This window comes from Vidua macroura, chromosome 9, assembly GCF_024509145.1.
Source record: "Vidua macroura isolate BioBank_ID:100142 chromosome 9, ASM2450914v1, whole genome shotgun sequence".
Taxonomy (NCBI): Eukaryota; Metazoa; Chordata; class Aves; order Passeriformes; family Viduidae; genus Vidua; species Vidua macroura.
In genome coordinates, this window is record NC_071579.1 from 29,505,824 (window position 1) to 29,708,530 (window position 202,707).

General features: G+C 41.6%; 2 protein-coding genes, 2 long non-coding RNA genes and 1 pseudogene across 14 annotated transcripts; 2 read left to right on the top strand and 3 right to left on the bottom strand.

The window, feature by feature from the left end:
* Window positions 1-26,716: 26,716 nt before the first annotated feature.
* Window positions 26,717-29,825, bottom strand: LOC128811571 (uncharacterized). Its single transcript, XR_008438387.1, has 3 exons — window positions 29,759-29,825; window positions 27,222-27,332; window positions 26,717-27,112 (listed from the first exon to the last, which is right to left on the bottom strand). It is a non-coding gene; the product is annotated as an uncharacterized LOC128811571 (long non-coding RNA).
* Window positions 29,765-158,130, top strand: FGGY (FGGY carbohydrate kinase domain containing). 11 transcript variants are annotated; one of them, XM_053985288.1, is made up of 17 exons: window positions 29,920-29,995; window positions 36,273-36,379; window positions 40,310-40,522; window positions 42,374-42,485; window positions 44,258-44,409; window positions 53,741-53,826; window positions 78,327-78,442; window positions 91,243-91,371; window positions 95,302-95,405; window positions 115,164-115,271; window positions 118,940-119,001; window positions 124,209-124,356; window positions 125,695-125,769; window positions 128,905-129,025; window positions 131,695-131,789; window positions 156,681-156,742; window positions 157,887-158,130. In XM_053985288.1, the coding sequence occupies exons 3-17, from the start codon at window positions 40,322-40,324 to the stop codon at window positions 157,966-157,968; spliced, it is 1,653 nt and encodes a 550-aa protein (XP_053841263.1). In that variant the 5' UTR covers window positions 29,920-29,995; window positions 36,273-36,379; window positions 40,310-40,321; the 3' UTR covers window positions 157,969-158,130. The 11 variants fall into 11 exon arrangements, with proteins under 11 accessions (XP_053841271.1, XP_053841265.1, XP_053841263.1 ...); XM_053985296.1 differs by lacking the exon at window positions 36,273-36,379 and having other exon boundaries at window positions 29,765-29,995; XM_053985290.1 differs by lacking the exon at window positions 36,273-36,379 and having other exon boundaries at window positions 29,916-29,995; window positions 44,263-44,409.
* A 1,601-nt stretch (window positions 158,131-159,731) lies between these two features.
* Window positions 159,732-168,366, bottom strand: LOC128811853 (E3 ubiquitin-protein ligase RNF170-like; annotated as a pseudogene).
* Window positions 168,367-175,436: 7,070 nt separating this feature from the next.
* LOC128811555 (uncharacterized) lies at window positions 175,437-176,840 on the bottom strand. Its single transcript, XR_008438380.1, has 2 exons — window positions 176,507-176,840; window positions 175,437-176,222 (listed from the first exon to the last, which is right to left on the bottom strand). It is a non-coding gene; the product is annotated as an uncharacterized LOC128811555 (long non-coding RNA).
* A 187-nt stretch (window positions 176,841-177,027) lies between these two features.
* On the top strand, window positions 177,028-197,639 carry HOOK1 (hook microtubule tethering protein 1). Its single transcript, XM_053985260.1, has 22 exons — window positions 177,028-177,106; window positions 181,237-181,322; window positions 182,882-182,954; window positions 183,264-183,314; window positions 184,292-184,424; window positions 185,064-185,131; window positions 186,336-186,398; window positions 187,011-187,094; window positions 189,654-189,820; window positions 190,419-190,559; window positions 191,646-191,847; window positions 192,705-192,815; window positions 193,111-193,198; window positions 193,283-193,334; window positions 193,795-193,935; window positions 194,497-194,584; window positions 194,915-194,949; window positions 195,489-195,571; window positions 195,987-196,087; window positions 196,432-196,533; window positions 197,209-197,277; window positions 197,457-197,639. The coding sequence occupies exons 1-22, from the start codon at window positions 177,056-177,058 to the stop codon at window positions 197,613-197,615; spliced, it is 2,148 nt and encodes a 715-aa protein (XP_053841235.1). The 5' UTR covers window positions 177,028-177,055; the 3' UTR covers window positions 197,616-197,639.
* Window positions 197,640-202,707: the final 5,068 nt, after the last annotated feature.

Here is a 202,707-nt window from a genome sequence, read left to right on the forward strand (position 1 = left end):
ATAAGCCTTAAACCAACCTTTGAATGTACTACTTGCCTCAAACTGCTGTTAGGCAAATGAATAATTCTGTGATGCAGGTGAGGGAAAGGAGCTGGGTTTCTGAGCACGTTCCCTTGGACTTTTTCCAGGCAGCAGATGTGTGTATGCCCTCATTTAGCTGTTTACAGATTTTCTGCTGCAGGAATTTGGTAATGCATCTTATACCTATAGGTGGAAATGTAAGGAAAATCTGGGCACTCTGGGCTGCTCTTCAGCTCATTAAGTCATCATAGACCTCAGAGCCCAGCTCCATCTCTAAAGTGGGGTTCATGGTTTCACAGAGACGTTGGAGGTACAAGGAAATTGTACCTTGAGAAATTAAACATTTCAAAGGAGCACGTTTTCAGCTTCTGAAAAAGAGAGCGCAGCCTTGTAAGGTGTGTTTGTACAGATTTTAAGGAAATGCTGAATTGTGTTACTTCATCTCCAGAATGTCTTCATTCAGTCTAAGAAAACAATCTCTAGTTGTTAACTTACTGTATTTTTCGTAATTAGTATTTGTGAAGTAATTCTAGACACCTATATATAGAAAGTTATTTAGGATTTAAAAATTACTATTTTTCCTAGTGCTCTCTTTGCATCAGCTGCATAAATAGACCCAGAACATTGCTAGTAAAATTAGAAGGGACAGGCAAAGGACACTTGGTTGTGTCTGGATCAGCTGTGGTTGATGTCCATGGTGGGTTCCATGGGATGACAACGGAGCCCTGCTCCCACATTCTTCAGTGTTCCTTCAGAAACAGAATGTGCTCATTGCTGTCACCTTCCACCTGCCCTGGGAGACCTCAGGCTCTCAGGAGCTGTAAGTCAGTCAAGGATTATAAGCAGGATGAACATGATAAGCAATGCATGTGGTGTTCTTTACAGTTTTATTCAATGCACTCCAGACTTTGTGGTCCCATTTTGTTCTAAAACTCTGGAAATTGGCAGAGCTGATGGTTTCATTAAACTGAGCAGTTTTGGTGACTGGTAGATGCTTTATCAAAAGAACACCAGGTAAAAGTACACTTAGTGAAAAGTACTTTAAATATAAATGGTCAGTTCTCACTGCAAAAAGAGCACTTAAGCAACTGGCACTTGTGCTCACCTATTGTTTCTACCCTGCAATATATAAAAATTATGAGGTGCCTCATTTCAGCAAATGCCTCTTTCCGATTTCTGTAGCTTGCTGATTTTTTCCTGCATTGGCTTTAAAGTCTTGCATCCCTAAACAGAGCACCATGGGCAGCCATGAGTCACTGTGCAGGAACTAAATGTCAAAGTTGAACTCGAGTTTACTGCCACAGTTGGTGTGAGCAGTGTGACTGGTGTGTCATTCCCATAGCACGGATGTCTGGGAGCGCCGGGTGCCCCTCTCGAAGCAGAGTGTGATTCAACAGAGATGCCACCAAAAGCACAGCAGCCTCTGCCTTGGTGATCTTTAAAATGTACATTTGAAGTGTTCAACAGACCATGCAAACAAACGTGGTGACCCAAAATGATCTGTGGGGCAAGGTGCCCTCCAAGGCAGGAGAGCGGCCGCGTCTCCAGCGTGACTCCGCGGATGCGCGGCAGCCCCGGGGATCCCGTGTCTTCCACAACAGCTGAGCACGGAGAACTCAGGGCTCAGACAGGAGGTGCCATGCAGGAGGCTCTGCTGGGCTCCCTCCTGCAGCCTTGCACTGGAACAGAATGTGAAAATTGTCTGTCTCAGGTCCTTGTCTGGCTTCTTCTTAACAGAACCTCTGTGGCCTCAATGGGGAGAGCCAAAGGATTCTGACAGAAAACCCTCCCCTGCTCCTGTGTTAGGAAGTAACTTCAGGACACTTGTTTTGGCTCATTCCCTGCCCTAATGTCACCCCTGCCATTGTGGGCTTTCCTTCTTGCGACTCATAGCATTGAAAATAGGAGCAGATGGAGGAGTCACTGTGACTTTGCAGAGACTGGGCTCTTTCTGCTCCTGACCTGCCCAGGGAGCTCAAATAAATTCCTTCAGTGTGCTACCACTCTGCTTTGTCTTCTGAAATCAGGGAGAACATTTTGGAACCATTTTGAGATCAATGGCTGAAGCCAGTTGTTCACTGTGAAGTGCAGAGGAAGTTAAAGAGGATATGTTAAGCAGAGGAAGTTAAAATGCGAAAATGAAAAACAAAATGCAGAAACAAAAGTTGCAAGTATTCCTTACTACTTAAATTGAGACTTCTTGGAATAATGGATCATCCTTTCTGAGCTCTGAGCAAGTATCAGATGATGACTGTAAAGAGTTAATAATGGGTTAGACCACGAATTTGGGATAGGTTGTGCCTATCTGTGATGGGAACTCAGCACAGTTTGATTGCTTGGGGCATTAAAGGTACACAGCATCTTGCAGTTTGAATGTTAGGTTTTTCTCTTTTCTTATCTGGCTCTAAAACTTCATTCCTATTCAGAACAAAAATAAATAAAATCACTTTACAAATCCCAACAACTGAAAAAATGCCCTTTTGGTATTTTTAGGTCTTTTTATGGAACCTTGTTTATAGAATGTTATTTATAGATTTTTTTTATATGCTCCCAGCTAACCTGCCCTGCTGGGTCTTTGCAGGAGCCTCTGCACTACCACAACACATTCCTGGGAATGTCAGCATTCCTCTGCAGAGGTGTCACTTCAGCAAGGACACCCAGCTCAGGAGGTACATATTGTCCTACATAAAGTGCTGGTGCTGAGCCTGTTCCAGTTTTAGTAATTCCCCTTGTCTACATACAGCTTGAACATTATAGACAAGGATTCATTCTCCTGCTCACAGTCAGTAATACTTCCTAAGGACAGGAGGGAAAAACTGGGAGCAGGGAATCATAGAAATCTCAGTCTGTGGAATGAAATTCAGAGCAAGAAGGGGAGTTGTCTGTTGCTAGAATTCCTCAAATTAAAATGAATTAACCAAAACTTTTTAAATAGGAATGAGACAAGGTAGGACTCATGGTGAGGAAGCATCTTGGTAGCAAAGGCGTGGAGGATGCAAATGGCACAGATCTGGAATTCTGAAGCGTGTTCCAAATCTGGCCTTTCCAAACACCAGTGGTGGGACTCGGCTGGGGCCCAGTGTCCCTGGTCACTGAGAGGTGCCAGCTCACAGTCCCAGCATTGCTGAGCAGCTGCTCTGTGGCTTTGGAGGCTGTCGGGATATTCCGCTTGGCCGTCGGGCTCGGAATGTCACACTGGATCCTTGGGCACTCCTGGCCTAAAAGAGCCAGGCAGCCCTTCTGGGACAGAGTCCTTTCCACAGACTCAGCAGGAGCCAGCTGTCATGACACCGAAAAGGCTGGGAGAGCCATGGCTCATGGAAACAGGGCTTAGGTTCAGCTGAAAGAGGCATGTCTGAGAAGCAACTTTTCCCAAAACTTGAGGAAAGGTCAAAGCACGTGGAGCTGGCACTCAGGGACAGTCCTGCTGCTCGTAACTCATGTAACCCTATCTGTACAAAGCCATTCCCAGCTTTCACCTCCTTTCCAGGACAAACTGAAACTACTTCAACTTTGTGAAAATGCCTGAACATCACACTTACCTTATTGTGGACCACTGACACTTTCACCTCTGTCTCATCAGACCCTAAAAATAACTGATTTTTGTCTCCAAAGCCTTGATATCTCTCCAATCTTCGCTCTTATTGCTCTTGGACCTCCAGCTCTTGTGAGTCATATCTGCAAATTACACGGCTCGGGTTTCAGTGGTGACCATCTCAAAGTGGCTGGTGGAAAAACTCACCATTAGTTCATGGGGTTTTATTTGGTGAGCCTTTGCCATTTTTCTTTCAGTTTTTAAAGACATTTAATTGTATGTTGGCATTCAGGTCCATTGTAAGGAAAACTTTTCTCTGCCGGCCTTGGAGTCTTTATTAACTTAAGCTGTCCTTGAAGCAGAAAGAGGAGTTTTAAGTTCTGTGTGGGGTCAAATAACAAATAACAGGTAACAAATAAGTTGAGGAGTGTGGCAGGCAGAGCAGGGGTGACAGGCACAGGCAGGGACAAGCTGTGGGAAGCACAGAGATGCCTGCAGCTCTGCCAGGAGCTCGCAGGGACGCCCAGACAAGATGCACTTGCCATGCGGAAGGTGACACAGGAAACATGACGTTTCCCGGAGCGGTGGCAAGGAATGACAAAGAGTGTCCTCTATGAGCTCAGATGAACAAAAAGGAAAGCATTTTGTCAGCTGCAGCTTCTGACAGAATGAGGATTGTGGGCTTCTGCATTCAAAACCAAATTTCCTTAAATTGGCAAGCGGCTCCTAGCGCTGCTGTGGAGAGTCCTTCCAAAGCCGGAGCGAGGGAATTGACACCGTGCTGAAAACAAGCAATGAAATCACCCGGCTTCCTTCCTCCAAGCTGGGCTTTGTGCCGGGCCTGGCGAGCCCAGCCCGGGCCCGGGCCGGACCCGGCTGCGCGCCACGCGGCCATTGCCCGTGGACGGGCTCGGCTGGCCCGCCGCTGATTTATGGCACACATTCTGATGTGTCATGCTGCAGGGGGAAAGGAAAGCGGGACCGGGGTCATGAACAAAAAAGGAATTTGCTTATCCAATTTCCGCCTCTTTCTGAGTTTGATTGGAACTTGCAGTTGTCAGGCCGCGTTTAAGTCTCGTCTTTACCGACGCCTCTTAAACTGCGGAAGGTCAAAACCAATTATTGTTCTGCCTCCGGGGACTTTCCTTCTTCAGAGGGACCTTACAGTGAATATTCTCTGAACCCTCTCCCTTCCAATTAAGGCAGCAAATTCCTCTTTTTCAGGGTTTTCCAAGGGGCGCGTGGGACAGCAATCGGGAGACTGATAGATTTATCAATAGCCTTGAAAAACAAAGCCTGTGTCTCAGGAAGCTTGAAGCCTAATTCCTTGCAGTGACTTTTCTCACTCTGCACTTTAAATCTGTCGTTTCATTTCACCGGGAATGGAAAGTCCCTAGTTTTCCCAGGCTGCACATTTCCTCTGTTTTTTAACCTTCAAATACCACATGGATTTATGTCTCTGAGTACCTGCTGGTTAAGTTTCTCATGTAGATAAAAATGCTGAAGTCCTGTTTTTGGAAAGAATTTACAGCTTTATGGACTGAGGGCAATTAAAAGAGGCTGTACCTACATTAGCAGCTATAGTCTGACTAGTCCTGAAGAAACCTTCCAGGTCTTCAGGGTGAAAAAGAAAAACATCCTGAGATAGTTTTTGATTTTCCCCCCCTTTCCATTCTATTTTGGACAGCACTGTTTTCACTTTTATTGACAGTATCTCTTCTTCTGCTCCAATCCATTGATACATCTAGAGCCTGTTTCAGCAGATGGATTTTTAAAAATTCATTTATGTATCACATGCTGCTGTACTTGCTCCTTTATCCATTGGAGGAGTTAAATCTACTGCCTCCCCTGTATTTTTCATGTACCATTTGTTGTGGGAGAGGTCAGCAGCAGAACAGACAGAAAATAATGTCTCCTGCAAGAGAGAGAAAACCCGATGTAAGGTCAGGGGAGGGAGGCTGTGGAGGAACAGTGAGTACAGGACATAATACATTAGTATTGCAATTGGTACAACACATTTCAAAACCACTTTGTAATTGTTATTTGTATCAGGATGAACTGTGAAACCACAGTGCAGGTACTGCTCCTCACCAGGTACTTCTGGGTTCTGTAATGTTTGGGTGGTTGCTGGCCTGGCTACACTGGCTGCTCCTACAAAAATACTGGGTTGTGGACAATATTGAAGGAAGTCTGTTTTTCTGGAGCTGGCAGATTTAAGACCCTTGATTAAATGCATTCACAGCTTCTCTGCAGAACTGCAGAGCTATCATGATGTGATTATAGGCCAGCTGTGGCCTGGTGGACTCAGAACTCAGAAATTAGGAAATATGAATTGTCTTGATCTGCCACAGTCTGTTTTGTGAGATCCTGGGCCGGTCACTTAAAATATTTTGGCTGCTTCTTGACAGACCTACTTTGGATGTTTACTTTTTTTAGAGGACTCAGCTCACTCCCTTGACTGTATTGCCCACAGAGAGTGCAGACTGACTGGCTGAGATGCTCAGGCCCAGATGCCTGTATTCAATCAGATAATGGGGCTGACGAGTGCCTGTTGGCCCAGAGACTTTTTGCAATTGGTTTATAAAGGGTTAATCCATTCAGAATATCTTGATCAGTCATTCCCTACCAAGCTGAATAAGTTTAGGGGGTACTGATAAATGACTTGCCATTTGCTGTTCCCTCTGCGATGTGTGTGTAACAAGAGTCAGCCTGGTATTAATCCTTTCTAAAACATTTTTAAATAAAACTTCAACACCGAGAGTGGCTGAAATCCCCTCAGGTATGACTGAAAGCAGAGGTGCAGAGCACTGTTCTGTGACACTGCCCTCAGCCCTAGGATCACATCTGGAAACACATCACAGCAGCGGTACCCAGAAATCCTTTATTGGTTGAAAAGATGATTCCCTTTTTACCCAGAGTAAAGAAAATCATCCAGCTCTAATAATAACTCGCTAATCTCACCCCACCGGAGCAGCGCAGGGAGCGCAACGGAAATTTCCTTCCGAGCTGCTGGGAGAGCCTGTCCCCAAAGAGGGCTTTTCTTTTGATAAGGTGCCTCCTCTGCCGGGCTGCTGAACCAGCCTGAATCAGCACGTCACCCTGGAGTGCAGGAAGATCCCGGTCTCCGCCGCTGAGTCACATGAATAACTGGAATAGTTCTGCAAAGCAGAATTAATTCCCAGAACCTCTTCAGGCATATACCAGCAGGCACATGCTTTTGCTCTGGCGTTACTTTACAGCTCCGTGATGTAGTGGAAGGGACTCTACTGATATTTTTAATTGAGATAAAGCAGTTTACCTGGTGTTAAGAGTGTTAAACCTTACAAGTTTATTGTTGACACTCTCCTGCTTCCAAGAAGATTTAGGAATAAGCCAGGACATAACAGAGCTATTAGGGTTAAGCTCAAATCAACTGTGCAATGACTCAGAGCTCGTAGTCCTTTCAAACCAAGTGCTGGGGGAAGAAGCTGCTTATTATTAACTGTTGAGTAGCTCATGGTTTGTGCAGCCTGTTTAGCCAGCAAAGAACATCTATGGAAACTCTCTGGGGGTTTTGATCTATTATACTGTGAATAAGAAGTCTGATTTACGAGAAAACCAAATCAACAGCACTGAGACTGTGGTTTAGCAAAGTCCTTATACTGTGTGATGGAAATTTGGAGAGCTATGAAATTCTCTATAGAGAATTTTAGTAAATGTTTTCAGTAAATGCTGCTGGTATGTTAAAGAAATAAATTCATCTGAAAGAGAGTAGTGAAGGAACAAAGCTCTGTAGCAAAGGTGAGATCCAGGTGTTGCTCCAAAAAATGGACCAGGGTGGCGAGCAGAAATAGGGAAATAGGATGATAGAATCACAGGAAAGCAAGGACAGGGTTGGTTAGTGGTTAATGAAAATTGTTGAGATTTTTTCCACTTAAGCTGTATTTTGTTATCTGAATAATAATGATAAGCTGGCCATGCACACAGGAGAGGCATTACTTGTACTTCCACCTGTTGCTCTGGAATACATCATAAATGAACACAGGATAACCTGTTCTGCACTCCAGCATCAATGATAACAGGAACTGATTACATAGCTTTGATTTCTGCTCTTTCTTCATTGTTCTAAAATATTAAAATCAAAGTTTTTGCCATTTCTTCAGAAAACCTGGTATGAGGCTACTCCTGACCTTTTACTTTCAACAACCAAGACACAAAAAACAAACAAACAAACAAAAAAACCCAAACCAAACCAAAACAAAACCCCCATGAAATCTAGAAATTCAATGCAATTGGGAAACAGCACTGAGGAAGAGCTCCAAGCCCAGTGTTTAGAATCTGGATGTCTGTACTTTCTTTATGTTTTGCCCACTGATGAGCTTGTGCCACTTCCTTGGGCTCCAGGTCAGTACCTTTCCCCGTGGCGTATCCAAAATGAACCCTCACTAAACCCAAACGTTATTTCTGACATCTGTTGCTTGTTTGGATGGCAAAATTTGTGATAACAGTCGGAAGAAAGTAAACAGTCCAGTAGCCATGGAAACCTCATATCGTTTTTTCCTGTTTCTTTTTCTGCTTTTTGCAGTGAATGAGTCGGTGCCGAATCCAGCTGGAAGGCAGCCCGGGAGACGGCCGTCCCCAGCTCAGCCACGGCAAGGGACAAACCCTGCCCAGAGCCAGCAGCTTTCTCTTTGAACACTCTCACCAAAGGACTTTCTTCAGGGAGCAGCTTGTTCAGGAAGAGTAGTTCAGTGCCTCAGGAAGGGTGGCCGTTTATTCCCTGGTCTCTCTGGCTATGGCCAGAAAATGAAATAACCCAAACGCACAGTAGTGTATCGTGACTCACATCCACATGATTCAGCTCTTTCCCCCCATTCCTGCATCCCAAGCAGGTGGCCTCATCCAGACAGTCTACAGGGAGCAGTCCTTGGACTTTGATGTATTCCAAGGCATCATCTGGGAGAGCTGGGACAGGCCAGTGCCATGTCAGGAAGGGTTCTAACAGTCACACACAGTTCTAACACAGCCTTGGAGATCATGGATTGAACTGTGCCCTTCTCCTTCTGGATTTGCGGTGTAGACACAACCTCTGTGAAAGCTGTGAACAGGGGCCTTGTGGTTCAGATGACAGATCTGGCTGAGCAGTAAAGCCCAGTTTATGTTCCAGAATGGAGCAGGACAGGTATTTATTGTAGGAAAGCCCCCAGAGTACCATAGTTAGTGGAATGCTTTTTCTATAAAATTTTACAACCAGTTTACAGGATTCCACAGAGAAGATTGTCAAGATGCAATCTTTATTATATTCCAGTCCAAATCTCTGTGTGGCTGCTAAATATGTGCAGTAAGAGTGTCTCTAAATGGACTTGTCCCTGGTCACATGGGCACTGTGTCATGCCAGCATTGATATCATCATTGGATTATCCTTGTTAGCACTTTGAATCTCTGTAATGCACTTTGAAGTCTTCAGAGGAAGAGCTCCTTGGGAATATTTGGGGAGCCTGATTCAGTTCTTAATTGGACTGACTCATGTTGAGTCACCTGGATATCCATTAGCTGCATCTTTAAAATCCAACATGGAGATTTTAAACAGACCATGGAGTGGTCTATGAGGGAATCAGACACCCCCAGCAGCTGCTGAGATTCCCTAGGACCGGGAAATCTGCTTCCATTGTACAAAGTGCTGATTCTGGTGCATCTCAGAATCATCTCTGGCAGTTCTGGCTGCCAAGTCATCCCTTTTCTGTGTTCTCCTGATGCCTGGATGACCAAATGCTTGCCAGGAAGCTCTTGGAAATATCTCCTCCTCCCTGGCTGCTGCATCACTGGCATCTCTTACACACACAGAGCCCACCACACCCACACCTCCCCCTCCTGCAGGGAGCACTACCAGAAGCAAAGTTAGAAATGCAAGGAGCGTTCTCCTTTTCATTTCTAGGAAAGGCTTTTTACTCCATAAATGCTCCTTGAACAAAACAGCAAAAGGCAGGGAGCAAGGCACCTGATGACTAAAATAATTCAGGTTGTGGGAAGCAGCAGGATTTGATGTTGAATACAAATCTGAGTGTGGTTCACTTCACCCAGCTCCAGCCATGTGAAGTTAAGCATTCAGCCTCAACAAGGCACCCAAGTCCTGAGCTGTTGGCAGAGGGGACAAGCACCGAGGGCTGACTCATCCTGCCTCACTTTGCTCTGCTGGGCTGGAATGAGTTGTCCTTTGAAGTTGCTTCCTAATACCACTTCCTAATACTCAGCAAAACATGTAGAGAATCTGGAGAGGGTAGTTTATTGATGTTAGACAGTTGAAGTTAGGTAAGATAAAGCTAACACTGATTCACTGCCATGTGCCAAGGACCACAGGTCCATAGGATCACAGATTCCATGATTCTGGGTGCCAGCAATGGTTCACTTAACCTTGTTCCAGTCTGCCCATATACTCAGAGTGTCTTAGCAACTTTTTTGTCTCTTTATAGGTGGCATTTGTAGCAGATTTTTGCTTCATTGCTACTTCTTTTGGAATAGAAAAAGGGGAGACAGCTACTCTACAGACCACCTTGGGAATCTCTATCCTGTAAGTGTCTTTCCTAGGGGAAAAAATGTTTCTTTCATTCTGTAGTAACAACAGCACAGAATGGATGGCAGAAGAGAAAATGAGCAATTCTAACTTTTAGGATAATGAAGGGAAAAAAATTGGGCCACTCAATCAGAAAATTAAACTTTAACAAACTTGGCCAAACCCTTATCTGTTCTAGACCTACTTTACTTTTCTTTGAGGATGCAAACCCTGGCATCATTATGGGGCAGCTGAAATTTCCATCAGGTAGATTCAATATGGGACAAGACATGTAAACCTTTGTTTGATGCAGTAAAAAAAATCCCTACAGGGTATTTGCAAAATTTGAGGTAAAGTACTAACGCCACAGCCTTACCTAGGGTGTGATTTTCCTTTTTCATTATGATAGATTAAAAGTCTAAAACTAAGAAAATGAGCTCTTAGCCTCACTAAAAAAAAACCCCATGAAACAATGTAAGTGATATGTGACAACTCTCTCTGAGCAGCAGAAGGTTTGATTTGAGAATAACTGTGAGCAATTAAATATTGAATATAATGAGAAGAATATTTTCTTTGTGTTTCTTACGACATTTCTTGGTTAATTATATCATGCATCTGTTGAATATGTAAAGGTTGCTGCTAAAAATGTTCCACTTCTAAAATTAATAAAAGTATGTCAGAGAAGGAGATGTCTTGTGAATAATACAAGAAATGTTACAAATAATGACGACTATGGAGCCAATGGGCCTACTCCCACAGGCAGAAATTATCAGGGATGAATAAGAACTGTGGGATGACAACTGTAGTACTTTAAATCTTTGAAAACACTTCACACGCTTTCACCCTAGAGACACCTTGAGACAACAGCAGAGGAGAGATGCAGGAGCTCATCCTGTGCTGTTACATGCAGCAGCCCTTTGTGATGACTTCAGCAGGGCTGGGATCAGGCTGTGGAACTGGCCTGAGGCTGAGCTGGGTGTCAGGGGCAGGATGAGCTCAGGCTTCTGCTCTCCTGCTCTGTGCACTGTCCACGAGAGCTCAGACTGCTTCCATGGTGTTATCTCTTATCACAGGGGTGATTGTGTAAATCACTCCTGCCTTCCAGCTGATTATAACACTGACAGGGAAGGTGCCACTGTGCTGGTAAAGACTCTGCACATGGGAAGAAGTAGAGGTTTAAAAATGAAAGATCCAGATGAAAAGGCACAAAGATGCAGAGGTGGCAGGAGAGGGGATGAGCGGGGGATGCTGAGAAATGGTGCCTGGACCAGCTGGGTGAGCAGTACTCCTGGGCCTGGCTGAGCTTTGGGATCCAGAGCTTCGTGGTTGTGTCAGAGCAGACAAACAGGCAAAAGGATCAAGTTAGAGAGGTCTCATGTGCAGGAAATGCAGCAAGGAGTTCATCTTAACAGCTGCATTTCCCTACACGTGCTGTGTCCTGTCACAAGCACTGCACGACAGAGCTGTGGTGTAACAACAACAACTCTGAGTTTCTTGGAGGAACTGGTACAGGGTGGGACTGGGGATACTTCCAGTTAAGAGTGGCTGGGTCTTCCCCTCTGGGTAAGATCCATGGATGTTTGTTTCCTAAAATAACCCCTTTCCGTTCTTCTTATGCTTATCTAGTCCCTGTTCTTATTGACAGCAAAGGGAGTGTCCATTATATTTCTTCATTTTTTTCTGGGTTTTCACATCTTAGTCTGTTCAGATATCAGAAAAGTTCTTTTTAGGACTTGTTTCTTAATAAATGTTTATCAGAATTGATTTTTAGTGCCAAAGTAATATGCTTGCTCTGCGTGTCTCAGTGAGAAGGGGAAGGTGGTCTGTGAACTCCTAACATTTCAGCAGGTTCATGGTGACTGCCTGGATGCTCATTTTCCCCTTGGAAAATGGAAGTTATCTCACTTCTCTTTTCCTGAAGGCAGATCATTTTATGTCTACTGAAAACAAAAGCAAAACATTGCCATTATAAAAAAAATCTTCTACTCTCGGAAGTTCATTTCTGCCCTTGTGCTGAAGGTTCCTGGCTCCTCCTGGTGCCAGTCCAGCTGTGTGTGGAGCTGTGCTTTCAATTAGATCATGGACATAAGCTGGGCTAAGGAAAATAGACAACCCCCTGTTTTTTTTTTTTTTTTGTTTTGTTTTTTGTTTTGTTTTGGTTTTTTTTGGGTTTTTTTTTTGTTTGTTTTTATAGTTTTTTTTTTTTTTTTTTTTTTTTTACTTAGGTTATTTCAATGATCCAGTTCTAGGTGTAATTATAAATTTTGGCAAAAATAGCTCAGAGGCAGAAGCAAAGGTTGGAGAATGCCTTGCTGTTGTGATAAGGTATCACTGAACCCTGACAGTGTGTGCAACCTACCCAGAAGCTGAAATGCTTCTGTTTCATCCTCTGTCTTACCTTTTTTAAACTTGTTTCTGTATTCCCAGCTAAGGCTCACTGGTAGCTATTGGCTGTATCTTGGGAAACCATCTGAAATTGTTTCATGGAATAACTTCAAACCTCACTAAAGCTTTTTTGACTTGAAGACCTGAGCCTGCTTCCACTGTCAGAAATGACAGAACTCTCTGATAGTGAGGCTGCCATGAAATTGAAAAGTCCCTGTAAATGCTTTAATACCAGTGGATTTAGGGATTTCCTCAAGCACTTTATGGTTATGTTCCCAGCTTTGTCTGTGTTTCACTGTCAATTGTCTACTGTTCTCCCTAATCCTCCCTGGGCGTTCTGGAGCTCTATCTTCCTTTTCTGCTGACAGATAAAAATTTATTGTTGCTACCTTCAATGTTCTTGACATACTGAGAGCTTGTTCCTTTCACGTAAACATAGGAATGTTTTGGTGTTTTAGTCTTGAATTCTCTAAGATAATTAATTCAGTCTATTATTCTGTTCCCCTTAGCAACCTAACATCTGAGTTTCAATTACTCTAACCTTACTGTTTAATTAGTTAAAGCTTCCTCAGCCCTTTGAAAACTGAAAGTGTTAATTACTTTTGCAGCATGATTATTTTGTATTTATGAACGACTGGCATCTGGACGTTTTAACCTTCTCTTATTTCAATTGATGGAGCAGTGTCCTTTGTCACTTCCCTCCAGAAACCAGAGAAGTAGACCAAAACCATCCATTGAGTAACTTCTCGAACATCATTTGACTTCGGACAGGGAGAGATTTAGTACCTTTGCCTCAGCTTTCCCCACTTTCTGCTACAGATCCTCTTCAAGTGGTTGTTTAAATGGATCCCAAAAAGACTTGGGAATGGTGCTGCTGATGCATTTGCCTGTGGCAGAACCCACTGCCCGCACCACAAATGCGTTCCTGATGCACTGGTTTTCATTTATGCATGGACTAAAATTCCGTGCACCTTGGATGATTCTAATTACAGAATTCTATCTCCTGTCCAGGAATAGAGAACGTGGAGAATTTACATGCATAGCCCATCCTGTGCTGGGCTTTGTGAGGGGAAGGAGAGCGGGCAGTTACACATCATGAAGCTCTGTGAATATTCACCCTGCAGAACTAAGCCCCTCTCATAAGTCAATATTCGTTAGGGCAACGATTTCTTTTCATCTTTGAATGGATGTAGACTTATTATTCAACAGTAGTCATCAAGTGATTGTGATATCTGCTCTTGTGAATCACCGATGTTCTCCAGGACTATTACTTTTAAATGTCAGCTCTTCACATCTCTGCTTATCTGCCACCTCAGCCACCACGGATTGTTTCCTAATCACCATCGGTTGACTCCCAAACCCACAAAGACTCACCGCTTCAGGAAGGCTTTTTTTTTCCCCTGAGACTGATTTATGCAAGGAGAGTTGTGTGAACACTCACAACAAAGCCCTCCTTGAATGTACTCCCCCCCCGCCCCCCCAGCAAGTCTATTGTGAACAAAATGAGAATTTGGTTGAGGTAAATGTAGTTTCTGTGCACCTTCGTGAACCTTTGTGTTACCTGTGACACCAGAGTTGCAAGAGGTGTCAGTGAGAGAGGTATCTGAGTTTGTACTCTACACTAACTTTGAGACATGGAAAAATTATGACAGTAATAGAAAGAGGGAGTTCTTCAGCTTCAATTTTCAAGAAACCATTAGAGATTTTTTTTTTCTGATATAATTCCCAATCTTTTCCTACTCAGCTTTGATAATAAATATCCCTTGAGGACAGCAAATATGAATCTACTGAGAATCTTGGACGAGGGGTTTTAATGATTTCATTTAAAGTGCTGTTCATTCAGTTCTTGCAATCTGCCTGTCTCTTTCCTCAATTTCTTATGTTTTTACTCAAAGAATTCTCCCTTCCAATTAAGTGAATGAAGCTTAGAATTAAGTAAGGCTGTCATAGGAACTAAAATGAATATGACTGATTTTTATAATATAAATTGGAAGCAATTACCAGTTTTCTATCTTCATTTTTGCTTGGAAAATTTACACTTAAGCCAGCAATACACCTTAATTAAAGGCCTATCTATCTATCTATGTAACCTTCTCTTTCTAGCGAGAGTCCTTCTTCGGGCTATATTAAATTTACTACAGTTTCATCTCTTCGTTAATAACCTTTTCGTATATTTTCAATTAAGTTTCTGGTCACATTATAGCACTGAGGTAAGAGCTCTGGCTGACCTTTAATAGGATATGGATAATAGAACATCTTTGGCTCATGTTCTCCTTTGATAGCACAACCTTGCACTTCTACTGAAAACATCTCTGGAATTTGCAGACAGCTAAATGTGATCCTTGCATGAAGAAATTCTATTCCAGACTGCAGTAAAACTGGATGGACATCCATCCACGTTCCCTGAGACCAGACAGTCCTGAAACAATCTCACTTTGTCTTGGTTTTATGGCAGACACCAGTGGGAGACGGTGAATGGCCTTCTATGTAAGATAAAAATCCTTTCCTTCGACTGATATGTTCCATATGGCAACTCATGGTTCTCCCCACATGAACCCACAGGACTGTACTGTGGGGTAAAGGGTGATAAGCACCACTTGTATCTGCATTCAGAGGTCAATGCTCTGGTAGCTGGACAGAGTAGGACTGGCAAGTAATGATATAGAATGATAAGGGATGTTTGTGCTGCCTTGAAGCCCACAGGATTTTGGGGTGGGAAGGGATATATTTGATATCCAGCCAGAGTTTTGTGAATATGAATATCTGAACCAGCTGCTTTTCTTGCTGTTCTCCCATGGCTGGATTACTCTGTTTTTCTTTATGTCTTTGTCTTTTTTTTTTTTTTTTTTTTTTTTTTTTAATTTATAGCTCATGATGCTCTTATGAATTTTACTGCCAGAGTATCAATATCTGTCTTTTGATAGGGGATTATCATTTTACTTCCTGGAGTATGGAACCCCCAGCTCCATTTTTTGTTCTCCAATCAGCATTTCCCCAGTTTAGTTTACCAAAGCACACAACCAGCCTCAGCTGAAAGTTGGCAAAGCACTGAGGGGACACAGTAAGTTAAATCTCCCAAGGTGACATCTCTCCATTAATTCCTGCTGATATTTCCATCTCCCTGGGTGAGTGTTCAGGAAACCTCACCTGGCCTGTCCACATCAAGTGGTGTCTGAAAATCAAGGTAAAATTTATCCCAGATGAGGGAGAGCTTGGTATTTCAGATGGAGAACTCGATCTGTGGCAGAGCCTGAATGGATGAAGAGGGAACAGCTCCAGGATGGGCTCGGGCTCGGCTTAGGGCTGCCACTCCTGCACAATGTGACTCAGGCTAATTCCCACATGGGTTTGTCCCATTGCCTTGAATGCTTTGTTCAATGAATTACTGGTTGAACCTGCTGCTAAATGTGCCACATCAAAGGTTTGTGGAGCAACATCTTCCCCAGGCAGGTGCTTGGCTTCATCAGTGCTTTGGAAGTGGCTGGGATCCCAGATAAGCGAGGATTCTGAGGTGGCCCTTGCCCTGCAGCAGCAGAATCTCCCAGTCTGGGTTTCACCCTGAGTCAGCAGGACTCATGTTCCATCACTCTGTAAACTGAAAAGGGATTCTTCTTCATCATCATCATCATCATCATCATCATCATCATCATCATCATCATCAATCATCATCATCATCATTCTTTGTCCACCTGTCACAATTTCAGCTCTACCAGTATTTCCAGCCTGGCCCACCATTCATCAGCTTCTTCCACAATTATTTCCATCCTTCCTTCTGTGTCACAGCCTTTGTTCCCTAAGTGAACTCGCTGATTTTTTCCACCAGGCTGTGAATCTTTCAATATTTAGTCTCTCTTAAATACACATTTCAGCTTGTTTTCCTACATAACTGAACTTACTTCTACACACATCAGGTTTTGTTCCCACTCAGCTCCACACTTTCTACTTCCTTATCTGTCCTGAGAGTGTGGGATGAGGAACAATGCCTTGTTTAACATGCAAAGCATGCAAACACACGCTAAATAATTATGCAAATATTTTTCAATTGCTTTCATTGTGATTTTTATTACCATCGTTTTTGTCTCACCATGGAAAATGGAAGCCAGTGAGCCGAAGTGTCTGAGTGGAGCTGGACTAGAGCCTGAATTTCCCAATCCCTGTTCAAGCTAGAGCACGACTGTCTCCTCTGTATGTTCTCCCCTGAAAAATTCTTATTTACAGAAACAGAAGACCTGGAATTTGCATAACTTTGTAGCAGCAGTTCCTGCAGTATGCTCAAAATACTGTTTTTTTTTTTTTTTAGAAACCTGAATTCTCATGTTGTCTGATCACATGAGGCTTTCAGCCTTCAATGAAAGGTTCTACTGGTTCTTCAGGTCATTGAGAAAACCCTCACACAGATAATCCAGTTTGGGAGGCTGAAAGCCTGGAGTGAACTGCATCCCTTTGGGATGTTGTGTGGGGTTCCCAGTGCCATTCACTGTGTCCCTTTTCTAGAGCCAGTCTGAGCTGCCACTCATATTTGGGTTTTCAGGCCATGCATTCCACCTAAAACGTGGTAGGTCTGTGGGAGGAAGATGGAACAGCCCAGAAATGGCATCATTTTGACATATGGAAGACAGTGATTCACTTATTTCACAGGTACATGGACTTCTGCAAATATGCAGCTCATAAAAACCTTGACAGTGTTTGAAGAAGCAGTTTGGTAATGTCAGACCCTCGTCATTCTGCCAACTGGCCAGTTTGGTTTCCATATAAACCACGGGCTGGAGGAACAGGTGAACACTTGGCTGGCCTGAGGAAATATCCTGTCCTCTAAGGCAGCTTTGTGTGTGAAGCTTTAATGCAGTTTCTTGATCTGGACTTGTTCTGTGAATGAGGAGTCTCTGCAGATACTAATCCAGCACTTCTTGCTGACCTAACATTGACCTACATCATTTAAACCAAAGTGATTGTGCAGGCGACACAATTTCTGCTGAGAAAGTGCAGCGCGTGCCAACATTTTAATATTACTCTTTTTTCTCAGTCTGTTTAATCCAGTGTCTGATGTGAATGGAGGGAAGAAATGATGTACAACATATTCCTTGCACCAAAATCTCAGAAAAATGAAATGTAAATGTGTGAGTACGACACAAACTCCCTTTCTGTGAACACACACTCGCAGAGTTGCTGGAGTTGCCAAGAGCACAGCGAGCCAACCAATGGCCTGTATGTCTGTAATTTACTGAAGGGAGGGAACAGGTCTAATTTATGCACTTGGCCCTCAGACCAGGGTTTACCTCAATGCTTTTCAATGCACAAATTCTGTAAATCTTTCTGGGACAAGGAATGTCAGCTCTCGCCAGGCTCTGGACATGCCGAAAATGTCGCTCGCACAGATGATGACTTGTGCTTAATTTGCTGTTGTGGATGGGCCTCAACCAAACTCCCTTTCTTGTTCCAAGCATCTCTAAATTTAGGAGGTTTTGGCAACCCAGTCCAGATATGAGTCAATAGTTCTCTGTGTTCCAAAGAATAAGTATTAGGCTGCAAAGGTGGGAGTCGTTATGTAAATGGGATAATATAAAGGAATATCAGTATTAATACCTTTGTTATGCTCAGAGCTAGAGGTTTGCCAAGGCTTAAGTGGACTCAGGATGAGCTGGACACATCCAATTAATATAAGTAATGTGGCTTTTCTTGAACAAATGTGACTTCTCAGTGCACATTACAGCTGCTGAGTGTTCCAGCTCTGCTGTGTCTGGTCCTCAGAGGGTTACAAATGTGTATTCTCGTGCTACAGCCTGGTCTTATTTCTGCATTTGTTTGATACTAAATAAATGGGTTCTGATTTTCAGTGCTTCTGTCAGGGAAGTAAAAAATACTGGTGTGACTTACTGATGGATATAAAAGCCCCAGAGAAAAAAACACAGAATATGAAATTAAGAATTATCTATCCACATGCAAAGTAAGTGTGCTGGACCTCCCATCCCTTTTCCTGATGTCACTGCTGTGTTCACAAATTCTGATCAGGTAAGTGCCTTCTAAGGCTCTTCTCAGTGAGTGCCTCATCTGAATTTCTTTCACTGATGCCACAATTAACACTGACCATGTTCTGCTGCTCCTGTCTCTTGTCCAGAGGGAAGCCACCCATGTGTTTATGGTGACAGTGGAGTGTTGGCCCAGGCAGGGCAGGTGGAAGGTGAATTCCTAGAGCTGTGCAGGTGTTTTGTCAAACGTGCAATTCTGCTCAGTTTCAAGAAAAGAAAACAGGATTTCTTTCCACAGCCTCCTACAGCACCCTTCATTTTCTTTAAATGTTTTGTGATTACCTCATCATCACGTACCAGTCTCACTCCAGGATGTTTCCTGAGGCACTGGGATTTACCACTGGCAGATAAAAAGAGAGAGAGAAACGCAGTGGCATGGATGAAGATTATTCCAAACCCTCTTCTGGCTTCCCAAGCTGGCAAGACAGGCAGATCTCCCAGCTCCTCCACTGCTTTCCTTGTGGCTCACCATGATCTGCACCTCCACTCCCTCACAGGGCCCCTGACTGGAATTGTCCTTCCCTCCCCAGTGCTCCCCTGCTGCTCTGCACCATGCTGGCTGTAGCACTGTGGGAGAAGCAGGTCTGTGCCTTCTTCTGTGCTGACTGAAGTGCTGAGCACTCTGAATTACCCCCCTGGAAGCAGTAGGCAGAATCATGGAGCAGGCACAATGTGCCACATGAGGATCAGCTTAGCGAGTTGGATCAGTGACACTTTGCAGCAGAATAAAAACTGCTTATTCTCCTTCCCAGCTGTTCTCCCAAGCACTTTGAGCATTCATTCGCCTCAGCACACAGGAGATTTACGTATCTCACTTCCATTGACACGGCAGAAGAGACCCTCCTCAGAGGGCAGACTTGTTCTTTTAATAGGCATCCAGCACAACTGGGAATTAAGTACATGTGTGTGTCCAACAGAGAGGAGACCAGAACCAGCTGTAGGCACAAAGAACTGCTTAGGAGGCCCATTTTTTTGTGCTGATTTGGTAACTCACGGGACAGCCAAATCTTCCTTTTTAGGGATGGGGAGAAGAGGAAAAACAGAGGACCTCATCTTCAGATTGTATCACTTGTGGAATGGGAGAGATAGCAGGGAGAGAACTCTCCACATGAGGTTCTCCTCTCCCTGATGGGGCAGCTGGAGCAAATAAGGTTCATCTTGGGCAAATGTGAGCTCACTGTGCCTCCACTCGGAGTTGGCAGAGCAGCCGGGGTGTTCCAAGCTCTGAGTCAGTGATAACTTCCTCGCCTGACTTCCTAATTGAAGTTAGAGATCCTCAAAGGTACATGCTGCTCCCAGTCTGAGTTCTCTTATACTCCAAACCTCTTCCAATTGTAGATCTTATTGCAAGGACATCATGGATTTGGGGAGAGACAGGTAAGGCCCTGTAGCCATTCTCACCACGGAGAGATGCACGGGTGAGTCACCAGTTCCATATGATGACAACACAAGCCCAAGGAATGTGATCCTCAGCAAGGTCCTTTTAGAATTAGCCACACAAGAAAGTGAATCTTAAAGACAAAAGAAAATGGTGTTAGGAGGGAAGAAGTGGCAAGGACCGGAGGCCTTAATTTGATGCCAACCAGTATCTCAGAGAAAGCAATCTCCCAGAGGATTGTCAGAGATGTGAAATGAATTGTAAGAGCTGCTTTACAGGCATTTGTGGGCACACACACCTGCTTACAGCAAGGGAAAAGACAGTGCGTAAATGTCTGGGATATTACATAAAAGCTGTCTGGTAGGCTGGGCAGAGCAATTAAAATCCATCTCGCTTAAACGAACCCTGAGTGCAGGTCAAACAAATCTAATTTTTATTGTTCCTTAAGGAGATGTCTGTACAGGAGACAAAAGGGGGATGCAGCCGTCAGGTTAAAAAATCAAGATGCCTTTAAAAAATTAAATGTTCACGATAGTGCTACAGCAAGCTGGATAAATGATATATTACAGCGATGGTTTAAAACTAATTGATGACTAATGTTGTAATGCATTTGTAGCTACACTGATCTATTATATATCTTGGCCAAGCTGAAGGGACACTTCAAGGAGAAAAATTGCTAACTGTTTTAACCTGATGGAACTCAGGGAAAAAATAGTTACTTTACGAGATAAATGGAAAGGTTGTGACCTCCTAATGTACATCTGGGTCTTGCAATGCAAAATCAAATTATCATTAAACAGAATGTGATCTGTGATGGAATTAAAACAACTACAAACCAGCACAGAAGTTTCCTCAGAGAAACACAATAGCCCAGTTTGAGCTGGGAGCAGTGGCTGCAAAGCTGCCTGGCTAAAGAACTGGCGTAACAAGTTGGGATGGAATTGTTTTGCTCTGTAATGAAAGTTGGTTTAATTGGAGAGTGCAGGAAAAACGTAAGCATCTTTGCAGCCATTTACATATGTAAGCCATTCTATAAACATTACTTAATTAGTGTATAAATCATTAACAATTTAGCCTACGTCCTGAGTAAAATGTGTCTCTCTGGCTTTTGCAGGGGAGACAGGAAGAAGCCTCATTTTCCCCTCCTCATTTTTGTCATGCCTGAGGCTCATGCCCTCTGGGCTTTACCCTTACAGTTGGAATTTAGAGGAGATGTCAGTCAGGCTCTGCTTATTTTCACATCTAATTCATGCAAAAACCAGGTTTCCTCCTGAGGCAGTAAACTGGCCCAGATTTGCTTCAAAGTTTGGCCCAGGTTCAGTGAATGACTCACATTAACTAAGGTACATCCATCTTCCTGGCTGGAACACGTGGTGGGAAGTGTTGTCAAAGAGCAGAGATCCCCTAGAACCACAGCTCAGGGCTTCAGGACCTTGCAAACCAAAAGCAGTGGCTCATTCCCTCCCCTGCTTTCCTGTCACCCAACATTAAGGACATCGAGTGGGTGTCCCAAACATTGCTGCTCAACCCAGAGCCCCAGCGTAGGGTTTTGCAGGCTAAACACACTCCAAAGGGCTGGGATGGACTGCTGGGAGCTGGGCTGGGAGGAATTTCAGCCAGAAGCCTCCTTGGTCCTGGGATCTGTGCAAAATTCTATGGAATAAACCTGGCAATAGGTAACAGATTAAGATAACATTGTGGGCCATTGCCAAAATATGGATTCCTTGAACAGGCTGTGATTAAAAGGCCAAAAATACCACTCAGCCTCTGAATTGGTTCCCTCCAATAGGAATATGTAAAAAGAAAGAGAGCAAGCTAACCAGGACACCCACCCACCACAGGTGACACTAATTTTCTTCTGCTTGAGAAAAAGTTAAAGTAGCAAGGACATATCCTGCCTGTGATATCATCTGAGAGCAGCGTATTCCTCTGTGACAGATTAACCTTCCAGTGGGTAGGGAAATACCTGCAATACCAAACTGCAAATATGTTGTTCTTTGAAGGGTTTGATGTACCAAAACCCCCCAAATCCTTCATATATTTTAACTGCTGTACATCTGACTTCCTCCTCTGCATTCACTCAGTTTTGGTTTGAAGCCCAATACAGGCAGCAGCTTGGAAAAACAGTTTTATAGATCAAAATGGAGCAGTTGGAGTTTTAATTTGGGAGGTCCTTCTTTTACAGGGGGCCATTACTCTTGGTTCAAAATTTTAAGTTATTGAGGTCATGGTATTGGTGTCAATTTTCAACATTGGAAACTCAGTTGCACAAGTGTCACTGAGCTGACTTAGAATATTTATTTTCTCAAAAGGTGGCAAACAGTCACATCCACGGCTCTGTCTGGGATTTCTTTCCTTCACTAACATTTAAACAAAATAACTCAGATATTTTTTTTATTCCAGATCAATGTGATTTCTTAGAGCTTCATGTTGAGTAGACAATCCTCAGATGGGGCTTTTTTTAAAAGCAGAAAAGCATATGAAATAGCTTTAGATGAAACTTCGAGGTGCCAGTTCATTTAAAAACAATAAAGTAAGGAGGAAAAAACCCAGAGTTAACTTGAAGCAGGGCATTTGGCATTCAAGGGTACTGTGATAGGTGGTCACAAAGGATGAGGTTGTTCTCTCAGCAACCCTATGTCAGGTCCTGTGCCCATTATGGCAGAGTCATGCCCTGCACATGGATTTGCTTCTTAGCTGCTGACCCTCAGTGGCCAGGATTCCATGGAAGGAAATATGGGATAATTATCTGCAATTCTAATTTTCCAGTCCCATATGTCCCAAGATGAAGACTTCCCAGTGTACGCTGTGACCACAGGGATGAGGTGTCCACCGGAACGTCCCATGGCATTTCCATGACTGCAACAGACTGGAGGGAAGGAAACTCTTCTGGTGTTTGGATACACTCACAAACAATGATCCCCGCAATCCTTGGAGAGGGTGGAGTTACGTACCCAGTTACATATTCTTCCTCATTTTGGAACAATCAGATATAAAATACTCTAAAATAAGAATGCAGTTACCACTTATTTCCTTCCTCAATTTCTTATCTTGCTTTATCACAACATTCGTAGCTGTGGCTGACAGAAATGGCAAATACATGCAGTATTTCTGATTTTTTTTGTGTCTTGCTTTTTATTTCACTTTCAGCTTTTTTGACTGGCCAATGACTCAAACAGTTAATTAGAGCCATGATAGTTTTATCATAGATTTGGGAAGACAAGCTGCAAAATCTAGAAAAAAAAACAAAAAGCAGAATAGGATTTTAAGGAATGCTTGAAGCAGGTTCATTCTGCTTCTTGTGCGAACTGCAGCTGTGCCAAAGTTTTTTGTAACTCTTGTACACACATAAAAGCATATTCTACACATATTTCTGTCTGTATTTTAATTTACTGAGAGCATTTGTACCATTTGATTTATACTAAGGCTTTATGATTGTCAGATTAGTGTAAGAATGCAAGTAGGAAAATTAAATTGTACCTTTGATTGTCCTATCATTTTTCCATGTTCTTTCAGATATTATGTCAATAGTCCAAAAGAGTTTTTGATGTGATGCACTGAATATTCTGACTTATTCATAAGAGAGCTAAGAATTGGGCACATCATTTGCCAGCTCACTGCTGTCACAAGCTATTGCATCCTTCTTCCCTCTTGACCCAAGCTCGATTAATCTTTCCATAGTTTTGGTTCTGGTGTGGTTTTGAAAGTGTGTTGGTTTTCCCAGGAAGCCTTAAGAACCTGAGCATGTGCTTCATGCTGTCTGGGCAGCTCAAACAACTGCAGAGGGAAAGGAATAATCTCCCCCAGACCCTTGACAGCATCAGATTTCCACCCCGTCACGGTGCCCGGTACATGCAGCGCTGGCAGGAAGAGCTGGGGAAACTCCTGTTTGCTGGGCCATGACCTGTGGAGTTGCATGATTTTAGGAAATACCAGGTTAGCTCCAGGAGCAGGGAAGTGTTACAGCTCTTCATTCCTGCACAGAAGTTTTCAACATCAGTGAGAGCATCAGTGTGTGTATTCAGATTTCCATCTGTCATGCAAAGCATAAATCCAAAGCACTCTGTGAGATCAGTCACGCCCAGAATATTTGAAGTTACCTAAAATGTTGGCAAATTAACATCTTACATTTTTCTCCAGAGTCCTGAGTGGTGCAGACGTTCTGTTAATCATATATTGCATGCTCAGGCAATACATTAAGTATGGAAAATAGGTTTATATAACAAAGATAAGGCAGAATGAACTGGATCCACAAATGTCTTTCTACACACTCTGTCTATAATCATTTCATTACATTTCTTTGGGGTTTATCCAGTTTTACTGTGACCACCTACTGACAATGTCTCTGAAAGGAAAGAAGAAAAATCACGAAATTCTAACATGCAAGACATACAAAATAAATCCTGTGACGTTTTCTAATATGGGAATGTTCCTAAATGCCAGACTAAAACATCCCTCCAACGGTTTCTTTTACAGACTTCCCTTGTTCCAGAAACTTGGCCTGACTTAGGAGGAAACCCCATAGCTGTCCCTTAAAAGTTGAATTGCATCAGTGTGGGCAAGATGTTGGGCCAAATTCCTTAATGGTGCAATTCCATGAAAATCAGAAATCCTACACCAGAGCTGAATCTGCCCTGTGGTATAAAATGATCTCCCTGGAGGCAAGACTTCTGGAAACAGTATCATGTTTTAATTCTAAACAGACAATTTGTTTTGGGTTGTATACAGAGCATGACAATCTCACTGCTACAGGAACCAGCTACATAAAAGGTGACTTTATCCCTGTTTCTTGTGCTGTTTGGTTTATCTGTGTGTGATTTGCAGGTAGCTACATGATCCTACAAACTTCTTTTTATGCAATGGAATGAGCCCCTGTTCTGTTTTAAGATTTTAAAAGATTACAGAGCTGGCGTTGGAACATTTGTACATTTTGAAATGAGTTAAGGAGAAAGGCTGCGTGTTGTTTATAATCTGGGAAGTACAGATCCCACTTAATCTTACCCTTGGAGAACAGACAGTTATATTTTTTGCAAATTAACAGATCCTGACTGATTGCCTCCCATGACTGTTCACCAGTTTTGGAATTCAAAGGGCAAAATAGAATCTGCCTTTTGTAGAAGGTGCCAGGAATGGCATCAGGACACACTGCCTGGAGGGTGGCTGAGCCTTTTCAATCCTCCCCACACTGACTGCATTTGGCACCACTGTGTGATATATCACCACTGTAACAAAGTACTTCATGCAAGCTGGTCATATCCTATGGAAAAAGTCTTGGAAGGATGTTGCAGAAAAAATATTTAACCTCTGTTCGCCGTTTTTCTGGAGATGTAAGTTATTGTGAAATTTGAGGATATTTTCACAGCTTGGCTTGTGAAATTCATTTCCAGCTCGACAGATTGTGATTTCACGATTTTGCACATCTGGATTTTGGCACAGGGCTGTGTGGGGGGGGATGTCTCTGGCAGTTTGCCTCCCAGGACAGTGTGTTTGCTCCTGGGCAGTGAAGAGTCCAGTCCTGGCTGAGCTGTCACCTGCCTGCCCTGCCCTGGGCAGTGTCTGTTCCACAAGGGAAAGGCTGCTCTGCAGGAGCTGGCCCTGACATCACTGAGCTCAGGAATCACATGAACAAAAATCTTAATGATAAAGTCACATTTCTAAAATTCAAGGAGTGTAAGGGATAGGCAAAAAAAGTTGTAGGGGTATCTGTACTGTATGTTCTGGGGAGCAAACAACATTTTCACTTGCTGAAAACACTGTGTGCACAGACTACTGAGCACTCCCTCTGCCACACTGCACCAGTGGGCTGCTTTTCTGGCCAGGCATTTTGGGAGGGGGTCTTCTCCTTCTGGCAATCTTTCCAGAGGGGAACCAGTTGATGAAATAGGACTTTATGCCAGGATTTTTTCAGCATTCACACTACAGAAGGAGAGTTTACAAAGGTGGAAAGAGCCATGAGCATTTTCCCTTTGTGCATCTCTGTGTGACAGCAAAGTCATCCTATTTTCCTACCAGGATCACATGGGATCACAGAACCTCCCTTATTCTTATGGCACTGGAACTGTGGTTTCAAAAGAAAAATCCCTGTGCTGTCTGGAATGCTCAACTGTTGGGTACCAGAGTCGGAAAACATCCTGCCTGCCACGAACGTTAGGAAAACAGAGCAGCCCTGACTCCAGTGCCAAGTGGTTTTTTGGAAGGCTGACTCCCCTGAGAATAAAGGATATTGGTGTCCAGCCAAGTGGGCAGGCAGGAACAGGCCCTGGGCAAGACACTGGAATTTTGGTGGAGCCTGAAATATTGTCTGCTTGTTTGTATCAGCTTCTGACTTTGGTATTAAAAGGTGAGCTGCCCAAAAAGTGAGGAAATGGGCCACAAATTGATAAAATTGGAATTATTTTTCTAGCTATATTTAGAGGAACTTAAAACAGGGATTTCCCTTTTTGGCCACTCCAGTATCCAAGAGTAACTTAATATTTCTGTTAAAACCAGAAAAAAAAAAAAATCCCCCAAAGGAAATTTCCTTTTTTTCCTATTGTACACTCAAAAATCCCTTCTTGTTGAAGAGAATTAATTTGGTTTTTACTTCCCCATCACCCTTTTTAGATGAATAGTCCTGGTCTAATAGCCCAGTAAGCACTTTATCCACAGTATTCCCCAGCTTATACTTCCTATAACACTTGAAGAAGTGCTATACTTCATCAAATGAGATTAAAACCCACCCTCAGGTGCTTGTATGAACTGCCTAAGCACACAAGCAAGCAGGAACTTTATTAAGTATTTTTTCCCTTCCATAAAAATTTATGCCAATAAACATCTAAATGGAATTTTGAGGTGTTCAGAGGTCCATAGCTGCTTGACATTCACCAGAAGTTGGGATGTTGGGGCAAAATTTGCACCCACTGAGCTCAAGGGGCGTTTTTGTGTTGATCTCAACAGAGCAGGGCTGGGTCTTTATTTCCTCGACAAGGCTGGAAAATGTTCATTCTGCCTCTTTCCCCTGCACACACATATTTTCTTTTCTTTACAGAAGGAGTCATTTGTCTTTATCTCACCATTCACCTCTCTCTCTGATTGCAGTTAATGGAATTGTCACCTTTATGGACTCATGCTCCATTTCTCAACCTGTCTGGACTTTGGCCTCCAAAGGTTACCACAGCTAGTGAAGTAATATGATTGAGTCTTTTTCGACAGATTTATGCAAGATTTCTTCTCCAGCAAGTGTCACATCTAGTCTAGTTCTGCAAAAGAGAATATTTCAAAGATGCCAACTGTCATCTAAACCCACTAAATTGTTCCGTAGGGTTGAGAGGACTGAGGGCCATCTTGGGCAATGCTGATTTACACTACCTGGAGCTGTTTCCCTGCTGCTTGAAATATGGGCTCTGGTTAATCATGAAAAAAAAAGAACATCCCTGTCTCCCAGAAAGCACATTTAAAATGGAATTTTCATTAGTTACTCTGTAATGAAAAGGCAAAAGGGTGTATTTTAAGTGAATCTGTCCAGAATCTTAGAATAAGGGGAAGGGTTTTTTGAAGGAAAACTGCAACAGCCACAGGCTAAACAGGAAAAATTGGTCGAGTTCCATTTAAGGCATGTATATCCACAGAATATTTTCAAGTTTATAGAAAGATTTTGGAATTATAGAGGATTCACTGCATATGTATCTGCTCCTCCTGCATTTGATACAAAGCACAAATTAATCATCATTATTCTGTACTAATATAACACCTCTTAACCCTCAGCTTTCAGAATATTTCAAAGGAGCAATGAATTAAGCCTCATGTGGGCTTGGGAATATGTGATAATCTAAACTTGGATTCTTTATTAAAAAGCATTTTCAGGTCTTTGATTTTGGAAGTTGGAAACTTATAATTGTTCTTGAAAATATCTTCCTTTGTCACTCACTTGGAAAGAAACCATGTGAGTACCAGAGAAGTGAGATGAAATGGAAAAATGTATTAAGCAAAAGTTAATAAATTTGTCTGTACTTATTTTTGTTATTTATTGGGGCAAAAAGACCTGGGTAAATTGAGGTGCTAATGTGATATAGGTGTAAAAGAGGCAAATTTGATGCCTGTCTGTAACTAAAAGAGTGCAGGGGGAATTATTATTGCCACTGTACAAGTCTCTTGCAAGCCATCATTTAAACACTTCACAGTATGTCAGACTGATCACTCATGCTCAGAAAAGATGAATTCTGACTGAGAGAAGTGAAGGAAAAACTATTAGATAATCCACAACTTGCTGTTATGAGAGAAAATAAATGCTTAATATTTAACTTGGCAAAACAAATAAGGGACTTCAATGGTGTCTACAAGTACATTGTGGGAGGAGAACAAGTACTATACTAAGAGAAACTGTCAGTGTATGACTATAGGGAGGGCAGAAATAAATTTGTTTTTAATGAACAGAGGAATGGGATTCTGGAACAGAATCAGGTCCATTTCTCTGGGTTTCATTCTACTGCTTTTCAGTCGAACAAAACATTTGGGTATCTCCCCAGTCATGGTGCCTTGTTTTAGGCCACTGAGCTAATGTGAAACAGCTCGTTTGTGTCTCTGAACTTTACACTTTCTCTGCATGGAGTGCTTCCCCAGCCAGAGTGGTGGCCCTACGCTGGGATTTGTCCCCACGGGCCAGGTCTGACTCAGATTGGGATGTGCACATCTCAGAAAACAGAAATTTAAATCTCACTACACCGCAGACCTCCTGGGGAGCAAAGCAGAGCATAAGGGCACACATTCACACCATGCTGTAAGATGACTTGGAATTACAGTCAGGAGGGGGTGTTTTATTTTTTAACCTATCTATTCTAAGCAAAACATTTGGACTAATGAAGAAACCCCAAACACTGCAGTTTGGGCCAAATGTCCTTTCTAAGCCAGCCCAGACACAAGGTATTCCTGACGGAAAAATCAATTTTCACCCAGATTTCAGTTTGGTGTAAGAAGTGTTTTCCATCAGAAGATCATCCCAACGGAAAATTCCTAACTGGTTCTAGTACAAAGTGACTAGCAAAGCTCTCAAAATGATTCAGTGGCAAGGCTGGAATGAGAACCCACAGCTCCTGACCACGAACCCTGTGCTCTAACCACGAGACAAACACTCATCTTTCCCTGAGCAAGGTTGTTCCTGCAGCATTTCTGCTTGGGCCGAAGTGGGAATACTCTGGAAATGTTGCAAGAGAACTCTTTTTTTGCTGCAAGATTTCCTGTTGTAGAATATTTGGGGGGTAACGGGAAAAATCCCTGGTGGCTCCCTGGGGCCAGAAGTGTTTGGACATGATGGGAATGCGAGGGCTGCCATCTGCTCCTCCCTGCGTGGGTTGAGGAGGGTCATGCAGGGGTGTGGTGGGATCTGGTCCCAAACCATGGAGTGCTCAGCCATGGCTGGCCCATGGGTTGGACTCGATGGTCTGAGAGCTTTTTTCCAACCTCACTGATTCTGTGATTTCTCTGTTTTCCAGGGATGCATTTGAGGGCATCCCACTGCCCCATCCTCTCTCCATTTTAAGCAAGCCTTAACTAAACCCAGGGTTTTCTTCCTCACATCAGCAACTCTGCAGCTTTTCAGGTAAAACTCTCAGACCCCATGCAAACAACCAAACTCACGGCTTGCAGCCCTGTTTTACTCATTTAAGGGGTATTTAAGGAGGCTCTGGGTGAGAGATGTCCTGAACCCTGACATTCCCTCCTGTTTATTTATTCTTCTATGTGCTTCTACATATTTATTTGCCTTTATGTTTTTATATATTTATTCTCCTATACTGTATACGTTCTTTCAGTGGCCTTCTTGCACCGCTCCAAAGCTTCTGCGCCCCCCGATATTTCACAGCCGTGTACGCGGCAGCGGGACTGGAAAATAAGATTTATCATCCGTTTACCAATCTGCGCCAAGCCCCCGCCTTGTTCCCGGTTCAGACCCGGGCGAAGGGCGATTCCCTGCCCGAGCCGCCGCTGCCCCTCAGCGCCCGGCGCCGCCGCCGCTTCCCCTGCCCGCCCCTTCCCGGCGCAGGCGCGGCCGGCCCGGCAAGGGGGAGCCCGGCGGCTTTCCCGGCAGCGGCGGGTTCAGGGGACGTCCCCGCCGCGGTGTGCAGGCCCGGGCAGTGCCGGGGGCACAAGTAAGTGATGGCTGCACGAGTAAGTGACGGCGCTGGCCAGGGCACGGCGGCCCCCGGCCCTCAGCGCGGCCGCCCGCGAGGGGAGCGCGGCGCGCGCCGCCTCAGCGCGGCTCCCGCCCCTCTCCTTGCCCCTGTTCCTGCCCCTTCTCCGCCGTGACGCCCGGAGGATTCCGTCCTCCTCCGTTAGGGCTCGGATCCTGCTGCTCCAAAAGGAGGTCTCGCGTTCGTGTTGTTGTTTAATCACCAGCGCCGCCTCCTACCCCAGGGAGCCTCTGGCCGCAGCCGCGGGCCCCGTGCGGCGCGCCCCGGCCGTGCGTGGGCTGAGCGCTCGCGTCGCCCCGAATGAGCTCAGAGCCTGCTTTTCGTGCAGCCGATGGGGTTTACGTCTTTCTGGCTGTCCCGAGTGGTCTCCTCCTGACGTTTCTGTGCAGCACGGCCATATGTAACTCCCACTGCAATTCAGTGGGAGCTCTTCATTCGGGCAGCCTTTCTTTCAGGGGTGCCCAGTGCCAGGGGAGGCGTTTGAGGCTGTCCAGGGCTGGGGTGGGCACCGGGAGGATCCCGGTGCCTCCTGTGCTGTTGGATCACTTTTATCCCAGCCGCCTTCCCATGTGCTTCAAATACAGCTTCGTGGTGAGGGAAAAAGGAGAGGCACACGCTGATTTCTTCGTGATGCCGAGTGACAGGACGCGAGAACTTGTGTGAGGGGTGGTTGAGGTTGGGCAGTAGAAAAAGGTTTTCCCCCAAAGGGTGGTTGGGTGCTGGAACAAGGTCCCCTGCAAGGGTCACAGAACCAAACCTTCCAGAGCTAAAGGGCACATTTGGACCATGCTCTCAGGCACATGGTGTGACTCTTGGGGTTCTGTGCAGGTGCAGGAGTTGGACTCGATGATCCTTGAGTATCCTTTCCCAGCTCATCTTTTTCTGTGGTTCTGTGAAAGGGCAGCACTCAGGTAAACCTGACCTGGGCAGGTGGGACATGCACATCCCTCACACACTTGTCTAATCTTCCATATCCCCGGGAGATTTCCATAAATGTAGTCTCCAGTCTCATCTCTCTGGCACAGGGGCTGCTGCCACCACTGCCTCCCTCATCCTCATGCAGCTTCCCTTTCTGGCACCTTCACAGCCTTGTCTCCTTGTCATGCCCCTGTGATCCCAGGCAGCTCCTGGGCTGGCACAGAGCACACCCCAGGAACCTGCTGGAATTTACTCGTGCTTGGCTCAGGAGCTGCCAACACGGCCGTGTTCCTCGCTGGTGCCAGGCTCTGCCCCGGTGAGGAGCTGGTAACTTGGCAGATTCCTTCCCTGTTGAGGTGCCTGGGATTTGTTAGGAAGTTTAATAAACTTAGCACCAGTGCTCTTCTCTGGAGAGCTCTTACAAAACAAATTCCAGGGAAGCAGAGGAGAGGGCTCGGTCATCTCGGAGGTTTTTAGAAAGTAGTAAGCAGACACATTGTTAGGGAGGTGGTCTTGTATTTCATTCCCTTGTATTTCATTCCCTTGTATTTCATTTTTGTGTATTTCATTCTCGTGCATTTCATTCTTGTATATTTCATTCTCGTGTATTTCATTCTCATGTATTTCATTCTGTTTTCTTATCCTGGAAGACCATTTGCTTAAGTAGTTGGAATTAACTTTTTTTAAGTGTACTTAGATATAATACAAAACCAACAAAATTTTAAAGGCTTTGTAATGTTAATGGTCCCTTTCCTTCAGGAATGTATATGAGCATATGGAAAAAAAAAGAGGCACTTCTTTTTTCCTGAGAAGAGTGGATAGGAGGATTAATGCAGAGAGAATTGGTTGCTTGTAGGGACAGCTGTTCCCAGCTATAAGAATCATGGCACAAATAAATATATAGTGTCAGGAGACACTAAATAAACTAGTTCTATGCTAGGAAGTTTTTATGTGTAGTCTTAGTATACACTTCAGTTACTCCATTCTGTGTTTCTCAGTTAAATTATAATTTTAAAACCTTGGTTCTTTTGAATAAATAAATAACTGGTTTTGTGCAGAATTAGTGTTTCTTTTAACCTAAGCTAATATGCAGCCCCACTTCCTCTTAAGTAGTTGTGACAGGAACTTCGGGGCGAGTGTTTTTGAAATTGCAGCCCAAATAAATGTTTAATTTTAAACTGACAGATTACTTGGGGCTGTCATTCTTTTCAGGCTTTTACTATGCAAGAGTGAACAAATCCTGTAAAATAAACCGTGGATTGGGCTTATGGACACATGTTTGCTTCTGGGCTGAGCATCTTGAAGTGGTTTGCAGCATGTCTTTAAAAATTTATTTCACTGTTGCATCTACTGCTGGCCTAAGTGCTCCAGTATCTGCCAGGAGTAATTATAGGCAGTTGGTTCAGATGTTGCTTAAATGTGTAAGCCTTGATGGGAAATGCAGTGGATTTCAGCCAGAATGCTAATTTTGATGTTTTATCATTTCATAAAACTGTGAACTCAGAACAAATTATTTTTATACTGATCTGCTGATACGTAATCACAGGGTTAGTGCCAGATTCAACTGTGATGTAGCGCTGGAATCTAAAGATGGGATTAAAGTTAGAATATCAGCATTACCTAGGTTGGCTAATTTGTATCCACAGTGGCACGATGGCTGCATTTACCCGTGTACCCTGCACAGAAGCTCCTGGTGCCAAGGCTGGTTTGCTGCAGGAATGCAGTTTAAAGCTGTTGTGTGAATTGTAATTGTGTCTTTTGAATTGCATTCTCCTACAGATTACATTTTATAACTTAAACAGATATTTTGAAAATTCACATTATTGTGCTGTGTTTACAGTATACTGCTTTTTTTGTGGGGTGTGGTTGTTCAGGGTTTTTTTTATTTGTTTCTCTATTTTCATGATAGCATAGAGTGAAAAAAAAAAGTCACAGTACATGAATCAATTTTACAGGCGAAGAGCAGAGATTATTCTCTCTGTCCATCATGGGTAGGTTAAAGTGATAGAGACACAGGGATGTGAAAGATCTTCCTTAGCATTAGATTGATAAGCTGGTGGATCCAAACACTTGGGTCCATCAGTCATTTTGGAGCCTGTTACCTCTTTTCAACTAGTCATGAAGCTGCTACAGCCAGAATTTATGTAATAATTAGATGACATTTTTTCCCCCTCAGTCAATGTAAACAAGATAGTGTCTTCTTTCAGGGCTCCAGGCATTCTGCAGAATCATTTGGGACAAGTCTGTCTGCCAGGTCATTAACACAGCCTTTGGGGATGTGTGCAGCTGCAGTGTCAGAGCAGGGAATGGATCTCAGGAGCGCGGTGTGCATGGCTTGTATCCACTGCCGTTACCAGGCTGGGGAAAAGAAAGGGTGCTGCTGTACACCCCCTTATTCCTTAGGCTTTCCTGCCTGGGAATTGTGTCCTGGCATTTACTGATCAACATTTCCTTGCTGGACAGGTTGGGGGTTATGGCAAGTGTTCAAAATCCTGCTGTTGTTTGAGTGCACCTGTGATGATCATGAGTGTCAGGGGTTTAGTCCTGAACTCCTGATAGTGGCTGGGAGGTTGCCACTGATGGATGCAGGATCAGAGACTGCTCTTGAAGTGATGGCCCAGTCCCAGCAGGGCCCAGAGAGCTCCGGAGGGAATCAGAGCTGTTGGTTTTCCCCAGAAGGCTGTGTCTTCTCATCTCATGTTGTGTGTTCTCACAGCCCTTTTCTCAGCCTTCCTTTTTCCTGAGAGCTCCTCTCCGCAGCTGTTTCCTGCTGTTCCTGGGGTTAGGTGAGCTCTGGAGCAGGGGGAGCTGTGCTTGTTTCCTTTGTGTGCCAGAGTTACAGGCCAGGGAGCGCCGGGGCAGCCGGGTGTGCTCGGCGTGGGCCTCGTGCTGCTGCTGCCATGCAGAGCCCGTCGGGGCATGCAGCAGCCTCAGCGGGGCCAGGGAAAACCAGGGGGAGCAGTAGCCCCAAGTCTTACCCAAGCATGTAGTTGGAAGGAGCTCCTGGATCCCTCTGCTGTGAGCTCAGTGTTTTGGGACCTGCCTGAAGCTAGAAATCCCTGGCCAGTTCCGTGCTCCTGAGCAGCACCTCTCAGCTGACACCAACACATTGTTTTCCTGCTGCAGCATCCCTGAGCAGTATCTCCACTTGCTCACAGTGGCCTTGGCATTATTTCTTGCTGTTTATTAGTACTGACTACTGCAGTGTGTTATGGTACTTGTGTTACTGCCACATCCATGAGCACTCAGAGCAGGAAAATGCTTTTTGTCTTACCTGACCATGCAGAGATTGTGAGTTCATCTCAGTACCCATGATGTGTGGATAGTGGCAGTGAGGCCTTTGGGGGTGATTCAGAATGCGATGGAATTATGACTGCATGAAGAAAGTAAGTACACAGCAATTGCTTAATGTCTCCTCTAGCTCAGGAACTCAGACACATCAAACAAAACTAGCAGGTGGCATGCTCAGAACAAACCAAAGGGCTTTTTCCTGCATTGTTTACACAGAACTTTATAACTCGTTACCACAGTAGTTTGCAGTTAGAAAAGTTTCCCTGGATTCACAAAGAGCACAAACAAATTTAGAGAGGAAAAAGCCTTCAAGGTCTGCTATTCCTAAAGATAAAATTTCTGGCTCAGGAAGTGCCTTTACTATAGATAGCAGGAGGAAAGGTGTCCTGGGGAAGTACTGCTGGATGAAAAGGGCAGGCATATGCTTTTCTTACGGCTTCTGCTGTTTGTGGAGGATCCTGGGCTAATTGGACCTTTCATCTGACCCAGCACAGCCATGCTCTGCTCTTTAATCAGGGGCCAGAATGCCATTGCTCCTATTTGATCATCAGTACCACAGACTGTGTTTGCCTGTGTGAGCTAAAGACAGGAACTGGAAGGAGAGCAAATAATTCTTCTGTTTAGTACAAACTCTTCTCGAGCAGAATATAGAGAGAACCAACTCTGCTGTACATGTAAGAGCTTGGTATTTACCAATGTCAACTGGTCATGCTGACATCCTTCTCTTCCTGAGTGAGATAACTATGTAGGCAGTAGAAGCTGAAAAGAAATAATTTTTGGATCTGATTTCTTAGAATAATTTAGTCTTTTTAATTTCTCCACTTCCTGGTTACACCAGGATAAACCCGAATGTGCCTTGCTTTAAATCAGAGCAGGTGGAAGTAGTTTGGCCTGAAAGTATTTAAAATCCAAAAGATAGAATTAGAGGGCAGAGGGCAGCAATGAAGTAATGACTTTGTCTTGGACACTGAAAGCAAGGAGAAGAAAAAAGATCTGGAGAGACATTACAGCAAATTAGTACATAGTGAATTATTTATGGAGAGAAAAGGAGATACTAGAAAATAGTAGAATATTATCAGTCCTGCCTATGCTGGGATTTATTGACATTGTATTACAATGTTAGGGGGACAGTTAGGAAGGTTTTGATGGAACAATCTAAATACTATAGGACTGGAATCAGAGCTTTGTCCTACTACTGAAATATTCCATTATTTGAAGCTGTTTTTCCTTGTAAGATGCAAGAAAACTTCACAGAATGTACCAGAGAAGTGCTGAAAGAATCTAGAGGTGTTTGGTTTTCAATGAAGAAGCATATTTTCCCCAGCTCCATTTTTATTTATTCCAATTTTGTTACTGTTAGCACAGTCCCTACATTCCTAAGACAGAGGTCCTGGATGTACATATTTCTGTTTGGGGAAGGGAAGAGGTGAGGTGTGCTTTTGTTCCCTATGTTTGTTTTGTTTGCTTTGGGGTAGCTGACAAATAAATGCTTGTTGATAGTTATAGCACACTCCCTTGGGCATTTAAGGATATTTTCTATATTAGTACTGCCCTTCACCACAGTGTTAGAATTCCCCATCTGCTCCTGCTCTCCCACACAGCCATGTGCCTTCTTTCTCTTTCCACATTCAAACAGGAATTACAGAAGCTGGAAGAGGAAGGGAGTTCACTAACTTCGAGGAGATACTGCCACTCTACCACCACCACTTGTATTGGTTACTTACCTCTAGCAAGCCAACAAAGTGCTGAATTTCCAGTATAATGTTTAAAGGGCTTATTTTAGTTTATATCCTTTCTACAGTTGAAAAGCAGCTTCTCTTTAGCATATTTAGATCTTTTCACACGAAGCTTACAAAGCCTAATTTGAGCTTGTTAATCTTTTTCTTGGTAACCCATAGAAAAGCACAGCTGCACTACTAAAAACACAGTGTTTATCCACAATCACCGGGTCTGGGCAGCCCGCAGCGTTCCAAAGATCAAAGTTTAAAACAGACATGCCAGTCCTTCCTAATTGTTTGTGTTTAAGCACACAGCACCACGAAGCCTAAATTGCTGCTGCTGAAAGCTTGTGCTGAACTTGGGCCTATGTTGATGTGAGTGCAGCCCCTCCTGCACCCTGGCTTTAACAGAAAGGTACGTCCTGGCAGCTCGATCACTGTGAGGTAAAGTGGGACAGATAAGTCTAACAGTGCTCATGAAAAATTCCTCTGGTTACTTACTCATTCCTTTTAAATTAAAGTAAATAGTGTTAAGGATTTTCTTTCTTTTTTTTTTTTTTTTTTTTTTTAATATTTTTGCAACTGAGTTTCACCCGTTCTTTTTCTTTTTTCATTGCTTATGTGGGAAAACTAACACATTTGTACAAGGATAAACTGGGAAGTCTGTGGTTTCCAGCATGCACATTTTGAATAATATTTATACAGACTATTATTTAATGGGCCATATAAATATTTATAATATGCTGTAGCCTTTTGATCATAAATGCTTGTTTGAAAAGCCATTCTGTCCCTGCTGTGATTTGCAGAGAAAGAGGCCATTGCTGGTTTAGTGCTTGGAGGGAATTTTGGCTTCTTGTCCTGACTTAGCCGTTACAGTCATGGATTAACACGGTCGAGCTGGACATGTCTTTTAAGTTAACTTTTTTCCTCTGCCCCTCTCCTGTTTGCAAATTCAAATAATAAGTTGAAAATATGAAGCTGAATTTTGCAGTGGACAGACAAGGCTATATTGAAGGAGGCCTTTTTTCTTGGTTGCAAGGAGCCAGGCTTCCTGAGTAGATACTTCAGGGATTTAGAAGGTCCTAACTCCACTGCCTTCCAACCCTTGGAAGTCCATGGACATGAATCATCCATGCATAAAATATTTTGCTGTCATGTTAGGAATATTGTGCTTGATGAACTGACGTGTCTCACTGGACATTTTATTTCAGTCTTTTTTCTGGTTCAGTTTTCCTCATGATTGTATTGCCTGCAGAAGCAAAGAATCTAGCAGATTAAAAAAAAATCCAAACCAATTATTTATTTGCACAATAAATAATTTCTTTTCACATGGCAATGAATGTTGGTGTCCAAAATCCAAAGCAAGAAGCTTGTGCAGGGACCTTCTGCTACCCCTGAACTCCATTAGAGAGTTCCTTCAGCTCTGATTTGGAGCTTCCTTTTGTACCAAAGGAATCTTCTGGAAACAAAACAGAATGACAACATTCCTCTTTAAAATTCTTATCACTGTACTTTGGCTAAATATTTTCCACCAACTTCTCTGCTGAGTTCTTAGGTTCTCAAGAAATACCCTTGGGCAGAGTCCATAATTGCTGACATTTGTGACCTAGAGATGACAGTGCTTTTTGTGGATGGGGTTGATAAGTAGGTGGCATACCAAGTGTTTGGTATTCCAAAAAAACCCTTGGCATCAAATTATGTTTTTGCAAGCAGATCAGATCCTGTTGCAGAGACACTTTACTTTGAAAAGCCTCTGTAACTTAGTGCTTGCTGTTCTTGAAAAATGATTAATATTTACTTTTAGCCTTTTTTTCGTGAGATATTGAGTGCTGCTTTGTGAATCTAGGTGAGCTTTATTCAGAAAGAGACCAGTTAAAGTAAGTTTGGGGTTCTTGGTTTTGTACTGTCACTTAACTCTTTCCTGTTCCCACTGATTGACAGCAATAAACTGGTGGATGTGCAAAGGCTGATATGAACTGCTCGAGCACATAAACAAACTCTGCTTCCTGCCCAGTCACTCAAACAGGCACATCCTGATTGCTTAGTAAGGAAAAAAAAAGGAAAGTAAACATAACATGGGCAGATTGGGTTCCAGGTTTCAAATGTTTGTGGGAAGAATCCAATGCAAAGCCATAATTTCAAGTGCTGAGTAGGAGGTACTGTGAGCTTAATTCTCTAACATCTGCTAAGCTTGTTCTCTAAGTAGCAAAAACACATTAATGAGCTAAAATCAAGGCTGCCATACAAGGAAGAGAAATTTGGAGTAATATTGTGTGTATGAGCAGGAGGCAGGATATAAAATACTCCCTTTGCTATTTGTATTTAGTGAAGAGCAAGTAAGAAGGATTTGCCTATGTTTTAAAAAAAAGAATCTGGTTTGCAGCTTGTGGTTTATTCTCAACTTTTTATGAGTCAGCAGCTAAAGGCAGAGCCGAAATAGGGGAAAAACAGGGAAATTTATGAGATAGTATCAGGAATAGTATTATGCAATGTCTTTGTAGTAAAATTTCTCACAAGGAACTTGCAGCACCTGCAGCCAGCCTTTGGAGCTTTGGAGAGGTGGAGTGCAAAATTAAGAAGTAAATACCATGTTGAAAAGAATATCTTGAAACTGCTTTTCCAGCTGAGGGCTGAGAGGGAGAAGCTGAGTGCTGTCACCCCCCAGGTGACAGATGCAGTATTAATCACCCGCAGCAGCAGAGTTGTCTTCTCTGGCAGAGGGATTGGCTTTTGTTCCTCTGACCAGGTCACAGAGCCAGGGCCAAGAAAATAAAGCAGGCTTTCTTGCCAATATTCCTAGGTGTTAGACTCATGGCACACCATTATTTTTAGCTGATTGCTCATCGCTTGGACACATGACCTTGCTTAAGGAGATTAGTGTGTGTTGCACCTAATCTGCTGGGCAGAACCAACATGCTGGGAGGCAGCAGCCAGGATTTCCAGCAGGACCACAATATGCTCTATAGCTTGGAGTTTTTTCTACTTTCTGACACTATTACAAGCTGGTGATCTGTGCAGCTACTCTGGTGACCCTGCAGGCTGTGAGCAGGATGTGGTGTGGTGACTGCTTTGCTCTCTACCAGGGACAGAACTCCCTGGTGCTGGCCAAGCAAAGAACAAAACCATGGGCCCTGGACCCAGCAGTGGGGTCTGGGCATGAAGTGCCAGATTGAAGCAGGGAAGAATGGTTGTGTGATCTCAGATCTCCACAGACTGACCATGAGCTGTTTAAGGGGTGGGAGGAAGGGAAGCCTCAGTTGGTGTCTTCAGCCAAGGTGTTGCTTTATGCCATTTTCAGTGCAAATGAAACTTTGTCCTAATTAATTATTATCCAAAATTTGAATTTTCTGAGATAGGGGGCTTCTTATTTTCTTCTCTATTTCACCTGCTGCCTCTAACCCTCCATGATTGTAGATTTCTGATATCTATCAGCAGCAGTGGTTACAAAACAGCCATGGATGTGAAAAACACCTACATTATGCCAGTAGATCTTGACCTGGACTCATTGTTATTATTAAAAAAAGGAAAAAAATATTAATTTGAAATGTGAATAAGCATATTCTGTTAATCAAGATTTTCCAAATCTTTCCCCCTTTGCCTATATTCCTCCCTCTAACCATCCCATCTGCCATATGCAGATATTATCAGGTCACTTCTTTAGGAGAAGTGGGCTGTTTTTAAGTAGAAACATTTTGATGCTCTGTAAATATCATGTGTTTTAAATGCCAATTTATCCATTCATTTTCTGAATATCAGAAGCTGTGTGTCAGCTGAGTTTCATGTGTTTCAGAGATGCAAATGGTGTATACAAGCACTAAACGTGGTACTTGTCTGATGTTTCAAATACTTCTATCAGCTCTTACTTAGCATTCTCACAGCTTGATTAAAATGTAAATTTTAACTATTAATTAAGAAAAAAACGTGAGAAATTAAGAACAGTGAATTTGTCACTGTATTAAATGTCAAATAGTTAAACTTAATATAGTGAAATAAGCAACTCATTGTGAATAATTAAATCAATTAACTTAACCTCACTTTGTTCTTGTAGGATGTCAGAGTAGGCAGAGTTTTCACACCATGCTCTCATGGCTTAACACATTTTCAGAAAATTATTTTCTGAGTCTTAAAAGTGGTATGAATTGATGGTGGAGAGCTCTTGGAAATTTTATTTATTCTTTTTTTCCTCTGGGTAACATGTAACCAATTGTCATGTAAGTACTTTATAATTACCAGCATCACACCACAGGTGGGATGTTTGGCTTGATGGGAGGCAGCATCTCTTGGCACTTTTTCCATCAGTCATTTTATCTGCTTTTAACCCCTTTTTTTCCTTTTCCTTCAACAGGTTTTATTAAAAATGCCCAGTGAGAAGCAGACTGCAGTGACATACTACGTTGGAGTTGATGTGGGCTCAGCCAGCGTTCGCGCGGCGCTGGTGGACGGCTTTGGGACGGTGCTGGCACACGCAGAGCAACCCATCCAGGTTTGGGAGCCCCAGCCAGACCACTATGAGCAATCCTCTGCAGACATCTGGGCTGCCTGCTGCTCTGTCACAAAGGTGGGCAAGGACAAAATGAAGGATTTGTGTTGCAGGTGGCTGTGCAAGTTTTGAATGTTCACAGTCCTGCAGTCCCTATGCCTGTCACTTCCACTCGGGTCTGTTCATGCTGTGTAACTTGTGACCACCCTTGTGCATTGAAAGCACCTTGAGGCTGATACAGCCTCACAAATGTCTGCTTTACTGGTGAGGAGTTGAAGGCCAGAGTGAAAAAAACTCATGCTACAACTGCAAATAGAATGAAAGAACTTTCTTTGTGCTAATATTGCAGAGGGAGGATTTATCCACTGCCTCCAGGTCTCACATCTGTGAGCTTTGTTTAGCTGGTGTATGCTCTACCCACGAGACAGTTCTTGGAGGAGTCAAGGTTGCTCAGAACCTGGCAGTGCATATATCTAGAGATGTGCATTGGGCTGCCCTGAAGTCATAAAGGAGAATTTATTGTAGAGAAATTGTAATCTGGTTTGTGGATGGCCCCTAAAGTAACACTTGTTATCCTCTTTATAAGAGGATCCAGTATTATAAGACCAAAATAAATAATAAATGTCTGTGGATATTATCAGGCATAAAACCAGATTGAAATAGACTTTACTACAGGGGAAAATTTGTACCCTCTGATCCAGGGCTCTGCCTGTACATGCTGAGGATAAAGGTAAATTAGAGACCTTGCTAGCAGTGCACACAGAGGCCATTTCATCCTCCTCACTACAGCCCCTGCCTGCTGCATGTTCTAAGGTTGGCTTTTTAAATATTCATGATACGGTTGGTAATTTGCAGATGGACTGTTCACCCATTGTCTTGTTATTGATCAGCCTTTTCAAACATTAATGAGCTTGGCTCTGCAGAAATGCCCTGTGATGGAGAAGAGGAGGTGAGTGGATAGAAGAAAAAGAAGGGAGTGACAGGAATGATAGGGAAGAACAGCTTGACATTAAAGCAGAGCAAGTCTTCCTCTGCTTATTTGATTTTTCTCTAAGTGGCTTTGTTCTTGCTCTTGACCTCTTTAAATACAATCTCTTATATTTAAGCAATAAAATGGTCTCAGAAACTGCAGTTTTACAGAGCCAGTAAGAGACTGGCACTGTGCAAGTCTACTGAAAGTCTTTCCTTATAGTACTAATTAAAATAATGATATTTTTATTGTTGCTGAGAAGTGGCAATTTATTACCATGCTACATTTTAGGTGTCTTGCAACCTCATTTGGCACTTAATCCTTGTGGGTGTTGTGTTTTTTTTTCCAGGGTTGCTGGAAGCCATGAAGTTCAGTCATTCTGGGGCAATGATTTGGATTTTTTTTTTGAAAACCTTCCAAAAAGTGTGCTATTCACACTCTTGGTAGCTGAGTAAAGGTGTGCATTGCAGAGATGTTATCATGGCTACAGGTTTTGACCAACTTTAGTTTTGGGACCCTTCAGTATTGCAAGACAAACACAATATTACCAAAGCAATTCTGGAAGATTGTTGCTTTCACAGGCAGGAAGTTGGTGAAGTAACTGATGGAAACACTTGGTCCTAATCCTGGTCCATGTTTCACGTCCAGCTCAGTTCCAAGCTTTAGAAAAGAGAGAAAATTAACATTGCAGGTTTTCTGCTACCTTTATTTACTGGTATTTTTGTGCTTCCTGCTTTTATCCAGGACTGTGGATAAAGACCTCTGAATTTGGATTTGAAACATAAAGAATTTCTGGTAGTTTGATGTGTGGTTACAATTGGATGTTTTAAAGAACACTGAATTGAGGAAATTTCATCATTTAAGCTAACTTGTAACTCATTTTGTGTACTCTCTAGCTCACACAGCACTTGCACATGCGTGGATGTATTTGTATGCCTGTGTGGTTTGTGTATTTTCAGGAAGTTGTCCGTGGAGTGGATGCCAGCCAGATCCGAGGGCTTGGGTTTGATGCTACCTGTTCCCTTGTTGTGGTGGATAAACAGTTCCAGCCTTTGGCAGTCAACTCTGAAGGTAGGGCTCCACACAAAACGTGGTTACTGTGTGAGTTTGGCCGCTGATGGGAGGGAACTTCCCATGTCCTCCAAATGCCACATGGTGGGGCTGACTCTTGGAGATGGAGATGACACAAACTCTTTTTTTATAAGAGGATTTTTTCCCTGGTTTTACTGTTTTAATTTTACTGCAAAATTAAAAATTGTAGATGAGAATTACTTACTGTTTGGTTAATATTTGGCATCCTAAGATCACATCTGAGAAATTGCTTCTTAGGGAAATCTACACTCATTTTTCTTTTTGGCATATTTTCTTCTCCTTCAGACTGTACTGATCATGGCTTTTATAGTGTGCATAAATGCCCATCCACATTGGCTAAAGGAATGTTAAAAATGTTAGTGTTAGTGTAGTCTAACTGCTTGCTCTGTCATGGAGCTGCACGCAAGCAGTTCAGTTTGTGTATTTTATTACACTGGTGTTCTATCTTTGTCTAGGACAGTGCTGAACTTCAGAAACAGTCTGTGACCTTTTTCTAAAAATCTGGGGGGGTTTTATTAGTTTTTGGGTAGATGATTCAGAAGACTCCCAAAAAGTCTGTGCTGCACTTCTCTTACCCAGTCCATCCCACTTAAGATTAGGTGTGTGCTCTGTCAGTAGTTAGAGACATAATCATAATTCTGTGTATGTTCCCTTTCTGTTCTCAGATGTTTGTCATCTCTTTCTATCCTTCTCAAAACCCAGCTTTGCCCCCAAAATGTCCTTTTCTAAATTTAGATAAGATTATTTATTTTTCAGTTTGAGAGTCTCTTACAATCTATTCAATGCCTAGTGATGTCTGAGGCTATTTTGGGTCCAATGAGTCAAATTCAGTTCCCATTTTCTGTGCTCTGATATCCCCGAGAACTTTGAGTTTACACAGTGGTGGTGCTAAAAAACAAGAGAAGAATTCACTCAATACTGTAATGCTGTGAAGAGCCTTGCAGTGGTGGCGTTTCAGGCAGTTTCACAGTTCTGAGCTGTATTTCAATCCATTTTAGAAATACTGATGTGCCTCACACTTCTGCCTTGTTTTGGACTATGTTTTCAAGATGATGCTTGAGTGGCTGTGCCATGGAGTGTGCAGTGTACTTAGCCAGAGAGGAATCTGCAGTGTCACCTGGATTACTGTTCCCTCTCTCTGGCAGGTCCTCTGGAGGTTAATTTGGATAAAACGTTCTTTGCTTCTTGTTCTCATTTGTGTGTGCTGCAGACTTGCCAAATGCTTTTTCCTTGCACATCCAAAATAAAAGCATTTCAGCAAATTATCCCCCTCTGAACAGTATTTCGGAAAGGAATTAGGGTGGTTCTTCTCATAACCATAGAAGAGGAAAGAGAATCCCTGTAGCTGATGGAGTTAATTTCAATTCACAACATAATGGTTCAGATTTTGTCACATTTTTAGTTTTTGGTCACCAAAATATTACTTTATTTTTTTTACTAAATATGTGAACTTTGTCAGGAAGTTTGGGTTCTTCAAATGAAATACAAGAGAAAATGGTGTTTCACAGTTCTTGGATGCTCCCAAGCCTGACTGATTTCAGTCAGCATTCTCAGTGCTCAGCATGTGCTAAAGTTGGGTCAGAGGGCTAAAATTTTATATTTAGATATCCACTGTGAATTATTAACACAAACAGAATTTGAGTTTTCAATGTAGAAGTGAAAGTGTGAAGCAGTTTAGAGCCTAGTAACTTAAGAGTGCTGAGCTGTGGTTAAAGCAGAGCTAAAAGAACTTTTTCCTGTTTCCCCCCAAGGACAGAACCATAGGAATGTGATCATGTGGATGGACCATCGTGCAGCGAGCCAAGTCAAGCGCATCAATGCCACCCAGCACAGGGTTCTGAACTACGTAGGGGGAGCCATGTCTGTGGAAATGCAGCCTCCTAAATTGCTCTGGATAAAGGAAGTGAGTACATTTAACACTCTGGTGCATTTTTACTAGTGATTAGTGCCCTTGTTAATTCCTGAGAATGAGATTTCTAAACCAAAAGCCTTCAGTCTTCGTATTGAAGGCCAAGGTATGTGCAGAGTAAGGTCAGGCTAAAGTTGTGATTTAAACCTTTTAAGGTTCTTTCTTCCTCTCAATTTTGTAGAAATATGTTTGATTTTATTGGAGTGTTCCCTGAGAGAAACATTCCATATGCCTTCCTTATCTAAGATTAGATATACATACAAATAGAAGTACAGATAATAAATGAAGTATCCTAGGATTTAGTTATGGAGATATGTTTCCTACTCCAGCTGGAGCCTGGAGTGCCAGAGGAGTTCCTTTGAGGCATCCAGCAGTTCAGGGTGTGATGGCCTTGGCTGCTGGTAGAGGAACTCTCCACTTCCAGCTTCAGTTCAGTTCTGTCCCATCAGTAGGAGTAAACCATGTGTAGAGGGGCGGTGCTCTGTGTGTAATGTGGCGCTCTACCTCTGTCTGGTGTGTTTAAATTTGGTGTGTTACAATGAAGTATGGCCTCTTAATAACAGCTGTCAGATAAAAGGAGAGACACTTGCCACTTGAAATTTTTAAAACCCCCTCCAGCCTGGCTTTTTATATTAGGCCTCAATGATGCTCACTGTCATTTTAACAAAGCCCAAATGTAAATTACTTGCTGCCAGTTTTAAGCAGCCAAATGCTCCTGTCCTTACAGACATGAGACATTAGATTGTAACAAGGTGCAGACTGGGGAAAGTCAAAGGAATTAACTGGTAGAAGCAGGTACTGACAGATTGATGATAATAGGGGGTAATGAATGTTGATAATGAATATCCATCTACTAGTTCTTCCCTTCTCGAGCTATGAGTGTCATACATCAGTCATTTTATAAATAATAAAATGTAAGCTGTAAAAACATTAAATGAATCCTTTGCATTTAGAGCATTTTTATATTGCAGGGTCTAGGATATCAGTACCTGACTACTCAGGAAATCCAGAATTATGGGGTTTCCAAATGTGGGCACATGGAGGTGTGAGCCTGCTGTGACCTCAAGGCCCTGTGCATGATTGCTGTGGTGTAAAAGGGAGAGCATTACAGGGCTTGTTCCCTCCATGAGCCAGTGGGTGGGACACAGGATTCTCCTGACCCCAGGCACCAGCAGCAGCAGGGATTTCCTGGCAGAAGGGTGATACAGAACAGGACTTGTTCACAAGTCCCTTTTCAGCTCCTGACATACCAGCTAAGGAGATTATTGTCCTTAAGAGAGGGTTTTTCACCTCAGTGTCTGCCTGCTGAGCTGCCCACTCACAATTCCTGAGTGCTCTGGGCATGACTCACAATTAAACTGCTTAAGCTTGTCCTGCTTAGCTCGGGCACCTCAGCACCCACAGCAGCACCTCAGCTGCTCAGGAGCAGGAACAGTTATCCTGCAGTGGGGCTGTAATCTGCTGAGATTTGGCTAAACCTTTCAGCTCTGGAGGGGTGAGGGATTGAGTGCTTTTACTGCTTCTGTACTCCTCACAAAGTACAAGGGGGAAAGGAATTAGATGCAGAGGGAGGGTTTATTTTCAGTGCCAGGCACAGTAATGCATCCAGGGCTTACCTGACATCAGGGATGTCAGCAAAGGGTCATGTTGGCCTCTGACAGCTCAAACTCAGCCTCATGTAGTGCAACTGCCCTCACTTTTTGCCAAGGAAGGCAAATCTTACAATAACTTTGAATGTCAGGTTGTTCAGATGAAACCTACAACAGCAGTTTGCACATCTGATGTTTCTCAGTGGGGTGTCTTGAATTGGGCTACAAATATAAATTATTGAAGTCTCTTCATATTTTATATATTTTATATATTTTATATATTTTATATATTTTATATATTTTATATATTTTATATATTTTATATATTTTATATATTTTATATATCTTATATATTTTATATATTATAAACTGTGACACAGTTATTACAAGTATGGTCAGGAAAAATACTTACAGAATGGTATTTAATGTATTCTTCCTGTTTTTTGAGTTGCATTATCTTTATTGTCTGTGTTTAGTGTATTTCCCAATGGCAGAGTGAGATTTTGGTCTAGCTCACACACCACAGGGAAAATATGCTTTATATTCTGACTACAGGATTATTTCTTAAGCTAGTGATAATGCACAAGCTGGTAAAAAGGAAGCTTAGTTTTCAAATCCCATGGGAGAATTGCAAGATTAGCGGGTAGAAAGACACATTTTCGTTTTATTCTATCTTTCCCGACTATCTGAGGGCTTTGCAAAGTTGAAACTGAAATTCCCATTATGCTTCTATTTAATTATGCTAACTGGTGTTCAGAAAATGAGTGCACTGTACCTGGTTTGACCTGGTTACTGCCTGGGAAAGTTTTATAGTGTTCCCCACACTGTGCCTGGCTGTGATCATGGCTTTGGTCTCTCCAGCTTTCCTGACTATTGAGTGCAGTGAGATGGGCTTTTTCTTTCCCTTTCCTTCTTTATTCCTTTCTCAATATTGCTCCCTAATGTTGTCATATACCTGACAGCATCCCAGGAAGTTAAGACAAAAACAGTGGATTGGGCACATTCTCCTATGTCTGACCATAATCAAAACTGGCTAAACCAAGGTGTATCCAGAAGCTGCTTTGAGCCTTTGTTCCTTTGGTTGGCATCATGTTTCTGGAAAGTTCTTGATCAGAAGTTCTTGATCAGAAGGCTTGTGGCTGCAACACATTCAACACAGGGATGTTCGTAAAGAAAACAAAGCGGAACAAAACCCACAGCCAGACACTTTGCACAGTCATGCTCCAGGTCAGCATGTACACCCTAATATATGAGGAATCACTGTTAACCTTTGCTTTGAATTCTCTGGACCTTATTTTGAACTCCCCAGGAATTTAATATTTCTGCTATTAAATGTTTTTGCTGTTTTACCTCTGTACATCTTTGCCTGGGATTGGAGCTGTGCACATTCCACAGCTGCTTGCATTCATATGGGTTTTGCAGAGAGTGTGCAGTGGGGAAAAGTACTGCTTTATGTCTGAAGTGAAATAATAAAATAGAAGTTAAATAATAAAGATAAAATAAATAAAAGATAAATTTAGGAGATTACTAGGTGCACTTTTGGAAGGAAGTTATTTAAAGTACTGGTATTAAATGATGGTTGGTCTGTTGTTACAGTGAGAAGTTAATTGTGTGTACATTGTTACCAAATCCTCCCTCTCCCTTTCTATGGTGCTGACCTGGGTCTGGAAGGCCACATTAGGAGAAACTCTTGTCTCATGTTTTGCCCTGGGTTCTCCTAAAAACTGTGTTTGCAAACCTGATCTCTGTGAGGAAGGGTCTGACATGGCTCTGATCAGCAGTGCTGGTAAGTTGTGAGTTCTCTCAAAGAGAGAAGTGGAATTTCTGTGGCTTGAAGAATTTTCATCTAAGCAATTAAAAGTATTCTTAAAGAATATGACTTTGCAGATTTACTGTGAATTGGTTGGAAGTAATGAAGAGGAAGGAGAAGGGGGAAAGGATGAAGATGACTTACAAGGCAGTTGCAGAGAAAGGTCTGGAGTGACAAGACAAGGGGGAATGGTTTCACACAGACAGGGCAGGGTTAGATGGGAAGAAATTCTTCACTGTGAGGATGCTGAGGCTGTGGCACAGGTTGCCCAGAGAAGCTGTGGCTGCCCCATCCCTGAAAACGTCCAAGGCCAGGAGGGGCTTGGAGCAGCCTGGGATAGTGGGAGGTGTCCATGCCCATGGCAGGGGCTGGAACTGGGTGAGCTTTAAGATCTCTTCCAACCCAAACCAGTCTGGGATTCAATAATGACCTAAGTGTGCTTTTCCATTTCCATCACCTTGTTCCTGGAATTGAAGCTGCAGATGACCTCACTCAGTGAGAGGAATGAGCTGACACCACTGTACAAGAAGTAGATACTGGTCCTTATCTCTTGTGGCTTTCTTCTTCCTCTCCCCTTGTATTTATTTGTGGAGGGTTGCTGCAGGTTTTCTTTCAAGTCACAAGTTATTCTCTTCTGCTTCTTTTTGACTTTCTTTTCCATAAAATGTTTTCTCTTTAACATTTCATCTCCCTACACAGCATAGAGATGTGACTGGAGGCTTCAGGGTGTATTCTCTTCTTCCAGCTCTTCATCTCCATTCCATTTTGCATTTGAATTAAAAACCTGAATTTTTAAGGCCATAATAGGCTTTTTGAGATCTTCTCTTTGATTTGTATTTGCTTACATTCAGTTCAGCTTGACTGGGGCTGAATCATTTTACCCACTGGCACCTCTTAGTTATCATCCATGAAATTAATTGGTTGGTCTTGATGCTTGTGATTGCAGATAGGTGTTCCTGTGGCAAAGCCATCCCTGCAAGTGGAGTTTGTGTGTTGGGCACGGCTGTTGGCAGTAAATGATCAGCTGAATGCAGCTACTGTGAGGCCTGTGGGGCACTATGGTTAAAGTGTGCACATCTGTGGCTCACTTAGGAGCAGCATTGTCTTTTTCTGCCTGTGTGGATCATGTGTGGTGGTAGTGTCCAGTGTTAAATGCAAAACCAGACAAATGCATGATTTTTTTAATAAAGCTCGGTTCTGTGGATGCAGCCACATTTGACTTTTGACATGTGGTCACGTGAATTGAGAACATCAACTGTAAATGAAGGTGAAACAAAGAATTCATTGACAAATATTTAGAAACTAGCTGAAAGATGGTTCTGACAAAGTCTTCCTGAAGCCACTAAGGTAAATTTGAATATAACCTTCACTAAAAAGGTAAGTAGTTACTGGTTCTTTTAAAATTGCCAATTAAATTCACTCCTTTTACTGTTATTTCCTTAGGTTTTGTTCTTTACAATTTTCTTACAAAACATTATTGCAATAGTTTTTTACTTCGGTAGTTGCTGATATGTTTTTGTTCAGTTTATTAAGTGGGTTCTGTGATTTTGGTGATTTTGGCTAAAAAAATTGGATGTTCACTGCCTACCTAGTGTATAGGCAGTTCTGGGAGGTAGATGCCTGCATGTGAGATGAAAATGTGAGTACATAGCTCCCATAGCTTGGGAATTATTTTGCTGCAGGAGTTTGTCAGTACAACACAATGTTGTACATGTATTGATGCTGTGGCAAACCAGTGTTAGAGCAGTGAGAACACAGCTCAAACACAGCAATGCAAAAACTGCAGGGAAGGGTTGCCCAGCTCCAGAATTCGCCTGTTAGTACTTTTTTTTCCTAGATATAGCAGAAGAAAAAAATGTTGTTTACTAATTTCTGGCTGAAAATGTTATTGTAGCTTGTGCCAAAAAGAAAGGATGCATGTTATGTTTTCCTCATACTAATGACATTACATACCAGCTATTTCTAAAAAATACTAGTCCCATTAAATCAGAGATGCTGAACTTCATTGTTTATTTTAAGTGGGTGGGGCATGTTGGACAGGGGGTAGGTGTTTGCTTGGTAACTGCCTCCAAATGAAGTGCAGTCTATATTCTGTTTTCACAACTCTGTTCTTAATTTCATGTTTTAGAGCAAAGAAAAGCCTCCCTTTAGGAAAAAAAAAAAACCCAAACCATGGAGTGACTGTTTAGCATATCATTCTTCTGCCATTAATAACTAAAATCAATAGTCAGGGAGTAGGTTTTTTTTCATGGCAGTCAGTGATCTTCCTGTATGTTACAGCTCACATCCTCAGTTAGAGCTGCTGTTTGATCCACCAGCCTTCTTCCTTCTGTACACTCGTGCAGCTAGCAGTGGGATCATTTGCAGAAACAATTAAAACCTCTCTTTCCCTGGCAGTGAGGGGAAGGATAGTGCATGTAGTGGCATTAGCTTGGCAGCAGCTCCTTTGCTGGTGCATGTCTTCTTCACTGCTTGCTGCCCTTGCAGCTGGCTTTTTGTCTTGTTGAATGTGACTGAATATTTTTCCATTAAAATGAATAATAAATTCTGTGTTAAATGAGAATGACTACAGGCTGTTGAGTTTGGAACTGAACTCTTGTTTAGAATTGTTTATAAATGTTTCAACACTCTGTGTTATCACAATCCATACACAGTGCAGACACACATGCATAAGTTGTACTTCAGACTGAATCTGGTTTTTAGCTGCAGTTGCTGATCAGGCAGAAGTGCCATTTAGAAACAGCACTCACAGCTGGGAGATTTGAAGCACCTGCACCTCAGAGCACATCCTGCTTGGGCTGTCTCCTCTCCTCTGCAGTGGGACAAGGCTCCCAGCAGGCTCACACTGTCCTCCCTGCCTTGTTCCAGCTTCTCCAACTCTGATTCCACATGCCTGCTCTGTCCTTCTGCAGCCCTTTCTGGCCTGGGCTCTGGTGCTTGCCTGCCTGTGGTGCCATGCCCAGGATGCCTCAGGGATTTAAGGATGCCTGCACCAGTGTCTGGGTAGTGCAGGCAGTTTTCTCCCCCTTCAACAGCTGCCTTACTCCAAGAGTTTCTTTCCAAACTTCTCCTCTCCCCCTACCCTAGTTCCTGACTCTGATAATTCAGCCAGTTAATCTTTTGCCAGTTAATCTTTTACCAGTTAGAGTGCAAGTTGTGTCAGAATTGATCTGTTTGCAGCCATGGCTCTGGCAAGGATGGAATTTCTGTTCATGGCCTATCTTGGGTGTCTGGAATAGCTCTATCACATGGCTTGGCATCCAGTGTGAAGTGTGGGAGATGCAAGCTGTAAATCTTTGCTTTGAGTTGGAGCAGGGCATGGGACATGAGTTCTTAGATCCCTGTGAGTGTGTGCATAATTCCCTTTCTTCCTTTCACACAATGTGCATTTGTCTTCTGTAATTTAGATAAAGATGTATGTATTTTCAGTTAAGAAATCCCTCATTTTCCCTTCTTGCCTAGTAAGATTAAAATACATTGCATTACATAATTCTTAAACTCTTTGACCGCAAGTATTTGGGATTACCTATAACAATCTCAAAACATTCTGTGGAGGTGTAGCTGTTAAAGCAACCCAGAATTAACCCAGCTGTTAAAGCAACCCAATCAGAGAGAGAGATGAAGAAAGGGCACCCCATAAGCACCTCTGGAAAGCAGAAAGATTGTGAGTTCCGAAAGCAGAAAGATTGTGAGTTCCTTTGCAAGTAAGTTTGGAGGGTGAGTTGCAGGATGTGAATACAGCATTGGGAACGTTCCTGGATCTTTTCCACAATCCTTTTAATGTGGTCACAGACTCCTGACTGGGTGAAAATAAATTTGAATTAACTTCAGTGAGTGTTGAAAACATGGAGACTTTAAATTTGTTTGGAAAAAGCATCAGGGCGTGCTATGATTTTTTTTTTTTTTGTCTGTACTAATTAGTGATGACACAGCATCAAGATGGCAAAAAATGAATCATTTGGATGTTCATGAAACAAAGTATTTTGAATGTCACTAACATGTGGCTTTTGGGAATTCTTGAAGTAATAAAATAAGGATCCACACAGTATTTGATGAAACAGATTTATTTGAAAAGGACAGTTATTCTTAATCCATTTTCTTTTCTGATTAAAGTAACAGGCAGACAGTAACAGCCTGTTGCTTCTTGAAGGCTCTGAGGTGTGTTAACAACACATAATGGCTTTTATTATCAAAATAATTAGACTGAATGATCTTTGGGCTAAGCTATGGAGCACTTTGGCATTCATATAGGAAGTTAAATTTGATGTGAGTAGCAACCACATATGTCTGGGAGGTGAGCTAAACCTGAGTGGTCAGGAGCAGACATCCAAAGGTTGTGTGTTTTATGTTAAAAAGTTGTAATCGGAGCATTTCTTTCTTGAACTCAGTAGAAACCCAGTAAGTTTTAGAACCTTTTCAAGGTTTAAACTCAAAAAGTTTTAAGACAGATTCTTGGCATGACCAAAAACTAAGCAAAATTTTGCTTTCTTTGTACTTACCCAGTTGCACCTTAGTTTCTCAAATTCATCGATTCCATTTCAGCAAATTCTGGACTTGTAAGATTTTGGTTTGATACCACAGAGTATCTAAATTATGTTATAGAATCATAGACTCACAAGATGATTTGGGTTGGAAGGGACCTTAAAGCTCATCTCATTCCAGCCCCCTGCCATGACAGGGACACCTTCCACTATCCCAGGTTGCTCCAAGCCCTGTCCAATGTGGCCTTGGACACTTCCAGGGATGGGGCAGCCACAGCTTCTCTGGACAACCTCTGCCAAGGCATTACCACCCTCACAGGGAAGAATTTCAAGAGCCAAATATTATTTCTCTAAAATGGAATCATCTTCTCCTTTAGTTCAGCCTGTACATTCTTGACACTGCATGGATTTAATTTCTGTTCCAGAAAGACCCCAGCAAGGACTTGTGCTTCTAGAGCAGGAGCTGATTTTAAGTGAGAAAACTTTGCACTTTTCAATTATTTAATAAGCTCGTGGAGGTTTTTCAAGCAATCTTATCTTCCCGTGGAAGTTTAATTTGTGACCCTTGTGGGCTTTTATTTAGTTTTGATGTTCTGTACGTATTTTAAGGTACTGAGGTTAGAGGGGGCCATTGGGATTGCTTTGCTGGACAGCAATGCTCACTGTCTGTCACACTGGAATACAACACTGCTCCTGGGAAAACTTTCTTCCCATTCATCGTGGTCTGATACCTGTGGGTGGTGTGGAGATTGTGTTTGTGGAAAGGTGGTTCTGAGACTATGCAGTACTAACATTAGCTGAAATCAGATTGAGCTTTGGAGATGGAAACAAAGAATAGAGCCTGGCCCAGGTGATGTGACCAGCCTTTTCTGGACTATCATCTCTCTTCAGAAAACAGTGGTGGAAACTCCTTGTAAATGATCTATCTTGGGAGAAGAGTTTTTTAAGAATTTGGGAATGTTGTGTGGCTTTTCAGATCTGCAAGCTTTGTTTGTATGCTCACAGAGCTCATTGTTTTCTTCCTATGCTTATAATTAACAAATATTACATTTTAAATCTTAAATTTTAACTATTTTTAAATCTTATTTGGCTTACTTTAGAAAATAGTACATTTTTCAGGCAAAAGTTTTTTTTATAAAGTTGTTGACTTTGAAACTGCTCTGACATTGAGCAGCTGATGGGGAACAGAGACACCCCAGATTATTGATCTGAAACTTGTGCCTCCATGAACTCTTCATGGGGAATTTTGCCCATGATCAGTCTTTGCTGGGGGAAAGGCTCAGCTCTCCAGGCAGTAAATCAGAGAGAAGAGCTGACTGGATGATCAGAGCAATGAGTTCGAAAAAATTGTGTTTACCTAAATATCAGGATTTTAATTGTATTAAAATAAGGGCATGACCATGCCTGACCTCTAATATCTGTTGTTCTAAACATATTTTTCTTAGAACTTGCCAGAATCGTGGGAGAAGGTTGGCTACTTCTTTGATCTTCCGGATTTCTTATCTTGGAAAGCCACAGGTGTCACTGCAAGGTATGTTAATTATAACAATATGATTTTGTTTACTTTCTTATGTACATTTCTGCTTTAATTCATTCTGACTGGACCTGCTGTTATGTACATCTGTCTGTAATTCAGCCAGCCCCAAAACATCTTGAACCTATCTCCTGCCTCCACTGTGCATTCCTGAACACAGTTGTTCCTGGGAGCAGTGGAATCCACAGATACAGTGTGTTGCTGCAAAATGTCATTTTGGAACATAAATATGATTGCTGGAGTTCCTGTGAAATACACTTCCAATAATTCTTTGAAATCTATTTTGTTGACAAATTTATTGACTTTTTTGAGAATTGGAAATATGCATTTCTTTGGCATATGGGAGGGGTCTGGTAAAATCTAACTTTATATGGTCACTTCAGTGTAAAACATGGCAGCTGTGCTTCTCCACAAACGTACCCTGGAATCCTTGCTGAGTAGTTGAACAAAACCCTCTGAGAGAACTCCTTAAAAATCTGGATTAAAAGCACCAACACAGGTGAAGGGTGTTTGCAGATCCTCGTGAGAAGCGAGGGCTAGTATTTATTTAAAATCAGTATTATTTATTTAAAATCATGCCCAGTTCAGTGCAGCTCACAGTTATTTATTTCCATTGCAGTTTATGGAGTGGAATCTGTGCAAAATGTAGTCTCAGATGAAGACTGGCCACAGGATAGTTTTAGTCTCTCTGGAAATAGATATACCTTCTTATCAGATACAGTTCTTTTTATTTGCGTGCTCTATTTCTCCCTAGTTAGTTTTCCTGATTGACAGCTATTGTTAGAGCATTATATATTCCTTGCATTATACAGCAGGGAAGTGCTATGATTGACTTAAAAAATGCAAAAAGAGGAGTTGTGCAAGGAGTTGCCAGATGATAATTGATAAATGGCATCTTAAATCTTCTTCCTTTGGACTTTCAGTCAGATTTTGCTGTCTAACTCTGAATTATGTAACAGAAGAACAGCTCCCACCCCACAGATCTTGCAATCTAAACAGTCCCGTTACCTGACCCAACTCTACCTTCAAGAGGATAAATCCTGCCTCCCTGATGATATTCCAGAGTCTGCATCTTGTGAAAATACTCAAGATTTTTAGAACTACCACCCTTTGCTCAGGGCATGAGGTGGGGGAAGGCTCTGAAAAAGGAGGGCACAGTGATCCTGGCAGCTCCATGGTCCTGCCTGGCTTTGGCTTTGTGTCCTTGGCTGCAATTTCCTGCAGGTGAAGCAGAGAATCTCTCTGAAAAAAAACCAGAGTTGCAGAGGATTATACTCAAAAATTGAGATGCCTGAATTCAGACTGGCAAGTTCATTTCTTTAGCTAGGACAATGTGATTACTCAAAATCTTTTGATTGTATTGATGAGTGTTGTAAGGGAGAAAGGAATGTTGGGAAAAGATTCTCTGGATAAAGTACTCCCTCACACTTTGGTTCAGAGTCTTCTATTTGGAGTAAAATACCTCCTTGTAAATCCTTCATTGCTTTATTTAATGTGTTCCCCAAAATCAAGCCCATTGTTTTGGCTCTAGTGGATTTTCTTGTAGGGTAACAAAGAAGGAAGAAAAAGACAGGAAAATAAGGGCAAGAAACATTTTGCTGGCATCAAACCTTATTTTTTTTTCCTTTCTCTGCTCTACCCCATGTACACCTGTTTTCTGAGAATTTCCTTGTAGGTTGGTGAAGTCAAGTAATTTGTCCTGCATATGCTCTATAATACAGGAGAAGTGTGAATTTATCATGTATGAGATTATTACCTCTTACCACCCTTTCTGCCTTTGAGCACAAAGGAGTCTATTCACAGCGAGAGACATAGTGTTAGTCACTGTGAATCATACAGAACTTGGCCCTGATAAAAGAAGGATTTATTTTTTAAAAATTTGTTTTGGTGATGGGGATTTTACCAAAATAAATGCAATTCTGAAGGCACTTTTATAGCAAAGACCTTGCCTCTTTAAATTATTAAGGGGCTCTCTAAAGCATTTTCTATGTATTTGACATTTAGAAATTATGTAAAGTCTTTTTGCTTTCAGTGAGGTCACTGTGCACAAAGTTAAGTAGTGTGAGATCAGAGTTTGATGTATTTGAAAAGCAGTTCTTGATGTGTGTTTCTAAGTATGAAATCCTGCGTCTTTCACCTTTCATTCTGCTGGCTTGAACTGCCTTGTTGCCATTCTTTTTTCCAGTGGACCTATAATAAACAATAAGTGTTTCTTACCTCTGTGGTGGAGGCTGAAACATCTAGAATCTTTTACCTTCTGGCTTTGAAATTGCTCTGTATCTCACTGAACAACATCCACTCATTAGTTGCAAAGGATGAGTTCCAAATTTTTGATTCCTATTGTTCTTGGAAAGCTGTTGCCTATAATGCTCCATGTTTAATGTAGTTACATTTTATTATTTCTGCTTTGCGCTGATGAGCAACCATTGACTTGTCTTGAATGATCCAGGCAGCTGACTATTCTGCATTTAAAAAAAAAATGTTACTTAAAAATTTTTACTTAAAAAATTTAAAATTTAAATGTGAATTTAAAAATTGAATTAACATTTAATTTAAATGTTGGTTAAAAATTTTAAACCTAGAACTTCTCAGCTTTTTCCCCCAAGGCTGCAACAAAGAGTGTTGGTTTTGCCACTTGAATACTCAGTTGTCTTCTCTCAGAAATGCTGTGGTGGAGAGGAAGAGCTGTGACAGACTCTTAGCAGTGCTTTTCAGAGGCTCAGCACTTCTGCTCGTGCTGAGTGTGACTCACTGCTCTCCCTCCCCCATGCAGGACCTCTGGTAACCTTTCCTTTATATGGTTCTTTGGCTACAGCTATCTTAATAAAATCTCAGCTCCTCTCTGGTTTAGTTACAGGCTACTGTGTTATGGATGGGGAGTTCTTACCAGAGATGCACATCTGCAATCTTAGTGTGTTTCTGGAGTCTTGTGAGGGATTACATTGCAGATAAGAATAGGGCTGAGCTGTTAAACTGGGTGGAATCCACACACAAATTTCTCAAAGGTCATGTGTGTTTAGACCCAGAGTTCTGCTTCACGGCCATTTCCAATCATAGGCAACTCACTCACTGCAAAATGAGCTAGTGTGTACTGGAATTTAAGATGAATTCTAACAAAAGAGAGATTAGACCTGTGAAGGAGGGTTTGGAAATGTAGGGAATAATGTCAGGCTGACATTTTTGAGATAGAGGGTGTCCAGCATTGTGCTACAAGCCACCTCCCAAAATGACCAAAAAAAGTTAGAACAAGTTGAATAGTTATGCAGATTTTTTTTCATATTATTATACTCTAGATATATTAATATCTGGGGAGAGTATTGTGTTATCTAGTAGAGACTTCATCTCATCTATGAATTTGACCCAAATAATTTTCTTGTGAAAATACTTGTCCAGTCAGTCTTCAGCTGCTTGCCATCATGACATGGGAAAGGGTGGAACAGATGTTTCATATACTTCACTTTTCTAAATGATCTCCTTCCAACAGATCTCAGGATTATGACTTTCTCTTTTTTGTAAGGAAGAAATTCATACTGTTTATGGTAGTGATGGATTGCAAAGTGAGAAGCAAATGCTAGTAGTTGATAAAAAGCATTTCTGGGAAGCACACGACTAATATTTGTATCTCTGTGAGAGAGGGGGATCTCTCTTTAGTACACAGTCTATTTTCAACGGGAAGATACTTGACAAATTGTTTTCTTTCATTTATGAGTTCCTTGTCTTGTGCACGTTTAAGTAGCCTGTTTTTTATGTTCAGCAGTGATTGAGTCCTTCAAGTTTATTTGTGACCTGTTTTAAGTAGCTGATAGTTAGGCCTGGAGATGGCCCCGTGTCATTGATTGACTTTCAGAGAGCTCCCTGGGCTTTGTCGGAGTTGATGCAGAGTCCACTGGGATGAGCAGGAGTATAGTCTGGTCCCTTGTTGAATTGTAGTGAGGGAAGCTTGTAATAAAACAATAAAGCTAGGGAGGTGCTCTAGAATCCAGGAATTGGATTCAGATCTCTGCTCTATGATTTGGAGAAGTGAATTAAAATCTGTCTCTTTTGGAGGTGTTCAAGGAGCTGAATACACATGAGGATTTGATGTTTGTTCATCCCCGTGTTCTTCACCTGTTAAACTGGTGCATCCACACATTCTTGGGAGGCTGCTTACTTTTACCACTGTGAGGTCTCTCGTGGCTGTGTCAGTGGAGCCCTCACCAAATATTTTATCTAGAATAGGCTGGAAATTTTGAGGAGGGAGAGTGCTTTTAGAAGAGGAGCTTATGTTTAGAGGCGCTGTTGAAAAAACAAACCAGTGCGAGTTAAACGATTATCTGAAGGATGTCTGTGTCCTTTTCAAGGATTGGGCAATCCTTTCAGAGAGATGTGGTAACTGCAGCAGCACAGACACCACGTTTTGGGGCCAGCTGCCCTTCCCTTCCTTCCTAGCCCTGCCATGACTAATGGATACCCTTTGGCTGGGATCTGGTGCTTGGATTCTTGTTGATATTTTGTGCCTACTTCAAAAGATGCCTGGTCTAAAAATCGGGCCTTGTCTCTGGAAAGAAGGGGCCTAGGGAATATTACAGAAAGCTGTTGTGATTAGTGCTGAGCCCATGGGGCAGTGACAGTGTCCTGAATTACACTCGGGTGTTGTGTCCTGTTTATGAAATGAAACCCAAGAGTTCAGACTTGCAGACTTGTTTAGAGAAGTCTCTGGAGGAGAGAGAATTATCTTGAAAGGCTGCTTGGGAGGGGAGGAATGGTGTTTTTGTGGATTGGACAAAGTACCATGAATTTCTTGTCATGGAGCCAAAAGCAAGTGTCTCTGTGATGGTATGTTTGCCAAATGAGAGAATTCTACTGCTATCAGGCTTTTTTAATAAATTCAAAACATGTTCTTTGGAGACTGGTGACACACAGACTGATCCAGAAAATAGGAAATGTGTAGCTGGAAAAGTTATCAGGACTGTGAAGGGCAGGTGCAATGTGGGCCATTACTGTTAGATTTTCTTTTTTTTTTAATTTAAAAATTATATGTCCTTGAGTCTACCGAGTAATCTGAAAGAATTCTGTGTGCTGGAGAAAAAAATTGTCGGCAGGTCTCGTTAATGTTAGCCAGGAAGCACACAGGCAAACAGGAAGCTTTAGCTATTGTTATTGTACAAGTGCCCTTTACAAAATATTAGCAAAAGGAGCTTAATGTGTTTTCCACAAGAACAGGAGCCCTTCAGAGTGTCTCCGTGAAGAAAAACTGCACTGTCCCCTTCCAACAGCTTCAGAAATACATTGAGAGGTTGCACTGCAGAGGCTTGCATTCAGATCTTCAAATATTTACTACTTAATTTTTTGAAGTTGTTAGGATTGTTAATTAGCTGTGACAGTATCTAGCCCTTCCTTTTCTATAGTGTTCATTTGCTGCTAAAAAAAAAAAAAAATAGCCAGCTAGGTCAGTATAGAAAGGATTGGGGGCAGGGGATGTATTCCTGGCAGTTCGCCACAGAGACACTGAACTGAGCCAACCATGAAGTCATCGTGAACTCAGGGAGTCTCACTAATCCAAGGCAATGTGTCTTAATTTGACAAAGCAAAGGCTGCTTGATAAGCAAGCCCAGCTAGAAATGCTGTGAAATGGGGGTGTTTGTTAAGTGGAGATTGTGAACGAGAAATGTGGTGATATGAAAGGAATCATCTTGGTTTCAGGTCCTTCCTCCCCCAAGCCCAAAGGCAGGCTTGGCTCCCTTCTCCTGTGCAGCTCGGGCTGTGCAGTGGCTTGATGTGAAATTTGAGAAACATATGTAGTTTTCTATTTCAGGAAAATGATCTCAGGGATTGAATGTGTGTTTTGTTGGCTGTTAAGCTCTGATCTTGCCTAGTGTGGTAGTTTGAGAGAGTGTGTGTATGTGAGTGTGTGTGTGATGGTTAAAACGTTCTCCAGCACTTAAAAAACAAAATAATAAAAACAAATGAGAGTTCATATATTCGTTGTTGTTAAAGGTCTTATTTCTTCAGTCTCAAAACATCCAACATCCGAAGAAGACTCATAAATAATTGTACTGTGTGTATCAGAAAATATCTTTTATTTTTCCATAATAGTTATTGACATTTACTTAAGCTGATGAGTGGTGCACACACAGTTTTCCATCAAAGCAAGGAAACTCCGTTTAAACAACCATTTCATTGTTGGTCCTGTGCAGAAGCAATGGAGATATATGAACAGTTAATTATTAACTTCTGTGAGGTTGAGATGACAATCTCCCCTCTAATAATAATTATAAAGAGATGGCTGGGAGTCTGAGATTCCTCTTGCTGACATCCTCACTAATGGTGGGACTGGATAACTGTTCTTCACTGGGCCTGAGGGGGAGTATTGAAGGAAGTTGTGGTGTTATAGCCTTAAATTCTGAGGAAAAATGAGACATAAACCACAGAGGAGTTTGTTGTCTTTCGGTTCTCTTAATCTCATATTTTTTACAATCATTTCAGTTCTCCTCAGAGCCAGGCTGCGTGTTCAGGGTGTTTCTTTTGCATTAGCTCCTGTGATCCCCATCAGAGATCAGACCCTCATGGTACAAGGGATGTAATAAACAATCTGTCATCTCCTTTGAACTCTTCCTTATGTGAAACCCTACGGAAAGCTCCCTTGTCCCCTGTGAGATTGGGTCTCTGTTCAGCCTGAGCTGTGTAACAATTGCTTCCTTGCATAAATTTGAACCAGATAAGAAAATAGCCATGTTTATGAACTCCTGGGTCATTTACAGCCCCAGCAGGGTTTTGGTGTGCACATATATAATGCATGTATTCACAGTAAATTCTTAAAAACCACCCCCCTGAAAACAATAACATTCCAGGAGCGTTCTCATCCAGAGAAGGGAAGAAAAGCTGTGTAGCATGAAGTCTGTGCACTGTATGTGTACATACACCGCTTGGAAGTATTAAAACTCAAAGAAATTTATTATCCCATAAGGGCCTCCTTTGTCTTTTCTTTTTTCCTTTTTTTATTTAAAAACCCCCCAAACCTTTACTCCTCTGTAATACCTTGCATATGAAAGAACCTTAATAAATTCAGCCCTTAAATGTGCTCTTAAGCAAGAAAGTGGCATTGTTATTTTATAGCTGGGAAAAGAGCCGTATAATTTGAAGGGTAATGTTCTTTAAGTGTTTAGCTGGGCATCCAGCTTTCTGTCTAACTTGCAGTGAGAATTAGGTGTCATATTCCATAGGCATTTTCACAGATCACACTATAAATTATTTATTCTGGACCAGTTCTTCCTCCAGACTTCCCAAACAAATGCCTTTCACCACTGGAGTGTTCCTCCTCTGCCTCTCACTGTAATACATGGCTGTAACAACAGTCTTGGCCTGGAGGGCAGTTTACCTACAGGTTTGCTTTATTTTTTTTGGCTGACTCTCTCAATCTGCTTAATGTTAGTAACTTTCACTGGAAATTCTCCACATGCTTTAGGATGACACTGATGGTGTCAGGGTTGATTTACATTATCTCTTTAAAGTAGCATTAGCTTGCCTAGGACTTTTTCTCATATTTATTTTAGAATTCATGTTCTCCAGAGAGGAGCCTTTTAACTGTGAAATGTAAATAACCTGACAAGGAAGACTTCAAAAGAAAATGAGTCTTTGTCCATGGCAGTGATACCAAGCTTGCCAACTCTGTAACCTTTAAAACAGAGCACTTTTATGCTTGACCTGTCATCTGCCTATAAAAATAATCTTAGATCAATGATCCAGTGCTTTCAAGAATGTGTCTGAAGAAAGCAGGCATTTCTATGGATGTGTTCTGTCATTTCTTCATTGTGATGGACCATCTGCTGCTTTAACTCTCAGTAGGATCTGGTTATTGATTCGGCATAAGTGCCTGGCTCAGCCTTTTGCTTGCACTGAGGTGATGAACACTTTTACTGCAGCTTGCAAATTGATGCTGCCAGATAGCCAGCCTGATATTATATAAATATATAATGTGTTATATGAAATCACCAAGGGTTTGTTTTTGCCTTTCCCCATTCTTTATTCCAGTGCCATTCCATTAAGCTGTTCTTTAGATGAAAGGTTGTATAATTCAGTCTTCAGTGGATGAAATGTATATGTACTTATGGAATCAAAGACATTCCAAGAAAGGTTGTTTATTTTCTTACTACCTTCTTTAATTAAATGTCGATGGTAGGATTCTGACTGACTTCAGAGAAACCGATGAAGCAATAATGCTTGCAGTGTGATCCAGCAGGGATGACTGGAGTTACGCTTCTTGGTTGTTGGACACTGCATGCATAGGAAACTCAATTCTCCTGTGGACAGGAGAGCTGGAATTTCAGATTTCCCCATGGCTGTTGGTTTACTTTTCAAGTGAAGGGGAAGTTCTGAAATATAGTATATTTTACTATTATGTAACTTCAGATAATACTCAAATTCAGATATAACTCAAATGTTATATCTCTGGTTCAGCTTGCTGACACTCAGCTTTAAACTGGAGCTGGGAATCTCAGTTAAAAACCTGTGTTTGTGCTCTTTATTTTATTTCAAGTGCTCTGTCTCAGTTTTGTCTGCCTGAGTTCTGAGCTTGCTGCTGTTCTGCAGTGTGGGTGTATCCTGGGACTCTGGAGAGAGGACTGGGGAGCACAGGTGTTCCTCAGAGGGCTGTCCCTGTGTTCCCTGGCAGCCTGGGGCTGTCCCAGAGCCACTCCCAGGATCCATGTGCCAGTGTTGGAGTAGAAGAGAATTTATGGAAGGTGACCCAGCTGTTGCCTCTAGTATCCATGCACAATGGTTTTTTTGTCAATGTGGGAAAGAAAGTAGGAAAGCCTTTCATGCTGTAGGTGATTGGGAAAGATATGAGGCTGTGCAGAGAGATATGCCTGTTAAATCCAAAACTCTCCCCACCCCCAAAGCCCACTTGCATTTATCCATACATAGTACATGGAGTTAGCATGATGGAAATAACCTCAACTTTCACTCACTGTAGTTTGAAACTATTTAGAGACTCTCTTCTCCTTCCAATCTCATTTTCCAAGATGAGCTCATTATTCTGAGGAATGAAGCTGGATCTGCATAATAAGGTGTTTTCATATTTAATTAAAACTGATAAGAGGGGGAGAACATGCCACAAAATACAAAGAAAACTATTTTCCTGTGGTTTCCATCTTCTGAGCTTCCCTCCATGAAACTACTTGGGAGCTTCTGATGCTGGTTTGTCATTGTATATAAAATACCTCAAACAGACTCCTTGGAGAAAAATAAATACCATGATGTAACTTTACTTTCAGCAAAGAAATGAAGTGTTCTTCCTGTCTTTATGGAAAAAGTTGGTGTGGTGCTGTCCCTAATTCCTTGTGCACAGCATCTGTACAGGAGGTTAAGCCCCAGAGTGCTTTCATCTCCCTACAAAGACGGGAAAACAGGGAATGTGTAAGAGCATGGTACACTGCTGGCACCTGTTCTTCATGTCCATCCCATCCCATGCCATTCTTGCCCTCAATTCCACTCTGAAACTCTGTGGGCACATGTGCAGTCTGGATTTAGTCTCTTTCACAGATGGCATCTTTCATGTGCCATCTTGGGCCATGAGATAGATATAAAAATATATATATATAATTTGAATGTATATCACAAAGACAAGATGAAGTTCTTCGGTGCTCACCATTCCTCATGCTGTTGCCCCATTAGCACCAGGTGTAAATCTAACGGGTTAGATTTACCCTCCAGCGGGGTTCCAGTTTGTTGAAGACTTTCTGGGTTTGTATATTTTGTCCTGTAGCAGATCTTCATTTGTGTATAAGGACAGTTCATAAACAGATGTTGAATCTCAACATGGTGCCTGCTATTTCCTGCTGTTTCTGACCTGCCTGGAACACAGACAATCCTTATTCACACCAGTTAGCTCCACTGGTAATCTGCCCAAGAACATTTCCTGTTACCTCTTTCTTTTTCAGGCTGTCTCTTTAAATGTGGATCAAAGGAAACTCATACCTACTAAAATGTTAAGAGAATTCTGATTGCCCAACCTATCAAGAGAAGTATTAATTAAAGTGGGTGCTCATTTGCTTTGGCACAGAGAAAGGCAGAGGTAGAATATAAAGAATGATGTCCAAACTAGCAGAAATTAACCTTGTGACTGTGATACCTGCTGTGCTGATGGAAATCACTTCAGGCTGATTAAGGCTTCATCCACTATCTCGTTTGTTTGTTCATTTATCTGAAAGGGCCTCTTTTTGTGTGTATGTGCATAAAGTAGGGACTACAGTTTTACCTCATTAAAGGTGAAACTCTGCTTGGAGGAATATTGCTCAAGAAAACCACATCAGGCCAAGGTTTTGAAAATGCAGACTTGTTTAGAGAATGCATTTTAATATATTGAAGCCTCAAGCCGTGTACCTCTGCTCCTGAGAGCTCTACCTGAAAACTTTCAGGGCTGAATAATTTAAGGTTTGGGTTTTTAATTTTTTTTCTCTTTCTGCAAGAAATACTAGTCTGATGTTTTATTTTCTTAAAGTCTGAACTCCACATAACTTTTTTTCAGAACTGTTTATCCTCACTCCAGACATGAACCTTGGAAAGGTGGCAGAAAAAACAAACAGCTGCTGTGTTTTTGGGCAGTCTGCATTCCTTTAAACTCTCTGAGATCAGACTTGTGCTGAGATTTTCAAATTATTTGTCCTAGGGCTTAACCACTTTCACTCCTGCTTAAAAGTCAGTGAATTTGCCATACTGGTGCTTGTGAGAGCTGTCATGCAGAGCCTTAATGATTCAAGAACTATGAATATATGATGTGTTCTTAGGGCTTTTTATTATTGTTTCATTCAAACTTCACCTACCTCCCTAATCATCTTTCCATTTTTGGACTCCAGTTCTTTTTTTAACTTAAGCACATTGCTTAAGATATTCTAGGGAACTTTGTTTTGATTTTGGTTTTGGGGGTAAATTTGATACATATAAAAATGTTATTAATGGACCAAGGTGGAGGTAGTAAAAAAGACTGCCACATTCCCAAGGCCCAGAGTCAGAAATTATCTGCTCATGTTTGGGTTTCCTTCACAAGTTGGAGACAGGAGGAAGAGCCATCGATCCTGTGGCAGCGTTTTGTGCTGGACCTCTTTATGAGGTCTCCAAAATACATTCTGTGAAGCCGGTGGAAGAGTTAGAGCAAGACAGGCTTGTGTGGTAAAAACTTACTTAATGGTTTGGGCCCTCGTGTGGATTTTTCTGCAAGAGAGATGTGGAGATGCTACTTCTACTTGTGCCTTTTAAGTAGCCTAAGTCCCAAGTGTGTCTTGCAGTGCCTTTCCAGTTCCTGGAACTTCTCTGAGTGCAGAGATTGGCTGTACCAGGTCACTGTTCCTGTGAGATGGGTTAAATCCAAACGTGTTTACTAGCAACTGGAATGGACAAACAAAGCAGTCAGGCCAGTTCTGAAGGGCTTTTCAGTTAACTGTGCTCATTCTTTTCTTTGGGCCCTTTTCCAGCAAAGCACTTAGGCACGTGCTTAAAGTTAAAGCCTGTGCTTAAGTGCTCTGCTGGTCTGGGTCCTTTATTTGCTGTCCAGGCACGTTGGTATGAACAGGCTGTTGGCTCTAGCAATGTTTGGGGAACTGTTGTTCTTACACTCTTCATTTTCCTTCTCTGAACCTTTTGGCCACCTATGGCTCAGAAGATTCATTTGTCCTTTCAGTGTGACACAGAGAATGATTTGAAAATGGTATTTGAAAACTATTTGAAAACCTGTAGCAGGTTATTGATTAATTGGCATTGGTTGTGAAGAAACAGTGTATTTGGAAAAATCAAGGTCAGTCCAGCCAGAGGAGTTTTCATCTGATGTCTTGCTAGCAGCATTTGTCATATGCCAGAAGCATCTTCAGACTGTTCAAGTACAATGGATTTAGTATCCAGAAAATTCTCCTTAAGTAACTGCTATCTTTTGGGCACTTCTTATTTTTTGATCTGTATGCAGATTTGCTTATTTATTTATTTCTGGTTTTCAGTGCTGCAGTCCAAAGTTGCCAGTCTCTGATTCCTGCAGGCGAGCAAGTTTTGTGCTGTTCTTCCTCATCATCCCCGTGCCATCCATGGCAAGTCAGGGCAGGAGAACTCGGTTAAATTCACACCTTGGGATTTCTCTCTGGGTCTTGCAGCAGTGAAAGTTGGCCTTTCACCTCTAGAGCCATTTTAGGACACCAGGGACTTGATTTTCTTTGTGCTTTTTTTTTTTTGTGAGGGTGCAAACCACTTTGCAGCAATGAAAATGGCAGAATGTGCAGCCTGATCTTGCTGACCTAACTGTGGAGGTAGCAAGAAAAATCCATATGGGATAACTCAAGCACAATCCTGCAGTTGCTTCTGCAGACACCTGACTTACAGAAATGCCCCAGCTGACGTCAGAGACACTTTGTGTTCAGGTCAAGTTACTCACACCCACATCCCTTTAGGACCAAGCTCATAAATAAATAGTTTATAAAATTGCCGTTAGAAATTTCATTCTTAATTTCTCTCAAGTAAAAATGTACAGTCTCTCTATGAACAGTGATCTTTTTAATTCCATCATTTAATTTGGTAAAACACACAGATGGGGAAATTATTTTTGGGATTTTTTCATTAGAAACATATAAACCGTTAAAGAGGGAATAAAGCAGTCCTTTTTTTAGGTGTCTAACACAGGGATTTTGAATTGACTTTTAGTCCATTCTTCTCTGTGCTTGCAGCATTTGTGAGTGTATTTTCTGCAAGTATTGCAGTGTAACTTAAGTTCCAAGAAAGGGAAAGACAAATATTTTAGTGTTGTTCGGGCTGCATGAAAGGGTTCATTAGAGCAGTGGCAAACTCCACCCTGCTGCTTCAGCCTCACCTTTCCCAGTGCTGGGTGTGAGACAAGCTCAGGCAGTACCTGGGAGGCTGAGCTCTGGCTCTGAGAGAGCTGGGGTTGTGCATTCCCAGGTGAAGTTGTTTTTAGTATTTAAATGAATGAAAAAAACACTCATGTCCACCTTCCTTGTGTAACAGGCTAAAACATCTGAAATTAGAGGAACAAATTCTTTCTTTTAGCCACTCTCCCAAGAGCCCATGGGTTGATCTGGTTGGTTGTTAGAAAAAGTCAAAGTGGAGTTTATTTAGTGCAGTCCCTTCTCTTTGGCAGTGGCAGCAGAGATGCTTTCAGAGGAAAGGAAAGGAAAGAGGAATCCTATAACTGACAACACGTTAGCATCCTTCTGTGGGGCCAGTGCTTTGAAATCATGCTCATTTAATAAGCATTTGTATTCCCTTGTGTTATTTCTCTCTATTATTGTGACTGGAAGCAGTTTAGGTATCCATGTAATGTAGTCTCCTTTTTGTTTTTCTTTTATTTTCTCTTTTCTTTTATTTTCTCTTTATATTCTCCAGCAATATCCTCTTTCAACTGCAGAATGATTGCTTGTTTTCTTTGAATGTCTTTATTACTGCCTTCTGAGGAATAATGACACCTGATTTATCTGCTCTGTAGCCTTCCTTATTTTCTGCATTGATCTCCATTCATCTCCCTTCTGATGTAAATAAGCTGAAATGTTTGTTCATTCTGACTTTATGGAAATTTATGTGTTCTTTTACTCACTTCTGTTACCTGTTTCAGAACTCATTGGTGGGGTTTTCTTTGGTTTATGAAATCCCACAGCTGTCCAAATAATACTCTTGGTGTCTCTGCTTTTTGAGATTTGCTCAGAAACGTGCCCTCCTTTTTATATGAATCCAATTCAAAGGCTGTAAATGCATACCATTATTATTAATTAAAGATACTCTAGAAATAGATGCACTGCTGCTGTCATTTAAAATATTAAAATACAAGCATACAGTACAAGCATGAGGTATGTAAAATGAGCCATCTTGCTTTTCCTTTGATTTAAATCACTTACCTTAAAATCTAACAAAACCTGTTTTCAAAAATTGATACTAATGACTAAATTTTGACCAAATGTATCTAGTATGTAGGAATGACTTTTTGATTTTAAGAGTTTACACTGACTGAACTGATTTTTGTGGGGGGAGGTAACAACACAGCTCATTCCCTAAGTAGGAATATCTAATGTGTATCTTTGATTCAGGTGCCCCTGGCAGCTATATCCTGTCATCCAGACTTGAGTAAGACTTGAAGGTGGTTTCCCTGAATAAAGGAGGGCTTAATATTCAGGTTTAGCATATGAAATGGGAACAGCCTCCATCAGAATGCAGTTATTAAGACTTTCTTTTATTGCAGTACTCTTGGCAATTTCCCTGCTTCTGTTCTGGTTTCACTTAGGCTTTGTCTAGCCACAAGTGCATGACAGCCGAGGCTCCAGTTCAGCACAGTCTGACTAAGCTGGTAAAAACTCCCATTAACCCCACTGACAGCACTCAGGACTTTATACTCACACATGTGTTTCAAGTACTGTGCTAAGTTAGACTATCAGCAGTTTGATGTTAGGAATATATACATTATTTACTCATGAATTAGTAAAATGTGTCTTTGTGTGAAGAGATTTCTGGACTAACAGTTCTCTCAAAAGTAGGGCTGTAAGGGTGGGGTTTTTTTACACTGCTCTAATTCTGCTCAATTGTATGAAGACAGCAGAAACCACATAATGAAGTGTAGCCCTGATCCTGTGGAGATTTGTGTTCCTGGTCGGTGTCTGGGGTGTCAGGGTGCACATGGTGCTGGCCAGGCAGCACCCTCAGCATCTGCCACACTTCCCAAACTGCTGGAAGAGTCAAGGACACCCAAAATCCTTCTGCTCCCTAAACATGGCTGGTGGGTGTGCATGTCCTGTGTGTCCTTTTCACCCAGAGGAACGACACAGGGGCATGGAGCAGTATCTGTGGTCTTCCTGCAGCCTGCCCATGTTATTCCCTGTGGGACAAGGACAGCTGGAACAATGCAGTGGCCGTGTGTCCGTGGCTGGGGTAGTGCCTGGTGCTGGCAGATGTGCTGGGTGATGCACATCTGGATGTGCTGCTGTTGTTGTACTGGGAGAAGCTGATGTTGCTGACAGGAATAATCTCACTCTGTCCAAAGCCACACGGTGGGGAGGGAGCTCAGACCCAGCTTCCTTTTTCTCAGTGACTTGTAGCATTTTCTTAATCTCTTTACCAGCTTCCTTGAGTGTTTGGTGAAGCCTTGAGCTGTGGTAAATTTGCTCCAGCTCAGACTTCCAGAGGAAGCTGTTCACTGGCTCTGTGTACCAATACTTCCAGTTTTAATTGTGTCATATTTTTAACTGCCAGAAGGTAACAGGAGAAAATGTGTTTTTTAAATACAAGCTCTTAATTGAAATAAATATTTGACTTCCTATTGCAGAGTGGTTTGGTTGAAATACTGAGCTTGAAAGAATATATTTTTGTGATTAAATGGAACTGAAACATTGCTGATGTTGCAGAAGGCAGGAGGAATGTCCCATGGCTGCTGGACTGCAGTGGCTGGAGACGTGGGCTCTCCTTCATTTCCCTTACCATTTGTGGATGATGTTTTCTTTATAACCTCTCCCCTGCTTATTAAACTTATAAAATTTAAAATAGTAGTTACTTAAAACAGTGATTTAATTTTATATATGTGCATACTTCTTTTGTTTCTGTCATACTTAAAGATTGAAACTACAGTTGTCCATAGAAAAAAAAAAAATTAACATGTTCAGCATCAATTTCTGAATGATGTCTTTCTGCCTGGGTCTCAGAATCTAGACTGAGCCTCTGGAGTTCAGGATTCAGTTCAGGGGTCTGATTAAAGTTTACTCTTTGACCCTTGGCCAAATCCCTGAATTTTCTTTGCCTCTGTTTGCCATCTTTTAAGGGAATGGACTAAGATTTCCAGCCCCATATGCTATGTCTGATTTGTCTAGACAATACATTTTTTTGTCTAGGACTGTGTCTCATTATAAGCTCTCCAACAATGCCGAAGACAATGGGCTTGAATCTTGGTTGGGTGTCTGTAACATAATACAGAATGAAATTAATAAAACAACTCAGCAATCTGCTGACTGTTGGCTTGCCCTTGCCTCATGACATGGTGAGGTGTATGTGGGTGGATTAAAAGGTCTTATTTTGTACTTTCTGATCCAACTGAATGTGTTTAGCTAAGTACATCCACTGAAGTTATTAGATGCACACAAGGGATTAGTCTGACTTGATAAGCTGCACTGCAGATGGGTGATTCCCTACAGGTTTGGTGGCATTACTTCTAGGAAAACTGAATTCAAGAGTCTCCAGTCTTCTCATCTTTTGATAGCGTGTTTCTAAACAGAAACACACTTCTAGAAAGAATTGGACTCTGTTACAAGTGATAGAAGAAACATCATCTCATTGTGGTCAGTGTGATTCACTTTCTGTTGGATGGCTTTTTTGACATTTGCAGTGTTTGATGCATGTAGTTGTATTTTTAAATGACAGGTTTAAATAGATTACAGCAAACACAAACAGGCACATTCTCCCAATCCAAAGTAAATATCTGCATGCGTACACATTACAAACATGTGTGTGTATTTATGTAAAATAAAACAAGCCAGTTTCCTTACAGTACTTATGTATCAAATGCACATTTCCACATTTCTAACAAGATGTGCAGATTTTAAATTTTAAGATACCTCATCCAACATACAATTTTCTTTAAGTGGATTAATCCTTAGAGTCTGAGTGTCACAAAAGGGGCTTTCCCAACAACCTCTCAGTAAATTTGAGATTTATCTATGTAATATAACATCAGTCTCATACCTCCTTTGGAACACAGGAAAGATCTACACTCTGCATTTCTCAAGAGACTTCTGTGCTTATTGTGGTGGTAATTGGAGGCCAGTCTTCGCTCTGGTTGGGTGGTCAGAAGGTTGATGCCAGAGTTTAAAGCACTTCATTGCTTTGAAACCTTGTGCTGCTGTGTAGGCTTTGAAAATGATCCTATTGTTCTTCTTTTTTTCCTTTCCAAGTGGCACCCAGAGTTTAAATATAACATGGAATCTCGTCAGGGAGTGGCTGTATTCAGAGGAGATTAATTATAGATGTGGGTGTAGAAAATTGCAAATGTGAATTGTATTTTTCGTACAATAAAATCTGTCCCTTTAAGTAAGCAACAGACTTGCTTAGAAAATCTTGTGATTTAAAAAGCCAGCCAAAAACCTCTTAAGTGTTACAACATGAACACCAAATAATAGAGTGAGGTTTGAGTTAATTAATACTTCTTCCCCTTTACAAAAATAGCTTTAACTTTTTGATTTGCTGATTGAAAGACTTTGTTTCCTGCTCAGTGCTTGTTGCTGAGAGCTGTGTGGCTTCCACACACACACGCAGGGTGGTGTGAGCTCAGGAGAATCAAGACTCCTGCACCCTATATCCCAACAAAAGCCCTAAAAGCCCAGTCTGGATGAGTTTGGAAGTTCTGGTGTAATGCCTACGCCTGTTGATGAGAGTGTTGATGGATTCCAGTCCCCCAAGGGCTCTGATGTAGCTGCCATTCCCTAAGGGCCTCTCTCTCACCTAAAAGAGTGTTGCTCTTTCATGGGCTCTGCTTTGGCAGTGAGATTTATGGCAGGGAAAGGGAGACCTGGTTTATATTTTTAAATAAAAGCTGTGCCACCAATCCAGTGAGAATTCTGCCTTTCCAGATGTGAGGCCAACAGAGCTGCTGAGTACAAGTTCAGAGATTTTTAACCCCAAATTTAGTCTTGATGGTTGGGAAGGAGTCTGGTAGAACCCTGCTAGTTCCCTGAGTCAGCAGTGTTCAGGAAAAAATAGGGGAATAGTATATCATTAAACCAATGTTTTAACCACAGCTTTGAAGGAAAATCCGTGAAATCTTCACACCATATGTAGTACTTCAACATAATTTTTTTTTTCAGCAATAAAAAACTCAAAAAAGGGTTTGGAAAGGTATTATATAGGCAAATATCAGTATCTGCATTACCTTCAAGTATGCAGCTTGTAGGTCCTGAGCTGTTCACTGTCTTTTTGGTTGGTGGCTTTGGGGATTGGTGTCTTCTTGCACTTGCACATTTGCTGGAAAGAGAAATCTTTTCTACTAAATCCTTTTTGTTGGAAACTGAAGACCAATTTTCTGACACTCAATTTTCCTCATGGTGAGGAAAAAGAAAACATCCAAGTAATTTTTTGAACATTAACTTTTTAAGTTTTGAGATCTTGAGTCTAATCCTATTTCAACTATGAAATATGACAAAATTGCCAGTAGCCTTAGTGTGAACAAATATTGGCCTTTCATCATGATATTGGATCATTCTTATTTGTATTAATATTTTTTTCTCTGCAGCTTTAGTGAAGATTTCAAAGTAGGGAGAAAGCTTTGCTTTTGCTGTGGTATTTAACTTACTTCAAAAAATCTAAATGGCAGCCAGACTACTTTTAATTATTTATGATAAATAGAAGTGTTACCCAGAGCATAGGAAGACTGAAGCTGGTAGAATTGCTAACACTGATTACAGTAATTTCCTTGCTACCTTTGTTGAATAGGTTTAAATCCTCAGACATGCAAAGACTGAAAGTCGAGGCCCGTGAGTACAACTGGGAATGTGTCTGCTACTTGTCCCAAACAGGCTTCCCCACCTGTCTTCTTTGTTTGGCCTGTTTAATGTTTTGTTGGAAGATGAAAACCCTTTTCAGGCAAGAGTCAAATTGCACAGCTTGCTAAGACAATGGGTTTGGGCAGGCAGGAATTTCATAGGCTTTGGGTCAAAGGCAATAATCATAAAAAGTAATGTGTTGTAAATGTTAGGGACTTGGGGTTTGCATGGCTGGGTGGCTGGAGCAGCCCCTGACAGGTTTTGCTGTGTGTACCTGCAATTAAAGAGCTGTTGAAGAGGTGAAAGGAGGGGAGTGCAGTCAGGGCAGCCCCAGACTCTCTCACCCTGAGCTTTGCAGCCCACCTGGCCCAGAGATGGGCTGAGGGACAGCAGGGGCAGCTCCTCCAACCAGCCTGAGCTCAAACCCCTGCCCTGACTCCTTTCAGCAAACACTCAACATGGGCAGCATCTTGTACACTTCATACATTTCAAGACTCAGTGATCAGGTATCACTTTTCTTCTCCTCTTTCTTGAGAAGTATTCCTTTAGGACAAATTTTCCCTGTTTCCCTCAAGCAGCCAAATACAGCAAGCAGGCAGAAACATTTTTCCTAAATGCCAGTGGTGGATGTGGATCTAACAGTCTGGTTCTGTTTCAAAGGCTGTGGATTAATGGATATGGCATAACCATAACAGAGCAGAGAATAATTACAGGTTTCCTATTGCTCTGTGATAACCTCCACTGTATTTTAGGCTCTTGCAGCACCAGTGCCCAGTTCTGTTCTTGGATGCTGGGAGTATGTGTGCTGGGTATTAAATTTTTTTGCCTGGAACATTTTTGCACAAACCACAGTCAGATCTGTGACTGTGTTAGAGCTGTAAATTGCTTGCTTTTGTGAAAAGCCTTGAGACTGTGGGGTGCATAATTTGGGAGGACATTGGCAGCCTGGCCCAGATGTCAATATGTGGAGATGTTCATTTGAGCAGAATCTATGCCCTGGTTTACAATTTGAATTCAAAATCTGTTTTAAATTTAAACTTTGTAGAACAAAAGGAAATCATTTGATGTTGTGACAGTCACACTCCATTGTTTCAGGTCTGCTTCTTGCGTTCACAACGTCAGAAAGCTTTCTTAGCTTTGATTCTTTGTAGCTTTAAATAAATCTGCCCAACAGACCACGGAGAGTTACTTTATCCTACTGCACGCTATTCCTTTTGGGATCTAGCTGTACCCTGTCCTTGCCTCTGTAGGATTTAGCTTTGGCCCAGCCCTCAGCAGGTGCAGCTGGCTTCAGTTCAGTGATCCAGTGATTGAACTGCTGCGCTGTTAATGATGCCTACAAAATTAATTAAGTTCATGAGTTTAGGTTCATTTCTGAGCAGTTGGGATGAATGGAGCAGATCCTTTTGCTTTGGAATTGAGAACAAAGCTGCCATTCACCTCAGGATGCCCCAGCCAGGGGTTCTCTGCCTTTCAGGCTGGTGTCTGACTCATTTTCCAGGCTAACTAATCTTGTACCAGCCCTCTGGAGTGGAAGGTCATGTAGAAATGCCTTATGGGGTCACTTTTCAGGAAAATAAAAACTGTTTCTTTTAGTAATTTTTAGTTGATAGGACTTACCTATCAACCTATACTCAAAATAGGGATGACTTCCACAAGACAGCTGCAGTTAAGGAGTGGCCCCCAGGATTCTTTTCATAGCAGGTGCTGTCCCAGGCAGGGCAGGATCTCTGCAGATTTGGGAATCATATCTGTGCTGGCTTCATCCCTTTTGGAGTGTGGGAAATGTGGCAACAAAGAATGGACCAAAGTGTGAAGCTCTGATGACTGCTAAGTAGTTGGGGAGAAGTTTTTTGTGACTTTTATCTTTTAGATACATTTTTATGCCGATAACTTAGAGCATGCAGTAATTCCCATTTTCAGTGAATGTATCTGATTTCTTTCTCTCCAAGAAGTACAACAGAGTGAGAGAAAACACTCAGAATGGGCAGATAATGTGGGAAGAGTCACACAGAAACAAATTTTGATCACCTGAGTGATCACAAGTCCAGTTGGCCTGGATCCTTTTGTAGGTTAGTTGCTTCCAGACAGCATTTTGGGAATTACAAGTGTGTGTTCACAGACTGCCTGTGTTTTTAAGACTGCTGAGATTCTGGTCATGCAGGACTTCAGCACATCCAATCAGTCCTCAGCAAGAAACTTGTAGGAAACTCTAAACACAATAATTTTCCTGCTGAAAATCTGGTTTAAATAAAATAAAAATTTTCCATGCACGACAGTTGGGGTTTTTTTTCAGTAGGAATATTCTAAGCAAAACTTTTTGTTCTGAACAGAGAAAGGAAATCCTTCATTTCGTTGTGCTGGGAATATGCTTGAGGAAAAGTGTCTCCAAACTCATGGTATTTCAGACAGGCTACATATGGCTTGTGCTACTGAGGGCTTCCATGTATGGCTCCTCAAATCCTGTGGTGGATCAGGCAGTCAGGAGAGGGCTGTTCCCTCTGGGATTGCCTCTTCTCTGCCCCTTTGAACCCAGCTGATCCTGGGAATAAAGTAAGAGGAGCTTTTGCTTCAACCCATCTGGTTTATCCAGCTTCAGCCAGAACAAATCTGGTGTTTATGACCAAATAATTGAGGCAATGCAGCCAAATAGGAAAAATTGAATATACCACGGCAGATAACAGTACTGTTTCTGTTTAATGTCTGCCCTTCATCTCATCAAACTTAGGAACTCTGTGAAATATAAAATTTTCTCATAGTTGAGGCTTTCTTTGTAGGTGAACCGATTTGGTTCCTCAGGTGGTTCTTTCCCATAGTATCTTCCTGGTTAGAGTCCCAAGTTAGGAGTTGTGCTATCCCCTTTTAAGGGTGATGCTCTGGAGGAGATTTTCTGAGTGATCTCCTATAAAGTTTATATATATGTATATATATATATGCATGTATACCATTGACTTCAGCAGTGACAAGCCATGAATGAACTGCTCTCTCTGCATGTGCATAGAGCTCTCTAGGACTTACAGACTGAGCACCTCATCAGGTGAGGGGCAGGGGTTTGAGTTCAACCCATCCAGATGCTTTTGAAGCATGTGGTGATGTTAATCCATCATGGCCATCCCAAAGAAATCCTTTGAACTGTTATCTAAGAGAGCAGAATGCCTTTCTGCAGTTTGACACTTTCTCTTTGATATTAGGGATTTGTATGAAGCCATATTGTTCCATTAAACACCAACTTTTTGAGTGCAGCAAGAGTGGAAGAAAGAGATTGAATGCCGGAGAAGTGTAAATGCTCAGACTGTGTTTAAAACGAGCATTTTGAGTTTCTTGCTGTGGCCATGAAAATAGAAACCTGCCAACATAATGTGTTACTGTTTTAGCTGAGATCTGAGATTGGCTTTCATACCAGAACCTTCCACTTAAAGATCTGCCAGTCAGTTCATTTGGGAAGAGTTGTCTGTCCCAGTTCATCTTCCATACTGTGTTAGAAATTAAACCAGAACTCCTCTGTTTATCCTTGTTCTGTGAGCACTTTGCATTTATAAATCTCCAGGGTGTGTTCAGTGCAGCCATATCCTGCCAGAGAGCTGGGATCTGCTGGAATTCCGTGGATTGGCAGGGGGGGAATCTCTCCCCATCTCCGTGATTCCATGGGCCTGTGTGTGTGCTGTGGTGTTCCACAGAGGAGCTGTGTGGGACAGCAGGCCCCTGGTTAAAACATGGTCTTTGGAGCCTTTCTCAGGGTGTGGCATTAGTTCAGAGCTTCAATCTAATTAGAAAAAGACATACTCGGTTTTGATGATAATTTGTTATGATTTGGTATTTCCCATATTTGGGAAAACTTGATGCATTGTTTTTTGCTCTTTATGTCTAGATTTTTCCTAAACTGATGAAGTGCTTTTTATTTCAAATACCCTGTCTTTATTTTTCCTTTTAATGCGAGGTTTGAACCAATTTGGGGAAAATGTTTATTTTTTCCCAGTATTTTCTTCAGCCTAGGATTTATTTATTCACCCAGTTTTTGTCAAAGGTCCTAATTAGAATTTTGTGTCTGGCTTTTAAATCCTTGGAAATTGGAATTCCTTATATCAACATTGTTATTGCTGTAGTTACAGGTCATGTGCTTTTTCTGTTTTCAAATCAGACACTGAGTTGTGATTGTGTGGTCTATTCTTAAACTATTAAAAGAAAAAAAAAGGGGGTGGGTGTGTCAGAAATGTTTTAAGAGTAGTCCTGAAATAATCTCTGCATTTATTGACTGCATTTATTTATAGGGATATAAATAGTTAACTAATGTCTTTTTTTTCCCGCCAAAATATATCACGTTAATTATTCTCTTGCAGCAAAGAGCAACCAACACACCTTTACAACCAGTGGGATGTGAATGACCATCACTTGTCCTCTGGTTGTAAAAACATGGTTATTCCAGTCCAGCAGGATGGAAAGAAACATAAGGCATTTAAAATACACATTTCTGTCCCAGATGAGAGAGTTTAGAGAGTCCATGTAACCATCCCATCTTCTGCTCAGTGTCACAAAAGAGGATGTTGCTTCTTGTTGTAAGCACCCCAAAACATGAAATACATATCCCAGATAGTTTTCCAGCTGTGTGGAAAGACTCTTTTGGCTTTTCTCCGTCTGCAGTATCAGTGGCTATAAGCTCTAACTTCGATTTGCAGATGGAAAATAAAAATAGATTCTCTTTTTCTGCTCAAGGCCAGGTTGGATGGGGCATAGAGCAACCTGGGCTAGTGGAAGGTGTCCCCTACCCATGACAGGGGGTTGGAACAAGATGAGCTTTAAGGTCCCTTCCAGCCCAACCCAATTTATGATTCATATTTCAGTCCCTGGGTAGTTTTCTTGGATGAAAGGGAAGATTTCCTTTTACTCCAACAATAATTTTGAAGAGAGAAATTTTATTTGGTTTTTACTTATGCAAAACTGCAAGAAAAAGTCAAATGCTTCAGTAAAACTGAGTTTGCTTTGAAGATACACGTTCAAATTGTACCATCCTAATAAAGAGAATATGTCTGTGTAAACTCACCTTGGCTGAACATGAGTCACAAATAAGCTGTCTTGTAAAACATCAAAGAAAATCCACCTCTGAGCAGGGTTTCTCTTTGAGAACAGTTATGATGATGTACTTCCCCGAGATGCATCTGAGCTGTCTTGCACTTGCTGGTACTGTGGTATTCCCAGGACTGCACAGAGCTGCAGTTTTCAGTGGTATTTAGCATTTTTAATACCTTTTAGTTGACTGACTTTTCAAGCAGAATTTAATATTGATCTTTTGAGATGATTCTTAGTGTTCAGAGAGAAAACAGCCCATGTAATACTAAATTATCAGGAATATTGTTCATACTTTGGGGAGGAATAAGGTCGGGGATATTGATAAAAACCATTCTGTGTGTTAGGACAGACTTTGCTGTGAGTGTTCTTGTCCTCTGTATCCTTCTGCTCCTGCCTGTGCCAGCAGAGTTTAACATCAGCTTCTGAGAAACCAGACTTGTGCATCTGTCCTCAGCATCCAGATCTCCTGGAAATTGTGATTCAGTTGTGAGAGAAGTAACACAAAGTTTTCCTAAGGACAAGCTGTGTGCAAAGCAGCCATTTAGGCTGGAAGAGCAGCACTCTGAGCTGCCTGCTCCAGAGCTGTTGTGCTCCTGCCCTGCTCTCCCCCAGGCACATGCACAGCCTGTTATTTCACTGATTTATGCACTGAAGTGGCCAGACCAGGAGTTGTTTCAGCAGAGAAGAATCTTAAACACAAGGTCCTTTTAAGGTCCTCAAGATGTGCACTCCAAGCAGTAACCATTTTTTTGGGTTTTTTTTTTTTTTTTTTTTTGTTTTTTTTTTGTTTTTTTTTGTTTTTTTTTGTTTTTTTTTTTTAATGTGAGCATTCTGTGGGAGTTTTTGACCAGTGGAGAAGAGATCCTTTTGCAGGAACTTGTTTCTAGTCACAAGTTTAAACCCAAACATGTTCATTTGCCTGACTCTGTGCCTATATTGTCTCTTTTTTAGGTCTCTCTGTACAGTAGTGTGCAAGTGGACATACACATCAGATAGAGGTTGGGATGACAGTTTCTGGAAAATGATTGGTTTGGAAGATTTGGTGAAGGATAAGTATGAAAAAATAGGTATATCAGGGTTGGGTTTTAATATACATATATATTACTATTAATAAATATACATATATATTTTTATTAATAAATGCATACTTGTACTATTAAATATACATATTTATTCATATTAATTAAAAGCTTTATGTGTATATATATAAAAGATATAAAAATATATAGAGAGATGGGGCTTTGAGCAACCTGGTCTAGTGGAAGGTGTCCCTGCCCATGGCAAGGGGGAGGAATGAGGTGAGCTTTAAGGTTCCTCCCAATCCAACCTATTCTCTGATTCTATGAATAAAAGATATATACATATAAAAAGATATTTTGCTGTGTTTCCTTGTGTCAGCAAGGATGCCCATTGGGAACAGACTTCCTAAGTGCATTTTTTACTTTGCATTGTTGTGAGAAACTGTGTTTAAATTTTTTATCTGCTACCCTGGAAGGCTTTTCTGTACTGCTCAGTCTCAACAATAGAGGGTAAAAAGGAGCCTCAGCAACTGATGACATGAAGGACACACTCAATATGGGTATATTGGATGGCAGGCTACAAAAAAGCTACAATATAGTAATTTTTTAGCTGTTACTGATAGTATGATTTGTGACTTGCACCCATCTCCCTTATAGTCATTTTCAAAAAAAGTGCTACTTCTGCTTGTTGTTATCTTTATACATTTTTTTTTTCACTCTCAGAGCCCAAGTTTAATTAGAATAGTAGCCTTGCTAATAGCAGTTCCTACAGCAGATATTCATTAAAAGTCCATAACGTTAATATACCAGAAAATTTCCAGGATAACTTTATTAGACTTTCCCTGTTAACTTAATGGACTTTTAATGGATGTCCTAAGCAGACATGTCATTAACAAGAATATTACCAGACATGAATTAAAATATGCTCATTCATCAAAGTTAATTATCTGAAATTTCCTTTGATTTTTTTTTTTAATGTCGAGCACTTTGAACAAGTTTGTACAGCAGTTTAAATGCAGCAACATGAAATGGAAATGGTGGAGGAAGGATTGTAGTGAAAAGAAATGTAATGAAATCTATAAACTTTTCTGATCATCGCATAATCTGCTGTCAGTCATTTCTAGGTTATCAGAAAATAGTACTGAAAGCTTCCTTGAATAGATTTCAGCTTTTTCCCTGCAAAGGAACCTGCTTATGCAGAGGTACAAACCTACCAGGAGAATGAGGCTTTCAGCTTCCTGAGGTTTTGGGTTGAATACAGTTCTTACAACATCCGTCACTTGTGGCTTTTAGCAAATCTTCAACAAGTTAAAATAAGACTTGCAATAAATACATGTTTTTACCAGAAAATTGAACATCTTGCCAGCTGGTGGTCTCATGGAAGGGTATTTTAAAAATAAATTATTTATGAAGTGTAAGCTAAGGCTTGAATACAATATTTATGCAATGCACTTCAAGGACAGTGCAAGGCAATTTGCCATTTTAAGTAACAACATGCATGTTTGCAATGATAAAGTAGCCATTAATAAAAGGGGCCTTTTGTTGTGATGGGAGCCTCATAACACTGGCCTATATATGGCTCAACATTCATTAAGAGAGAAACCATCAATTCCCAGTATCAGGCTTCCATGTTAGTTAAAACACAACATTTACAAAATAAATCAGTAAATTATCTTCTGTTGATATGTTTCTTGCAGGGCAAAAGTGTTTCTTGTGATTTACTGATGGAAGTGTCTAGTTCCATGAAAGACTGGGATTTTTTAAAGAAAAGAACCACAGAATCCCTGAGAGGGTCTTGGCTGGAGTTGGAGAAGCGCAGTCTGATGTCCAAAACTGCACCAAACCTTAGGGCAGAACTTGATGCTTTTGCTCACCTTGAGGAATCCTTTGGTTTTCAGATTCTGGGGCCGATTCCCTCAGGTGAATCCACAGCATAAGACAATTTCTATTTGCATAATAATGCTGAAACCTAGCCCTAGGGAGAATATGAGCTTATTTCCCTGACCATTTGTCTAACCCTGCTTTTTTTTAAAAAGGAAGGTGCTGCTTTTGTTATCCTTAGCAGTGTGATAACATTACAAAAAGCAGGAGAGTGTCCTTCATCCCTGTGTCTGTGCAGAGGGAGTGAGGAGCTCGCTGCATCAGTGTGGAACCCAGACAGCCACTACTCCATTCCTTTGGGTTTCTCTCCTGCCCTGTCCTTCTTGGAGTCTCTTGGAAGGGTGTAGCTTCAGAAGGAGTCAAAGCAAAGCACTTCACCCTGCCCTGGAGCTGCTCCATAGTGGTGTGTCCCAGGGAAGTGCTTTGCTTTCTGCCACCCTGAAATCTTACCAGTGTCCCTGAGTGTGGGGGAATGGGAGTGGGAATGGTGTTCCAATGAGAGCTGGGGGCTTTGCTTGTTTTTTTGTGTTCAGTGGTGTTGGACTTGAGCACTCTGAATCAGCTCAGCTTTCCTCAAATTAATCAGGACAAGTGTGCATCCACCTACCAGGAAGGTGATACTCAGCCCCTGAGCAAACTGCAGCTGGGATGCTCCTGGGTCATGGGAGATTCCTTCCCACACATCCCATGGTGGCAGCATCGGTGGCAAGGCACCATCCCTGCCACAGGATCCCACCTTGCACCAGCTCAGCTCACGCTGTGTTTACAGCAGTGCTGCCCACAGGGGAACAGCCTCAGCTGCTGCAAGTGCATCCCATTATCCCAAGGGAAGGCCTCCCTGGACAGTGTGTGCCTCCAGGAGGAGCATCAGAGCCTGCCACGGCTGGCAGGGAAGGATGGCAAGCAGGGCTGCCCTGCAGATAAAGGAGCTCAAACTTGTCAGAAAACCCAGGTAGGAGGAGGGTGAAGGGAGGTTGTACATGCTCAAAACCTCCTCCTGAAATGAAAACAAAACCAAAAACCTGACAGGGCTGAAGTAATACTGGTGGAATTTCCTCTTCTGTTCTCAAGCTACTCTAAGCCCGTGTCTGTCTGCTCAAGGTTTGTTTAGCTCAAAGGCAAGGATGTATTTTAGTGCCTGCATGTTCCCCTTGTAAAGAGAGATAATGGCCTTTTTCTCATGTATCTCTCCTAAAAGATAACAAGGCTCTGAATTATCATTTCTTTTAACCAAAGCAAAATGTCACAAGATAAAATTAGCAAAATTTTCTGGCTGTAACAAAAATAAATACAAAGTTTACCAGTTTAAAATATGCAGAAAAGCGATGTTGTTTTGTTGGTTTTTTTTTTTTTTTTTCCCAATCTCTACTGAAATCATTATTGTTTCCAATCAGAGGGAACCAAAGATGAATAGCTACAAATAGATTTTTTTTTTTTTTCATTTGGAAGTATCTTTAACTTTCATGCTACTGGAAACTCTTATGGGAATTACCCAAGAACAACTTCTTTAAGGTACATATTTCTTTATTCCGGTAAATACGCTTTTAAGCATCGCTTTTAAAGCTCCTTGCCCTTTAAAAATACATTTACTGTAATCAGAGTGTGGTGGTTCCAGGGAGTAAACTCCTCTTGGTTTCAGTTTAACTTAACATATGACCTTGTTGATAAGGGTGACCCTCCCATCTGACCTTTAGGATCTTCCACAAACCTTTCCCATAGCAGGGCGTGGGTTCACATCTGAAAACTCCCAGGCCTTTGACATTTTCTGTTTCTCAGAGCAGACTAACCTTTCAGGGAATCCACATAACAAGTTGTTTGTGATCCCTTCTGTACATCAGGAATTTACTGATCAGGCTTGTGAAGGTAAAGAGTCTTTATCTGGAGATACTGAAAAATTTATTGATCCCATTAATTTGCTCACCAAGAGAGTGGAAGATGATTCGTATTCAAACCACTGTGAATGTGTTGTGTACTAGAGGCATTAGCAGTTATCTGTTGTGGTAAAAGCACATGATGAGTATCTCTTTGTGGTATTATAAAACCTAGAAAGACATTAACAATTCCGTTAAAATTTCATGTACTATAGAGCTCCTAGGGTACTGGAGCATACATTCCATTTGGAGAAAAAGCCTGATAAATTCTCACCACTGCCTTCTACTTCAGGGCCTACTTAAGGGACCAAATAAAGGTTTTTTTATTGAATGGTAATATTTCATACCAGGTCTTTTTTGGGTTGAAGATGGTGGCTTTGTGTGAGAGAGCATTGTGGGTACTGCAGAATAGGTTCTGCTGATCTGAAAGGTTTTGTAGCTTTTGTAAGGGGCAGTTTGTCACCTTCTTTCATCTGTGTTGGAGTAGCAAACTGATATAAATGAAGTAGCTGAAGTTTTGCTTAATTTGATTTAGTGTACAACTGGAAGAATTCTTTCATTTTTGATTTTGGGGATAATGGTGGTATAAGGAAGAGAACAGCCTGTGTTCCTTATACATCTCTTTACTTAAATCCTCTTCTGGGTTTTTTTCCTACTCATCCTTCTTAACTACCTTAAGAAAGTTTTCCATTTTCCACAAATTGCCCCTTTCTTCTTCTAGTAGGATTTCTGCTTTTTATTTGTTGTTGTTGTTTTAAATTTGGCACTATGTTTTGAATTAAGAAGGCTTTATCTTGACTCTAAAGTGCATTTCTGGTTAGTGGCCTTTACTCCCCTCCGTCAGTTTACCAGTTCACCACCCTCCCTGTTCCAACATTCTGCCTGTGCTTTAATGTACAGCCCCAACACTTTGCAACCCCATTTTTAACTCTCTCCTGAATTCCAGGACTTGGAGGTCTGCAGACTTGATGTTTTTATGGGCCTGGACACTTACATATGCCATTTTTGAATGTCCTGAAAAGATGGATCTGTATAATTGGAAGACTGGATGTTCTTTTCTAATGCTCTTTCATTTAAAGTACTTACTAATGACTTGATAGTACAGAAAACTTGTTTTTTATATCAGTAGTTACATTCCTGCATGTCCTTCCGTATACAAAGCTAACAATGGCATTGAATATTTAAATAGAGTGTGCTTAGGTTCTCTGTTTTGTCAGTAGTTAGCTCTAATACTTGGATGTTCTCTTAATTTATTTACATTTAGGCTGAAAATGGGAGATTCAGTGCAGGATGGGAGAATGTGGTCAATCTGAACTCAGTGTCACAGCAGCTGTGGAGGGAATGGTCAATCCATTTGTTCTGCCACTTTTCCCTGTCTCTTCCAGTGCCTTTGATGCCAGATGCTCTGGAGCATATGAGGGATTTCCTTGAATGCCGAGAGAAAGGGATGATGATTTTTTTTTTTCCCCCCTCAGGTCAGTTTGTAGCTGCCAGTTCTTCCTAAAGCTCAATTCCAGCAACAAGCTTTAAATACTGTACTTTGAAAATGGTAAAGAATAATAAGTAAAGGGATTCTCTGGTATGGGATACCTTTATCTTTCTTTCCCTGGTCTTTTGCTATCCCCAATAAAAATACAACACACTGCAATTTCAAACAAAATTAAAAGGATGAATCAGAGGATATTTACACTTACATGCTGTCAAAATCCATGGAATTTACAAGTGAATAGTGTTCCAAATATGCTAACATTTTTCTGGCTTCCTGTCATTTCAGTCTGTCCAAGAGCTGTAGCAACTGCAAAGGAGCTGAAACTGGCACAGTGCAAAGAGGTTTTTGGGTGTCTCCTTCCTGAGAGCTCGAGGCATTATTTCATAATACATGATTCAGCAGGAAGAAGTTGGGCTTTTCCTTAGAAAAGCTCCACACTCCTGTGATTTCTGTTTTATTTCATACTTTTTCCATCTTGAGATCACTGAATTGGAATTTGAAGGGCCATCTTGAAATGATCAGAGCAGGGTCACCTACAGAAGGTTGTTCAGGGCTGTGTCCTGTTGAGTTTTAAGTATTTCCAAAGGGGGACATTCTGAAATCTGCAACCCGTTCCAGTGCCCTGACCACTACTCCCCAATAAAAACATTGCTTTATTTGGTTTAAATGTAATTTCCTGTATTTCAGTTTGTGCTTGTCACACTTGTAGTGTCACTGGGAGCCACTGAGAAGAGTTTTTCTCCTGATCTCTACTCCCTCCCTCACATGAGATATTGATAAATTCATGGATAAAATCTGCCCCCTCCATCTCCAAGCCTTCTCCTTGCTGTCTAGTCTGAGATACTCTTCCTCTTTCCAATAACTGTTCCTGAACAACCTGAGCTGAGCTCAGGTGGCTCAAGTTTCTCCAGGATATTTCCTGGGTGACATTTTCCATTCCTCTTCCACCAGGAAAGGACCCATCATTCACCCAGCTTATCATCAGCTTGAGTCCTGCTGGCAGGTGGTTCCTTTGCACTTCTCCTCCTCTCTGCTCTAAGGAGTGAGGAGTACTGTGTGCTGTCCCTCCATCCCTCATAGCTTAGAAAACTCTTGTAAAAATTTAGGTCTTTTAAAACATAGTAATAAAGCAATATTCCACTGTCCACTCAGAGAATTCTGGTCTCAGACTCTGCCTGTCTGGGAAATTATATTTGCTTCTACTCTGGCAACACTGGGGACTTGGGAATTTTCTAGTATGAAAACTAGGAGCTTTTTATTGAATTTCTGGTTTTAAATTTCAGAGAAGCTTTGAGTAGACTTGGGCGTATTGTAATTGTTCATTATTTAAATATCTGAGATATTATCCTCCTTCCTTATTTTTCATACTGTTCTAAAGAAAAGAAAAAAGAGACATTTCTCAGAATAGTTCTGGGTCATTCCTTCTTTTTACCTGACTCTTCCTCTCCCTGGTCTCGATTTGTTATTCATCTTCTTTTTTTTGGCTTCAGCCTCCTGTTGAGATAACTTTTAAAACAGTGCTGTCTGCTTTATGAGTCAGTATTCACAAAATCAGAAGGGCTATTTCAAGCTAACTTCCTCCAAGTCAGAGGCTGTTGGACTCCTTAAAATTAATGTTTAAGTAGTTTAAAGTGTATCTTAGAACCAATCTTGATTTTATAATTTCCTGTGATGGAGGGCCCACTTCAGACTGAAAGGCTGTTGATTGTTAGTTGCTGTCATGTCTCAAAATTAATGAATTAATTAAAGAACACACTTGATTTTTCATCTGATTTAACTTCCTACTCCTGCCTGGCAGACCGTAGGAACACGCTTGACCTGCACAGACTCAAATTTCCTATGATCAAGGAAACACTGAGGTTGCCCCCCAAAACTCTTGGGTGAACTGTTATACTTCTCAATCCTTGAAATTGTTTTCCTGGCTCGTTTCTGAACTCCTTTAGTTTACAGTGCATCAGTATCTTCTCAGTATGGATATTAAAACTGGATACTGTGTGAACGTGGTGGGGAGTAAGTATGGCTGAAAGATTTTAAGGTGTCCTTTCAGTAACTGATGAGATTATTTTTTAGGTCTGGCATTTATTTCAGTTTAGAAAAAGGGATAATTATTTATTCTAAGAGGAGTTGCTATCATGTGAGTTGTTAAAAAACATCCAGTAAAAAAAAAAAAATCTGTTAAGTAATAATCCACGATTAATACAAGCTAAATTGCCTTTGCAGGCTTAGCAATGTACTGTACCAGAGCAGAGCAACTCTGAAAGGAGAGCAATAGTCCTGCCATCTGCATGGATTTTTGTATCTAGAGAGACTCTGAGGAATATTGTGCTGTGAAGATAGACAGAAATGTCCATTATCAGCCTAATGAAATTATTGTTTGCAAGCGAAAACTTGAGCTCAGGTAGCTGAATTTGGATGTAAATGCATTCCCTCTAATTACTTAGTAAGACATCAAGATATTGCATTCTATACCTTTGGTAAGACATAAAACCTCTGTGTTTTATATCCAGATGCAGTTCAGCAGTGAACCACACATGGCAGGACACATTCATTCTGCACTGTTTCACTGCACTCTACCAAAGAAAACTCAGTCCCAGCCATCATAGCGTGCCTCTTGATCCAATAATGCAGAATTTCTTTTTTCCTTTTGCCCTTTCACCAGGAAAGCTTCTAATTTATACATGGAGTAGCCCTCATTCCTTGGGCCAAAAAGGCCAAGCAGCCTTTGTTGAAGTAGGCACCTCTGGTTTGCTGACCACTCTGCTGCTCAGCTTAATGAACCAGGTTCTGCCTGATTTGATTTTGCCAGGGTTTAGCAGCCTAATACATCTGCCTGAAGTATTTACACATTAGGCAGTCAAGATGTAGTTCAGCCAAAGGCTCTCTGGGAGAGTGGGATGGAAAGGCCCACAAATTAGATTTGCCTCAAGCTACTGTGGCAGTTCGTGTAGACAGAGATGAATTTTGAACCAAAGGAAGCCAAAGTGATTTTGTTTAACCGTTTTCCTCACTTTTAAATAAGCTGGCGTATAATATCTCAATTTGTTTTGGTTTTCCTCAATGAAAGTTTTGAAGTCTTTAACTGCCAGCCAGGAAGTTTTATGGAGGTTATTTGGAGGTTAAAAAAGCCCCAAATCTCACTGTTCTTAACATCTTTTAACCACCATGCATTCAGTCCTAAGAAAAAAAATAGTACTTTACAGTCAGCATCATTATTCTGCTTCCTTCTGATCTTAGTGCTGCTTTGGCTACTCAACTGGGGTAAAAATTGTAGAAAAATCAGCCATACACATCTCAGTTAATACTCAGTGAGTATTGTCTAATTGAGAGAGATATTTGATAACATATTGTGTGTGAGATAGGGTTGGGACAATGTATATTATTTATTGAGATTCCTTGCATATTTCAGATTTTGGCATTGTGAGAATTATTATGAAATACAAAAAGTGGAGATTATCTGCATGCTTTATAATGAACATGAAGGGGTAAAATCCCTTACATTTCTTATTACATTTGGATGGACAGTGCTTTTCTATACTCAGGTCCTGTTTCCTTTGATGCCTATTCAGCTCTGTTTTGTTTAACGAGATAACTTCTTCAGAGCATGTTCTCTATCACTTGTTTTACAGGATATCTGTTTTCTGTGGTGTCCTTTAAATCAGAAAGCAGTTTAATTGTTCAGTTTGGGCGGGGCTGTGAAATGGGGACGGGATGTACCCTTGGGTTGTGTTTCTTTCTGAGGCTGCTGGGATTTCAGCAAGGGATTGTTATATCCAAATTCAGGTTTGTTTGGGTCTCAGTGAAGGGACATCTCCTTTGAATTTTCTTCCTTTCGTATTTTTATGCACTTATACAGCCAAATATACAAAGTGCAGCCCTGTTCTGCGAGATAGATGAAAAGCTGTGCTGGAGTCAGCTGCACCCCGGCTGCTGTCAGCTTTGTTGTTTGAAAAGGGGCTACATCCTGAAGTACCTCGTTCTGCTAAATATTAGTGAGCCAATACAGTGAATTTGGATCACTAAAGTTGACTGAAGATGCATTATCGGCCTCGTGTGTTGTGGCTGGTAAATAGCTGGTTCCTGTGGGAAGCACCTAAAAGGGTAGAGGGTCTTGGGTAGCACATAAATTCTTTAAACAAAGTTTGATCACAGCAAACTCTAACATCAGTCTTCGAAGAAGGATAAAAGAGAAGGAAGAGATTCAGACAGCTTTTTCCTTTTGTAAACTGGCTGCTTTATGGGGGAAAAAATAGCTGGAAATAGCCTGTCTCCCCAAATGAAAGGTTGTGGATTAAGGCACTGCATTAGTGAAACAGCTGCACCAATGTGAAACAGAAAGTCCTCCAGCTTCGGCCATTATGGGTTTGTTTGGTTAGCTCTAATTTTGGAAGTCATTATAGCAAAGGTAAATGACTTGCACAGGAGACTACTGTCAACAAAAGACTCGATACATTTACTTTGGCAGGAGCCTTGAGGAGTCTCAGGCCTTTCAGTGCCTCCTTTATGCAGTGCCTGTCCTGCTCTCACTGCATGCCTGTGTGCAGGCAGCTCTGCCTCCCTCCCTCCCTGCCTCCCCTCCAACAGCTTCTTTCCCCCTGAGGTTGGATTTAAGGGTGGCAGCACCTGCTGCTGAATTGCTGGTGTGTAGCTGTAGAATACCTTTATGTTCAGAGTAGCTGCCCCTGGCTTTCTAAAGCTGCTGTGTTTTGCTCAAGTAAGAATCTGCTCCCTCCCAGACTAGTGCTGGAATACAATCTTTGTCCAAAACTTCGCTTTTAATTGTGTCTCCTTATTGGTTGTTTTTTGTGTTTCCTTATTTTATCATTTAATAGCTTTACACTCCTAGATTCTAAGCATGCTGATGCTTAGCTGAGTTTTCTAGTTTTTTGGTGAAGGTTGAACTATGAGAATGATAATTCCTTTCCCAGGTCTGTGCCCATGTGATTGAGTGAAGGCTCAGAGTGTCCATTCCACACTGGCTTATGCTTGTGTAGGTGGAGGGGCAAATTCCTGATGAGAGAATCAGTGCCCATGCAGAGCCTGCTCCTTCCCTTCCACAGAGCTCCTTGGGAGCATTTCCTATGGGCCTGGCAGAGCTTTCCTTGGTCTGTAGAGCTGGGAGGGTGAAGGAGAGGGGCAGAGTGAGAATCCTCTCCTTGTGCACTCAGTTTCTCTGTCCTGCACTCCCTGGCTGCTGGGTGACCCAGAACTCCCCTCTGCAATGCCTGCCATGGCTGACTTCTGACTGCTCTTCCTTCCCCATTGTGGGGAAGTCCTTTCAGTCAAAGAATATTTGTTCAGGCATACTTTGACTTCTAAAACATATGGGGCAGACTACTGTTAATTATTTTATTTAAAATACAAGATGATTATGCTGCCTCTCCAAATGACAAGAAGCCCATCCCTGCATATCCCCACACACACTTTATGCCCATTGCTGCTGGCCATTCCGATAAATAACCACTACCAAAGGAATTATAAGGTCATTTTCTTGTGCTGCAGTAGAGGAGAGGATTATCTTCACCTCTGAAGTTGTTCCCTTAGTGCTTATTAACTAGAAATACAGTAATTGAGAAGCTGGTAGGAAAAAATTTTGTCTGATAGTAGCCCTGATCTCTAAAATGGAGTATAACTACATAATAATTACACACTCAAGTGTTTGACTGGTATGACTGATTAAGACTAGGTAGCCATGGAAGGGCTGCCTGGAAAGAGGTTTTATTTCAGATTAAATTAATCTCATGCTGTATATACACCATGGCTGTGCTTTCAGGTCAGGCAATTGATTCTGAAGGAAAAGATGTGGGTTTAGCTGCATGAACTCTTTTGAACTTCCTTCCACCTGCAGGGTCTTTGAATGTCAGGAGAAGCAGACAGCTTTGGTATTTTTCTCCAATGTCTTAAAAAACCTGATATGTTAATAGAAAAATCTCTTAAAGAGGAACATCCTGCACTCCAGCTTACTGGGGGAAAATGCAAAAGATACATCTCTTGGAAAAGCCAGGACAATGCTTTGCCTTTACAGTAAGTAACTAGCAAAATGCAGAAATAATAAAATACAGAACTTATTTTCCTGTGAGGAGGTGACTTAATGTCCTCATATCCTTCTGTATAAAGCTTAATGATGATGTTTGCTTACTGCCCCCAGTACTGAATATAAACCTGCTGTCAAGTGCAACAGTTTTAGCTGCACAGACTTGTTTTAAATTTCCAGTGTGAGGTTCAGCCTGGAATTTCAGGGGCAGAGATGTGTGGCTGTCAGTAGAACAGAAACTCTTGGAGAAATGAGCAGCTGTGAAGTTGTTTCTGTTGATCCCAAAATGCTCCATACACTGCATCCATCGGGAAGTGGGCAGAAGGAGAATGTAGCTTTTAAAAATGAAGAATGTAATTTACAGCAAAGATCTATTTGATATCTAAAATTGAAGACCTATGAATTTAATATCCTAGCCTTTTCATTAAACAGGTTGTATTACTGCATTTGTAGAAGTTTATGCTCCTGGGAATTAGTGTATTCCTGATACTTTATGATATGCTATTCCTCTTAATTAATGTCTATTCTGGAAGATGTTTTATGTCCTTTCTACATATCAGAACATGCTTCAGGTGTAACATTCTCAATAAAATTGACTGTGAAAATAGTCTTGTTTTATTTTAAAGAGGAGTTTTGCCAAATCTGCCCAAATTTGTTGAATTTAGTAAACACTCCAGGTAGGTACTAAAAGCCCTGGCACTGGCAGGGAGGTCTGTGGGAACTCCCACTGAGCTTTCTGCCTCTCACCCCCAAACCATTGGATAAATATGGAAGTGTGTGCAGTCCCAGGAGCTCAGTCCCACTGCTCCAGCTGTGGGAGGCTGAGAGGAGGCTCTTGGGGGTGTCCCTAAATTCTGGTACTTGAAAGACAAAATTGGGTCTGTGTTATGGCAGGACCTGCCCCTGGGCTCCCTGTGACAGGGCAGGGAGGGCAGAGTTGTGTTCTTGTCTTCTTCATACTGCACAGGCCAGAGAAGGCTCAGAAAGGGATTATTTAAGTCTGTGAGGAAATACAGCTGCAACTGGAGGAATTTGCTGTTTAAGCCAGTTTCTTTTTCAGAGTCTCTGTTGCTATAGCCACCTTATTCCTAGCAGAACTGCTGGAAAGGATGGAAATGGAAAAAAAAAATGGCCAGTTCCTTGTGCATTCCTTGTGCAACAGGTGCAGTGTTCATTTGTGAGCACAGACTGAGCTGAATCTCCTTCCATGCCCAGAGAATGCCTGCAGGCAGCACCTTCCACAAGAACCTGGGATTTCTGCATTTCATATCTCCTGGAGAGATGCCAAGCAGAATTTAATTGCTTGTGGTGCAATCTTTCTCTGTGGCTAGATAGGATATTGAATGCTTTTGAACTTCTAAATTGCCATGGGATGCCTGATCTGGCACAGTCGTGCTTAATCTGCAGACAGATAATGAAAGATACTCCATCACACAGAGCTCTGTGAAGCTCTTGTTTGTTTTATACATACGAGGCCTCACTGGAGGAGGAGGAAGGGAGCTCTTGCAATAACACACGCGTTTGTTTTTCTGTTTAGTAAATTGACAGGCGTTTGGTTTGTCTTGTGTCTGCCCAGGAAACCTCGTCCTGTCTCCTGGAGAGGCTGTTGGGAAAGGTCTGACACCAGACGCTGCGGAAGATCTCGGGCTCCCTGAAGGGATTGCAGTGGCAGCATCTCTCATTGATGCACATGCTGGAGGACTAGGTACTCGCTCATGGATTTACTGCTCTCGGAGACAGGAATTGTTGAATTCATTTCAGAAAGACATTTTGGTCACAGACTGTTTTTATCCAGCCATTTGCTCTGATGCTTTTCTTTAAAAAAAACCCAAATCATCACAGTAACTACCAGTACTGCAAGTCAGTTTCAAGAAAGGGAATATATCACTGTTATATGTCTTTTCAGCTGGATTTGTAAATAGTTTGTTAATTTCTGCTAGTTCCACTTTTGACTGAAGCCCCATGGTGTTGGAATGCCAACATGCTGGGAGTTTGCATCTTCTGTTGCTCAAAAGTTTGGGGATAAGCAAGAAAAAAACACAAACAACCATTCTGAGGGAGAAGCCTCATGTTTGAGGCTTGTTCATAGTTAGGATTCTTAGCTTTAGAAGTGATTCATGATTCAAAGGTCTGATTTATGATTCATGATTTAAGATCTGATGCTTTGGCTTTTTCTCTTTTCCAGCATAATATTCTGATGTTCAGCCCAGGTTCAACTTTTCTGAAATACATTTGATGAGGCCAAACAAGTTCATTTTCTTACTATGCTGTTTGGTCTTGTCCAAATACAGTCAATAAGACAGAGATTCAGTCTAACTTTTTCATCAGGAAATTGAGAGGTTTCTTAGTTTGCTGGTTTAGAAAACAGTCTTACCTCAGGAAGTTTCAGTGTTATTGAAGTAGTACTGTTTAATGGAAATCTATTGCTCATCAGAGGATTTTTTACTAGATCTAACTGAAATATGATTAGGTGCTAAACTACCAGGTTTTTTTCAAATGTTTTGTGCTGTTTTAAATCTCATTTGTCTTAGAAACTGTGACCTGGAACTTTTCTAGTGTTTAAATCCCTTTACTTTGCTTTTGGTGAGGTTAAGTAATCATGGAGATTGCTTTTCTTGCTACCTGAAAAAGATTATATGTAGGTCTGTCTGCTAAAAGGAAGACTGAACTTCAGTGTCATATTTGTAGGTGTGTTGTGACTGACTTAAAAAATATCTGTCAGTATCCTAATTGCATAAAAATGTGTTTAAAACTGTGTGCCTTGGCAATTCTGTGTTATTGGAAAAGAACAGAGTAATAACCTGACCTGAAAGAATGAACTTGCTGCGAAACTGGGTTGTCACAGAGCATGTGAAAGTGGCAGTGGAAGGTCCTTGTTTAATTGGCATCATTATGGATCCAGAGCACAAAAAGTTTGACCATTTTTTCATGTGCTGAAATCAAGCAATTGAATTTTAAAAAGAATAGAGAGCAACTGTCTGTTCCTTGATACAGACTTGTGTAAAGAAACTCTGACATTAGAAACACCCAGCTACTGGCATCCCTCAGGAAAGGGCTGCAGTGCATAGAGACAGTCTGCTAATCTGAATCTGTTTTCCCAGATGGCACCACAAACACCAGCAGACTCCTGAAATGATTGCCAGGAGGAGAAAACCAACACACAGGTTGTTGTTAGAGAGAGGAGGGTATTACAGAGGGAGAACCTGCATGATAATCACACCATAGCTCAGTGCAGTCTGGGATAAGAGGAGCATTTACAGTGCAACTCTTAATTCTTGAATCTGGGAAGGGCAATAAATATATTGGAAATGGTATGGAAACTTAGTAGAAAGGACAGCAAAAATGAGAAGAGTTTGATAGCAAAAGTGACAGGAGCAGGAGTAAAAGGAGTCTCAAAGAGTGCAGATATCTGTAAAGAAAATATCCTGCAGGCTAAGCCAGAATGATGTGATGGACATCTTGTTTGCAGTGTTAATAACTTTTGATGCAGCTCAGATCTGCTCTTGGCTGCATGTGAAGTGTGGTTTGGCTGAGCAGGTTCCTGAAGTTTATGAAAGCTTCAAAGCTTTGAGTACAGTAAGGTAAAGAATTGTGTAGTGTGTATGTTTGAGGAGGTCATGTGTGACTCCTGGATCAGTCCATCTGATACCTCTTATGGAAAAGTGAGGATCTAACAGCCAAGAAGTTATATCTTGCATTTTGACCTACTGTACTAATTTCAGAGAGTGTACAGATGAAACTGTGAGGATGGGAGGCCAGGCTTGTGGGGTTGGCCTCATAAAAATGCTGTTTACATTGCACCTTTTAAAAGGCATCAGCATTGTTTCAACAAAAGTAGATGATTTATGGTGCAGTGTCTAAAATACCATGTCACTGTGGAAGAGATCCAGAAGCACACATTGCTAAGCACTGCTTGCCTTCCTAAAAAGCTCTCCTCTATTCTGTGTGGTGCACAGACTTCTTGTTCTCAGCCTCTGCTTTTGAGTCTGCCTCCGACTGTGAAAAATTCCACCTAAGCTAAATGTGAAACAGCAATTATATAACTTTTAGCCAATATTCCAGACTTATTTGCTGTCTGACTTTAATTAATCACAAATAAGAAGATTCTAAGAATTTTAAACACTGGTGAAGCCGCTGACTAAAATGCCAAAAAGAGCCATAATTCCTGTTTTGCAGAATACATATTTTCTTAGCAATTAAAAAGATCTTTTCAGTTTTATATTGTTTATGAAAATACATTTGCAGCATATGCTGACTATTTAGTTTAATAGATTTCTTCCCTCTCAAGTGTGAACAGTATTTTTAACTCAAGAAATTCTAATACAGTCATGCTTAGTAGAGGAATTTGCATTGTAGACAACCCTATACAAAATTCCTAATATGCATTCATTATGTTAGAGCAGTGAAAAAATAAAACATGAAGTAGAAGCCTTACTTTTAGCTTTTTGTTGTTCCTAACTCCCTTTAGGACAGCTGTGCCATTTCATAGTCACAAGTCAGTTTAGTTTAAGGGACGTGAGGATGGATTTTTTAAGACTTTAAAATTTTAAAGATTATTTAGATGGCTTCCAACCATGGTGATACCACGATAACCATGGTGATCCCAGTAAGACAAATCCCACCAGACTGACTTGGTACCAGAGCATTGCAGTGGTGATCTAAATCAAGAGGGTGTTAATGAAATGTAGGATATGAACCAGTCCTAACACTTGGCATCTTTCACAACATCCAGCAAATGTTTTCCTGATCCTTCTACAGGGAGATGAAGGGGATTTTTTTTATCAGTATTGACATACTGGTCTCCAAATTGAGCTTTGCAGATGCAAATGCACAGTCTGGTGACCAGCTTGCCAGCTGAAAAGCCATGTTTAAGAAAAGAAAAGTCCAGTGTAAAAATGTTACTTGTTGGCTGCTGCATTTTGCTGGGTGCAGCACAACGTGGTGCCAGGATGCAGCCTGGGAGAGGAGGAGGAGAGGGCAGATTGCCTCTGTAGCCTCCCCTGAAGTGACTCAAGCAGGATGGGATGTGTTCTGGGGCTCAGCTGTAGGTCTGGCATCTCCTGGGTGTATTTTCTGCTGCAGGCTGAGTGGTGCTCCTCAGAGCCAAGCTCAGTTCCTCGAAGGGGAGGAAAAATCTGCCTTTAGGTGGTTCTGACATGGACAGAACAGCAGCAGCAGTGAAGACAACAAAGCTGGCAGCCTTCGAGTCTCCTGCCAAGTTATCCCTTTCTCCAACTCATCCCCTGACAAAACACATCATCCAGGATGTTCAGGATAAACTGTGAACAAATAAACACATCTGCAGCCTGCCAGTACAGCAGGGCACTTTTTATTCTGCATGTCAGTGAGCTACCTAAGAGAATAAATGTCTGGTAAAATAACATTTCTAGGTAAAATAACACTTAAAAATCATGATGATAAATACGCATTTAGAAGAAATCGTCTTCGGTCCTTATATCTGGAATAAATACTTTAATCTGATTGATAAAATTATTTCCTCTGTTGGCTAAGTAGACTTTCTTAATTTGTGGCAGTGGTGTGAGATATTCAGCAATTATTTGAGTGCAGAAAAGGTCTGTTTGGTGCAGGGTGGCTTGCTCTTCTTTAACAGAGAATTTTAATTTTACTTTAATAGGAGTAATTGGAGCAGATGTGAAAGGACACAACCTTCCATGTGAGAACCAGCCCATTACATCCCGGGTGGCTATGATCTGTGGAACATCTTCGTGCCACATGGGGGTAGGTTGTGTGTGTCATCCTAATTTGTGCAGAATTTACTAACTTATGTTTTTGAAGGGAAAATTGACCTTTGTCCTTCTCACCCCATTCTTTTTTCCTTGAATTTTTTTTTTCTGGTAACTCTATCTTTACCTTTGGATATTAATTATAAATTACTGTGCATTTGCTATTAAGCAAGAACTTTAATAGTAGTAGAAATCAATACTGAAAAATGACATGGAAAGTAAAAACCATGATGCCAGAGTGGCTTAAAGAGCAGCCTGAAATCTGAGCCAAAGCCTGAGCCTGAGTTATCTGTGACAAGCCTATCACTAATGTGTTACAGAAGAGTGTCTTTGGAGAAGGAGTGCCCGTCTTCAGTCACAGCCCTGCTCCCCCACCTCTTCCCTTAATCAATATAAATCCTTCTCCCTCTGAAAATTGCCATGGTGTATAGAATTATGAGACATATCATGACTAAAAAGAAAGAAAACCCCCCAATAAGCAGTTTTCACTTTGCTAATTTTTCTCAGTGAATTAATACAAAAGCTTTCTCTGAGATTGCAATTAAAATTTAGTGTCTGCCTTTGAAATTTATACTGTTTTAAAATGTATGAGTCTGAGAGCATTCCATTTAGATAAGTACCCTTTTCTGCCACATTTTTTATTTAAAACTCATTTTGGTCTTAAATTTAGAATGATTAGAACTTGAATTTTTCCAAAAAGGAGCAAATGGCACTGGGAGTGCTAGAGGTGTTGGAGAGGAATGACATGGTTCGTGGAGAAAGCTCTAGGAGAGAATAAGAAGGAGGCTGATAATAAAACATCAGCCTTAACAATAAGTTAAGTTGTCTCTGTAGTAACAGCATGAGTCCAGTGTGATCTTGAGATTGAATAAATGGTGATCTTGTCACGTGGATTGTCGTTCAGCAAAGCATTTTAGCACGTGACTGAATTTGAAGATGTGAATAATCCAACTGTTGTGAAGCAGAGCATTGAGCTTAAATCCCCTAGACCAACTGGAGTATGTTTTGGTTCCTTCCTAAACAGAAGTTTCAAGCTTCAAACTCTATCACTCTTGGCTTGCTCTGTCTTGGAAAAATCCCACTGGTACCTGTTTGTCTGTCATAGGGCAGGTGGGGCACCCTGGAGGAAGAAGTCACCCTTCAAGCCCTGCCACTGCTTCCATTATTTCCAAGTTTTTTGATGGAGGTTTCTGCCCTTTCAGTAGAAGCTGTTTGAGTGAACTCTTACTAACCTGTTTCATTTAGCTGAGTTAGTTTAAATTGTTAAAATGAGTTAATAGACACATAGTACTGGGCTGCAGTGAGCTGAGGAGCTCGCAGGCAGCTTCCCCCGAAGGTCTAAGGGCAGTGTTGGGTAGCTGGCAGTGGGCCAGCTGGCTCTGGCTCATTCCTTTAGCACAACCAGCCCTGGAGGAGGACATGTGTGTGGTTTTTTATTAATGGTTGATATTTGTACACTGGTAAGTTCTAACATACACCCAGTTCACAACAGTAGAATTGGGACTGGGATTAGCAAATGGCACTGGGAGTGCTAGAGGTGTTGGAGAGGAGTGACATTCTTTGTGGAGAAAGCTCTAGGAGAGAATAAGAATTGTTTGACTGCCCAAACTAGAGCACAGCACATCAATATTAACACGTTTTGTGTACACTCTCCACAGCCATGAGAGTTGTGGCTCCATTAAATATGCTAATGTAGCAAAAGGGATGTGATAAAATCCATGTTGATGCTCTGTCATTGAAGCAACCCCAAAGTCAAACACAGACTGCATGATGCAGAACCTTTTAAGGCTTTTAGTCAGTTCAGTTCAAACTCAGGAACAGATGCTTGTGCAGTTTTTCCTAGATTTAAGTAGATTTTTACTTAAATCTACCTACTCAGCATTTTATAATCATTTCCTTAACCGCCTGCCTTCACCCATCTGCACAGGGAGGGGTATAACAATCTCTAGCCAGCAGACAATAAGTAAATTCTAAACTTCTCTGGATCTAATCTGTGAAATGATTTTAGCATTCTCTTCTTTTATCTATTACCTGCACAGGCTGCATGAAGTGAGCGTGGAGCACACAGAGCAGTTGTATTTGTGTTTTAATGAGACCTATATGCAGCTGCATTTGGCCAAAATTAGCTGTTCCTTTTTTTAATTAGGGCTATAAAATGAAAGTATATTATACTTGTGTTTTGATAGAAATATATATTTTCTCTCTCCGTGTGCACCAAGGGACCCTGAGGGCTACAGAGATTAATCATCGAGTTTAATTTAATGCAGTGGGAGAGAGACCTGTGTGGTCAGGCGGGCATTAACAAGTGCCTTTGATGTGCCTCAGGTGCACTGAGCCCCAGTGAGCCAGCAACAATAATACCTTTGTGAGATGATCAGAGACGAGAGAGGGAGAAAATGGCCTGTGTGGAAACTCAAGGCCGTCCTTTGTTGTGGTTCTGGCAAACGAAGGAGCCAACTGTCAGGAGAAATTCAGCAAACAGAAAGCAGGGGGAAAGTACGGCTGGGTTTCTTTCAAGGGGCCATAACAGGAAACTGTTCAAAATCATCTGCAATGCCTTTCTTTTCCACCCCTTCCTCCTCCTCTGCTCAGGGCAGGGGGACTGCTCTTGGTATCTATAGTAGTTCCATTCTCTAGACCAAGTACTCCACGAGTCACAGGAGCAGGTAATTCTTGAACACGGCATTTACTTTAAACTTTCAGAGAAACTGCTCCTTGACCCAGTTTTCATTACCTCCAGGACTCTAGAGATCTTAAACAAAAGACTTTGCTAATCATGGCTTTGATATTTTAGAAAGTACAAATGTGGAACCTAATTTTACTCATGGCTATAATAGTTTAATTTGTGGTGGAACTACCATTTTTAAGTGAGGATACACTTTTGGAATTAACCACCAACAGTTTGGGGTAATCAGAGGCACACAGAAAATTTCGTGTTTCTCTTGAATAGCTCATGAAAGCAGCAAAGTGCTTGTTGTAATTAGGTTTTTGACCCCAGCCCATGTCTGAGCTGTTGGTTGCTGAATGTCACTGCCACCTCAGGGCTCATTCATTATCCATGAGGAAAAAGAAAAGAAAAGATGGTTTTCTGAGTATTTTTGGACAGTTATGCATTTTACATGATTCTCTGCTGCCTCCTTTGCCCTAGCAAAAGACATGAGTAGAATTTGCATTTGGAATGGCAAATAAGCTGCTCTTTCACTTGTGAAGGATTGTTTTGGAGCTGGGATTCATCCCTGCAGGTTTGGTCTCTGTGCCCAAGGGAAAGTTCCTGACTTTCCTGGGTGAGCTGCCACTGCCATGGTGCTTTGCAGGCAGGGGCTCTGAGCTCCAGCACCCACACTTGGCTTTGGAACTTTTAGGAGCCTTTCCCTGTGTAGCCATGGCAACTACACAAAATGTGTGAGTAGTTTTTCCCAGCAAAATCACAGCAGGTTTGAGGCACTGAAACAGGAGCTTGCCTGTTATTCCTAACTTGGAGTTTGCATGGGTCTAACAGACATGCCCTGACTCCTGGGAATAAGGTAGCTGGCTTCCCTAAAAGCCTGTCTTCCTGCCAGTGTCTTAGGGTTTTATGGGGCATTTTAAAGGTTTTAAAAATCCTTTTTTTTTTTGTTTTTTTCTGAAACCTTTTTGTGATCAGGAGGTTTTCAGGCACAGATTTCTGTATTCCCATGTCCCAGTCCTGGACACAAGCGTGCTTTCGCAGGGCAAAGTTGTACCATCATGAAAATATTTCTTGTTCTTGCTCCAACACCTTTTGTGATTCCCAGATGAAGAAAGTAGGCAGAGCAGCTTTCAATGGGAGCATAGTCTGGCCTAATTTTAGCTTATCAATGGGGGACTGTGAATTTGCTGGTATTTTGAGTCCCGAATGTACAAGGTTTGTGTTCCATTATCTCCAGAGTCTCTGATATTTATTTTTGTGTTTTCATTTAGTGATGTGGTCTGTGTTCTTCTTCAGTCATTCCTTCTTTATCAGTTCTCTGTACTCAACACTGCTTTTTGGGGATTGTCAAGGAAGAATCTCTTCAAGTTTAGATGCAATTTCTTCTTTTGCATCTGTTTTTGTTACTTCTGTGACTCTTGGCATTGGGAACGGACTCACTTGTCTTGGGATACAATTCATTTTTCCCTGGATGATAATGTTCATGTGCTTTGAACTGTGTAATTTAGTAATTTTTTTGAATTGGAGGGACACAAGTAATTTGTCTTCTACCTTTTCAGATTTAATACATGATCTAAAAGACAGAGCAACTACATGAACAGCAAAATGAGCAAATAATTTTGCTGTCCCAATGTTTACTATGGATTATTTCAGGAAGAATATCCCATACTCTCTTTCACTAAGCCTGACTAGCCTTTGAGTGCTTTCTGCTAAAGGAACTCCAGCCCAATTTGCTTATTCTAAATTTGTTCATTTGATTCTCGTGATGACTGGCAAACACAATAGAACTTCTTTGCTCCACAATATCCGCCCGAGCTGCCAGCTTTGTTCACACAAATAGAGTGTTAAGCACGTTTCCACCCCCAGAGCATGCACAGTACGTGTCCTTTGCAGTACATCCTGGAGAGGAGACAGCAGAGACATGCTGGCTCAAAGTGTTCTCAGAGCCTGATCTCTAATCTCAGTGGGAGCCAGACCAGCAAGTGGATTCAGTGTATTTTGGCTCTGCTACCAGAGTCTCCTCTTCAGAACACGCCACGTTGTTAAAGCAGCAGCCTTTGGAGTAATCCCTGCGCAGGGACTCCTCAGTGCTCCGAGCAGTGTGTTGGGGGCAAGGCTGGCAGGGCTGGGCAGGCTGGCGCTGCTCGGGCAGCTCGGTGCGATCCGTGCGCGCAGAGCAGCGCTGGAGCCCCGCTCGCTCCCTCCCATCCCCGCCTCGGAACGTGCGGTCTCCGCGGGGACGGGGCACAGCCCAGGGCAGCACAGCCCCTGCCAGCTGGCTGCCACCCAGCGTGCAGCAGGGACAGCGATTTGTCCTTCTCCTGACCAGGGGAATGGCGCTGCCTTTGGGAGGGTCAAGCGAGTGGGAGAAGGGGGAGGAATACAGGAGGGAACAAAATAAAACCAAAATCAAACCTAGTGAGGCTGGGGCAGCTTGGGCAAGTTTGGGAAATGATCTGTGTGAGCTTTATGGAATTGATAAGCACCTGCCGTCTTGCTTTTTAAATATTCCTCTCCCCTGTAAAGCCTGTTGTGCACGCGAGCCGCAGCGTCTTTGGGGTGGGAGAAAGAAGCGAGTGTCACAGGAGCCTCTCCCTCGCTCTGTCCTCATTCGGCACAGTTCTGCTGCCTTCTATATTGCGTTTGGCAGCAGTTGCAGTGTTGACTTCCCAGCTAATGAAGATGTTTTACATTTAGGGAAGGCTGTATGAAATGAAAACCACCTTTACTTCACGACTGTTGTTTCAGGTTGCCCGTCCTTGGTGTACACAGATTTAGGCTCATGTAGAGAAGGTCACAGAGCCTCTTTAGGTGCCTTTTCAGCCAGTGGCCTTAGAAGGGTTTTAAATCCATAAAATTGCCACCTTCTTTTACTTGTCCCTCAAAGAACTCCTCCACACCCTTTTTAATGAAACTCTCTTGTTCCATGTTCCAGCATCCTCAGTTTCAAAAACAAACAAACACAACTGTAATATCCCCTTTGCTGGCATTAATTTGCCGTTGTATGCTTTGCTTGCTTTGTTTTGTTTTTAAAAAGCTAGAAGTAAAATATTTCTGCTAGCAGGGCATATAAAAGATTGTTGCTTTTCTGACCTCCCTATTATATTAATAAAAGCTAGGAGACTTCAGTAGTGGTGGGAGATCATGTGCAGGCAGCCTCCAAAACCCAAAGCACTTACTTGCAGAACTAGTAAACCACAAAGCTTAAGATCTTGAAATGTAAATAGGAAGTTGGAGAGTTTACTTTAGAGCCAGCAGTGGTGAGTCTGTACAATGTTTATTTCTGCTTGCCTCCCAGCCTTTCCTAAAGCTTGGCAGAGATGAAAGGGAGGCTTTCTCATCGAGTTATTAAAAGTTTTTGTTATGAGCAAGATTCCTTTGTTCCTGGCCTGGCATAATTCAAAGCTCAGGTATGCCTTGGTGATGGGGAGAATGGGATGTTCCTATTTAGCATATGCCAGTCCAGAGACATCAAAGTTTTGCACCCCAGTGTCTTGCTGGTAATCAACCTGTGCAGGGGAATGTATCTGAAAGCAATTTAATCTCTATTGTACATAAATTAGATAATGCTCAGTAACATTCCCACAAAACTGTACATTCAACTCTCCTTGCCTTTTGTGAACAGATCAGTTGAGTTCAAAGACTCAAATAATAGATGTGGACAGGGAGAAGGCTTTGAAAAATACTCTGCTTGGAGAGCCATGAAGGCTGATACTCAAAAAGCAACTCAGTGGCATCAGTGGAATCTTTGAAAATTCCAACACACGCAGTGCTTTCCATGCTGTGTTTCACTGCAAGCTGCCCTGCGTGACACAGAGGGATCAGGGTGTTGGATTCAGGGTACTGAGCCTTCAGAATACTTGCCCAGCTGTGTCTGCCCCATCCTTGGAAGTGTTCAAGGCCAGGTTGGACAGGGCTTGGAGCAACCTGGGATAGTGGAAGGTGTCCCTGCCATGACAGGGGGTGGAGGTGGGTGGGCTTTAAAGTCCTTTCCAACACAAACCATTCTATGATTCCATGATTCTTTCTGCAGTGTCTGTTTGGCCTTTCCAGGTCTGACTGCTAATGGGGCTCCTCTCCTGTTCTTCACTGCTTTCCCCATGTTTTGCCTTAGGAAGAGTGAGCAAGAGAGACTGAGCTTCTTACATTCTTATGTTGACACTACAAAGATTTAGCTGGTCTGGCTGCTGGAAATATTGGGCTGCCTAGTTTGGGCCTCTCTGCTTAAAGCAGTGTGGAATTGAAGGTTATCTGTTATTAGATTATCAATCCACCTTGCACCTTCATTTCTTAACTGTATATTTTAATAGGATGTGGGAGAATCTGCTTCTTCTGTTGTAGGAAGGAGGTTGTATTCTGTACTGTGTGATTCTGGGAAAGTTAAATGTTTGTCTTCCTTCGCTGATGTTCACGTGACAGCATCACTCCATTGCGGGAGACAGGACAAGGCAACTTACTTTTGATTTGTTGTTTAAGTAGCAATATTCTAATTTTTGTAAACAAAAGTCCATCAGCAGCAGCAGCCTTTCATTGTAACACAAGATTTTTGGATTTTTTTCCTATATTCTTCAAAGCGATGCTGTCAGATCTGACAGGTGCAACACTCCCATCAAGGCTGCAGGGTAACAGATCTGATCACTCCTCTCTAGACCCAGAAGGATGGATTGGCCTGAAGCCCAAAGTCTTGAGCAGCCCCAGGTGTCTTCCTGGAGTGCTCTGCTTGAAGGAGCAATATAGGGGATTTTTCTCAGATCACAAGTATACAAATGTATAATGAATGACCTTTCCAGATCCCTTGTCTCTCTTGTTTTTGTGAGTAGGCATGGATTTATTGAACAGCCTGCTTGCTCTGTGTGTCTAGATCTCAGGGAGAACAAAAAGAACTCAATTTTCTGCTCTTTTTTCTGACAATAACTGTAAAAGATTAACTAAAATATAAATTAAATGAGATATGATAAGGGATATTATTGGTCATATCTTAGATTGTTCCTGGGTCCTGGAACAATGAAATGGAATTTTCAAGGGAATACAATAATACAAAAACTTAAGAGTTTTCTGTTAGCTTTAAAATTTTGGAGTTAGCCTTATTTGCAGTGAGGGTTGTGAAAGTTTGGGGTCAAATCCCATATTTTGTTTAGTGAGTTGGTTTGCTCTGTGATTCTGTCTTTCCTTGGTTCCCTCACTTGCACTATGAGCACGAAGTGAAGCTGTGCAGACAAACATCTCTCCAATGCAAGGTGTGATCTGAGAGTGCTGAGTATCAAGGGCTCCAGGGTCAAGGGGCTATAGATGCAGTGCTGTTTATTCTTCTTAACAGCAACAGTTCCCCCACTCAGGCAAATTCCATCAGTCTTTGGACATTAGGTCTCTTACTCTGGCTTTTCCCCTCCATTTCCAATTCTCTTCATCATCTCATGAATCAATAGTTCTTCATCTAAGTTCATTTTTGCTGTTCCAGCTGTGAATGGGGCAATATCTTGGATGGGGCAAGTTCTTTTAGGGAGCAAGTAAATCTCTTGTCATATAATCCCTCTGGAAGCAAAGTGGGGAGAAGCATTAGCTGCTGCTTTTCTCCCAGAGTCAGCTGGGAATCACAGTTTATGCTGAGTTCATTGTTTATAGCTGTGGGTGAAGGCCTGAGGTCCTCTCTCACTGTTTACTCTGTCCTTGGGAGTTTGTCTCAGTAAGTAAGGGCTGAATAAACACTGGGTAAGATCCTCAGGATTTGCCCATTTAGTTATTCAAATGTTTAAAAGTACGTTTTAAATAGTGTGTGAATGCATATCCCATATAATGTGAATCTGCTTCCAGCTCCAGGGGTATTGCAGAGGATTTATTGAACTGCAGCCATGATACTGTTGTTGGCAGTGGCCTTCACTGATGTATAAAGAACACTTAGATAATGGGGGAGTGAAAGGAAAATCTCTGAAATAAACTATATTATGCAAAAAAAAAAAAATAAATAAAGACAGTCCTTAAGGTGTGTGGGAAGGGCATCCAGCCAGCCACAGTGACAAGGACTGGGTCTGCCTGGGAATCCTCAGAGCTTGGCTTGGCTAGGGGTCCTGGAGGGCTTTTCTCAAGTGCCATGGAGGGGTAGAGTTTGTTTTGCTACTTGTGGCATAGCTGTGCACAATTCCCAACCTTTCAGTTTGGGGTGAGGTCTCAGTAGTCTCCTAAAATAAAGATTCTGCTGCAAGTAATATCTGAGACATGTTTGTTTAGGAACCAGAACTGAAGATTGAAGTGCTATGAGCTAAAGGAATAATAGATAAAGGACTTAAAAAACTCCAGTGTTCTTGTAAGAGACTTGCACTAGTCTGTAACTTGTCATTATAGCAAATTTATTTTATACTGCACAAATGGAGGTTTTCTTCATGAAAACTGGGGGTTGTTTGCAGTATCAGCCACTTCTGAAGGCTTGGTTTCTTGTGTTAGTTGAAGGTAAGAACAGAAATTTGCTTGAACTTCATCACACTGGAGGCTAGGAGGACATTTTTGTGTAAATTATTGTATATTTCCTGTATTTCTGTGATCTGCCCTAAGACATCTGTTACTGCCCACTGTTAACAACAGGTTAGAAGGGACTATATGGCTTTTGGAGTTTGATTGTATTTTTTTAAACATGAGAAGAGTTAGTTCATATTGTGATGAGCTTTATGGGATTTAACTTTCCATAGCAGCAAACTGTAGTGTTATCAAGTGCAAAGTTAAAATGGCTGTGCTGGAAGATTTATAATCTTCACACAGACTGGCATTTTTTGACAGTGAATGTCTGTCACTGGAGGAGAAGTAAAAATAAATGGGTGGAATAAATGGTTGTAGCTCATTTGAGCCCCTGGATCCCCAGTGAACTATTGTTTTGAGAGGCCCAGAAGTAACTGCAGTGAGTCACGGAGCAGCACTGCTGCAGAAGGGTCCAGAACAGCATTTCAGCAAGGACAGAAGCCATGGGGTAACCAGACAACCTTTCAGGCCATTTATCAAAGCACTTGCAGTTCCCATTTCAAGGAAGGCGACACAGTAAATATGAGCAAAAAAAAAAAAAAAAAAAAAGGTTAATGTGTATATCTCTAGCCAGACATTTCACTAAATAAAACAATAAAATAAATCAATGCAGAACTGTTAGTGCTTAAGTGCTTAGCAAAAAGCATCTGAATCCATCATGAATGTGGGTGCTTTTCTTCTGTTTGGGATTTTGAAAACAATTTAGCAGATTAAAGGTCTTTTTTTACCAATTTCTGAAAGAAACCTTGACCTTTGGGAATACAAAGCAAAGGATCATAGGCTACTGTGTGTCCATCGTGTACTTTCCCAAGCTGAAACATAAATAAGCTTAGTGTTAATGGATACTGATAAAAAGCAGAAGTAAGTGGATGTGAACATTTAAGCTTGGAACAGTCAAAATTCATCTAATTTAAAGGGTTTGCTGCAAAGCTGAGCATTCAGTCAGGGTCCCTGACAAGACTTGTGAAGTTCTTGCATCTCTGATTTAGACAGAAGGAAATGGTGGATGTTGACTGAGTCTGGAATGATTACCCCTGCATTCAATCCCATTTAACTTCTTCCAGAGCTGAAACTTTCAAGTTGTCCCAGGCTTAATTCCAGGTTTGCTTCCTGGAATACACAGGAGTTTAACCTCATGCACAAGGAACACAAACTTCACAGGGGTGCAGACTTTCTGTGGAGGACACCAGGACTGGTTTTTTCCTGTGTCCAGGGACAGCAAACCCAGGGACAGTTCCAGAGGCAGATGTTGTACTTAGACTTGTCTGTTCTCCTGGAGACTCCTCTCATCAATGACTCTGAGTGACCTGATATACTGATAAGCTGACCTAATACAGTGATATAATGACCTAATAAAGTGATAATCTGACACTGCTTCCTAGAGCCTCCTGGGCTCTCCTTGTGCTCCTGCAGAACTTGTTTGATCTCCCTGCTCCAGCTCCTCTCTGGGAGTGGTTCCCTATTCTTGAATCCAGTCTCTCAACCATCTGACAGTGCCTGGTGAAACCCTTCATTCTACAAAGCAAACAGCACCATTACTCTAGAGAGAAAACATGCACACCTAGGCCTCTGAGCCCTTTTAGGGTATGACATTTTTTAGACCATCATTTGTTAGATCCCAGACTGATCCAGGACTTGCCTCTTTTTTGACAGCAGTCTCAGGATCCAGCTTCCCACGATGGCAGAGCTCCCTAAGCCCAAGCTGCTTTCTCTTCCATCACCTGTGGGGTTCCTGACCCCGATTCACAGATAGGGCTCAGAGTGTTTTGATGCTTCCTGGGTGAAAGCTGAGAGTCTGCTGCTCACAATGGCTGGGGAAAGTCATGGTCAGGAGATTGCTGGCAGAAGGTCTCATAAAAGGTTGAGAACTTTGTGTCTATTCCACAGCACTGATTTTTATATTTCCACCCTCTAATTGTTTCTCTCAGAGTGCCTACAGGTGGTCTGGTGGGCTGGTTAATTAGTGCTCCTGATAGAGCTATAATTAAGCCATGCTCCTCTTCTAGCTTGTGCTTTAAGTGGCCAACTTCCAAATGCTCCCATCTTCTGCAAACAGCAGGTAAAATTCAGCAAAGAACTGGAACAAGACTTGAGGAACACGTTCAGACATGGCCCTCTCAGCTTCTCTTTTATTAACCATTTTTACTTAGATAATAGTAAGACAAACAAAATGAAGAGCATTTTTTGCTTCCATTCCATTATAATTTTCTTTTTTCCCTGTTTTTTTTATTCTGCTTTTGAATTTAGAGGTTTGAGTGCAAAGAGAGAAAGTCAAAAGTTTACAGTAGGAGAGGTAGGTACTAGTCTTGCTCTCTATATTCCCCTGGGGAAAATGGCAGGATTTTATAATGTGAAAAGTATTGTTCTACTTAAAACAAATATCAGTTGTCCATCTTGGCTGGTTAATGTTTAAAGTTGATATCATTGCCAGGTTCTTTCATAAGACTGGTATTAAAAAAGAAAAAAAAAGGCAAAAAAAGCAAAAATAAGATTTTAAAAATCCTTTTGTGCGATCGTGAAATAAGAGTAGGGGCAGATGAAGAAATGAACTGAGTAATCTATAGTGTGCATTTGTACCATGTCAGCAAGTCCCAGCAGCACTCCTGGCCCTGGTTTCCTGTGGAATGTGCCAGGTCCCTGGGATCTGTCACACCATACACCACAGAGAGATGATGAGTAGAGGTGGTTTTGCTGGGCAACTGACCTCCAAGTTTTGCCCATAATAATTTATTCATGTGGCTGTACCCTAAGACATTCTAATACCAAACATACCTTGGGCTGAAAATTGATGCAGCCTATTGGAAAAAATACCCACAGCCAGCTCAGATGAAAAAGCTGGACCTGGCTGCTGCCTGAAAATGGGGCCTCAGGAGGTGCAGGGGGTCACAGCAGTGAGTTAGTTCAGCCCCAGAGCATCCACTGTCAGAAGCTTTTCTCAGAAATGCAGCTTCAAACTGGTTTTAATGGCAGATATCCAGAAAAGCTGCTCATACAAGTGCAGTCTCTGACCTCTTTATTCCCTGCCTGATCTGTTGCATTTTTAAAATACAGTGGAGTAAAACAGGGGTGTTTTTTTTGCTAAATACTATTTTTGTTGTTGTCAGTTTTAAACAACATTTTAATTGATGTGTTCTAAGTCTTTTAAGAGCCAGTATCTTCCTTGTCTTTTCCTTTGCTAGATTAATTTCTCTTTATACCAGTAAATATAAACTACTTCTGCTGGTCTAGATTAATTCCTCTCTATACTAATAAGTATAAACTCAGCACAGTTGAGTAACTAATATTATCATGAGTCAACCTATTCTTTTATTAAAAATCATGTTTTAATTTTTTTTTCAAATGCCTTTCCTTATTTAGCCTTTAAAAAAATCTAACTGTGCAAATGTTTAATAAACTCATTGAAGTTTTACTCAAATTGATTCTTGTTAGATATAGAGCTGGGTTGTGCAGTATATAGTCCCAATATATAACTCACCTGAAATATTTTCAGAGATGAAGCAATCAAGTTGCCCTTGGAGCATGGTTTCTTTATTGCACATTAATCACATACCTGGTTTGGCCTCTCGTTTGTAGACCAGTTAATGTTTTATGGAGAATTTAGAAAATTAGAAATAGTTCTGCCTGTGTGTCATTCACATTTTGCTGCCCTTCTCACACAGGTTACTACTTGGAGTAAGAGGTAACAGTAGTCGCCAAGAATTCATTTGTCTCTCCTAGTTTTAGGTTGTACTGAGAGTTTTGTCTGGGAGGTAATTAATACAGGGATTGAATTTTCCAGGTCTCTGTGGCATAGCCTTGGCAATAAGTGATGAGGTTAATACTCAGTGAGGCATTCATGGAAGTGTTTTGTATCCCCTAAGCCAGAATTCTTCAGCTGCCTGTAAACAGGTTACCAAAACCATCCGTGGGTGGGTGAGCTCAGGCAGAGCCCCAAAGTCCTCGTCCTCTCTCTGTTGTTGTTGTCACTTGTGTGACTTCCATCCTTCCAGTGGGATAAAGTGAGCTCTGTGCAAGAATTTTTGTGGTCTGGTCTTAATATCATGGCAGAGTAAATCTGTCACCGAGGGTGGCTCAGGGGATGCCAGCCTGTCACGTGGAGCAGAGCTGGTGACTTGCCCACCACAAGCAATGCAGCTGCATAGCAAACCCATGATGGCCAGGAGACCCGAGCTTAAATTATAAGCAAATAAATTGCTGGCAGTGTATGACCTGTAGGAATTGGAATATTAATAAATTTTAATTTCCTTTGTGTCCTGAAGTACATTTCTTGTGTTACAAAGCCTTATTTTCTTAAATATATCTTACATCAGGCTGAAGCTAGAATACTGTTTTGTGTTTAGTATGTAATTACTGCTACTAATAGACATATTTTAAGAAGTTGACTTGGTGCACCATACATTTAACTTAGAAAATAGCCTCCAGAGCTATAGGGAAGCTTAGTTTTAAACACATTTAGTGCTTGAGAAATAATGCCAGGATGGCAATTTTAGAGTAGGCATCAGTTCACTGAAAACACAATTTCATGTCCCAGCTCTGCCCAGTTTATATATATATATGTGTATATATATCTATATGCCACCAGCAAGTGCTGTTTTTAAATCACACATTCAGTAGCTATTACTGTGACCTAAGTTTGAACCAGAAACCTAGAAATGAAACATTCTTGGGTTTCCCTTTGAGTTCTTTCCTTTTTTTATGAATCTCTTTCATTCTTTGTCAGAGAGTTGGGGTCGAGTAGCTCTATAAGACCCATCTGTCAGCAGAAGCAAAATGATACAGTTTTCTTAATGCAGGATTTTATGCATCCATGTAAAGCCTCTGAATTGAATGACTGTCAGTATTCTCAAGCCACAGTCAGTCAGAAACTTTGAAAGTTAAAAGTCAGCAAAAAAGTTAATGAAAGTATTTGACTTGTCAGTGATCAAAGTCCAGAACTGTAAAGAGCATTTATTAGTTGGTGACTGATATGGTGCTTTGCCTTGTTTCTTTCTCTGCTCTCTCCATTAATATCTTAGATCTTTTCTTCATACCTGTCTTAGCCTAACAAAAGCAGCTGTTATTCTGAATTTCTGGCTATAGAAGCTGATAAGTGAGGTGATTTTCAAACAAAATTTCTGACCTAGCTTCTCCTTAGCAAATAATTACCTTTAAAAGTTTTGACTCTTATGTGACTGTACTCTAAAAGTAGAATAAAGGATTAAACTTGCTTTCATGGAAGTGAGTGTAAGTCAAGAATAGTCCCACAGAAATTATTTCCTCTCTCTATGGCATGTTGCAGGTAAATTGAGATGCTGATAGCAATAGCAGAATGCTGCCACATATCAGAAGCTCAATATTAAAAAGCAGAAATTAAAATGGCAGAAGATGGATATAGCAGTATACCTTGTTAATATAAAGATTTGCTTTTCAGGTAACAGCCAAATTCTCCAAATTCTCTGTCAGTTTTATTGAAGGAGTTTGTGTGAGCCTACACCAGCAACAGATGGTGTCAGCTAGGGAAGAAAATTGCTGAAATTCATACTTCACAAAACTTCTCTCTCCAGTGTGGTGTGTTTTATTTTATCTTGTCTCTGATTGCCATAACATTTACATAAAGCTGAGGAGGAAGCACAAGCATGTGCCTGATCATCATGGCTGATGCAGGAAAACAAAGCTAAGTGAAGCAAATCTCCCAGTGCCACTTGCTCATTTGATGGCATGGCTGGGTGCCCAGGTGATGCTTGTCTGTGAAGGTCTCTGTTCTGTCCTGTCCTTGAAGCCAGGGACAGTCCTGAAAGCTGAACTTGGGTTAAAGGCACTGACTCCTCTGATTCACTCACTTGAGCTGTGAATTAGCCTCTCCTGTTTTTTTTTTTTTCCAGGTAGACTTTTATAACAGAAGTGGAATTTTTTTTGTCTGCCTTTGTTTTAAAGGGGGAGGCAAGTGGGAAGGACTAACCTAAATTATATACATTACAGATCTCATATTAATGCCATTTAAGCAGGTCCTTTCTTAATTTACCTTAGTTCTATGTAGCCTTTTATATTTTAAAAACATTTTTCATTTCTGTGGGCTGCCAGATGTGCTGCTGATACCTTCTGATCTCAGGTAGTTTGACACTGATTTTCCCAGTGCACGCCAGGGTTCAAGTCTGGCCTGTAACTCATCCAAATGATCTATTCATAACAAAAAGTGCCTTCTGGCAGTTGCACCACAGCTGAATATTGTTAAACTGAATTCATCCTTTCATTTGTTTCTGATTGCTCTATAATGTTTACATATCTTACATATTAGTATGATCTTTTATAAAGCACACGCTGAGGTTAAACCCGCCCAGAGAGAACTTCATTTCCCTTCTTCTCCCTTTCAGAAGGTGTGGAACTCTTTTTTTTTTCCTGTCAAATGAGCAGGAATCTTGGAACTGCTTAGTGCTCATTTCATCCAAAACGATGGGGCTGAGCAAGCAGGAATGTGTGTGCTGGGGAGGCAGGGAAAGGTGACAATTCCTTGCACGAAAGGATTGTCCCCATCCCCAGACAGAGTAACTGTGAGTTGGAACTGCCTGTCTGGGTGTAATCCTTGTCTGAGCTGGCATCATCACCCATGAGGGCAACAGTCCCTGTGTGAACACGTTCAGCTGAAATATTTATAGATGCAGCTTATGACTCAAAGTCTGAACAGGTTCAGATTCCTCTCGTCTTCTGTCTTCAAATTCCTGCTGCATTAATTGTGCAGAGATCACTCTCACCTCTAGCAGAGGATATCCTGTGTTTCAGTTTCACTCTATATAAAAGATAATAACTGTTACTATGTCTCACAGTGGGAGTGTGTCACAGGAGGAATTTCAGTTCAATGGAAGGCAGAAAATCTTAGGTTCCCTTCGAATTCGTATTTTAACTTCCAGAGAACGATGACATCTCTTATTTGCTTTAAAAATAAAAATCAATTGTCCATAAATCTGAAACACATGTTGTTTTTCTACTAAAAAGATTAAAGATTTTCTTAAGCTCATTAAAGGAAAAAAAAAATGACATTGATCCTCCTATATCACCATAAGAATGTCTCAAGGCAATTGAAAGCTGTAAAAGAGACATGGTGTTATTGTAACCAAAATAGCCCTGAGTCTGGCAAATTATGCTTTTCTTTTCTTCTGGGTTCTGCAGCAAACTTTGCAGTGTTTCTCCAACTTTATGCCACTGTCTAGTCATGTGTTTCAGTGGGATTGAGTGGGATGTATACTCAAACAGAATTAGGACCTTTTATTATGAAAATACAAATGCCAGCTGCTGCATGGCTTGAAAGATTTAATCACCGTCCAAATATTTCAAGGAGGGGAAATGGAAACCATTTGCTGTTTCTGATGCGTATAGCTACAGGAGGATGCTCACCCTGTTGCTTCTCAAAGATTGTGTGTCTCTTTTGGGGAGTTTGTTATTCCCAATTTTCCTCCTTTCCACGTGCATCAAAGCCCAGAGTCTAAAAAATGTGAATTAAACTCCTTAAATGAAAGGGGGAAATGGGAAATCTGATTATGCCCTATCATCAGTAAAGCCCAGCATGACAGCCAGTGTTCTTTATTCCAGTTAAAAGTTCCCACAGCAACAAAACTGATAACCAAGTGCCCTGCTGGCTTTATTCATCAGTGTGGCAATTCCCAACGCCCTTGTTTGCTCTGTTCATGTGTTGAAAGTTTGCTGGAATGTGTACAAATGGTACTTTAGTAATAAGAGGATAGGAAGGTCTCAGTGTAATGTGAGAAGAGCCAGCATGGAAATATCCTGTCCTAAATTCCTGTGAGTGTCCAAAACACTAGGCCAGAAGTACTGGCTGCAGGGAGAATTTGGTCTTTTAATGAATCTAAAACATTTTTACAAGAGAATTTGGCAAATTGTGGACTAATAACAGAAAAAAGGTGTGGGATTTGTTTTTTATTTTATAAACTCTATTGCCTTCTTGATGTTGAGGTTTTCCCCTAATTTCATAAAGCATCTTGGTGCCTTTAATATCCTTTGGCTACTTGTTTTTTTCAGGTGACACAGCAGTTGGATTTTAAGCTTGATCTCTTTGCCTTAACCAGATTTTTCCTTCAGCAGACTGCAGAACCCTGCAAAGTTCTCTGCATCACAAATATTTTGAGATAAGCCTTCAAAACCCCAGGCCCCTTCTGCCCTAAATGTACCTTGTCACCTCCTGGGACACTGTGCTGTGTCCGTGGCTGTAGGGTGGGAATGAGTTGGGATGTTTGAGTTCTCCCCATGCTTCCATCACCAGTTCAGAGCAGATACTGGCTGGTAACTCTGACCACATGCTGTGTTCTCTGTAAGGTCAGTGAAGTGGAATTGGTCTAAAAATCAGCTTGTTCTAGGATTTGCTTTTTGTTGTGCTTCATTTTGTTATTGAAATCGTAAAAGAAGGCTTGCCCCATCGAGGTGATGAAAACTCAAAGCTGTATTAATTTGTAGTTTTAAGAGAAAACAAAACAAAACCAAATGTCTTTGCAATGTTTTTGACGCAGCTTCGTCCACTTGGAGTCATAAATGCCTTTGTAAATTCAGTGCAGCTATTCTTGCTCTTTAATGGGTTTAGTCAGCCAAAATGTTGCACAGACACACAGACACATTGTACACACACATCTGTAGGGAAAGTAAGTCAGGGCATCAGAGCTGATAAGGGAGAACCAAGCAGGATTCCCAGATTTGTTAGGTGCGTTCCTGAGAGAAATCAGCATTTCTTGACACTGTGGTGGTGTATTTTGAAAAACAAATTTTTGTTGTTTTGTTTTCCTACTTAACTTCCTGACAAGAATCAGCTGTACTGTAAGTTTATGGCTTGAGCAGACTATTGTTTGTGCAGAAACCTCCCTGCTGCTGTATTTACTAAACATGTGTGATGCACAAATGCCAGTAAACTGCATTTCGGAGCATATTCCCTACTGGCTAGTAAAAACTGCCTTTAAAGTTCAGCCTGTTTAAATATAGAGAGAATGTGCATCAAGTTTAACAGGAACAGGCCTGAATTTTTAATTACTCTCAAAACTGTTTTGATGTGAAGTCCAGGCTTTATTGAATTCAACAACAAACCTTGAGCATCCTTTAATGGGTCTAGAATTTTGCTATTGAAGAGCAAGGTCTAAATAAAAAAAAAACCCTGTTGTCCCATTGACTAAGACCTCTCTTTTTGCTCTTCAGCATTGAAAACACACAGACTGATTTTGTTAGGGAATTAATTCTCGTGTCCTTCTCTGATAGTAGTTCCCACCTTCTAGAAAACAACAGTTGCAGATTTAGCCATCATCAGTGGGAAGTGCAGCATAAATCATGGGATGGTGTAGGACTGCACTGCTGTTCTCTTTTCCCAGTGAAATCACAGCTGTGTCTAACTTGAGTGTATATATGTGGTCCTGGAAGAGAAAACATGGTTCCTGCTTCCAAGAGAAGCCTAGCAGGGCATGGATGTCCTCCAGCCCCTGCTGCAAGAATTCCATGTTCAACCAGTTGGGAATTCACAATTAGTCTTTGGAGCAAGTCCTGGGACCCAAGTCCCACCATCCCAGTCCCTGGTGTGTGCTGGCCTTACTTGCTAGACTGGGCAGTGATCTGCTGAACCAGGAAGAAAGTCTAGAAAGTCTGTCTGGTCTATTGAAAGTGAAACCACTTTGCGAGAGGAAGGAAAATGCCCTCCACCCTTATCAACTGGTAATTTGCATCTTCTGAAGGAGAGAAAGGAAATGAACCAGTGTCTCCCACATCCTGAGTGGTCTAACCACGAAAGCAGGGAGTGCAGGGGCCAGGCTGTCCCTGTGCTGGGGATATTGGTGTGTGAGTGGTGGAGCACAGCCCTGCTCCGTGCCTGGGAGACACTGCTCACATATCTGCCTGATCTGCCCTCACAGCTGTGAAGGAAGGAGTGGTTTGTGTAAAGCTAAGCCTAAGTAAAGGGCAGAATCTGGTGTTTACCCAGGCACGTTTGCTGCTGAAGCCAAGCAAATCCCAGCCCAGGTGTGCAGCCTGCACCTGAGGCACCCGACTCTCCTGGCACTGTTGTGAGGGCACTGGAGCTTGGGCTTCCACTGCCGGCATGGAGCTGATGGCAGCTCTCAAGGGACATCACTGTCCTCTGCCAGCAGGATTCCCTCCTCATTCTGAGCTCTCCAAATGTACAGGATGGGTGCTCTGGAAACTCCTGTGGTCCATTGCAGTGCCTGTGCTTGCTCATGCCAATTGAGCAGAGTACTGTATCCCACTAGTCACTGTAAATAAGACCTTTTTTTCTGGAGAAATGAGGCAGTTTCCCTCTCTCCTATTCCTGAAATTTCTTACTTTCTGTTTGGCCAGGCCCAGTTCTTCTGTCAGTGGGGATGAGTGGGTTGTGGGCTGTGTGTGTCTTGTCATCTAAAAATTATGTAAATGGGGGAAAATATTTTCCCTCCTTGTTTTGGAGTAAGTTTCTACCTGTACATCTCCACTTCTCTAGGTAATTCCAGTGGAGAAGCAGGAATTGTCTCAGTATTGGACTCTGATAGCTGCCAAGCTTTAATTGTGAAGTTCCTACTACGACAAGCACTGGGATTCACTAGAACTTTCTATTGCTTTTTCCAGGTCAGTGAAACCCCCATTTTTGTGCCTGGTGTTTGGGGACCGTATTTCTCTGCCATGGTACCTGGATTGTGGTTGAATGAGGGAGGCCAGAGTGCTACAGGAAAACTGGTGAGTGCTTGGAGACTGGCAATTCAGACTTGAAACACCTCCATAAGATCATGGGATGTTCCAGGCTGCTGAAAGCAATTAACAATTAGATGAGTGTTATGTCTGTTATGTAATGCTAATTTGCATAGAGATAGGGAATTATTTACAGGGCATGTCTTCCTTTTATGGTGGTGGTGATGATTATTGTAATTATCTTACAGGCAAATTGGCTTCATTCTTTGCTTTAGCAGGAGGCTGAAACAGACTCTGAGGTGAAGAAAATGATACATATTGTATTATATAGATCAGTTGTGTTCACTGATGGGCATAAATGAAAGCTATAGGGACAGAACAGTAATACAGTAACATATTATTCCATCACCTTCATTGTTTCCCTGAATACAAAGAATCTAACAGTATTAGGTTAATTTAATTTACCAATAAAAATTAGAGCTAAGCAGAGTTCACAAAAAATGAATTTTTGTATTTACAGGAAGGCAGTCTGAAATAAAATATATCAAATTTAAAGAAAGGCTGCATGTACACAACAGTATTTAGGCTTCAGTCCAAAAGCAAGTCAGCAAGTCCTTGACTGCTTAACCCTGGGGCTTCTGGATCTCCTTGTGTTGATGCCTTGTGAAGGCTGGCCTAGAACAGGGGCTGGACAGAGCTAAAGAATAAAGCAGGGATTTATTAGGAGGCCTCAATGGATCCACCTTGGGCAGCACAAGAGCCCAGCCAGGGCTGCACCCAAGATGGGCCAAAATGGTCACAAAATACACAACTGGTCATGGAGTCTCTCACTTTTACAAGTTCTGCTTCATTTGCATATTGGAGTTAATTGTCCAGTTACAGCTTTAGCCCATGCAGTCCCATCCTGCTTGTTTTTCTCTCTCCAGCCCACGTTGTTTGTGCTCCTGGGCCTGAGATTTGGATCATTTGTCCTTGGTCCTCAGCTAGAGAAGGAATTTTTTTGTCTCCCTGCTCAGTGAAGAGAGCTTGCCATCCTTTACTATGAAGTCTACACTTACACACTAAAGCAGTACAGAATCTGAAAAATATAAATGCTAAAACCTGAGGCATCAGTGTCACCTTGCCCAACCTGTGGAAACCCTGGCTGCCCTGAGGACTGAGCTGCAGGGGCCTCTGGAGAGGCTGCAGGAGACAGCCCCAGGCCTGTGGGTGTCCCTGGAAAGCCCCAAGTGCAGGTGGGTTTATCTGTCACAAACTGCAGCTGTAATCACTCCTGACTCAGCACCACCCATCTCTTTAAAAGCCTGGAGATGGGAGTCCATGGCCAGGAAATGCACTGGGGCATTTAAACATTCCATATGGAACAGTCACTGAATGAGAAGCAGAAATCCTCCTGGATTGGGAAACCCAGACACACCCCAGGCTGAGCTGTGACTGGGGATCCCTCCTGTGCTCTCTCCTTGGCCACACCAACCTGACATTCCTCTGTGTCACAGCTGCAGTGGCACAGTCATTCCTCCTCCTGCAGCCTGGCTTCCCACCCCACCTCCAGCCCCTCCTTAGCCTTGTGGCTAAAAACTGCTTTTGCAGCAGGTGGAATGTGCTTTCAATTTTTCAGGTAAAGATTGGGCTAGGACCAAAAAGTGTTCCATTTTTCAAATAACTGCTACAACCAGACATAAAACTAAATAATGTCCATATAAAATAATAAATGTATGCTCATAGCTCTACCATTTTTCAAGGAAAATAGCGGATCTTGTGTGTTGCTTTGCAAGAACACTTTTGAGAAGGAAGTTTCTGTGTGCTTAATTCTGAACAGGTAAATACACTTATCTAAGTTCCAGACAGGATACAGGCAGTCAGTAGTTTTTCTTGGCTGGCTCACAGAGGTTCCACACTTAAAATGTACAATGAGAGTTAAGGCATTTGAAAAAGATGATTTTAAAAATCCTTTCCTTTCTTGCACCAGAGAACAAGGTGTTCCTGAATCATTAAAGCAATTACTGGGAAAAATGAATAGTCTTGTTAGGACCCACAGCAAAAGTCAGCTTGAAGTACTGTTAGGAATATTAGGGAAAGTGTCTCATTAAAACACTCTTGGGATATCCCATGTGGTTTTCTTGAGGTGGTGTGAACAGAAGACACATAGGGAGCCATGGAGACACATGTGCACTGTGCAGGGTACATTGCATTTATTATCTGTCATTTCAAAGCTCCTGCTTTCTCACTCCTAAAGTTTTCTGAAAACAAACCAAATAAAAGGACAGTTTTAGGGACTCTTTCCGTTCCTTGATTAACACCCCAAGGTGAATTATTTCCATAAAATTTGAACAATCTGATCAAACTTCTTAAAAGTAAAGCTGTTCCCTTTAAAAAACTCTAATTTTTTTTTGGGATACAGCTGCAAAAGAAGTCAGTTGGATTTTGAAAACTGTTTTAGATAGAGTCCAAATGAAGAATTAAGAAGTCCCTTGATCTGCAAATTCTTGTTTAGTTGTATATTCAATGGGGTTTTACACTATATTTTCAAAATTTATAAGAAGAAATATATTGCACAAAGGATGGCATGACATCATTACAAACTGTGAAATAAAAAATAACAGAAAAGGGTTTCTAGATGCATCCCTCATGTGGCCATGGCTTGAATTAAGGGCAAACTTCGTAACTGCTGTAACAGTTCTGTGTAACAATGTTTTCAGAACACACACCTATATATGATGCTTATTTATAGATTTATTTCTGAATTTATGAGCTGTCCCTGTGTTCTGAAGACATTCTGCAGGATTGCAGAATTTGGGCCTGAGCTGTGTTTCTGGGGCATGCACACATCTGACCTCTGTTTTTGGTGATGATCTCAGGGAGAACAGACATGCATTATTTTCTTTGCTGTGTTCACATATGCATGCTTCATTATGTGGTTCAGGACTAGACTCATGCTGTTAAGATTAAATACCAATGTGATTTGCTGTCAGTAAGTACTGCCAAATATACTCAGTGCTCTTGAGTAGCTGTAGTTTTGCCTCCTTAGCTTTTACTGTCACCTCTGATGGGATATTATCAACAGGCCACAAAACCTGCTGAATTATTGCCTTAAAAGCCCATATTATTCTACCTGATACTTTGTTTTGTGAGTAATGGTAACCACTCTGGAGAGAAAGGACAAGCTGATTTATAAATTCACCATAAGACAGAGCTTATATTGATCTTCTTTTATAGCAATAATTGCTTCTCAGGGTATACATTTTGCTTCCTGCAATGAATGCATGAAGCATCTATCAGGATGACAACACACCTTGTGTTTTATCATAACAGTGTGATAGAGAAAGATGATGTAGGGATTTGGGCCAAGAAGATACTTCTGGTAGAATTCCAACGAGGATATCCATGCAGAATGGGACAGACTAGAGGACATGCAGGGGGTGTTGGACAGGAAGAAAGTCATTCTTTCACCTTACTCTCCTGACTGAGGAGCTGCATGCTTAGCATTTGGCCTGAGTTTGGTGCAAGGTTGGTTGTTTTTCTCACTGTTTATATGCCAGATCCTGAATTTCAGTGGGAGTATTGCCATTGGCTTCGCTAGGACTAGGATTTAACACTTCATGAGTAATTTAGAGGCTCTCTTCTCTCTTTTAGAGCTGTAACACTGCCTTTCTCTTTTCCAGGGTTGAATTTTCAAGATGTAATCATCCTCAAAATGTTGCTTTTCTCTTTTTCAGATCGATCATGTGGTGCGAGGCCACGTCGCCTTCCCAGAATTAGAGGCAAAGGCTGCAGCCAGGTCACTGTTTTATTCCTTTATCACTTACCTGCCTTACAGACTCATGCACACTGTATTCCCAGCAGTGTCCTCATTCTCACTCAGGGGAATTAACAGTCTGATAGTGGGCTGGAAGTATTTACAAAGACTTTCCAGGTGATTGCTCATAAATGTAAGGTTTAAACTCCTCTCAGATACCTTTGGCATATCTAAGTAATCATCTTAACATTTTGCTTTTCTATCCAGCCCAAGGTATTTCTGGATTCTGTAGCACCAGCCCTGTTCAGCAGACCTCCATGCCTTGGGCTAACAATATGTCTTAATTTGTAGGTGAAATAATTAAGCTCCTAGGATGGGCTGTAGCTTAATTAGGAATATATTATTCAGTATTTTTGAAACAGTCATCTAAAGGAAGGTGTAGCCACCATATGAGAAACTCCTGCTTGGCAGCACAAATAGAACAGAGAAACATAGGATGAATTTTCAAACAAAACTTTAAATGGAGGGGTGACTTGGAGGTAACTCCAGGATACCTTGAACAAGAGGCTGTGTGTGATGTGGAATTTGAGCTTGTTCTGTTTTAGAAGTGATAAAGATGGTTCAGACACTTCTGTCAGGCCTGGACTTGCTCAAGCTTTTTTGGCCTGGATTCATTCTGAGATGGTTCACATCACTCCCAGAGAGGTCTTAGCTGAACAGTTGGGCACGTTGGATGAAAATGTGATTCTCTTAAATGTCTTTTTCCTCCTTAGATTAAAGAAAAAAACCCAGCAAACTTGGCATTTTCCCTTCAGTTTCTCCCTCTGGTCTGAGAGGCAGGGCCAGTCCTGATAGATGGATTAGGCACGTTGCTGTTACAGAGTTCTTTCCAGTCTGCCCTGGGGAGATAAAGCTCTACCTGGTTTCTCTGGATGACCCTTCCTTGCCTTGCAGGGCCCACTGCCTTACTTGTTTGTTAAGAACTTGACCAGGATTCCCAGAAATGTATTGGACTTCATTCAATATGAAACAGATTCATGCTTCCTAGAATTCTCTTTGTTGTTCTCTGGAAAAGGAAATCAGGAAATAAATGCATCTGTGTATGTTTGGAATAAAGATTGAACTGGGTCTTTTTCAAAATTCTGGCTTCCAGGCCATTTTCCCAGTGCCCCAATTTGAAGCACGAGCATAAGACAAACAGTTTAGTCTGTAATGCCAGGATAAACCATTTTTTTCTTTGTGTTGGAAAAATGCCTATGGAGTAGCATACTTGTGTCTGCTGGGTCTGATACTGAACTGACAGACCACAAACAATGCCACAGTGCAAAAACTGAGATTGTGATGTGATCAGGACTCTAAACACAGAATATTGGCAGTAGAGCTCCATATTATCCAAGGGTATGGTGTCATAACCTTGGATTTGAGTCTCCTGAGTCTCCTGCATGGTGGAGAATAGCACTGATAGTAAGAGTTGTAATATTTTATAAAATTAGTGAAAATATTTTATTAAGTTAATTTGCTCAATGGTATTTTTGTAATGCTTTCCAGGTATCACTCTCCTAATGAAAGATTGGTATTGCTATAAATTTACTAAACAAGTCTCATTTTAATTCTCTAATCTTCTGTCTCCCTGTCCTTCGCAAATATTTGTTAAATTTCAAGAATTTCATTTGAATGAACAAAAATCAGGAACTTTGAAATTTGAACTTGTTTTCTTCTTATTTTTTTTTTCTTTCTATTTTTTTTCCTTTTCTATTTTTTCAAACTTCAGCCTTATCCTGGGTACAAGTAGCAGCTGCTGTTGGCCAAAACTCTGGATTATGTGTTTACCTACATTAAATCATATACACAGAACAGAAATAATCCCAGAATCACAGAACTGTGTGACTGAGGAGGGACCTTACAGCCCACCCAGTCCCACCCCTTCCATGGCCAGGAACACCTTCCACTACCCCAGGCTGCTCCAAGCTCTGTCCAACCTGGCCTTGAACACTTCCAGGTATCCAGGGGCAGCAACAGCTTCTCTGGGCACCCTGTGCCAGGGCCTCCCACCCTCCTAGGGAACAATTCCTTCCCAATATCCAATCTAACTCTGCTCTCTGGCACCATGAAACCATTCCCCCTTGTCCTGTCACTCCTGGCCCTTGTAATTGTCTCTCTTCATCTTTCTTGTAGTCTCCCTTCAAATGTGGTATCTTGTTTAGGAGGATTATTGGTGATGATAAATTATTTCACTGGAATTCTCAGCAGAACAGATCAGAGAATTTGGTTTATTATGTTTAAAGATATTCTCTGTGTGGCTGGAGGAATTTGAATCTGTTCAGCCATTGCAAATAGCCATGGAGGGGAAACCAAATGAGAATTCCATACTTTGGTGTGCAATTCCATATTGCCTTTACTTCCCATGCTGGGTGCAGTGAAGGGTTAAGCACATGCATGTCTGGATCATTAAATAAAGAACATCAGAGATCATAAATCCATGCCTCTTGCTTGCCTGCTCTCACCTCCTTCTGCCTCCCCAAACCTGTCCTCCCTTTCTCCTGATGCTGCTAAGAGGCAGGTTTGGAATGGCAGGTCCCTGCTGAGCAGCTGATCTCGGGAGTTTCCCTGTGCAAACTCTCCTTTGCCCCCACCAGAGCAGATTTCCAGCTGTTTTAGCACCGGTGCAGAGATTTGTGGTGGCTTGGGAGGGCGTGAGAGGCTCAGACAAGCAGCTCTGACCACTGCTGCTGAAGGCCAGGCTTGTGCAACCCTCCCAGTCCTATTCCTGGGTTCTTTTTTACCCTTCTTTTACTGGAAGTGGAGAGGGTTGAATTACACGAGGATTTTCTGGACAATTTAAATTTAGCATTTGGTCTATCTGATGGGCACAATGTGTGAGCACCAAAACTGGGGGTTTTTCAGGCAATTCAGCAAATTGCAGAAATTGCTGTGATGTATCACTTTTGCTCTTCATCCTACATATTGTGTGTGTCTGACATTTAGTCATCACTGCTCTTTTAAATCCTGTACAGGTAGATTAGAGTAGGAAATTAAAAGAAATATGATGATCCTTTTTGCTTTAAAGTTTAAATAATTCTGTTTTCTAGAATGACCATTTCTAATCTGACAGGGAAGGAAAGTTTCTAACTGGCAGCAAAGCTTGAATGTACTTTGGCACTTGGTGAAGTGATGTTTTAGGACAGAATTCCCTTTCCTATAGTTCTCAGTGCCATTTCCCCATCTAAAGAGATGTCTCCTGAAAAGAAAGCATTGAAGTTACACACACAACATCCACCAGCAATTCTGGCATGTTTCTAGGAGAATATAATAATCATATTTGGCAGTTCTCTGTGTCTCTAGATGGTTTAGAACCTTTTTTTTTAAATTTAGAAATAAAAAAAAAATTGGATTTTTTTCCCCTGAAAGATACCTGCTGGCATCTTTCAGATTAAATACCAACCTCTGGTTGCTTTCTGAAGTTGTGTCCCACGTATGAACACAGCTCTGGGCAGCCTTGCATTGATTTCTTATTCTGCACTTTCAGCACAGTTCCTTTTTCATGGCAACAGCTCATGCTCAGCTCTGCAGGTCAGAGGCAGCTGCCACTGATACTTTCACAGAGAACTGAGTAGAAAAAGCTCCAGGAGGTGATGGTGTTATACTGTGTTAAACACAAAGGTGGTAGAAGAGGCTCTGGCAGGTGTTTGAGGGATTTTGCTGGTCACTCAGTCCAAATGTAGTGCCTTGAACCCTTATCTATATTTAGGAAAAATATAAAATGTGAAAAGGTGTGGGGAAAAAATGGTTATGGATCCAAGGTTATGTGGATCTTAAGCATATTTGGCTCAACTTCAGCCTCCTTTTGTTCAGTCCTTGTGTTCTGACAGAGCTGCACAAATGGCTAATCCTTGTGAGAGCAATCAACCAGGATGGAGAGGAGAGAGAGGCTGGGATGTCTGGTGGTTGAGTGAAGCTTTCCTTTTTTATCTTTCCCAACAGTCAGGCCATGATTGAGACTGGAATTAAAACTACTTTATCCTTAGCATGTACTGCTTGTAGTGGAGTCTTTAGGGATGGAGAAAACAGGGCCACTTTTACAAGAAAAGGAAAGAAATTATGGTGACCTCCAAATTATCATAATTTGGGTCCAGGAAGACACATAAAGCACATTTAAAGGACGTGAATAATGATGTAAATTAGTTATTTTAATGTCTTCCAAGTGTACTTCATTTTGAATGATATCCTCTGATAGTGTACACATGGTAAGGTATAATTGAAAAAACATGCAGCTGAATGGTTGAATGCAAAGTATAAATATACAGCTGGTAGTGGGTCAGAAGTCAAACTAGTAAAGCATATGCCAAATTCCCTTAGGGATCTCATTAGTGCATGATTGAATATACATGTAGAGGCTAAATGAATATCACTGTTTGGGTCTGCAGTGGATGAGACAATGACTAATCAATTGTAATTAGGGTTAGATGCTATTATTGACCCACATGTCTAGAGTTAAATGCCCCGCTTGGATTTTTCCAAGGAGATGGAAAATATATATGGGTTTGTTTGTGATAGGATGAGTGTTTGAAAAAAATATTCTGAGTGTAATTGCAACATTTTTTAAATGGAATGTCACTAGAGTCATTGCAAGCCAAGGCACTGAAGAATTCACCATTAGTCTTAAGTCCAGGAAAAAAGTCTGTTGGATATTGTGAGGTTGGGTGTAGCATCTGAACTTAGATACAATCATATTTAGGCCCATGTTGGGCTCCTCCCTAAAATAGCAGCCACTCACTTTCTCTCCTCCACCCATAGTGCTGCATTTTAATCATAACACACACTGAAATAATTATGGTTTAAAAAAGGAAAGCTGTACATCCAGCACTATTGATTAATCAGAGAAATTTTTAAACATTTGCAAAGGAACTTGGTTTTCATTTCTGTCTGGAATCCTCCTTACTCCTCCCTCTCAGCTGTGGGAGAGGAGCAGCAACAGCCCCCAAATATCAAACAGCTCTGGGGATTCTTAGGAGTCAGTGGACAAGCTCAAGGTCACATTATCTCCCCTCATCCCAGGAAATTAGGAAATTAAGGAATTCTGATGGCCTGTTGAGCCCACATGCACAGAGATATCCCTGCAGCACCATGGCCTTGGCAGGCAGTGGGCTTTTGCTGTGCTTTGGTGGGGTTTCTGCATTTGGTGGTGGTACAAATGTTTTATGTTTGAGGAATAACCTCCCCCCTCTTTTCCCAACTTGTTTTTCTTGCAGTGCTCACAGTATATATACATACTTGAACAGTCACCTGGATCTGATTAAGAAATCTTTGCCTGTGGGTTTCCTCACTGTTGATTTACATGTTTGGCCAGATTTCCATGGTAACAGATCTCCCTTAACAGATCTGACACTAAAGGGCATGGTAAGAAACAGCCTGTCTTTGCAAAAAGGTCAATACAGGGTAAAAAAAAAAAAAAAAAAGCAGTTTGGAAGGAGCTTTTCTTCAATTTTGAGTGTACTCCTCCTTAGCTATTTACACTATCCCAAAGGATTTGGGTTTCTTGCTGCATTGCTGATGTTTCAGTAGAAAACCAGAGATCATTGTACTTGAGATATCACTACAGCCACATTAATTTTCTAAAAACTTGAGGAATGTTGTGTGTGTGCAGGTATCTTTCCTGGGAATCACATTTCACAGCTCTTGCTGTTGTTATCTCACCTGTGGACCAAATCTTACAGTTTGTTGCAATGAATTTCAAGAGAAATTTGGGTAAACCTGTCTGGGAAAGGAATGAAATATTCTGACCATAGGTGGTTGATTTAAACAGCTTTTCAGCCCATCTTTCAGAGTCTGGGTGTTCCTCTTCCTTGAATTTACAGTGGTAAATCAGCTCACTCACAAGCCAGGGCTGTGCAGAACTGTAACAGAAAGGTATCATAAGAGTCTAATTTGATTATATCAAAATACCTGGTGATTAATGCAAATATCTCCTTCAAAATGGCAAATTGTCCTTGAAGTGAGCCTCTAAAGCTGCTCACCAGCACCAAAATCTGCTGTATTTAACAATGAGATAGGAAAGGCATAAGCACTACTGCATGTTTTGTGCCACAAATGAGGGGAAGATTAAAAAAAAAGGGCCTATGTATTTTTGGATCCTAATAATACCTTCATTATTTTATGACAGAATTACATGCTGCAGCAAAATCAGAATTTCCTTGGTATGATGGCTGTATGCAAATACTGGTAATAGCAACTAAATTTTTCTGTCACAATTCTGTCTGCGTTCAGGTCTTGCCTGATACTAATCCAGAGTAACTACAGTGCAGTATTGATTTATGTCAGAGTAAAGGAGGTTAAGATATAGTATTTAATTATTAATTGTGTTTCAGTGTTAGGGTGCTTGGGGGGGGGGGGAGAAATGCTTTTAAAAAGTTATTTTTATGTAATAGCATTTTCATATTATTACATTAAATACATTCACGAGCAATATCTGAGTCATAACATAAAACTGTCAGAGTTAATCTATCTCTAATCCCATACAATATGCTGTTTGTTCTTTATTTCTTCACAAGGGCAAGGATAATTTATGTGGCTCTTCCCCAGATCAGGAATAACATGTTTAACATAACATTATGTGTACAGCTCACAGGAGTAAGGCTTGGAATTAGCACTTAAAACTTGTTACAACAAGAAGCCATAGAGAATAATAGAGTTTTACTTTGGCTGGATTTTTACATCTTCTTTTTGATCTTTGCACAGGTTGTTGGACTAACATTGTCTCGGGGTCTGGATGAACTTGCCCTTATCTACCTGGCCACGATCCAAGCCATTGCTGTAAGACATTTTTAGTGCATAAAAGAAGAAATGAATTGTTCTGTGCAGACTGATCATTCCCTTCTGCTAACCAGATTTCTAATAATACATGAATTCATTTAATGGGCTTCTTAAAGGAGCAAGATACTGTTCACCCATACTGGTGACCACTCCCAACTGGAGGATAATCAGCAGACTGTGGGGGAAGATGTTTCCCTAAAAAATCCTGTCCTTATGGCAATTCTGTACGTGGAGCTTTTGCCTCTGGTGCAGATGTGAGGGAGGAGGCTGACAGCACAAGGAGCAGTGTTAACATCCCAGCTGTCCTTTGGGAGGCTGAGAGAGGGGGAGAAAAGCTCTGGCAATTGTACAAAGGGCTCTGTGCTGCCCTGAAAAGCCTCAGCTGCAGATTGTTCCCAAATCCCTGGATTTGCCCTCCCTGCCCGCTGGGTGAGGCAGAGCTCTGTGCCAGGGCTGTGGTTCAGACCCACCAGGGCACATCTTCCCCCCTGTGTTGCTGGCCCAAGGGGAGCAGTCCCAGCCTGTGGCTGTGGCTGGGCAGGCAGGGCAGGGAGGCTGGGAAATGTCCCTCGTGTTTGCCAGCAGCAGGAATGGGGAATTTATTGGAATGCTTTTCTCTCTGCCCTGATTTTTGCTTGAACCCAGGATTTCCAGTTCACGAGAAGTTCTGTTTTGAGGTGAAACCCTGGCTCACAGAAGTGGTTTGGAAAGCCTGGCCCAGGGTGTTTCCAGTGGGACGTGCTGTCCCCAGCCCTCTGGTGACTGAAATCCACATTCCTTTAACATCCTTTCTGTCCGTTTTTTTTTTTTTTTTTTAATTTGTTGAACTTGAGGTGTTTTTTGCAAAACATGAACAGGCTGATGAATTGGGGAGTTTTCCTGACAAAACTATGTTCAGTTGGAAAACTTCCAAGCTCCTCTCCTGGTTCACAACAACTTTTCTAGGCTGGGTCAGCCATCTGGGATGGAGAGGGTGGGCGGCTGCTGTAAATTTACTGGGACTTGTTCATCTTATGTGTTAACCCTCCCTCTTCAGCAAATAAGGAGAACTTAACCCCAGCCTGGGATTCATTGTTGTGAGTTCGGAGCCTTTTGCAGATGAATGTAGCTGGGTTATACCTGATGCTTCAGTATAATCCCACCATTGAAAGAAGAATGTGGAGGAGAGGTTCAACAATGCCAGGGACTGATCCTGCCCCTGAAAGGAACTTCCCAGTCTGGAACAGGTGCCCTGTGATTATCTCGTGCTAACGAAGTGGAAACCTTCTCTGCTGGAAATCCTGGGAAAGTCACCTATTATCTCATTATATGATACAGCTCAAACTTTGTGTAAAACACAAATACTGTCGTGAGCAGTAAACTCAGCAGCTGCATACCTTTTGGAGAGCTGATTGAGGTGATTTAATATAAAAAGGACATATTGTAATTTTCTTTTCACTGTAAGTTAAGGGAAATTATTTTTCCCCCAAAACATTATTGAAACAGTAACTAAAAAGTAGACAGAGAACGTTGGTTTTGACTCTATATATTTACTAATTGCTGATGGGATACCTAGGAAATTAAACATTCACTGCCAATTTTAGCTTCACTTTTATTGAAGGAAATTCACCTTTATTTGAAGGAAACAGTTGTAGTAATCCTGGACCATTAGCTGTCTTCAATGGATGCAAGATAAACTTTAAACCTATGTAAAAATCTTGTACAAAGTGTAGGCCTGCCCACAGAATGTTAATCTCTAGTTTTCTTTTCAGCAGGAGATGCTTTTTCCTTTTTATATAAAATTTGCATTTGAAGCCCCTCAATTTGCATTTTCTCCAACCCAGGATTAAATTAGCTCCCCCCCACCCATAGTGAAATAAGTCTGGCTTTAATTTAAATTGCTGTGTGAATACAATTTTCCAGGCAGGTAAACACAAAATAATTTTCACAGCATGTTCTTTCTCAGGGTCTTTGACATGTGTATGTTGTGAGAGAAGTTGTTAATAAATTTGAATTTCAGAAGCAGTGAAAGGGAATCTCCTTTTAACTATTCACTGCAAAATGCAATGCAACAGTTGGCCAGATGAGAACATGATCAGAGATGTAATTGTGGCTGTCCAGCCTGTTCTGAGCAGGCAGACTCCTTTTGGAGCAGTTGATTTTTCCATAATTAAAATCGTGGCTGTGCAATTTGGAGATCAGCGCTCTGTGTCAATAGGGAAGCGATGGATTTAGTCAGCTGGGGCTGGGGCTGCTCAGGTTCCTCTGAGCTGCTTGTCTAAAAATCAAAATACATTTGAAGGCCTGTCCAGAATAGTGCTGGGCATTCACTGTGGACATCTGCGGCCTGGTGGGACCCTGCAAGTTCAATTTTCGGTAGCTTTTTTTTATTTGAAGAGGGGTTTGTTTTAGCTGCAGCCCTCTTAATAAACTGCAGCATGGTCTAAAGAAAACTCAAATAACAGTTTATGAAAGCTCTGACCAGATTGTGTTTTGTAGGGAATGTGCCTACCAAGAGTCAGCCTGGGCAACATTTTGCCTTGAATTTGGCATTTTGTCAAATCAGAGCCTCAAGCTTAACTTCCATGGTATTATAAAGAGCTAGGAATTATATTTGGTCAAAGAGTTTGTAAAAGAAATGGAAAATATTCTTGCAAGAGGGGAATAGGGAGGAAGTTGACTTCAGTGAGGAGGGAAGCAAAGCAAACAAAAAGAAAAAAGTTTTTTTTTTTTTTGAAAATGGCAAAACATTTGCTTTTGCCATTCTGATTTGAGTTTCTCAGAATGGAGACTGTAAGTGAAAAGTTTAAAGTATACCTGCATTTGAGATGTTTCAATTAATCCAGCCATGAAGTGGAACATTTCATTTTGCATAGGGCAAAGGCCAAGAGAAATAGTTAAGCCAATACAAAATTCTTCAGGTTTTCCTTTTTGCTGAAAAGACAGAAAACAGTTTTTTATTTGCTGTTCTCTTTTTGTTCTGTTTTGCTATTTGGCTTCAGAATTGAAACCTCTTTACAGAGCTGGATTTTCAGATGCTGTTGTACAAAGTAGAGAGAAGGTTCTGGTGGGAATGTCTTTGCCATGCAGGTGTGGTTGTGTTCCTGGCTGCTCTCCTGTGCTCATCTGGTTCTGTTTTTTCCCCCCTTTTTGAAGTTAGGAACAAGACATATTTTGGAGGCGATGCAGGCTGCAGGACATGAGATCACCACGCTGTTCCTGTGTGGTGGGCTGAGCAAGAACCCTCTCTTTGTGCAGATGCATGCTGACATTACTGGTGAGCTTGGGGAAGGGCATGGAAAGGAGTGGAAATATTTTTTTTTTTAGGTGTCTGAGTACTTTGTCTTTGGAAGAATAAAGACTTTATATGGAGCTGTATTTTGCTGCATGGCCAAAACAGTGTGCAATGAAATGTTCCTTCTGTTGGCTTCATCCTATTTGACTTGTGACACTTCCTGCTCATGCTGGGCATCACATCCATTCTATAGAACAATTCTTTCCTGGATTGTTTCCATGCCCGTGGCACTGATGTGGTTTAGGGGACAGGGTCTGGATCCTTGCTCCTGCAAGGTGTTGCACCTGGTTTTGTAGAATTCCTGGTGGGTGGAAGGCCCTGGGTATGAGTTTCACTACAAGAAGAACTCCATGGTGTTTCACTCCATGGTGTTTTTGGTCTCCCTTCAGCCTGTGTGTGTTGGACATCTCTGCACACCTGTGAGTCAGTTGAATATACTTCAAAAAACGTGGAAAAAAATAACAAAATTTAGTGTAAAGGACTTTAGAGAAACACTGAGTGATGCGTGTTGTGGGTTTATTTCAAATTAAGATCAGTTAAGCTGTCATAAATGAAGTTTAAGGCCCAAATTTGGGGAGTTTGATCTGCAGATCTGACATCAAACTTCAAACATCAAACCACACTTTATAACCCTGATGGACAAGCAAAAAACATAATGCCTATTGACCTTAAAATTCACAAAATATATTGTAGTCAAAGTGATGCTTTGTGAAAAACGATGTTAAGTCCGTGCCTTTCCTTCAAAAACTCACATATTTTAGGTGAATTTCAGCTACATGTAGAGTTGGGCTGCTGGGTCACCATGTGTAAAAGAAAAGATCTGTGAAAAGGTATTCTGATTAAAATCTAATCACAAGTTCTTTGACTGTAACTAATGGCCAAGTACAATTCAGTACAAAAAGGCCTTTTTGCAGTCTGGAGTTCTCCCCCATTTGTAAAATCAGTGACTGACAAGGGATGTCAGAGTTCATCTGACTGAAATGCTCTTGGTTATGTTGAACTCATTAGAGCCTATCAGATAAAATAACTAACATTCCAGGATCAATCCCCCATTCTTTCCTGAAAAGAAAAAAATCTGAATATATTATTGTTAGCGACAAATGCCCATGACTCAGCCATGCAGACATCCAATAGATAATTCCACAGGCCACTTAAAAAGTATCTTGATCTTTTTGTTTGCCTGGTAAGAATTCCGTATTCATTCTGAGGATGCGGGAAATGGGCAGTAAATTTTAGAGCACGCTGAAAATTGCTCACTGACGCCTGGCAGAGAGCCACGGAGCTCTGAGCTTGAGCTTTAGATTTGCTGTTCCAAGCTGACCCAAGTCCTGAGCTGTGCTTCAGCTGAACTGCAGGAATGCTCAGGTGACAGGGCAAGTTTTGCATCAAGTAACCGAATGCCTGGTGTGAGGTGAATTTGCTTTTTTATATTAATAATTTTATTTATCATTTTGCAAAGTGTGCATTCTGCCTTTTTCCTCTATAGAAGTTGTTCATGGCTGATTTTAGGACTTCTCCCAAATTTCAGCTCCTTCTAATCTTACAGCTGGCTCTCAGGAGCAGCATTTTTTGGGGCATAATATGGTAGAGACTGTTCTGAGCAGGAATCCCTGCTCCCACCCCTGTGTTTGCATCATCATCCACTGAACGACATTATCTCAGCACTGGAAATGGAGACACATGCCAAAAACTGCAGGAATATTAAATTTTTCAGCTTAGTGAGGATAAGCATCTGAAGTGCAGCTAGAAAAGTATTTAGATTCATGCTCTTGGTTTAGATTTTTCTGGGGAATTAAGAAAGCAGGCTAATTTTTGTTTGGTTTTTTAGCCCTTTCCTGCTTTTCTTTGCACTAGTAAAACAGGTCTTAGAAACTTCTGCATAAACCAAGGGAAAGTATGTTCTTGATAGTACCCATGGGTGATGAAACACTAATATATTTAATTCTATAGAATTTATCTTCTTTAGAATAGATATAGAATATATAGAATAGAATAATATTCTTTAGAATATATATTGTTTGCTTGTTTTTCCAGTGTTTTAATTTTGTTTTTGAGTATCTTGCACAATTTGGAAGACAAGATTTCTTTTATTATTTCATACATAGCTTGAGAAAGTTTACTACTCATATTTTCATGTCTTCCAGCAAAACCAGGCTGGCTTTCATGGCTGTATGTTCAAAACCAAACACAAACAGTCTTTTTTTGTTTGTTGCAAAAGAAACAAAAAGGACACCGCCTTGTTTTCCCCTCCAGGTCAACTTTTAATGGGCACGTGGGTTTGGAGGGTGTGGGTAACAGGTTTATACCAAGCCCTTTGTATGAGATAAATAGCCAGTGTCAAAGATCGGGGTGGGGGGGTGTTTTTTGTGTGCTTTATTAATATTATATTATAATATTATTTATAATGCTTCTGCATTAATATTTTGCTAAAATAATTTTATTTAAATGCTGCACTTTCCTTGGAGCCTGGAACCACAGAGCAGGGAGATTTACATTAACCTGCAGCAGGATGTAGCTCTGAATGGGGTTTTAAATAATGGTTTTCAAGCCCTTTTTGATTTTTTTTTGTTTGTCTTTTTGGGTTTTAATTATTTGTGGAGCTGCTGGTGCTGCTGTGTTCCCTAACAGAGGCCTGGCTCTTCCCTCTGCAGGCAAGCCTGTTGTGCTGTCCAAAGAAGTGGAGTCTGTTTTGGTGGGTGCTGCTATTCTTGGAGCTTGTGCTTCTGGGGATTTTGCATCTATCCAGGTATGCAGCACCTGATTTTATGTCATTTTTTGTTCAGTTTTGATGTGGCTTACACCTTGACTTCTGACACCATGCACACTCCTTAATCCAAGTGGAAAAGTTCGTCCCTTCTGCACAGCCAGACAAGATCCAGCATCACTTTCTCTCCACCCTCTGTTTAACTCCAGATATTATTTAGGTGTGTTAAGGATTCATTTGCCTTTGGACTATGGGGACATGCATAGAAGCTGCTGTGTGTGAAGTTAGCCCATATAATTTTACAGACAAAAGAGGGAATTTGGCAAGGCTCTGATCCTGCAGGAAGGTCATACTTTCATCTCAGTTACATTTGTCCTACTTTCCTTCCTTCAGATTGAGGAATGTTAAACATAAGAAGCAACATAGCATTATTTATGCAGTAAAAAATAACACATCTTAGCTCTTGTCTTGCCCCCAGTGAATGCAGAGTTCATAATGAGGATGGAACTGCATGTTCCTTCATGCTATTTCAGTCCATTAACAGCTGAAAAAGTAGCAGTGAGGCTTTTATTTTCAGTGGATCAGTCAAAGCATGGCTAAGCTGCATTTATACAAACAACAGTGGCACCAGAAACCCAAAGAAGGGTCTGACTGTCCCAAACCATGCCTATTTTCCCACCTGGCAATCCCATTAGCCATGTCCTCTCCTCGTGCTGTATAAGGACACTGAACAGCAAAATGCAGTTGGACAAAATTATTTATCAGGATGGTCCCTAATACATTTGTTGCATTTTGCTTTATAACATCAGGGACAGATATTTGTAGATGAAATTTTGCACAAAAGCTTATCTGGACATATTTTGTGAATAGGGAGGTCAGCTCCTTGACCTGGTTAAATTGGTGCAGTTCCACTGGAATCAATAAACAGCTCAGCATAGGCTGAGAGGAGCTGGGCTGTGCTTGGCTCTTCTCCAAATGGGAATATTCTACAGTGCTGTGTAGGTTAGCACAAAGAGCAGTTTCCTTTCTTAAGAATGTTTCCATTAAAAGGAATCCCTTTGCAGCAAATACACAGTGCAACATATATATCTGTGTGTAATAATTCTAGTGCTTGTAAAGAAGCCTTATTTTGATAAATGTAGTTTCAGTAGCAACTTTTGGTGACAGGTCTTGGTATTTAATTCTTGCTCTTCTGTTAATCTTCTGCCTTCAAACACATATTTCATTCCAAGCCACTACTGTACAATAACTGAACATCCCAAAACTGATTTTATTAAATCTGTTTTTATCAGCATTGGAAAAAATCTAATGCTGTGAAGTTTTCTGTGCTGTGTTTTATACTATTTTTGTGTGTCCATTTACCTTTAGTTTTTAACCCTGCCCTTATATATAAAAATAATACAGAAGAATATCCAGTAATGTCAGAACAGATATGAATATTTTTAAAATAATTTAGCTACATGGGATCACAAAGGAGAAATTGAATACATTTATTTTAGGGTCAGGGAAGTGTAAATGTGTATCTACTACTGCAGTTCAATAACCTCTCTGACATTTATTTTTGTAACACATCTTCCAAAGCAACCATTTCTTAGAGGTGCTGCTGCAAACATTCAGCATCTTTGTAGGCTTTGCAAATACAGGTTATTACCTCTCCTCTAATAGATGGTTTGTGCTTAATTACTGTGCTTTCCAAAGCTCTTTGTTTGCTCAGTGTAATAGTAAAGGAGAGAGCTGTGGGTTTTTTGCAATAACCTCTCTCCTTATGTCTATGGTTTTTTGAAGGGGATTTTTTACAGTATTTTCCCCAGTTACTGGTCACATTTCTCAGAACAATTTTTGGGCATTTCCACTCAATGTCAGAATCAAAATGTTTAAAAGCTCCCTGGTTTTTATGGGTTGGCTGTTCTCTGCTTTCTAAAACTCAAGCAGTATTAGGACAGCTTGGAAATAGCACCCAAATCTGGATCCCTCCAAATCACTTCTGCTAATCTTAGTCCATCTTTACCATGCTCTGCTGACAAGAGCTCTGGCTGCTGCCCACCAGGGATGCTGAATTTGATGGAATGTGCATCCTGTAGGTGTTTGAGGCATGAGGCAGCCAGGTCAGAGCATCTGCCTCACTTAGAACACAAAGGCAAGAGCCTCAAAATCTCCCAGGACATCCTTTTCAGCAGAGGAAGGACAAGGTCACCTAGGGAAGAGCCAAATCTGTGGTAACCTTATGGAGTAATCAGAGTTAGGCTTTATTTTGCTGCACAGGTAAGAAAGGTGTTGGAATTGGGTGGTATTTCCTGGCGTGGGTCTGTGGCTGTGGTGTTGCTGTACTCTCATCCTCCTGCACAGTGCTGGTGCTTGGTCCTGTGGTGCCCCATCACTGGGGTTTGCACATGGGGAAGCAGCTGCTACAGAGGATGGTTTTTCCAAGGACAGGCAGTCACTCACCACACGTGGCTGTTGATGCACCCACCCCACACAGGACAGCAGGAGCCTCACCCTGACCTGTCTTGGGCAGTGGGTCATGGTGGCTGGAACACTAAAGAGCTTTATCCTTTGGTATCCCTAAATAAGTTTATTCTCACAAAGGAACATGCAGCAACACGCCTCCTGTCTCTTCTCCCTTCCCATACTGCAGCTCTTTGAACAATTCAGCATTTTGTTCTAATTCTTAATTTTCACATCTTTTTCTTCGTATTTCAAGTGATTTGTGCAAAGTTTTTCATGCTTTCTACTGACCGCATCTGTTTTAGCACCAAAATTCTCAATATACTGAGCCTTTACAGAGAAGCCTTGGAAATGAAGGTTAATGCAAAAGCTGTGACCAAACAGGTTAATTTGCAAGCTCCTAGTGTGGATTGAAAAGTTCAAACCCCTTGAAGCTGCAATTTCATCTTTAGGTAATTCTATCAAGGGAAGATTTATAACCTCCATCTCTCAGGCCTGGTCACCATATGTTGTTGCTTCAAAGAATGTTGACTTCCCTATTTTCCTCTTCATTACTCTCCCTGCATTTTTCTCCTCTGTGGTAAAACAATTGGTCTATCCAAAAAGAAAAAAAAAACCCACACAGTGTGGTGAGTTCTTCCCCATTTCATCTCTTGGTTATTTAGTCTCTAGAAACTCCAGAAAGGGGAGAAAATCCTCTGACTTTCTTCTTGGTTTATCTTTTAATTTGTCCCTACAAATGCTGCACACTTTTTCTCTGAGTGGTTTTGTAGGAGCTCTAACACAGCCTGTCTGGCCCCCAGCAGACAGTGCTGTGTAAAAGTGTAACATAAAGATTTTTGAAATAGACTGTATTTTTGGGGTTTGGACTTTTGAAATATGTGCCCTATTGAATGAAATAACCTTAACATTGCTGGCTTAGGTGGGTCACTTTATTGGTTCTAGCCATTCCTTTCATACTGAGCAGCAGGATCCTGCTTTTCTGTGGGATTGTTTCTGTAGTAAAAATATAGTTTCCGGTTTAGCCAGCCAGCAATTCCTTCTCAGTAAAAATGTTCAATAAATAAATGTCAAAGTTTCCAGTATATCCTCGTTACTCTGCCTCACTCGTACGTAATTGAAAATGGGAAGAAGGTGCTGTTTGATTTGGCAGTCATCCAGCTAATTTTTTTTTTTTTTTTGATAGCCCACTCTTTGGAATAAAGCTGTACACCAGGGAACAGGATTACTGCCTTATAAAACCCTGCAGCCCACTGACTATTCCTTAATTGCGTATTAAAGCAATTAATAAAATTACCTGTATGGAACCAGATTATCAGATTTATTTTGGATATGTTGCATTCACGTGGGGCATTGTTACTGACCAGCATGGGAGGGAAGAAACTCTGATTTTCTAGAGTGCATTTTGTTGGTAATTCTGTAATCAGCTTTCTGTGAATATTTTTGGCATGAAACACCGAGCTAGAATTTGGAATCTATATGACTACAAGATTTTTCACATACCAAATTCACTTTTAAGGGAGGTTTAGTCTTTCCTTTGTTCATTTTGGTTGTTAAGCAAGTTGATGGTATATCCTGCAAAAAGACAGGGAAATGCTTTTTTATTGTTTCTATAAAGCAGGTTATAGGTGCATGAAAATGAGCTGGATTCTATAGGAAGAGGTGTTAGGTAATTATCTCATGTGGATTAGCTGAATTGTTTAGCAGCTGAGCAGATGAAGAACCCCTTGGGTCCAGTCTGCAGCCCTGGAAACAGCCCCAGGAGCCATGGGGCTCATGGTCCCCTGGACTGTATTGCAGGTGGGAGTTGAAGTTAAGGTGGTGCAGGGAAATAATTCACTCACAACTCTGTACTAACAGAACCTGGAAGAGTTTTGTTTGTGCACTGCTGGGTTTTGCTTCATTTGATGGACATCTCCTCTCAGGTGGCTCAAGATGATGTTGGGTGGTAGAACACAGAGGGAAAAATCAAATAACAAACCCCACAGACAGCACAAGTTTTATAAAGATCAGCCAGGAAGAACATAGGATACACGGAGTGTTTGCCTTGTAACAATTAAAGTGTTTCAGACAGTCATGAATGTAAAGAAGTTCCCGAGTACAATTAGTCCACAACCTTGGTAATGGACCAACTGGCAATGGGGAAGACACAACATTTTCATAAGAACACCCATAAATAGTACTGGGACATATTCAACTTTTGTGCTGACAGAACTGGAGGGGGTTAGGCCATTTCCATTTCTGGATCAGGCCGTTTCTGGTGTAATTTTGTTCAATTTGTTTCAGTGGACGTGCTGCAGTTGATGATCTGATCCTCTATTCCTCTTCCAAAGCATCACCTGTCAGGCCATGGATTGAAATTCATGCAAGCGTCCCATGATTTCCATATTTTCAAAAGCAAGGACTGAGTGGAAGATCAGGGAAAGGATAAGTTTTTCCTTAGAAATGGTAATAACTTGGGAAATCAAAAGAGGAAATAAAATGACTTCTCCCTGTTGAATTCAGGAATGCTGCCTTCCCTCATCTCATTAAAAATTTAAAGCACTCTTGTTTTTGAGCAGGGTGAATTAGTAATTAAGTGCTATAATCAACTTGTGTAAACATAATATTGAAGGAGAACAGCAAATTAATCATTTTGTTGGCTTGCCTTACCTAATTAATGCACCTTTTAGCAAAGGCCTTCCTGCCATGTTGGGTTCCTTCTCCCATTCCCTTAATCAGAGGATTTTGGAAAGGCAGAGGAAGGAGATGGTTTTTCTTAGGCACCATGATGTACACACGGAGTGTGTTAAGGTGCTATGACCTTGCCTTCCTTTTCTTCAAGAACTCCAAATCTGCTCATGTAGAGTTTAGCCCAAGGTTTAGTGGAGACCATCCTTGGGCACAAAGTAAAAAGCTCTTGCTCTCCTAGGTGGGCATTGGTTGGTGTGGCCTCTTCTTCAAAGAGACTTTGAGAACCAAACTATTTTATGTAAAATGTTCAATGGCTGTGGAGAATATTTACATCTAACCAAGCCTGGGTTCAGGGCAGTGACTTGGCAGTAGAACTCCATCCCTTTACCCCTTTCCTTGGTGTTTTGACACTGAAATATGGCTTTCCCTAGTTGAGAGTGGGGGTTTTTTTCCCTTGTGTAATAAAGTTAGATTCAATATGGCATGCATGAAACCACTGGGATACTGGCAATGCCTCTGGCTTTTGTATAGAGTCAGCTGCCTCCTTACCAGAAATCTTGAGAGAAATATAGATGAGAGAGAGAAATGAAAAGGCAGTGATTTGATGGCCACTGTCCAGTTCCTTGTGGCCTGGTGTTTATGGTACAAAGAGTGCCTTTTTAGTTAGCACATTTTAGCCTTACTGTCAGAAGTTTCTGCAGTGAGGGTAAAAAGCAGATGAATCACTACTACTCTTTTGCCCCAAGGATGATCCTTCTGCATTAAAGCTGAGGAATATAAATGCTGGTTTGTCTCTGCCAAGCACAGAATAAGCTTTCAATCAGTTTGAGAGTGTGACTTTTTTTCACTTTCCAAGCCACAACAAATACGTAGAAACCTTTATACTTTCTTTCAGCTGACTCCAGTGGACAGCATTTCCATGTGGCTGGAGTTCCTCTCTTGGTGGGAGTTAAATCACACACACAAACACCACCCTGTAGAGATCACACAGCTGAGATGTGGCTGTAGCGGCTTGCACGATGCTTTCACAAAAGTGCTTAGAAAAGTACCCTCTGCCTTGTTGCTGTTTACTGACATGTGATACTGGTTGACATCTGTTGCCCTTCTCATTTGAGGTCTGTTTGCTTTACTAACTTTAACATTTCCACATTGCTGTGCTGCTGAAGTGCAGATACACAAATCTCCTTGCAGTCCCCAAGGTCCTTTTATGAGAAGCAGAGCTGCCATCATTTGATATCATCCTGCTGGCTGCCTTTTATACTGGAGTGGAGAGAAATAATTCTGTTGCTGTGAAATGTTCTTGGGGGAGTGCAGTGTCTAGTGCTATATGTTGTCATACATTTGATGTATTATCAGATCAGTACATGCTGTGCAGTAGTGTTTAGTTCATTGTCACAGCAGATGATTTGTGGTTGGTTTATATCACTTGAAATTATTACAGGTAAAAACTTGTCTAAGTAAATGTCAAAGTTTGTCATAGCAGGTCACATAGCTGCTGCAGTGACAGATGATCTTAGTCCACAATCCTAATGCAGCATTCCCAGTTAATGTAAATCAGTGTTGCTCCAGGATTGCAGAGGAGTGACACCACTTTACTCCAGTACCCCCGTCCAGTCAAGCACTGGGGTGCATCATCTGACTTTCAAGTAGGCAAGAAGCTCAGCTGGAGACAGGCAGGACTGCCCATGTGCTGAAGTACTTTACTGAATCAGAGCCCAGAAAGGAATCTGACACAGTTCACTGGGAGATGACACATCTTGAGATGATAAAGGTGATTAGAGCTCTTGCAGTTGGTTTGTGTTGTTGCTCCTTCAGGAACAAGTTGTGGATGCTACAGGTAGTGGGATACAAAGGCCGTGTCTTTTGTTAAGTGCTGTCCTTTTTGTGGAAGCTCAGCATGCTGCATTTGAAATGTCACACAGTACACAAATGTTCAGATTTGGAATTTCTCAGTAACTCTTTAATGACAGGGAAAGGCAGCTGCAGTGAGTCCGTGTGATATATCAGCTATAACAGAACTGCCCATTACAGGAGCTGAGTGTTTGGCACTTCTAACACCGGAGGCAGCAACCTCAGCAGTCCAGTACTTAGGGATGTGGCCTTGCTGTTGCTCTGAAAGCAGAAATAAGCATGAAATATCACAGTAATGAAATAAAACCTGGCCTTTCATTTGGGCATTGGTGGAAGGAGATGGGGCACCATGTGTTGGGATATCAATGTGACTTCCCTGTTTATTAGTTCTGGCTGAGACTGGTGATAAAGATTTTATTACCTATTTTTCACATTTATGAGGATGGACTCAAAAGGTAATGAAGACCTCTTGGAGGGAAGCATGACAAAAGAAATCTATTTAATCTGTCTTTATGCTGAAAGTGTAGCTGGCTTTGCACAGTGGCAGAGCTCCACTGACTTCTCCTGAGTTCTGGATCTTTCACACCCTGAATTACTGTGTTAGAAACAACCACATGTACGTGACTATAACCTCCTCTGTCTGTAGAATCAACATTTACATTGTCGTGTCTTTCAGCTTTTTAAAAACTCACATCAGCTGATGCTGGCAAAGAATAAGATGTAGTGTTTTGTTAATCTGCACAAGTTGAGACTCTTATTAAACCAATGGTGTTTTTCTCATCTGTCACTAAGCCCAGGACCTGGCAAGCAGGAGAAAAAATGCTGCCTGGAATAGTGCAGCTTCTGCTGCTGTATATTTTTTTAACAAACCATGAAATGACCACAGTGGAGTTTGTCTAAGGAGATGTACAATTAGTTGATTTTTTTTTCAAGAAGAATAAGATTAAAATCAGCTTGTAGAAGTTTAATAATATCACAACCTTACAGTTTTTCCAGCTTGCTGACCCTGTCTTTTCTTGAGGAAAACCATAAATATGAGGAAACCATAAATGTGTCTTTGTAGTAGATAGATACTTTCTTAAAAGTGTACTGTGATCCTTCCCCTTTCTATTTTAAGGACCGATTTTATCCATGTACTCAGAGACACAGCTGAAGTCATTTGGACCTTGGACTCCCCTTCTGTCCGGGCCATTTAAGCAGGGAAAAGTGTGATAGCAATATTTTATAGAAGGATGAGGACAAAGGAGGGTACCATGGATCTTTTGTAACTGTCAGTAGCCAAGAAGGTCCTTTTCAGAGCGTGTCTTGCTTAAATGATGTTTGGGATGTCAAACAAGTTAAAGTCTCTCTGCCCTCACCTCTTCAGTAGCTGAGCAGAACAACCTTCAAGTTAGGCACTGGAGAATTGGAAACTCAATCTGGCTACATTGTGAGATTAATTTTCCATCTGGGATTTGCACTCTTGCTATGTCAGCACAGGGATCAGACTGTTCTGTGGCCAAGCACGAGCATGTGGAGTCACAGCACTGTCTGAAATGCTTGAATGTCTTTCACACTGAAGGTTGTGAAGGACATTATGATCACTTTAGTTGTGGGATTTGGTGCCACTAGTTCAGACCACTAGGACATACTTTTGCTACCCTTTATTTGAAGAAGTTTCATGTTTTACATATGCTACGTTATCCTTGCTCCTGAAGATGTCTAGAGGGGTTTATTTCTTAACATTTTCTCTCTAGATATAGTTTAACAAGACTGTTTACTATCTGAGAGTGTCCAATACATTTTGTTGTGGTTAACAGTAAAGACATTTTTCTTTATTCCCTTTCATATAATCACGGATCTGAAATGGTGAAGGAGAGATCCCATAACATCTATTAGAAAGCAGCTGCTTTTTTAAGGTGTTGTCTTTCCTCAGGATTGGAATCCACTTCTCATTCTCTTTTCTTTGTTCAATCGTATGTTCTTGTTTCCTTGGTTTCTTAGATACAAACATATAACAACCATTCCCAACCCTTTCTTTCTTGTTTTGATACAACTTTTTACATGTCCTGTGCTTAAAATTTCTGTGGCACATTTTGAAGTGGGGCAGTGGGATATAGAGAATCCATATGAAATTCCTTTGTGGCTCTGTTTTGTTTTTACTGGGACACGTGTCCACGTAATGAGTAGCAAGACCATAATTGTCACTCTTGAGGGAAATAAAGGCAGAAAGGCTGACCACCAAGTGGGCATGGAAAAGCCTGACTTGCAGATTTTTGCACAAAGATATCCCTCCAGATGAGGCTTGAAAACATTGGAAGAGCACAAACAGGGAGAACTGCTGTGCCCATTTCTTGCTGTGCCTTATAAGTGCACAGCAAAAGCGAGTTGGGTTGTTGTCTTAGGAATGATTTATGGGGCATGTTCTCAATGTGTAGCATTCCTGGGAGCTGCATTCCTCTGAGCATCACTAACCCTCAGTACAGAAATACCTCCTGACCCATGCAGGGCCTGTTTGTGTGAGCACCTGCTGTCAGCTGCCGTTCGCCACGCAGCTTCCAGAGAGTCCTTTGCCAGGTAGAGGTTTTAGGGAGGAGTGTGGGTGTGGGAGCTCTGGGGGGAGCACAGTTTTTGGGTAAGGAACAGAGAAAAGTGATGTGGCAATGCACTCCTCAGTAATGAGGGATAGTTAGATCAGACCATGTCACTTCTTTGGGAGCTTGGGAAGCACAGGGGACCCCTCAAAGGAGAATGCTCTGGAAAATAAACCAACTTCTAATCAATAGTTTTTCCTTTGAAGAGTCTCTGCGTGACAGGCATATATGGGAGGGCTGTACCATTGTCCATCCCAACCTCTCCTTCCCAAAACCATGGGGTGGATGATGATAACACATCACCTTTGAAAGGTGCCTTCATTGCCAGGCCTGTAGCACGAACACCTTGGATGTATTCAGCAAAATACTGCTGACCCTTGCAGCCTGCAGACTCCTTTTGCTTTCAAAATGTCTGGTAAGAATTAAATTTTGCCTGATTTTCCCAGACTAATGGTTTTCTATATGTTGTTGTGAAATCACCCATTTCTGTTTACTTTATGTAGTTTAGGTATTGGATGCTGTATCTTTAGACCAGACTGAGGGAGGCAGCTCATGTGTCTTCCAGCAGATAAATGGGATGTGTGTAAGGCTCTAGGTTGGGAGCTGGCACTTAGCTTAGGTGTGGGAGGTGAGTAATGGCCCTAAAGATGCTAAGCTGTGTGAAGCCCTTCTGATAAATGGGGCCTTTTTGTGATGAGCTCTCCTCACGTTCCTGGACTGGTTGGCATAAAAGCTTTGAGCATACAAGCACATTACTCATTATTTACTGGTTGTGGTTGCAAGGTCATTTAATTTTGCAATAGTCCCATCTAAGGGATGATTCTTGCATTGCATGAAAGGGAGACTAAGCAAGATTCACTTTTTTTTAATTTGCTTTGTATAATTTGGCCCTGTAGATATTCAGCACATTTGCCATAAGACACAAAATGCCAAATGTGTGGCTTTCTGGACATAGATGTTCTGCTCATCCCAGAGGATAATCAGGCATGGAAAGGGAATACAGATAGGAATGGGGCTTTTCTCTTTCAGCACCAAATCCCCAATAGCCACCATCTCCCTGTCCTTGCACCCACTCTGATGTTTATTCTTTCCTATTGTATTTTTGCCTCTGATTTGTGCCTCTCTTTTGTTTAGTAACTTTCACTTTTTCTTTTCCCATCTCTTGGTCTTCTCTTCTCCTCTCTTGTCTTTTCCTCTTTCCTCCCAACTCTTTCCACATCTCATTCCCTTACCCGTGTCCTCACATAATGAAAAGCAAAGAGTCAGGGGTGGTTTGTGGCTCAGTCAGTGTTGATCCCTCACCTCAGGGCCCCTCTCAGGGCTTGCAGGACTTCAGTAAAGCCTCATGGCAATGCCCTCTGTTTTATGGGCACAGCATATGAACACTGACTGGGCTGTGCCAGTGTTCTTGGACTGGAAGAGGGGAGATTTATGGTGGCACTGATCACAGCGCTAAAATAAACTGTCCTTCCTCAGCCAGAGGAATAGGAGTTTGTAAATGCCAGCATTTTATACACAAACTGAAGGACAGGGCTGAGGGAGCCAGTGGCCCAGGTTAGCTGTTCAGGATCTGAACATGGCAAGGCTTTAAAAGCAGAGTGCCAGAAGAAGTCATTTATATTAAAACAAACTCTGTCATGAGTCATTTGACTTCTTTTTCTCTTACACACATAGTTTATGTCCCAGGCCTTCTAAGGCCCGGGTAACATCTGATACTCTTTAGGCCAAGCTGGCTTTAGTAGGAGTGGGATCCTGCTTCCACTTACACTGTACCACTTAGAACTCTATTTAATTTGAGTCTTGTGTTTACAGGCTGTAACTGTTACTTATTTGTCATTTTTATGGTAATAAAAAGATTGTTTGTCTGTGATTCAGTCCTTGCCGTGCTGTTGAATAGGTCTGTGTCCTTCAGCAGCAGCAGAGGAAAAGAGGGGCTTTTGCTTTTCACCTCATTCATTTTTCTTATGCAGCTCCAGTCAGGTCTGCAGGCAAGAGGGGGTGCAGGTCCTTCCCATCCTTTCCAGCCACTGTCTCAGTCTATTTATGCCAGCAGAGCATCACTCCACATTTTTCACACCATTTGCAATGACGTGAATGTGATTTTTCTTCCCTTCTCCTTCAAAAGAGTCAACACCAAAGTGTACCCTGTCTGCAAAATACAGCTTTGTCTCTTTTACAATTTTTCTTTTTTTTTTTTTTTTTTTCATTCTCTCCTTTGTCTCATCCCTTCTGATCTCAGGTTTTTGTTTAAACATTTTTACCAGGTGCAAAAAATAGTTAATTGCAGGTAGGAGATGTGAAAAGTGTATGAATTCTTCAGGTCTTGTTCCCTGCTTATGCCAAGGCCTATAAAGACCTGAAAAGGGAGAATGAAACACAGACAAAGGGCAGGAAAGCTTTGTCCCACTCCAAAGTTTACAGGGAAAGGCTTCAACCCTTCCCCATCCAGCTTCCCTGGGCAAGGATAACCCTCAGTCCCCCCTGCTAAAAGAGGCTGCACCTTAATTAAGAGCATGACTCTTGTTCCCTCTAGTGGCTAATTGCACAGCATCTCTCACACGTGTCATTCCACTGCCTTCCTGCTTCCCTGCCCAATTTTCTTCCCATGCACCCTTTTTAATATGTTTTGTAACTGTCTGAATGTCCCCAAACGATGGTATTTGTCATTCTTTGGATTGTGCGTTCAGAAAGCTGAAAACTCTCCCATGGATAGATGCAACACAGCAGTAGGATTTAGGGCTGGGGAGGTTTTTGCTCCTATTCCAGCCGTGGTGGATTTTTCTGCAGCATTACCAGGAAGGGTTAAGGAAAAAGGGCTTCTCTTGGTTTATCAGCATCCCTGCTCCTATTGTAATTCCTTAAGTATGAACAGATATGGATGTCCAGAACTGTTGGACACCTCAAATCCCAGGCTTGTTTCATGTCCTGGAGATAAGGAGTGAGTTGCCTGGCTTTCCAGATCAAACAAATACCCTGTAAAATGTAGGGTAGTATTTCCTAAGGACACAGGAAAAATTCAGTGTTTGCCAAAGTAGTTGTTATTAACAGCCTGGCAATGGGAATTACTCTGTGCTAGTTCAAACTGACACAGGCTACTGCACCACCAAGTTCTTCTGAGTATAAATAAAAGCAGAGTTTTGCAAAGAGAAAACAATCTGTGTAACCTAACTTGAGAGGCAGAGTACATAGATTTTATTCCCACCTCAGCCACTGACTTTGTCTGTGACTTTGGCCAAGTTGTGTAACTTTGTTCTTCATCCTCCTGATTTGTGAAGCAGATTTAGTGAAGTTTCCATACCTCAGAGGTGGGGTTTATTGTTGTATTAAAGTGATAGAACAAAAAGTGCAAATAAAATCTATGATGATGCTAAAATGTTGCTCTGGTGGGTTAAAATAAGTCAGAATGGAAGTGCTATAGATTGACAACACAGTTACACATAATTGGAACATCTTTTGACTCCGAAATCTTACCTTAGAACTGCAGTTGGTTATTGTGTTAATTTTCATTGCTATGTGTGTAATATGGAAGATGGTTTATATACTGTGGCATGGTTACAACTGTGATGTTTGTATCAACTTTTCATATTTACAGCATTCAGAACATTTAAAGATTGTGTTGTACATCTGCACAAAAATGCACTTCATATGCAGAATTCTTGTTTTTAGAGAATATTTGGGAAGGAATGGGAGACCACATCCTTTAAAGCACAAATTCACTCAGGGTTTGGATTGGCAATTTCTTAGGAACAGCAAAGGCTAACTCCAGATCAGCATTTTCATTCCCAGCCTGAAGCTTTAGGTGTCTAATGCTGTGCCCAACACATGACTGAGGTGCTCTTCTTGCTCAGGAATGGACCCTTCTAAACTGCAGTTGTAGATATTTCTGGACACTTCTGAAAATCAGATGTTGCCCTTTTTGGACTGCAGTGGGACCAGGATTAGTAGAAACAACAGATGCATCTTGCGTTGCTGAGCATTTTCTGAGGTGCATCTGAAACTGATTTGTGACAGGCCAGTAACCCAATGAGAGTAATGTAAAACATCCAGCAGGGTAAGACCTCCTCCTTAGAACTGTATCCTTTTTCTTGCATGCCTGGGTTGCATTTTTTTAAATTAAGTTACTGAGTTGTAGAATGACCCACATTCCTTTATTCCTGTAAAACCAGAATGACTGACAGCTTTTAATTGCACATGCTCCTACTGTTTGTTGGGAGAGGAGGGGGCAGGAGGGGATCCTACCAAATGTTTGAAATATTATGAATAGAGAAAAGATTGTTGAGCATGGAAATATGGCTTCTTATCAAGGGTTTAGTTAGATATGTTGCTGATCCTGTCTGATCTTACATAGAACTTCACTAATTATTCCATTGTCAATTATCCAAGCCAGAGCAGAATAATGGATAAGTGTCTTTAGAAAGGTGTGCAGTAAAATTCAGACTTGCATCAGATAAAAGTAATTTAATATCTTCCCCTCCATTCTAGACTCGTCACAGCCAAAGAAATACCTTTGAACAAAAACTAGTTGGTTTTTTTTCAGATTTGCTGCATGAAGCAATTTCCAAAGTAAAGAATTGGTGCTAATGGAAAAGCGAAGCAAATCTGGGATTTTGAGCTGGTGGAGTGTTTGTGCAAGTGATTAGGCTGTACAAAAGGAGCATTCATCTTGAAATGACAGATAAGTGCTAAGGACAGGACTGAAAACTGTAAATATGTTAGCACTTTAAGCGAGAGCACAGCTTCAGCACTTGTGAGACTCATCAGCTGCTGTAAACAATATGGATCTTTGAGCTGATCTCTGCCGAGATCTCAGCACATCAGATAATGATAGAGTTGTTCATTTTTGCTTCTTCTGTTTTTTTTTTTTTTTTTTTTTTTTTTCCTTTCAGAAAGTACTTTCTGCAGACAACAGGCCTGTGGTGCTGCCAGCACACACTCACCTCCCTCCTGGAGCAGCCACCGTGGGGAGCAAAGGACAGGGCTGGGCTCTGCCTCTCCCCAGTTCTGCTCCAGTCAGGAACAGAACGTGCAGCTGCACTGCCACTCTCCTTGCAGGGCTGTGCCCCCACCCAGGCTGGGGAAGGCTCTTTGAGCTCCTCCAGCCTCAGGACACTTCTCCAAGCGTGATTTTAAAAGGAGGTGTTCAGGTGGTGGCAGCAGTTTCTCCTGTGGGGCTTTGCAAAGGGTTATCAGTGACTGAGCTGTGACAGTGGAGCATTTCATGGTGGGGAAATTGCATACAATAGAAATTAGTTTGAAACCAGTAAATCCCCTTTGCAGAGGATAAAAAGCTGGCAGCCCACCACAGCTCCCAACACTCACTGACCTCGCTGAGGTTCTGCTCAGTGACCTACAAGTGAAAAGCTCCATGAACCATTTGGGCCTCTGCTATTCATCTCTTTTCCCAGCTTGCTGTCTTTAAATAAAAGGACAGAGCTTCAGCAGCAGGAAATTGGCTCAGTTCTTAGAATCAGCTGAATGGTGAAGCACAAAGTGGTTTTTCTTCAGTTGTGTCCCCCATTGGCCAGATTTTCCTCTTGAGTGTTTGGTATTAATCTTGTGGTGTTAGTGATTCTCATGGAATATGTGAGGAACTGAGGTGCAGGAGGCTTCACAGGATCACAGAATATTCTGGGTTGGATGGACCCACAGGGATGATCAAGTCCATCTCTTAAGTGAAGGGTCCCCAAATGGGGATCAGATTCACACCCTTGGCATTATCAGCGCCATGTTCTGATCAGCTGAGCTGATCTCAGGGCCTGTGTGGCTTAAAATTCAGGAGCCAATGAATCCACTGACTGCAGTCATGGAAGGTGTGCTGGGAAGAGCTTTCCCCTGTAAGCACTTGAGGAGCAGTGGGTTAGGAATTTCTCACTGAAGTGGCTGAAGGGGCAAGGCTTGCTTGGAAGCAGGAACCACAAGGTGCAGCTCACTGGGGGCTTCTTAAAAAGCTGGGAAAATAGGATGAGATAGCAAAGTAAGAGTTGGAATGGTGACTGACTAGGTGTTGCAAGGTGAGAACATCCCTCTGGAAGGATTTGGTGTTTGCCTTTCCAGCAGATAAAAAGGAGAGCTTATAAACCAGCTCTTATAAACCCCAGAGCTTATAAACCCCAGGCTTCCCACATGGCCAAAACTTGGGAAGGTGGAGACTGTCCTGGGTGCTCTTCTCTGTGGGATCTCAGCTTTCAGGATGGTGCTTTGTTGGATCTCAGGCTGTGACCAGCCCAGCTCTGGTGCCACTGGTGCCTCACTCCCACAGCAAATGCACTTCTATTTCCAACTGGGGTGCTTGCAGACAGAACCAGCCTTTGTTTTGGGCACGAGCAATTATAAAATGTGCTCTGTTTCTATTTGCCAAATGAATACAAATGCTTTTTTAGAACATCTGCTAAGAGAAAAGAGATGCCTCAGATACCTTTAAAACTCCTGCTGGCAGTGCTGGGCAACAGGTTTGGATTTGCTCAGTACAGAGGTTATTGAATATTACTGTAATCAAAGGCTCTTTCTGGCTCTGGGGCAGGTGTGAATAAATAGTTATTGGGTTTGGTTTTGTATAGAAAAACATCAGCCAGGGTGGTGATGAGGGTAACCTGACATTTGCCAGTAAGAATAGTTTATTCCAAATTAATTTGTTCAAGTTGGTGCCTACAGGTTTTCTGTGCAATATATGTGATTGCAGTACTCAGACATTGTGCACATAAAGAGATTCCTGCTGACAGAGGAGTTTTAGTGCTAAAGGGAACTGTATTTCCCTTTTCCCAGTGGTCTCCAAAAGAGATACAAGCCAAAGTTTTTAGGAGCAAGGGGAGCAGAGCACCTATTGTGATGTGACTTTGGCAGTTCCCTCCTATGAAACTCTCTCAATTCTGTGTCCATGGGAATTCCACAGCTCAGGTTGAGCCTCTCCCTTGCTGCAATTAGAGCACATTTGGCAACTCACTGGCCATCCCATCCTCAGAGCAGGCTTCCCTGGTTTTTAAGGAATCCTTCCCAAAATAAAATTGTTTAGCAATATGTATCCAGCATTTAAAGTGCTTTTTTTTTTTTTTTTTTTTTTTTTTTTAAGAAAGAGCACTCTTGGAGGGTAGTTCTAGTGGCAGAAGACAAATGAGAGCAGTAGCTTCTCATCCCTGGCTCATTTTCAGATCTGGAGAAGAAAGGATGCTCAGTTTTAAACAAAACAGGACAGTATCATCAGCTGATCACAGAATCATAGAATAGTTTGGGTTGGAAGAGACCTTTAAAGGTCATCTAGTCCACCCCCCTGCAATGATGAGTGTGCTTTGCTTCAGCTTCACTCAGTTCAGTCACTGCTAGCCTTTAATTTGGGAAAGAAAAATACTTTCTGGAGTAGTGTGCTGGAAAAGGTGGCTGACCCCTTGTCTGTAGCAATTATGGCAAGGAAACCAAATGCCTTGTGCCATGGACAGCTGCCTTTTCTGTGCTGTGCAGTCCAGGCTAAACTCCCAACAGATTTCTCATTTCTTCTGGGATTTATTCTCTGTTCACCGCTCATTGGATATCTCTGTATCTCTTAAATGATATTTCATTTTTTGTTGGACATGGGATATCTGTAAGGTTACTAAAAGGCTCTCTCTATATTTTAATGAAGTTTATTCTCTGTTTGAACATCTCAACCCTCTACTGGCTTACAGTAGTGACTTTTTCTAAAGGTCTCTTGTTTTTTATGAGCCCCTGTCCAGAGTAATTTCCCAAATGCAGTCCAGATTGAGTAAAATGTAAGCATATTTCTGAGGTACAGGTTTGTTTTTTTTTTTTTCCCTTTAATAGTAAACCACACATCAGATTAACCAGTTAAAAAATATCCCAAATCAAAACTCACAGCAGGGATTTTCCTCATTAACCTGAGGTAGACACTGGAGCATGGTAAAGAATATATTTGAAAGATGAAGGGGAAAGGAGAAGGAGAAAGGGAAAGGAGAAAGGGAAAGGGGAATGGGAAGGGAAGGGAAGATTAAGTCTCCTCAGCCAGTGTTGGAAAGAGGGAAAGAATAAATAGATGAAGAAGACTGAAATATTGCAAATAGTTTTGCTTTCTCGATGGAGTAACCCTAAAGCAGAGCATAGGCAGAAGTTGGTTTTATGACAATCCCTGCTAGTTACCCCAAAAATGCTGAAACGGCCCAAAGTGGGGAAATGAACAGAGAGACGTGTGCGGATTAATTAGATCGAAAAAATGTTTTGACAGCATAAGTGAACATATGGAATGAATTGTGAGAACCTGATCCAGTTCCCCATGTGTAAATGATGCCTTAGCCATAGCTCATAAAGCAAATACAGATGCAAAAAAAAAAAAAGGGAAAAAAAGCCCCTTTCCTATCCCCTCCCCCTAGTAAAGCCCACTCTGTTGCCAGATGGCAAATAAAAGTCTGAACTTGGTGACTAAATGTGAGGAAAGCTGAATGTTCATTATGGATGTTGAAAGAAATCAGCCAAATAAATCTGAATTTTGCACCTTGGAGGAAGTGGTGCAGTTCAGCTAAATACTGAGTAGAGAGCCCAGCTGAGTGCCAGGATCCCCTGGGCTGGGTCTTCAGTGTCTCTGTTTTACCCTCCCTGGTCTAAATCAGAATCGTGGAATGGTTTGGGCAGGGACACCTCCCACTCTCCCAAGTTGCTCCAAGCCCTGTTCCACCTGGCCTTGGGCACTGCCAGGGATCCAGGGGCAGCCACATCTTCTCTGGACACCCCATGCCAGGCCCTCCCCACCCTCCCAGGGAGGGATTGCTTTGTGTCCAGCTCAGTTCTTGGTGTCTATGTCCATGTGGAATCACACAGCTGCCCTGACTGCCCCAAAGGCTTTACCACCTAAAATTGAGGGTAGAAGGATTGGGACAGATGCTGCAAGCAGAGGGTGAGGAGGGGGACAGAGAAGCAAAGCAATGTGTTGCAGGTTATGCAGAGTTGTTCCCTGGATTAGTTTGCTCCATCTCCAGGAAGGATGAGTAGGGAGAGGGTGGATTGGGCAGTGCCCAGCATCATGAGCTGGTGGAGGAATTTGCTCTCCTGACTCCCAGTTGAGCTTGTGTTCTGTTAAACACAGCTACCTATGTCAGCATAACATTTCTGAGCCTAAAAGCTGTGTTAAATCAATATATTTTCACGTGGTTTCAATGCACAGACCTTCTTGGTCTATTTTAACAGCGATGCTGTGCGTGGTTAAATTTATTCCACCTCAGAAGGGGATGAGGGAGATGTGCTGCCAGTGCCAATTGGTGCTGGAGTCAGGAGCCCATTCCTGCTGTGGCATCAGCACCATGGCATGGGCTGGGACCTTCACATACAGCCACTGAAGGGAACAGTCCCTTCATGGAGAAGCTGCACAGGCTCATGTCAGGGGAAGAGCAGCTAAACCCTGCCCCAGACTGCTTGGGTGGTGCCCACAGACTTGATTCATGGCACCCAGTGCCAGCAGTCTGTGAAGCTGAAACAGGAGCTGAGCACTTGGGCTCTTTCCATTGCCCAGGGAAGCTGAAACCCCTGCTAAGCTGTCAGGTTTGTGTCCAAGCAGCTTTGGGCACGAAGAGGTGCCAGCAGCAGAGCCCTCACAAAGCAAACTGCTTAATTATTTGCTAGTCAGAGGCAACTTGGGGGAGTGCAGACTCAAATCAACAACTAACCAATCTATATTTAGCAGCAGAATGGCTGGAGCTTAGACCCAAACATAGTTTCCAGCTGATAGATGATGTGGCAATCAGAGCTGACCCTCGTCCCATTCTAATTTTGGGCTGTGGAATAAGTAATTAATATCATGGCTGGCATGGCAAGGCACCCTTCCAGCAGCTCCCTGCCACTGCTGCCCCTCTTAGGGCTGTGCCTGTGGCTGGCCAGCCTGGCTGGGCTCTGGGACACCAAACTGGGTGACCACAGCCTGGCTGGCACTGTGGAGAAGCAAAGTCAGTGCTCTGGAGGCAGAAGTGATCCTGAGGCCTTACCTGTGCTTGTCTCTGCTGCTGTGAGAGCTCTTTTCCATTTGTTCTGGTACTAAGGAGTGAAAATCTTCTCTGGTGCTGCAGGACAGGTCGGGTGATCCATCCTTCACTGGGATGTGGAAGGTGCAGGAGGTCTGGGAGCAGAACTGGGGACACACCTTGAGTGTGCAAACTCTGCCCCAGCCAAACCAAACTGGGGAAATGGCACAGCCCACTGCAGAGAGATGTAGCTGAAAAATAAAAGAACATGTCCCAGATAACTCCAGAAATCTCTTGAAACTTTCTGGAATCTGATTCAGTGCTGGAACCAGAAATGCACCTTGTCTCAGTGCTCAGGATCCATCCAGTTGGCCTCAGTTAATTCATGTTGGATGGTTGAAGGGTAGAATAATGCTGGGCTTCTTTTGAGTTGCCTCAGTGTAACAAACAAATGTATAAAATATTCCTCTAAGAAGGGCCAGTGCTGTTCCTGAACATATGGACAGAGAGATTCCAAAGGCCAGTGACTTTTCCTGGAAGACAGACTCAAGTCCTGAGCTGGTGTCCTGCTCGCCAGCCCTCCATCCTTCCATCTTCTCCCTCCTCCTCTGTCTCTCATGTGCACAGACAGACAAAACTCTTCTCTCTCTCTCTCTGAGGTTTGATACAGACACAGAAATCGATGTTGGATCAGAGCAAAAGGAAAACACAAACTTGTGTGAAATTTTCCACCTTTTCACTAAATGAATCAAAGCCAAATTTTCACACTTTGGTCTTAGGTGTGAATTTTTTGCTCAGCTCTAATATTTATCCATAATGTGCTTTAAAACTTGGCTCGCTCAATCTAGAAACCCACAGAGAATTGAGTTACAGATTCTGGGCTTTGTGCACGCTGCCAAGATCTGCCCCTATAACTCAAATTTAAGGGGGGGGGGGGGAAACCACTAGAAAAATATTGTATATGGTCCATCACATGCTTTCTTCATGCAGTCATATCCCACTAAAAATAATGTTCTGCAGAAATACACTCATGTAACTCCTGTAAACACAGATAAGATGAATTTTGCCTCTCCAAGCTGTGGAACAAGCAATCCCTAAATAAAAGCCTAGAAGGAAATAGCAGCCTTGCTTAAAATTCTTATAGAAGTTTAAAAGTATTTCTTCAACATCAGCATTTCAAGAAATCTATTTATACCCCTCAAATCCAAATATATCTGTCACTGAACTTCTTAAAATGATGCTAAAGACATCTGTTAGCTGAGTTTGTGTGTGGAACAGAGATGAGTGAGAGAGAGGTTCTTCACTGCTGCAGAACAATTGAAATTATTGCATAGAACATTATTTGTTTTATTTGTTGTGAGGACTAGAAGTGTAAGGAAAGTCACTCTGATAGTTTGAAGGTTAACACCTGCTGAATCATGAAATCAGGACAGATCTGGTGGGAAGAATGTTCCTACATTGCAGCCTCTTGTGAATGGGGCAACTTTTAAATTATTTTCCTCCTGCTTTTAAATTATTTTCCTTTGACAGGAAAACTGAACAGAAACACTGGAGAGGCGAGACTGGTCTGAGTGTGAGCATCAGATCCCCCAGTTTGGTGCTTTGTGCAGCCACGTGCTTCCAGCCACTGAAATGGTACAGGAGAACTTGAAATGATCTGTGGTTGTTTCATTGTTAATAATTACCTTAGGTTAAAGTCCAAGCATTTCTTGGGATTACCAAAATGACCGAGTGGTGAGAACACAGCTGGGAAGTTGCATTTGTGCTGATGCCTTACTATTTAACTTTGGATACAATTTTTAAAGTCTCAAAATAAAGAAAAAGCCCAACTGAGATTTTGTTACTTGACTTTCTAAACTAAGGCTGGTGTCCCTAAATCTGATTTCTCATCTGCTGTGTACTTTAAGGCTCACATCCCATTAATTTTCAGTAATACTCAACCTCATCAGTCCTTGAGTCACAGCTGAAAATCAAACTTGGGGACTATTCTAGTTTGGGCTTGGTGATCTCCAAGGTCTCTTCCAGCCTAGTTGGTTCTGTGATTTTGTGATTCTCTCCACAAGTGGGCTTCACTGGCCTCCCTGTGCAGCCCCAAGGGATGTGGTCTCCTCCTGTGGGACGTGCTGGGTTTTGTGAGGCAGCTCTTGGAGGATCCCAAGGGCAGGGAATCAGAGAAGAGGGGTCTCCCAGTCTGAAGTGTGCACCTCCTGTGGCTCCTGTGCCAGGCTGATGGGTGTCTTATGGTGCCTCCTCCCACACAGGGTTAAAATAAACATTTTCCTTCCCATTACTGAAGAGACAACAGTTGAAATTTCCAGCTTTTAAGATGCTGTGTCAAAGTTGAGCTTCCCTAGGAGACAGGATTTTCCCTGGGTTTCCATTAGGGTTTCCCTTGGAGATCCACTGCCTGTTGGGGCTGCCCTGGATTCCTCAGCTGGGTAAGTGTTGGATCCCCAGCCCCAGATGATGCTGGAGAGTGGAATTCAGCTACCAGGACCGAGTGGATTTGAGTGGCTACTGACCTTCCCAGCAGCAAAATGGCACCTTGTCCTGAGATCTTGGGGAGTTTGGTTCCCTGTCCCTTCCCAGGCAGGGATAACCCCGCTGGGCTGGGTCTCTCCATGGAGAGCAGAGTGTTTACTGGCTTGTATCTGTCTCTGCGTTGACACTCCAACAAAAGGTTAGAAATCATGAATGCATCCCTTTATTTCTGCTGCACAGTGCCTCTCTTTTTTTCTGTGTAAACCCTTCACTTGCCTCTTGCCCAGCCTTTAGAAACGATGATCAAATGCGAACTTTCAGGGTTTATTTATAGCGTAGCCTTTATGGAAAGAGAGAAAAGAAATGATTAAAAAGCAATTTTACAAAATATTTTGTTTTAAGAGAGAATTCATTGTGTTTTAAATCACTGTATTCATTGTACTGTCTAGACTGGCAAACAAAGAAGATAGAGCGTCATTCAAATTAAGATTGTGAAATCCTTGGTGACTGGAATTATGGATTTGGATGTCAACCCTCAAACAAACTATTTCTGAACGGCAGTATTATCACTTTGCTATATTTAAGGCTTTGTTGGAGACAGAGCAGTGCACAAGGTTGATCCGATTCAGTAATGCAATTCTAATGTTCCTTTGTTTCCCATTTCATTATAAATTCATATTTTCAATGTTCTGTTCCTCTTTGTCCCCAGAAAATTGTTGAAAAGACTCTCCTCTGGGAGTAAAGTTTTTTTGTTCAAGCTAACAATGACCAAACTGACTTTAAAACACAGAAAAACACACAACTAAAATGTGAATTGAGAGAGGGAATTAATTTAGGATATTTTGAGCAACATAGAATGGGTGAGTTGTTGAAAATTGCTGGCTGTGTATTTTTTTGCCATGTTATTCCACAGAACCATGGTAGTTGCTGTGAGACTTTAATGCTGTGGATTCTCAAAAGGTCTGTGTATTTTCAGTAAATTTAAAAACACCAAAGTATTTTAGATGATAAACTGAAAAACTGATAAACTTGGAAGTATTCCTCCTTAGCTGAGGGTTGATGATGAGGGTCCAGCAGAAGAGAAGCAGTATTTTCTGGAAGCTGTGAGAGTAGAGCAGAACACGAGTGCATGGAGCACCCATGTCAGAGGCAGAACATACCCTGGGAATGGTGCTGTGTCCTGGGCCTGAGGGTGCACAGACAGGGGAAAGCAAAGTCTGGCCCTCCCTTTCATTTTTGTTGCATCTGTGATAAAAAATGGATTTGCCTATTTAGACACTTCAGATGTTACGGGTTTATTTTCGTGCAGTGTCTCCAGGGCAGTTCAAAAGGAGGTGTAAAGCAGGGAGCAGAAAGGAAGGTGACTTCCAGTAGTGAGAGAGTGTTTGAGGGGGCTTTGTTTTCCCTAAGGCACAATGGAAAAGCAGTAGCCATTGTACTAGAGGGAATTGGCTTCTACTTTGAGTTGGGTTGGTTTTTTTTCCCTGACTGTTCATTCATTTTTTGGATAGTCTGTAAATCCAGCTGGCCATGTAAGGGACTGACTATTGTAAATAGGGGACAATGCTTGAGCATTGTCAGTGTCACCTGTTAAAGGACAGGGAATAAAATGCCCATTTCTCTTCCTGGGAAGGATATCAGCCTTTCCATGGCAGTATTTTAATCTGGCTGCTGTGCAGAGTCTCAGTGCCAGCAGGCTCACATGTCCCAGGAAAAGAACACACTATCTCTCTGCAAGTGTTATTTCAAGGGTGTTTCTTGGGGAATCGAAGTTCAATCAACCTCTGCACGTATGAAGGAGAATGGGCATATGAGAGCACAGAAATATTCCCTGCTGCTGTATCAGCACCCTTAGCAGAGTGGAGTCCTGACTGCACACCTGGCAATGCTTTTGCCTTTGGTAGAGCCTGCCCTGGGCTGGTGACACGGCACTGACATTGCTCTTCCACGTTGTGAAGCTCTGTGAGATCCTCTGCTGTCAAGTGCTGGATTAGTGGAAAGCACAGATTTCACCAGAGCAGGTATTCCAGCCTGTAAAACCATCCAAACCTTTTAAAAATCCAGCTGTAGCAGCCAGTTGGAAAGTTCCAGCAGCAGCACAGGGTTCTCCAGGGTCATCCTCATTCTTAGACACTGCATTAAAACAGGTTCAGGGTCCTGCTTAGAAACTCTGAACCCTGATTTAGTCACACAATGACTCTTGAGTCCTGACCTTTAATGTTTTTAACGTTCTCCCACCTAAAAGCTGTTGCTTTGATTCTCCTTGTGAGTGTCTGCTGCCTCCACTGTATCCTGAGAGCTCAGGCCTCTTAACTTCGGTGATTCTCATTCCAGTGGGATTGCTTGGGAGAATCCATGGAAAATCAGAATCTCACAGAGATCAGGAAAGGAACCAAATTACTCAACCCTCTCCCTTTCGCACATGGCTGTCCCAGAGACTCCTGCAGGAGATTCTGTGAGCTCTGACTTTATTTTGGTCAAAAGCAGAGCAGGATCAGAGTTTGCCTCTTGCACCTTTGTGCTGGAATGTGAGGGCAGCTGTGAGCTGCAGAACAAACCTTCCCAGGTTACCTTCAGCTTGTGGAGCACCCTCGAGTCCTCCTTTGCTGCAGGGAAGTGATACTTTCAGAATATGATTACAGGATCTCAAGTACAGTATCATTTCATTTGAGAACCCTCCCCTCTGGGGACGCAATGTTTAACATTTCCTTTGGTTAGAGTAAATAATAAAAGATAACTCTGTTCTGCCTGGGACTCCCAGTGAGAGAGAGGAACAGACTTTGGTTACTTAGGGTCTGCAGAGCTTTGTTCTCTTGACTACTTTATAATGGGATTGAACATATTTGCTGCCATCTGGCCTGTTCAGCCGAAACAAAATACATCACTAATGTTCCGATTGGTTTTGAAACATCTTGTTCTTGTCAAAAAGTATTTTAAATCAAAACAGGCTTTTCCAGTTGGTGTTTGTCTTTTCCTAGGAGGCCATGGCGAAAATGGGGAGAATTGGGAGAGTCGTGCAGCCCAACCACGAGCATAAAAGGTAACGCTGGTCCTGGTGTGTTCCACTGGGAGAGTTCAAGGGAGATAAAAGTTGGGGTCTGGAGATGAGGTTGGGGTGTGTCTTTTTACAGCCCTGCTCGACTGCAGTAGTGTTTAGCATACAGATACTTTAAGAATCATGGTATATTATATTTTATAAAAATTGTTCGTACTGTATTCCTAAGGATTATTTCTATTATTTTTTAAAGTTTGATTATTGCTATTATATTTTAAGGATTATTAATGTTACATTTAAAGGGAGCATTCCCAGTAGTTCTTCAGGATTATCTTACATTACATTGTATTTTAAGGGTAATTTAACATTTTTAAAGGCTCCGGATTCCACGGGCGGCGGCGCGCGGGCTCCCCCTGGCGGCGGGCCCGGGCTGAGGGGACGCGGGCGGGACTCGGGGCCTGTGAGCGGCCCTGGGCCCGCAGCACAGGACGCGCTCTGAGGGGCCGGAGCGTGTCCAGGGGAACGGGCTGGAGCCCCAGGAGGGGCTGAGGGAGCTGGGAAGGGGCTCAGCCTGGAGAAAAGGAGGCTCAGGGGGACCCTTGTGGCTCTGCACAACTCCTGACAGGAGGGGACAGCCGGGGGGGGAGTCGGGCTCTGCTCCCGGGAACAGGGACAGGAGGAGAGGGAACGGCCTCAGGCTGGGCAAGGGAAAGTTTAGATTGGGTATTTGGGAAAATTTCTTCATAGAAAAGATTGTCCAGCCCTGGCACAGCTGCCCAGGGCAGCCCTCATCCCTGGAGGGATTTAAAATCCCTGTGGATGTGGCACTTGGGGACACGGGGCAGTGGCGGCCTTGGCAGTGCTGGGGGAACAGTTGGACTCGGTGATTTTGGAGGGTTTTTCCCACCTGAATGAATTCTGGGAAGCTCCGGTGTCTCCTCACTCTCAGGACAGAGAACTCCGGGGAAATCTGAGAAGCCAAGCTGGCTGTAGGGAAACAAAAGGTGGAATTGCAGCTGGAAATCACAGCTTGGGTGGAAACTGCCCCAGCAGGGCACAGGGAGGGCTCTGACCCCAGCAGCAGCTGCACCTAGGAAAGAGTCAGAGTGTCTTTAATGCTAAGAAAAGCAAGTAAACATATATTTAAATCTTCAAATCTCAGGCTTTGCTAACATTAACTCTTACACAGATTTTATGACAAGAAATACGAAGTATTTTTGAAGCTTGTGGAGCACCAGAGAGAGTATCGCTCTATCATGAACAGCTTGTGATCCAGAGGCATGGGAGCTGGGAACAGCAGGCAAATTTCCAGGCATGTGTGATGCGGGTAATTTCTTCTTACTGTACTGTCCATGTAAAAAATATCCTGTTATCATTTAAAGTATACATTTTAATTTTTAATGAGAAATAAAATGCAGTCACTTTACTGGGAAGCACTGGGTATTTTGTGTTAATAATTCTTGCACACAGGGACAAGGAATATTCATTTGTTCCAGTCAGGGAACACAAGACAACCAGTTGCAGGTACTCCAATGCCAGTATTTGGACTGGCAGGAGCAGCATAAGGAATAACATGACTTAGTCAGATGGACTTGAGGCCGTGGAGTCAATATTCACATAGATGGACTTTACACACTTCGTTTTAGAGAAGTTCCTTCTTTAGTATTGGCTTAGGCTGCAATTCCCAGTTAAATGCAAACAGGAGTCACACAATAACAAAATTATGCTTAGGTTATTTGGAAAATAATCGTTTCTGACTTTTTTTTAATGTTAGTAGTCAGCCCTGAAAAACATCTGGTAATTTTTTTAAAGAAACAATGCACTTCCTGCCTTGTAGTTCATGGAAAAGTAATTGTTACCCTTTCCAAAGTACCCATTGTTAGGAGAAACAGCTTTACAAGTTCAGGGACATAATTAAAGACAAAGAAAGTTGATGGGAATAAAATGATTGTAAAAAAAGAGTGAAACAAGCAAGAAAATGACTCTGACATAGTGGGGTGTCAGAGCTCTCAACTCAGGGGCACGATAAAATCTGTCAGCTGAAAAGACAGAGTGAGAAAAAGCAATTGGAGACCAGTGTGTTGTAACCAATAAGTATTCATAAATCTTTAAATCTCTATTTTAATATGCAATTAGTATGTAAAAATGAAGTCCACAGACTCCAAATGGATAGCAAAGGTACAGGTTATACAGGGACAGATGTGCAGGGTTGGCTGGCACTGCACCAGCACTTTTACCTCTTTGCAGCTCAACACAAACAACTTCAGCAAAGTTTCCATAAACTTCCTGCTATTTATATCATTATCCTCAAACTGGCCTCGGTTTCTCTGGCTGAACTGGTAGCAAGATTTAGCACGAGGGGTGTAGGGAGTCTGGAAGGGGAACAAACAATCACATTGACTTGGTGTAAAGTGTAGATGCACAGGGTTCAAGGACTCTATGTGCCTTCCATGGGCTTGCACGACACAGTTACAGAGATTTGTTCACATTTCCTGCATGGCCTTTAATGCCTTCCTCCCCTTGTGATACTTGTGCTTTATAGTTGCATTTTTATTCCAAGCCAATGTGCCTACAAGTTTCATATGATCCATTTTAAAACCAGAGCTGTGAGAATTCTGTATCCCAGTGGCTGAGTAATCAGCTGTGATAACACAAACACTGCTGCAGGATTTTGCAGTGAGACTGCCTGACCATCCTTGTGTTATACCAGACTTAGCAAATTGTTCGGTTTGCCAAGTTCTCAAATTAAAATTTAATTCAAATTGAGCCAAGCAGTAAAATGTTAAAGCTCAAGAGTTCTAACACTCTTCAGCTGCAGGTCGATGGGCACTGTAATGTTAAACTCTGATTGTGCCTTGAGGCATTCTTGTAAAACTGCCCTCTGAGGGCTCCACATCGAGTGCCTTGGCCATGCCAGGCACTGCTGAGTCCCTCAGCCTGTGCCAGCAGCACAGTGACACCCATCCCACTGCCCCATTCCAAGAGGAGCCTCAGTCATGGCTTGAGGAAGTTTGGCCAAGGGCCCCAGCTGGGGTCAGTCAGACCCCTGAGCTGCAGATCCTGCCATCCTCACCCCTTCAGGTGCAATTTGCTGACAGATTTTTATCATGCAAATGAAAAGAAGGGAAGCAACCACCATGTCATCAGCTGCTCCAAGAGTCCTGCAGAGAGGCCCAGGCTTCACTCACATGGAGAAGACAAGAATATGATGGTTCCAAAGGAGCAAAGAAGAAGTATTGAGAAAAAACTCCATGAGACCCACCTGGGTGAAGAGTCCTCGCAAGGCAAGAGTCAGGAATGACAGCCTGTCATACAGGTAACCTGCGAACTGAATGTTCACATGAAACTGGTTATTTTGTATTCTGATGCATTTCAGTTCCATGTGTCTCTTAAGCACTTTGAAAGTTAAAATCTCTTGCATGCAGAACCTTTCTGTGCTGTTCAAAAGCCTCTACAGTGTTCAATCATGGTACAGTATCAAGAGGAACCCTTCTGAAAGGGATCCCTGTTGCCCCAGCCTTGGAAAATAAAGTATTCTGCTTGACACAGAATCCTTCTGGGAACTGGGATTCTAGCATTAAGAAAGGGCAGAGCCAGTGTGAACTGTTTGGATTTGGCAATACCTGGGAAAATCCAGCTGCTTTCTACTGGAATCTGATTTGCAATTTTAGAGGCAAATTAAAATGCTGCAGTTCAAATCTGAGTGATATTTGAAAGCTCCAGCCTGACCCTCTCTAAGTCTGCTTTTTAATTAACCAGGCTTTTCATGGCACACTGTGTTCTCCTCCCTGCCAGGGCGACTGCAGGACTTCTCCAGCTAAGAATTCCAGAAGCACCTTCACTAGAAGGTTCTGGATGCAGCAGGATGGTAACACTTCCACCACAGTATTGCCAGTACCTGCATCAGAAGGTAGATCACACAATGGTACAGACTGGTTTTCCTCGCTGGGTCTCTTTCAATCCATTTGTTATGTGCTGCTCACTCAGTAAATGCTGATTTATAAACACGTAGGGGTCGAGGTTGTTTCCTTGGTTTATTGTTTTGCTTCTCACAAGAGGTGTGAAAAGCAACACAGTTCCACAATGAAGAACATTTTCCTTTTTTCCTCTGTATCCAGCCCCCCAGTACAATAAGCAACCTTTGACTGGAGCCTGGTGAGATTAGGAACTTCCATGCTTTTTTTTGTGGAATGTTATCCCAGAGATTCAATAAACTACACAAAAGAAAAATGCTGGAGGCCTGTTTGATATTTCAGAGCTGTTTGATCTGACATGTGTCAAATGATAAATGCAAATGGCTGCAGGATCATTCAAGCCCAAGTGGGTTTTGAAATGCTGTGGGAAAATTAGAGGGTAAATAAATCTGATCCCAAGAGCTCAGGCTCATTGTTTGGCATGTGTCAGAATGCAGACAGAGGTAAATATTACCTTTGTCTGCAGGGAGGGCACGTTAGTGCTGCCAACCAGGGACTGTGCCTCCAGTAGGGGGTCAGGTAGCAACCTACCAAATTAAAAAATGAAGATATGCTAAACATATTGGAAGTTATTTAATGTTTACAGGGAAGTTAGCAGGATTAATAAACCCTCTTTCTACAATGGACTGTGAAAATGAATGTGATTCTTTATTTTTAATACATGGTTTTCCTCTGCAAAGTGACTGTGCAGAAATGGAGCCTTTGCTCTTCTGCACTGGTATGTGCAGAGATTTACAGATCGGCTTGGGGAGGGTTTCCTTTCCACAGCTTTTTTCCCTGTGGATCTTACTCTGGAAGCTCCCTGGGTCATGGTTGAAGCCCTCAGGAATATGGGTGCCCGTGGACAGAAGCATTGCAGCTGCATCAAGGTGGAGTTGTCAGAGTGACTTCCAGGGCCACTTATCCCAGATAAACCAGCAGGCACAGCCAAGGAGCAGCTTGTACCTCTGGAAAAGCCAATTGCCACGTCCTGTTTTACCCAGACTGCTGCTGATTTCCAAGTACAACATAGAGAGGTCTCGGGAGCGAAAGGGGGCAGAGCGTGAGGACAATAAGATTAGGCTGCACATGCAGTGACAGCAGTGAGTTTGTGCTGGTCAGAAAACAGGAAATGTCAGGGCTGGCACCACCAACAAACTCAGCAAAGCACAAACAGCATCTCAGCAGAAGCAGCACAGCTTGACTGGCAGCTCCAGGGCACAGTGAGCAGTGTGACAGGTCAGGGAAATAAAACCTCTCAGCATTTCAACTGATGCAACTTGACAGGGACCCCAGTGAAAACAGCAGCACAACATTGTGCTGCCATTTTGATGGGATTGTTCTGTTGAGCAGAACAATGATCTTTGTTCTTAAAACAGCCAGTGAGGAGTTTGTGAGCTGTGCTGTAACAAGAGTCTCCAGGAGCCCTAAGTGCAGGGGTTCTGCACCCAGCATCATCTCATCTGCTGTCACTGAGAAAGGGAATTGGAGAGAAACCATGTTTGAAATCCAGAATAAAAAATGTTTCTGATGCCATCAGTTACATCATGTGTACAAGGACTGGGAATGTGAAATTTGGCCCAAAGGTATTTTTATGAACCTCGCTCCTACTTGTGCTTTTTACTCATTTTCATTTGAGTGCAGGGTTTATCTTTGTGCCTCCTGTGTTTTGTTTGCACACACAGAGCGTTTGGCTGAGCCCACAGCTGTGTTTATTCCTAAATCCCCATCCAGTCTGTATGAACCCAGTCTGGTACCCAGCTTCCAGCTTCTCCTTGAGCTTTGTGTTTGGCACCCATCACCTCTGACTGGCATTGACCCACTGGGGTGGTGGATCAAAGTCTGGGGATCCCCACAGCTGCACTGCTGTGCCTCTGCTCAGTCCCAGCGAGGCCAACGGGGCACTGATGGATCCCAGAGTCCTTCAGGGCCTTTCACAAAAGAATCCCATGGAAACTAAGATTTGCTGCACTCAGAATCCTTTGTTTGGTAGAATAGGAAAGGAAGGACTCCTCTGAAGCTGACCCATTTGCGCTTCAGTGAATTTTTCATAAAATAGACAAAATCCTGTTTTAATCTATCCCACTCCACAACCTTCTGAGGGACTCTGTAGGTTTCTCTAAAATACCTCTGTGGTTATTCTTAATTAGAAAAAAATAATATTGCTGAAGGATCGCTTTTCAGTTGAACTTCCTGAACATATGGTTCAAACTGAAGCTGAAAAGGAAAACTTCAGGACAAACTGTATGAATTACTACTAATAATAAAATCAGACATTTTTTATAAGTCCACATTAATCTTCTTTAAAAGCTTTGGGTTAACCACATTTTTTAAATAAAACTTTTACCGGAGCGGAATTTATTAAGAGAGCTCAGTGTTGCCTTAGCTGTGTTCCACGGGGCATCAAGAGAAGTTTTATTACTGATTTCAGTCACAACAGACTTAGATCTACACAGAATGGTTTTGATAAGCCCAATGTAAAAGTTTTATTGGTTTAAGACATGAAAAACAGACATGTTACAGAGACCACTTCTAGTCTATAAACAGCCATAACATGGATAATGCATCGCACTGGAGTCAGTGCTCCGGAGTGTAAATAATGGTGTGGAGGGAAGGAAAACCTGGCCAAGTATGTACAGCTAAGAAAAACAACATAGACCCAGCTTGTATATGGTACTTCTCTTCTACAGATCTCAAAATTAAATACAAATAAAGTCTGTATCATTAGGTCATACTCACAGATGGAAAAGGAAAAATTAACCAGGCCAGGGAAAGAGGGAAGTTGGTGCTCTTTGTTATTATGTCTGTCTTTGTACTTGAAACTGTAACTACTGAGGCATTATTTGAAACAGGTTTTAAGGCCATGTGGTTGCTGTTTGTCCTGGATGGGTTCTGTTCAAAGCCTCCTTTTCCTGTATGTTATAAAACAGGGTTAGAAAAACATGAAACAATGGGAAGTATTACATGGTGTCTCCCAGAGGTGTCCCTGGCCGTTGGGGATCCACTGATTTGTTGTGCTCCCAGAGGATGGGCATAGTGGCAGTGGTGACGTGGTGCTGTGCTCTGTTATCTTTATCCTAAAGATAAAAATGTGCTTTTATTGCACCAGCATTAACAACATGGCCCCTTGTTCTCCTTTGTACTTAGATCTTTTCATAGCGTGGTGAAAAAAGTGTGAATGGCTTGTAAATATACCTTGCACTTGCTTCAAGGTGCCAAGCTCACACTGGCTCCAGTGGTGCAGAACATGGGCCTTAAAAATCCTGAAATCCCTTTATAAATGCAATTATGGACATACCTCCCTCCACTATTCTGTGCTTCATCCTTGTATTCACTTGGAAAAAATATTTAAATGCTGTAATCTCAACCATATGGCTCAGAGCCTCAAAGAAGGCATTTAGCAGACACGTTTGTCTGGAGAATTAGGCTTTTACACAGATTATCCAGTGACTGGAGATGGGATACCTCCTCTGGGGGAGGACAGGAGCCCACACCAGGGGCTGCCTTGACAGAAGGACCCTCTAAATCTGTTCTGTCCCTTTCCTGTTAAACAGATCCTGGGCTGGAATAAACAGTTAGTGAGTTACATTGGGATGAGATGTCTTTGAACAATTTTCCTCTGTTAGACCACACAGATTTACTTAAAAACAGTAAACATTTTAAAAACCTTCATGCATGACTAGAAACCAACTTACTGAATTGTTTAAAATGGAACTTCCACTACTTTTGTTTGTGTAAAAAGATTTTATAGGACTGCAAACTAATGTAATTATGCCTAGATCACTGTTTTATTTTAGGAAATGTTTCACTTGGGAAGCAGGAATGTGGGACAGAACCAGACCTAAGCCTGGTGTGTCCTACTCCTGATTTTTACCCATAGAAATTAATTTTATGGGACAGCTGGATTTTTATGCTGTTGATTAAAAAGACAAGCTGTCTTCTCAGAAGTGAGTTCATGCTTGAAGATGAGACTTCATGTTTGTTACATCTTGAGCTTTCACACTTACAAATGTGATTATTGGATTGTTGATTTTTGTAATAGGTTGGGTTTTTTTTGCATAGTCGAATACAAATTGTGTGATTTTATGGTGCATTCTACCCATTCCATAAGTTTGTATTGTAATTTAACAGTATCTTCTGAGATCCTCTGTTACTTTTTGGCAGCCTAAGACTTCATGGGTATTTCAAAAGTGGCACCTTGTAGATATGAAAGCAATGAGCAAATAAAAATACAGTTACTGATTTTTCGGGGAATATAAAAATGGGATTTCTTCTGCTTCTAGTGAGGGAACCTACATTAATTCCAGGGAGAAGGGCTTGGTCCTGGTTCTTACACAGGCCTTGAGATTGCTGCCAGAAGAATGCCTTGTTTAGTAGCCTGTGTAAGCACTGCCTGCACTATCAGTCCAGAACATTTCCCACAGAATAAATGCCCACAGCTGGTTTCTGCTGGGAGAAGGGCTCACTGGAGGCAGGTGGGGCAGCTGGAGTTGCTGTGGCTCCTGGGAGAGATCTAGAGCAGAGTCTTCACTAAATTAGTAATTTGATTGACGTATTCAGTTCATTAATAATAATTTACTGTGATTAGCAGAGAGTCACAGAAACTCAACGTAGATATCACACATAAACTAATTCTTTCTGTTTCCCTCCTCCTCTGCAGTTGTGTCTGTCACTTAAATGTACTGAAATAAAGTCTAGTGTGTTCTCTGCCTTCCTGGATGCCAGAATGGGATTCTCTCTGTACCATAAGCTGAATGGCAAAAAGAATCCAGGTGAGTGTTCAGGAAACCAGGTCTCTTTCCAGAGTCAGGTCTAAAACTATGAATTCACCAAATGAGTAATTATAAATCAGCATTATTCATACCATTCTTTCCTCCTCTAATGAGGATCTATAAATAAGAGCAACTGGAGGTTTTAAACTCATGTGCCATAACTTTGATTCAATGATCTTCGAGGGCTTTTCCAGCCTTAACAAGAGTGTTTCTATAACTACTGGAAAAAATCTTGCTCCTTTAGTGTGAAGTTATAAATGTATTTGTTTCCATCATCAACAGAAAAATGTCAGATGCCAAAGGCCTTTTCATTGTTTTCAGATTTTCCTTTCCGTGCACTGATAAGATTCTCTCCTGCAGAGATAACAACCACACAATAGCCCAGCAAAGGATGGCTGGGTAGGAGTAAGACACCACAGCGATGGTCAGATCCAAGTCCAGGACACTGAACTCCAGGCAAGCAGATTTTATTTAACATGGTGGCACTTAAAATTTATCAGCACATCCCATTCCATTCTGACTTCCTGTGCAGGGCTGGGGGGCATTTGCAGATCCAGAACATCCTCTTAGCTGGACAAGCAGTGATGGTGTCTGTCAGCTGTAGCTCAGAGCAGTTGTGTTTACGAACACTGCAGGCCCATTAGGTATCTACTCTATTTGTGCTCAGGAATAACACCCACATTTCTTTAGTTTTGTCTCCTACAACAAAGGGAACAAAATGTGTTTGTGATTATGCGATAGATACGGAGTCAAGGGAAGCCCAGCATTCCCAGACTGTAACCAATGGAAATTCTGAAAGGCTCCCTTGCCTTTGCAACCTCAACAAGTTGGAATCTCTTGTGTATTTTGTATTAGCTTGTCTTGTACAGTAATTAACTTATATATGACTCCTAGGGGACAAGTGATTATGGTTTATTTCCAGATGACTCATGAGCAAGTCTGCAGAAGGAGAGTTTGTGCTGCCCAGAAAACAGGAAAATGGAATATTTAGTGTTGCTGAAGATACCAGTTCTGGCTGCTGAGCTCAGGCACCAGGCAAAGGGGCTGGAAACTTGTCAGCTTGAGTGCAAGGGCCTGTTGAGACCCTGCAAGTGCTCAAGCTCTGCTCCCAGAGCATTTGATTAGGACTAGGAATTACAGCAAAGATCCAGGCAGTGATCCTGCACTGTGTGAATAATATGTGTGTGTGTAGGAAGAATAAAAATCAATCATCATTCAAATCCAGGATTGTGACATCACATTTTTAATTTCCTTGTGATCTCTCACAGATTGAGTGAAGCAAGGTGGGAAACTCATTCAGCTCTTGCAGGACCAGGGGTGGCAGATCCAGAGGGAACGAAACCAGGCAGTTCCTTACATACACAGTAAAGCCATGGGCATTCTATGGATGCTAGGAATTCCTGAGTCCAGCAGGTTCCAAGGCAAGGTGGCCCTGGTTTCACCTGGTATGGACATTCTTTCCTCCAATTGCATCAACAGAACATTTGGGAGGAAAAAGGGACTTGAGGTCACCTTCAGCTAAGACATCAGTGGTTTAGTCTTGTCCTGAGTCGATCAGCTGGGAAAAACATGCCAAGTCTGTCATTTATTTTTAAAAGATTATCTGCACATAATCAAATTTCTGATTTATTGAGTCCAAGCACTCCCAGTGATGCTGGAGTTGGCTCTAGCCAGCATCAATGGTTATGAGGGGCCTGCCCAGCTGGATCTGATAGAAGGAGAAGAGAGATGATATCTGAGATTGCTGTAAGGCTGCCAGAACTAATTTACCCCTTCCAAAATCCTGAGCTGGCCTTTGAACATTTGAACTGTGATTGAATTAGAGATTGATTATGGCAGTCAGGGTTTGTGTCATGAGGCTTTGAGGTTTTGATGGCAGTAAACAGTCCTAGCATAATAAAATATTTAGTGTGACTTTGCCTAAAATGACAGATTTTAAGGGAGCTTCCTCTGATGCAGTAATTCTGTGGGTTATTTCAAACAGCACTTTTAAAATTGTTATTCCTCCTAATATTTTAGGTTGGAAACTTTACAAGTGCCCTTAGGAATGACTATTTCACAGTCTTATATTTGGATCTGGGTGCCTTTGGTGGTTCTAACCCATATGTTGTTGGGAATCCTCAGCCAGAACTGAATGATAAAATGTTTAGTCCAGTAGAAGTAAATTTAATTCATTTTGAGGAAATGAAAGGGAAAAAGCCCAACCAAAACTAAACCCCAAATTCAGAAGCAAATTATTCTGAAAAACAGACTTAGCATTCAAAGATCCAGAGAAAGCCTTCAAGTTTTTCAGGAATCAAATCCTTATGTTTCTATTCCTTTCTCAGCACACAGCACAGGTGTTCACTGAGGTCACATTTCCACAGGTCAGATTTGCAAAGGAATTCTTCATGTAGGTACCTCACCAGGGGCCAGGCTTTGAAACCATGACAGTCAGATTTTTGAGAAACAGGAGCTTTTCAGATCTGGACACATCTTTTGGCTTCAAATGAAAGCTGTGCATTTCAGAAAATAATTCTAGTAGAACTCTGCAAAACCAAGGCCATTGTACTAAATCCCAGCCACCAGATTTGATACATTTTTAATTCTTGCCCACAAAAGGAAGGCATGAAGCACTGATCTGTTTGTTGGCTATGACACCAGAAGCTTCTGGGTATAAACCTTTATCTCTGTAACACAGCTCAGCTCACAACATCTTCCAGTTTTATCGCACGGAAATTTAGCTCTAAAGCATCAGTGGTGAGTCCGTTCTCATCAGCATCTTTGAGGAGACGTATTAAAGTTTAAAAAGACCCCAGCATGTCGAGTGCTCACAATCATTTATTGGTTTTTCCATGAGCATGAGGCATTGTTCAGTAAAGCAACCCCTGCTTTGAGATTTGAAGTTGTCAGGGATGAACACTTACAGTGGTCCAGGAGACCTACATGAGGCTGAGTTAGCCATTCCTCTTAGCAAGAATGCTTGAGAGGAGCTGAGTCAGTGACACTGTTGGTGTGGAATCATTTGGCAAGGTCAATTATGCCTTATTTGCCAATTAATAATTTAATTGCCCAATTTAGTTGCCTTTATTTGCCAGTTATTGGCAAGGGACTCTAAGGTTTTATAAATTATGAAATGAAATGTAGTTTTTTTCCATCTGAAAATAATGCCCTCCCTTTCTAAATCTTCTCCCCTAAAAGTCATTTAACATAATTGAAAAGGTACCTGAGTGCAATAAAAATTTGGCATTCCTATTTTTAAATATTAACTTGAATCAAGGGCACACTGGAGGTATTTTGATCACCTGACGGAGTAGCAGCTTATCAGTCCTGTTGTGAAACTTCTCTAAAACTTGGCAGACACTTGTGATACTTTGGAATTGCATAACTGCAGACTTAGGTTGTGTAATTCAAATTTGTCCACATCCTAAGTGAAGTGCAGAATTTAAGCAGAAGGTCTAACATGTTGAGGTAATTTTTAATTATGGGCATTTATATGCCATAGGGTATTTATTCTTTGTTGTGTTCTATGGTCCTTGAGAAAGGTTTGATTTATGTAAAGGTGTTCTTCAATTTAATGCTTTAAAATTGATAAGGACACGTGTTCAGGGCTTGGTTTTGTGCAGTGTTCACCATCCTGATCCTGATTCAACAAGGCACTGAAGCACAAGCCGAATATTCAGCCCTCAGGTAACACATAACCTCTTATGTGTCAGTAATATTGGAATAGAAATACACTTAGAACAGAAATACTGCCCCTGGCATTCCTGCTGAAGCACTGATAAGCTAAACAAAGCACTTTTCAAAGCCTAATAACCGGATGGGATTTGTAGCATAAACAATGCTCCTTGTTAGTCACCAGTCCCCAGGGCATCTTCCTCACTTTGTTACAGATAAATTAGCAACAAACGAAATGCTGTGTGTGATTTCCTGCCCTGGGTATGCCTGTGTGCTCGCGTGCCAGTGTGAGAGCTGTCATTTATTATTTATCCAAGAACGTATTCACGTCCGCAGTGTGATTTAATTACTTATTAAAGGTGCCAGACTGGCAGATGCAGAAGCTGGAGCAGTTTGGCTCCAATGTCCAGAGAACATTCTATAGGCAGTGACATCCTCTCCAGGATATTCAATGCTTCACCCCAATGGACTCCCCAAATCTCCAAGCACAGCTCTTTTTCTCCAACCTTTTCCCAGGTTCTCTGCTCAATGCGTTAAGTTTGTAAAGGCTACTAAGAGAGATATAAGTCCTGTGGTTTTTAGACAGGAACGTTGATACTCTGGAAAATGGTTTGAACACATTAGGTCAGTCTGTTTTAGCTAAGCCACTCAAGCATTGGGTTAGTACTAACAGAGGTAAAACCCCTTCTAACTAAGTAATAGCAAAAGATATTATTTGTAAAGGTAGAAAGAGCCCAGAAATTTCATTCTGCTTGCCAGGAGCTGTGTGCTGTGGCTCTACTGCAGTCACTCAGGCCTTATCACAGACACACTTGTCTTGGAATCTACAGACTTAATTCTGCACCGTTTGAAGAAACAGGATTCTGGGTCCATTTTTTATGTCACTCTAAGCCTATTACTGCTCACTTGTGCCGTTCAAAGCACTTCCCCTGCCCCAGGCACAGCTGGATGCAGGACAGCAGGGAATCTTCTCTCACTTCCATTAGCACACAGGCTTCAATGGGGAAACTGAGATTTTATTTGCCTAACTGAATTTGACCAGAGAAAGGCTGTTAAATAACAGCAAGGTTCCTTTTACATAGCTCCAGAATATTTTGAGGAAGATAATAAACACAAGAAAATCCAAACTTCTGTGAATATACATTAAATCAGTCAATCTATGATTGCCCCAGGCCAGCCATTCCTGTTGCCTTGCTGACATTTTGGTCCCACTACATGCCTGAAAGTTGGGATCCTGGATCATTTTGTCTAAATTGTAGGTTGGGCTTTTGTTGGTGCTTGATCTTTGGTTGGGTCTGTAAAGCACAACTGCAGTGCCAGGACCAGTGTCTGTTCTTAATGAGTTCCTTGTTTTGGCTCTGGAATTTGAGCTGGCAAATACTTCTGTGCCTATTTTAGTTTGCACAGTTGAATAGTTCCATCAAAGCAAACAGATCTGGACATGCCAACCACTGGCATTGCTGCATTATTAATTCCCAATTTTACACATCCAGTCTTTTGATGCACTCCACAAAAGCCTACCTGACCAAAAATGGAGCCTGTGAGGTACAAAGATGGGGCTGAGAGGTGTGAAGGTGGGAAACGCTTCTGGCACTGTTCTGGAGCAGGGCCTACGTGATGGCCTTTGACACAAACTGAGGGGATTTTGTCTGAGATGTGCTTTTGCATGACACACCCCCAGTGAGTCCCATCTGTGTCTGAATTCCATCCTGGAATGTGAGAGTGGGGGTTGCTGGATATGTAGGAGGCTTCACAGAGCTCAGCTCAGAACCAGTGTGCCCCTGGTTCCCGTGCGTGAGCAAAACAGAGCAGCTGTTGGAGAGCAGCACGAAAGCAAGGGAGAAATCTCTAAATGCAAACAGAAGGGACAGACAAGATTAGCCTTTATGTTAAAAAAACTATCCAAGTGCAAAATGCAGTAACCAAAAATATAATTGCAACCTCCCTGGCAGTCTGTCCAAGAGAGGCTGACCCCTGCTGTGGGAGTTGGCTTTCCCTCTTTGGAATGTGCCATAGCAAGAGAACCTTCAAACATGAAAGAAAATGTGTTCAAAATTCTGAGGCAAACTGAAGTCCATTTTCAAATAAAACCAAGAAAATAGAAATGATGGGAAATCTGAACTCGGTTTTGACAGATAGATACACAATAACTTGTTAATATATAAATGTTGCAGTATCAGGACAACCCACACTTCACACACCTGTAGCTCTCCTACTCTGTCAGCTGTGGTTGGGTTTGAGACACTGTTGTGCTATTCAATAGCAAATTGAGGCTGTGACATTTTCACCCAGTTTTTCTATTTTTGAACATAGACTCTTCTTCCACTATAGAATACTTTTCCAATACTCCATTTAAAAACATGTCTTTTAGTGCTTTTCACAATAACTTTCAGATGCTGAGAAATGAATATCCTTTAATAACTTAGCTTTAATTTTCCATTTAAAAATAATGATCAGCTAACTAACATCTTATTTGGTGAATCTTCTATGCTGGTAATAATGTTTCTGAATAATAAGATAATGGTATATAATTGGTATAATGGAACATAGAGTTCTGAAAATTATTTTCTTTAGAGAGATTAGAGATATTACCAGAATTAGTTTCCCTGGCAGTACATACTAGTACCCTGGCACAGAATCAAAGGAGTTACTTCTTGGAAATTGAGTTTGTGATTTCCCTGATCTAGAAAAACACACATTCCTGATCTTACCTGTGGATTAATCCCTGACTATGGTGAGGACTGGAGGTATTTGGTGCACAATATTAAGTGTGAGGATACTCTCAGGATCAGAATCTGTATGGCACAAAACTGGGACACAACCCCACCTGCCAAACTGGTGCCTTAGGAGTCACCTTTTCAGCACACCTGTGGGAACAGGATCTCAAAGTGTCACTGTGTTCGTGACCAGCAGGTCTCTGCCATAGTTCATATCCCAGTGCTGCATTTTTTGTCCTGGGCACAAACTGAAATTGTATCTGAGACATTTAATACATGTGCGTTTGCAGAGGGGCTGCTGCCATCACACTGCCAACAGTTCCATGATGTCAATTAACGTCAGCCGGATAATGTTGGAATTGCCAAAGCCCACTCTCACTTGTGACCTTGTTCACTAAAAAAAGATGAGGGTACTAAAATAGAAGTGCAGATATCAGTGAGAAAGTCAATGAAAAGGCAGAAATAAAAAAGTATAGATGGGAGATGAACAAATGTTAGGGAAACAACTGAGACAGTGAGAGCAGGGGAGGGAAGGGTGCAGTACCAAATTGGGCTTTTGCTGAGCAGAAATGATGCTGTAGAGGTGTAAATATTTTATTCTGCTCAAGTCACTCTTCGTAAAGGTTGCCAATTCTGAGATTTTTCCCTGAAATAGTTGAGGCAGATCATTCCTTAAGGATGTTACCGTTTCTCTCTTGCTGGATGAAGCCTAAATGTGCAATGACAAGATCTGGTGACAGTCTCTTTTATAAATGTAGGTCAGTAGTTTTCTACCTCAGACATGCTTTGTCTCCAATACAGCTTTTTATGGAATTTAATGAGATACCACAGATTTTGGTTCTGTGGCTCTATTTCCATCTTTTCTGTTTCAGTTTATCAATACCTTCCTCACTGGCATATGATAAACCTTAAGTATTATTTGGAAAAGCATTAGTTATTATTTTTTGCTGAAGCTCCTATAGTAAACAATGTTATTATTCTGTGTGAAAGGTGTGCATGTATTTGTACTCTGTATATACACACTGTATCACATGGGCTAAGATAATTCTATCTGGGAGTCTGCAACCAAGGAGCCTAGAAATTACTCCAGCCAAAACAAAATTAATTATAAAAGACTAGAAATGCTACCCCAAGCCTTGAGAGTTTTAATGAGATGACTGTTTCTTACCAGCATTAAATCTGTGGGGATAAGGAAATGTTCACTGAGTTAAGATGTGCTAAAAAAAGTGTAAAGAAGAGCATAAATGGCTCAGGAATTTCAGGAATCCCACTGGCTTAAACACTCTTTTTATTTAAAGCAAATGTTCTCATAGTTGAATGACTTCCAAGAAGGGCCTCAAGTGATGAAAGTATTTCCATCTAATGTGAAAATACTTGAAAGATGCTTATTCCATGTGAAAATATTGCCACCTTTCAGAAAAGCCTGAATATGAGACTCCTTTAATGAAGATACTCTCAGACAAGGTATTGATTTTCAGAACATACAAAATATCCAGAATTCCTACTATTTTGATAATAAATAGATTTTAATGACTTTCATCTCCTATAGCAGCAAGGGAGAATATTTCAGAGTATTTTACAAAACAGATACTTCAGTAACAGAGTGAAAAATTTTACATTCATCATCCTGACATTGCTCCCTTTTCCCTCAGGGCATGACTGACCTGGAAAGTACCACTGAGCATCTGCAGGGAAAAGCAATAGGGAAACAAAACCTGTGGAGACCAGCAGGCACTGAGAGTCAAACAACTCTGGTTCACAGCAGTGGCTTTTTAATTCCTGTTTTATGATTTTTAGATGTTCAGTTGTGCTGAATGAACTCCATTTAATAACTTCTAAATTGGCCACATTTGGAGAATAAACAGTCACTGCTGTCTTCATGAAAGCAGAATAACTTCCAATACACAGCTTGATTCAAAAGTGGCAGGAAGGTGCCAGAAGATTGTGACAGGGTGTGAAGGGATGAGTGGGCCAGCAGGTATCAGAGCAGTTTGTATTGTGCAATAAATCATTGCACACATATTGGGAATTGGTTTGATTCTGGTTCCTGCATCTAAAAATTCAGATGTGCCTCGGTACTACAGAACACCATGGGGATTACTGGATGCTTCTAAAGCTTTTGCAAGATGCTCAGGAATTGTAGACTTCCAGAAATAAATCAATTGAGCTACTAAATTTGATTGGAAAGTGGAGGTAGATTTTTTATCGTGTTTTCTAAAGGCAAGAAATGTGCAAGTACGTGACTAACCACCAAGGGTCAGTGTTCGGTGTTCTTACATTCTGAGATCTTTGTTCCCAAGTGCTTGGAAAATCTCTTTTAGATGCAGTACTGTAATTAGGATTTTCCAACACTGTTTTTAAACTACCAGTGAGATGCTTATGTGCCATACAAAGTATGGGAAAATTCAAGTGTCTGGATACAGAGCTTTTGTCAGCCAGCTACCAAGTTATGTCTGAACAGAGTATTATTCATATTCCTGGATATAATGACATAAGCCCCATTGAAAATAATAAAAAAACACCCTAGGAAGTGGATTTTATTTTTATGAATAGCAATTAAGTTACTGTAGCAAATGCCATTCTTCTATTTTGTTAAGAAAGTTAAGACAGCCCTGACTGAGAGATTGTCAGGTGCTTTGTCAAGATGGCAAGGGACGCACTGTCAAGAGGAGTGAACACATTTTAAATAAGTTCCTGTGGAGAGAAGTAATTTAACCTGACTTTAAAACGTAGTAAGGGTAGATAGCAGACATCAGGAGATTGAGCTGCAGTCCTGGCTGGCCTCCCCTGTTTCTGGGATGTTAATATAGGTCATAATCCTTGATTGGCACAGACCCAGAATGTACTGACAGACATTCATATAAACTGCAGCTCATGAAGAAATCTCCAACCAGGCTTACAAAATAAACCCAACCCACCTTACTCCCCATAAGGCACAGAGACCCCTTTGTTCCCCTTCTGCCCCACGGCTGAGCTCCAGGCACAGCTGCCCAGTGCTGGGGAGCTTCCGACGTGCCCCCGCTTAGCTGTGACATGAAAGATGTAAAAACTGGGCAGATTCCTGTGTGGAGCTGACTTCATTTCTCTGCAGACACAGGCAAGCCCTTGCAGTGCTGACACTGCTGTGTCTGGGTGAGCACTCAGCCAGCTGGAGCCTGTGTGACCGGGATGCAGCAGCCGGGAGCACAGGGGTGAGCCCATCTCTGCTGACATAATCCCAGCTTACCCGACCTGCACACCTGCCTTGTTTGTACACGGATCTCAGCCTCACTCCGTGCCCTAGCCAGCCTGGATCACCCTTCCAGCACTGCCGTTATTCCCTTAGCAATAATCATTTCTGGATGCTTCTGAATGAGGGTCAACCCTCGGGAAAGGACATAAAATTAGGGAAACTACAAAGTAAAGAGGGATAAAATAAACAAAAGCTACTAGAAATTTAAAAAGAGCAAAAATGCCAAAAAAAACCCTAAAATGAGCATGCTAAACACTACAACTCCTAGCACAGAACTCAGGGGGATTTTACTGTAAAAACCTTTTATTCCTTATTCTATTTTTAATAAGGATTTATGTTAATCTTCCATAGCAACCAAATCTCTTTAAGAACCTTTGGTGAAGGAAACAGTAATAGGGTTTCCAGAAATCCAAGTTCACTCTCAAGTCTTTATCAGTTCTGGAGAACACTAGGAAAGGAAATAGTTATGTAAATACCATCATGTCATCACCACAATTTTAACCTCTGTGAGGTTAAGTAGAATCAGTAACAGACAATTAAAGTATGTATCTTGAAGAACAGACAAAAAACAGCAGATGCTGTCTGTAGCAGTTATTATTCAAGTTGTTTAGTCCACTCTTAGGCTGACCTAAATACTGATGTATTTAATGCCATCCTGTACACTTCTGCAACAACAGGCAATATGGAAGTGGTCATAAAATTGAATCAGCTAAGAAAAAAATAATGGTATAAATTAGTAAAAAAGGCTGGCGGAGGGAAAATTTAAGTTCTTCCGCTGTAACAGGAAAGGGACAGAATAAACACATCTCCTTAGTGTAAGGTACTGAGACTTTTCTCTGAGTGTCTGAGGCAGTGTGCTACAGCAGACAGGATCCTGGCTCAGGCATCCATAAGTTCTGATCAAATAAGGCTAACCTCTTCCTGTGAAACAAATACAGTATTTTCTGGAACAAAAAAGAGATCAAACAAAAAAAGTACTCGTACGTTTTAGCTATCGTGTAGTGAACTAAGCAAGATGAAAAGAAGGCGTGTGGTGGGGTTTGATGTGCTGTGAGGGCTCGATGCAGAGCCTTGGCTGCGAGCCCTGGGCTCTGCTAGGGGCAGGAAGGAGCTGCTCTGGAGGAACAGCTCACACCTCGCTGGCAGGTCGAGGCACCGGAGTCTGCTGGGCATTGGGGAATGATAACTCTGAGCCTGAAAAGAAGAAATGACAATATGAATGAAGAATAGGTAAAACTGCCCCAACCCTTCTCAATCCATCCTTTTGGAAGGGGGCACATTTCCCACCTCTAGAACGGTTAAAGCAGCTGTTCCTCACCCCCGTGCTTAGAGTGCTTTTAATCCTTCACTTCCCCAGATAATTGAATTGGTATTTTCACCTCATTTAACTTTTTTTTTTTAATTTAACTATTTTTTAAGCAATTCTTTACCCTGCTCTGAGAGCAATGTTTGTGGCAGGTACAGGTACCCTGACCTACCTACACCTTAAGCACAGGTAATTCTGCACCACGCCAGCAGCTCTTCACCCGTGACCTCCACGGCCCGTCCGTGCCCGCGGCAGCGCTGACAGCCGGGGCGGGCTATGAAGGGGCAGCACCCGCCATGTAGGGACGGAGCGGCGCCTCCCAGGCCGTGCGGGCGGAACGCGGGGCAGCTCTCGGCGCAGGAGTTCACTCCGGGCGGGTGACACGATCGCGTTCCGCCCACACGACAGCCCGGGGCGGGTGACGCAGCCCGGGGCGGGTGACACGGGCCCGACTCGCCCCTCACGGAGGCGGCGCGGCCGTGAGGGCAACCCCCGCCTCCAACGGGTCTCACCGTGATTGGCGCGAGCGCACCCCTTCTCCTCTGTGATTGGCCAGGCGCGCTGTCACTCCCGGCCTCTGAGGGCAGGGGCGGGCGCTGAGTGGTCGGTGCTGGCGGCGGCCCCGCCCCCACGGGGACGCGCGGGCGGAGCGGAGCCGCGGCCGGAGCGGGGGCGGCCTGAGGGCGGGGGGGACGCGGCAGCCGCCGCCGCCGCCGCCGCCATGGAGGCGAAGCCGGCGGACCCGCTGCTCTGCGACAGCCTCATCCTCTGGGTGAGTGGCGCGGGGGTTCTGCCGCTTCTGGGGACCCTGGAGGGCAGCGAGGAGGCGCCAGCGGCGGGGGGCTTTTCCCTCCATCCATCCCCCGTCCCTCCGGCCACCCCTCCCTCCGTCCCCGCCCGCGGGAGCTGCGGGTGGGTCGGGCACGGCCGCGGCAGTGGGGCTGCCCGGGACACGCTGCTCACAGCCAGCAAAAGGTTCCCGCGGCACCCTCGAGGTGTGGATGTGGTGGTTGGAATATCCCGTGGGCCCAAGTGCGGCTCTCCAGCGGTGGCTTCAGTGTGGAAACTGCTCGGCAATTGACAGTATTAATAAATAAATGCAATTAATTTGAATTGACAGGCGTAGAAACCTCAGAGTATTTCATACCGCCTGGTTAAAATGTTTATTAGTCAGGCACGCCACACCTGGGTGTGTGATGTTACCTGTGCCAGAGGCACCTGTTTGGAATTGCAAAATTATTTAGGTCGGAAAAGACTTCTAAGGTCATCGAGTACAAACGTATTTGTTAAATTTATCAATTACTCTTACTTCCTCTTTGTCTTTCTCTCCAAGCTTCTTCTGTGACCTTGTCTGTAATTCTGGTTTTGCAGGTGCAGTAATTTCAGTGACAGGGAGCTCTATGAAATAGAACTTCTGCATGAAATCTTGGCAGGGAAGGTCACAATTCCTGTGTGAAGGGTTTCTCTAGAAATAGCAGGAGTTTTGCCTCTGAGAAGTGTAAATCATGGAGAGAAGGGAGTGCTTTAGAGGCATTGTAGAAGTCCAGGAATGAAACTGGTAAAAGTAACAGGAGCAGCAGCCTGAGTGGGTGTTCTTGATTTCTGCATGGCAGTACAGAAGTGTTGATGAGTTAAAGTCTGTAATAAATCACTGATAAACAATTTCTTCCTTTATTTGTTCTTCCATTTTCCTTTCAGTGACATTGTATTTTCCCAAGGTTTGTTGCTCTTTAGAATTTTGGAGGCCTTATGTTGGATATCTTTCATTATTTAATCTTACTCTTTTTTTGGGCTCCTTAATTTTATATTTTCCCTTCAGTAGTCAGGTGAGAATAACTCCATCATGATTCAATGGCAAAAAAATTCCTGTCAGCAGTGCTGAACTCTTTTATTTTTCATAATTCTTCCTTTAAATATTTCTATCCTAATTGTCATTTTTTGAAAGCTTACAGTGCAATAGCTGTAGTCACATCGTGAATTTTAATGGAACCTTAACTGGCCTTAAAGTGAGCAATTGTGTCAGTGTAAAGGAAGACCCAAACCTGTGTTCCTGTTTTCCATACAGCACTCAGCAGATGCCTGTTTTTAGGTTTAGCACCCTATTTCTCAGGCCTAGTTTGCAATTTAGAAAATGATTCTTAACACTTGGATGTGTTTGAAACATCCTTTCACACTTTGAACTTCAGTGTGAATAATAGGGAGAAAGGTAATGTGAGGAGAGGGAGATGGAGTGCTCTGTGTTTGGAGAGAAAAGGGTTCTGTAACTCTGCTTCTAATGGTTTCTGAGTTTATTTACTCATTAATGTAGCAAACAGATGCTTATGATTCTTTGTATTTTGCTGCCAGATCTAGCATTTTCCTATTTTTATTTCATCAAATGCAATATTAGAAAACATACTGTGTCCAGAGAAGAAAGAGAAGATTCAAATAAAAATGTTACCTTTTGCTTCTGCAGCCGAGGTGTCATTGAATTTGAAGTTCTGAGGATTTTACAGGAAAAACATAAAGCAGCTAAACTGAATTATAGGGGTAATGTTTATGAGTATCCATGAAAAAAATTGACTTAGGTAATACCTGCTACGCTGGAACTCACAAGCTGCAGCAGAAACAATTTTCTAAGTTAGTTATTTTTCCTCTGTGTAGAGGACAAGTTAATTGGATGTTTTTCAGTGCTGTACTGCCATGGCCTCCTAACCAGGAACTGGATGTATAGCAACATCTTAAATTGGAAGCATTTTCCACCATAAATGCACTCCTTGGCACAGGAACCCCTGGTACTGTTCATTCTGTCCAGTGGCTGACTTATTCTACTAATATACTTGGTCTCAGCATGGGAATGTTTATTTTTATTTTAAAATCTCTTTGGTTACTCTATAAAACCTCTGTCCCTCCTGTGTATAATCTGGGTGTGAAATGGAGAAACTCAACCCCTCATTGTCAGGGGAAACTGAGGGCACACCTTCCCCAGGTGGATGGGCTGATTTCTTCTGGGCATTCTACACTCATGTTTCATCTGGAAATGTTTGGTGGTAGAGCTACAAAATTAACTTTTCAGCTGTATATTGGGAGCATAACAGCTCTGTGTCTGAGAGAAGGACTTCTTCTGTAGCAGCAATTGGCAGAGTGCATTTGGAGTGGAATTCACAAAATGGTTTTCAGTGTGAGTAGCAGCATATCCTTGGAGCTATATTTAGTAAAACTGAAAAAAAATGAGGGAAGAAAGAGCACTGCTACAGTCCTGAAGTCTGTGGCTTCTTTTTCCAACCTCCTCCCCACGCCTGCCACTTTTACTGCTTTTGCAAGAACAGTAAAAATCCATTTTGGTGAAATGCTTGGGCTGGCATGAGATTTGGAGAACCCATAATTAATACTTCTTCACTCTTATTATTTCTAGGTCTTTATGTGACTTTTAAATACATAGAGAAACCTAGACTGTCAGTTCTGCTTTTTTTCTTAATTTTAGTTAGCTGTTTCTATTCTGGGAGATCATGCATAAAGCAGTGTTGCATGTCAGGGTTTTCTAAGGCTTTGTTTACCTGTTCTAACAGGCTCAAGTGAAAGGGTTGCACCTGTGCACAGCAATTCCCTTGCTTTATGAGGGGTATATCCAGATGGCAGCATCACAATAAAACTCTGGATTTGGGAAGGCCAGCCTGGAATGTGAACTTACGTGCCCGTACTTGTGCTGAGGCTGCTGGAGTAGTAGAAGCCACTGTTGTCAGGCATAGCAGCTTTGGGCTGTGGTGTTCCACTTAATCTTTTATGTAACCTACAAGGGATTACTGACTTCTCACTTCCTGTAAGACAGGATTTAAACCCACTTTTTAAATTAAAAAAAATCCCCTTGCTCTGCCTATTTTTCTCTCGGCTTGATTGGACTCTTCTTGAAGGAAGCAAACAAATATTCAGAATTATGGTCACTCCTTATAAAAAACCCAGAGTGGACAAAAACTGCCTCAGATTCTCACAGCTGAAAACTGCTTTTCCATCACTGTGGTCCCTGTAGCTTCATTTCCCAAACACAAGGTCATTTTTTACCAGGAGTTCTGAAGAAGCTTGTGTTGCACAGGATGTTTGGGAAAGCCCTCTTGCAGAGGGACAGGTAATTTAGGACATTATAAATGCAGTGACTTTAAGAAGTCAGTTTCTGCAGTGGATGGGATTTATAAGGATTTGTACTTGCTCCCATTCTATTCTATCTTTTAGTAGTACTAATAATAAACTTTCTGTTTTGTTTATTGTGGTAAAGAAGGCTCTTCTTTTCCTGAGTAACTGTGATAAACTGACCTGTATGTGGAAATAGCTCTCTCATCTAGAATAATTAGTTCTGAGTTGATTGTCTTTGGAGGAATAAAATACTGTTATTCTAAATATACAGCTAATTCTGTCAAAATGTTAGCTATGAGCTTGGGGATAGTTCAAAAAAAATCCCACAATATTTAAAACAGAGAAACATTTTAACATTGAGGTAATCCCATCCTATTTCTATTACTAGGTTCTTGTAGTAAAAGACTGGAATTTTTTTTCCCCTATCAACTTTCACACCTTATTCTGATGCTGTTTTTTGTTTGGGTGGTTATGTCCAGAACTAAGCACTGCAACATAATTCAAAGGCTGGATAAATATAACTTTAGTCTCCCAAGTTATCTTTCCGTAATCTACTTTACAATAGAAGGCCTAGCATGAAAAAACAGAGCGTGGGTGTTCGTATAAACTTTTAAAGCTACCAGTCATAACAGTCACAAGTGTTGATAAAATTGGGTTGGCTTAAAGTCTGTGTGGTTCAAAAAGGATTTCAAGTAGAAAGACATCTTGCTAAATGCTTGTGCCTGAAAGGGGAGAAGGAAGATGGCACCTAATTTATTGTCTGCTGAACTAAACCTGTGTTTTTCCCTGTTATAGCTACAGACATTCAATACAGCTGCACCCTGCAGGGATGTCCAGGACTTGACTAACGGGGTTGCCATGGCTCAGGTGCTTCACCAAATGTAAGTTGATTCTTCAGCTGGAAGAAGAGGGATTCAATTGCCTGAGGTCTTTGTGTTTGACAGACATAGTTGTTTTTAAAGTAGGCAGAAATTCAGAATGGACAGTTTATAACAGAAGATGGGTTATGCATTTGTATTGCTGTTTTGGGGATGATATAATAGCTGATTAATGACATAGTGGAAAAGGTGATGAGAAGATGTACAAATACTACAGTATTAAATTCATACTTGGGGATAATTGGGCAAGGATGACATTACCTTCTTCACTTTTCCCATCAGCACTATTTCCACGCTTCAGGCAATACGTTCCTTTTTGGAATGAGAAACTAAAGATTCCAAAGGCATGGCTTTGTGTCCTTTTCTTCCTGAGGTTGCTCAATTAATTTAGATTTAAGTTCTAGGTTTTAAATGACAACTTACTATTTGTGTGGAAGACAAGAACTGTAAAACTTCAGTTGCAATTAATAGTTAGGAATTACTTTTGGTTAGCTGTTCTACTGGTGTGATGAAGATTGGCAGTCTGAGTGATAACACTAGTTTTGAAATTTGCATAGAGGATAGTAATGCAAGTCTTTTTTTTGAAAGAATATAATGCTACAAGTCATCACTGGAATGTTATTGTTATTGCTGGCCCAGGTAATTGAAGAGAAATCTGCATTACCACCTCAGATTCAGAGTATCATTTTGTAATTACTAAGAAATTACTTTGACACCATCACAATTTCCCCCCCCCCAAAAAAAAAAAAAAAAAAAATATCTCCTAGACCCTCTTGTCTGTTTGTAAAGATTTTAAAGACAGAGCTCACTCTTTTTCTGGACATGGCAAAAATTGATTTAGGGTTTGCTGAGAGTTGCTTCCCATGTATTTGGGGTATTAGGCAGCCACATGCTTTGGGAAAACTTCTTAACACCAGGTCGGTTCTTGTGCAAGTAGGGATAATGATTGTCCTTTATTAGGTGCTTTGAGACCAGTGAATAAACAGTGCACTGTCGAAGTTAAATATTGTTAAATCTGCTGTCGTTGTACTGCTTGGCAGCTGAGTGTGTGTGAACACCTCCTTCAGCAATTCATCCTTGTTTATGCTGGCAAACTGAACCCCCTCCTGCCCAGGGGAACCAGAGACATACAACATATACAAAATGCCAGTAGTTTAAAGTGTTTTCTTAATATGTGCCTTTGACAAATCGGAGTAAATGTTAGTTAGTCCAGCCTATAGGAATAGGTACCAAACATAACGTCAGCACTAGTCAAAAAAAGATGTTTCTTTACCTCATTATGGTTACTTTATCAGGTATAAAAATTCAGCATGACAAAGGCCTCCACATCCTTGTGCTCCATCCATAGCTGGCTCAGGCACACAGAGAAATCCCCCCAGCCCTGGAATGTGCCTTAATGCAGCCAGCAGGGTGGAAGTTTCCTGTGATGTAAGTTTACCTTGCAATCTTCAGGAGTTCATACCTCGTTAAACACTGGAGTTCAGCATCAGATGATTTAATGCTGGGAATTTGCTGTCTTAATTATTTAAGTCTGTGCTCATTGATTAATAATTTTGTTTCAGAGATGTTGCCTGGTTTGATGCATCTTGGCTCAGTCGCATCAAAGAAGATGTTGGTGACAACTGGAGAATAAAGGTATTTAAAACTGAAGATAATGAAGTTTGTGGGGTTGGATGTTGTGGCTGTCCTGAGATCTGGCAGTCCAAAACCTACAGCATTAAGCTCAAGCTTTTCAAGGATATTTTAAATGAGCTTGAATTGTTTGTTGGTAGTTTAAATGCCTTCCAGCACTGTTGGATGGGGATTTTCTGCTGTGATATTTCTCTTCCTGTGTCCTCTCATAGAGCTGCCCTGTAACCATTTTATTAGAAATTATTGTTTGATTTAATAAGAAGTAAAATTTTAAATAAAATTATAACCTTGTCTTTTATGTACAACAACTAGTCCAGTAATTTGAAGAAGATACTGCAAGGAATTATGGACTACTATCATGAGGTATGGAAAAAAACTTTTTTTTACTGTTGTTCTCATCATTAAGCACGATGATTATTGCTCCCCTTGACTTAGCCAAGTATAAAAAAAGCTGTAATTTGTTTTGAGGGCCTTTTAGGCAGCAGATGTATGATAATTATCTGTTAAGTGGGAGGTCTGAGTGAATATGAAATTAATTTGAGCAGATGTATTTTAGATAAGGCTCTTTGAGTATAAACTGGGAACCATGTCTCTGCCCAGGTGAATGTTGAAAGGACTGAGCTGCAGAATCCTGTTGACTTTTGTGTGTGTGTGTTCATGTTTGCTCTTGTCTAGAGAAGTTTTAATCCTTTTGTACACAACAGAACAGACTCAGCAACCCCAGTGTAGGTTTTATGATACTCAGTTGGAAGCTGGGAGCCAAAGTGGGAATCCTGGACACAAAAAGTATTCGTTTGTTCTGTCTCATGCAGGGATGAGTACAGTAGCCATAAAAGGCTGCTGTATTTTGAGTTTAAAAAATTGCTGAATTTTGTATTGATGTGATTGCAGTTATGTAATGGGTATGGTTTTGAAAAACCTGCCAGATCTTGTTGTGGCTTCCTGGTCTTGCCTGGGCTGAGCTGTGACACCAAGAGCCAGGCACTGATGTGCTGCCAGTTCCGAGGATCTCTGGCAGGCCCAGAAGCAGAACTTCTTTAAGCTTATGAGAAGCTTTTTGAAGGATTTGGAAGCAACTCCATCTGGAAGTGTTATTAATTCCTTTTTTTATTGTGTTGGTAAAAGAAATGAATTCTCTCATATTTAAGAACTGTCTCAATAACTTACTATTGTCACTTTTTCTTGTGGAAGTGCTCAGTTAACAAAACCTGGTACTATATTTCCAGGGCATTTTCTCTGGCTGACTTATTGAGCCCAGATTTCCTACATGATACCAGATTTTCATGTTCTACAAAAGTGGGAATCTACTTTTTTCTCATAATTTAATTTTTTTTTTTCAGTTCCTGGGTCAGCAGATTGCAGAAGAGCTTATTCCAGACTTGACCCGGATATCTGAGAACTCGGATCCCACTGAACTGGGCAGGCTCCTGCAGCTTATTTTGGGTTGTGCAGTCAACTGTGAGAGGAAACAAGGTAGGCACTACCTTAACCTGCTCAGCAAACAGCAGACTGCCTCAGGTGATAGTTAAGGTGGAAAAGATGTAGAAACTTCTCTTTCTTTCCTATCAACATTGTTAATTTGCTGAATGCCTGTTCTGAAACTGGAGTTCACTTAAAAGCAGAAATTCCCTGGGAAATGTCTGTGGATAAAACTCAAAACTTTGTTCAGAGTAGGTTTTAAAATATAGTTTGAAATTTGTATAGTTTATTCATATTTAAGATATGTACCAAGACCTATTCAAATGCAAATATAGCAAAATTAAATTAAGTCCTTAAATTAAAACTGCTTCTGTCTGTGCAGAAGGCTCAAGCCTGAACTGGTTGTTTTCTCTCCTGTTACCAGAACTAATCCTCCATGCTCTGATGGCATCTCTCCTTAGGCAGAGTATAAATATGTCCAGTTATGAGTTTATAATCTTTTGTGCTTATCTGCCATATTACTGGATAATAATGATGGTTAATGGTACTCCTCTGTTTAAGGAGACCACTACTTGTTTTGAGGGAGCTTTATGGATAATAGTTTCTTCTGGATCTTTCAGCAAACAGTTTATCATATTACTCAAACCATTGAGATGACCATTGTCATGAGTCACTACAAATCCTTTTTCACAGAACACATACAGAATATCATGACCCTTGAAGAGTCTGTTCAGCATGTTGTCATGACAGCCATTCAAGAGGTAGGTAACAATTCATGGCCTGATGCTGTCAGTTGAGAAGTCCAAAAACCTTTTTGTTGACCTTTGTGATTTTTTCATCCAAGCAAAGGTCAGGGAGGAGTATAAGTACTTTCCTAAATTATTTGGGAGGTTTGAGGCCAAGAGACCTTAAACCCCCGCCAAAAGGTCTTTTGGTTTTAGACTCGTGGTGCCCAAACATACAACAAATGCTTAAGATTTTTTTGTTCCACACAAGAAACGTATACAGTTGCCAGCCAGTGATTATACTGGAGTTAGCTCCTGAAATTCTGTCCCAGTGCTGTCGTCTTGGTCCCAGAGTTAAGCTGATTGTGTTTGTGAGGTTGCATTGTTCTGACAGACCATTCCAGCCTCTGGCTTACAAGCTTGCAGCTGCATCTCTTCTATTTTTGTCATGGTGTGCTCCTCCTCCTGTCTTAATTTGTTCTTGGTTGGATCATCTTAGTGATCCAGCTCACAGCTTAGCTCTGCAGTCACTGGCTTTTGAGAGCTTCAGGACTGTGAAGCAGAGTGTGAAGAGAGGCAAAAACTAAATACTGACTGTGAAGAGAAGGTGGTGTGTAAATTGCACCCTCATCAAGGTAACAGTGGAGTTGATAATAAGCTTTATAACTTAGATGTAAATTGTCTGTATAGTCTTTAAAGCTGTACTTGTCCTGTTGGTAGAAATAAATCCATAAAACTTGTGTTTGTTGTCTTCTGACTAAGTAAACTTTCTAGAAGGAGGTCTAGAAATAATTCAGTAATTTCTGAGTGAGGAGTAAAGCCCTTTCATTGTTGGTAAATACACACCGTACATCTTTATATCTGAGAAGTAGTGTTTTCATTGTTTGTTTAGTGGCATTTAATAGGACATAAAGAAATGTGAAAACTGTTAAATTAATGGAGTGAAGTCCTATCTTCTGGTTCATTCCAGTTTGACTGACTCAGGGGTGGCAATACCTTCAACACATCACACATTCATCCAATACAATGTTACTGCAAACTTGGTTAATTTTGAGAGGAGTGACATAAAAATCACCCTACTGTAGATCTCTTTAAATCTTTTACCACCCATGAAATGAGGAGGAACATTATTAATCTGTTTTGGTATACTGAAGGGATGGAATAACACAATGGAAAATACAGTTGGTACTCAGTAGACTTACAGATCTATAACCTCTAATTTAACCTTTTTTTCCTGTAGCTCATGAGCAAGGAAGTAACAAGTGCTTCCCCATGTGATGCATCAAGTGAAGTGGAACAGCAGGTAATTGCCTGATCTGTGTTGCTATTGTAGATCAAGCTTGAACAATAAGTTGGTATTTGGCCATCCCTCAAATAAAGAAATGCTGGTTTTCAGTGATAATTAACTGAAAACTTAGGTGTTGTTCTCTAGTTTCTTTAAAAACCCCACAGTGACTGCATGGGGTGAAACTGGTCATTGCAAACCTACGTTGCAGGGAGGGGTAGGGGTGCTCCAAGGCTCAGCCTTGTCAGGCTGAGTACTTCAGGTTACTTTTAAGGGGTTGGGAAAATTCCTGATAACCTGAACACTACAAGGTGTTGCACATAAAATGAACTTGTCTTTAAAGGGATTTGGAAATGGTGACAGCACATCCCTGTGTTTTGTTATGTCTTTAGCCTAAGTTGTTGTGATTACTACACATAATAATTTACTTTCTAAGTGTGATAATCATTTAGAAGGCAAGTGAAATGAGCAGGGATCCTGATCTAACAGAGTGTTTATAGGTTTGTGTGTCAATGTGTGCACCCAACAGCCAACTTAAACAGTGGGTGTAAGCAATTGAGGCATTTCAGAAGCTGTAACTGAGTATTTTTGATAGGGGCCATAGTGATTGACTGCTTTATTTTTTGAAAGCTTAAAAAAGCCTTGGAAGATCTTCAGGAAGCACGAGCAGAAAAAGAGGAGTTGGCACAAAGATGTCAAGAGCTGGATCTGCAGGTAAGAAACAATCAGTTGTTTGTTTCTTTACTATATAGTGGTGCTGCTATTAAGATGCAGAAATTTTTAAGGGCAAAGTGCATTTTGCATAGTTTAAATTTTTGTGAGAATCTGTAGATGCTTGTGGGGGAAAAGCAATTATTCTGTGCTCCAAAATGCAATTACTGGAAAGAGTTTTCTGATGGAAGTGTAAGTTGAGGTCTTGTGCCAGCTTATCTCAAAGGTTCTTTGTCTCAGGTTAATGTTTGCCCTTAGTAGCAGGTAGTGTTAAAACAACGTTACCATGGTTTTAAAAATTGCCCTTTTCATTCTTAGTCCTCTAGTCTTTTGTACTGTGTCCAAAAAATCCAGTTCATGTCATAAACAGTCATTAGATTTAGTCATAGGAAAATTGTGCTGTTTCAATAGGAGTTGATGAATGACAAAAATTTCTAATTTATCTAGAACTTGCTAACTTTTTCTCATACAAAATTGCAACATGGAGGATATTTCAGGATAAAAATAATGAAAACTAATATATCCTTGCTGGCATTTTCAAACAGCACTAATAATAGGCCTATTTTTGTTTTTAATGGATATAGCAGTTAATCAAGTCACTCTTGAGAGAAAGGAGAGAGGACTTCATGACAATAAAGAGAAATTTGCATTTCAATCAACACTTTAAAGAAAAAATCACTTATTAGCCCCTCTCTTATGGCACTATAATCTGGGAATAGAAAGAGTTTTTATCTGGGAAGGCAATTCATGTCAGATTTGGCTCTGCACAAAGAGAATATTGGGGTGGCATCTTCTTGTAGGAGCCAGAGGGCTTTACTGGCTGTGTGAGCCTCTGGAAATGAGCACCCACAAAAGCAGAGGCCAGTTTTACATTTCTTGCTGACAATGACAACTGTAAAAGCAGAACGCTTGTGTCTAAAGCAGCTCAGAGCTACTTGCCAAGCCCAGGAAGCTGCTGCTATAACTGAATTGATGTTTAATTTTCTTTTTTTCTGGAGGCAGTAGTAAGGCTTCCTAGTGAAAGCAGAGATCTAAAAATGCTTGTGAGAAGAATCTGCAGGAGAAGTCCCAGGTGTTCTCCTGTTTTCCCTGACTTTTCTTCCAGAATTCTCTATTAATTAATCATAGGTGATGCAGAGCCAGTTGCTCATAACATGGCATGAGACAGGTGAAAGGTGTTCAAGGGAAAGGTACTGAATATAAACAGATGAGTTAATGACAGCACAGCTCAGTAATACTGTGTGTGTCCTCAAAACCTCTCCTCCTAATTTCTGTTGACTATGACACCACTTCTGCTACACTGAAATAATTAGAAGAGAAGGCTACCAGAAAGCAACTGAGAAAAGATGTATAACTTGCTCTGAGTTGTGTCACAGTATGATCTTCAGGTTTTTTTAAGTCTGAGATGAGTGATGTTTCAGGATTATTCTGAAACTCTGAATGTTGTGCATGCTTAAGGAGTGGCTGACCCTTGAACAGGAGGCTGAGCAAGGCTCAGATATGCTCCCTACTCACAGGTGCTTGTGTGCATTAAATAGTAAATGACATTTGGTACATAAAAAGGAGTGAACCCAGAAAGCCAGCACCTCATGAAGTGGCAGATTAAAACTTTTACATGTTTGCCTGATAGATTTTTAAATTGATCACAAACAAATTATTTCTTAATATTGCATACTGTAGATTATATCTGTTTAATAATGTCATCCTGATATGTTTTATTTTATTTTATTTATTTGAAGCCGTAATATTGACTTGACACTTCTCATTTAAACTAATTCTTAATAAATTCACTTGTAAGGTCTCAGTCTTCCTTGATATTTTCCAAGAGTATAAGAAAGGTAGGTTTACTTTATAATTCAGGAAAACATAACCCAAAAAGCATATTGTCCCTGTTTAAATGCAGTCGACTAACACATGCTGCGTGCTCTTATGTTCGACAGGACGTTAAAATTAACACACAGCTTTCACTAGACAAACTTTAAAGGTTCTATCCTCTTAATCCTCGTGGCTGTGAAGCTGGCTCGTGTCAGTGAAGTGCTGTAGCCCCTGTGCTTAGCTGTGACACCGGGTAGCCGTGTGTGTGCTGCCAGGGTTGCATGCTCCCCCGAGGCTGGCCAGGCTGTCCGTGCGTGTGTGCTTCGGCCGACCCCGCTTCCCGCAGCCATCCCCGCTGGGCACGGCAGCCTGGGGTGCTGGCCATGCCCTGCTGCTTCTGGTTGTCAACTACAGGCAAGATGGACACTCGTTGCAGCAGCACTCGGAGTTTTTTGTACGGCATCCATGGTGTTTTTAATGGAAGTAACAGTTTCTCTTCATATCACTTTGTCTGGCTTTTTACCGTGGTTTCAGTTACAGAAATTTGTCTTTTTTATTTAGAGGGACTTTTCCTTTAGTGCTTCATACCTGTCATACACTAAAGCATCTGTATGCTCAAGTGTGCTCTGTAAACTACATTCTAAAACTTCTAAACGCTCAGCCTTTTTCATAAACTAATTTGGTGATGTATTTACTTCAGTTCTTTGGACAGGTCTTACAGTGTTCATGCTGTTTTATCTGTCCTAGGTGGCTGCCCTCCAGGATGAGAAAAACAGCTTGATATCAGAAAATGAGATTATGAATGACAGACTAGAGCAATTAGACGACTCTCTTGATGATCCAAATACTGTGGTTGCAAAAAAGTATTTTAGTGCACAGTTGCAGCTGGAACAATTGCAAGAAGAAAACTACAGGTATGAAATTATTTTCCCCCAAAATCTGTCACTTGACTAATGCACTCTGAAAATTTCTGGTACTCTTTGGGACTTTTCCATCTCAATTTCTTTTGCATTAAAGGCTGACTAGTGCTGTGTAAGCATATTTTAAAGGCAATCCTCACATTTAAAAAGAAAAAGAATCTGTTACTTGTTGTAAAAAGTATCAGTTTGTAATTGGAATAGCCCTCTAATACTTCCAAAAAAGGAAGAATGTGATGGAAGGCAAAAAAATGAGAGCTGATTTGTGTGTCAACAAATCAAAACCTAAACCCCAACATCACCATGTCTGTCTACTGAACTGATTTCTTTCTTTCTTTTGTCTCTCTCTGTGATCCATATTCGGAAACAGAATCACTTTTCATGTCATTCCTTGATACTGATGTGATAAATTTGCAGTGTGCAATGCATTATGATTTAACAGACAACAAATGTTCCATGTTTATTGTAACATTTTCCCAGCTACTTTAATCAGTAGTTTTCTTTTTATCTTGTTTCTTTTTAGTAACTCTAGTACTAAATGAAACTCTGCAATAGTGATGAGTTCCTAACAAAAATACTGGTTTTGATCTGGTAGGCTTGAAGCTGCAAAAGATGATTATCGTGTCCATTGTGAAGATCTAGAAAAGCAATTGATTGAGCTACAACATAGAAACAATGAACTGACCTCTCTGGCAGAAGAATCGAGAGCCTTGAAAGATGAAAATGACATTCTTAGGTATGTAGCAGAGAGAGCTCCACACAAACACATTAGGATTTAATGGCTAAATCCAAGAATTTGTATTTAACAAGATTTTTTTGAGATGTTATTTCTACAGATCTTATCTGAACGAGCTCTTTGGCTAAGCAGAGGTGAAGTGCAGGCTTTCAGGGAAAGGCTTCATGGTTTGACAAGAATAACACAGGAATTTGTCTGTGAAGCAGAATTAATCACTATGGAACTTAAACTTCTTCATGTGGGACAGAAAGTGAAAGTTCTCATGTAGAAAAGCATATATACAGCTAGAATTTTAACCTAGCTTTTGGTGTCAGCATTCTAGGCCAGATTTAGGTTAGTGAGATCATTAACAAAATGAAGATGAAACACACAGTAACTTTCATGAGAATTCAGTATAACATTCCAGCTTGTGTAAACTGTATTAAATACCAGACCACCCAAGAAATATCCAAAATAAATTGTATTGTGAAAGCAGATCTGCTATTCATAAAATAATAATAAAACATGGATAGAAAAGTGGTTTCAGGTGTTTAACTTAGTGGTTCTTAAATAACATCTGAAACAAATCCTAGCTGTAGATTTTTTCCATTATTTTCTTGTACCAGCTTCTGACAAGATATGAATGCAGCTAATAAACACAGATATTAAAATTAATTTTAAAATTATGGTCCCAATGTTTTCTTACCATGTAGATTTTTTTAAATGATCAGCTGACAGGTCTCGCATGTATCTGCCAGTGATCATTTTCACAGAGCAGTTACATTCTAATTCTGAATAATCCCCCAGTGAGATCACACCAGGTACCAGTATTTTGAGGTGACTAGCACAGGATGTTGTGGTGCACAGAATTCCTCAGGGATATTTGACCCACTGACCCTTGCTCATATTTCTGGCATGTGACTGTCAGTCTCACTTGGTTTGGCTGATTTCAGTTTTTATAAGCAAGTTTGTGTCGATTATACATTTAAAAATAAAGCAGTGAAATGTAACTGCTGCTAAGCACGTCACATCTCTCTTCGAAATAGTGTGTGTCAGCAGAGTTTGAGTTTTGTAATCTTTCCTTCTGGTTGCTGTTTATACCTCAAGGGCTACTGCAGACAAGGCAAGCAAGCTGGAGTCGACGGTGGAAGTGTATCGGAAGAAGCTGCAGGACCTGAACGATTTCCGCAGGCAGGTCAAGTCCCTGCAGGAGACCAACATGATGTACATGCACAACACCGTCAGTCTGGAGGATGAGCTCAGGAAAGCCAACGCAGCACGAGCCCAGCTGGAAACCTACAAAAGACAGGTAGTGCTGCACTTGTGTTTGAAAGGTTCCTTTTTCTCCAGGTAGCTGGGAACACCTTAGCAACCTCGCATTGTTCATTTGGAATTTCTGAGTTGTGAAAATTCCTTCATACCCTGCGGTTCCCTTGTGGGCTTTTCCCTGTTTGTTAAACTTGCAAGCTTAACTGTAGGTGCCCTCTCAACTGATGTGAGAGTCCAGAGTCTGCAGGCTTTTCTTCATTACTCTGACTGAGATAATTTGTGTGCCTGGGAGAGGCTGTTCAGCTGTTACTGAGGTCATTTGTATGGAATCATAGAATAGTTTGGCTTGGAAGGGGACCTTGAAGATGATCTCATTCCACTGCCATGGGCAGGGACACCTTCCACTATCCCATCAAGCCCCATCCAGCCTGAGCTTGAACACTTCCAGGGATGGGATACCCACAACTTCCCTTTGAAATTGTGCCAGGGTCTCACCACCCTCTCAGTAAAGAATTTTTTCCTAATACCTGATCTAAACCTGTTCTTTTTCAATTTGAACCTGTTCCCCCTGTCCTGTCACTACATTCTTGTATTCTCATATTCTTACCATTCTTCATGAAAATTAGAAGTTTTATTTTAATTTCAGTAGGAATGAAGAAAGAGTTAAATGAAGGAAAAAAAAACCAAAAACAAACAAACAAAAACCAAAATCAACCAACTAAAAATCAATATAACACCCCCCAAAACACAGGGGCCCCCATTCCATCTCTGCTTCCTTAAGCTTGAGGAACCAACTGTTTTATTTTGGCTGAATTGGGCAGGAAGGACTGTTTTAATGTAGCTTTATAAAGTAGCATCTTGCAACATTCCTGTGCTAAATAATGCTTCTATGAAAAGGTCCAGGAGCTTCATAACAAACTGTCTGAAGAATCCAAAAGAGCTGATAAGCTGGCATTTGAAATGAAGAGACTCGAAGAAAAATACGAAGCTTTAATGAAAGAAAAAGAAGTAAGTCTCTTTAAGAGTTTATTTGAGCACCTAAATCTCTCTCAGATCCTCTGCTTGAGGAGAACCTGCCTGGAAGTAGTGCCACCATAAAAAAATGAAGTTTAGTGGCCTATGTGTGTGCATTCACATATAAAACAAAATATAGAATCATCGAATTATGAAGGTTGGGAAAGATCTCCAAGATCATCAAGACCAGCCTAAAATTTGCATGTGCCATTATTACTTCTGATTAATGTTATTTGGTCTTAAAAGTGGTGCAGCCTGACCTAATTCCATCTCAAATGTGTCTTGTTAGAGACTGATAGTGCAGTGTGACACATTAAGAGAGACAAATGAGGAGCTCCGGTGTGCACAGATGCAGCAGGATCACCTGAGTCAAACAGGTACTGCTTTATCTTCAGAGACTCTTTTATTTGGATTACAGGTTTCTTTAAGTGTGTTAAATTAAACCCCTCATGTGATTTCAGGTGAAAAAAGCCATGAGAATCTTGCTGCTGAAATTCTGCCAGTGGAATATAGGTGAGACCCAAAGGCTGAGGTTGTTTGGGATGTTCATAGGTGGGCTATGACAATGCCTCTATGATACAGTTCAGTATTTTCATCAATGTGATTCTTTATCCTACTCCTTGCTTTGTCCCCATATAGGTGTATTATTTTTCCCCATACTTTAATTTTTTCCCCATATATTATTTCCCGATACTAAAATTATTTTGCTTTTTTCTTAAAACCATATCAGATTGCTGTATATAAATTTGGGTTTGGAGTGACAATTTAAAACTCTGCTCATATGTCCTAAAGTTTTCAAACATTTAAAGTTACCTTTTAATAACAATTGCATTGTTACAATTGTTGCAATTATATAATCAAGTACAACCTGCTTGGCTCACTTTAAGGTTGGGGGAGTGAACAGGACTATTACTTCCTCCTCTTAGTCACATTCTTAATTAACAGTGATTTTTTTTTCTTGTTTTTGCTTCAGAGAAATGTTTATTCGGCTGCAGCATGAAAATAAGATGCTCCTGCTGAAACAGGAGGGATCAGAAAATGAACGGATTGCTGAGCTCCAGGAAGAGCTGGAGCAGAAGCACCGGACAGTGAACGAGCTGGAAACTGAGAAAAGGTGATGGGTGAAACTACATCTTAAGATACAACAAAAAGTGATCTCTGGAGTTTTTAGGATCTGTAGTGTAGGAACCTTTTCTTTCACCAGTGTAATCATAAATAAAGGATTTTGAAGCTAGGAAGAAGGAAGGTGGTTTAAACGTGGTAGATCTGTGTGTACCATACCCTGAAGGAAGTGTTGCTTACAGGACACTCTTCTTCACTCTGAATTATTCTTGGTAGACCAAGAATGGATGTGAACTCCATTTCTAGAACTTCAGACTGTTAGACTGTGGATTTTCTATCAATGAATGCTAAAAAAAATTTACTAGAATAGGAAAATTTTTGATAGTTAACGTTTTCTCAAAACTTAAAATGATGATAGGAATTTTATTATAAAATGTTCCATAAAGCTCTGTGTGTTTGTTTCTGTAGAAGTTCCAATCAAACTAAAAACATTTGGAATCAGTTTATTTGAGGCTTAAGTCATGCAGGGTAGACCCTCTGAGCAACTAATGAAACAGAAAAATCTGTCTGTGAGCTATTTAGATGGGCAATAACTGTGTTTTCTTCCTAAAAGGCTCAATGAAGAGCGTATTGGAGGATTACAGCAGCAGATTGAAGATCTGCAGAAGACTTTACAGGAGCAGGGTTCCAAGACTGAAGGAGTAAGTGAAACATTTTGCCAGTTTTTGTATAAAATCTTCCAGTTTAGCATCAAGTCCTTTGTTTAGCATCTTACTTTTCAGTGTATCTGAGAAATACCTCCATATCAACTGCAGTTCAGTTGAAAAGCTCATATTTTATGTGATTCCTTCTATGGAACTGTAACCCTTCTACTTTACTTTCAAAGTCCCTGGTTTTATCATTCAGTGGATTTATTTGCTTTGGCTTATTTAGTTGTGCTAAGTATTCTTGGCTGATTTGTAAGAGCCCTTGAATGTTGCATAGTATGAAATACTGAAATACAACTGAATTTTAACTCTCTCCTTTCACAGTCCAGCAACCTGAAGCAGAAATTGGCAGCACACATGTAAGTAAGGCACATGCATCCACAGTAGCTTCTTTAAATAAAATAGAACACAGGAACTGCTTAAATCTTGGTAGGGACGTCTTGTTTTTCTAAGCCACTGATTGGAGAATTATGCATAGAGTTAAATATTGGTGTTGTAGTTTTGTTTACTCTGACCATGATGATCTTGTAGTACCAGTACCACTTCACTGTCTCTTCATCACCAGCAGTATTTTAACTGTTCTGAATCTACAGCAGACCGCTAAAACCATCGCTCAAAGTATATTCCACTCCTCTGAAATATTTCCAGTCCTTTCAGCAGATGTAGTTCTTTCTGAGATGATGCTGGAGGGGCTTAATTGTTAATTTTCTTAGTTTTAACTAAAGGAGGATGAACTCAGAAGTGACAACTTTTATGATATTAATATTTCTATTCAAACCCTGAAGCGCTAGAGCTTAAAATAGTTATTTAAATACTTCTGTCATGAAGTTCAATCTTCCAGCTGTTAAACCTGGAATTATTTGTGAGCTTAATCCTTAGCCCAACTTTTCATTCACAGGGAAAAGCTGAACGAGGTTCATGATGAGTTACAGAAGAAAGAGGCTGATCTTGCAGAGCTCCAGCCTGATGACAGTCAGAACCGTGAGTTGTTTTGTGGGGGCTTTTTTGGCTATTTTTTTAATGTGACTGTGCTAAGTTTCTTCTGAAATGATTCCCATATCCACTGGACTATGGGATAGTTGTCTGGATGAGGCTCTGTGCTGCAGCTTAGCTTTCACTCTGAACTGGGGGGTCTGGAGGGGTTTTGTGTGTGGTAGTGGGCAGAGAGGATCCTGGGGGGGATGAGGTTTGTTGAACAGTGCTCTGCAAAATTGGATTTCAGGGTCAGATGGGACAGCTGAAATAAAAATAAGAACTTAAACCTTCTAAACTTAAACTTCTAGCTTCTACATTGTTCTCTATTTGAGGGATGGTGAAATCAAGAGAACACAGGAGCCCTGAAAGTACAATGTCTGTTTTTATTTTGTATGTCTTTGTTGATAATTCCTGTAAACAGCCCAGAAGATCGGAGAGCTGGAAGCAGCTTTACGAAAAAAAGATGAGGATATGAAAGCAATGGAAGAAAGATACAAAATGTACCTTGAAAAAGCAAGGAATGTGAGTTGCATGTTTCTGAACATATGCATTCCTCCCTCATAAATTATTAAACAGATTGAGTGTGTGTGTCCCCACCTCCCAGTTAAAAGCAGTAGCTGCAAGTTGCATTTTTAGTCAGATTGTTCAACTGCAGTCAGTTAAGTCTGAGAGAATAAATAGAGTTTAGGCTGAGCATGAGATGCAGTAAGGATTCCTTTGTACCCTTTGCTCTCTGTTGTGCAGGGTAACAGCCTGACCAGTGCCCAGCCTGTTCTCACACTCCTCCTTTGAGTCTTTGAGCAGATGAGATGCAGGGCTATTGAGGATCAAACTGACTTGCAATGCTCTTGTTTTGCCTTGTCCAGGTGATAAAAACCTTAGACCCCAAGCTAAATCCAGCATCAGCAGAAATTATGTTGCTCAGAAAACAGATACTGGAAAAAGACAAAAGAATTGAAGCACTAGAGGTAAAAATTTTGCATATATTTAAAAATAACTTCTCATATACTCTGTTTCTGATATTAGGCATTCAAGATGATGTTTCCTAGTGATTCAGTAAAATCTGCTTGGCTGAAATTCTGAAAGGATTGACAGTAGTCCAAATATCAGAAAAAATGGGGAAATGCATTGTTTCACAGCAGTATTGGTGGAACTATTTGGAATAGTTGCCTGAGCAAATACAGAACTCTTCAGCATGATTCAGTAGGCTGATAGGTCTGACTGTATAAGTGCTGTGGCCTCACATTTCTTTTATGTAGAGACTACTAGGGAAGTATATTATATAATAGCAATTAGGCAGTCACTGGAGGTACATTCTTTTCAGGTGAAAAATTACTAAATCATTTACAGATTTTCTGATACACAGCAGACCTCTTGTGCATTTCCCCACACAAACCCTCAGAGTACATTTCCAAGTTCCATTTGTGTTTCTAACTGCAGCTTGTGTAGTTTAGCCTCTTCTTAAAGCAGGCTGATATTTATCTCTCAGTTTTTTATGGAAATATCTTTGTTTATACTTCTAGGCTTTGTAGTTATTTGATGTATTGAAGCATTTCTACTGCCTGTGTTTATTTCACTCAGTGGACTGCAGCAAGTTTATGCAGATAAAATTTGTGTTTTAACTGAGATTTGTGTCCTTACAGAATGAGTACAAAATGGCCAAGCTACGTGACTATGAGGAAAAGCTGATTGTAACTGCATGGTACAACAAGGTGGGTCAAAAATCCACTTTTTGAAACATCTTTTGCTACATGTGCCAGCTCAGTCTTAGTTAACCTAAGAAATACAGCGGAAAAAATGCTGTGTGCATGCTAAGAAAGCATGAGCAGGATGAGTAATTTCTTTTCTTTCTGTTTTTGCTGTTGTTGAAGTTGTTGTTTAACTCTTGCAGAGCCTGAGTCTGCAGAAGCTGGGCATGGAAACCAGGCTGCTGAGCAGCAGCGGCAGCTGCGGGGCCGGGCCCGGCCGCTCCTTCCTGGCGCAGCAGCGTCACGTCACCAACACCAGGAGGAACCTCACTGTTAAAGTACCAGGTGCAACATCTGATTGAACACGAGGACATGGAGAAAACTCACATGCTAAAGTGTCCTTAAATGTTTTATACCTTTCCACTTTACCTACTTGATGAGAGAGGAGGTTAGAATGCTGGGCAGCTGCAAATGACAACATCAGAAACTGTCAGGAAGGGATTAAGGTGATGAGCCAGCCACGTAGATTTCCAAGTAGATTTCATAACTGCAGCATGTACAAGCACAACTTAAAAGATTTCTATTTGCCTTCAGATTATATTGTAAATACGAAATTTGGCACTATATATTTAAAACTTTATTTAAGTGGGTTTGGGCCAGAAAGTTGACTTTTATAATGGGAAGATGTTATGCAAAGGTGTACTTCAGGAAACTGGCAATATTGGGCATTTTTGCTGGGCTCTTCTGAAAACAGATCTAAAAGATTGGTAACAACTTTAAAAAAAAGACTTTTTAGAATACAAAGTAAAATTTTAAAAGCAAGAAAGTACTTGCATTTATAGAAGAAGAAAATAAAGGTGTGATACCACCTTTACTGGTACATAGCCAGTCATTATGTAACAGAAGACAGGATTTGTTTTATGAGAAGCAGAATTTCTCAGTTTATTAAAAAAAAAAAAAGCAAAGCTTAAGTTGGTGTATATATGCACTGAGGAGAACCTGTCTTTAAGATGTTGTATTCACTTAAGCCAAAAAAGCTTGTCTTTTCCTGGGTAAGAAAAAAGCTATTGTACTAACTCAAAAGTCTGGGCTATATTTTAAAAGTCTGGCATATTGGTACGCTGCATTTATCTGCAGAAAGGGATTAGGTGGGAAGCAGCCCCATTTATTTCAACCTATTTATACAAGCCTGTGCATGGAAATTGCATTTTCTCTTTTTCAAATGTAGTTTCACTCGGCTCTTCTGAACTAACTGTGTTAGGCAGAGGAGTGAGAGATGGCTTTGGCAGTTACTGGCAGCAGAGGTTGTGTGTTGGCAGGGAGCAAAGTGCATAAACTGTAGTAGTTTGATTGAAGATGAAACAGGGATTGTTACCTGAAATCAGTGTGCAGGAAGTTGCTGTCTTTCACAAAACTTGTGACTTTATTTCCCAAATGTCTCGTTTGGAATTGTAATTTTAGGAAACCTGTTAATGTCTGTTCTTTGCAAATGGTCCAGAAAAAGTTCATTATAGCAATAGTTAAATAAAATTGCAGCAGCCCTTAAAATGAAATGAATACACTTAATTTAATTATTTGATTAAATAATTATCCAGATAATAATTATCCAGTCTGTACCAGACCACCATCTAATATAAAATTCAGCTGCCTGTGAGAATGAAAACACACCTGCCTTAGCATTAAGGCCATCTTTGATTTGAGAACAGGGTTTAGCTTTACAGAATTTTTAGGTTTTGGATTGTGACATTTGGGTAGTGTCTCATTTTGCCTGCCCCTCACTATAGCTTTTCTTTTGATTTCTTCCTTTCCCAACATCTTACATTTTTAGCTGAGCATTGCATGTCGTGCCAGAGAAAAGGCAAGCATTCATTTTTGATACTTAGGGTTGCTTCTTAGTTGTGGTGGTTGTTTTACAGTGCTGTATGTATGAATAGGCATTCAACAGATTTCCTCCTTCAAAAGGCATTGTTTAAAAGCCAGTCTTGTGCTCAGTGTGGCATGAGCCAGGCACGTGGCTGTTGGAGAGTTGTCTGTGGTGGTGTTTTTCAGGACTCTATGCTTCTTTGGACTACCTCGAGGGTTTTGAGGTCTTTTATTGCTGCAGTGGTGTTAGTGGAGTTGGTGTTGTTAAGGTACAGTTGCATATTTAATCTGCCAGTGCTGTGGGTGGGAGGGAGTTGGTGGTGAGCAGTGGAGCAGGAGATTAAGGCTTAGCAAGATGCTTCCATTCCTGGTATTTGGTGTGTTCTAGTGAAATGTGGAGCTGTTTCTGATGGTGTTGAATGGGTCTCTTAACCCTCGTTCTTTGCAGCATGGAAACTTTCATGGATGTCCTTCAAATACTCATGTAGTTGGTAGGCTTGATTTGTTGTACTTCTCCCAGTAGCGGAGCTGTGTCAGTAGTCTGTCAGGTGCTGAATAGTGACAAACTTGGAGCAAATGTCTTTGACTTACACTTCTCAAAACTGCAGACCCTGGGACCAAAAATAACTGAGAACCTCCCTATCATTTAATTGGAAGTTTGTCTTCTGACTAGTGATGGAAGAATTTAAGTCCTGATCTACAGGCAGGGATCAGCCCTTTTTCAGGGCACAGTTGTCCCCAGTAATCATGTTGGGGTTGCCAAAATGAATCTGGTTTTCAGGTATTGGATGAAATGTTGCTTATTTGGGACTTTTCCAAACTGTTAAGAGTGAAGCCTGGGAATATCGCTCAAGGGTTTCTTTGGGACTGAGAACCTGTTTAGAAGCAGCTGTTATACAACTAGTTAAACCTGGGTTCTGTCCTGTGAATGAGGAACTGATGTGTGGAAATAAATTCTGGATTATAAAGCCATGGTGTTGTATTCACTTCAGCTCATCTGCCTATGCAGGAAGGACCATTAGGTCAGGATCATTTTAATGTTTGCTTCACCAATGTCAAACCAAAAAGCTGCTAAAAACACTGCTGTGTTACAGCTGAGCTGTGTCCAGCATGCAGCAGCAGAGCCCTGTCTCTCCATGTCCTTTGGTGCACCACTGCTGAGGCAGGAGGAACACAGAGGCCCCTTGGCTCTCCTGAAAGGTGAATTTGTACCAGCACAGTTCAGAGCAGACTCAAATATGAGGTGAAACCACTGAATCCTGCTGAAGTTAAATGGCATTATTAGGAATTTAGCCAGTTTCCAGTAAAACGGGTAATGTAGATCCAAAGAAAACAAAAAAATACGTTCTGATTGACATATCATTTGTTAATTATTTTTTATATAAGATTAATTACTATGGAAGAAAAGTGTTTTATAGCAATAATACAAAATATGGACTAATAGGTTCTTTTACTCAAGATGGGTCAGGCAGCAGTTTTGAGAAGATTCTTTTGCAACAATGTTATTATATAGTGGTTTAAGAAACATTCACTGAAAAGAAATTTTCACCTGATTTTTTTTGTTCATTAAAAAAATATATATATGGGTATTCTATTTTCTATGATACACACTTGGAAATAAGTAATCTAAGCAATACTGATGTTCTATTTAGGTAGCCATAAATAGTTTAGGAATTAGAAAATGAAAACAATTGTTTAGGAGTTGGTAATGTCTAGTACAATCATTTTCTTACTTGTTTCTTTTTCCCCTTCCCCTAAAGCTGGAGTTAAGGTTTTCAGTGTTGTCGGTGTCTACATCTTCTGTTTAAAACAAATGTAAACACTGTGTTGCATAGAACTCAAAAAATTGCACTAATTTTTAAACTTTTGGTTTTATTTTTTTTCTTTGGAAAAAAATCCTTTTATATTCACATAAAGATTTTTAAAATGAATTCTTTGGTGTCTTTATTCCAAGCTGTGTATTTAATAGTCCCTAGATGCTGTTTCTGGGCAAAGCACAACCTGGTTCTACATGTTGGTGCATTAACACCACCTAAAATACCCTGTTTCAGGACAGACTTGTATTATAATGAGGGTATGGATGTAATGACTTGTGCTGCTCTCCTCTGCTGTTTCCAGTCCATTCCCCCCACCCAAAGCTGGTTCCCTCTGCTCAGCCCACAGACTGAGAGCTGGGCAAAGGGCCTTGTGAAGTGAAAAGATTAAACCCCTCTGAGGATGGGCTGTGAAGTGACCTCAGTAATTATTGCTGCTGAGGTAGGTGAGGGTCTCTGTCTGTTCTGAGCCCCACCTGAGAGGACACAGAGGACAGGTACAGCTCTAAATCACTGTTCTTGCTTTTACTGGGAAAAGAAAACTGCCCTGTCCATCCTGCTGTGCAGGTGATTTATGTGCTCCATTCTTAGTCCCATTGTCAGCTCTCATTCCCTGAGCACGACCCCCCAGCCCAGAAGTGCTGTTGGTGAAGCCTTTCAGCCCTCCAGAGTGAAGATCCGAGGATGAGGAGCTGCGTTGATTCCCCAGCGTGCAAGGGCCTGTCCCAGAGAGGGTGAAGCCATTATGGAAGAACAGGTTTTCCTGCTTTCTGAGGCTGGACATAAAAACAGTTTCAGCACTGAAACCAAAACGTGCAGGTGTGTGAGGGAGAAGGGAAGGGAAGGGGTGCTCAGCTGTGCAGGAAGCCTCAGCTGAGCTGCAGGATGTGTTCAGTCCTGAACCTGGTTGCTTGCAGCTTTCTGGCAGCCCCTGAAGAGCCAAGCACTGCAGCAGGAGTTCTGTGTGTTCAGGTGAGGGGTGTCCCTCCCTGGAAGAGGAATACAGGATTAAAGCCCTGAGTGCAAAGGAAAGGAGGAGCTGAGTCAGTCATGTGTGGGAGGTAGTTTAGGTGGAGGGGGCAAAATATTCAAGAAGCTTTCTGAAATGCATTCTTTTGGAATTTAACTAACTGAACAGAGGCCTATGGAGGAAGCTTCTGGATAGAGCAGCAACTTGAAAAGGAAATGGGAATTTGAGCAAAGTACTGGGGAGGGGGAAATGTACCACAAAACTGTCAGATGACACCTGTGCTCTGGAATTGTTTTGGGAGTAATGCTCACACTGCAGAAACTTACCAGTGTTCCCCTCCCCTGTTCCCAGTCAATTCCAGGCATGCAGCCCACTTGCAGCCTTCCCCTTCAGCTTCTCTCAGAGAAGGAAAAGAAAGGAGATCAGGTCTAGAAAGTCAAATTACTTTTTTCTTTCTGCTGGAAAGGGAGGTGTGAGAGCCTGTGCCAGCAGCAGGTTGGAGGGCAGCTGGCATGAGGAGAGGAGGGGGTGTAGGGCTGGGGCTGACCAGGTTCTCCCTAGGAGTGGGATGAGACAAGTCTGCATTTAATAAATGGACTGGTTTGTATCCCACCATGTGTCCTCATTTCTCCACCTTACCGGATCTCTGAAACAGCCTCAAGTACCAGGAACAGTATCTCAGCCCAAACTCTTGTTTCCACTGGCACAGAAAATCAGAGGAGGTGGCAGAACCCCCCACCCAGCCAGTGCTGAAGGAGCTGTGCCAGAGCTGTGTTTACCTGGGAGAAATTTGCTTCTTAGAAGAAC

What these genes read in the sequence shown, in the direction of transcription:
- FGGY (XM_053985296.1), top strand. Translation starts at nt 40,322, where the DNA reads ATGCCCAGTGAGAAGCAGACTGCAGTGACATACTACGTTGGAGTTGAT. An exon ending in AATTGCTCTGGATAAAGGAA is followed by an intron (nt 44,410 to 53,740) that starts GTGAGTACATTT and finishes TATTTTTCTTAG; the next exon opens with AACTTGCCAGAATCGTGGGA. An exon ending in AGAGTGCTACAGGAAAACTG is followed by an intron (nt 115,272 to 118,939) that starts GTGAGTGCTTGG and finishes TCTCTTTTTCAG; the next exon opens with ATCGATCATGTGGTGCGAGG.
- HOOK1 (XM_053985260.1), top strand. Translation starts at nt 177,056, where the DNA reads ATGGAGGCGAAGCCGGCGGACCCGCTGCTCTGCGACAGCCTCATCCTC. An exon ending in GTGACAACTGGAGAATAAAG is followed by an intron (nt 182,955 to 183,263) that starts GTATTTAAAACT and finishes TACAACAACTAG; the next exon opens with TCCAGTAATTTGAAGAAGAT. An exon ending in TTATGGACTACTATCATGAG is followed by an intron (nt 183,315 to 184,291) that starts GTATGGAAAAAA and finishes TTTTTTTTTCAG; the next exon opens with TTCCTGGGTCAGCAGATTGC.